Genomic DNA, 266,101 nt, shown 5'->3' with positions numbered 1-266,101 from the left:
GTGCACTTCCGCCTTCCGATCAAAATGGCGGACAACATGCTTATAACGGGCATTCAATAATTCTGCAGGTCAGATTGCCTGTGTTTGGCACTTGTCAAAAAAACGCATGGCTTGTACAACTTTGTAATAGTTATTTGTTTTGAAAGTGATATTTTTTTTCACGAATTTGCAGTTTATTATTCATCTCTTGTTCTGGGCCCTCAACAGACTTGCGCCCAATTACAGATGGACCCGCATAATGCTTTTTAGAGGTGCCCCTGCGGAAGGTCTTAAGTTGTTCTATATTACTCTGGTATTCACCTTACGAATTAGGAAAACTGCACTCTGATTAATGAGGTCGGAACTCGTGTTATTCAAGCAAATAAATGAAAAAAAGACACTTTCAACACGTGTTGTACGCGAAATTTTTTTGCATAGTGATCCTTAATAACCCATAATTTAATAATATCATTGACATTCGCGATTTACTGTCATTCCAAAATTGATTGTTCAAAGACAGAACTAAAAGCCATGGAAACGCACAGTAAAAATCGTGAAAAAAAGTACCACTTTCCATACGATTTTTTGACAAAAAAGTCCAGGTAATTTGATAACTATGCAAAAAAATGATTACATTCCTGTTTTTAACTTGGTAAGTACTTTTCAAATTGTTGTGTATTTTTCAAATAAAAATTAGTTTCTTTTTCAAAACTTACAAGTGCTGACGTTGTGTTATTGTTCGCACATGCGTGATGTGTGATATTGACAGCTTACATCACAAAATACGAATTTGGTGCAAATGAATAGTACATTAAGAGACAAGTGCGTAATCAAGTCTTTAGTGCACGTACAACGAATTTAAAAACCAATTATACACATGTTTCTTCTAGTCATTTTTTAAAATTATACCTGCAATATAAGTAGTTACTTTACAAATAAGGAAAATGAAATCATATTGAACTTATACTCGAATACATTTCTAATTAAATTCGCTGTTTATTCGTAATTCCATGATTGGCATGGAAATGTGACTTGATGTTTGCTTATAAAAATCACCGTCTTTGTAAATAAAACGACTTTGGTCGAAAAAGCTAATACACGGTCCGTTCAAGGGCTTTTTATAAAAGCAGAAGAAAAATTGGTAAGTGTACAATCCAAATCCAGTAAAAAGCCTATTATAGAGAATATTAAAAGTTGTTTTCGTGGATGAGTAGTAACAAAGTCTTAAATGCATCGGTAATGCTGGTATATATGAAGAAAATGTCAAAGGTATTTCTTCTTTGGTGCATTCATTTAAAACTTCAAACAATGCAGCGATTAAAAAGTGAAACAGACTTGGCAGCATACCCTAAATTACACGCGTTTGTGTTAAAAAAAAATAGTTACAAGCCAAAGAAATCTTTTGCATTTACAGAAAGCGACCTAAGAAGATGTTTTTATTTTAGCCCCAGGTCACAGTTTCATATGTCATACCTCTCGTCATACCTACCCTACTTGCAGTATCTTTACTTAGCAATCTTTAAAGCACGTGTATTTTAAAGGTCTGATTTCGCAGGCAGTTGAGTGTGTATACAAAAAGTACGTTTTATTACTAAATATTGTTTACGGTGTCATATAGATGACTCCTCGGATGATCCCATTGGTTTAGAACTTTTCGGGAAAACTCCGAAAAAATGAAGAAAAATGTACTGAATCAAGTTTCTTCTTGTGGAGGGATTTTTTTAAATATCAAAAGAGCAGAACTAACTCTCTTGATGTTGCTACGATGTTTCTAAAATTTTAATGCCAATTAATCGCTTAAGTCAAACATGTGGGGGGAGGAGGGCAGAATTTCAAATATGAATTTCTGGAAAACGGAGTGCCTGAAGATGGTTCTTCAAAATTTAATACGAAGGTTGCCCCTATAGGAACTCTATTAATTGTGGACACAGCATCAAGAGATCTATGCGAAAAAGTATATTGCAGGCGATAAAACGATCGATTTATTTTAGGTACATCCACTAGACGAGACTTCCATGTTGGAATTAGTTCTCTCATGAAGTCGCCTTTGGCAGCGCACACGTTCTCAACTTGAATACCTCATACAGAAGGTTGGATGAGGCTAGTGATGTTGATGGAAATTTTACACTTTGTAACTTACAAAAATGACGGTAAAATTACAGGGAAATTTCAGAAACCCTATAAATTACTGAAATCTTTGAAATTTATGAAATTTATTAAGTTTCATAAATTACATAAATTACGGTAACTTACGTGAAATTTCATCAAGGTTAACGAGTTTCATTTTACCCCTCCCATTGCTTTTATTGGAATTATGTTGCATTGTGCTTACGGCTTACCGCGTGTCGCCTTGTGTAATTGTGCTGACTTTAGTTTTGCGTACCTATGCCTATGCGTCTCTTGTGTGTTGTGTTGACGAATCAGTAAAATAATATACCTAATCTATTGGATTCAACGAACAAGGTATCTAAATTAAATTATTAATGTTGTCACAAAATTAAGATCACATAAATCTGGTAGAACGTAGAAGTACCTATTTAACAAGTAGGTAGACAGACTTAACCCGACGTTAACTATCTGTGAAATCATATGATTATATTTATTCTACTATGTCAATGCGGTAAATTTTTAAGAAAAATAAATTGCGTTTCTACCAGATATGTGTATGATATAATATATCACGTTTTTTATGATAAATAAATACAATGATGTATCAGAAACGTCAAATTTAACGTGCAGGTTATCTGTCAAAAAACGTTATTTTGCATTGTTTAGTATAGGCAAAATAACGTTTTCTACAAATAACCTGCACGTTAAATTTAACGTTTCTGAATTCTGATACATTACAGGGCTGAATCTCGAATATTTTTCCAGCATTATGGTTAAACCAAGGTCTTCAGTGTGGATGTATTTTGAAGAATGTATAGATAGTAATAAAAAAACAACATGTGTTCAATGCAAATTTTGCAAAGAAAAATATTCAAAAAATTCCACTAGGATGAAAATCCATATTGGAAATTGCATGAAAGCCCCCACCAGTATTCGCTCTAAAATGACAGCTTCATCGCGTACGTCTAGTCCTAGTACTAGTACTAGTACTACTAGTTGTAGTCGTCATGAGAGTAATGTTGAAAAAAATACAGTACGCACTTTATCTGCCGTTACACCCGTTAAAAAATCAAATTACATTTCTAACAAACAAAGATCCATGGTAGAAAGTTTTGTAGACGTAATGAAAGTAGAAGAACATCAACAACTGACAGCCTTATTTGCAAAGGCAGTGTTTACTAGTAATACACCACTATCAATTACAGAAAACAGAAACTGGAAACTATTCTTTAAAAGACTGAGACCCTCCTTTACGTTACCTGGGCGATATCTGTTATCACATCGTCTACTTGACGAAGAATTTGAGAGAGTACAAATTCATGTGGAGGAAACTTTGAACATTTCAGAAAATTTGGCCCTTCAGTGTGATGGGTGGTCAAATTTAAGAAACGAAAGTGTCATTAACGTTATCATCACAACCCCGCGCCCTTTATTTGTCAAGTCTGTTTTAAGTGGCACTGCAAGTCATACTGCTACCTATTTAGAAGGTATCATGTTAGAGATAATCGAGAAATATGGGCCACATAAATTTAGCGCAATAGTTACCGACAATGCCGCTAATATGCGTAAAGCAGCACGTAACATACAAGAGAAATATCCCCATATTGTGTCATATGGTTGTATGGCACACACTCTTCATTTGATGTGCTCAGATATATTGCGAGTAGAATCTGTTGAGCAGATCATTGTGTCTGTTAAGAATATTGTTAAGACCATAATGTCCAGTCAGATATTGCGAGCAAAACTAGAAGAAATAAAAAAGGACATGAAACTTACAACTTCGTTAAGTATGCCTGTCAAAACAAGGTGGGGTTCACATGTTAAATCAATGGAAGATCTCGTTAAGTGCAAATTTGCCTTGCAAAGACTTAGTATAACAGAAGACACACAAAAAGTTGTTCATACTATAAAACCCGTTATCCTAAGTGAGGATTTTTGGGTCAGTGTGGAGGGTGTAATAAACCTTTTAAAGCCCATAACACAAAGTATAACACTTCTGGAAGGTGATAGTCCTTCTATTCATTTAGTGTGCAAATCCTTCAATGCAATAAATTTAGAATTTGATTCTAATTTACAACTGCTAAAATTACAAGAAACGGAGAGGAATAACATATTACAAAAATTTTCAGAAAGGCAGCAGTATGCAATGCAACCTGTCCACATGGCTGCTGATCTGTTAAATCCTCACTCTGTTGGCTCATACTTGTCAAGTGAACAAAAAATGCGTGCTATGAAGTTTATTAATGGTTTGGCAAAAGACATGATGTTGCCAACTGCAATAGCAGAATTAGGTCACTACATGGGCAAACTCCATTTCTTTGCAGAGAATTTTTTGTGGGAAGTACTACCTACGGTTGATGCAATAACTTGGTGGAAAGGTTATTGTGGAGATCTCTCACTTTCAAAATTAGCTGTACGGATTCTCACAATGCCATGTACATCAGCTGCCACCGAAAGAAGCTTTAGCACTCAAAGTTTAATTCACACAAACAGAAGAAATAGGTTAACAAGCAAAAGAGCTATAAAACTAAATTATATTCAGCACAACAGTAAATTGTTTAGTTCTCAAGAACCTACGACGGTTCAGGATGACAGAAACTTCCAGCATCAGCAATCAAATATTAATAACCCTGAAGCACCACCTACTAGCAGTTCCAAAGAAAAGTACTCACGAAAATCATTCTCAACCAATCAAGTTTGTTCAGAGAGTTCTGATTCTGACTCTGTAAGTTACATAGGTACAGGGTACAGTACAGCACCTGTATGTCCTATTACAATTTATTTTCTGTATAGAATATTTCGTGGACGTCGGATATAGAAGGAAATGGAAACTCTGACGATGACTTTAGTTACAATGATACCCCGTCTGATGCAGAAGAGGAGCATATTGATGAAACTCCCCAAACCAAAGGACAGAAACGCAAACGCGATACTACTTGTCTACTTAGTGCAAGTCATATTGCTGGTTCCGACAGTAAAGATGATTCATTAGAAGTACTGGTAATATAAGTGAACAAGTACCTTTTCCGATATATTATATTATTTTACTTTCAGAACTGCAGTATACATAATGCAGATGAGTCCGTATATGATCCTGATCCCCAAGAATCCCTACTCGAATCTGATCTTCAGTCAATAAGCTGTAAGTCGTTTTACAAAGAAACAATACCGATAACACGCAGAAAGTAGCGTAAAGTACAAGTACAAGTGATTCAACCATTTTAGTTAATTAAAGAAGACTGTGAATTTCTTTTTTATTAGTTTGATAAGTAGTTCATTTGTTTCGTGCTATAGCATAAGTTTATGTCTATTATACAATGTTACTTTGGGTTAGGAGTTTAAGTTTTTAGTTTTTCTTATGTTGATTTACAATATACCTACTTCTAAACGTATTACCCATGAGTCTTTTCCAGCAAAGTATCAAACATCCACACTACACAATAAAATATCTTCCAAAACTCGTATATTTCATAAATTTCATAAATTACAGACAAAACTGTAAGTTACGTCATAAATTACGTGGTAAGTTACAAAAAGATAAATTTCATGAAATTAAACATCACTAGATGAGGCATCTGTCAAAAATCGCCCTATTCGTATCAATCTTTTGATTGGAAGTGGGAATGGTCGCTTGCTGCATCCCCATTAATCACATGTTTTTTTCACAGGGCCTTTTTCGCATCGACCGCCTATTAAATCCGAATAAAGAATTCACTTGTTTCATAATACATGGACCGCATTTTTCACACCCATTGCTTTGGCATGGACTACCTGTTTCGCATCGGCCGCCTTTTACATTGGAATAGAGAGAGGTCAATTGTTTCAGCTTCCATGGACCGTAATGTTTAACATTTGCACGCGTCCCCACCCCTTAAATCGTATTGGGAAAGGAACTTGTCCCTTACAACTTTTGCATAAGTAATATACATATACTGAGTGTTCTATTTAAAAACTTTTGGGATATTTAAGACCAAACTGGAAGTTAAAAAAATTTATCAAGGGTCAAAACATAGTATATGGAATTCAACAAATTGCTATTATGAAATGCGCGAAGCACCTCCACATTGTTCGTACAATATCTTCCGTTCTACAACATTGTCTTTGACATATACCTGCCACACTTCTAATAGGTAATGGCGGCGACTTCTTTTAAAAGGTACGGTGGTGTGGTTAGAAGAGTACCAGCGTGGCGGAGGATACATGAGGTTTCTATTTTGAATACTAAATACTAGTAAAAAGCAGGCTGCATCATAAACTCTGAATCAGTTTCATGTATGTAGCTACAAACGCTCTGACTGTACATAACCTTTGAATAATTTTATATTCATACCTTTCTCGTTGCATCTGAATCCCATACCTCATTTAAAACAGGAACGGAAAAACATTCTGGTAGGTAGCTGTAAGGTACCGGAAGACCTAAAGAAAGACTTATTTTCTTCGGCTTCGACGATGAATTTTAAATATGTGCGTTAATAAACCCACACGGTAATTGGCCCACCCTGTATACTTCACTCTGGAATTTAGTAGATGTCTTTCGACACAAATTAGCTCTTCACTAATGTGAAAATAACTATTATTTTTGTATTTGACATGACGCCTACGATGCGATGAATTTACGAAAGAGGCGTTTTTAACGTGGCTAATTCGTTTTTAATTTACAGCATTTTCATTGTCAATTGGTTGCACATACTGTTGCCCATACACAATACAGCCGAATTTACTAGGTATGTTTATGATACATTTTAGTGCATTATCCCAAAAACAATCAAACAATTTTGGTATAAAGTTCTTTCAGTAATGTGTTTTGAACGACAAAATACCTCCTTTCGACCGTTCGTCCCTCCATGTCTTCGGCTGCGTTTTACTGAAGACTACATTTTTGTTACTGGAATCTAATTATCACATAATTATAAAATGGATTGCAAAATTTGTAGTGGTAGTGGGTCTAAATTAATAGGAATTTTGCACACAGATTACTCAGTGTAGGGACAGGAATATATGCACCCTAACGCATGAATGTGGAAAGGTGAATGATTTTTTTCAATGTTCTTATATGCGGGTCCGTGAAGTTGGAGTGTCGACTTGAAAGGAATTAAGTTCCAAGTATCTCATAATTTTGTACTCATTTTGTGCTAATTTGTGCTGCCAATTTAAAATTTTGTGCTAATCAGGTTAATGAGTAATTCAACTTTCTCTGATGACACTCCAACTTCACGCTTGAGTGTCAACATCGATATTTTCAAAATTTTCTTTTACTATAATTTTGTGCTCATTTTGTGCTAATTTGTGCTGCTAATTTAAAATTTTGTGCTCATCACGTTAATGAGTAATTCAAATTTTTCTGAAGATTGTAGTGTCAGTTAGTTGGATATTGCCATCGCCGTTTTTTTGGAAAAAATTTCATCAAATGTCGACATTTTAGATCATTTTAAGCAACTTCTAAATAATAAAATTTTTCTGCCTGTGGGTACGTACCGTACGTACTATGTACAGTGTGGTCCAATTTCGATGGGATTAAGTGGGTAATTTTCTTATTAGCGCAGATAAACGAAAACGGTTTTAGTACTCGTGTCCTTATTTTTTATGCTTATTCCATTACCTTTGCCGGAAATAAGCTGCCGTCTTTGTTTTTTTCACTAGAGAGAAAAAGTGAAAAATGTTGAAGCTAGAACGAAATGGCTTTAGCATTATTCAAGCAGTTTTTAATGTAGATAACCAATGTCGTCAGTCGTTTCTTTCTAGACCTTTTAATAACCAACTTTTTATTTATTTATTATTGTCTTTATTTTATAGTGGGCGGAGTGTTCGCTAATTAGCTACTCTTTCCACAAAAAAACTTTTGTTATTATCTTTCAGGCAAGATGTATTAATAAGCAAAATTTATTGTAAAAAGCTTATTCTTGAAAATAAGTATGATGTATTATACATTTTAGGAAAGCTCGTAAAGCAATAAATTTTTTTAAACCATGGTAAATTGTAACTTCAATTAAAAAAATCAACTTTGAGTTACAACGCAGTTACTAAAAGAATTAGAAACAAACAAATCGTACAAAAGAAATAGGGCTGAATTTGTGTTTATGAACTTATAACATTAATCCGAATTATAATGGAATTTTGTGATAAAATGGTTACCCAATTTTCGTGTATAATTAGTCGTAATGACAATTATCAGGCTGAAGAACGGAATGAAGCCCAATACTAACTTCCTTATTTTTAATTATAGATGCTTCTAATAACGAAAAACATAGGTCACATAACAATGGACTATGGAAGTCCCGAATAATGCATGAAAAATGCTCGTACTTTACTCGCCTTAGGCACAAATCTCTTTACTTTTAACTTGTATGTCCACAGTAAGGTGCCTTTTGCGGCTTCGCTCTCTTTTTTTTATTACTCTCCCTTGAGCTACATCCAGGGGTGTATTTCCCACAAGGCGGACTAGTTGCGCGCCTAGAACGGCAAATTCTAGGGGCGGTAAATTTTGGAGGAAACATTTTGAGTATTCACCAGTTTTGGTTTTGTTTAGCAAGAAGCATGAAGCGTAGAGACCACAAATTTAAATATCTTATTGTTCGTTGATGAGCGGTAAATACGGCAACCAGGAATAAAACAAGGAAAGGAGTATGTAGCGTTCTTTTCTTACCAATTGATATTCCAAATTTATATTCCTTATATACTTCGAATTTTACTCGTTGATTGTTGAGTGAGAAATAGCAAAGAGGCGCAACTATATGTAAAATTGCGATACATATTCCCGAAGCTTCCCGTGCCCACAGTCCACAGTGAGAGGGGTGTGAGTGTGTTAGACGTGCGACTCTGATGCTTAAAGGCCGCCCAACAACACAAACCGATTGAAAACCAATGAAACAGCGTTGGACTATAATTCCGGAGGTCGGGTGTTCGAACCTGGATTGAGGTGAATTTTTCATCTGTGGCAGATACCTTAGACCAGTTGCGAGCATTCTGCCCGCTACTCTGAATGACGTTTTTCTGCAGTTTTCCTAATTCGTAAGGTAAATACCGGAGTAGTATAAAACAACTTCATACCTTCTCTGCAGAGGCACCTCTAAAAAGCACTATGCGGGTCACTCTGTAATTGGGCGTAAGCCTGTTGAGGGCCCAGAACAAGAGAGGAATAGTAAATAAATAAATAAACGCTGCTACATCTGCGGAAATCGATTATTCTTTACCAAATTGACGATGTACTGAAGCATCTTGCAATAAGCCTCATCTAAATTAATCGAGTTGCACCTCTCTTTATATTTCTCACCCCATCTAGGTATTCCCTCTGTAAACCCGTTTAGTTTAGATGCCAGTCATTTCTATAGTATATTTGTTATTACCCATAGTTCTTTGGTTCGCCACTAGAGGTCGTGATCTTCTTTTTTTTCTACATACGCATGTCCTATACTTCTTCCTTTCAGAGACGATCTGGATCTGGGTTAATTGCGTGCAAATTTTTCTCGATACGCCATTACTTTTTACTTGACTTTGTGTCAATCTGTTTTGGCTGTGAACATATTTCTATTGAGTGTTTTTCTCTATTTCTGATGTGCTGTGGCTGTGCTCCATTGAATACGCTTTGCAAGTAATTAGTGTGAGGTATGTACTTCAGCATTTTTCTTAATAGGTACGTTTTTTAGGGTTTTATCTTCCCTCAAGGTTCGCTCAAACTTCTCTCTTAACTTTTTATCATTTTCTCTTCTGGATTACTTTTACGTTATTCTCTACCCTACGCAGAACGTGGATGACATCGCAATTTTACCCATAGAACAACAATTTACCTGGACCCGCCATCTTAGCGAAATTGACATTGGCAACGTCACGTGAGACGACATTACATAACCTTCTTCGAAAATTTACACCTGGAGATGTACCTAATTGTTCATTACTAACTGCAAGTATTTGCGAACCCTTTTGGAGAATATTAGCTTTCTATCTTTACACCATCATATTCATTTTCTATGAATATCTTTACAATTCTTTCGGTGTCTAGAATATTATGGGTTTCCAACTTAGACAATACAGTACATGGACTGCTAATTAGCAGTACAAATTAGCACAAAATGAGCACAAAATTATAGTAAAAATTTTTGAAAATATCGATGTTGACACTCAAGCGTGAAGTTGGAGTGTCGTCATAGAAAGTTGAATTACTCATTAACCTGATGAGCACAAAATTTTAAATTAGAAGCACAAATTAGCACAACTTGAGCACAAAATTATAGTACAAGAAAATTTTGAAAATATCAATGTTGACACTCCAGCGTGAAGTTGGAGTGTCATCAGAAAAAGTTGAATTACTCATTAAGCTGATGAGCACACAATTTTAAATTAGCAGCACAAATTAGCACAAAATGAGCACAAAATTATAGTAAAAGAAAATTTTGAAAATGTCAATGTTGACACTCCAGCGTGAAGTTGGAGTGTCATCAGAAAAAGTTGAATTACTCATTAAGCTGATGAGCACAAAATTTTAAATTAGCAGCACAAATTAGCACAAAATAAGCACAAAATTATAGTAAAAGAAAATTTTGAAAATATCAATGTTGACACTCCAGCGTGAAGTTGGAGTGTCATCAGAAAAAGTTGAATTACTCATTAAGCTGGTGAGCACAAAATTTTAAATTAGCAGCACAAATTAGCACAAAATGAGCACAAAATTATGAGATACATGGGACTTAATTCCTTTCAAGTCGACACTCCAACTTCACGGACCTAACTTGACTTGAACCCCCTGGATTATTTCCTATGGGGCGACCTAATGTCATTAGTTTATACTACTCCAGTGAACATGTGGAAGATTTGAGAAAAAAAAGCGCCCTATCAAAAATCATCGAAGGACAAAATATCCTTAGAATAGTCCAAGGAATAGCTCCTTAAATTTTTGCCGCATGTTTAATATATACCCTGTATAAATTATTTTGCCGAGTTCATTAGGGGGGGGGGGGGGGGGCACTAGATTAAGTGCCAGGAAAGAAAGGGTTTCGATTAAAAAAAATTAAGTATTTCCAGTTTTTTTTTTCATCTTATTTTAAAGGTAACTATGTAACTAAAAAACAAACATCTCTTTTGGGGGTTTCTAACAATTTGAACAGACCACCAATATCGCTAGGGATGTGCTCCAAAAAGTTTAAAATTTAATGAGCGTTTTGGTCATTGCGAAATCGAGGAAGGTTGACAATTTTAAAAAAATACTAAGATTTCGGGCTTTGATTTTGAGAATATGTTCCTTTTTAATTATCTTTAAAATAAGGTAAACGCCGACCCCAGAGTTTGAAAGTTCTAACACTTATCAAATGCAGTTTTTATGACCCTTTAGTAATCCCCAAATTTCCAATTTTTTTCTTCGCTCGTTTCAAACTTAGGTATAACTCCGTCCCGGGGTTTTTGGGAAACCCTGTAAAAGTACGTAGTTATGTATACTGTGGTTCAGAAGTGATAATTATCCGTAACTAGCTGACCCGACGGACATTGTCCTCTTTTTTAGCTATGAATACCTATTCAATTCGGACTGAAATAAATAATAACAAAAAAGTTGCTGTGGCTAGCACAGGTACCACCCGCCCCACCTGTGCATGCGCGATTCTGCCCTTTTATGTCTAAGAATATGTGTCGCAAATTTGGTTTAAATCGGTTCAACATCAGTTTAGCCGGAAAAGAGATTTTGACACACTTGCCACAAAATCTCCCCATCTCTCCCCAATATAATAAAAAATAAACGCACTCACTTCTATAGTTGCTTTAGATGATTCAGAGCGAGCAACGTACCTTTTTTGCGCCAAATGGCGTAATTTGAAAGCAATGATTGTATTTCAGGATATTAATCAAAAAATGTATAGAATCTGGCCCATTTCCGGAAACCAAGGATTGTAGTGGCTCTGGTGGCCGTACCTATGGCATCAATTTCACTTGGCCACTGGCGCAACATAATCCAGGGCCTTCAGTAGCCTTGCAATGTGGACACACAAAGTTCTTTGGTCTAATAGCAACGATTTAATGTAAACTATAATCGAAAGGGGAAAAATAAATTTCAACATTTCGTTATTAGTAGCAATTCATAAAACAACAAAAGTCATGGTTATTCTAATATTTGCGGTTATACCAAAAGCTTAATAAAACATGTACAAACAGTTTTGTATGCACCTTTTAATTCTGAACAACTTTAAACTCTACAGTTTTTTTCTGTAAAATGTACAGGAGGGTAGGATAGTGCATAAAACTAATTTCCCATGTTAAATCCCTATGTTCCTACTTACCGAGCACCACCCGGTATATGTTTGACTTGTAGGATTACGAATTCTGCGACTTAAGTTGGTACCATATGTTGGTACATCTAATAAATAGCATCTTAAAAAAACTAAAATTCAACTGAAAATAGAAATTTACTCCCTTAGTGTTTCTGTATAAACCACATGTTTAGTCTGTCAACACTTACCAAAAATGGATATTTGGTATATCAAACTTTTAATATAAAAGGCGTGATTGCGGTGAAATAACTTTGAAACTTCTCAAAAAACTCACTGAAATCTGGATAAACTATCCGATCGAATTGACAGCACACTATGATATGAATCAATTAATTTTTTGACGGATATATTATGCCGATCCATTGCCGATCGATGTAGGTGTTAAAACAATTGCCATCGCACCGTCAAACGCGCGATGTTTAAATAGTCGTTAAGTTTTCTCCAATTTTCCAATTTTCTGAGCGATTTTCTTAGCTTTTCTTGCCGTAAGAACCTTCTACACAGTATTAGAAAACTTAAAAAAAAAAGATGAATGGAATCGGTCAAGTCGTTCTAAAGTTATTGCGTGACCAGAAGAAACCGGGGTTCATTTTTATATATACAGGGTGTTACACGACCGTTCGAAAAAAAAATCGGGTTGTAGAGGGCATCAAAACAAGCACTTTTTCCAAATAAACCGAGGGTCCAACGTGTTTCGTTTGGGAGCCACCCCCCAAAGAGTGTTGAAATCTGCCTTTCTTCTTTAATTTTTTTCTCAGCAACCATAAGAGTTACAAAGTCGGGTGGCATGTCTTTGAATAGGTTTTTGGGTATGCTCTTTCCGATTTTGCAATTTTTTTTTCAAAATTCCAACCCCTAAAGGGCGCACCCCTAAACTAGGGTGCAAAAAAAAATTCTGATTTCGACGAAATTTGGTATCTGGGGGTTTTTTAACATGAAAATCACGAATCTAAAATTAGTTTTTGAAAATTCGAAAAAAAAAGTTCCACTGCAATTCTTGGCGGGACAACGAAAATAGAGATAATTCCACGAAATTTGTTGTGTACATACTAAACGAGTTAAGGAACGAAACTGTCGAACAGTTTTTTAAAATAACTTTTCAAACAAAAGCTATACTCATTTGAATGTTGGTCCTTCGGGTCGCGAAGTGTCCCAAGCCTACTAGTAAGCCATAATTTCGCATGTGTTGGTTGACAATGTCGCAAAAACAAAAGATTAATGGTTTGAGTCGATATTTTGTTATTTGGAATTAATTCGGTCATTAAATGATTAAAAAATTCGATGTATCGATTAAAACACTTACCAAGGTATCTTAAAGCGCTGATCGATTATTTATTATCTAAATAAGGTAGGGGAAAAAGTCAAATCACTTTCCGTATGATACTTTTTCACTATGATCAAAAATTTTCATAATCTTAGGTTGAAAAATAACTTCCAAAAGAACACGCTCCTGGCTTACTAGTAGGCTTGGGACACTTCGCGACCCGAAGGACCAACATTCAAATGAGAATAACTTTTGTTTGAAAAGTTATTTTAAAAAACTGTTCGACAGTTTTGTTCCTTAACTCGTTTAGTATGTACACAACAAATTTCGTGGAATTATCTCTATTTTCGTTGTCCCGCCAAGAATTGCAGTGGAACTTTTTTTTTCGAATTTTCAAAAACTAATTTCAGATTCGTGATTTTCATGTTAAAAAACCCCAGATACCAAATTTCGTCGAAATCAGAATTTTTTTTTGCACCCTAGTTTAGGGGTGCGCCCTTTAGGGGTAGGAATTTTGAAAAAAAAATTGCAAAATCGGAAAGAGCATACACAAAAACCTATTCAAAGACATGCCACCCGACTTTGTAACTCTTATGGTTGCTGAGAAAAAAATTAAAGAAGAAATGCAGATTTCAACACTCTTTGGGGGGTGGCTCCCAAACGAACCACGTTGGACCCTCGGTTTATTTGGAAAAAGTGCTTGTTTTGATGCCCTCTACAACCCGATTTTTTTTTTTCGAACGGTCGTGTAACACCCTGTATAGAGATTATCGGAGTGGTACTGGTGAATAACAGGCCCGCTTGAGTGTATTATTCAAGTAACTAGGATTTTTCAATTATTTTCATTTCGATCTAGTTATCCATGAAAAAGATAATCAACTTTGAAGTTTATTACATATTATTATTATTTATTATTACATGTCATATTTTTTATTTTACCTCAAAGATATTTCTGATATTGTGGTGTCGTAAATTTAGCCGCAATGAACTAGTTAAAAAAAACAAGGCCAAAAAACAAAAGTAAAATGATTGTTATGTATAATATACTCAGTGACATGGAAATTGCAACACCAAGAAGGAGTTGGAATGTTTTGACCAAACTTGGCAGAAACGTTTAGCTACTAAAAGGTAACAATTGATTAAAATTTAAAAGAAAAAAGATGAAATATAAACATATTTTTATTAATAATAATAGTAGTCCCTCCCTATTGGTTACGCACTCCCTCACGCTTCGTAGCTTCGATTTTAGCAGACGGCCGATTTCCTCTTGAAGTATTGTGTCTCAAGCAACTGTGAGTAACCTCTAATTCATTGTGTAGAGCTTGCAGCGTCTGTGGAGGATGCGGTAAGTTCATCAGTCTTCTCTTCATAATGCCCCAAACTTGCTCGATAGGTGATATACTGGGAGATCTGGGTGGCTATGGCAAGAAATTGACATTATCATGTGCAAATAAGTCCATAGAACGTCTTTCAATGTGGGGAGGGGCATTATCGTGCTGGAAAAGTGGGTCTTCCAACTGTTGAAGAGATGGAAGAATATCGGGTTCTATCACGTCATCCACATATCGCTGGGGGGGTCATATTACCTCGAATGAATAACAAACGAGCCCTACTCCCATAAGTTATAGTACTCCATACCATAGTCCCCACAGCTTAGTGCACATGCCTCATAACAGAAAATTCAACATTGCGACGTTCCCCACGTCTTCGGCTGCCCTTCATATGGCCATCATGTATACCCAAACAAAATCGGGATTCATCACTGAACACCACCCAATGCTACTCTAGGTTCCAGTGCAGTCGCAACCTACACCACTCCAAACGCAGCTGGCGGTGTTGAGCTGTTAATGGTAACAAAAGATGTGGCCGATAAGATTGCAAGTCGTAAGCTCTGATTCTGCGGTAAACCGTTCGAAGTGTTACAGGACGACCTTCGTTAGCTAGCAATTGATCGGCAATTGACCTGGTACTAGAGAATCGGTTTCTTGTTGCCATAAGTCAAAGATGGCGATCCGCACTTCAATTGTTCTTTTTCGCCCCCCAACCCTTTCCTGCCCCCTCCCTTTCCTCTCTACGACGATCCTGCCCCTTCCCAAATCCATGCCCGATTGGAACGAATCATGGTGGATTGACTTCGGTTAAGGTGACTTGCAATTTTTGTGAACGAAAAACCACCACCGCCCAAACCAACAATACGACACCTGTAAACTACTCTTAATTCGCAGTAATTTCCACTTTGGCGTATCTAGGCATGATCACAGCCTCAAAAGAAACGATTAAAAGCGAAAACAATAAGAACTGTACAAAATCTCGCAAAACGTACACGATATAAGAATACTAGACAAAAATGAAAGAACTGTCAAATAAGCCATTACCACTTGATCCATATGAATGAAATTTTAATCAACTGTTACCTTTTAGTAGTTAAACGTTTCTGCCAAGTTTGGTCAAAAAATTCCAACTCCTTGGTGTTGCAATTTCCATGTCACTGAGTATATGTTACTTACTTGCTTGTTAATAAGCCCTATTTCCAGTATTTTTTAAATACCTATTATTATATATTTTTATCACTTTCAAAGATAACTAGATCGAAATTAAAATGATTGAACGATCTTTGTTATTTGAAGTAGTTTGGTTATAGTTCATTAAGAACTTTTGCAGAGAATTTAATAAGCTGTCATATTATGATGTAATAATATATAGGGTATATAAAAAGGTGACATTTGTGTTATTATCTGCAAAATACGATGTTGTTTTGTCTTTTTAATTACAGATATAGATTCAGTAGAGAAAAATACATAATTTTCATAATTTAACCGTCTTTCTAACTCTACAACCAAGAAAGTTAGCAACAGTACCGACTAAATTTGAAACATGCAAATAAATTTTTAATAATTTATAAATAAGTTACCTACTTTATTGTCCTTTTACGTTATGTAATTTTGCTTACGATTTCCCGTATGATTTTTCATACGATTATTCATTTGAATTTTGTTGTTTTGGTGATTTTCTGTTTTTAATACACTACCTATACATTGTGGGGACGTCCTCATTTATAGTTGTAAATGAAGCACTCACTTTATTAGCCGAGCTATTTCCCCGTGTTACGAGCTTCAGTGGATATTCTGACGCGTTTCTAATACCTTCATAAGCCATTTTATCCAATCGTTAGAAAAATGAGAAAATATTTTGAAAGGAAAGTGAAATGGACAAAAAAATTGCCAGCAAGAATCTATAATTGAAAGCCCGTTCATATATGCAGGTGAAAAAGAATGGAAAAGGCGAATGAATAAAAAGAAAGAAAAAAACTTAATTTCAATTTGTTTTTTTAGTACTAAACGAATTCGTCTGTAAAACAAACATCTTTCGAATGTTTCATAATTTTTTTTGTTATTAAATTTGAGCGAATGCTTACGCATACAAGCTTTTTCCATAAGAAAGGCGTCGCTCACTACGTATTTCAATATCAAAAAAACATTCAAATATTTACATAAACGATTATTCCATTAAAATGAAATTTACACAGGTATAAAACGGCCCATGCTGTTTTTCTCTTTCAATTTTCCCTCGCGCAACAGAGAATATTTAACAGGATGTCTATCAGATTCCATTTCCTTCACTCAGAAAGTCGATGAAAGAAAAATATTATTTTCGCGCGACGCGTGGTTTTTAGAAGAAAAAAATTTGGACGAATTCGGCCTTTTCGGCGCGCGCGGCAAGGAATATTTAATTACGGGCCGTAACAGTTTCTTTTAAAGCCCCTACAGGAAATAACAATCCCGCAAGTTACAAATAATTGCGGACGCTGATATTAGCTGATTTTTTATTCACCCTGTCTCTTATCACCCCCCAAAAACCCGAGAACAATAGCTAATCTGAACCCCAATTTTTCCGAGATCTCGTTTTCTTTAATGCTCTTTGCTTAAGAACGAGGATCGGTTACAGGAGGAAGAGCTCCACCACCGGCCATAACACTAAAACGGAATGAGAGCCGCAAGACGTTTTTGAATATTTTATAATTTGTAACAGAAGTCGCCAACTTTTTGATGAGTACATCCAATTAAATGTGAATAATTGAGTTAACGACCGCATTATTTGTAATTGATATCTCGCGAGAAAAATTAATTAAGTACATTCTTTTATTTTCCGGTCTAATTTTCGAAGCTGAGCCGGAGGGGTTGTTACGTATGCAAATGGAATATCTAAGTTACGATACACATCTCATCTCATCTCATAAAGCAAAAGTACATAATATGATTTTATTTTCTTCTCCGTAATCTCGTGTCATATAAAGTTTTGTTATTGCGCGCTTGAGGCTTCCAAATTTAAATAAATTATTAACGGCGCGCATTCATACCGCACGATAAAAACGTACATCGAATTTAATTACAAGTGCACGGGCCGCAATAATCGCGAGCCGTTTCCCGAGCTCTAATCTCGAGTGATGGTATGTGTAGGTCAGTCGAGCCGGTGCCCACTTGACATCTAAAACATTCGACAGGATAACTTAAAAGGTACTGATATCAGTGCGAAGCGGGCTCGTGTCTACAAGCTCACAAAGAGCTTTACGTGGTACTTGCACACTTTATGGGCACGATAGCGTTTCAAGCATTCATTCCCGGTTCGAGCATCATCGCGGGGTCAATACGGTCACACAATAAACGTAAATGATTGTTTCGCGTTCAAATTTATTGCAATTCGTAATAAATAAATAAAATAAATTGCATTCGTATGCAACGATAACTTTAATGGATTCCATAGGCAACTTCAAAATTTGCTGATATATGGAACAGAAAACCTAATTACAATTCCAAATTTTGTTAATTAGAAATTGTAGAACATTTGGATGGCCTTCAAAGCGAATTTGCATACAGAAATTAGAATTTTATGTTTGATTTTATATTTAATTGATCTGGACATTTAAATATTTGTGGCTTTTAATTAATTATATTCTAAATTATTCAAATGTATGTTACATACGAGAAGATATGTGTGTCTACTTGACCTGAACATCAGTACACAGAATTAAAATTAATTGTCATGGTAACAATGATGTTTTATAAGTAAAGTTTAGCATTCAATAGTCAAATTGTGACAAAACCAAGGGAACCCTGTGGAATTCTGGTGTACAACCTCTTGGAATTCATTAAATTCTTATTGAATTCATGGAACTTTACTGGAATTCATGGAATTCTTGTAGAATTCAATCAATTCTTTTGGGATTCATGGAATTCCTTTGGAATTCTAGGCCTTTTTACAAGCTATAAGTTCAGGTTGTGGCGTACTTTGATTTTTATATAATTACCTGAAATTCATTCAACGTTTTTAAAGTGCGCATTTCTTATCGCTGCCTATTGTATGTTTTGTACGGGGCTAAATTCATCTCATCCGTCCCGATACGCTATAATAATAATAATATAATAATAATAATATTTATTTTTGACATTCAGTTGACACTGCTTACCTCCATCTTTTTCAATAATCTGTGATGCCATGGAATTTTTTAATTCAAAAACTACGCCAATATCCGTCATGCCATGGAATGTCTACTATAAAACAAATCAATTTCTATCAAAAAGTATTATATTTAGAACAGCGAATTCAACATAAAGAAAGACCAAATTACTAAAAACGGTTTTCTAATGTAACAATTTATAATAAATGTTTGAATTAGTCACCATTAACTGCAAGACAGTAACCAAGTCGATCATAAAATCCATTTCGAACTGCTGCTAATTGATAACTGGATATCTTTTTGTTTTAAAAAATTCCATGGCATCGCAGATTATTGAAAAAGATGCGGGTTTTATTTTTCCAATTTTCCGTCTTTATTATGCAAAAAATTGAAAACTAATACGGTTGATTGGCGTAAAAATTTTTTTCTACAAAAAACTTTAATACATTATATTTTGGGGAGCCAATAATCGCATGTTATGAATTTTACATTCAAATCCCTATGATGCGTTACGCAAGTCACCACCCTGTATAGTCCAGTCAATTTGTACTTTCTGATTACAAAAGGTCCGGTAGAAGATTTTATTTTTCCGACTTGTTTAAATGGTGAAGAGAGAGAAAAATCCAAGTTTGCCAATTCGACTGACGTCGGGAGAAATTTCTGTGGTCAAAAATCTGCAAAAATTTCTGTTTTTTTTAGATTTTTCTCAAATAACCCGCCAACGGCAATACTTAGGTAAAATCATCCATTATTGAAAACTATAGTGTATAAATGTACCTTCAATTTGATATTTTATTTGGCCCCCTAACATGTATAGTTTAGGAGATACACTAATTTAAAGTGCATTTTTTTAAAAACCGGAATAGTTCTGCAGATATTTGCAATGAAAGTTTCGACATCTCCCATGGACATGCCTCGTCCTGACGTTCCACTTGAACTTTATGAGTGCCCTCTTATGACACTTCGTTTTCAAGATATTCGGTTGGACTTCACCAATAGATATATAGATATATACCAAAAGATATATTTCTTCCAGACGTCCCAATCGCCTTTTGTGAGTACTCTTTCCAGGCAATCCGCTCTTGAGATATAAGTAATTATAAGCGATCACGATAGTTGGTCGAGGAGGAAGACTATGATTGGTAAAAGGTAATTCCTTTCATTGAGTTCATTGTTTAGAGTACCATGAAGGATAAAACATGTCCCCCCTCAACCCCTCAAAAGGCGGGCTGGTGGAAAACAGTTACTTTTTTTCCTTTCATTAGAATACCATGAAGGATAGAACGTGTAACCCCCTCTCTCTCCATCATTTTCAAAATTTTGACATGGCATCGCTAGATGCATGTACATTACAAAATCTGAGACAAATTAGTGGTCCCACATTTCTTTTAATTCTTAAAAAAATGCGCTAAAAATGTTATTGTTTCTAAAAATTACTATAAACACGAAACTTTAAATTAGTGTATCTCCTAAACTATAATACATGTTAGGGGGCCAAATAAAATATCAAATTGAAGGTACTTTTATACACTACAGTTTTTAATAATGGATGATTTTACATAAGTATTATCGTTGGGGAGTTATTTTAAAAAATCCGAAAAAAAGAAAAGAAAATTTTTGCAGATTTTTGACCACAGAAATTTCTCCCGACGTCAGTCGCATTGGCAAACTTGGATTTTTCTCTCTCTTTACTATTTAAACAAGTTTGAAAAATAAAATCTTCTACCGGATCTTTTGTAACCATTCAACATTTTTACGTCTAATTTGACTGGACTTATATTTTTTCCAAGAAAATCTAAAAAAAACTAAAATCTCTACTTTTTCACCCTCCGTAACTCTGTAAAGGTTCACTTTAGGAAGTTTATAAATAACAGCAATTTTGTTTGCAATTTACTATAGATTATTTCTGAATACTATCCTTTTCACTCCAAACCGCATAATTTTTTTTTAATATTTAAGAAAAACTGATAAAAACTACTAATTTTCCAACTTTTCTTCCGCCACCCAATTAAACCCGGCACTTAAAATGGTGCAACTTTTTACTAAACAATATGTGGACTGTATAGCACAACTTCCAGTTGGAGGGAAACTTTTACTTTGGATGTTGAGGTCTAATTGCACTGTACTAATTTATGACCTTTAAAATGATGGCTTTCTCTCTCTTTTCCTCTCTCTTTCCATGGGGGTGCACGTTATAATTTTAAAGTGGGGTTAGCTAATGGTGCGGGGTGAATGCTAAAAATTAAGTAAACCTATGGTTATCCAAAAGCCTGATTACATTTCGCAAGTTTAGTGGCGGACAGAAGTTTCTGCAAGTAAATTTGCCAAGTGTAAATGGGAGAAAAGTGCACTCGCCAGTCACTTGCTACTTGCCCTCAAGCGACAAGTGAAGTTAAGGACTTGGCTAGTGGCCGACTTTGCTGTCTGAACTTGCAAATTTCTGTAGTTTCTAGGGCGTTTTTGGAATTTTTGATTTTTATAAGAATTACAAATTAGAACCGGCAGTGGTTCGTTTTGAAATGAAAGCCCTATATCATTTTCTATACAATACTACTAATAATGCCAAATAAGGTCGAAAAAGAATCGCCACTGACCCTAAAATTGAGGACTAGGGATCGATGATCAATTCCCGAAAAGATATGATTGGGATATGTCAAATTTGAGAATCAAACTGACAACACTGTAAAGGAGCACCTCTCTTATACCAATAATACAAACGTCTCTGTATTGTCCTTATGTTATGATATAATAATAACACTATTTGGATAGTTCAAAACCGCTCTCTTCTCCACTCACACATCAGCAAACACAGTAGGAGACCTGACACCATATTCTAATATTAATAGCAGCCGAAGGTGCGCCCCAGGGCCGGATTTACGTACAAGCAGAACAAGCACGTGCTTGTGGGCCCCCAACCCAAGTCAGTTAAAATGTCGCTTAGAAAAGGTTTTTTGTAAACTTCCGTGTACAGATAGGGGCCCCTTCCCTACCTCGTGCTTGGAGGCCCCGTAAGCTATAAATCCGGCCCTGGTGCGTCCGGCCAACAAAGTGCACAACCAGGCCCAAATGAAGGTCATAAACTTTCTTGGAGATCCACTCCTGAATAACTGATGAATTGAAAAAAACCAAATAAAAAGGTCTCTATTCTATTGTTTCAAAATGCCACACTTTGCGGAGGTTGCACATTTATATTAACGGTGCTGTAACGTAATTCTGCATTGGGAAAAAATTATTCTCCCCCAAAGTGATCCCAGCACATCAAAAATCCACCCCGTTCCACATTGGTTTCATTGTACCTTTTCCATCGTTTATTGAAAATCAATCGGACGCGTGTGGAATTTGAATTTAGATTAAAGACAAAAATGTGGTCAACTTGATAAGCGAATTCGAAAAGAAAGCGTGAATCATTCGATCAGGCCATACGCCTCGCGAGCGAGCAGGTATTAGAAACTTGTTAATTTCAACTGATAAGGCCGAACTTATTTTCGAATGTAGTTGTTTCGTGACCGCGGGCGTTTCCACATGTTAATATCGCGTAGTAAATTATTGTACTTTCTTTTAAAAAAAATCGTTTTGGCGTTGCGATGGTATAAAGCAGACAAGGAAGCCGACCTGGTGAACTCATATAAATAAGGGAACAGCAAGGTACGAAATCTTTTGGTTTTTTTGAAATTGCGCACCGTCATGAGTCATCCACATTTTTACACATGTTCTGGTTATTTTCTCGATCAAAGCAAATTGATCCATTTGATCATGGTCGAAAAACACCCAATAAAAACTCAACGCCTGTTCTTTTTCACGGAAAAAAGTTCAAAAAAAGCATTCCCTCCCAAATTATTACTCCACCTTGTACCAGTGTGGTTTGATCATAATTTTTCTTTAGATTTTTGGGACTCATAAGGTAAAAATATAGATCGATTTACTTAAAATGTGGTCTCAAACGTGAGTCATTTGCTTAGACGCTCGGACATGTGTCATTGAAACGTACTTTTATGGAAAAGAAACCTGTTAATTTAAACTGATAACGTATTAGGTACTTATTTTCGAATGTAATTGTTTCGTGATCGTGGTTGTTTGAATGTATACATCCCTAAAATATGTGGCTTGGTGTTTTTGGACAATGCAAAGGTCTCATAAAGGTACGGAGAGTATTTACGCGCTAGTTTGTGATTCTTTTTTCAATTATAGTGCTTTGCTTTGGTTTATGGCATACGATTGCATCTCGTATTTAATTACGTGCATGCATGATGTAGAGGTTTATTATTTATTTACTCATTTCGTCCAAATGTAAAATGATGAAGTGGTGCTGTAACTGTGGTTCACTATCCGTGTTGGACTAGATCGTCAGTCTAATGAGTCATATAGTCGTAACGTAAGTTTAAAAGTATTTGGAACAAGGGTTTATTTGTTAAGTAATACTAGTTTTTTGAGCAAATTTCATTCAAATACCACATTGTAATTCAGTAATTAATTTTTAAACAAGTTAACAAGATCCTACCCTGAATAAGTTCATTTAAAATTGAAACTGTAAAAGAATGTCAAGTTAGGTTTTCAGGGGGACACATTTCTGCCTAAAAATTAATCCTCTCCCTTTTAACCACCGCCGCCCCATAACGACCCTCATGTCAAAAATGTTGTCACATCTTATTTGGAATGTCTTTCAATTTTGTGCCTAACCCTTTAGTATTTTTCCCACCCGCACGTTGGAAAGGTAGAAAAATACCCCCCCCCCCATGCTTTTTAACGTTTTGAAGCACCGGGAATCCGGATCAAACAAAATCATAACTTCTGGCGTTCTTGTCAGCCTGTTTGTACTCTCATTTTCGACTAAATGGGTAGAATCGTGTCAAAGTAACAAAAAACTGTCCATTTTTGAGGTTTTTCCATATTATGCCAAAACTATTGCAGCGTTCTCGGGTGGTATCTGTGCTAGCCACAGCAAATTGTTTACCTTATAACGATATTCGATAAGCAATACTAGAAGAAATAAAACCCCCTTCTAAGTTTGTATTCAACTCCGAAATGGGTCAACCATTTGAAATTTTTGAAATGTGGGTTGTTATGGGGCGGGGGTGACTGGCAAGGGTTTCATTTTACTGTAGAAATGTGTCGCCCCGAAAACTAATGTGTCACGAGTTTTTTACCATCTCAATATTAAATCACTCACTTTAAGTGTAGTGCACGGTGTTTTTCGAGTGCCACTATGGGGGGGTCCGTTAACTTGGCTCCCCCACTGAGAGATTTGATAGTCGTATTATTTTGAAATGAATGCGCTCGTTATGCGCTCATATGCGCCACCGATAATAACTCTTGCGCCATTATCGTTTTTTAGAAATCCGAAAAAACATTTGGGGGGGCCAAGTGAACGTAGCCCCCCCCAGTGCGTATTTTGTCCCTTGTAACTAGGTCACCTGATACACTTGGTTATGTGCTCAATTGCGCCACTTGAATTAAAGCTAGCGCCATTACGGTTAAGCCGTGACAAATTTTCAAAAAGTGGGGGGGCCAACTTAACGTTTTTAAAAGTTACTTTTTTTTAACTTGTTTTCATACGAAATTGTACTCTCAGGTATGCGCTGAAATGCGCCGTAAAAAGATATCTTTGCGCCATTATTGTTTTTTGGTTATCCTTAAATATATTTGGGGGGGGCCAAGTGAACGGAATCCCCCATAACGCATTTTGCTACCGGTATTTGTGCCACTTGATACATCTGGTTATGAGCTTAATTGCGCCACTTGAATTAAAACTAGCGCCAATACGGTTAAGCCATAAAAAATTTTTAAAAAGTGGAGGGTCTAACTTAGCGTTTTCAAAAGTTATTTCCGGAAGTGCGTCCATTTTGAAAATATTTTACATCGATTCGGCCTTCGGAGTAATTCCTAAATACAAATTTTTAAAAACCTACCAATTTTACTTTCTCAGAATCGTTTAACTAAAGCTCCCAAAAAAACACCCTGTATAGTGTTTCTGAAACACTATAATGGCGCCAAGATTTTTGTTTACGGCGCATTTTAGCGCATGATGAAAGGTACGATGTAGTAGAAAAAACATGTTAAAAAACGTAACTTTTGAAAACGTTAAGTTAGCCCCCCCCCTTTTTAAAATTTTTTTATGGCTTAACCGTAATGGCGCTAGCTTTAATTCAAGTGGCGCAATTGAGCGCATAACCAAATGTATCAGGTGACCTAGTTACAAGGAACAAAATACGTACTGAGGAAGGGGGCTACGTTCACTTGGCCCCCCCCCAAATGTTTTTTCGGATTTCTAAAAAACGATAATGGCGCAAGAGTTATTATCGGTGGCGCATATGAGCGCATAACGAGCGCATTCATTTCAAAATAATACGACTATCAAATCTCTCAGTGGAGGGGCCAAGTTAACGGACGATCTCGCTTATCTTAAGAGATAGAAATTTAGTTAAATGAGGGCAAGTTACAAATTTTCATGATGAATAATAATCTGAAAAGAAATTAAAAATATCTTTAGTAGTTTTGAAAATATCCCAAAAAAAACGAAAATTTCTGATTTACGTGTTTAATTTTTTGGGGATAGTGCTTTGGAAAAACAAAACGTTCTTTTATTGTGAACAAAAGTTTGACAGTTTGATCCATCTGTCTGATTGTAGCGTTGGCAGGGAACTAGTTGTGTTGAGAAAATTCGATTTTCATGTTTTGCAAGAAAATTATAATTCAAATTAGAACAAAATGCATAAGAATAAATAATATTAGCACAAACGTAAAATGACACTAAATGAAATAAGTCAATCTTTTGTTCACAACAAAAGATTGAACAAAAGATTTACACAGCAGCTTACTTAAGCGCAAAAATGAAAATTGTAAATTGTAGGTAAAAAATCTGATACTATTAACCACCAAGTGTGTGATATATCGTTATAGCTTAAGCGCCAGAAAAAAAGCCGTAATCTCTTAAAATGTTAAAATCCGAAAACGGCGCTCCATAAGAAACACTATAATAAGAGTTGGCGCACGCATGATTACGATCATCCGTCCCCCCCCCTTTTTAAAATTTTTTTATGGCTTAACCGTAATGGCGCTAGCTTTAATTCAAGTGGCGCAATTGAGCGCATAACCAAATGTATCAGGTGACCTAGTTACAAGGAACAAAATACGTACTGAGGAAGGGGGCTACGTTCACTTGGCCCCCCCCCAAATGTTTTTTCGGATTTCTAAAAAACGATAATGGCGCAAGAGTTATTATCGGTGGCGCATATGAGCGCATAACGAGCGCATTCATTTCAAAATAATACGACTATCAAATCTCTCAGTGGAGGGGCCAAGTTAACGGACGATCTCGCTTATCTTAAGAGATAGAAATTTAGTTAAATGAGGGCAAGTTACAAATTTTCATGATGAATAATAATCTGAAAAGAAATTAAAAATATCTTTAGTAGTTTTGAAAATATCCCAAAAAAAACGAAAATTTCTGATTTACGTGTTTAATTTTTTGGGGATAGTGCTTTGGAAAAACAAAACGTTCTTTTATTGTGAACAAAAGTTTGACAGTTTGATCCATCTGTCTGATTGTAGCGTTGGCAGGGAACTAGTTGTGTTGAGAAAATTCGATTTTCATGTTTTGCAAGAAAATTATAATTCAAATTAGAACAAAATGCATAAGAATAAATAATATTAGCACAAACGTAAAATGACACTAAATGAAATAAGTCAATCTTTTGTTCACAACAAAAGATTGAACAAAAGATTTACACAGCACTCTTCGCAAAAATGAAAATTGTAAATTTAGGAAAAATCTGATACTAAACCACCATGTGTGATATATCGTTATAAAGAGAAAAAAAGCCGTAATCTCAAAATGTTAAAATCCAAAACGGCGCCCATAAGTTGGGTACCCATATGTAAAAATGGGTGCTCTATGAGCAGTATTTTCAACTTAGTATTTCATAAATCCTTTAGGGAGATTCAAACGTCTGACCATGAAGCAACACTTTAAAAACTTTTTCTTCACTTCATACCTACTAATGTAATGATCTTATTAATCAGACATGCCGTGACGTGAATCACATAGGGCTTATGGAATACTTGTTGGAAATCACTCACACGTTACGCATTTATTTGAAAAATTTTGTTCGGTTTCAGATACGATCAATTTTAGGAAACCGATACCTTGCAAGTTGAGAGGACTATTAGGATCATTTTAAGAAACATGCTTCAGTCTTGGATCTTCTGACATCAAAATTCATGCCAGAAAATTTCATCAAAATTAGGGGTTCGCTTTCAGGCCTTTAGTTTTAAGGTATTGTACTAGAAGGGGCTCTATGAGCGTTTCCAGTTTGGAGTTCATTCTAAGTTTAAAAACTATTATACCTAATCACTCTTGCGTGCTTTAAAACACACGAAAGTTGCTTTACTTCACAAACTGATCAGGTCAAATTTGGTTGAAGCTTTCATGCTTCCAAATCTGTTCCACTTTTAATCGCAGCATTGCTTTAAAGTTTTGAATGAATGCACCAAAATATAGAAGATTTAAATACCTTTGACATTTCCTTCATATATGCCAGCATTATGGATGCATTTAAGGCTCTATTCGTAAGTAACTTCCTATTCATCCATGGAAACAACTTTTTTCACTACTAGCGTCTGATGACATGATTATTAACCTTTTTTCCACTTGTAAAGTAGGCTTTCTCGGCATTTGTTCAAAGTGGTTAATAATTTTTTATTATTAACTAGTAGTCAATAATGAGAACTGTCACGCTGTCACTTTTAGAAAACACAACCCGAAATTTCGCTCAATAAACGTTTAGACAAGTTCTCTAAAACGAATAATTGCCACCATTCGCAATTTCCAGAGAAATTACATACCTAAAATTATCACATTTTGAAAAAATTCGATCGAAATTACTCTTTGAAAAATCTCAATGACAGAACAAAATACGGCCTGTTTGACTTGTACTTCCACGTACTTGATTGACATGTTAAATTAAGAAACAAAAAATTCTGTCCAACCGTTCACTTTCTTATCAATATAATATGTTAATTAGAGGATTTCAAGTGCTAGTAGTGAAAAAAATAGTATATATACCACGGTAGAGAAGTCTATTATTGCCTTCGCACCTTACACCCCTCGGCGCAAGCGCCTCGAGATGTAATCTTGGTGCTCAGGCAATAATAGTGGACTTCTCTACCTTGATATATAATGTACTATTTCATATTCTTTATAATAGGCTTTACTGGAGTTGGATTTTACACCTACCAACGTTTGTTTAGATTTTACAACAATCGATTTAATGGACGGTATATTATCTTTTTCAACGGAAATCATTTAATTCACAAAGACGATGATTTTTTAAGCAAACGTCAAGTGACATTTCCATGGCAATCGTGAAATTACGAACACCCAGCCCACTTAATTAGACATGTATATTTGAGTATAACGTCAATATGACTTCATTGTATTTCCTATTTTTCAATTATACTGCAGGTATAATAAAAAATACTATAAGATTGATCTTTAAAGCACTTGCAACGTTAAAGGCACTCCGCTTTGCGTCGTGCCCTTAAACTCGTTGCGCGTGCTTTAAAGACTTGATTATACACTTGTATCTTAATATACTATTATGGGAGTCGTTTAGATTCTAGATTTGATAAAAAACTCAAAAGGGCTTTTGAGACTGTAAGTTTTTAAGTTCTCTGAAGTTTCTGTAAAATATATTTAAAAGCTTTTCGTCTTCAAGGGCCTCTAAAGATCTAAAGCTCTTTCAAGTCCTGGAGATTATCTCTTCTTTTTAATAAGTTCCATCTTTGTGGCATTTTGAGAGTTCCCGAAAACTTTTATTGGCATATGGAGTGTGTAATAGGACTTTAAGGTTTTTTAAGGACCTTTATGGGTCTCTTAAAAATCCGCCAACTGCTTAGAAATACTGTACAATCCTTTTAAACGCAATTGAAGTACATACCATTATTTTGAGCTTCCAAAGTGTTTAAAAAACTCCTTATAGAGTTTAAAGCTCTTTAAGAGAAAAATACAATAAATTTTAAATGTTTTAAAGGAATTTGAGTATCCAAGGGTGTTAAAGGGCTTCTAAGAGCCTTTCAGAAACCTTTAGAGCTCTTAAGGTTAATCGCTATTGTTAAGATGTAAGCGTTTGAGCCCTATAAGGATCTTTCAAATCTATCGTCCAAACATCGCAAAAGTTCTATAAGAGCCTTATGAATGCATTTAAAGTATACTTAGCTCCGTAAGCTAAGTATTTCAAGGCGACTTTCAGAGTTTAAAGTTCTCAAGCAAACTTAATAATTCAAGAATTTTGAAAAGCTTTTATGAAAGCACAAGAGTACATTTTTTATAGATTGAGCAGTACTTCCCAAAAGGACATAGTCATGTGCGCCGTTTTTCTTTACTAGAAGTATCTATGGTTAACGGAAACACAGACCTTTTTCGCTTTTCTTCATGTCTGTGTCAAGTAGAACTATTGTTAAATTGTTATCTAGCAAAATCTAACGACTTAATTTTTTGGTGTTTAAGCATTACTTCTTTAATTGAGCAGTTTGGGAAACATTTAAAATTAAGATATTCAACAATCCTTCTGCTTCCAATATCAGCTGTCATTTTGAACATATAAGACACATCGTTTGTTTTTAATTTTTCACAGAAAAAACGAATTCGGTGTCTAAATCCAATGTTTTATAGTTCTTTAATTTTTCAAAAAACTATGTCATTAATTAATTTCAATTTTATGTTCTTAATATCGCGATATCAGTTTCTAACTAATTTTTACTATACAGAATGGCTAAGAATTAAAGAACCGAGTCTATAAAATCCCCGAAGTGACAATTCCATTAGTTGTTTTTAATTTGGATAGTCCGAAAGTTAACATTTGGGGATAAAATGGTTGGGGACAAGCTCAATTGATTCATAGAAAACACCACCATAAATGCACAGGACCTCTTCAGAATTAAATGAGTTTTTGGGTTGTCCTCAAAATTCTCAGAAATAATTCCACTTCTTGCCAGAACTAATCTCGCATATATAGTTAATGGAATCTAAATCCTGACAACTACATTACGAAAGTCGAATCCGTGGACCAGACTATCGAAAAAATGCAAATCCGTTACCTTCCGAGACACACGGCGCAATAAATTTGTACCTTTAATTGCCAATATTTGTTAAACACGGGCGTACGATAAATAAATCAAAATTTTTATTAAGCGATTATTATAAAATACGACGTACGCCGTCGTAGAATAAAATATTGTGGGCGGACAATGCAAACCAACTTACTGAAACAGTTGCTCAATGCTGTTGGCTATGTTAGTCATCTGCTACTGTCGTGTTTTAAAATAATGTTTTATGTTTCTCAAACACGAGCCTCGTCGATTATTGTGGAAAAATGCGAGTTAAAAATTTAAAATAAAAAATTGCCCCGTACGCGCTAGCATACATAATGCGATCAAATGTAGAAAATGAGATGATATCGGTGATATTGGCTCGAGGCAATAATTATGATATTGTAGACGATCGGAGAGTGGTCGATCAAAGCCAGTATTCAAATCGGGTTTATAAATTTTATAATCAACACCTATTATGGACCACTACAGCTGATCTCTTATGCATGCAACAATCAAAGCAACAGAAAGGATTAAAATTATAAGGCATTCGTGTCTGGGCAGTCAGCTGGTGGTATACTTGATGGTAACCCCCGATTGTACGCTATGTGTGCAATATTCTATGAATAATTTCGAATTTCCGCCCCGTAAATAGCAGAGGGGGCCGGGTGCAAGGTCTACTTTAATTATTGTATTAAAAATGCAATAACTCGAGCATCTCATTACATTAAAATCTGTTACAGATTTAAATGGATGTAGTAAATAAGCGCGGATGGATGCAGACATAAAGAGTATTGCTAACAGCCGTGTTTTTGGTTGTAAAGTTTTTAATGACTCGAGGGGTCGCTCGCTACATTGTTACCTGTAACATCCACCTATTACGGTTTTAAAACTGCCGAATTCTTTATAATAAAAATGAAAAATATCGCGAGCATTCTTTCGATTTATTTTAACGAAAATTTAATTAAGCCGTGCTGAAAGCGTACCAATAAATTGTATTAACGCGACTGCATTTATACACACACACACACGATATCGCGAGATTAAGCCGAGATGTTTATCTCAAAATCGAGCAAGTTATAACTTCGTGTTGCGATTAAAACTAAGTACCACACACGAAATGTCCACTTAACAACTTCTTTCGTACACGATCGTTCTCTAATTCAAGAAAAGGCTTATCGCGTAAATTGCAAAAAAATCGCGGGCAGATCTTAGATTCGAACCTACGCCGCCGTCGCGACGTTTACGACGCGAACCGGTACAGTGGTGGAATTTAGTAATCTGATCACAAGACAAAATATAAATGAAAGTGCCACCTACCTATTTAGTCGACCCCGCTTTGCCAATATAAAGTGAAGAACACTCAGAAAATAAAACACTCGCATTAATCTTTGCCTTTTTGTTTATTTTAGTAATTTTGAAATATTAACATTTACATCACACAATTATGCTAAAGCTAAGGATCAGTTTTGAGTTAACGGCGAAAATTTTGATATGCTCGACCGCATGGGGAGCATAGCAAAATTTTCCGGAAATTAAACATTTATTCTATGGTGCAAAAGAAATGGCACAAATCCTATTCTATCTATACAAATTTGAACAACTCAAAAAGCCAGCGAACAGAATAGCTAAATTCCATCACTGTCGTTCACCGGGAACATACCTTTTTTTATATATATTATATGCTTATATAAATATGCTGTATAAATAATGTGCGTCGAATCAAAGAAACAGTTATAAATAATATCGTTAAATAACGTATTTATAATACAATTCTAGTTGAATATTTATTTACAATTACACCTAAACACTATTCGTGCATTTTACTATCATAGTTTTCACAATACGAAACGATATGTTTGATGTAGAATGGGACGAAAGTAATCTACTATAATACAGGGGTAGTGTTGCGGGACGCGAACCAACGTAGCCAACTTGGGTGGCCTCTGGCGCAAAATATCGGCTACTTTGATTCTATAATCGAATTTTACGCACAAATTTTAACGTCATACCCATGCCAGTTTGAAATTGTCATTTTATGAAAAGCGAAAATGGTACAGAAGTGGCAATTTTATAAAATCAACCCGGTCCTAAAAATTCTCATGAAAAGTTGCGCCAATAGATTGTTTCAAGTTAAGTTCAAGGAGAATAGGAATAGGAATACAATTCTGAAATAATAAAAACAAAAGAGCATCAAAAAATATTTTTTTAAATAGAACGGTTACTTTTTTCTGTATGTTCTTAACGAGCTTGAAGTTCTCTTTACATTGATATATCAAATAGGTTATAATTACCTTAGAAATAAGTTACAGTAATGTTTTTAAAACCAATCGCAGTAACTGTGGAAATTTAAACAAAAACAAAAGAGATTTAGCTACTACCTACAAGATATTTCCACTTCTCAAAAAGATCAAAATGAAGCCCTACCAACGTACCGACGGATAAAATCAACCGCGATCGTTTAATCCCTTTCATAATTTGAAGTGATGAAATGAATCATGCTTTACCAGAAACAAGAAAAATGATCGCTACTGGGATGACAAATCCTAGGAAACCATGCATGCACCAAAATATGTATGGCTGGGTGTTGTGAATGATTTTGTTAGGTCCCTATTTTGATGAAAGAACTCCCTAAATGGTTTTAACGATTTGCTGGAAAATGCATCACTAGTTATCCGGCGTGGTATGTGGTTTCAACAAAACGGGGTACCCCCACACAATTCATAAAAATGTTAAAGACATTTTACGTCTGATGTTTAGGAATAATTGGATAGCAAACGGTGGTCTTGTGACCAGATCTTTGCAGCCTGCCATCGCGTAGCTCCTCACATATTATAACTAGTGCGCAGAAATTTATTAAAAAGTTCCCGGCTGGGTATATCCAGAACAATGGGGGACATTTCGAACACCCATTACAATTTGTTTAATTAGCCTTAAGTTGTAATTAGTTATTTCGTGACTGTTTCTCATTTGTTTTTTTCGCTTCCTTTATGCTTTTTTTTCAATTTCCACAGTTACTGCGATAGGTTTTAATCACGTGACCGTAGCTTTAATTTCTAAAGTAATTATAACCTATTTGATATCATTGTAAAGAGAATTTCAAGCTTTTTATGAATACTACAGAAAAAGGAACCCGTTCTATTAAAAAAATGCGCCCTTTTGTTTTTTTGTCACTTGTTTTTTTTTAATATGTAGCTTTATCAGACAGTGAAAGTAGAGTATTATTGCTTCTTACATTTTTTTTCTTAAAAAAAAAAGAAATATACGCTTGGACTCGAAAAATCAATCACACTGTATAGTATACAATCGCTAAACATTTTTGCTCAAACCTTAAAATGTTAAAATGAAAAGATTTGATCAAGTGCCCATAAAGAAATAAAAATTTTAATTTGGATCAACTCTGCGAAGAGAGTGATTCAAAATTAAACTCTTATCTTTTGTTACTGGGGAGTATAGAATACTCCCCGGATCCCCGGTGGTATATTTCCCCTTATTCAGAATAAAAATCACTTTATTAAAGTGATGTTTCTTTAGAAATAGCGGACACCCTCACCCCCAGCCCAAAAAAATGTAACTCATAATTAAGCTACTTTCTTTTGTGACTGGCGGGTTCATGTGAATTCGCTCTCCGAAGACAGTCGCTGAAAATTAAACTACTCTCTTTTGTTGAATATCCCCCAGACTCCCTGGTGGTATATTCCCACTCATTCACAATAAACCTTAAAATATTGAAATGAAAAATATTAATCAAGTGCCTATAATAAAGTAAAAATTTTCATTTTAATCAACTTGACGGAAGTAAACTACTCTCTTTTGTGGCTGGGGGGTATTCCATACCCCCCAGACCCCCCGGTGGCATATTCCCCCTTATTCAGAAATGAAATCACTTTCATTAATTGAAGCAGTATTGATTTAGCATAATGTGATTTTTATTTTTAAATAGGAAGCATATACCACCGGGGGGTCTGGGGGGCATGGAATACCCCCCAGTCAAAAGAGGGTAACTGATAATTAAACTGCTCTCTTTTGTGACTGGCGGGGTCATTTGGATCAGCTCTGTGAAGACAGTCACTCAATATTAAACCACTCTCTTTTGTTGAATATCTCTCATGCCCCTTGGTGGTATATTCCCCCTCATTCAGAATAAACCTTAAAATGTTAAAATGAAAAATAGTGATCAAATGCCTATAATAAAATAAGAATTTTCATTTTAATCAACTTTACGAAATTAAACTACTCTCTTTTGTGGCTGGGGGGTATTCCATACTGATCTGGGGGTCTGGGGAATATACGATCCCCCCTCCATTCAAAAGGAGATCATTCATAATTAAGCCACTCGCTTTTGTGACTGGCGTGTTCACGTGAATCAGGTCTGCGAAGCCAGTCACTCAAAATTAAACTACTCTCTTTTGTTGAATATCCCCCCCCCCTCAGACCGCACGGTAGTATATCACCCCTTATTCAGAATATAAATCTACAGGGGTACAGTTTATTGAAAGTTCTATTGATTTTGCATAACGTTATAGATTATGTTATTGTAAATAAGGGGGCATATACTACCGGGGGGCCTTTTGGTATTGAAAGTAGAGTAGAGTAGAATATTTCTGCTTCTTACACTACTCTCTTTTGTTGCTGGGGGAATAAAAATCTATAGATTATTTTATTGCAAGTACTCGTGGCTATTGGACCCAACGGTGGTATATTCCTCCTTATTCAGAATAAAAATCTATACTTATTGTACAGTTTAATCAAAGTTCTATTGATTTAACATAGCGTTATAAATTACGTTATTGAAAATAAGGGGGCCTATATTCCTAGGTATGTAAAATTCAAAAAGGCTGGCCACCCTAAAAATTGGGATAACGAAGAAATTTCTTCTGAATTCCCAAAGATGCATAACATGGGGAGATATTAATTTTCAAGGAATCGAAGAAGTATATTCCCACCAGTGTGCATCAGTGTACCAACAAGTCAATTAAAATTAACTATGACTAAACGACTAGAGGGCGGTAGTTATTTTTTTGTCCCTTAAGGAGGCTATGCTTCAGAAAAGGTTGGGAATTGAACTGTAATTACAAGTTTTAAATTTAGAGCTCGCCTTTTATCTTCCTCTTGAATTATGAATCTCGGATGAGAATTTTCATTTTAACACTGACTTTCTTAACGTACTGTGGTGGAACTTACTGAATTTATTTGGAGCATAATTGTAACCCTCAAGGCACAAACTTGGCGTATAGTTTAAAGTAAAAATTTGTTACCAATCGTAGTTGAAACTAAATTCTAGTTAAAATACTGATCAATAATTTCAAAATATTATTCAAATGTGACAACATTTTTATTTTATTTATTTATTAAAATTTAAGCGCAACCTCGAATTCGTTAAAATTCAATTTAAATTCAAGTAATTTTTGAGTATGACCCAAAGCAGCATCAAATTTTTATAAAATTAGGGAAAATTACTAGGAGAGCTTGAAATCAAACCTCTTGAAATTAAGTGGAGTAAATTTTCCAGTGCAATAGCATTTTGATAACTTCAATTCGCTACTTATTGTGCGTATGAAACTAAAATTTTAAAGGTATAATGAAAGAATTAAAAAAATTAAGAATATAGAACCAAAAACTTGCGCTTTTTTGAAATACAACTTCATGCTGAACGGTGGCTTTGAAATATTCTATTGGAAGGTCGTTGAATTCAAAAAATATTATTTAAAATTGCCGTCGTATCAATCAGTAAAAAAATTTGCTTTCGACTTTGAGGGTAGTTTTCATTTTCCATTGTAAATATTTCCATAGCTTTTTGGCAATTTTGATTTTAACTGGGCATTGATATTGAATTAAATGATGAAAACTTTTAACATTTTTGAACTTTTTTTCAATCTGTGTACCTATCTAAAGCTAAAACTTTTTTGAGACGTCATTTTATGACCAGCTATAGAGTACCAATCTTGACAACATAACAGAAATTTGAAAATTCAGCAAAAATCTTACATAGGTATCATTTTTTGGGGGGACTTTTAAAACCTATTTTTTTTAATTTGTAAAATTGTAAATTTTAGGATTCATTTACTCTGCGGACTACAGGCATGACGCTAAAATTGTTAAATTTGTGCCGATTGACTGAGCGGTATCTCTTAATTAAACGCGCAACCAAAAGAGAGTTTCTGAAATTGTTTCACAAAAAAGTGGTATAGGCACTGCTGACTGACACTGAGAAAGACTGGCGTTGAACGATAATTATTACGTAGAGAGGGATTACACAAAATCGAAAATAATACTACACAGCATGCTATAAAATACATTACAAAATAAAAAAATATTTTTGGTTGTAACGTTTTTTTTAAAATTTGTACAAAAGTTTATGAGAGCTCCGTCTTGCCTGACTGTACAATTAATAATACTAAAAAAATGTTCAACATTTTTGCGTCGCTGCGAGGTACATGTAGTACTGGGCTAGCGATAATAAATATACCATGTTGCTATTTGTACCTTTCTCGTAGTTGATTTGTCGTTCCTGCTGTCGGGCATTTTCCGCCGCCACCTTCAGGAGACCCTGTATGTTTCTTAACAGCGTTTCGGTCGAGGAAATTGCGGCGTCCTGGCCGGGTCCGTTGACGGACGCCACTGCGCTCGCCAACGTCGAATAATTTAAAGCCGTGTGCTGCGAGTCGCTACCAGGCGCCGTCGGTAAGGGAAGATCGCCGTCGTCCAGGTCTGCAACACAAAAAGATGGAGGTCGTAAGAGGAATTTGCCCGAAATAATGATATAGGAAAAGTGGTCGTTGTGGAGGCATTGTTGCATATTAACTACAGGGGCGTATTAATAAAATACGAATAAAACAGCTGGAAGGAGGTTGTAATTTTCTTTCATGTTATAATTAGACGAGCGCTTCATATAAGTTAATTGCTAAAATATATATAAATTAAAACATTAAGGAAACTGGTAGGTACGCAGTTAACGCAGTAATGTGCGGAAAATATTAGGCATTAAATCATTATTTCCCCTCTTATTACGGGTCAAGCGATATGGATGAATCGTTTTTCTTATATTGAAAAATTGAATTAATTTTGCGGCGGAACGCGATTGCACGTAAGAATTTTGACGGGTTGTTTCCTCGGGACACCGTGCGATATGGTAAAATTGGAGAAATTTGCAATCGAAATAGCCAATTTGGCCGTTTAGCTAATAATAGTCGTGGGTAAGGATAATTGCTGGCGTGAGTCAGTCTACCATTTTGAAATATAGTCTTTGTTTCATATGATTTAGCATGGATGAAGTAAAAGTGTTTTTTGGTAACAAAAATATGGCATAATTAATGTTTCTCTCATCTCTGATTTTGCAACATTATTATTATCAATTGTGACGGATCAATAGTACTTTAAATTTGAGTGGAATTATTTAAGAAACCCCACTTTCACAAAATGGGTTATCTTTCGGCAGTGGTAATTGCAAAACTGCCTATTTGACTATAACCGTTTTTTCAAAATATCTGCAGTAATCGAATTTGTAATTTGCTCTAAAGCTATAAAGCCTACAGAAAAGGCTACCTAGGCGGCAACATTTTTTTTGAAAAGTTGCACGGAGAAAAATGTATGTTAAAGGTAATTGAAAATATAATAATAGCTATCAAAAAATATAATACGTATAGGGATAGCTATGAAGAATTATAAAATGTATCATATACATATTGTTCCAAGTGTATAGCTAGTTTTACTATATTATATTGTTTTAACTCATACAAAAAAACTGTGTGTAACGGCAACCATCTCATATGCATGCTTTTTTTAATACGGGAGTAGTTGAATTAACATTTCCGCTTTGTATTAATAAGTAACTTAGATTATTGCAACTAATATACACACCCTGCCAAAAATCGACTGCACCAAAATTTCTCGGGAATTCTTATTAATAGAATCCAAAACAATTCGTACTTTTCCGATCAGACTTCTCAATCAAAAGTTACAGACTAGAAACCAATTTCGAAAGAAAATTCAAAGGGCTGTAACTTTTGAACTAGTAGCCCAATCTTGGAACTGTTTGAAATTATGGATTCTACAGGCCACATTCTATAAGAACATTTTTTTCCGGGTCGATCTGAGACAATTTTTTTTACGGGGCTCAAAAAAAGGCAGTGTATACCTTCCTTTTTTACCAAAAATCGACTGCACCAAAATTTCTCGGGAAAGCACTTTTTCTTATTAATTTTGGTGCGTAGAATCCAAAACAATTCGTACTTTTTGGATCAGACTTCTCAATCAAAAGTTACAGACTAGAAACCTATTTCGAAAGAAATTTCATAGAGAATTAAAAAAGTGAGGCTGTTAAATTTTAAAAATTCTCTGCAACAAACAATTGCTGAATAAGTTTAAAACAATTGCGTTATTTATTTACTTATTTGACGTTATAAAATGGCAACGACGTCACAAATGACATTCATTTTTTGGTTCGTCAAATTGTAGCTAAGACCGTCTAATTTAACACTATGTTGTCTTATGGCTTAAAAATACAATTAAAGTTGCTTGGGCCCTTTTTATAGAACAGACTGTATGTACACATGTAGATTTTTCGCATTAGAACTAAAAAGAAAGCAACAACTGAACAATCACTTATCCTAACTTTACATTCGCAAAATTTTAACGAAAGCATAGCAACCCTTTGCCGAGATTTTCACATTTTTTCTCAGGTTTTTTTGTAATGCAACCTTACACAATTACAAAAAGGTCTTTACAATAACAAAATTTTGAATTATTTGATACAAAAAATCGTTTAATGATGTTCCGGCGCAGCCAAAATTTGAACAAAACCAGGAGCGTTATCTCAAAAAATTGCCGCACGTACGTAATTTTTCTTTTTTTGTGAGGGTCTCGTCCGTCTGTCTGTCGGTCTGTCCGTATGTTCCTCGTCCAATCGATTTCCAAGGATTTCAAGAATCAGTGCTATTGAATATGAGCCGGATTAAAAGTCTAGTTTCCGAATTCGAGCTGAAAAAAATTCCCCTACTGAAAATCGTATTCGATTCTATTTTTTTAATGCTCCATTTTTTTCGGAGTTCAGCAGTTTTAAGATTTTCGTAACCACTATTTCTGACGCCTAAAATGAATATTGATTTAAATCGTAGGGCCACTTTTATTACCATTCTGTATCCGGTAGTTTTTGAGCTCTTCCCATAAATAGCAAACAAATCAGAAAAGACACAATGTGGACCTTCCAAATAAAACGATTGCTTCCAAAGCCTACTGCACCTAATGAAAAATGAGAATATTTCTTTTAAAAGATGCCAATAACTCAATAACTACCGGATATAGGCATACGCATACAAAATGTCAATAAAAGAGGCCCTAAACTTTAACTCTACATTCATTTCTGGCATCAGAAATAGTAGTTGCAATTTGAAAAACGAAATGTTTGATATTTTCTGACTTTGAAAAATGGAAGCAGCTCTGGAAACTTTTTCAAGATTTTCGGAAAAATTCCTTAGATTCGATTATACGGGGTGTCAATTAAAAAACTTACAGTCTGCCATATTTTCCAAACTAAAGAAAATATTGAAAATCGCACAAAACCGTTTCGGGGGTATCGAGGGGGAACCAGAATGACGTTATGAGTGACAACCCCCCACCCAAGTTCTTGGCCGATTTGCCATAAATCCCTCAATTTCAACATTTAGTTTTTTGCTGTTAATTATTAAATTTTTGTTAAATTGTCTTAAGAAATATTGGCTTTATTGGTACCACTGGAAAGCATTTTTCAGTAGCTTTCCAACGATGCGTCACAAGTATGGGGTTGCAATTTAGGATTTTGGAAGAGGGGGGCTGGGGGATTAAGGGTGGATGGGGGTTCTTACTGATACGTCATTCTGGTTCCCCCTCGATACCCACGAAACGGTTTTCCGCAATTTTCAGTATTGTTTACTTCGGAAAATATGGCCGACTGCAAGTTTTAAAATTGACACCCTGTATAAGAGAACATTAAGCAAAAAATAACAAATCGAATGTTTCTACTTAAAATACGAAGATGGCGCCACTTTTGGGTTTTACGGAAGCGCCATCTTGAAATTATATTATTTCAGTTGGCAATGTTCTATTATGGCTGTAAATCAAATTTCAAGTTTCTATTTTAGTTTAATAGTTAATAGTTATTGTACAACTAGTTTTGTAAGTGATACTTTTTTTCATGAATTTGCAGTTTGATTAATGAGGGCGAGTAATTCTGAAAAAATTAAGCAAAATCAAGACTTCAGTTGAGGAAAAAGTTAAAAGAGAAATGCAATTTTTTTGTTATACAGGGTGGTCTGATCCATTTCATAGCTCAGGAGCTTAAAACTGTTGAACAAATAGCGCAGGGATTACTAATATTGTTGTTGTCTATTGAATGACTTGAAAATTGGGTCCCCCAATCCCCACTTTTGAGATGTACGGGCGCAACTTTGTAATTTCAAATGGGATCTCAAATTTTTTATTCCTTGGTTATTTGTTAAAATTTTTCTTATAAAACGGTGGACGCCCTGTATATTGACCAAGTCGAATTTTTTTCCAAATTAGATGTGTATTGTGAGAAAACGGTACAAGTTATTTATTATTAGCCATTACTAGCCATACATTTTTCCCATCTCTCGTGGAATTTGTGGATGCCTCGCCAAAAAATTCTTCATTTCTGCCAAACTCGTCATTGAGCCATTTTTTCACTGTCGTAAGAACTCGACCAGTGTTGCCGATAACGGTCTCCAGTAATTGTTTTGTCCGGTTTTACTAGCTCATCTTAAATGATCACATGATCTTTTTCGCGTAGAATTCTCGAAATAGATCCACTTTCCACCGCCTACCACTATTCCACGCAAAAAAAAACTTTCTTTTGTACCTTTCACAAGTGGTTCTTTGGTGTTTTTTTTTTGCTTCGGTTCAGTGAGTTCTTCTGGAACCCATGGTTTGAAACCCTTTTGTGATGGTCAACCGCGTTTCTCGTTTTTCACGTCAAAATCTTCGCTTTTCAATTTTTTTTAACAACTGACAACATTGCGTTAGGTCAAGAACATGTTCTCAGAAGCTTTTACAAGCAATCGATGCGATTCGGAGGCATTTTTCTTCAGGAAAAAGCAAAACATCGAGTTGGATATTATCGACAGATGTCAAAATAATAAATAAACACCATTTATTTGTAACTGGGACTATATACCTATTGGGAATTTTCATATTTGTCTACCTATGTATATTACATCCTGTATATATAAGAGTTTAAATTAACAGTGTGCAATTGTTTTTCGAAATAAAAGAAATACGATGAAATAGACACTTAGAAATGAATCTAATAGCACAATACACACTGAAAAGATCATTAACTACTTTTGTGTTTTGTTTCAGAACCTGGATCTGCCGTGAGCGACCAATCATGGGTAAGTGAATTACATTTATTATTATGATGTCCATTTGTGTTTACGATGCACTTATTTGTTTGCATCTTTTACAGTACATAAACGGTTGATAATTTCTCTCCTGCGGTAGCAAAATTCATATTATATTCTTATTTGAAGATTATGTTAGCACTTGTACCATAGATTAATTTTAATCTATGCTCGTACCAATAAGTGGAGCTAAATTCACATTAGCTAAACCCCTGGCTAAACCTAAAATCTATTGGAAAAAGATCTCGCCGTAGTAAAACTGATATTAAAGGGAGTGTCACAAGGTCACACTTGAGGGCCTGTGGTTTTTGAATGGAAGTTCGGTACAAATGCAACATTTTTATTTAATATTCTCCAGCAATCGAGAATTGTGGCGCAATTAAAAAAAATTGCAATTTGGTTACACGGTTATTTGTAATCATCGTTGGGGATATTCGAAATCAAATCATAATCGCAGTTTGCAATTAATTAAAATTAATAAGTTAATTACGGGCGTTATTGCTCCTAGAAACCACTTCAAAAATAGTGAGCGGCATCTTAATTACCATACAGCGTTGACCAATAACGCGAACGTTGTAGCTGTAATTAAAGAAACGCGGGAATGTTTAATTATTTATAGATATGTTAATTAGAATCCGACGTGTATAGTACTGGAGGTCTTTTTCTTTTCAATTATTAAGTCGTCAAAACGAAGCGTGTCAGAGTACCATCTATCTCGTGCCCTCTACCGTCGCGCATTAAAATTCCGCCATCGAATCTTTTTCTCATCGTCTTAAAACAAACAAATTAGCCCCGCATATTTCTTGTCGAGTAAAAACAAGGTAAAACCAACACGCATCGGCAATCAAATATGATTTATACGATGTTAATGTTAACTTATATCATTTCGATGCACGATTACAATAAGAGACCCTCTCGCCCGAAGAGAAAAACCTGTTGACAACCGCTCCAAAGTTAATCGACGCAACAGTCCATAAAGCGAATTTTCGAATTGTAACTCGATTCCCTATTTGTGCAATCAAAAATATTTATGAATGCTGGACTGGTTTTCTTCAGTTGGCTAAGCACACGCATATTCTGAAGAAAAAAATGAGGAAAAAACCTTGAGGTTGCAGCATTGACTAGACTTTGTCCAGACGTGGCTGTAAAATTTTAATTTTAACTCACGCAATTTACCGTTGACTAGGATTTACTAGAAGTCGCCTTTAGCGGTCTTAAAGTGGATTTACACAAAATTTTATTATCCTCTCAGTGGAAATTCCACCTTTTACGGTCAATGTCGAATGCAGATGGCGCTTGCGGTTAATCTTGCTGTTTATTATTAGTTTTTTTACTGTCTTGACTTTACTTTTTTATGAGGGAAAGTAGTATATTACGGGAATATAAGGTGCATCCGAGCATTTTTTTTACAATAATGGTAGAATTTAGTTTCGATCAGGAAAAGTGCGAACTTTTAGTCCTAGGAGAAAAAGTGTTTTGCTAATGTCATTATTCATACAAAAATGAGTGTTAGATGGCGCTTCGTACGGAACACAAAGATTAATTTGAAGCGCTTATTTTAAGTTGATTGGATTTTTTTCTACCGTCCAATGCCTCCAATAAGAAATTACAAAGTAATGTTGTAAGAGGTCAAGATGAGTCACTTGCATCATTAATACAGTACGTCAAAAAGACCAACCATGTAAACTAACGATTAATGACTAATATTTAAACCTTAATTATAATTTTTTCTCCCATACCTTGATCCTTCTCATCGTCATCGTCCGGATCGGAGATGTTATCGTCGTCGTCGTCGTCCGGAACGGAATGCGTCGGCGAGTGCGGCGAGGGCGGTACGTCCGGTTCGCTACCGGAATGGTCGCCGTCGACCGGCGATCCTGCGCTGCCGCCGCTCGCGTTTTTCGATAAATTTAATACTGGACTCGTATTTGGTGAACCTGCAATAATAAAAAAAGGATTTAATTAATGGTTGTAAACTTGCGATTCAAAGTTTTAGGACGCGATCTCGTACGCCATAAATTACAGAAGGGAAACGCAATTAAACACACATAGCAGAGTAGCATATGCAGAAATTGAAACGAGTCCAAATAAAGCTCCGATATAAATTACGTCCCCGATTCTTCTCAATTGACCTATCTGTCTAAATCCTTCGGATTTAACTCGACGCATTTATTTTATTGCCTTTCACTTGTACGACATTAATTAACTTGCCACCCAGATTCGGGTCCTTCGAATCTTGTTTTAATATCATTGTAAGAGGCAAGTATTATGTTTTTTCGCACGGAAACTGTCCTTTGCTAAGGTTCAATTGTGATTGGTTCCTTTGATGACTATTTAACAAAAGAAGTAGGCGAAGAAGCCATAACAAACATTTTTTTAATTCAGGGTAGCAGTTCAAACTATAACTCGAAATTCGGTTACTTAAAAACCAGTTAAATATTGTAAACCCCCTGCAATGTCGTGTACTTATTTGTGTTCTAGCCAAAATCAAAGGAAACATTGCGTTTTTTTGGAAATACGTTACAAACAACTTAAACAATATAATATTTCATTTAAAATAGGGCATGAAAATTGTAAGATATTGCATATGATTTATGAATGAAAGTGTTGAGAATTCAAAGAACTCAAAGATATGTAGGTATGTTAAAGATAGTTTGATTTTGTGTTCAAACCTTTGAATAAAAACAGAACATTGATGAACCAGATGTCAAATATACAGTGTGTTTCCGGATTGTCTTCACCATACGTGTAATTGATCAAAAATGTTTGAATCTCGTTTTGATGTTTTGGAATCCCGGCCTGCTTGATCTGAAAAAACTTTGAAGCACGTTTTTACTTTTTAAAATCCAAGATGGCCATGACAATTGAGAAAAAGAGAATTTTATTTTGAGATAAAGTGCCATTTCGGTCAATAATACGGCAAACTGTTATTAAGAAATGTTGTTTAGAATATGAAATGAAATTTTATAAATATTGGAGCACTTTGATTAAATCAATTGATTTCAAACAAATTGTTTTAGATATAACTTGACAGGTAATATAATTCATTTGTTTTATTTACTCAGAATGCTGGTTTCTGTCGTTGCTATGCAAAACTATAAATCAAACACTGATCTGTACCTCCGATATCTCGGTAGAGCGGTGAACTGTAGTTGTATGGGCTGTGATCTGTCATCCATAGGTCGGTGGTTCAAATCCGGCTCGAAGGATTCACTTTTTACATTTCCTTATCTTGTTCATTTCACTGATATGATTATCACTAATTGGCGTTGTCATTATCACCTTCGATAGCTCAGTTGGTAGAGCGGTGGACTGTAGATGCAATATCAAATGGTAATCCATAGGTCGCTGGTTCAAATCCGGCTCGAAGGATCCATTTTTTGTTTGTTTAATTAAAACGGTTATACTACAATATTCTAGTTCCTCTACTCACTACTTACTTACTACTATGGGTTTTATATACAGGGTGGTGGCTTGCGTAACGCATCGTAGGGATTTCACTGTAAAATTCACCACATGCGATTATTGACTCCCCAAATTATTTTATTTTATTAAGGTTTTTTTGTAGAAAAAATTTGTTTACGTCAATCAACCGTATTAGTTTTCAATTTTTTGCATAATAAAGACGGAAAATTGGAAAAATAAAACCCCCATCTTTTTCAATAATCTGGGATGCCATGGAATTTTATAATACAAAAACTACGCCCATATCCGTCATGCCATGGAATGTCTGCTTTAAAACAAATCAAATTCTATCAAAAAGTATTATATTTAAAACAGCGAATTCAACATAAAGAAAGACCAAATTACTAAAAACGGTTTCCTAATATAACAATTTACAATAAATGTTCGAATAAGTTACCATTAACTGCAAGACAGTAACCAAGTCGATCATAAAATCCATTTCGAACTGCTGCTAATTGATAACTGGATATCTTTTTGTTTTAGAAAATTCCATGGCATCGCAGATTATTGAAAAAGATGCGGGTTTTATTTTTCCAATTTTCCGTCTTTATATGAAAAATATTGATTGGCGTAAAAAAAAATTTTTCTACAGAAAACCTTAATACATTTTTGCTCTAAAATAATTTGGGGAGCCAATAATCGCATGTTATGAATTTTACATTGAAATGATGCGTTACGCAATTCACCACCCTGTATATTCAATACACTGACAAGCATATATACCATGAATATCCGTTCTAATATGCAAAGATGTTCCATAGAGATTCCTCTAATCATAGAGAAGTTTCCTAATACGTCATGTAGATTTTATCCATGCTCCTAAAATAAATTCTTTGTGCTGAGTGCAGTTTTCTGTATCTTAAGCGTCTGGTACTTTGTATACAGGGTGTTTGTTAAACATGCCCCAAAAATTAAAGATATCATTTCTTGGCCTATTTTAAGCATATGTTATCCTTTGATGATTTTTGAAAAAGTGCTTTGTTACAAAAATACAAGGCCAAAAAATAGGACTACCGACTAAAAATTACATGAATCATTTCGGTTATAGGAAATCATTCAACGTACAGTCGCCTAGCTTGCAATGAATTGCTCTGAGCAAGTCCATAAATCACTTGCATGTCAGTCACCTCTGCATTCGTATAGTGAGCCATGATAGAGAACGACAGAAATTTCATGCAAGATAGCCAAACGTCAAAATGACAAAAATAAAAAGCAAAAAAACAAACAAAATTATCAACCAAAAGGAATCGTGTAATATTGCTAAGATAACAAGTCCGATTTTTTCGGCCTGTATCTTCGCAACAAAGCGCTTTTTCAAAAATCCTCAAAGGATAATCCTTAGAATAGTCCAAGGAATAACCTCTTTAATTATTGTCGAATGTTTAACAAACACCCTGTATAATGGAAATAACAATTTTCAGTTTTCACAAGGTATTAGTAATATGACATTCATGTGAATAAAATGTAATCCAAAGCCGTTTGATTCAAGCATTGCTTTGTTTTGTCTGAAGGTTCATTTGCTCTCTGGATGCATGTACTTCTGCGATTTCAACAAAATTTTCCTACAGATTTAATATCTTTGAGATGACCCTATCTTGTGCCACTGATTAAATATTTGTACAGTAAGAATAAAGGCCACCTCTCCCATACATTATTTTCCGGAGTGAAATTCCCTGAGTATGTCTAGGGCTATGCGTATTTCCATTGACTTTAACACAAAAATGAATGCTACTTCTATAGCAATAATTCCATGGCTTGCTCGAAATTATTTAACATTTTTCGTTTATTCGCATAGTCACCATCAACACGGCCATGGAATTGTTGCCATAAGAAGTACATTGTAAACTTCTAGGCAAAAATTCAAGATACATTTTTAAAGTTGGTATCGCCGATTTTGTAATTTTTTCTCATTCGAATGACGTAAAAATCCAATATGGCGCCCGTAAGAAATAAGAAAGTTGATGTGATTTACTCAACACCTACAAGTGATAAAAATGGTATTTTAGTACCATCAGAAAGCTGAGACAAAATTACTAAGGGTTTGTTAAAATTATTTTTTGATATCTTTTTTCAAAAATAGTTCTTTGGCCATAACTACACTATTTGTGGAGCTACAAGAAAATAGTTCTGCCCATTTAAGCGACCTTCTGTCTCTTACGGTTTACGAGACCCCCACAGTGGAAATGAAAAAAAAAGCTCACCCTCTATATAAATAAAAATGTTTTTTCACTACTAGCGTCTGATGACATGATTATTAACCTTTTTTCCACTTGTAAAGTAGGCTTTCTCGGCATTTGTTCAAAGTGGTTAATAATATGGACATTATTAACTAGTAGTCAATAATGAGAACTGTCACGCTGTCACTTTTAGAAAACACAACCCCAAATTTCGCTCAATAAACGTTTGGACAAGTTCTGTAAAATGAATAATTGCCACCATCCGCCATTTCCAGAGAAATTACATACCTAAAATTATCACATTTTGAAAAAATTCGAACAAAATTACTCTTTGAAAATATCTCAATGACAGAACAAAATACGGACTGTTTGACTTGTACTTCCACACACTTGATTGACATGTGTTATATTAATAAACAAAAATTTCTGTCCAACCGTTCACTTTCATATCAATATATTATGTTAATTTAGAGGACTTCAAGTGCTAGTAGTCAAAAAAATAGTATATATACCACGGTAGAGAAGTCTATTATTGCCTTCGCACCTTACACCCCTCGGCGCAAGCGCCTCGAGATGTAATCTTGGTGCTCAGGCAATAATACTGTACTTCTCTACCTTGATATATAATGTACTATTGTATGTATGTCTGTCTCTTATGCCTATCTAAATTGTTCATCCGATTGCGATGAAACATTGAGGAATGGTTGGACGTATGCCCGCGAAAGTTTCTGAGTTACTAAAACATATCCCGAAATTCCCACGGGAACAGGGGAAAAATGGAATTTCCCACGAACGCGAGAGGTACAAAATTCGCCTACAATATTTCTTGTTAACTGTTGTAACAGGTCGTTTTCAAATATTTAGTTTTGAATGCGTATTTTGGTCAACATAGGGAAATTTCCACATGTACCGCTTCATAGCGAGCGTGAACCAGAAACGTATTGCGGAAAGCGTGAGCGCAGTTGCAACCTAAAAGTTTCGTTCCGCTAAAAGTTTCGTTCCGTTCTTGTTTTAAAACCAAGCACGTGACGGAAATACGGGTTTTCTATTGGTAGAGCACGCCACTGGAGGTCATTTGCGTTCAGAAATAAGTACTTTTTCGATTTTTCTGGTGGGCGAGTTTCAAATAGCGAAAGAAGGGAGAGCAAGGGAGATTCTTGCTTGAGTTCACGAGTCGAAACTATTTGGGTGCGTTAAAATTAAAAAAGGGATTTTCGAGTAATCACGTACATTCCTTGTGCGTTAATTTGAATAATTTTAAGTGCGTTGAAGTTATAAAAGCATGCGCGTACCACTTTTGTGTACGAGTGATTTATGTGAGATTCGCGATCGAAATTCAAGAACCAAAACGTGCATTTATTGAGTGAAATTTACCAGAGTAGTAGTAATGAATTAACAGTTTAACTTCGGGTAAAAATATATTAAGTACCGAGAACTCTGAAAGGGGGAATAAATCGGAGAAAAGCTAGCAAATTCAGGCTTGCGGCGAATGGGGAGTTACCTATAATTTTATACATATGCGAATAGGCGAATTAAAGTAAATTCTGGGACGAAGAAAAACTTTGTAGCAGCTGAATTCGTACAAAGGCCGTTTATTTACGAGTGATAAAATTTACGCGAAGGAACATTTTCGAGTCGAAAAAATCCAAAACGGGAGTAAATAAAATTACATTAAAACTCATTGCGATAAACAACAGGTTCTTTCGGATCGCTGACAGTAACGGCTGGTTAAAAGCAGACTTCTCAAAGTGAAGGTATACGGCAGGGAATTTAAAGACAATTAATCGGTCTATTTTTCCTGCAACAAGACCTAGTTAATAAATTGGGCGTAATTACTTGGGCGTAATTACTATCGACACAACGGAACATTTGCAATTTTGAATCAAATATTTTTATTAATGAGTTCTGGCCCCATCTTTCAGTTTTTAAAACGTTGCCTACGTTAAGTAAAATAATTAAAAATTCAAAAACGAAGACCTGCTAGGAGAAAAGGGAGATGAATCCCAGTAAATGCTACATTTATTCCTTCAAACCTTCAACGAATTGGTGCCGCGTTACCACAAGAGTTCCGGTCCCAGTGGAGTCCTACATTTTGAAGTGAGTTCAAGTACCCAAAATAGCAAGTATGGAAATGGAAAGGCTGACAACGGAGCAGTTCGATCTCGCAAAAGCCGTGGAGAGATCCTTATCCAACCTGAAGAAAGAAGCTGGGAGGATCCTACGAGCATCTTCGGAAGCTAAGGGTCCTGTCATCAAAGAAAAAGGAGTAAGCGCATTGGGCTACCTTCAACCAACGACGCTCACAGATCATAGTCCTGCCACAAGGGCCAGAACATGATTACTTCGCCAAGAAGTCGTATAAGCAAACCCATGAATTGGGCATAGACTACAATGAATACCTCATCGCAACGGCAGCTGCGGCGAGCCGAACGAGACAACATCTCAAGTGGAGACAGCGTTGGAAACAACACCCGACCGCAAACATGCCGCCACTTAGCGGTAACGACACCTGGAGGGCGAGGTCCCCTACCCAGCCTGAGTGACACTTACCCACAACACTGCAAAAGAAGAATCATAGTATCGCTTTGTGAGAAGGAATCACGAGAGGAAAAGGAATACGGAAGGGTTCCTCTCCCGCGGATACAGATCCCACAATTTTAGGGCGACTACGCGACATGCCCTGCTCCACGAAATGGTACACTCCAACGAGAGGTTAACCGACGTGGAAAACAAATCTAAGAAGTGTGGCCAGCAAACTACTACAGCACCTGCCGCCTAAAAGAAGAATCCCAGGATTTAGGTGGACACAAAGAAAAAGGCAAAAAAGGACTTCGAATCCAGTTACAAATCCTTCGTGAGAGAGTATGAAGAGCTTTGAACATATGGTACGTGGTACCTCGGAATGCAGAATGGAAAACCAATTTCAAGGAACTCCACCCTGGCCGAGGATCTACAGCAAAAGGGGATCATGGATCTTCGGCCAGAAGACGCGTACAATGGGTGCGGATCCAAAATGCCTTCTGATTCAAAGTAGATCCACCCCCGGAGAATACACCTGCCAGACGAAGGGTCGTATTCCAGATCGCAACATTATATGACCCACTAGGCTGGCTAGACCTCATGGTTCATCCAGGAACTTTGGACGGAAGTCATTGACTTGAATGAGAAACCAGCACGGTTAGATCTCCAAGTAGAACAGATCGAAATCCCAAGATGGATCCACTACGACGGAAAGTATGCATAGAGCTTTGTGCTTCCTGTGACCCCTCAGAATGGACCTACGGCACTGTAATATACAACCGAGTCCTGCGTGCAAATGGGCAAATAAAAACATTGATCACACTGAAAAAGACCTGGAACTCTGTAGAGCAGTACTGGTTACCAAGCTGTCAACAAGAACAAAAAAAAACCTCAAACTAGGAAACATTCGCATGGTGAGACTCCATGACTGTATTAGCATGGATCAAGGGTAGTCCCGAAAACTACAAAAATTTCATGGGAATAAAATTAGTGAAATTCACCCCGTGGCCGACAAAACCAGGGCTGAATTTACCACTAGGCCCACAAGTCTCGGGCCTAGGAGCGCATCGTTCCAAGGGGTGCACAGTTGCCAAACGAATTTAATTTTTTTTAAATTAAAAATGCAGACTTGTAATTTAAGCTCAACAAAAGAGTCCCATCTATGGTTGCGTGTCTATAGAAATCATTTTTGAATGTACAGCGTGTCCCCTTTTTACGGTATCAATAGACAACTGATTTTTTAAATAGAACACTGCATATTTTTTGTTGTTTCGATGTCAATTGTTAATTTCTACATTGAAACTCATTCGCCTCTTGATTTTTTTATCAATATTGCCTTCTTTTTAATTTTTTTCCGAATAAATATTTTGAAGTTAAAAAATAAAATTTGAGCAATAATGTTAATTCGAGTAAAAGGCAACGCTTTGATAATGAGAAAGATTTAGTGATACAGGGTGTTCACAATGAAATGGTAAAAGTGCTATCACTATTTTTTTTTCAAATGGAATTTCGCTATTCGGTAGTTTTTGTGTTCTCGTCAATTTTTATAAGAACTTCCTATGTCCTTCCTAAAACCCCCTAGTTTATAGGTTATTCAATATTTCTCACAAAAATACCTATCAATTAATTAATTACGGGCGGCAATTTTTTTCGGGCCTAGGGGGACATAGGCAGTAAACCCGGCCCTGGACAAAATCATCTGTTAGAGGATAATCCAGCCGACCTGATTTTTCGAGGCACAACTGTGAACCAGCTCCGGAGAAGTTTTCGAAAGATTTTATCCAAATAGTTATTTTTGGAATCACTTTATACAGGGTGTTTCTAGTCAAAATGGATAACGCAATATGGGTTATAAAACTCTCCAAAACTAATACTTTTTGAAAGTAATCCTTTGAAATCCGACTACAACTAATGGCGGTCTAAAATAACCAAAAAAAGGTCCATAATTCGGAAACAAAGCCAAAATGAAAACAATTTACTTTAAAAAGTGTTAGTTTTGGCTAGTTTTATAGTAGAAACACCCTGTATAATTAACATTACTGTTACAACATTCCTAGTGTTAATTGACCTAATTTCCTCCAAAACACCAGAGTTCTATGTTTTATTATTGCACAGAGATTAATCCAGCTCAGTCTGGGTATGTGGGTTACAAAGACTCCCTTTCATCTATTGATTTTTTGGTCGGATTAATTAATGTTAAAAAAATGTTCTTACCGCCACGTGAACTGATCTCCCTCGCTTTCTGATCTAAGGGTAAAGGTCTATCCGGATCCCCTCTATCTTCTCGTAACCTGCAACAGAATCACAAATGTAAATTACTCGCATTTAGACTATTAAAAACGCGGAAATGAAATTGATTTCGAGAAACATCTGCCAGGTCTCGGGCGGTTATTCGAAGCCCGCCCCTCCCCTAAACCATAAACAAAAATTATACAAATCGCCAAAATTGCAATTATAAAAATACATCTGTTTTAATTAGAACATTGGCAATAAGTCGCGAGGGGTGAAGTTTCAGGTTTAGGAGTCCCTTGTTAATGGCGTTCTCAACAGGGGGTTGCTTCATTACGGGGCTGCATCTACGTCTGTTAATGTAATATCGGATGAATCTTACCTAAAGCTTATAAAATCTAATGAGAAATGCTAAAAGATGATGCGGAATTGCTAATTAAGACTAATGTGGGGGTACTTTAATAATTCACGTTTCGAAAATTCCGCGCCGCCGTTTCTAACTGGTAAAGAAAAAAAGGTGCGTGCCATAAATTATCAGGTCATAAAAAGAAGCTCTAAACATTATTGCCTCGTCAAATAAAACAATGCATATGAGGCCTATGTGTATACAGCAACAACACATATAACAAAAGTTCTTGAGGTACGGCCGCCACCCTTCAAGTTTCAGGTTTCGCCCACTGACAGCAAAGAAATAACAGGTCTGTTTATGACTTTTCATATATTCTTCGTTATGCTCACGCAATGTTTTTCAATTTTAAAGCGAAGTTCACAGCTGCAGACTTGACTAAGTACCTAATAAAAGATCTCTCCCATCTTCTCTAATTTGCGCACACGATACCGTTTTGTTTTATTATATCCTTATACGTTAGCATTTGAACAAATCAAGCAACCCGAGCGCCCCCATCCCACAACGTCGGCCTCGCATCCGCCCCCCATTTCCACTTTGAATGCATAAAGTTTAAGGTTTTTAGCGTTACGAATTGTCTCGCTTTTTAAGTAAATCAGATTTTAAAGTTAAACACCTGTGCGCGCTTTTCCGTATAATTTTCCATTTTCCCTTCAAAATTACAGCTATACATTGTCTTTTCGGTACCGAAAGCACCACCCCAATTGAGTGTTCTTAATGTTTGAAATGCTCTCAGCTTATAATACAGACTTCGCATTACTTTTTAAATATTCAAGCCCAAAGTCAGGACGTCTCTAAAAGCATTTGGCCATTAAAAAATTAAGCAGTGGCTTGCAGTATTATATTATTATTACTTTATGGATACTTTGCTGCGCACTAAATGGGGAGGAAATCGGTATATTAGTGGAAGAAGGCACGGGACGTAAGATGAAAATCGAATGAAAAGTTTCGAGCAGAAGAAATGGAATTATGGGACTTAGCGCGACCGAGTGATTTACGCGGTTTTTCTGGGAAGCTCCTCGTCGAGAAATATAATCTCGCTTGAGCCCTTATAGGTCGCAATAAAATTGCTCATTTCATTAGTAGACTTCACATACGTTTTTTTTACGTTGTCGTTTCAGCGATGATCGTGATTGTTAATGGACTGTTAAAAGTGTGGTCTCGTTCATCAAAAGACGGCTTTTTCCTTCAAATTTAGTTTTGAGTGGTTTCGGTTAGTGTGCTGAAAGGGATGAAGACTAAAATGCATCGCTTCAAAAATATCATTATTAATGTTTCTTTTTGAGTAAAACGTATAACGTAAAATCAATTCTAATCAGTTAATCGGGTGTTGATTAATTTTTAATCGCCATCGATTTTTTAACGAATTAGTTATTTGTGTAAAATAAATGGTTAGCCAAGAACCATTTGAAAAATAACCTACGTCAATTATTCGTAATTGCGAATTGCGGGACCATTTATTCATCACATTCAAAGTTAATTGACTCACTTATACAATTTATTAACACTTCGCTTTTTTCTGTATGTTGCATTGAAATGAATAAAAGGATAGACAAACAAAAAGGCTAAAAGTCATAAATTATTGCGCCCAATTTAAAAGCTCTTTTGAGACTTCTTTCAAACAAAGCGCCTAAATTAGCAGCAGTTAAAAATGTTACTTTCTGTAGAAAGACTCAAAAACAAGTAGCAAAGTTGGTCTGAATTTTCAATTAAAAAAATAAGAGCTCAACTGTTCTCTGAATTAACGGGTTAGGGAGCTATAAATCATTTTTTGATATCCCGCTAGTTTCCACAATAATCGATTGTCTTAAGATAAATGGGACACCCTGTATGTAGATTAATTAAGTGACATTGAATGAAATATAAGATTACGGAACTGGTAGTCGCAGCTCACAAAAGAAATTACCACTACCCCAACTCGTCTCGCTTATGCAGTTAAACTCCTCTGAAACTGATATCTATTCTAAGCTAAAAATGCTTGTTTCAAACCTATGGTATGTAACCGTTCTTTATTTTTGTTTGTTCCAAATTCCATTGTTATACTCGGACCAAAACAAAGTTGACCCCTTATTAATTTTTTTAATTTTCGCGTTGTTGTGTTACGACTTTTTTTAACTTTTGTTTGTGTTTATTATTAATACTTCATCTATTTGTGGAAAAAAATCTTTTTATTTAAATAACGCTTTGATCCCCCTCTACCGCCCAATTATTTTTAACTAAATTATCGGACTTGTGCGCTGCATCCTTCATTACCAACTCGAAGTTAAACTTTTTAGTATTGCTCAAAAATATGGATTTGTTGTTTTCTCGGGAGAAACACTTTTTATTTTTTAATGTATCAGGACACCCAATGAGACAGTTGCTCGGCTATATCTTGGGAACCGTTCCTCGTATGAATTAGGGGTAAAAAAAAGTAATGAGTAAATCGGTCATGAAGAATCGCTGGAAAATATTTTCAAGTTCTAAAAATGACCACCTGAGGGCGTAACTACCATCTTTAATTTTAAAATTGCATTTTCTTTAAATTTCGCATAATAAACTAAACATTTTTTCACATTTTTGAAGAGAACCAGTTTATCTATCATTTTCATAAAAAAATTGAACTGAAGATGGTGTGGGGCGTTCAATTGTTTTTGTAATTACCTGCTTTAACTTCTTAACGGTTTGACCGATTTGAACAAATTTGGTATCGTTGAAAAGGTCATTCCTTGGGTAATAAGAAATATAGTAAGTTTAGTGGAATCCTTCTCCGCCAGGGGGCTAGTTTTGACACCATGACCCAAAATCATAAAAAAATCAAAAAAATCAAACGGAAAAATTACATCCAAAGAGGCCAGTGTAAACCGTTTTTCAAAATCTCGTTCCTGACCTCAAATATTGGGAAGATGAGTCATACGACGAACGTTCCCCGAGATATGGCCGATGAACAGTCTTATTGGGTCACCCGGTACAAAAAAAACACATTAAAATACTCGAGCGCGTCTGATATTGTTAGTTTATATGTCCCACGTGTCTCTGATATTCAGTCTTATTCTCGTGGCATTTGTTAGTTTAGCAAATTTGCTACGTTTAAGTTTAAGTCGCGTTTAACAAAGTGTTAAGTCGTTTTGTTCGTTTGCAATTCTGGTGGCACTTTGCTAGAAGCGAGTTAACAAGTAAGGGCGTGGCTACGGTTTTGCTACGCCATACCGCATGAATGTAGCCGTTTCTTGTCAGTATTCCGAAAAGACGCACAAATACTTCGAAAAACATTTTCTTTTTGAAAGAACTCCAAGAAATTGCAGCAGCTCTGAATAAATTAACTAACTGCTGTTCTCAACGACATAGTAGCTGCGATTTGGAGCCAAAATAGTTTAATTCGCCTAAAATATTTTTGTAAATTTTTAAATTTTTTAGTTATCGTTACTATTATTCTTCACGCTTACCTATACTCTTATCTCGTTTGATATATTTTATGAGTTTATTTTATTTTATTAACTTGTTCTTTTCCGGACTTTCATTTCTTAATTCAAGATAAAACAACTCGCCAGCAATATCAGGAATATCTGCATTTCTGCAAAAAAAAAAGCGGGTGTTTGAGGCAAATATTAAGAAAGATGTTCCTTCCAAAAATGATTTGTAGGAAGCACTCGCCTTGGACCTCAATAAGCTCGATGGTACATAGAGATTGGTGCTAACCTTCGTCCCTATCCATGACTCATGAGCATTTGAAGTATTTCTTCGTAGCAAAACAATTTGACGAAAAATTAAGCACACGGGATATTCGGCATGGATATTTCCAGAATATACCTATTCACAGTGGTTTTAGTATTCGCGAAACAATTTGCACCAAAACTGGGCATCGCAGAAGAGAAGTGCATTCGAAATTAGCACATTAGGCAGACAGTTTCGACTCTTCGTATCTAAGCAACCACAAGTTTGTGGTTGTCTAAAACGGGCGATCAAAAATGACTTGCTGTCGAGTCACCTTTGGAAGTTTAACTTAAGTACGATTTCCCATGTAAACAAAAATTCCAAAGGTCACTCGACAGCAACTCATTTTTGATCGCATGGTACCTTAATAGGTAAAATCAGAAGCGATACAATTTTAACACATTTTTAACCGCGGTAAAATGTTGACGTTTGCGAATTAATTGTTGAAGTATGGACATGTAACCATATCAATTCTAATTCTTTTACTACACGCAGGAAATAATCTGTAAAATATCGTGATCTGTAGCCGTTGCGAGGCCTCGCTCCCTGAGTTAATCCGTACAAGTGTGAGTTATTTCACGTTAACAAAGTGCCAACGCCAATTCAGAAATGGCGTAAGAATCGTAGCAATTTTGCTAGGCATCTTGTTACGCTACCAAACAAAACGGCTACCAGAATACCAATTTGTTAGACGTAGCAAATTTGCTCAGTTAACAAACAAAACGCTTAACAAGTGGCACGAGAATAAACCCGATTGGAGGTATAATAATCTGCCGGTTTGTATGGTGGGGGAGGCTGTACGGATGATCTCAGTTAACTGCTGAACGCACTGGACTTTATTGGCAATTTGCTCCACTTTGGCGTGTGGAAATCGGCAGATTATATTACTTCTGTTATTCGAAATTAAAAAAATGGCAATGTGCTCGAGAATATCAAGGTAACGTTTTTTTCTTTGCAAGTTTGTGACCTTCCCACTCCCTCATGCCACGTTCAAATTGTCAGATTAATGAAATGCACGCTTTTCAACACGTAGTCAACCCACCTTACTTTAATCTGACGCGCTCGAGTAAATCCCAAAATTCCCTATTGGGCTCCCCTACTATTTGCGTATGCATGAAATTATTCCTACACTTTTTTAACAACAAATTACCCCCTCTGTTTTCTCGAATGTATGCAATCTGAAGAAAGTACTGTCTTTCAGAAACTTGCGGCGTTAATAATTTTTCAAAGCTCAAACAGTTAGTAGATAGGGAGGGGTCCTTTTTATCTAACTGTAGCTCCTCTAATTCTCTGGTAACTTGTTGAAAGAGAAATATGTAGACTGTGTTTTATCAATTTAAGGGTAGAGAGGGAGATCTTTTCCGAGAAGCAGTTTGTTTTTTTGTCATTTCGATTTGGTGATTGAATCTTGAACCGAAACGAGAAATCTTACGAGATTTCTATCTGAACAAAAAAATGAGTAACGAAACGGGTTGGTTCGTTTGGTTCGTAGGTTCATTTTCCAGTAGTTTTTCATTTGTTGGATATGTCCGTTTAAGTTGATTTCATTGGTGACAGTAGCTTCTTAAAAGGTTCGAATCCATAGCCAACAATTTACTCTGACTAGCACAGATACTACCCCTTCAGCCGTTTAGCCGGAAATGAGAGCACAGACTTACCGACAGATCGATAGACAGACCGAAATTATCGAGATTTTGTTTGATTCGGATTCCTGGTGCTTCAAAAAGTATATTCCCGTAAAAAACTTGGGGGGGGGGGGGATTTTTTACTCCAATGCAATAACTCCCTTTATTATCGCGCGGGTGGTCAAAATGAGAGCAAGTCACTCACTCACGTTTCGGTCAAATTTATCCCTTTATCGACTTTTAGACCATGCATATATTTGCATATTTTCTCTTTTTGACGAGTACTATTGCCCCCTAAATATCTGCCTGAGATTAATTAAAACCCTGTATATTAAAAAAGCAAAAAAACATGACAAATATACTGGGTTCTGATTAGTAAAAGAGAACGTTAAGAAACTGCTTCATTGGGTGGCGCAATGAATATGAAACAGAGGTATTTAATTTCCATAGTACAGGTCATATAATTATCAACATTTTTATGGCAACCGGAAAATGGATCTGATTTAATTTGCACCAGACCCTTCAATATGGTTATCAAAATGATTTTCGAAAACTAATCAGGCACGCCACTAATAGGGTTGTCCCGAGAGGGTGAAACAAAAAAGTTATAAAATTTTGTAATGCCCACGTTGCAAAGTGGAAAAAAATCAAAATCCGCCCTTTGAGAGTACGTTCCTCCAACAAACCGTTTTCGAGATATTTTTAAAGTTTTGCCATCACCAATTGGATATATTTCTTAGAGACATTCCAATCGCCATTTGTGAGTACCCTCCTCCGAAAATCTGTTCTTGAGATATAAGAAATTATATCCGATCACGGTAAGGGGAACTATGGTAAATAGAAATTAACACCTTTCGTTGGGACCTTTCATTGGAGTAACATGAAGAATAATAAAACCAGTCCCACCTCCCCCAAACCCCCACTTTTGTTAAGGGGTCAGAAAGAAGGGCAGAAGTTAGTAGAGAACAGTTCCTTTTGTTGAGACCCTGGGGCCTTTGCACACTGGGCCACCACGGTGGCGCCTCCATGGTGGTTGCTCATGTTTAAAGAGTCACAGTTTAATCATGGACATTGAATAAACAGGGGCGTTAGCGTACATATATCTGCGTCTACGGAAACGTCGTAAAACCACCAATGTGGTGGCTTTGAAAATCACATACCCCAACCGCCGTATTCTTGGAAGCGCTGCCAGTCGGGTCAGTGTGAGCGTTCCAATTGAATCAATGCTACGCAATGTAGTCACCATGGAGGCGCCACCGTAGTGGCCCAGTCTCCAAAGGCTCCCATATTCCCTACAATCAATGCTACAATATTAAAACACGATAGGTCAAGCAAAATTTTATTGGGGTGATTCTTTTTCCGAAAACCACAACTCAGTAACGAGCCACTATTAGGAGATTTCTATTTAAATTTTTTTCTTATTTTTAGTCGTAGGAGGCGGTTGCATAGTCAGCCCACAATGTTGGTAACACCCTGTATATTAAGTTCCACTGTTTTTACTCTTTTTAAACCTTAAAATACTGTAAGATGATCGATAGGTTGTAAATGCTCACATTTTCATATTTTCTTTGCGCGAGTCAAGTAATTGTTTTCCACACGTAATAAAGACAGCAGCAACAAAAACCGCACAAAATTGTAGTGTAAGTGTTAATAATTTAAACATTTTGGGAAAAATTTGTGAACCGAGGTATTCTGGGGGTATGGAATACCTCCATGGAAAAAAGAATGATTTACCGTATAATTGTCTACAACATACGAAATTCCTACACCTGGGGGACATTGCATACCCCCCGGTGATAAATACCCGTCACTCCCCACGGTGATAAGTTTACCCTCAAAACTCTCAGGTCCACATTTTTTTCAAAAATCATCGTGTAAGTGGATTTAAGGTTTTAAACATTTTGGAGAATGTAGAACCGGAGGTCTAGGGGGCTACAAAATACCCCTTGGGCCATATCCCACAGGAAAAAACAGATTCAGTTTTTCGGTGATATGATTTTTCCAAAATTTCAAATGCGTTTTTGTGTCATAAAAAGGGGGGCAAATTGCCCCCATTTAACCTGCACTGTATCTCTCACGGTTACGGAGATCCCAATGGTTAGCTACGAATTTGAACCACCCTATACATGAACTACGCGAAAGGCGTATAAAAGTTCATTTCCAGAATACGTTAAAAATATACAAAAAATACGTAAAAATTATACATAAAATATGCATTTTATTTCTATTTGTGTGTATACTTTGACACCGAATCGAATAAATAAAAAAAAATCTTATAGATCCACTGCAGTTCTACATGAAATCGTGAAAAAAGTATTGTTTTCATTACTATTATTAATAAAAATAGTACGGAAAAATACAATTCCGATCAAACTTACGAATTCAATTGTACTAAAAGTCATTAGGCTTATTTTTAGTTTGATCTACGTAAAGCATCGCCGGCCGTATTGTTTATTTAAATTTTAATTAGTTTAATTAGTTGGAGTCAAAAACTTCCCGAAGTATCTCGGAAACGAACTGTCGGAAAAGGGGTATCAATAAAAGGAAATTGGAATGTCTGAACGAGACGTATCTTTCGGTGGAGCAAAAAATTTCCTTTTCTTTCCTTATCTTTTCACGTATCGGAAAATAACGGAATTTGATATAACAGTGCCGGTATCTAAAAGAAAATTGAAAAAAACGAAAATTTGTGAATCAATGATTCATTATGTTGAGTGTAATGAACGTGCAGGCATCATGAAAAGAGAAATTAATTATTGTTAATTGCGTTACTTTTCAGTTCTATTCTTTGGAAAGTGTTGTTAACATCGCGAACAGTCCAAATTGTAAATTAAATATTAAAGTTAGAGTAAAATCCTCTTTTCCAGTTTTTTGAGTTCCAGAATCATGGAAATTGAAAGGCACAAGAGTCTGTTCTACATAAAAGGTCCAAGGTTAATTAATAAAATCAAAGTATAATAGAAACCTATAATGTTATTGTTTTCTATGGGCCACTGACCCTTTACTACCCTAAACTGCTTTATAATGGTTTTTGCTTATTCTTGTAGAGAATTTTAGGTACTTTTCGTCCGGTCTAAATTTTTAGTAAAAATATATTTAAAAAATGCTGGTTTGAGTTAGTAGGCTGTTCAATCCGAAATTTTCTACAGCAAACAATTGGTGACTAAGTTTAAAACAATTGCATTCCTTATTTGACGTTTCAGTTTCAGTAAACAGTGCGAGATGACGATGCCAGCTTTTTTTTGGTCAATTTCAACATAATCCCGTTTTTATAAGCGAAAAGCTCAAAAATTATCTGCAAGAATACACCAAAAAAATATACCAACCGATACCAACCCATTTAAAAAAAGTTTTGGTGACGTCACATGAAACAAATGAAACATTAATTTTTTCGTTAGTCAAATTGCAGCTAAAACCGTTTAATTTAACACTATGTTATTTTATAAACTCGCTACAGTCTTGGGCCCTTTTTGTAAAACAGATTGTACACAGGCTGGTATTTTTTTCTATAACTAAATATAACAGGTGGTCAAAAAAGGTTTGACGTCTAGTCGCCTTTGGAAGTTAAATATGATTTCCCATGTAAACAAAAATTCCAAAGGTGACTCGACTGCAACTCTTTATTGATCGCATAGCAATAATGAAATATTATCAATTAGTTCTGAGTAGTATGCTAACAACATTACAATGTGGACTAAAGCACAAGTCCCGTAGAAAATTTAGTAAAAGCAACGGAAACTGGCGCTTGTTGTATGGGATCGTTCATAAAAATGATCGTACTTTGAAGCGCGTTTAATTAAAAGGTGGCGCACTCCGCATCCATCGGGATCTAAACCCAAACAATATCCAAAGATATCTTAGATCCATTTGAGAGTTTCACAATTCACTTAGCAACTTTGATAGACAAACTAAGAGCAGTTGAGAGAGATCTTATCCGCCCTTACTAATCTAATATTCTAATTGTATTCTAGGAAATGCTACATTCAGTTAACAGATTCCATGTTAACTGTTGCTGGCTGTCGTATAATGCGCGATTATGGTACGTATTTTACCTAGCCGTGAAGGTGCCGGAACTTTCTTGCAAACTTCCGGAAAGCTCCTCCGGGAAACATTGAAATCTCATTTCCGCATGTACTACGTATCTTGGAATTATGGGTATAATTAGTAAAAGAAACTTCTCCTTTCAACCCTCGCGCATTGTTATATTCTTAGATACCTGATGATGTCAAAATATATGCTAACAAATAAGGGTACCGCAGTTCGTGATTTACGAAATTTGGAATTTCGCTCGGATAGTGGACCATCTCGTTGTGACGATTCGGTCGAAAACGTTGGGGGTTGCAATTCTGTTTGGTCTGTTGGCGCGTTGTGTAGTATATGCCGGCGAAGTAATATAAGCGTAAAACGAAGAAGGCCGTATATCATAGGCGGAAAAAGACGGAAATAGTTTCAAATTTCATTTAAGATTTAATTTGGGTCGAGATATGTGGATCCCTCTGTAAGATTATCGAAATCCGTAAGTAGGACGGGAATAAGGGTGGCTCTCGCGAAACACAACGCCGCAATTAAAGCTTTGCTTTTATTAAGCCCCGCTGCAAACAATGCGTGTTTTAGAGAGGCAGCGAGTGATCCTTGCAGAATGGACATTGGGGTGGTGATTTTGATTTATAAGTACCTGGATCTTTTTCTAATTAAAATTTTCGTTTACTTTCGCCTCCTGAAGGGAATCGGTTCGTTTATTGTGTCTTCGCTTTTTAAATCGCGCAGATAAGCGACGACGACGATTAAAACAAAACACGTTTTTTGGCGTACCGTTATTAATCCCAGTTTAATAATCAATTTGATAGGACTAGCCGTAGCGCGCGCCATCTAGAAAGGTAACGTCTTGCGAGCACGTACAATGGACGTTAAATCTTGTTGACTTAACATTACGAATGTATGAGATTCGTGTGGGTCAGCGCGCAAATAACTGACATATAACAACCTCCTCTATGTAAATAATAATTTCGGTTAACAAACACATTCGTACGTATATATATGTATACTTAACGCGCCGCCTCTTCAACCCTTAGGAGGTATGTACAACGTCAGTCGCCGCGACGCATCGTTAAAAGGAGCCATGTGTAAAATTTTCTAATATTAGATAATATTACAAACTTTTTTGATTGATAGAATGGAACATCACAAACACATTTCAACCCCCGCCGTATAAAACCGAGCGGATGTAAGAGGGCGCTTCGAACTTATATGTGTGTGTGTGATGACGTGCACTCCTGTTTTGATAAATGTAACAGTGTCTTGTAATCGACTTTGATTCGACATGTAACAAACACCCTCTGTGAGAGAATGCGATTTGATTGATGCAACCCTCGCACGGTATTTGATTTTTTAAGGTGCAATCTTCCTCGCGCATCAACAAAAACACGTAGAAGAAATCGTTTTTCATTTGTTCGCATTGGGAAAATTATGAAACCTTTAATCGAACCTTTCCTTTTCAACGACCTACTCGTTTGGTACACTCAGACGTCTAAAAAAACTAAAACAAGATCGATTCTAGACAGCAAAGATTCTATTACATTCTGGGGTGGTTGTAATTGTTTTACGTATAAATACCGTTTGCAGTGCCCCCTTCTTATTTTGGGATTTCGAAAGTTAAGTTTAAGTATTATGACTGGAATTTTCCGTGGTACCTATACTATAAGGGGAAGCTTTAGAATGCTTTGCCACCGATAATTTTAAGCGGAAGTTCTTTACCACACTCGGACCCTGCAATGAATTGTGTCTGAATCAGAGTTGTCCGCAAACACGCTGTGTCATAACCAATTTCAAAATTTTAATTTATTTTTTTCACGTAACTCGAGTACGCTTGATGGTAGCAACTGTTTCTTTTGTCGGTTGCTTAACTAGTCCAATGTTAACGAAAGATCTGATCTAGATTTGTTACTTAAACACAGTAAACTTTCTTCACAAAACTTTATATTTTTGCACTATTGCATAATGGGGTGGAGCCCCATCATGCTTAAACCACGTGTCAAGATTTATGCCTTCGCCCAATAATTGGCCTAACTGATTTCTTAAAATGTAGATTTCTCCATTTAAATGTTCTTAAAAAAAGCGGACCAATAACGTCACACCAGACGTTAACTGACCAGGGAGGTTGGTTTTGCAAAGCTCTCGCCCAAGGTATATCTTCCTGTGCCCAGTGATGCATATTGTGTATGTTTACCTTTGGGAAAATAACAAACAAAGAGTTGGCTACGGCAGAAAAAATAACATTTTTCAAGAACCCGTTATTTCCTTGCACTTGTTCTGCTAATCAGTTATAAAAGTCTTGTCCATACAGCTCTTGGTGAAGAGTAATGTGATATGGGTTTGTGCAAGTGCCTTAGTGCCATATAAACCTACACGAGGGTCAATAGCCACCGCCCTAAAAGCCCAACTGCCCTGCCCTCGTTCGTTTGGATTCTTCTTCGTAATAGCTAAAATTACCATAGCTGCATAAACATGAAAGCAATTAAACAAAATAACAAAAAATAATAGTCTAAGATCCCACATAAGGTTCAGCTTCACCCATCTGTTTACCGAGTGAAATACATTTTTTTGGCAATCTTAAGATAAGATGTAAACAAATAACAAACACATTGCAAATGGTTGCCTAAAAAAATTAAGTCAAGACTACCAGCGATTGAATGTAAGAGAGTACGCATGCGCTTTCTCCATGTGATAGAAGCAGACAGAAACATTAATTAAATTAATTTTAACAGTGTCATAATGGCGTTTCATTATCATGTTCATATACAGTGATATTCATGTAGAAGTAGACATAGGGATTTCCTATAAGAATTTCCTATGTCTACTTTTAAATGATAAAAAGTCTTCTAAAGGACGCCAAACTTTATGCAACCAAAATAACTTCTTGAAACAAATGAAGATCTGTCATATTAATTAATTTGAATATTATCACAATGACTTCCTTATCCTGATTTTCGTTCTGGTGCGATGTATTCAACTAAAGGAAAAGTTGATATTTCCAATTGGTTTAGTGCCGATAGCTAAAGGAGCTTAAATTTTCTGTGAATCGAAAGCGCTAATATTCAAATTAATAATTAATATGACAGCCAGATCTTAATTTGTTTCAAGAAGTTACTTTGGTTGCATAAAATTAGGCGTCTTTTTATCATTTGAAAGGAAACATAGAAAATCCCTATGTCTACTTCTACATGAATATCACTGTAGAACTGGTATCATTAATAACTATTCAGCGTCATTTATAAGCTACATAGTCCGAAAGACTGTTTACATGTAACGATTTCTTGTTTCAATTTTATTGTCGACCACGGTTTAGCACAGTTTTCGTTGTTTTCGCCATGGAGGAAGTACCGTTGTGGTCTGTTTACATCCTCTCTGTTTAGCGAAGAAATTGAAAAGTCGCAAAGACCAAGAATAAAATGGAGCCACCAGTGTTTACTCATAAGTAACAAGGTTGGCATTATGCAGTCTGCGTATGCGCACATTTGATTTTTACAATAATGCGATATGTGTGCCTTTACTAGAAGCATCTTTAGTCAAAACGTCAAAAAATGAACGCTGTTCCGGTTAGTAAAAAATATTACAATATCGTTAGGTATCGTGAAAGATGTTCCCTTTCGTAGAGCGACCGCGCGGTTTAATCCTCTCCACCCACGCACAAAGAAATTTAAGAGAATCATACATATTGTTGGCTTATTTTTTTTTAACGCGGTACAAATCAAATCTGGAAACGATTATACGTCCTCCAGATCGTACCAGCACACGGAACTCGAAGACTATTATTATATTATACGAATACTTTCATGGTAATGATTGCAGGAGAAGAAGAGTATCAAATTCTTCTAGTTTTAGAAAACACCATCAAACTTTCCCATTTTTTAACAATGGGGGGAGGGGGGACTGGGTATATAGAATCAATACCCTCCCTAAAAAGAAATTCAATTACCCTTTCTCTAAAAGGATCATTATCGGCATGAAACCATTTGTACACTCAAACGAATGAACTGTTTGTATGCTGGGAGGCGGCATTCCGTGCCCCCAGCCCCCCTGGTGCTGCGAAAAACTTTCAGCCCTAAGCTTGGCTTAGTTTAAAAAAAACTCATCTCTTTTGAACAGTATTCCATTTTAAGGTCCCTTTCCGATATGTATAGGGCGCGTACTAAACAGCACTACCTTTTTTGGATCAAAACATAGCCCCCCCCCCCTTCCCCAAATATACAAAGAATTTATTTGTATGAATATACATACCTTACAATACAATTGTATATGCAATACCTTCATGGTGATGAGTGTAGGGACGTGGCCTTATCACATTCTTCTTCAGTAGAAGGGGGTGTTCTATGCCCCCCCCCCCAAATCCCCCTGGTACTACGTTCTCAGTTTAAAGTTTCAGCCCTAAGGACGCTTGTGATAGTTTAAAGAGTAGCATCCAACCTCCCTTTTTGAACAGTATTCCATACGTCCAAATGGTCCCATCACGAAATGTATAGGGCCAGTACTAAAGATCGCTTACCTGTTTTGGATTAAAATAATACAATTGAGGGGGGGGGGAGGGGCTGTGGGTATAGAATTAAAAATTGTAAATCGTTTTTGTACTGTTTATTTTGGTGCATACTATATACAGCATGTCTTAAATTGAGTAGGATAACATGGTTATCTGTTATAATTATACTTACAGATTTGGTTAAATTGGCAAAGTTGTGTAGTTTCATAGTTTCATTTTTAAAAAGTAACAGAATCAACCTTGCATTTTTGCCTTGATGTTTACACGGTATTTCTTATGGCAATAATTCCATGGGCGTGTCGATGGCGAGACAATAAATGAACGATTCCCAAATGAAATACTACCTAAGTGTTTAGTATCACTGGTTTTGTAATTTTTTTCTCTATCGAATGATGTAAAAATCCAATATGGCGTCCATTTAAAATAAGGAAGTTGTCAATGTCAATATCTCAAAAACTACACAACTTTGCCAATTTAACCGAATCTGTAAGTATAATAACAAAGATAGCCATGTTATCCTACTCAATTTACGACACCCTGTATTATATGAACACTGTACCAGAATCAGAGAACAAAATTGAGGCGAATAAACGCATTCCAAAATAAACTTTAAAGTGAAACATTTCATTCTTACTACGTTTTATCGATGTTTCTATGTACGTACTATTATGTTCTCTATGGTCTCCCTCCACCTCCCTATTCCTCAACCCCCTACTGATTGACCGAAGCCTGCGTTCCGGTTCACGAAAATTTCCATTCCGAGCACTGAAAATATCTCCATAAATAATAAAGTGGGCATATTCTTACATTTGGTTTTTACCATATGCGGTATGTTTGTCTTTACTAGAAGCATCTGTGGTTAAAATTTTAACCAAATCTATTAATAAATAACTAAGGGCATGCCCACATTAATTGCTTGGCTCAAGTGCCATTGCTATAAGCTACCGAATTCATAAAGTACGAACTAAATATATTGAAAACTAGGAGTAGTTAAGACCTTGGATGGAAGGATGGGGAAATTTGCTGCAATAGCGCTCCCAACATCGTTAGAAAAAGAACAAATGAGAATCTTCATTTCAAATGCCAAATAAAGTCACCTCCATCCATAACAATTGAGAATAGAAAAAACGTAAAAAATCAGGTTAAAATTTGTCCCCCCATATCCTTATTAAATCACCAAAATTTTTTTTAAATATTGAAAAGCATTTTTGAAATATCTCATTGTAAAAAATTCACCCTGTATAATTCGGATAGTTCCTGTGCGCTTATTATCTTGAAATTTCGCTCTTTTAAGCTTCTAAAACTGAATAAAGGTCAGTGATAAGAAAGATCATTGGGGTATAGTCACGGTGCACTGGATGGCCAAATATCACCTGCCCAAGATTGGGCTTGTAGGAGAGTCCACGTACAGGTTCTGGGGTGAGGCAGATGAAACTCCCCCATTCCGGAATTCAAGTTTCCTCAAATTCCTAGAAATCTCCCCATTTCCCAAATGTTTAGTTATTGTAATATAAATAAAGGAGAACCTACTAGGTATCCACTGAATCGGCCGAGCGCACAATAGTCTTCAACAGAAGCGGACTTAAGGTTTCATTCCTATCGAAGCTGACTAATTTTCGAAAATTCCAACGTTCTAATTTGTTATGTAATATAATTAATGGCCTTTTTGGGCGATTGCTAACTAAACAAGTGCTTAAAAACAACGTAGAACCCCATGGACTCCACTGGGGGATGGAGAGATGAGGCAGTTTGTGAATTAACCCCATTTGAATACAAAAAAGAAACTTTTTTCTTGACATTTTAGCAAAATTACCTCCAATTACTGAGAAGAGTTCATAATTTTGTTCAAATAAAACTCTTATTAATCCTTTAGATGTGATCGGGTTAAAAGTCAAGTTTGAAATTAGAATGTTAGCCGAAAACTGCTCAATTTTAATTAAACGCACCTCTTCCCATTGACCCGTCCGCCTTTTTTGTCGACAAATTTGAATTAGGTATCCGCGTATTTACCCAAAGTTAATGATAACGCTACGTGTTAATGGTAATTGGTAGAAAATTGTTTCGGAGCTAATAAGTCACTTGACAGCGAGGAGAAATTCTAATTAGAAGTGAAAGTAGGTAGTCTTATCCAATAAAAATAATTGGCAACCGTTTTGCCTCTTTTTTTTTCGTGTAATCGTATAACGCGCACTCTGGAAATATTTACGGTCAACTACAAGCGTGCACTTTCGGAACGTGAGAAAATCTATCGACGAAAATTACCATAGTCGATCGTTCGAAAAAAAATTACCATACAATAAATCATTTCGAATTCTAATTTACTGTCAATTGTTAATGAATTTCTAACTTGTATCAATTTGTTAGCAGCAATCGAATTTCAATCGGAGGCATCACAGCGGTAGCTACTGTTTTAGATTCAGATTTCTATCTCCATTTGCTACATTTAAATTGTGACTATGACTAATCAAAATCTGTTGAAAGCTTTCAACAATCGACCCCCGAAAGTAGTCAGAACGAGCGGTGTAGCTAATCGACGATAGTTAAGCTGAGCGCTTGGTCTTGAAGTAGTTTAACCCCTTCTTTGATATGGCTCGTATTCTTGTTTCATTATTATTAAATTATTTTCATTTCTGCATTAGACATGTCTTCTCTTTCGGCGATGATGGCAAAAGGGAGATTTTAATGAATCTTTTTTTTGGTAAGGTGAAAAATTTCGATCTAATTAAATGGGGCAATGAGCTTATTAAACAATACACTGGCTCGGAGCAGAGACTATGTCTGGAAAACGTGTAATACCAACTTAACGCAGATTAGACTAGAAATGGCACCTAATTTAACAGCACAGCGGCGAGTTATACTGTTAATTGGATTTGAAACAGTATTAGCATGTAGGGCACACTGAATAGATTCTTATCTTGATGCAGTTCGTTATAGGATTCATTTCAGACTAGCTTGATTATGTGACAATAGGATTTAAACGTAGATTAAATTCCCATCCCTTGTCCTTCATTTCCCGTTATTTTTGTGAAAATTAGCACCTCCCGTTTAATTATAAATAGTTTAATAATTCTTCTGTCGAAAGGCAATCAGGTCATAAACGTGCCGTTCACTCCTTTATTCGGTTTCATAAGAGAAAGAAATGTGTATCGTAATATGAAATCCACCCACTACAATCGTAATTAGGGTTATTTAAGACGACTCTGCCATTATACCATTTCAGATATTAAAAAATCAAAAAAGTGCGTTTCTATTTTTGGCCCTTTGCTTATAAGATAACAAAAGGGGGTGGAAACGCGATATGTTTTCGGTTAAAAGTGGTACCAAAAGTTACTTACAGTTTAAGACCCTTAGAACTACAATTTAGAATTTTAAAAACTCATCAAACAAATTCTATTGTTATTCAGAATATCAATGAATCATCACACCAATCGAGTAACTTTGATTTATTTGTACCCGCGGGCATTTTTTCGCAAAAAATGTTTTCTGTTGAAATTCATATTTGTATTCATATCGCAATATGCAAAAATATGACTTTCACCACGAAAGGACCCTGAGTAACCTACACGAATGTCATACAAGAGCCATTTAAAAAATGACTTAATTCCAAAAAGGGGAAGGCGCGATACGGTTTTATATGCATAAGTGGGGTTGCTTGTAAATCCTATAAAGAAAGGCAGTCAACAACACAAAAATATTTAATGTACCCCAGAAATAGACGAATGTCAAACAAAAACGATTTAAAAAATGTGCCAAATTCTTGACAGAACAGCTTCCCGACAAAAAATCGTGCTTTAAATAGTTATTTGTGTACCAAGGCCGTAAAAGTGATCTTTTTTGGCCGAAGCTGCTGTTTGTGGCCGAGGCGGTAGCCGAGGCCGCAATTCAGATGAGGCCTAACAAATCACTTTTGGCCAAGGTGCACACAACATTTTTTAGGCGATCATCAAAAAAGAATTCAAAAATTTGCTCATAAACATATTTTTTCTGAAAATCATAGTTATCTTAGACAATTAAAAACAAAGCATTTCCTGTCATATGTAATTATAATTAGCATCTTTGCGTGTGTTTTGTGCGTATCAAAATGGGTGATAGCGACAGTTCAGATACCCCAAATGAAATTTTGGAAGCTGCAAGCGTTGCGCTTGCGACCCTAAGTCATATATGATATAAAAGCAGGCGTTTGAGAGTAAAAGTACAATCGCAACTTCCTCGGTTGCACAAGATTTTAATAATGTCAAATGCAATAGGTCCTTCGTAACTGTGGCTTCCAAGACCTTATAGTTAACGTACAATTATTAGAAACCTGATTACCTACTTTGATGGTAGGTATAGGTAGCTACTTGTGTTCTCGGTTAATTGCTGGTGATTCTTCGTATAATAATGTAAGCAATAACATCTTCCTCATGTTTTGGTTCTACACTTCAAAAAGGTCTCTGCAAGCAGCAAAGATTGAAACGTCAAACTATAATTTTAAATGTGAACATTGTGATTACGCAAAATAGTGTGAAACATTCCTACAAGTCTGAAAATGAAAAAAAACGCACGTGGATGGACCCAATCCTTGATGAGGACAGACCAGATAGACGCTTTCTATCAAACAGATTACTGGTTCTCACACATCAGTTTCAAATAAGTACAGTTTGACAGATGTGTACAATAAAGTAAAGTTTGACAGAAGCGTACAATAAAGTGAAACTTTATGGCCGCAAAAGCGACCACAAAATCAACGTTTTTGTGATGATAGCCTAAAAAAGTGTTTTTCTATTTCGATGTGGAAACAATACCGAAACCGTACTTGATTGGCCCAGTTTGCGTGCGTTTCGAGACAGAAATGATGCTGAAAGAAATAGAAAAAAAAATTTTTTTATTTTGTTGGATTGGTACCCCTCGCTTTTTTGCCGTCAACGGTATCCGTCATATCAAAACTAAACATAACCTGTAAAGTGTAAATAACGTACGAAGAACTTGACCGATTGTATTAATTCCTAATAATTTTTAATATAACTCCAAAGGGTAGAACTTTTTTTATTTTTACTTAGCGTAGTGCCAGCAATACATTCTTGCTTACTTTTTGAACTCCCTTCTCGGCCAGCAAGTTTTCAAAAATTTTGTACTCCTCGTACTTTACTTTTGATTTTACCAAATAATTAAAAGTTTGAAGTTTGAAAATACAGTAATCAGGTTAGCCAACGTGAAAATAAATGAACTGTGTATATTACCAACATACACTGAATGATAGTTTAAAATTACCTAACAACGCCTAAAGGCAATATTTATAATTTGTATATTTTATTATTTAAAATAAAGTCGAAATAGAAAAAATAGTATAAAGCACACGTGTCATTTGTCTACTTGTCGCACTCGGCTTTTGCCGCATTCGCCGCTACGCGGCTTATGCGGCAAACTACCTCGTGCGACAATCTTCGTCAAATGACACTTGTACTTTAATATACTATTTTGCAAAAAATGGTAACGTTTCCTTACGAAAATGTATTGTTTTCCGATGTAGAGCAAAAACATTCAATAAAAAGTATAGATTTCTATTAAAAAAATTAAGTTGCCCTACATATGGCCTTTAAGGGACAATTATGTGAAAATGTGGGCACCTCTATATGAAGAATATTTTATATACATCTTTTTTCGATATCCCAGCTAGTTTCCGCAATGAATTATAATTAAGTGAGATTCAAATGGAAGATTATGAAACTCGTAGTCGAAAAATTTAGCACAACTCACAAACGAAATTACCGCTACACCCCAATGGTATATTTTTTAGGCAAAAATACTTGCTTAAAAAGTATCGTATATAACCCGCTATTTATTTTCGTTCTGTTTCGACTTTCATATCTTTGTTACACTCTGATAAAAACTAAATTTACCCTTTATTAAATTAATAATACTAATTAGTTCGCGATAATTTTTGTATGATACGTTCTCTCGTCAATACCTCGGGCAAATAAATGTATAGAGCGGGCGGGCGAAATATTATTAATTTGCTGTGTTCCGCGAATTTCATTTTTAGCGCAACCCCATTTATCACGCGTTATTGCCTTCAATCGGTCAAAATTGTTATTTATGCACCAATTTTCTTGGGCAAAAGATCAAACCCGATTGCTCGGTGACCAAGAAATGATAGAAGGTGACCAAAATATTTTTACCCAAAAGATATACATGGAATGTATAGTGGGTTGGGATAGTAGAGCAGCCTTGGCTGAAATCCCGCCCACTTAGACTTAGACAACTAAGGCCCAGTTGTACAATAGCAGTTTAAACTTCAGTTTATAGTTGAATTGTGGGTTAAAGGATTTGATTGGCTAATATTTCATAAGTTGGCCAATCGTATTTCTGAAATCCGTCAGTTAAACCAACCTGAAGTTTAACCTGACATTGTATTACCGGGCCTTAGAGTTATATGAAAGCTTATGGGTTCCAGATGTGCAATTATCAAAATTTAATTTTAACATCCATCACTTCCCCAATGTCGATCTAAATCCTGACCTTTGCACCGATTTTCTTGGGATAAATACCAAACTCGTTTACTTTATGCCCAAGAAATGATTTGTTTTGGTTCACTTGTGCTTACAAAATACAGCTCACATAATTTGGTAGCGTAACATTTAATTGATTTAATTAATCAAAATAGTCCAGCACATTTTCGAAAGAGGACACCTGTGTCAATTTTAGTTACTTTCGGTTTAGTGGTTTGGTAGGAAATAAGTGCACAGACAGATTGATGATGATCATTGAAATCGTAATAGAAAACAAACGATTAAATCCACTTTTCAACCTAAAACACTTTCTTCATTAATATACTCTGTGAGCCGAATCGATGTAAAATATTTTCAAAATGGTGGCACTTCCGGAAATATCGGAAGTAGTTAGTAATTTCGTTTTTTTTAAATGGCAACCCCTATTTTTTATTTCATTATTAGGGGAATATTTCGAAAGAAATGATGGTTTTGTCCGTCTGTTCGTCTGTTCCTCGTCTAACTCGAGAACGAAAAGCGACAGCGATGCCAAACCTTCGCCAATTAATTTCTAGGAGTTCAATAATCAGTGCTAATTACTAAAAAAGGCAACAAAGTAATGAGCTAATTGGAAAACACAAATTTATATGAAAATAAAATCAAATTACCCTCTCTCCTTCAACACTTGTTCAAAATGAGCACCTTACGTGTTTCAAACACAATTCAATTCTTTTTCTTAAACGTTCTTTTGTAGGGTTATTTTAAAAAAACTAAAAAACCGTTTTTTTACATATTCCATAATTTTACAATTTTACCGTTTATTAACGATCCTAGAGATCGTTTATAATTTTGTATTGCTGTCTGTCGTCTGTCTGTTGGTCTGTCCGTCTGTTCCTTTGTCTGTCTGTCCCTCTATCTGTCCGTGTTTTTCTAATTTACTGTATGTTGTGGATCTACTAATCCACATAAGGTTTTTTTCCCAAGAACAATTTGGAATTGCAACTTATTTTCAAGTACCGATAAGGTGAAGATACTAAATATCCATTACAGATAATTCTTGTTTATTATACATTGTATAGGATACAATTTTTCAAAATTAGTTACCTGATAGCGTCCAATCTAATCTTCCTACTCCACACAAGGTTAAATAGGTATGGTTTGCGCTATTAGAGCTCTTTTTACTTTTTGCTAATATACAATCAGTCCACCCGATGGTTAAGATATCAGCATTGAGACTACTATGAGCTCAATTACTGTTGAATATATTTTTAGAAAAAAATAGATACAGACTTGTTCCTTTTACATCCCTTCGGAAACAATCCCCTAAGCCCCCTGTTTTCTATGTCACATAACGCCGAGAATGAAATCGATTACTATTTTTGTATGTTGCTAGACGTCACTTTAGATAACAATTGCTAATTCTTAAATTTTGAACGTCAGTCCACCCGATGGTTAAGATCTCAGCATTGAGACTACTATGAGCTCAATTACTGTTGAATATATTTAGAAAAAAATAGATACAGACTTGTTCCTTTTACATCCCTTCGGAAACAATCCCCTAAGCTCCCTGTTTTTTATGTCACATAATGCCGAGAATGAAATCGATTACTGTTTTTGTATGTTGCTAGACGTCACTTTAAATAACAATTGCTAATTCTTAAATTTTGAACGTCAGTCCACCCGATGGTTAAGATCTCAGCATTGAGACTACTATGAGCTCAATTACTGTTGAATATATTTAGGAAAAAATAGATACAGATTTGTTCCTTTTACATCCCTTCGGAAACAATCCCCTAATCCCCCTGTTTTTTATGTCACATAACGCCGAGAATGAAATCGATTACTATTTTTGTATGTTGCTAGACGTCACTTTAGATAACAATTGCTAATTCTTAAATTTTGAACGTCAGTCCACCCGATGGTTAAGATCTCAGCATTGAGACTACTATGAGCTCAATTACTGTTGAATATATTTAGGAAAAAATAGATACAGATTTGTTCCTTTTACATCCCTTCGGAAACAATCCCCTAAGCCCCCTGTTTTTTATGTCACATAACGCCGAGAATGAAATCGATTACTATTTTTGTATGTTGCTAGACGTCACTTTAAATAACAATTGCTAATTCTTAAACTTTGTACGTCAGTCCACCCGATGGTTAAGATCTCAGCATTGAAACTACTATGAGCTCAATTACTGTTGAATATATTTTTAGAAAAAAGCATCCCAAGTAAGCACTTGTTGTTAATATTGACAGTTTTAGTCCTTATTCCACAAACTTATATGAACTTTAATTTCTAATTTGTCCGATAGGTATTGTGCGCGGTTGCACCATCCTGCTGAAACCCACAGTTTCCAACTTTTGTTGTTGTGTTTAATACCAAACTCCAATTAAATCCAATAGAAGGTTTTTAGGAATGAATCTATGATCATTAATCATCAATTTATCAGTTTGCCACGCAACTGTGGAGCAACAAATTCTCAGCCTATGCAGGTCGTGGAAATTAGCGGATGCATTAAGATTTGTTTTCCCATCGATTTACATTTAAGTAAGTAGGACTAGGACTGCAGCCTGTGAGCCAACCCTCAACAAAAGCACCCAGCTTCAGAGCATTAAAACAATTAAATTTGTGATAATCAATTACATAATTAAAATGAGCAAAAATGATGTATCTATTCATCTGTTACATTATGTTAATTGAATGTAAATGGCTGGTTTTGTCACTAACAGTACCAGAACGAATAGGTTTCAGCTCCACTTTACATGTGAGCCATGTAAATTAACAAATCGTGTAACTCATCCTGTAAAAATGCATAAAATCTTATCGTCCCAAGTTTGTAAGGTGAAGAAGTGTAGTCGCGTTCATTAATAATTCCCCTCGCTCGTTTTATTCCCCAAGAATCTTCATCATTTTTATACATTTGAGAGGGGCGTCGAGAAAAGGTACATACTGATGATTTTTAAAATGTCTTTCTACGGCCAAAAAAATATGTTCAATAACTGAATTAAAATGCCTTCTCGGTTGTAACTTCCAGCTGAGTCCTCTTTCTCCTACCGGTGACAAATGACTTAACTTAGTTTACGCTTAGGTGCGTACATATTTTTCTAGGGTTACACGCCAATTTCTTTCTCTCGAGCGCTACGCAAAATACTAATTTCGAGTTAATTAATGATAAGTTTCGTATCCATCCATCGAGCTGTCCGTCTGTCAGTACTAAACAAGCGCGGCATCTTCTCTAATAAAGGTGATATTGTAGCAACTGCATTAAGGACAAGTTATTATTAAAATGAGACCATTAATCATTTGGTGACATCTCTGACAGCTCCCCTCGTGTATGCCTTCGGTGTCATCACGCCGCTGCTGTCGTCACCTTCTGCTCGTTTCCAAAGCAAACAGAGCGCGGGCAAAAAAGCGATATTTGTATATAATTTAATGCAACACCGACGATATTGGATGTTTAAATATTTTTACAGTTTGAGAGGGGGGAGTAAATTACAACAATTTAGTATTGTGTCAACAATCGACGAGGCGGCGCACCCCGCAATTGTGTTTATGTATGTCAGTACGCTTTTGACGTGTAGCTCCGTTGCATAATTTAAAAACGGGACTGCACGCGAAAAAATGAGCAAAAGTGTCAATTAGTTAATTAATGTTATTGATGATTCGCATGCGATCATTATAATCGTAGCCGAGATACATAAATATGTATGCAACAGTGGCAAGCAGCGGGTGTCTGTCTGTATGGATGTTGTACATCTTATCCGATCCGTATCTCCCAGGGTTCTAAAATACGGTCCCTGTGTTTGAAAAGGTTACGACAAAACTCGTAAGTCATAAGCCGCGAAACGAGAGATGACAAATGATCGGCGAAGTCTCTCTTGCAAAATGGGGCGGTCGAGGTGTTAGCGTCGTCATCGGCAAAGGGGGTTGATTTGAATAAAAAATAACATTCAGTAAAGTTAATAATGGAAACGTGAACGGAAATGCGATTTCGTGTCGGAGCTTTTATTTTAAAGGTGCGTGATTAGTTTTTGACAACGAAGATTTTAAATTGGGTTTTAGTACTTGAGAATACATTTTCCGAAAATGTAATTTGTCTCTACGGAGAAGGGATTTGCATTCGGTACATCCACTTAATTCCACTTTTCGCCGAGCGATTGTAATTTAAATAATTGTTACGATTTTTTACTTCGTCATATTTTATCGGCGGCGGCGGCGAATTTTTCTAAAGAAATGCGTGCTAAGCCCTCATAAAATTGCGAAATCGAGTTAATGTAAGTTTCGGCACAGTTATGTTGCGCACGTTAATAGAATATGTTGGTATATAAATCTGTCGCGAAAACTTCTTTTGTCTCCATTGTGACGCCCCGATTGGATAATAGATTTTCCTCCTGTCAACATTTATTTCTAGTGTAGTTATCCTGTCTCGGTCAGTTTATGGATTTCCTTTTAGTGTGTTTTCCGAACGGTATTATTGAAAAGTGTAATAATTCGAGCCTTTCTTCATCGCCACCGCTGTCAGTCCATTAGGTTTTTTGTTGTATTTCTGAAACGACCATCGTTTGTTGCTCCCGAATAGTACGGGTTTATGACTTACTGTCACCATGCAGGTGAAAATCTATATTGGACATACAACTTGAAGATTTCATACACCAATTTACACAAAACAATAAATTGAATTAAACAAGAAACTTGTAACGAGTTTAAGCATAAGAAAAATTCTGCAAAAAGTTGAGTTACTTCTTTAATTCATTAAGAGTCTAAACATACCTATAAGAAGAATGCTTAATAGACGAAGGAAATAAGGAAACAATTTTGCAAACAGTTAGTATCGAAATGCGATTTTCGTAGTGTTCAGAAAAATACGAACAAAAATGTACCGTGTGTCCCATTTTGTTTAAATCTGCAGTGTACTTCAGCTGTTTTTAAAGATAGAGACTTGCTGTTCTCGACCCTGTGCCACTTTTTTGTGAAACTTTTAATATCACAAACCGATTCAAGTTTATTTTGGAGACACAGCGTGAAAACAAAAAGTTTGACTTTTTTGGATGCTATCATATCTTGTTACCCATGTATATGTATAGATAAAAAAAGGTAAACACTGTTTATGGTTGATATTTTTACATAGAATCCATAGCATAGTAAAAAAAATTTTGCTCGCCGTTTCTGAGATTTGACTCAAAGTTGGCACTTTTTAAATGCAACACCCTATATACCTTCTTTTTTACCAAAAATCGACTGCACCAAAATTTCTCGGGAAAACACTTTTTCATATTAATTTTGGTGCGTAGAATCCAAAACAATTCGTACTTTTTCGATCAGACTTCTCAATCAAAAGTTATAGACAATTTCGAAAGAAAATTCAAACGGCTGTAACTTTTGAACTAGTAGCCCAATCTTGGAACTGTTTGAAATTATGGATTCTACATTTTTTGCATTATTTTTTTTATTACATTGATGTATCGCAACCTATATTTTTTTAATTTTAGCCATGAACCAAAAATAAAAACCTCGTTTTTAAACAGTAGACCACGGATTTTTAGAGATTTTGTTTGGTTTGTTGTATCCATAGCACTTCAGCATTCAGTTGTTTTTATTTTAGAAAACAAATTAGTAACGAAAAATAATTCAATTTTTTTTAAATGGCAGTGCTCCTTTTCATTATGCTCATTTTACCTATAGAGATTTTTTTTCTCTTTTCGATTATGTAACATGTTAATGCCCTCATTCAAGAAATTTTTTTAAAAGAATTTATTATAATTAGATCAATAACATTAATCCAGATATCCTACATCACAATAAAACAAATGAACGTGCACGTTTCTTATTAAACTTTGAAGACAAAACGAAATTAACAGTAAAATGGTTTTCATTGCAATGAATGTTCAAAATGTTCACCATTAACTGCAAGGGAGTGGCAATAACCTATCACAAAAAGCTTGAAATAAAAATTAATTTTTTCTACAGGGGTGCTAACGTGTTACGTCATTGAAAAGAGAAAAAAATCTCTATCAAATGAGCCTAATGAAAGTGTACATTGCTATTTAAAAAAATTCAATTGTTTTTCGTTATTAATTTGTTTTCTGAAAAAAAAACAATAGAATGCTGCGTTATTATGGGAAATAAAATGGTAAACAACTTTCATATAGAAAAATGTTATATACAGTCGATATTTACTGAGATGTGTACTATATTCCATACATAATGGGGTCCCTGTATACAAAAAATATTAATGTTGTGATACATCACTGTAATAAAAAAAATGAATGCAAAAATTGACTAAGATATATAGGGTGTGGCATTTAAAAAATACCAACATTGGGCCTTATCTCAGATATGGTGGTCCCAAACTTTTTATTAACTACGCCACTGGATTCTACGTACAAATATCTCCAAAAACCGTTTTTACCTTTTTTCTATCTTAGATGGGTAGTAAGATATTATAGCATTGTAAAAAGTCAAACTCTTCGTATCTCAGAAACAAACGTAGCTGATTCTGTTTGTGGTATTAAAAGTTTCACAAAAACGTTAAAAATATTAAACTCGTTGCGCGTGCTTTATAGACTTGATTATATACTTGTATCTTAATATACTATTATCGCCCTAGAAATTAAATTTGATTGGGGGGAACTGTATGATTTGGGGGAACAGTGTGGAATTTTGCATGCGGAATAACTGGAAAACGGCGGAGGTGCTAACGAAGGCATTGGCGCAGCACGTGCGCAAACGAAGCACATAAACGGCGGGTCTGGGGGGTATAAAAATATTCCACGTTCCTTTTCTTACAACGATCATCAGCCACACATACCACTCCAGTACACGAAAATCTTATGATAATTGTATGAAAAGGAACGTGGAATATTGTCTCCGGGGGGAGGGGGGGATTCCATACCCCCAGACCCCCAGTGCTACGTTTCCCACAAATCATTCACCCCTAAAGACTCACATTCGATTAATTTTTCTACATTATTGTGTAAATGCTAAAAGCACTCAACATTTTTGGAGAGATTTAGTACCGGGGGATCTGGGGGGTATGTAATACCCTTCCCCTCAGGACAATACACCCCCAGTAGACACTATTCCGCGTTCTTTTTCTTGCAACTATCATCAGTCACACTAGTACACGAAAATCTTCTGATAGTTGTATGAAAAGAATGTGGACTATTTGTCTACTTGGGGGGGGGGGGCTATACCCCCTAAACCCCCCGGTGCTACGTTCTCCCACAAAAAGTGACCAAAATTCAATTAATTCTTACTAATGAACATTCCTTTGTAAGTACTAAAAGCACTACATTTTTTGGGGAGACTTAGAACCGGGGGGGCTGGGGTCCATACCCCCAGTCACACATACCGTCCCAGTACACGAACATCTGATGATTTTCCCACAAAACATTCACCCCTAAAGACATTCGATTGAGTCCTTTTAATACAAATGATTGTGTATGTGGCGATTTAGAACCGGAGGGTCTGGGAGATATGGAACACCCCCCAGTATACAATCTTCCACGTTCCTTTTTTTACCACTATCAGCAGTCACACATAACTACCCCGTTACACGAAAATCCTAGGATAGTGTACTACTTGCACTTTTTGTTTAATTTTTTTAAAATGATTCAACCAGTTTCTGAGTAGGTATACTGGGTGAACATTTTGAATGGAACACTGAACATATCAAAAAGAAGCTTTTTATGGTACTTTAAATATGCGTCAGTGTTCTACTTCGACATAGTTAAAGGGGGCATATTTTTTTAAGCAGCAACTAGGTACTAGTTTTCATAACATATTCTTAAAGGGTAGGTACATTTAATCACTTAATCAAATTTAAGAGAAAAACTCAAATTAAGGAAAAATGGTTTATTAAGTAATTTCAAAATTTTACTAATTTGATTATGTCTTTTATGTTGTCATGGCCGTGCCATGCGGAAGTACGCCACTGACCACAAATAGCAAACTTTTTATAATTTTGGATGCCATAAATAGCTTCTTTTAAAAAAAACCGTTACTTTGAAAGTGTGTTCAGCATTCCAGAAAAAATTCTCACCTTAGGAGGAATTAGGGGTGTATTTAACCATAGTAAAAAAGAAACTAGTACTCTTCTATGGTAGAAAGCGGTACAGGACAGTAACCGCCGACCAAAATCTCTCCGGACAGAAACTCCTCCCCATTAATCACCGGGAGACAAGAACCCCCCGGAAACAATAACCCCCCGACAAACACCCCCGGGAGAAACAACCCCCATATGGCATTTTATACAGTTTGTATAGATAGGTGTATGTGGATTCTTTTCTAAAGCAAATTCATAGGTGAAGAAATTCTTAAGGAATTCAAAGGGAGTATGGCGCTCATCAGCAGTCTTGAACATTAAGCCCGGGGGGTTATAATAGAGAAATTAAAGAAATGTGCTATTGTTTTGCATACGTTCGGTTCGTTCTATACTATAGACCCTCCCCCCACCAAAACGTCTCTACCCAAATAAAGTTATTTTCACCTAGTGTTCCCAAAATACTTCTCTAAAATCAAAGGAGGAAAAATTTCCTTCTTTTAACTCGAAAGTTCTTACTTTTCAAGCTTGTTAATTAATTATCTGTATAGGTACATCGGAGAAACAAATAATGCCCTTACAAGAGTAATGGGTCTTATTAACAAAATACTTATTGCTACTGCTACCATAGATTTAAATATAAATCTGTGCTGCTACTACCATTTTTTAGGCTATTTGGACGTAGACATTTTAAAAATCATTTATGTTCGATGTGAGGTGAAAAATTGCTCTTGCAAAATTTGGTGGAAACTTACACTTACATTTATTCTCTTTGGTTGAAATGTTCTTGAAGACTGTCTTTCTCAATATAGTATATCAATGGAAATGAGATTAGGACCAGAAGTTCAACTGAGGACTAAGATGCAAAGGCTATAACAGAACTCAGACTCAAAAACAAAATTTAGGCTCTAACCTGCAAATACCACTTGAATCTCAATTTTCGCAAAAACGTTAATCAACGAACCCTGCAATCATTTGCGCTTTAAAACAATGGCCCAATTTGCATAAAGTTTAAAATTAATTTAAATTAATATGGGGAATGTAAATAAATAAATTAAAAAGTGGTTATTAAAGTTGAAAATGTTTCGGAAAACCAATCAAGATGACGCGCGCTTTGTTGTTTGTTAATTGTATTTATGATAATATCCCGTTCGCCAGCGTTTTATTGATCGTAATTCGAAGCAATGTATATAAGATTCCCAAAGGAGGCAGAACATTATTTGTTAGTGTCGAAGTTATAATTACAAGTAATTAGAGTATTCATATTTTAGAAACAAAAGGACGAGGTCGTTAATGTCAAAGAATTCCCTTTACACCATAACTTGACACTATAATGTAAGTTGCGCCGCTTATTTTTTAACAAACGAAATTTGATCGGCGCTCGAAAGTTTTACCGTTGATGATAGATCACTTTTAGAAATTTGCATATACCAACAGAAATCTTTTTTGCGCCCAATGCGAGTCAGCGACTTTTTGGAGTGGTTCGCGTTTACTTTGCGCTCGAACGTAAAGCTAAGGGGGCGATTACACCTTTCTATAATGCGCGAAGGGGAGGAAAAATGTGGGGTTTAATTAAACACTAATTTATTAAAATCTTGAAGTGTCTAATAATTTGAAATAATTTAGAGCAATGATAGGAGGCGGTGTATATTTCGAGTGGCGAAAGGAAGTGAACGGGGTCGGTATATTCCTTCGGTCGTAGGTATGAATATTAATATCAAATCAGAACCCCCTTCGAGCTCTAATATAACTGCAGCAGGTAGTAGTAATTATGCATTTAATAACTGAGCGGTATACAACTGTCTACTAAAATCTACACTGATTGACTACTAATTGCCTCAAGATGTAATTAAAATTTAATTACGCGTCTATATCTAGCTTTTCCAAAATTCCTCTTTTCCTTCGAGTAAAAATATACGGAAGGCAAGGCAAACCGTGAAATGAAGTGTCGACTAATTTCAAAACTGAAACTAACGAGATGTTTTCGTTCCTACCAAAACAGCTGATTCATTTAACAAGTTCCGAGATACGATCGGTCAGATTTTTTAAAAATTTAATTACAAAAGCAACGCCCACCTCGTAAATACGTCAAGAGTAGTAAAAAATAATTAAAGAAACATCGCGACAATTAGCGAGCTTAGAAATAACTTAATTACGTAAGAGCGATGATTTTCGATTTCCCCCAAGCGGCGGCGCGGCGGAAATGGGCGTTTGACACACAAAAAAAAATGATCGCAATGGCCGAAAATTTGTAATTAACGCCGTTTTGCGGAGGGAGAATTACACATAAAGCTTGTCCACACAATTAACAGAGCGGAATTATACAAAACACTGACTGCCCGATTTAAATTTGAATTAAGGCCTACGAAATTAATTAATCCTCGTCACACTACGGACTGGAGCAATTAGTCTGACAAGGCCCGAAACCGGGACTTCTTACAGCCGGCACATGCCTTACTGTTTATGAATATTAATAATAGTTTATGGATTCAGTTGATAAGATGAGATTAAGAACCGTAGTTTATTAAAGGGTCCGTGATGGATGAGGATTGTTCACAAATATTACAACAAAAATTAATTACACGATACTTAGGATTTCCTTGTGCGGATTATTCGCTCGCTCCTTCGACCGATTCCATGCCCGCCCTTAAGATTCTCAAACCCCGTGACCATCTTCTTTATTATCGCTCATTCTTTACACATTCTCCTTCATTATGAGCGTCGTCAATCTGCCTTAATATAATTTTTTATTAATCACAATTGCATAAACGTACAACATAATAACAAAACTCTACAGAGTGATTGAAATGCGTGAGAGATACAGTGCAGGTTAAATGTGTGCAAAACGCATTTGAAATTTTTGAAAATGTCAAATTTCATTTTCATTTTCCCTTATAGCCTAAAGCGTCGGAAATGGTACGAATTGTTTTGGATTCTACGCACCAAAATTAATAAGAAAAAGTGTTTTCCCGAGAAATTTTGGTGCAGTCGATTTTTTTTGGCTCGAAAATAAAATTGTCTCAGATCGACCCGAAAAGAAAATTTTCTTATAGAATGTGGCCTGTAGAATCCATAATTTCAAACAGTTCCAAGATTGGGCTACTAGTTCAAAAGTTACAGCCCCTTTGAATTTTCTTTCGAAATTGGTTTCTAGTCTATAACTTTTGATTGAGAAGTCTGATCGAAAAAGTACGAATTGTTTTGGATTCTACGCACCAAAATTAATAAGAAAAGTGTTTTCCCGAGAAATTTTGGTGTAGTCGATTTTTGGTAAAAAAGGAAGGTTATACACTGCCTTTTTTTGGCACGAAAAAAAAATTGTCTCAGATCGACCCGGAAAAAATTTTCTTATTGAATGTGGCCTGTAGAATCCATAATTTCAAACAGTTCCAAGATTGGGCTACTAGTTCTCAAGTTACGGCCCTTTGAATCTTCTTTTCAAACAGTTCCAAGATTGGGCTACTAGTTCAAAAGTTACGGCCCTTTGAATTTTATTTCGAAATTGGTTTCTAGTCTATAACATTTGATTGAGAAGTCTGATCGAAAAAGTACGAATTGTTTTGGATTCTACCAACCAAAATTAATTAGGAAAAGTGTTTTCCCGAGAAATTTTGGTGTAGTCGATTTTTGGTAAAAAAGGAAGGTTATACTATGGCTTTTTTTTTGGCACGAAAAAAAAATTGTCTCAGATCGACCTGAAAAAAAAAATTCTTATAGAATGTGGCCTGTAGAATCTATAATTTCAAACAGTTCCAAGATTGGGCTACTAGTTCAAAAGTTACAGCCCTTTGAATTTTCTTTCGAAATTGGTTTCTAGTCTATAACTTTTGATTGAGAAGTCTGATCGAAAAAGTACGAATTGTTTTGGATTCTACGCACCAAAATTAATAAGAAAAAGTGTTTTCCCGAGAAATTTTGGTGCCGTCGATTTTTGGTAAAAAAGGAAGGTTATACACTGCCTTTTTTTGAGCCCCGAAAAAAAAATTGTCTCAGATCGACCCGGAAAAAAAATTTTCTTATAGAATGTGGCCTGTAGAATCCATAATTTCAAACAGTTCCAAGATTGGGCTACTAGTTCAAAAGTTACAGCCCTTTGAATTTTTTTCGAAATTGGTTTCTAGTCTATAACTTTTGATTGAGAAGTCTGATCGAAAAAGTACGAATTGATTTGGATTCTACGCACCCAAATTAATAAGAAAAGTGTTTTCCCGAGAAATTTTGGTGTAGTCGATTTTTGGTAAAAAAGGAAGGTTATACTATGCCTTTTTTTTGGCACGAAAAAAAATTGTTTCAGATCGACCCGAAAAGAAAATTTTCTTATAGAATGTGGCCTGTAGAATCTATAATTTCAAACAGTTCCAAGATTGGGCTACTAGTTCAAAAGTTACGGCCTTTTGAATTTTCTTTCGAAATTGGGTTCTAGTCTATAACTTTTGATTGAGAAGTCTGATCGAAAAAGTACGAATTGTTTTGGATTCTCCCAAGCAAAATTAATAAGAAAAAGTGTTTTCCCGAGAAATTTTGGTGTAGTCGATTTTTGGTAAAAAAGGAAGGTTTTTTTGGCACGAAAAAAAAATTGTCTCAGATCGACCCGGAAAAAAATTTTTCTTGTAGAATGTGGCCTGTAGAATCCATAATTTGAAACAGTTCCAAGATTGGGCTACTAGTTCAAAAGTTACAATTTTCTCGTTCTTATTATTCCTTAAATGGCAGTTCAAAATGTACGTACTTGCAAGATCTGTAGAGCAATTGTAGCTTAAAGGCCCGGTTTTTGAATAGATAATTTAAATACAATAACTACTAGTGCGCCATCTCCTTGACAATCGATAATTCTATCAATTATAATTTTAGAAGTCTAGTTGAGATGTCGCCACGTACGCACCTTCGGTTCTTGTTAGCATCTTCTATGGGTACTTTTTTTCAGAGACTCAGAATCTGTTATCAGAACTTTCATAGTACGCTAGATGTAGAAGCTACAGGAGGCTACTTTCTTATTTCTTATGGGCGCCATATTGGATTTTTATAGAATGAGAGGACAAAAAAAGAAAAATAATAACGTGTCACACTCTATACATTACATTCAATTCTCAACAAAACATCCACGAGTAACTTTGTCCTCTATTTCATTCCGTAAAAATCCAATATGGCGTCCATAAGAAATAAGAAAGTAGTAGCCTCTAGCTCCAGATCTGGCGTGTTATGGTCATTCTGATAGCAGATTCTGAATCTCTGAAAAGCTTTGAAAAATGAAAACGAAATTTGATATTTTCAGTTTTTCGGCGATATAAAAAATTTTTGAAAAATTTCAAATGCTGTTTTTGTCACAAAAAAAGCAGTTAGGTGACTTTTCCTGCATTTAACCTAGACTGTATCTCTCACCGTTACACAGATCCCAATGGTGAGCTGATTACATTAAGAAATGACTCAAGCAAATCACACAAAAATCGTTTGCGGAGTAATTTAAATCAGAGAACACTAAAAAATGCTTGTTTCACCTCATGATTTTTTATGCAGTACTTCGTTATCACACTGTATATACATTTCCAAAGTTACAAATCTTTGATATTTTTACACTATACATAGGTAGTTGAAGTTAGAGTTGGTACTTCAAATTTCTCCCAAATAAAAAATAACTCAAAATATCTGCAGGGGGTTGCCACCCTACAGAAAGATCAATTGAAACTTATCTTTGTAATCATTGATTTTATTAAAAATTTTCGTATGAACAAGACCGTTCCGAGTAAACCGTTCGTTCCGGTCTTCCAAGTGACGATCATTACGAATTACTGTGTAATTTAATTCAGGGTGGACTTGTAAAGAGTACGGTATCATCATTATAATTAATAAAATTTGTAGTACAAAATAACACAGTTAGTTGTGAGCGACTACTGGGATAGGATCGTGTCATTGTTGAAGCAATTTTGCAAGAAATAACAATAAAAAATAAAAATAAAAATGTTTTTTTTGTTTTTATTTTTTATTTTTATTTTTGATTTTTTGTTTCTTGTCCTGACATGGTGCTATACCCGTGGTCGCTCGCAAATTACTCTGGTCGTGGAAGCCTCTCAATATCTCTTTTATTTGGTTAGATACGAAAAATTTGTCAAATATATCTTTATATGTGACATTCCGATCTATCCGATCGAACATTGAAACTTCCGGTATCGCTTTCGGCTTAACCGGAAATCGATTCAACTTTTGTTTTTCAAATGCAATGCCTGTATTATTTTAAGATATTTGAAAAGAACAGTCCATTTTCTGAACGGCAATATAAAGCATGTATATGGTTGATAGAAAAAAAATTAAAAAATTCGTTATTCAATATTTAGAAAATTTATGAAATCTAGCATGCGGCGCACTGTCATCTTCAGGACCGTGGACGTTCCATTATGCGGGGAGATTGTATTTGTGCTCTGTACTTGAAAAAAAAGTTGCGCCCGGAAGTTTAACTGTGCGATCGGATTTACGATCGATCCATATAAAAACATATTTGAAAATTTTTTCGACAAATAAAAGAGATACTGAGGTGAGAACGCACTGTATAGTCACTAGTCAGGTCATATGATACTTTCATCGCCGCAATGAATTACTGTTTTGTATTTTCAAGTTTAGAATTTCGAAATTTTTATGTAGACGTTCAATCTTAAAAAACGAAGTCACTTTAGAATCTACAGGGTGAGTTTTTTTAAGTGTTACAAGGCGATATCTCGAAACCGGTTTTGAATATTTTTATAAAATTTTGTTGATTTAATATGGATATGGAGGCACAAATTTTAGTTTTTCTTTTCTCCATTTTTATAGGTGGGGGTCACTTTGACATTTTCAATCAAATGATTCACTTCTGCTTTTAAAAATTCGAATCTACATAAAAACTACGTATGTGCTAATATATTTTGTTTAATTGCTTCCATGGTTACGGAGCTATGGTTATTTTAGATGTTAAAGATAAACAAAATTACAACTTAATTATAATTTTTATAACGTTTGTTATGCTAAAGAAGACGTTCCAAATGTCATCCTTGAACTTCCAAACACTTTCACATTCTACATCTAAATGAATTTCGTACCAGTACTATTTCAAGTGTCACTCATAAGCAGGCAGAACGTATTCGGCCTTTCATGTAATCTAAAGTTGTAGGTACGGTGATCATTATGTTATCCTTTATAAAGCCCCAGCCCCACAAAAAGAAATTCATGGGGATCAAATCCCGGGACCAACCCGCCCATTTAACCGAACCTGTTCTACCAATCCATGGGAACGCATTATAAAGTTGTTTGGAAGTTCAAGGAAGACTTTTGAATATCATCTTCAGCATAGTAAACGTTGAAAAATTAAGTTCTACGTTTTTTCCATTGTAACATCTAAAATAACCATAACTCCGTAACCATAGAAGCAATTAAACAAAAAAATATTAGCAAATGCTTATGTACAGATTCAAATTTAAATCACAAAGGTTTTATTTATTTTATTTAAAATGTGAAAGTCACCTCCTCCCCTAAAAATTGATGAAAGACAAAAGAAAAACATGTTAAAATATGCCCCCCCCCCACACCACCAAATTTTCGTAAAAATATTTAAAACCATTTCGGAAATATGCCCTTGCGATAATTTAAAAAATCCACCCTGTACAACAGAAAGTAGTTCCCTGTTGATGTGTGATAGATCTTTTTTCCATGGATTTTTAGACTATCTACTACAGAAAATTGCCTATTTTGTTGACGAAAAAAACGAAAGAAAACAGTATTACTTTTTTTAAATTTACACTTAAGGAGTCTCGGAAGTTTTCGCCAACTTGTATGGTCTTACTAGGGATTTTAAGTACAAATGTTCTACTAAAAATAATTCTCAATGAACATGTGTTTCAGTTATCTTATGGTCTCATTTAAAACACCAATTAAAAGAAAAATGATTTAGGGTAATTTTAATGAGAGGGACAATTTTGTTAAAAAAAAGTTTAGGTTGATATTGTACATGACAAATTACGCACAGTCGTGGCCATTTTTGTGACACTTGGTAAGTGCCGAGTTGCCGACAGAAGTGACTACTCCTTATTCTCAATCTGTCAATTTTGTAACGAATATGCTCGAGCGACATCGGGGCCCCATCAAGGCGCCCGCAAGTCGATAAAGAACGACGAAGTTGATAAAGAATGAAGACTGACTTCCTCCAAAACGGCCGGACGGATTTTGTTGAAAATTGTTTTATATGTTTCGGTGTGTTCTCGGATGGTTTTGAATCACAATTGGGCCCAATCGGATAATAGGATTTATTTAACTAATTTTTTCGTTGATGTCCAACTCTACTATTTCGTGCAGCCTTTTTTTAAACAGATAGGTCCCTTGCTAATTTGGTCATTAAAACGAAAGGGTTCTTAGAGACATGAGCGCAGTTTTATAAAAAATAATTTCTTTAGCGTCTCTAAAATCATGGATTAATTAGAGTAAGAGACTTTCTTGGGCTTTATTAAAAAAATTATAGGTACGTATCCGTTCTTATGTAGATTCGATTTAGAAAACGCTCTTTCGAGGCTCGTTAGGAATTTATAACCGGACGAACCACTTAGAGGCGGTGCCCCCTTCAGGTATGGGCCTCATATCTCTCATGGAGATATTTTGTTGAGAAATTAATGTAAAACAATCGATTTTAAAATGCACTCTCCATCTCATTCCGTAAAATGGGGTTCATGAGAATTAGAAAATAGTATCCTGTAACTTCTACATCTAGCATGTTTTGGAAATCCTGATCATAGATTCTTCTCCCAAGAAAATGCAACGATTATTTTCTCCATTACGAAGCATTATTATTTTACTACTTGTTGAAGAACTCCCGTAACAATGGAAGCGGTTTGATAAATGGCTCCATCTATTGATGCAATTTAACCACGGAATTTTTCCCATTCCTTCTTTTCCGTTAACCAATTCAGTAGGCACATTGGTCGAAAAATAATGGCGTGATAATTCCCTGAAGGTGGATTGAATTTTTAAATAAGAACCTGTCCTATCTTTGACGCTTCGTTTGTCTAGGCGCATTCGACATCTGACGGTTGAGCCGACGTATTTAATAATTGTTACAATCGTTATTCGTATTAATTGGTTTCTACACCCTCTCATTAACTTAGCAGTATTTTTATGTGGGATTTTAACACGGCAGTTGTATGTACTATTTTTAGAGGATTTTTTCCTTCCTGAACATTACCAGCCCAGCTCGAGGGTGTTAAAACTAGTAGGATGTTTATAATTGGGTGCAATACCTGTGTAGATCTTATCAGGGAGATAACGACAACTTGAAGCCATTGTATTAATTGCACCGACCATCTTGGGCAATTAGATAACCATCCGAACAAGTAGATTCACTCGAGAAAGCTCGGGGATACCTTCCGTTACTTCAGTGTGTCATAAGCGTATCGTTAAATACCTCTTAAAGGGATAAATTTGGCATTGTAATTGCTAACGTAACTTGCTCAGTAATTTGACCGAGTGTATACGTTTTCGATCTTGGACTTACTCACGGCCACCAGTAATATGCATTCGCCTTTCAGACAGTAATTATTCTTTTTGTTATAGGGTCGGACTCGCTACAGGAGAGCTCTCGGCTCGAGCTTTATTTCAAGGTAAGATTTTTACAAATATATGTTAACACTTATGCTTTCATTATCGAAGCAATGATTGATCGTATTTCATTTTGCTTTTGGGAAACTTTTGACTTTTGTTAATGATACAGTAAATTATTTATTAATCGATCATTTTCGATTGGGAATTTTACTTGAACATAAAATTTACCAAGAGTTTTGAAGCACGTAATTAATAATTATGAATATTTAGGGAATATTTTGTATTTGTGGGATATTTCGAATTGTTATTACTACTCTCGTATCTTCTCAATTTCAAACGGGGAGATATGCCCAGAACGAACTACCGCCGTGGATGATCTCAAGCTTTTATTTTATTTTCCAACCCTGAGCCAGTTGGCCGTTTGAGGTAATGCAGGGCCAACTCTGCCGACTTTTATAAAAAGTGCTCATAGAAGGTGCTAACGGGAACCATTTCCGACCGTTTAAGCTTATAGGGAAAATGAGAACGAAATTTGAGTGCTCATAGAAGGTGCTAACGGGAACCATTTCCGACCGTTTAAGCTTATAGGGAAAATGAGAACGAAATTTGAGATTTTCAGTTTTTCGTGCTATCTATGATTTTTCAAAAACTTCAAATGCGTTTTTTAGTCACAAAAACGGGCAACTTTGCCCTCATTTTTATTTAACCGTGCAGTAACAGTGTATGTATCTCCGTGCACCATTACGAAGATCCCAATGGCGAGGCACGAATTTGAACTAACCTGAACATATGTTAAACTAACACTCTCCGTGCTTTTGTTCTCTACACTTGGAACTTCTCAAAAAACGCGTATGAAAATTACATTTTGGTATATCTCTCTCTATCTACAGTGTGATTGATTTTGCGTGTCCAAGCGTATATTTCTTTTATTATGTAAAAAACAAATATACTCTTCAATTTCTGATAAAGCTACATATTCAAAAAGAATAAGTGATATAAAAACAAAAGAGCACTAGAAAACAAATTAATTTTTTTAAATAGAACGGTTACTTTTGTTTATAATATTCTTAAAGAGCTTGAAATTCTCTTTACAATGATTTCAAATATGTCATAATTAACTTAATGTGTTTAGAACCAATCGCAGTAGCTGTGGAAATTTAAACAAAAACATAAAATTCACAACAGGAAGCGAAGAAAACAAATGAAAAGCAGTTACAAAACCTAGTTTTATGACAGACATGACAAGTAACATACTCTCTTTTGTTTTTGTTTAAATTTCCACAGTTACTACGATTGGTTTTAAAAACATTACCGTAGCGTTAATTTCTAAGGTCATTATAGCCTATTTGGTATCATTGTAAAGAGAATTTCAAGCGCTTTACGAATATTGGAGTAAAAAGTAACCGTTCTATTTAAAAACAATAGTTTGTGTATACCATTTGTTAAATTTAAAGGCTAACAGTGGCTTTTGAATAGAACACACCCCGTTTGCAAACTGTCGATCTAGAAAGAAATTAAGAGATTTTAAAAATTACACACGGGGTATCATTTTTCACCCCCAATAGGCAACGATTAGGTAGGTACCTTGCCATAGCAACGGAGTCTGGATAAATAAGTGTGTACTGATTTTTATAACACATTCCTCTCCCTTTCGATTTTCGACTCTTTGTATGGAGAGCAAATTAGAATCAGATTTAAAACAAATAAATTATAACGTGAAATGCTCGTTTTCAAATCCATTAAGGCGTATATAACGGTTGAAAATGCAAGCGTGAATACGGTGTCGAGTAGAATTTGTAGCGACAGTCGATTATTTAATGTCAGTGTTGCTCTAAATGGCTCAACAATTGCAAGACTCACAAATCATTGTGGATGTCGGCAATAAACCGGGATCAGTGCATCGCGGCCCTGCTAAACCCACTTAATCGGTTGACATTTGACAAATACTGACAAGATGTATCCGCGTTGTTTGTTCATATTCACCATTCTGATACCTTTATAATTGCGCGATTTATTGGACCCGCCGCCGCAGCACTTACCTTTCTAAGTGTTTGACGATATCCTCGTAGGCGGCTCTGCAGTTTTCCCAGATGCCGGATCTGGAAAATAGGAAAAAATCGTGTTTACTACCTACATCGCTCACTTGCCCTAATAAACTGAAAGTTAGATGAGTAGCATAACGAAATTATAAACCCTTTCCGAAAAGGAATCAAGATTTTGGTAGCGTATCTCTCTAATCCCACTGTTTGAGGCATTAAATATTACACACACCTAAACTACTTTCAAGTTTCGCTGAAAATTTTAGTCGCGATCTTTGAACTCCGAAATCCCGGATTCGTGAGTTAAGACGTGAAAGGGTTATCGGATTAGACGCTCGAGACGCGGCGTTCAGCATCACTCCTACTGGACGCGCCCGAAGGGATTATAAGTGCTCGTCAAGTTGACGTCTGGAAGGAAAAAAAAAACGAGGCCGCGCCACCCCCAAAACCGACAAATTGCTCAACAACACATATTTCGAAACGAAGTTAATCCAAGTTACTTTACAAAGATTGCTCTTCAGTTGTTTACACGGTTGTTCAAGTCATCATTATCATTTCAACGCTCGCTCGTAATTAAAATGCAAATCCGGGCCGGTAGATGCGTGTACACGTCACGGAGAAGCGCCGTGATTAATTCTCCAGGTAAACCGTCTCGCTTTATTATTCGCTCTCTTCCTAACTCATTGATCGACATTTGTTTAAATTAAAATAGATTCATTTATCTATTGACCATTTATGTACCAGTGCTTGTTTTTCTTTTCTTTTTTTTTTCAAAAAGCGATCGCTCAACCGTTTAAGACCACCATGATAATGGACATTCCACGCTTATTTAGTAGGTACCTCTTCGAGGATATATTCCTTCAGTTTGACGACCATTAAAATTTTTCGAAATTGACCAGTGACCAGCTAGTGGCAAATATTGGATAGGAATTATGCACGTTTAACGAAATGATATGATGTGCCAGATTAAGAATTTATATACCTACACTATGTCCAAGATAATGATGGATGCTCATTTTTCCATTTTTCAGGGAATGTCCGATAGGTATTCTCGCACGGTTAGAACATTGTGCGCGGGTGCCCCATCCTGCTGATATCAACACTTTCCAACCTTTCATTTTTTTGAGTACCGTATATCGTTGTATTCGCAATGCCACTCAATACAGTATGGACTTTTTTACGGGTCATATAAAAAAATAATTTCTCCGAAACGAAACATTGTATTAAAAATCTCTAGTAGAACTCAAACAGTGTCAATGACAACATGTTGTTTAAATAACATCAGAAAAATATTTAAACCAAATCGGAAAATTACGGTTTCCGTGGCATATCTTCGGAAGTAATCGGAATTTTTTGGTTTTCTTTACAGCATGTGTTTCTCGATTTTTTTTAATTTTCAAAAGTAACTTTTTAAGAGTGGCTTCTTTTAGATGGAATGCACGGTATAAAGTCATTTTTTTTGCCCCTCCTCACCCCATTTTCACCATTGCAATTCCGTCCTGTTGGCTTTTTTTCTCTTCTTCTCCATTTTCACTATTCTCACTCTCCTCTCACTTCTGCGCCTTTTATCTATTTCGTTCAATCTCTTCGTAGTTATCGCTCTTATTCTTCCCACCTTACCTTACCCGTTTTTTCGCTTTTCCTCCTTTTTTCTCTATTTTCTTTTTTATTCCCGCTTTTGTTGCCGTTGCTCCTCTTTTCAATCTTTGTCACTTTTTTCTATTTCCGGATCTTCCATTTTTCACTGTTTCTACCTTCCCACTGTTCTCGTTTTGTTTCCTTTTTTTACACGTTCATCTCTTCCCCTACGCTCTTCTTGCTCTTTCCACTTTCTCACATAAGCATCTATTCCGCCACCAGTCACTTTTATCGTTCTTGCTACTGGCACAGACTACTGATATGGTTGTTTGGTCACTCTCGGCTTTTCCTTCCCGTTCTCCTTTTTTTCAACCTTTTCTCTATTTCCGTTCTGTTAGTCTTGCCTGCTCTCCTCTTCCTTGTCGCCATGCTCGCCTTTTCCGTTTTTCTCTTTGTTCACGCTCTTTTTGTTCATGTAGCTCTGCTCGCCTTGCTCACATTTATCGGTTTTCGTTCATCCGATTTTCCATTTTTCTCTTTCTTTTTGTTCTTCTATCGTTTCCAGCTTAACTCGTTTGTTTTTCGTTATTCCTGTTCTTTTCTCTTTTTCCAACCCTCTCTTATTCTCTCGCTTTTGTAGTTATTTCTCCTGCTTTTCCATTCTTCACTTTCTTTCCATGTTTCCCTGTTATTCCTTTCCCACCGCTGTCGATTTTTTTGTTTTCTTCACATTTTTCTTTTTCTCGTTTTATCTCTCTTGCTCCTAGCCCTTCTCTCTGGCGTCATGCTCTTACCGGTCGTGATTTTTTTTTCATTAACTTCTTTGCTCGATTTTTGCCCCTCCCCCCTCTTAACTCCTTTCCATTTCCTCAATTGCCTCTAATTCTACTGATCATTGCTGCACTTTTCGAAGTTTTTTTTTAACGATCAGGATCTGATCATGTTTCCAAAAACTATTATGAAACCCTTGAGGGCTAAACATTTTGTGGGGGACAGCGTAGCACCGGGGTGGGGGGGGGGATCTCTCGCCCAGTAAATTTTTTTATGAAAATATCAAAGCTTTCTTTGCTAGAAATTTCGTTTTTTTTAAACGCGAACTGCATACAATAACGTGAGAGAGCACTAACTTTATTTTATAGCATATCTTAAAATGACATTTTAATAGGTTTAAATGAGTAGGCTAAGCCGTTCTTTAACCGTAAGGGTAGATAAAGTGAAACAGATGAGTGTGCATTCTAATGACATCTGTCATACTTATTTCAAATGCACGATATAAAATGACGTCCAGAACATATGAAAATTCTGTTTCTATAGCAACGATCGCCTCGGCAGAACCTTAGCTTGCTATTTTTGACGTCTCTAAATTAAATTCTGAATTGCCAGAAGGTTTACAATGATTTATATACCTTCTGCTATCAAATAAAGTTTTATATTGCACACGACGATAAAAGGAAACTAACCATCTCCTGAAAGTTAATTCACTCAATGGTTAAAATATCCCTTTATCGTCTCGTATAATAAATAACTATTATTTTGCTACGGTATCTTCAAAAAATCAAAAGTTTGGGAATTTCAAACATGTACGCTCAGTTTCGATACTCATGTAGAAATGCACACAGCATTTTTTTTAGCGGAGCACAACGAAATTGCGGTAACGCTCACATGCTCAATTTACCGTCGTCTGTTTGTCTGTCTGTCGCTTCGAGAATATCGGCGCCTGGCCCACCTAGAGACTTCGTTTTCGCTAATTGATAGCTGTTATGGTCTATATTTGCCCGGCACTCATCATTTGCAGTGTATTATACAGTGTGATCATTTTGTCTGGAACACTGGATTTATCTTCAAAACAAAACTTGTTTCACGTTCCAAAAATTGCCTATTTCAAATTTGTGGTCAGTGACGTACTTCTGCTTGGTCAAGGGTGGCATATATTTTTTTAATGACAACTACTAGTTTTCATTACATATTATTAAAGAGTACTCTTTTTTGGATACAGCAGTCTAAAAAACTTATTATATTACATAATGAAATGAAAATTAAAATAGTTGTTAATAATTGTACTAGTTAAATCATTTTTGTCATTGTTGTCAAGGCTTATTCTTTGATAGTACCTCACGAAAAACAGTGCTCTCAATTAAAAGGGTTTTGTAGACGCACGCCACTGTAATAATTTTTAAGCGTGTAGATTTTTACTTATAAATTTTTAATGATTTTTTTATACAATAAATTGCTTTGATATAACTAACAAAAGAATAACGTTTTTTTTCAAAGCAAACTAAATGAAATTATAAACTTAATGAACGCAACTACTTTTCTTAATTTAAGTTTTCTCTTAAATTTGATTGCATAATTTGTTTTTTATGTTGCTATATCCTGAAAAGTGTACTCTTTAAGAATATGTAACGAAAACTATTAGCCATAAAAAAATATGCCCCCCCCCCCCTACACCATGCAGAAGTACGCCACTGGCCACAAATTTAAAGTACGTAGATTGGTAGCAAACTTTTTTATAATGTTGGATACCACAAAAGTTTCTTTAAAATAATCTTGTTTGGAAGATGCTCCAGACAAAATGTCTACCCTGTATATTGATAAATCGTACACATGGATTGATAGTAGGTATTGGATCTTGTCGCCGTCGCCATCTTCCTGAACGAATCCACGATTCCATTGGTTCAAATGCCATTGAAATTCCTTTCATGAATCTTGAAGATTACCTCAGGGGCGCTATCCAACTATTTGGGTATTCAATCCTTTTCCAACTCCATATTCGGCGCTCCTCATTAGGTTCCTACCCTAACCACAGCTGTATTTGGTGGTACGTGGTACCCACTTTAAAAATCGGTTTTTCGGCAGAACTAAGCGGGACAAATTCTAATCTTATGGGTACAAATTAGTCTTTAATTAGTCCTAAATTATAGGCATTACTTCATTTAGGCCACTAACCATCGGGCGAGGAGTGGCGAGAACAACTAAATTAAAAAAGCGAGACGTAACTAATGCGTTGTTTTGATTTGTGAAAAGGATATCGAAATATACACTTGACACTTACCGTGCAATGGCTTCCATAGACGGCATTTGATTTTTAATAACCGAACCATCCGGTCTCCCCAAATTGTGTGGCATTCCAGGTGACAGTAGAGCGGAATGAGCGGCGGCAGGATGTGGTAATTGCATAAAGGGTAAATGACTCATATGCGGTGGTTGATTATATCCATTGGCTAACAGCGGCGATTTTTCGAGTCGCGACATATCTGTAACAGAAGAAAAGATTCATTAATTTAAAAAGGAATCAAACGAAACCCGCGCGCTCTCTTGTATCAATACCCGTTCTGGACACGGTCAATATTTATGTATATCTTCCAAGAGGCGATTTAGGGCACAGCAGGGTCTCGCGTCTTGGCAGGGGGTCGACCCGCGACCTCTGTTCCCACACCACCCTCATTATCAGAAATAATTACCGCGCGCCTTCATTATTGTGAAATTATCGTTCTCGTCCGGCGAGAGACGTACCTACAGATGTATAAAATTCCGCCATGGCCCACTAAGCAATTAAACTAATTAGGAATACAGATCGAATAAGGCCGGCCACACAGAGACAACGGGTGATTAGCGTTCCGAGATCATCATTAATCATCTTGTATGTCACTGAAAAGAAGCTTAAAAGATATTTATATGAAAATTCGTTATACCTGCAAGAGGCATGTTTTTATTATGAGTTATTAGATCGAAGTGCGCGTCGAAGAAGAAGAAGACCAAGAGGGAAAAAAAAGGCAAAACGTGGCGCGTTAAACGATAAATTTATAAAACATTTGACCGATTCGAAATAATAATAGCGTAACAACCCGAATTATTTGAAATTGCTATAATCAAACGTTTAAACCCATCGAGATAACTACGCTTAAACGCAAAACAAATTGTAAATGGGATTGGAACGAAATTATACGCCAGAAGGCGAAACCCAAGAGGAAAAAAAGCGAAGAGGAAAAAAAAGGTGCATGTCATTCCGAAACGATTTGTGACTATTCATTAGAAATTAGCTGAATAACTATGATTGCCTCGAGTGGGTATCAAATGGGTGTACGCGATGCCTAAATGCAGGGTTTCGAACCGATTGCGGTTTTGTCAGATGGTCTCATCTTCCGTCGCGCTCGCGTTGCCTACCTATTTCAATTGCGAATTTATCTACTATAAACCTATTCGTGTAGGTAACTTAATCGCATTCTTAACATCTTTAATTGTCCATAACCTGAATGCGGTCGAGATTTTGTATACGGCAAGTAATTGCTCATCCTTCCGTGCCCGATGCGTTGTCGGCATTTACATACGAGAGAATTTCATTATTAAATTGACAAAATTCGAGGAAGCGTTCGCCTATTGTTGCTGTTTAATTAATAACTAACCTACTCGAACCGTGTGTCAGCAGTGATATCGAAATTATAGTCACGGTCGACTTTTAGCTGGAAACCATCAGAGTCTCCGCATGAAACGGAGATTATGTAAAACGGAGCGAAGAATGGCTGAGCGATCAGGTTATTGTGAGGAAGAACAGTTTCCATATTTCGGCTAAGGGTTCAACCCTTGATATTCCACAGTCGGGACATTTATCACAAAATTGAGCTGTGGATGACCTTGATTTTTAAGGGAATTTCTTTGATTATGGTTCACAAGGGCATTCCATTGATATTTTTACTCGGCTACCCTTGATCAAAATACTTTCAGTATTTCAGTTGCAGATCGTCTAACGATGAGAAGAATCGATTATTGTATGATAACATTGCAAAAATGTTGTGAATATTTAAGAAAATTACAAACTATGCTTAGTTGCCATGTACAACATACCAGAGAAGGGAGGAATTGCCATTAAAAAATTGCTTTTTTGTATTTTCCAGAAGTTTGAAGTCAAATTTTTTTGAACAGTTGTTGTTTCTGTTGTGTTTGGAAGGATAATGCTGATATTGAGGTATAGCGAAATCAATTCAGTAAAGTAACTTACTGGGTACAGGGTGGTCCATTTATCTAGAGACAATCAAATATTACGGAAACTAGCGCGACTATTAGAAAATGATTAATCTGATGGGGCGCATTTATTGATGCTTTGCACAGTTTCGCTTATGGAACAGGTGTATCGGAAAATAATAAAATTTCGTGGGAAACGTTTTTTCTCTGCATGTTCGAGTCGAGTCTAAAAATGGTACCTACCATAGCCTGTTTTATATTATAATTTGTCCAAGTATCCTAATCTCGAAATTTTACAAAGTGGAAATTGAATATTCGGTTTTTGCTGCCACGCATAAATTTTTCGGAGTCTAGTATTCAAGAGATGCATGGTTACCTTGCTCCAGGAGCCGGTGTATGTGGTGAAAGTTTAAATGGGTGAATTAACGAAATTCGATGAGTTGAATTAATTTATTTTCAATTTTTCATTTACCTGTATATTGAACTAAATCAGAAAAGGCGAACATCAAGCAACTTTAGATGAATGAAGTTTAACCCTATTTTACTAAACATATCCTATACTAAGGAAAACCTACTGTACAGGGTGTAACACTTAAGATCCCTCGGATCATAACTCCTTTACCATAAAAGATACCGAAAAAAGTCTTAATGCAAAATTGTACACAATTACCCTCGGCATGTTTCTAAAATATTTTTGATCACCAGAGGCGTGCTGTATTCCAGTGTCGTATCAAACTTGCATTTTTTTTAATGGAACACCCCTCATTTTATTACTGATTTGGAGAGCACTTGAAAAGTACTTATTTTTTTATGTAACATGTTATACCCATAACTTTAACGGTTTCACTGTTATACCCTTTTTTCTTCAAAATTTGACAGTTTTCCGGAATTTTTTTTTAGATATACTAAATCGCGCAGGTGGCTAATTTTTTAACTGAGGCGCAGGTTAAGACCTCTTCCACAAATAAAATTTTTGATTGACCTTCGCTAAATGTCATATTTTTTAAAAATTTCAAATGACACCTCCCTAAACAAATTATACCTCTGGGTAGCCAAAACTACAAATTTTATTTATTTTTATTAGTGTGCGTGAAATTATTACTCCCAGTAGTTGTAAATTTATCCAACACATTTATCAACCAGTTCTGCTTTTGTTTGGAACATTTTCGCAACGTTGATTAAAAAACAATCATACACTGCCGACACTTTACTGTTAATTGTGATGGACATCTTTTGTTTTATCATGGCACACTTGAGTTCGGAAAAAACCTTTTTTTACAAATTGGCGTTTCAACTTGGTTTTCTTTAAAATGTTCTTATGGAATGTGTGGTGCCATTTGAAATTTTTAAAAAATATGACATTTAGCGAAGGTCAATCGAAAATTTTATTTTTTCGATAAAGTACCTAAACAAAATATGTGATTGTGGAAGAGGTCTTAACCTGTGCCTCAGTTAAAAAATTAGCCACCTGCGCGATTTAGTATATCTAAAAAAAATTCCGGAAAACTGTCAAATTTTGAAGAAAAAAGGGTATAACAGCGAAACCATTACAGTTAGGGGTATAACATGTTACATAAAAAAATAAGTACTTTAGATGCTTATAAAATTAGGAAAACTTGCTTAGAGCATATTATACAGGGTGTTAATTAAGTGCTTGTAGAAACTGTAAAGGGTAAATCTTTGACAAATTTTAAGATAAAAAGTTTATATGAACATGAATTCGCAACGGCCTGGTTTCTGAGATACAGGGCGCCAAAGAAAACTACTTTATACGGTTTTTTGCATATATTGTTGTTAACTAACATGGCAATTGGACGAAATTCGGAAAAATAACATTTTCTCGGCTTATTTCAATTTTAATACGGGCGAGAAAATACGAATGCGATACCTACACGGATTTGAAATCACCGAAACCGTTCCGTGTAATTAAGTAATTTCTACGACGGAATTTCCCCAACAAAGCCGATTTCTACATCGGGGAAATTTTTACGGCGCAATTAATAATTGTATATCCCCGGTATTCTTCATATGCCCGCGCGCGGCTTGAACAATTGAGCCTGTTGCATACAGCGGATCTGATCGTATGTATTCGTGCGTATTTGAATAATTTAAATTCATAACGAATCTCTGCAACTGTTTGATGAATTTATACTCATAAACTCTTCGCTACATTGAAAACTTTTCTGTAGCACTGAAACTCAGGAATGAATTTCAGAAGAATAGCAGTAGCATGGGCGATTTGAACTACGAAGTAAAATGATGTACCACACCTTTTGGTTTTCTATTTCGATTTGATTATACAGTGATATTTATTAAGAAGTAAACTAGGGATTTATGTATGTTCCCTATGTCTACTTTTAAAAGACAAAATCTCCTCTGAAGGGTTCCTAATTTTATGCATCTAAAATAACTTTTTAAAACAAATAAACATCTGGCTGTCATATTAATTATTTTGAATATTGTTGCTCGGGCTTAATAGAAAAAAAATCTTTTACGCTTCTTAATCTGTGTCCGGCATATACCAATTGACAATTACCAATTTTTTCTTCAGTTGAATACATCGTACACGAACCAAAATAAAAATACGGAACCCAAAACGACAATATTCAAATTAATTAATGTGACAGCCAGATCTTCATTTGTTTTGGTTGCATAAAATTAGACGCCCTTCGGCAAAGGTTTTGTCATTTAAAAGTAGACAGTGAAAAACAATACATGCAAATCCCTATGTCTGCTTCTTAATAAATACCACTGTATATGCAAAGATATTACGTTTCGAAAATTAGTCCTTTCAATTACTTATAACTTATGAAGCGTTACATAAGCAACCAAATGTGGAAAACTGGCATTCAATTATCATTGTTATTAATTAAAGGACAATAAAATAAGGAAAATGGTGAGTTCTAATAACAATTACTTAAATTTTAAGCGTATCACGCTTTAGTGCATTTGAATAAGGCTTTTTGAGAATTAATTTAAATATTAAATAAAACGATCGTAAACTAGTAAAAACAAGTGACGTTTAACAGCAATTACCGTATCTTTTGTTTTAAAGGCATTCGCTTAAAAATTAAATGATTCAGTACTTTAGCTACAGTAAGGTAAAAACCCGCTGTGGTTTTTTAAATGTGTGACCCATTTATTTGTGTGTGATTAAAAGAATTTTTTATACTCTTTTTAACTATGTAAGATATCATATCATTTAACAAAGAATAACTTTTTTTATCAATTTCATTTAGTCCATAATAGTCTATTGTCGTTAATTAAAGAATATAAAACACTTTTTAACCATTCAAAAATTCAACACTGCCTCAACTTTTTGTCATCAATTGACAAAATATTAACTTCTACATACAAAAAGTAAAAAAATTACTAATAAACCATAATAATATAAACAGTGTTTTTCATTCTTGATTTAATAATTAACATTAACCGACTTAACAAAAATTAATTATTAAATTGCGCAAATATCGTCCGTCTGTCTGAGGATTTAAGATACAGTAAACAAAAAAGACAAAATCTGTCGGTTCACTAACCGGCTGCCCCTAATTAGGGGATGTTATCTATTAGCCCAGTCAATCTACTACCAAAATGACAAATAAAAATAAAGCCTAAAATTTTCTTTGGATCTTCCTCTTGATGAACATATCCGAAAACCCCATATGTGGGGTGTGCGCAACATGTTGGATTTTACGTCACTTTTTTATCAATAGCATGAGGAAAGCAACAATATCATCTTTCTAAACTTTTACTCGGCGTCTCATGCTCGGTCGCCTGCTCGCAATCGAATGGGGTGTGCCTCAACTGTCCAGTGCCCCTCGTACGGGAATTGTGATATTACGAGCTTAATGGGTGAAGGAGAGTGTATTATTAAGCGGCAGAGCAAAGCGATGTAAGCTTTATAGGGGAGTCGATGGTGTCCGTCTGTCCGTAAAACGCTTGGACCGATTTGGTTCAAACTTTGCACAGGTGACCTATATGCCACATGTAATAAGCCTATTGAAAATGGGTCAAATCCAATGACCCCGTGGGGTCACGCTTCTCTGTTCCTGTTTTTAGATGCTCTTTAGGGGTTTAATATATTTCGGTTAGTTTTTATGTTTGTTACTTCAGTATGTTTATTTCTCTTTCTCCTCCCCCTTTACCCCTCTACGTACACAGCATACTATCGGCAATACTTAGTCATAAAGGTAATAGACACCGACGAAAACACTAGAACCAAGAACAATTTTTAGCGATTTTCTCCCCTCGGAAGGTTTACTTTTTCTGCATAAACATCTATGTATCTCCTAAAGGATTACAGGTAGAAAAAAACTTGTTATACCTACGTTTTTTGTAGGAAATTTGATGATCTTTACTTTTGTATATACAGGTGGTTATGAAAAAGTTGATAGTTTTCGAGATATTGAGGAAAAACCAAAGAAAGTGACATAAAATCCAAAATGGTAGCCTGTTGCGCACCTCCCACATAAGGAGTTTTCGAATATGTTCAAGAGGAAGGCCCAAAGACATTTTTGGTCAAATTTCCAAACTATATAAATTTCTTTATTTTTATTTAACTTGACTGGGCTCTATCTGATTTGCATTTAACTAACTTGAACTAACTTGATGTTTCAGTTTATTAATGTTTATTGTTGTTGGTTTTAATCTGCACAGGAATAAGTGAGTTGGATACAAGTGCGAATTACAGCAGTTTAATTACTAGGGTAATTTCTAAATGTGAGTTTAAGATCAAGCGAGAAGGACAAGTGTTATTGCCGGAATAAAATAAACACTTTCTTAGTTTCGGTCTTTTACGAGTCCAGTTTCTCATTTAAGAGACTGGCAATTACAGTTGATGATTCCGTGATTCACACAACTTTTTATTAGGTTCGGTCGTAATTAAACATATTATATTAGATTGCCCTCCTCGACTCGATTTTATGTGTTGCGAGCTTAGGGTTTTTATAGAGAACCGTAAAAGATGATAAATATAATTAAATTACTTTTTGATTTCGCTTGGCGAGCGTTTGTTGTTTGTTACGTGGTGTTAATGGAGTTGTTTTTCTTTTCAAATTTATCAATTTTACTTAGTTTACCGTACGTCGAAATGAATGCGCGGAATGTATTTGTCGAATTTGGGTTAAAATACTGAGGGTCAAGTGTAATAATAAATTATTGCAGGAAACAAAGCGCATATTCGTAATTGTTAATTGTGCGGTTATACGTTACCGTTTTATGCCAAAAATGTGTAGGTCCATGCGCGCTTGTTGTCACCTTAATTACCGATTGTGAAACAACAAAAGCTTTAATAACCGCATACCGACCCGACCACGAATTGTTGCGACAAAAGATATGGATAAATATTCGCATATTGCGGCTTTGATCGATTCGCCCTATACGCTTTCCAATTTTGAAATACTTCCACCGCGCGTCCAGGCGAATTCCGCAAGTGTCAACAAACGTATTTAAGTGAAAAAATTATTTACGCCCGGCGATCCTTAAGCGCATTAAACGGCAGACAGATGGACAGACCGCATTTCAAATAGTGACAACCTGTAATTAGGGTTTAAGCATTAGGAGTCAAGATCTGCAGTAGGCGGCTCGCGTTTCCAAAAAACTGGCCGCCTACGAGGGACCCTTGGAAAGTTTACGCAGAGCCGCATTACACACGCGGGCGTAGGCGTAACGCCGCGAAAGATTAATGAAAAAATTGCATGCAGAAATACGTTAAAATATGTAAATGGAGGCTCGCTTTTCCAAACTGGAAACCGCTCAATAAGCATACGCGCACGAATTTAAGAAACACAAACTTGTATCTGTCAGAGCAAGGAAGATACGTTAAGCCGATTCGGTCGGACTGTTAAAATCTCATCTCCTCTTTTCTTTATTTCATTTTATTTAATTTCTCGTTTTTATTTATTAAGGGTTATAGATTATCCGCCGACGTTTGTTTTAACGATCAGGTTTAATTATTATTGGACCTCAGTTTTACAGTTTCGTTTTACTACCACATATTCGGTGTCATCGTTTTATTTTATCCCTCTTATTTATTGTGCCATAAATGACCGGTAAATCGGAAAATATTTGAAAATTTCACCGCCCTCTTGACGCGTTCGTGTACTAATCAAGCAAACAAAAGCCAAAACAAAAAAAACCGAATATGTGTATTCAATTTCGATCTGAATTTAACAGGTATATCAAACAAGAGCCCACCCATAACTACATCCCCCTTACAATAGTAACATGATATCATACTTCGACTGCATATCACTGTTTACTTTTCATATTCGACTGCACAATGCGTGCAGTTGCACAAATTATTACTGCAGAAACTAGGGGCGATCCGACGCCTGAAACGAGAGCCGTTTCGACGCGGGAAGTGCGGTTCGTTTTCTTCGACGTCTCGCGCTTTCCCGACGAAAAGAGAGATCGCAAAAAATTGGGGGCAACGCGATATTTGCGGCGGTTTGATGCTTGGCCAACTGTAACACTCACCGTTTGTAACAATGACGCCATGTCAAATCATCATCATGGGAGAAATACAATGTAGCCCCATTCGGACACCCTGTATCTCTCCACTGCATGCACGAGCATAATGAGAAGCCATAATAGATTGTGTTTAGTCGCCGGTAAAATATTAAAAATTAAAAAAAAAAAGGAAGAATCTCATAATGCACTCAAATGGTTGCGAGTTACAAGTGTTCATGCCTGAATTGCGGGGATCGAATTACGAATTCTTCGACGACTTTGTTTTGTATAATTGAAATTATATACGTTAACGGTCGTTAATTAACGGAGCAGAATTAACGCACTTTTTACGGTCGATATCGGTTTTGAGACGACCCTTGAACGGAAATTAAATCGCTTTCCTCAACCTTGCCCGTATTGGTTAAGGGAAAATTTAATTTACTATAAGCAGCAGATAGATACGTCAAAGAGGTTGAATGGAATGAAGAACGGATTCCTATTTTAAAATATTGTGCCAAAAACAGATTTTGCACTATACATTTGACATTAGCATAACTCTGCATATTACCTCCAATAATCATAACTTAACCGAAATTTTCCAATTACGATTGTCCATTACACTCTTAAGTTAGCTACCATAGTTCAGTCCATGGCCTTACTGATAGACCCCTATTTAGTTATTACCTTAGTTTTATGACACCCTACGCTCCTTCTAACACAATTGCATCAACACATTTAGTTGAATTTGTGAACCAATTTCCAACTACATAAGTATTTCAAATTGTTATCATCTCTTTCTCTCTCATGTGTTGACATGTGATAGAGATTCGCGAACTAACTCCTTTGGAATTGGTTCCCAAACTCACCTTTCGTGAATTCAACTGCATTCTTCCATAAATGAGTCGTGTATTTGACTTGACATCATCCAATTTAGCCCCGGTTTTGTTTTAGCACTTTTTTCAGGGGGTCAGAACCTTGCACGATGTTGCCAATTTGGAATTAAATTCGGTTCCTAGTTGCGAGAACGAAACGTCGCTGCTCAAAAATTTTAATTTCGCGTCCTAATCGCAGTAGAGTAAATAGTTCCGAGTGATTTTTAGCAAAATTTAGAAAAAAATCGTGTTTAGGAAAGCCGCGAGAATCTTATTGAAATTTGAATCAGATTCGATTTTTTGGGACAGTAAGTAGTCGCGATCAGTTTTTTTGTTTGGAACGTAAAATATAATAACGCGAGTTCCGGTAAAAATTGTGAAGTAAAATCCATTCTAAAGTCAGCTTTACCTATGCAGCAAAAATACGAGTGATCGCGGAAAATTAAGAGGACAGAAGTTGGGAGCGCCCATGGAAAGTGAAGTGTACTCGTTGAATGCGACCTTTGTCCTCAAATAGAGTAATTATTTTAGTAAATTGTCCTTCTTGAGATCGAATTAATACCATTTTCTTCAAAAACTTTTCTATTTAACCACTGGTGCGCCACAGGGATCAGTGGCAGGTAGCGTATTGTGGTACCTTGAAAATCACAAGCACTGTGATATGATTTATAAATTTTTTAGTAACATTTACAATAAATCCGTTTAAATTATTAATTACTTACATAATAACAATTCAAGTAAAACAATTTCTATACACCTGTGGCGCCTACATACGATGAAATGTGCTTGTAATATGAAACAGTTAAAAAACACAAAAAACGACATGTGGTGTGTGATTGGTTGTACCTGAATCATGAAAATCTACAGATGAAAAAATAAAATCTTTGCGTGGATTGGTGCCTAAATGCACAGAAAATTCCTTTCGCTTGAAGGTTATAGTCACACAATGTAGATCTTAACCCTTAATAGACCTGGATCTATAAAAATAGTTAATTAACTTCCGAAATCCGGCATTTAACTCGAACTGGGAAAGCGGCCGCCTTAATTCCACGCACTCGTCTTATAGAGATATCAAAAGGCTTCATATACTTCTAATTGCCTACGTTCCGTCCGTGGCGGCATTAATACCACCTGTAAAACTGTCACAGAAGACACTTATCCGTAAATATTAACAGCAAAGCGGCGAAACGTCTTCGGTCGAAAAAGCAACACGTACTATAAGAAACGCGAGCATTTAATTTAACCCCCTCATTGCTCTCATGTCAGTTGCAGATGATATCAGAAATAAAATTACTCTTTAATATACTGCACTGGAAATGTTAAATATAGATCGTGCTAACTAGATGACTTTCCGAATCCCTTTCCTACGGTTAATTGCTTTCAAGCACGATCGTTTTCTCTAAGGCAACAACAAAAAACACTCGCACATTTTGTTGAGCATTTGAGTAGATATGTCGAAACGGCCCTCTCGCTTCAGAACAATCAATAAATCGGTAAAAGCTGTCGCTGACCGCGCGCCGCAATAAAATCGAGGGGGAAAAATTAAAATTAAATTCTGCACTTACCGCCCAAATGTCCGTTTTCGTAAGGTGGGTAGTCGCCGTTGTCCATGCGGTGTTTTTTTAACTGCTGATACTGATGCGATGCGGCTAAACTAAGTCCTACCGGTGCTCGTTTTGGAGGACGTCCGGGCCTGGAACTGCAAAATAGTAGAAAGCTACTGAAGTTTTAACACTGGGTCATGTTTTAGTTGGGGGGGTAGGTGGTTAATTTCGCTACTCTCACAGTTATGACCATCATTTTTAAGCACCATTTAAATTTTTAAAGTAGGTAACTACACTTCGACGGTACAAAAAAGAAGTTTAATATAAAAGTTGTTGGGGCTAAGCACCAGTTTTCAAATTTAGTACTATATATCATTTATATAGGATGTCCCACACAGCAACTTGGAAATTCTAAATGGGACACCCTGTATTTTATTCGATTTTTGTAGATTATACGTTCAATTCTAAGACAAATTTATAGAATATTTTTTTACCGTTTTCGAGATAACGGCTGTTGAATTTGGAAAGAATCCAAATTTGGGGCTTTGTACCTATCTTGATAACTAGACCAAATCTTCAATCTGTGTAGAAAGACGTGAAAAGCGTATTTTATTAATAACTATAAAAATCTAGTTGGCCATGAAAAACAAATATGTTATTACTGTCAAACGTCACATTATGCTTAATTTCCCCCCCCCCACACACACACACCCCTCGGTTCCACATTCTACCTCGAAATATTTTGTGCTATTGGCACTTGTATCATACTTTTTAGGAAAAGGTCATCGAATGTAACAGCAGAAAGCCCATGGGGAAGGGATGAAAAGCTATCAGAGAATCCTTAGGGCTGAATGTTTTATGGGAGAATGGGCCACTGGCCATACCCCCCAGCGTTTCCCTCTAGCGCACGAAAATCTTGTGGTAATTGTAGGAAAAGGAACATCGAATCTTTCTTTTTCCTGGGGGTATTCCATACCCCCCAGACCCCCCGGTTCCGCATTCTGCCTCACACTGTTTAGTGCTTTTAGCACTTGTATCTTGTTAGGAAAGGGTCATCGAACGTAACAGCAGAAAGTCTGTGGGAAAGGGATGAAAAACTCTCAGGGGACTCCTTAGGGCTGAACGTTGTAAGAGAGGCTACTGGCGAGTCTGGAATACTCCCTCCCCCCAGTCAGTTCTTCTAACGCATGAAAATGATCGTAATTGTAGGAAAAGGAACATCGAATCTTTTTTTTTGGGGGGTGTTCCATACCCCCAGACCCCCCCGTTCCACATTCTACCTCCAAACATTTAATGCTTGTGGCACTTGTATCATACTTTTTAGATAAGGGTCATAGAACGTAACGCCAGAAAGTCCGTAGGGAAGGGATGAAAAACTATCAGGGAGTATTTAGGGCTGAATGTTTTAGGAAATAATGGGCCACTAGAGGGCCTGGGGCCATTTCCCATTGCGCATGGACATCTTATGGTAATTGTAGGAAAAAGAACATCCAATTTTTGATTTTCCTGAAGAGTATTCTATACTCCCCAAGCCCCTCGGTTCCACATTCCAGATTCGAGCTTCAATAAAACCAGTGTATTTTTTTAGCTTGGCTCGGATAGCAAAATAGAATATCCTAGGAGAAAGCGATGGAATCCGTGCCTTAAAGTCAAAGGCAAAAGTAGAAATAAGAGACCTCTATTGCTGTACTACCGAGGAAGAAGTACTGTTAACCTTGAAGAAGACGATATGGGTGAAGTCAAAGTCTTCCTCAAGAAACTCAACGCGAAAGAGCAGTAGTCTTGGCGATAGTAGAGCTAGAGAACGCAGCCGGGAGGTTACTCTGTACTTAAGATAAGCAAGGTAGAGGTCGGCTGGGTCCAGAGTAGGATTCGAGAACGCATGACGGTGGTGCAGAGCTTCCCATGTCTGTGGTTTGGATACTGCCAGGCTAACTGCAAAAGCATCTGCTTCAGGTGTGGGGAGAAGGGCCACCATCGGAGTACGTGCGTCACGACCATAGATGCGTCCCGTGCGCCGAAAAGAAGCTCTAGCTAGTACTTGGTAGACGTTCTGGGTTCGGGAGCGTATCAAACAGTTAGGGAGGCGCTGGAACAGCCGAAAAAGGGCACCAAGACGTGATGGAAGGCATTCGAGGAACGGCAAACGGCCAAAGAAGAGGAAGCGGATGTTCTCCTACTTTCTGAACGGGATCGCGGGGAAGAATCGGCACAGTGGTATCAGGACTACAGCTGCAGGGCGGCTATTATGTCACTAAATCCTTGCGAGACCCAAGTAATTATCGCTGGAGATTTCAATGAGAAATCTCCGCTGTGGGGAGAATGGCGACATGAGTGTAGAGTGTAGAGGACAGCTCGTCGGCGAGATGATAGCTCGACTTGATCTCGTCGTGCTCAACGTGGAAAACCGTCCTACCTTCATAGAGGCGGTATCCCTGAGGGCCGACAGCCGACGATGGAATACGCAGAAAGGTAAAGAGCTGGAACCCTAAAACAATTCTATGGCATTCCAGGAGGCACTAGGTGAAACTGCTTGATGTACTCAACAGGAACGGTCACATCGATACTCCGGAAGACCTAGTCAGAAGGATCAAGAAGGATATTTCTCGTGGTCCGTGACCATTGCATGCCGAGAGGAAGGTCAGGCTCGAGCGCTGCGAGAGCCAAGTACCTACTGGTGGACGAAAGAGCAAGCAAATAAAGAGCCGCCGACCCATCCCACGCTTAATCGAAGAGGGATGGGTGCATATTGTGGGGGCATATTTCCGACAGATCAAGAGTTGGTACTGGTGCAGCAAGGTAGCGCCGAGCTGGCAGAGGAAGAGGTCTTTACCTTGGTGGAATTGACGCAAGAAGGCCAGAGATGGGTGAAAAGTAGATGGATGAAGATGGCTGTCAATAAAACTGAAACTGTCCTGGTCACGAAAAGAAGAACCTACAGGACGCTAAGACTCGTCATCGACAGGGTGCGAAAAGAATGGAGAAGGAACGACTTATCCCGAATATAAGCGGGCCGAAAGCAAGCAAGAGGAAGATCTACGCTTCTGTAATGAACGCGACGCTATTTATATGCGGCAGCAGCGTGGGTCAGCGCTAAGCTGAAGAAGACACACTGCGAAAAACTGACCTCGGCGCAAAGACAGCGGGTCGTACTAGTGACAGCTGCATATCGCTCAGTGTCCACAAGTGCTGGCCGGTATTCTACCAGCATTTTTTTGGTGCAAAAAAAGGCTACGGACTGGCGGAGACTCTGAAACCGATCTCAAAAAGGAAGCCACAAAAATGGCCAACCAGGTAGGACGAAGATGTCAAGGGACCATGGACACACAGGTTTGTCCCTGACCTGAACCGGTGGATGAGCAGGCCATATGGCAAGAGGAGAGGAGGAAAGACGAAAGTAAGTGAAGACCTATAGGAGGAAGCCCAGAGGGGACAGAAGAGCTGTTAATTTTCTAAAAGATGCATGCATTTATGCAATCTTTCAGCACATGCCTTTACACTCCCAAATCCTGGTCATAATTTTGTTCTTTAGAAAGTGCAAATAGACAGCATATAGGTAGGAAAATTTAGATCCAGTTGCAATGGTGTTTGAGGTATAGGTACTTACTTCTTACTGGCACACACTTCTTTTATGTCTGAGAAATGGGTAATAATAAGTAAATTTAGTTAAAGGGCTGTTGAAGTATTTGGTTTACAGTAGATGTTAAGGCTGGTTTTTGATTGATTTTTGATGGTTTGGCGCCTAGGTCGGTTTTATTTGGCTTCGTGACTTGCCTTTCGATGGAGAGGTTGAGGGAAGCGACAATGTCTTAATTTTACTGTACACCTTTAGTTAAAAATCATTAAGATGGCCATTAAAGTTTATTCAGTCCAATGCGAGTGGAAAAAATGCAAGCGCAGCTTAAAAAACAAATTAAATCTCGCAATTTAATCGAAAACGGCATTAAAAAGAGTACTGCAGTCGAGTTATCTGGGACCATGTCGATAATTGAGTCGTATACGTTGTAGCATCCATCAGAACATAATATTGCCTTTCTTGTTTATTCGTAGAAGATCTACAAACATCGGCAAACACAAGATTGCCAATCAGTCATGTATACGTCTGTCGGTTTATAACTCTATTTATCGACATATAGACTCATCCATTACGTAGTGTCCGGTCGCAAATATCAGATATCATATACGGTCACTCGACAAATCGACTACGCTTTTGATTTATTACTTTCATTTCCCGAAATCTAACCCCCCCTCGGCCCGACTTTTTTTCCGCACGGCCGTAAATCAACTTCGATTTTCGCAATTAACGAGAACGCTCTTGCATCCTTTAGGCGCGGGGTTGTAATTACCCCCTCCTCCGATTCTTCGCGCGGCTTGTATGATTATGCGAGGAGAAGGAAAGATAAAAATCGATGAGACCTACTGCCCTCAATCATCAACCCTCTCTAATATTTTTGTCTATCGCCCAAGCGGCGTTGGAGAGGGCGAAGGGAAAAATCGATGCCTCCCATATAACGTGCGCGTACCAAATAATTTCCTAAGTATTCGTATTACATCAAACTCAAATTTATTACATGTTCAAAAAGAACGAAACGAAATGCCTTTCATGTGATTAAATAATCGAATCCGGGGAGAGATTACCGTTCTTTGCATCACGAAAGGTAATATATCCCCTTAAAAGGTAGTCATCATCCAGGTATTCCCTCAGGACAATGTAAAAGATTCATAATCCCAGATTAAGCAAGAAAAAAGCTATTTCGTTTGACTAAACGCTCCTTTTGTTTCAAAATTACAATTGCCCCGTCGAGACATTACAGTCTGTGATACGAAGTTAAGTTTGTTACTTTTAAAATCTTTTCCTCCCGTCGTTTTAGTCCTTTTTAAGCGACTCCTTATATACACTTTAAATCGCTCTTATCTTTTATTGCTCCCCTGTACGTTATTTTTCCCACAGAATATTACAATTTTTTCGACTATTTAATCAGTTCGCGTCGTCGGTGATCGATTTTACGGCGTTGCGTTAATGCGTATCTAAGGCCTCCGAAATATTGTCGGGGTAATAAAAAAAAGTAAGGCCGTAAAACACGGAATCGCCCTCGCGATTAATACAGTAAGCCGTTAAAAGAAGTTATTCTTTTATCAACGTCGCTGCAGTTCCGCCGATATCTTAAACGTTTACTAATCTTTCACCTAGAAACATTGTCTAAAACGGTGCAATATGCTTATACGGGAAATGTTATTTATGGCAATTTGATGCGGCTGAAGCTGGCAGCAAATCAATTATTTACATTTCATTTAAATACACGTTACGATTCCCCCAGTAGTTTCCCATATTTCGGTAGCTCTCCTGCAACTGAATCTGTGCTCGATTATCGTTTCGTCAAATATATTTTTCGATTTCTTCTCGTGCATTGCGCTGAAAATGAAACAGGGTGCACTCGACGCCAATTTGGATAAGAATTATCTCAATGTACAGAATCACAGTAGCAAAGTAATCGAGAGAATTTGGTATCCCAAACCCAAAATAGTCTCAAAATACACACAACACATAAGAAATCCGTGTAATTTCTTTTTTCTGAAATTACTACTTTTTCGTCTCTAAAACGGGTGAAGAAAATGTGATTTTCCTCTCTAGTGAGGAAAGTAAAAAACAATTGCTACGTTAATCTTAATCATGACATTTAAAATTGAAACATAGCTGAATCTAGATTGCTATGTGTCAAACTTCATTATTGCATAAGATAATTTTTCAATTTTGATTGTAGTTTCAGAAAAAATTATGTGTAAAACTTGAGAAGAAACTGTTTTTCAACTCTCTTTGAACTCGAGTTGAAAAACTCCACTTTCTTCTCTAGTTGTACAAATAACTATTTTTTGGAAGTGACGTACAGGGGAAGCAGGAAAGTATGTAGTACCAAATTTTGAGTGCACAATTGAGCTTCCTCATCATTTTCTCAACCGAAGATATTGCTTCTTTACTACTTTTTTATTTACCTGCGGATTAATACCGATAAATTTTCTTTCAGATATGGCGATTGGTGGGTCCGTTGCATCTAATCGGTAAGTACTTTTAGTTTTTTCTTTTGCTGTATTATTGTATATGTTTTTACATGATCTTAGCAATAATTATCTGGTTTTATTGTTATTGACTACTCAGATGTCGCTAGCACAGATACCACCCGTTCACTTACGCATGCGCGTTCTACCCAAAAGTGTTTCAGCCCTTTCTTTTATGCCTAAGAATATGTGTACCAAATTTGGTTCCAATCGGTTAAGCCGTTTAACCGGAAATGAGAGTATAGACGGACCGACAGACAGACCGACATCATCATTTTGTTTGATTCGGATTCTCGGTGCTTCAAAACGTAAAAAAAAGTGTGGGGGGGGAGGTCATTTTTTACCCCAATGCAATACCTCCCTTATTAACCTGCGGGTGGTAAAAATCTGTGTGTAATCAATAATAATTCTCTAACTATGTTCCCATACACTCCCGGGAGTGGGGTTGACATACACTAAATTATCTGGTTATTTCGCCGTTTTCGTATTGTTTATAACGTTTTACCACCTAAAATATTTAACCTCTTTTTAATGAATTAATGTCGAGTGCATTACTTATACACAAGAGGTGCCACGAATTAGTAGTGGCTCTCTAATTCTAACGATCGCATGTGTAGCTATCATTTTCTTCTTTGCGCTTTAATTACAACGTCGCCATGATATATAAAACCTATTTTTCTAGCTAATTTTTGACGTGAAAAAAGGGTGTTAAATTGACAGTATGGGTTATTAAGCCTCTCTTTGCCAGTAAGAGTAGATAAAGTGATCACTTTAACTCATCTGTCATTCTCATAAAAAATGGGACGCGAAACACGAAATAAAATGAAGTTTAGAACATAAAACAATATTGTTTCTATGGCAACGTCGGTAGAACCTAAGCGTGCCATTTTTTATGTCTACATTAAATTCAGAATTTTTCTGATGTTCCGAAGTTGTAAAAGCAGCAAAAACAGAATTTGCTTCCAATGAATTCAACCGTTTAGCCGGAAGAATATGTGTACCAAATGTGGTTTTTCGGCCGTTCAGTTGGGAATGAGAGTACAGACAGACCGACATCATCGTGATTTTGTTTAATTCGGATTCCTGGTGCTTCAAAACGTGTATCTCCGTCAAAAAAGTAGGGGATCGTATTTTATCCCAATGCAATACCTCCCTTACTGACGTGCGGGCGAGTGTCAAAAAATACAATAAAATTTGCAAACTGAAACTAATCCAAGGGAATTGCTCACCTTTTGGGCAATATCTAGAAATAGATTTTGATCTTATTTAAAACCTAACAATTTATTCCGTTGTTAAAATTTAAATGGGGTTCCCAAAACAGATCAGAACTCCCTGAACTATTTTCCTAATCCCAAACTTAGCGGACGACCTTTACGCTATGGCGACTGTCGCGCGTCTTCTCTCTCCCCTTTTTCTTGCCTATATTGGCGTGGGAACTTGAAAACGGAAACACCACAAACTTACGACGCGCATCGATTGTCTACTAGCCACAAGCCCTCATTCCTATGTATTTTAGTTGCCGGAACCAACGCAATGTTGACGAATCGCCCACTCCCCAAAGCAGTAAAGATGACCTACTTATATGGGATTAAGTGAGTGCAAAAGTTTGGGGGAGATTTAAGGTCTCTAAGTGATTTTTTGGGTCCTCAAACAGTGCTATCGACAAAAAATTTCATCAATTTTTAAATTTTATAAGAAATTGGAGACAGTTTAACGCGAAAAATCAATCGTGCCACATTGATCGCGATTATATTATCCCAAAAAAAACAAAAATAATCCTCAGAAATTCAAAAAATTGCCAATTCGTACGGTTCAATTTTCTTACTACACTAAAACTGAAATCGAGAAATTGTCTTTGTTTAGATCTCATCCAACAAGGAACATATTAATCATTTTTTTTAAGAATTCAATTTTATTTAAACAAATTAAAAATTTCTAAAGATTAAAAATTCATAAGTAACAAATTTTTTCCTAGGGATTTTATTAAATTTTTTAATACATTTAAAAATCGAAAAATGTCATTTTCAAAAATGAGCTGGCGTTCTTTTATTTTCAAAAATGTCTAATGGTGCTAAAATAAAATTTTATCACTTGTGAGTTCCGAGTAAATCACATCAACTTTCTTATTTTTAATGGACGCCATATTGGATTTTTATGTCATTTGATACCTAGAGGAAATAAATTATCAAAACCAGTGCCATAAGAAATTGCAAAATTCGATGCAAAAATGCAAGGTTGATTCCCAAATGAAATATTAAGTGTTTAGTATCGATATTTGCTAATTTTCTTCACTATCGAATGGCATAAAAATTCAATATGGCGTCCATAAGAAATTGATGTGATTTATTCGAAACTCACAAGTGATGAAAATTTTGTTTTGGCACTATCAGAAAGCTGACAAAAAATCACTAAGGGTTTGTTAAAACTACCTTTGAAAATTAATGAACGCCAGCGCATTTTTGAAAATGACCTTTTTCGTTTTATTTACCATAACTTCGTTAATTGTATAGTTAGAAGGAACTCTGAAATGGAAACTTAATCTACATAAAATTCTGAGCGACTTTGTATCTTTTTCGGTTACGGTTAAATCCCTGCGCATGTCCAATAGACAGCTTTCTTATTTGGGGAGCCAATTTGATAAAAAATGTTCTGGGAGGCTGCTCTAATAAAAGAAAAAAAAATCGTATTGCCACGAATATTGATTACAACCCAAAACCGAAGACTCACTCGTAAAATACTACATTTTTGGCGGCATTTATGCGAAATGCGCTCATTCTTAAGGCATTTTTACCAACCTGTACGATGAGATTTCAATATATTGGTGCTTTTTTGAGCCGAATAAAATTCTTTTCGCTTTTTTTTGCCTCTTACATTAACCCAACAACCCTTAAAACATCAACAGCTCTAGCTACACAAAAATAATTGACAAACGATAAAAACGATAATAAACGGCGATTGTTAATAAAAGTTCGGTGATTCGAGATCAAGGATGCTATATAATATAGACTTCTCAATCAAAAGTTATGGACTAGAAACCAATTTCGAAAGAAAATTCAAAGGGCTGTAACTTTTGATCTAGTAGCCCAATCTGGGAACTGTTTGAAATTATGGATTCTACAGGCCACGCTCTATAAGAAAAATTTTTTTTCCGGGTCTATCTGAGACAATTTTTTTTGAGGACCGAAAAAAAAGGCAGTGTATAACCTTCCTTTTTTACCAAAAATTGACTGCACCAAAATTTCTCGGGAAAACACTTTTTTTATTAATTTTGGTACGTAGAATCCAAAACAATTCGTACTTTTTCGATCAGACTTCTCAATCAAAAGTTATAGAGCTATGCTAAAATTATAACATTTTAGCATAGCCTGAGGATGGCCAGTGGCCGAAATCGATCGCTACAGAAATAAAAGCAAATACGTCAAAATAATTTCCATGCAAGACAGTTAAGTTATTTAAAATTTGTTGTTCTTTATCAAGTACAGCAAAACATTTAAATTTTTTGTACTGCATTTTGTTGATTTCTATTACCATGGTTGCGACTTACTCCAGGATCAAGAAACATTTTGCTCCAATCGGATAAATTAAGCTTTAGTGTTATAAAAAATTTTATACAGGGTGTTTTATAGTTTAAAATAAAGGTCTCTTCCCATTAAAACCTCGCTCGGAATTAAACTGGACATCGTCCTTTTACGTGCCTATAAAACACCTAGCTATTAAGGATCTATAAAGGTTCTTCAAGAGACGTCTCTTAAACAGCGTAATAAACGCTCTTAGGGGACTTAACGACTCAGCTATTAACTAGGTGCTTTATAGGTACTTTAAAGGACGATGCCAATTTTTTTAACGGAGAGAGTCCTTTCAACTATAAAACAACGTGCTATCTTCACGATTTTTTTATAGCACTAAAGCATATTTTATCCGAATTCGTCTTTTATTAATTATGATCATGAAGGAAAAAGGCTGGCGTAGGTAGTAACCAAGGTAATAGAATCAACAACATTAGGTACCAAAAATTAAGCAGCGTACTTTACGTAGGGTATAAAGGATGTTACCATTGACGAAGTACTTTATAAGACACAATGAATTTTATAGATAACTTAACAAACGAGTTTAAGGGTCAATTGCACCGTCAAAATTAAGTATCCCTTAAAGTTAAACATAACTTAAATACCAGCAACAATTGTCTTAATAATCGTTGCCATAGATTTTAAGTTCGACTTAACTTTAAGCAAGGCTTAAATTTGTTGGTGCAACTGGGACTAAATGAATTTAATTTGCCAGTGTTATAAAAAATCAATTAAAGGCTTTCAAAGCCTCTACAAGATCTATAAAAGGCTCTTATTAGACGCACTGACATTTATACACAGTTAGAGGTTCTAAAGACCACTAAACTGTTGGAGTAGGTAATCATTGGTTAATTCGTCAAGGGCTGAAAATTGACCAATTGATATACGGCACAAAAAAAAACAAAAGTTGGCAACTCTGTCTTCAACATTTTTTCTGGCATATCTTCGGAAGTAATCGGATTTTTCCGGTTTTTCTTAACAGCATGATATGGGCAACTTTTCCCTAATTTGCCCATCGTCCCATCTTCTATGGTTTTTGGGATCTCCACGATAGATATTCTGATCTTGGACACAATGTATACGGTGCTATAGGGGAGTATAACCCTTTCGACAAATCTTAGGAACAGAAATGAAAATTTGAATATAAGCTTTTTATGGGGGATTTATTATCCATGTCTGATAAATTTTGTATACAAAATCGTGCCTTTTCGTAAAAAGTAAAAATTTTTTTATGAAAGTAATTAGGTCAAGACTCTTATTAAGATTTTTAGTTAGGCATCTATTGCGTATATTAACTAGTTAATTTATTTTATCTTTGTGACCAAATACCAAAAAGAAATATTAGTGATTTCTTTAAATATACTTTTCATTTGCATTTTCCACTGTGGCCCCTGGCCCATATGAAAAATTTTGTTTTGGCCCCATGTCTGCTATAAGGCTCGACCTAGGTGACGTGTGACCATCATAGGAAAGATTGCACTTTTTCTAACAAGCACTCGGATAATGCAACTAGCTCAAAATCTTATTTTTGTACTTGCATGAAATTGTTTCATTCCCTAGACAGTTACATTTCCCAAAGCGACATCTTTTTCTTTGTCTTTATATTGAAAATGCACTTCAAACCGAAACTATTGTACTGGGAGAGTAGTCATGCTCCGTCGACAGCAGCTTTGTTTCTAAACATTTCCTAACTAGTGATCTAGTTTACCTCGCCTAATTATATTTAATTGTAAGTTCGCAAACACACTGGTATAAAAATATTATTATTTTCATTAATCTATAGGTCGGTGCATAGGAGCTTAATTAATCTAAATTACACAATAATTCTAAATAATTACGCGATTTATTATAGTTTCTAGGAGGTAATTAGCTATTGAAACGCGCCGCTTTTCTATTCATAATTGTTTCAATTAATTATCGAAATTATCATTTTCGAGGTTAGTGCACTCTGAAATTTGCTACGTTGGTACCATAAGCGGGAATTAATTTATTCTTGTAGTTACGTTACGCGAACCAGAAAAAAGTTAATGAAGCGAAGATGAATAAACAGAAAAATATGATTGGGGAAAAAAAGGCTTAGAGATCAATAAGAGAAACGGCGTGTATTTATATAGATATCGGGCGTAGGAAAGCCGCATCGGCCATGAATCAAGTGAAGATGCCCTTAGGGTTGTATTGTTTATCAGCTGTCCGGTAGCCGGCTCTCCCCGAGCTCGCGGTTATTGGGGCCGTTTGTATCATTTTGACAACATAATAGAAAACCGCACTGCTCTTAGATTAAGGCGCTGGTCGCTTCTTTAGCCATTTATGTCAACAATACTTTATACGGGCCATCAATAACGCGCGAGTTTTTCCTAAAACAGGTGAAACATTTACAAAGGTCCACTTTGCTCTCGAGTAACAGAAGTAGTAACCCAATCGAGGATACGCGCGGCCTTAAGATGTTGAAGGATTTTAGTCACAGTTGAATAAACGCGCCGCCGAGGCAAACAAACGGCTGATGCTCGCTTGGGCGGAAAATTAAATAATTTCTACATTCAAAAGATGCCTTTTTCGTTTGTTTTCTTCGCGAAAATAATTTACGTTCCCGATCGGCCAGACCGAAAAGTACAGGAAAAACCGCGCGCTATAATTAAAAAAGGAGGAAGAATCCGATCATCCCCTAATTGTGTGTAACATCTGCTCAAAATATGTATTTTAAACAAATGCTCTTTCGCCGCAGGATTTTCTAGATATTAAAAAAGTCCAGGTGTACTTTCGGCTTTTTTGTACACGATGACAAGTGATGATGGATCTGTCGAGAATTTCGCATGGCTTCGTGCCAGATTACGCACTTATAATGCTAATGGCTGTATGTTGTTTAAACAATTTAATTGTCGGTTTTTCGTGATCGATCGGCGATTATCGACGCAAAGTGCACTTATGGGGCCATGTGCCGATCGTCACCTCGATAGGGATGCAAAAAAAGTTCTTGAGTGAAAAAAAACCGTAACTGTGGGCCATATATTAATCTTTATCTTATCGCGTAAACGTTTTCGGCAAATCTGTGCGTTGCATATGCCTTCGTGCAATCGTCTCTTCAATACGCAACACACACGCACTTTCGTCTATAAAATAGATGTTAAATGGCTCATATAGCAAAGCCACATAATACGAAATTGATATCTCAAAAAAGATACATAAAATGTGGCGGCGATTTCTTTCAAATCCACCCCAAATCGCAAAATTGAAAGGGTCGTGTGTTTGGATTTAGTTCATTGTATTTCGTGACTTTACATTTTTATCCCTTAATAATAAAAAATGCAGTTGACCAAATTTTTAACTGCAAAAAATAATTCTTTAAGACACCCCGATTCCTCCCTTTATTTACTTTAATTTTGTTACAGATACTTTTTTCGGTCGACAATAGACGTTACGCCATTATATTTTTCTTTTATCCTATTTTGATTTTTGCAGTAATGCTTGTATATCATATTGGATTACGCCGAGCGTAAATTTGCTTTAAACAATTTTATACCTAACCGACTAACGGCCGAAGGACCTTTTTTCGTTCGACGCCAAATGAGTACAAACAAGGGATATTTTATAACCTACAATACATCTGTTATTTCTCCCTGTGTTACGAGATTACATAAGTAATAATATAAGGGAAACAACCCTTCCTTACTGGCGGGACTGTACTTATATTACATGATCGATATTTAAACTGATCCTCCGGTTTAAAATTCGCTTACTGGATTGCTTTCGCAAGATGCGTGAATGATTCTCAGACGCATAATTTTATTTTCTTCGTGAAAAATTGCATCCTGTTCGTAGTAGATGGAGAAGTCTAATCGAAAAAGTACAAATTGTTTTGGATTCTACGCACCAAAATTAATTAGAAAAAGTGTTTTCCCGAGAAATTTTGGTGCAGTCGATTTTTGGTAAAAAAGGAAGGTTATACACTGCCTTTTTTTGAGCCCCGAAAAAAAAATTGTCTCAGATCGACCCGGAAAAAAATTTTTCTTATAGAATGTGGCCTGTAGAATCCATAATTTCAAACAGTTCCAAGATTCGGCTACTAGTTCAAAAGTTACAGCCCTTTGAATTTTCTTTCGAAATTGGTTTCTAGTCGATATCCATAGCCTGAGGATGGCCAGTGACCCAAATTGATCGCTACAGAAATAAAGGCAATTTCTTTCTTACCTACCCTTTAATGTTGTGGATTTTAAAAATGCAGGGTGGTTCAGACCCTATAACTCGGGGGCTTCATACTAATATTGTTGTTCGCTATCGAATGACCCGAAAATTGGATCCTCCCAATCCCACTTCTGGGAGAGGGGGTGGTGGGGGGGGGGACTTTGTAATTTCAAATGGGAACCCACATTTTTATTCCATATCTCGATTCTGCTAAAAAAATATGAGTTTACTCGAAACATCGTTTTCTACTCAGCTCATGGCAATAAATAATAATGAAATTAAAAAATTGTAATGTGAAACATTTTACTGCAATTAGTTCCAGCGATTACAGCGCCACATGTTACCACGACAAAGAAACGTTTCTTCACACCTTTTTGAGTAGAATCGAGATATGGAATAAAAATGTGGGTTCCCATTTTAAATTAGAAAGCTGTGAGTCGCCCTTAGAAGTTCTAGTTAAGTAGATATAATTTCCCGTGTAAACAAAAATTCCAAAGGTGACTCGACAGCAACTCATTTTTTATCGCATACTAAGGCATATTAAATGGGGTAATTTCTTTCCGAAAGAGTTAGGTACAATTTTTTTTCGTGCATCGAGGATACTTCGGAAACATTATTCTTTCCATACAATGAGTACAAAAAGATCATTTTAGAACCATTTTCTATATTTTTGTCTGAATGCGCTATTTTATTTTAAATTCAAGGTAGTACCTATCTGTCATAGTTTTTGACAGTAGGTATGTCAATTTTTCTCGGAGGTGCAAGAGTCCATTCAAAAATTAATATCTCTTAAACTGTTCAAGATAAGTGAGTGCTCTTTTTTTAATCGATTCCTTAAAGTTGAAGACATTTTTTAAGTGACCGCCGAAAAGCTTGAAAAAGTTTCCAAAGCTGCTGCGATTTTTCAAACTTAGCAATAAAAAAATTTAAAAAATTTCAGTTTTTAAAATTGAAACTACTATTTATGATGCTGTGGATTTAAATTTTAAGGCCACTTTTAATAACATTCAACTGACTCTCCATCTTTTATACCAGATTTTAGTAATAAAAATAATCCGGTGCTGGGAGAAGAACATATGCTCATATCTATTTCGTGGACTGTGTCCCCTTCTGATTTACGGTCTAAGGAGCGAGCGCGCAAAATTGACAGTACTCAGGGCCTATTAACTACGAGAACGCGGACTGGTATTAGGTAAAGTCACTAAATATAGAAAGTACCGCAATCCATTGGGCTCGTGTGTTAGAGAGAGAACGCATGATTTTTGCCCAAAAATGGCAGAAGTTACCAGATTCTAGTAACTTTAATGTTAGGGATTGTTCCACCTGTTTGGAGATATCTGTATATATTTTTATAAAACATGACAGTACTGTGAAGTTAGGTTATAAAAAATGACAGCTATTCAGGTTTTATTTGTCAATTTTTTTAAGTTGGCAGCAAATTTGCCCAAAAATGGCGGATGATTGCGGTACTTTCTATATCTAGTGACTTTAGTATTAGGGGTTGAAATGGAGAGCAGTTTATAGAACCTAGTTGTAGGTTCTATTGGTCCCCTTGACAGAATAATAATAATGCTTTTATTATAAGAAGCGTAGTTCAGCCTAGGTCTCCTTCTTACGCAACCAAGATTTAAGGCACTATTTGACCTTACTGTCGGCCGTAGTACATACAACTAACCTAAAATCAATGTAACTTTCTTTGAAACACTTCATTGCATATTCATGATAAAATTAAAATTATAAGAGGAAGAATTAATTAATCCTTTTAGCTTAAGTTAATATAATTTACGAGCAGCTTGCGTAATTAACAAACTTAATTATATGTCCAACTACAAATATAATTGACAGCCGAACGCATAGTTTTCGCATTTTACTTTGTTCTATAGCATTGTGTTTTGTTGTAAAGTAAATACTACAGGGTTGGACACACACCTTTCAAATAAGGTGTCACTCCACTATTATTTCCATTTTAAATTTTTTTACATGAGGGTTGTTGTGGAGAGGGGGTGCTTGATAATGGGTTGATTTTTGCGTAAAAATCTATCCCCCGAAAACCAATGTTTAATGATTTTTTTATAGTCTCAATATCAACTGACTTATTATTTATTGTTACAAACTACACAGGGCAGAGCCCTAATTACGTAGCAGGTATCTATTATCTATTAATTAAGCGTTGCTGAAATAATCTAATAACAACATTCAACTAAAAAAGGATACAAACTTTCACCTACAAAAAAATAAAAAAATATGATGTGGGGTGTAAGAGGCCCTACTAGTTTTTTTTTCTTTTTTCTTTTATCCTTAATCGAAATCATAATGTTTTATTAATTGTTTAGAGAAAATGTTAAATATTACAGTAATATTACATTATTAAGGGAATGGCTCGTTATTTTTAACCATTCCATAGCTCACTGAATGTTTTCGAGCTTTAAATTTTACTCCCATAATGTTTACAAGATTTTTTTTAAATCGCCTGGCGCTCCAACGTCTTTCTGATAGCTAACATTTTGATTTTTTAGAGCATTTTTTGGGATATTCTTTCACATTTTTTACTTTTAGGACGTCATTTCCATACCCTTTCTCTAAAAATGGTCAAGCGACTATTATTACAGAACGGATTTCTATAGACTACCTACAAATTGTCAAAATTAGCCCATTAAAAATGGCGAAATATGCTAATAATCTAAATACGAACGCAGAATAAAAGAAAGCAAACAAAATTATATTGGCGAAATAAATACACAATAAGACAGTATTGATCCTTGAGGTACTCCAGATAGGCCATTTTGCCCAATTACGATTCCGCTACTCCAGATTTTGTGAACCAAGTAAATTAATTTCAATTATAAGTGTACGGTCCTAATTAGATTACGTCTACGTTTCTTGTTTCGTATATAAAAAATGACGAGATTTATATTGTGACAGCGAACGACCGTTCTCCGAGATGTCAAAGAGAAATGTAACCAAAAACGCAATTAAACGAGGGGTAAAAAACGGTCGAATAATTTAGGATGTGTGACAGGAACGATTAAGATCAAGAGACTAAAAGAGATACATACAACTTCATTATGTAAGGGCGTAAAGGGTCACAAAACATTTCAACTCAAATAAAACGTTTTCAACGGGCGCACTTTTAGTCTGTCACTTCTAATCTATTCCTTAGTTTTAAACGGGCACCGTAAAACAACCCACCAGGCGCCATAGCCCTTTCCTTTTTTAAACACGTTAACGTAAACAGCAGCGCCGTATTTTTTTCGTAGCGGGTTGTTGTTATTGCATTTCGTGGAGGTAAATTACAGGAAGCTCTCCCGGATAACGGCTAGTAAAAGTTGTGCTGGCGATTATGGGCTAATGAAATATTCAAGCGCCGCCGCTTTTTTTTCGGGACGCGGTGCGTCATCGGAAGGTGGCGTAAGGCGGCCGCGTGCGTTATCTAAGCACTAACACGTGAAAAAAGGGAAAATATTGCTACAAAAAATATTAGTCTTTCATTTAGTTCGAAATGTAAAATAACAACGGTCGCAGCTAGGGGTTTGGTTTGCATCAATTTTTACTTAAATCGTAATAATTACTTAATTAATTAAATCGTTTATCGGGCTTCGTCCTTTTACGATTTTAATTTCAATCCGATTATTAACTTTTCAAACAAAAGTTGCACGGCGCGGTGATGGGGCGGGGGAGAAACTTAGAATGATGAGGAAGAATTTATATTTTAAAAGTATGAAAAGAGATCAAATTGAAATTCTGTAGGCCTATAAAAGTCAAAATACTTTTAAAATTATGAATGTTGATATTAAAAACGTTGATCAAAAAAGAAACACTCGCGCCGTTTGCATAGAATTCAAATAAAAACGGCGTGCGCGCTCCCACGTAAACTTTGGAAATTAATTTTTTGCCTCATCTCGTCACAACTTACTCGAAATGAGCAATATTAATTTGCGCGACGCTACAAACGACCCTCTCGATTGCACTCCGTTTGTGCTATAAATTCCGCTTTTAGCCTAATTATGTTAATCCGATTGAGCCGAAGAAGATCGAAGGGCAGGGCTTGGAGATGATGTTCTCTGACGAGCACAGCTGAATCGTACCTAAACCAATACAAATTTGGACAACAGAGCAGAACCTTACCGACGAAATTGATTCTAATGAATCCATATCCCCTCCTCAGACCCCCCCCCCCCTGTTTTTTACTTAAAACTCTAAGCCCTGCGGAGAACTCTCGTGATACTTTCAAAAGGGACCATCGGACTTGTTTTGACAGATCGTAGTGCTAAGTTCGATAGTCTCACATCCAAAATTGTCATGTAGTTTTGGGTGAAATTGTAGTACCGGAAGGTCTGGGGTGTATTCCAATGTGCCCCCCACCCCCAGTAAACGAAAATTAGTTCTCTTTTTCTACAATCATCACTATCATGAAATTATTCGTATACTCATACGAGTGAAAACCTCTTTCCATGATCTCTCCATATTTCCGTTTCATATTCTCCTCTCTTTTTTGTTAAATGTAGTAGCGACCCTTCCTCTTTTTTTTGCATTTTTTATCCCTTTTTTCACACTGAAAGATTCTAGAATTAAATTGCAGATACATTAATGATTCTATAATCTCACTATCGTTTTCGCCCCCAGGGGGGTAAATGAAGATCTTTCCGCTAATTGTAGAGAAACGAACATTGCATCTTTCCTTCCTGGGGAGTATTCCATACTCCTCAGGGAATACTCCTCAGACCTCTCGGTTCTAAATTCTTCGTCAAAACGTCTGGAGCTTTTAGCACTTACACCTTAATTTTAGAAAAATCTTAAGGGATTAACATTTTGGGGGTGATCATACCACCAGGGGGTGGGGGGTGGGGGGGGGGGTTACGCTGTAAACGAAAATCTTTCCGATAACTGTAGAAAAATGGACATTGTACCTTTCCTTCGAATTATAGTGCTAAAGGCTCTAAACGTTTTACGTAAGATTGTAGAACCAGGGGATTTGGGGCTATGAAGATCTTTATGATAATTGTAGAGAAATGAACATTTGCAGCTTTCCTTCCTGGGGGGTATTTTATGCCTCTGAAACGGCGCGGTTCTAAATCCTTCCCCAAAACATTTCGAGCCTCCATAATTTTAGGAAAATTACATCTTTTATGGCGGTTCCATCGGGATTTTTAGAACTCTACGCTATACTAATCAAATTAAAGCACCTGTATTGTAAAGTAGAGCAGAAACATGTTCTCCAATTTTTAATCGTAGAAAAAACCTAAAAAAGCTGCAAATCGAGCCCAAAAAAAAGATCTTCTCCATCCAAAAACCTCAATTCTGAAAATGTGAAAACGAAAATTTTGACTTTTAGAGTGTTAAAAGGTAAAAAGTGCCTATTTTAGATATTTACGTATAATCCAGTGGCGTAGTAAAAAAAATTTTGAGATTTGACGCAATGTTGGTATTTTGTAAAGCAATAGGTAAATACTCTGTATATCTTAACATCAATTTTTGTCATTCTTCTTCATGGTATACTTTATTTATTTTAGCAATGAACCAAAAATAAAAGCCTTATTTTTTAGGGTTTTTAAATAGTAGGCCTTGGATTCACGGAAATTTTGTTTTTTTATGGTATCCATGGTAACTAAGATAGCCGCTAGCAATCAATAAAAATAGCTAACGGTAGAAACATGTCATTTCAAAATTTTGCAAATGTGATATAAGATATAATGCTCACCAAGAAAGACTGCCGGTCACAGAACACAGGTGATTCCAGTCTACAATCGTATCTGAAAAACATACGATTGTAGACCGGCATCAAGCGCTCTATGTCCGGCATTCTCTCCTGGCGAGCCTAATATGGTTATATAAAAAAATATAGGTTAAGATGTACAGGGTGCTGCAGAAAAAATACCAGCTTTGGATCAAATCTCTGTAACGATGGTCCAAAATTGTTTACTACGCCCCTGGATTCCACGTAAAAATATCCAAAATATGCAGTACATGTTTTTTTACACGGGTAGTAAGCTATGATAATAATAAATAGTCTTTATACAAAAGGAAGAAAAAATAAGGAAAACCCCTCGATAAAACATACATTTATGGTGAAAAGCTAACGGCGCGTTTTGATGCTTAAAATAGTAATACAACTGCATATCGTCAGCATAAAGATGACAAGTAGTACGCTGCAAAACCGTGAGTATAGAATAAAGGACCAGTCATTGATCCCTGAGGGACACCTCTATTGATAATCTTAAATTGGGACAGTTTATCATTACATTTTACAGCATTTGACTAGGTTTATCGCTGAGATATCAAAGTCTATACAGTCTGTTTCAAATTAAGTCGAGACTATTGCCAACTTTCTTAAATTGGAGAGTTAAAAATACGGTTAAATTATCCAAAACGTGTATTTTCTACTGAATCGAAATTTGTAATTTAAAAACAAATCAACATCGCATTTTTCAGATAACAGAAATTTTATACGAAATACCCTGTATATTATTCTACCATATGATAGCTTATTAAATTCTCTACAAAAGTTCTTAATGTATCATATCCAAAATACTTCAAATAAGCAAGTTGTTTCAATTATATCCATTTCGATCTAGTTATCCATGAAAATGATAAAAATACACAATATAGTATTTAAAACAATAACTAAAACTAGGGTTTTTTGATACAAGGTTGTTAACAAAACAGAAATAACAAATGAAATTAAGTAATACATATAAAAATAACTTAAAGTTACTACTTGATACTTGTATTAAAGAAGGTGTACAAAAACGTTTTCATTTTTTTCAGTAGGTATAGGGTGCGTAAAAAACATAAACTTAACAGCGCTATGTAATAAACTTTAAAGTTGGCTCTGAGATACTGTACAACAAACAAGGTAGTTTACCATTTTCATGGATAACTAGATCGAAAAGAAAATAATTGAAAAATCATGGTTATTTGAACTATTTTGGGTATGGGGCATTACGAACTTTCGTAAAGAATTGAATAAGCCATCATACGATGTAATAATATACAGGGTGTTCCATATAAAAATGTGGAGGTGTCGTGATCGAGAGTGTGGAAGGTCTTGGAGTAGGCAATTAATACCAATGCTGTCACAAAACCTATAGCTCTAAATACATCAGCGATAACCGGGTCAAAATCCGGATTGCATGTCAGGTAATATATTGTTAACGGACAAGTGCCTTCTAATTTGATTTTCCAGCTCCTTCTCAAGTATCTTGGAGAGGGCTGGTAGAATACTGATGGGGCACAAATCTCCAAAACTGTTATGATCCTTCTTTTTTTGGCAGGGGGAGTACAAAAGATAAATCATTACGATCATGCAAAAGCGTATTAATGTTTAAATCGCCTAGAAAGATAACATGTTCATGAGAGGGGCAAAATAAATGGCCACCTCCAGCTGTATAATGATGATGATAGCATCCTAAAATGTTTTCATCCTGTATCTCAGAAACAAGCGTAACTAGATTGATTCTGTATTACAAATTTCCCAAAAAAAAGTGCCACAGGCTCACGAAAACAACAATCTCTTAAAAACAGCTGAGATACACTACAGTCTCAACCAAAATAGGACACACGGTACCGGGATTATCGTGATATTTCATTTAACTCATTCTGATACAGAGAATTTCCAAAAAAATACATTTTCAGTGTTTATAATGGGACACCCTGTATATTTTTATAGTTTTGAGTAGCCCTGGATTTGCTGATTATAAATAATATTGTATAAAGTTAATAACAATGCTATAGCCGTTGAAGAAGTATAAAAAAAATAGTTTTTGCAAGACATTTAGTCACCTGTTCATTTTCTGAAAAAAATGCGGTTCGTGAAACTGAAATTTTCATTATTCATTTTTCAGGAAAGTCATACGATGATCTCAAAAATGTGTTCAAGGCATTTGATTCCATGTTTTGGCAAATAAGTCACGGAAATTCCTTGAGAAAAATTTCAGTCTTCAAAAGCTTTAATCCAAAAGTTTCCCAGAGTGTCTAAAAACATCGAATAACATTCTTAATTCCATTAAAGACATGTGGATTTATTGATCTTTAAGAAGGTTCAAGGTTCTCAAAAGTATTTTAAAGTGCTCCACAGCCCCATACCTTGAATCTTAGTATTTGAAAGCATACAAAGTTCACTAAGTTTTTGTGGAGTCTTTTTCGGCATGTATTAGTCCTTAAGGATCTTCAAATGCTTTTAAGAAGTCTGTAAAAGATTTTAAGAGGTATCGCGTAAAAAAATTAATTTTAATTGTTATTCAGCCCTGATACCCCTGTGATGTATCACTAACGTTAAACTTAACGTGCAGGTTATCTCCAGAAAACGTTATTTGCCCTATACTAAATAACGTTTTTGACAGATAACCCCTCTGGATAACCCGCACGTTAAATTTGACGTTTCTGATGGGCTGAATAATAGTATCAGACACGTGTTGTACTCAAAAGCTAATTTCACTAGGTTGCTATACAAAGTCAGTGCAAATTTAATGCGTCAAGAATCAAGATAATTTCCATCCAAGATAGTTATGTTATTTTAGATTCTCAAAAATTCAAATTCAAAAGTTAATAACGATCTTTGTTAAACCCACAATTATAAATTGAAAATTTTCAAAAAGAAGTCCATCAAAATGGAAATTAGAAGTCCTTTGGTTTTGGTTAATTTATGCAAGTTTCTTTTTTGCAAGTAGATTATTATACCTGCCTGCTGGGCAGGTGGATTGTTTACTATAAAATATGGCAATTTGGACGAGAGATATTGAACTATTTAATGTTTTTATTTCACATGGAAGTCATTAACAATATTATAATTAATACGTATACATTTAAACTCAACATGAATTTGTAATATTTCCTAAAGGAAACGCACAAGATTTGATCCCCCTCCGGCCCTTAACAAAGCAATCGGTATGGCAAGTAGACCCCAAGCGAAAATCTTCGAAAACAAATATTGTAATTAACACAAAGAATGCGAACTCACTTTGATATGTAATTAGCTCGGAGTAAACTCGATGTAATTGAAATTCCGTATAGCAGAGGGGGGTGAAGGAAAATAAATGGGTCCTCTGACGCGCGCACTCGTTCGCGCCCTTGTGGGGCAAACGCCAAAAAAAAATACAATAATTTAATCTCGTAAAAGTGAAATGGAAAAGACAGAAGCGAAACAAATAAAATTGCGGTTAACGAGTTTTTCGGCCGAAATTAAGAAGCTATTTCATGGCGGAACACGAATAATAGGATGGAATTGCATGGAACCACAAAACGGAGCGAACTTCAAAGGGTATTCCTAATTTATTTCAATTAAGAAAATGGAGTTACTACTTTAAACATCTTTCCGACTTGATCAAATATTTCCGAATGTTTCGAAACTTTTTACGGCCGGATTTTTTTTCCTTTAATTACCATCTTTATGGCTTTATTAAAATGTAAACCATAAATTTCCCTTTACTCCTCTATTAGATGTTAACACAGTGTACAATGCAGAAGGTGATTTGCATATAATTAGTTGTGATACCTGCGCGTAATTATAACCTGGGGAATTGTAGAAATGCAAATTTAAATAATTGTTAACATTGTTAATGCGAATGTAATAAGCAGGTGCACTGAAAGAGAAACATATTCAGTTCACACAATATTATAATGAACTGACAAGGAGTGATACAAATTAATTCGAGGCTTTATCTTTAAATTACCTTCGAGGTTATGTCTGCGTGTGCTTCCGGATGTGCTTTCCGCATTATTAATTTCTCTAGCCGAGAATTCTTTCGCCTTTTTGGCTAGAAATTTTATAACCAAAGGTAGTGACAACAGGAAGCGTTATTACTTCCTTCGCTCTCGCTTTTTTGCTAATTTTTGTACATAAAAGAGGCAGAACTCATCAGGAAATGGCATAAAAAATTAAAATTTCAAATGCTATTTCGAGGTAATCGTCTATTTTTCGAGACCTTTATGACGCATTTTTTTCATTGCAAACTATTACGATGAAGGTGAAGGTGAAGGTGCTCTCTTAACCCGCGCCCATGCTCTACGAAAAATGAACAGAACCCAGAAATAAATTAATTAATTTTACCTTCTACCCCGAGAACTATAGACCAATAGATCTCGAGGACTACATTGCACCCCCATCGACTGTTATATACAGGGTGAGTTTTTTTTCATTTTAAGCATTAGGATCTCGGAAACCGTAAGACATAGAGATTCGGTTAAATGAGGAACTAGTTGTCGTTTTAAGAGCTTATTCAAGATATGCTTTTGTTTTGTGAAAAAATCCACAGTTCACTAGATCTGAGCGAAAAACAGATTTAGTGATTTTTCTTTTAAATGTTGTAGAATCGTTAGCATTAGAAATACAGAAATATGCATAGAACAAAAATTGTAGATTTTTTTCGCTTAATAAGATACATTTATTAATATTTATTCGTCTTTTATAATTTTCGAGTTATAACGCAAACTTACATTTTTTTAAATTGTAATCATAGTTGGCTGTGACATTTTTAAAAAGTGAATTTTTTTCTGTTTGCAATGATATAAGAATCATTGTACTTACTTCGACAAATAAACGTATTAAATGTATTATTAAGAGTATAGTAAAAACAGATTTTGCCATGGGAAACATTTTTGTTCTCTTAATTACTGTCTATTATAATATTTAACTTGAAGTTAGTTGTGCGGTGGGGCACCGTTGTGTTGAAACCAGCGTAAATTACGTCGTGTTTCCAAATCTAACCCATCCTGCATATCTTGAAATTCATTTGGTAGAAAATGAAGATAACATTGGCCTGTCCAATTTTCGTCGTAAATGAAAGGTACCTATCTCACTAGATATTGTTTTCCATGGCCAACTCTGTTTACTTACCTCTCACTAATACGAAAATTACTGCAGGGCGTTTATTTATTAAAGTACATTTAGCAAGCCTTATATCGTTATAAAGAGAAAAAATTGTCCTTTTTAAAAATGTCAAAGTTAACTATGACTACCATTTAAAAAAATTAAAGTTTGTATTATAACTCAAACATTGTAAGATAAAAATAAATTAGTATGTTCATTATGTTAATTGTTAAGCATTAAAATGTCTAAAACTTTTATTCGTGTCATTTTGTTGTATTTCTAATAATGATTCTACAACAGTTAAATGAAAAATCACTAAATCTGTTTTTCGCTCATATCTAGTGAACTGTGGATTTTTTTCAAAAAACAAAAGCATATCTTAAATAAGCTCTTAAAACGACAACTCTTTCCTCATTTAACCGAATCCGTATGTCTTATGGTTTACGAGATCCCAATGCTTGAAATTAAAAAAAAACTCACTCTGTATTAAATAAAAATAGGGAAACTGGGTGTTCTTTGAACCATTTTTGCTACACTGTTGATGGTACAGCCTAATACGTTAAACATTACAAGTAAATCGACCTGAAAAACACCTTAACGGAGTAATTCGAATAATAACCCAGTACTCAATAAACAAAAGGACCATTGTGACCAAGAGATTAATTTTTGTCAACTGTGACGTTGCAGATTCTGTCGAATTTGACACCCTCCGAGACTGCCTTCTGTTACTAGTCAACTTCAAAGAAAAAAATTTTCCAGTCGAGTCAAAAGGCGTACCCGTATTCAAATTTGAACGGCGTGTTAAAGTAAGTTTATGTTTATTTTATTCTAAATCATATCCTTCAGGGAGTATTATTATTATTTTAAAATTTTTAAACCAATTTTAAAAAAAAGGTTCCGGTTTAGTATGCGGTCTACCGACCCAAACTGAATTTAGTATGCGGTCTACCATGTTGTTAGCGGTTTACGTTAAGAAATTCTATATACAGTCTTGGTAGTGCTGGATTAATTAATTTCAAAAGTTACTATTAGCAACAAACAATTCATTCAAACTGAACAAGTACATATGTTATACACCTTGCATGCATTGTCTTGTCTATACAGGGTGCCCATTATGTATAGAATATAGTATATATCTCGATAAATAACGACTGTATAAAAAAATTGTTTATATAAAAGTTATTTGACATTATTTCTCATAATGAGGCAGCAATCAGTTGTTTTTATTTCAGAAAACAAATGAGTAACGAAAAACAATTGAATTTTTTAAATTTTAAATTACAACAATAACATTAATCCTGCATCAAAATAAAACAAATGAACATGTACGTTTCTTATTAAACCTTGAAGACAAAATGAAATTAGCAATAATATGGTTTTATCGCAATAAGTGTTCAAAATATTGTTATTATTAGCTGCAAGGCAGTGAACTAACCTATCACGGAACGCGTGCAATAAATGTCTGAGTATTCTGGGAGAAATTGCTGCAGCAATTATTGTTAATTTCGTGTTGTCTCAAGGTTTAATAGAGACGCACACGTTCATTGGTTTCATTTTGATATAGGATCTATAGATTAATGTTATTCATGTAATTATAATACATTTTACATCATCGAAAAGAAAAAAAAATCTGAGGCTAATGAAAGGGTTGTTTTTCGTTACTCATTTGTTTTCTGAAATCAAAACAACTGAATGCTGCCTTATTATGGAAAATAAAATGTTAAACAACTTCCATATAGAAAAATTTTGTATACAGTCGGTATATTCCATACATAATGGACACCCCGTATACTATTACATTATATCTAATTAATCACGATAAACTTGTCTAATGTCGTCTAAAAATTTAATGAACAAATCCTCCGTGTTGTTATTTAACATTTTCCAGCAAACATAATCCTTGTTCAACTGGAAATAGGAAATAGGTGTAATAGGTGTTTGGGGTTGTCCACCTCTGAAATATCAGTAAGTGTCATATACCTACCACTAATTAACACATCATATTTTTCAAAATTGTGAAATGACATGTTTCTATCGTCAGCCATTTTTATTGATTAGCATTGGCTGTCATGAATGCAATAAAAAAACAAAAGCTCCTCGAATCCATGACCGACTATTTAAAAACCGTAAAAAATGTTTTAATTTTTTGTCCATGGCGAAAATTTAAGGAAATATATAGGTTGTGATACATCAATGCAATCAGGAAAAAGAATGTAAAAAAATTTACGCAAAGTTATACAGGGGGTTGCATTTGAAAATACCAACTTTGAGTCAAATCTCAGAAATGGTGGTCAAAACATTTATTTTTACTACGCTCCTGGATTCTACGTAAAAATATCTGGAGTAGGCAGTTTTTACCCTTTTTTCATCTCAGAAACAAACGTAGGTAGATTGTCATTTTTTTAGAAATCGTTTCGGGATAAGCTGTCGTTTATTTTTAATTTGTTGTTTTTGAAATCGCTTTCAAAAACAAGAAGGGGGTACTGTAACAGGTAACTGGTTAATAGAGTTGAAATTAGTAGAATGTCATTCCAAGAAAGCCACAAAATGCAAGTGGAGAATGTCTATACCGGAAAATAACGTTTCTTGGCAGATAACCTGCACGTTACGTTTAGCGTTTCTGATACATCACATGGCTGAATGTCAACGTTTGTCGGGTCTGCTATTATCTATGTAAATAAAAATGAATGTTTGCCTGTCTGTCTGTCTTGCGATGACTGGGACTAGTATGCCCGCGAACATTTGTTCTTTCGAAAATTTCCAAAGGGAACGACAACGGGAAAAAAGGGAATTCTACGTTTTTCAGTCGAAAATAGACTTGACATTTGCAACGTAGGTTTCTTTGTCGGGAGGTAAATGTCTCTCGGGGTTTAATGTAGAGGGGTTTTTGTCCGGGGGGGATATTGGTCGGGAGTTATTGTCCTGTACCGATAATTAAAAATGAGTTGCTGTCGAGTCGCCTTTGGAAGGTCAAGTTAAGTACGATTTCCCATGTAAACAAAAATTCCAAAGGTGACTCGACAGCAACTCATTTTTTATCGTCGCATGGTATAAGGTTTTCCAAAAGTCCTAGGACGGAGTTTTAAACGAGTGAAGAAAAAAATCTGAATACTTCTGGATCATTAAAGGGTAATTAAAAATATATTTATTTTAGATGGTTCAAAACTGTCATACACCGAGGAGTTTTTTAGGGAGGATAACCCCAAAATTTTTAAATTACCCCTGTCGAGTTTCCCCTTATTATTAAGGTAATTAAACAAAAAAAAACACATCCCCATAAGTCTTTTCCCTTCATCAACTCAACAAGTACCCATTAGAAAAAGTTGAGCTGTTCCTGCCCCACTGAAGTATTTAAATTAACTTTTGTTCGTCACTTCACCTTCGGTTTTCCTGTTAGCAACGTTTGTTATTGTTTCAAGATACCCTGCCGGCAGACAAGAACCTATTGAGTGGGTAAAGAAAGAGTAATGAAACACACAAATCAGCAAGTTGACAGACTGTATATTTAAAGGGCACCTAATCACAGATACAAGTGAACGTTTGTAATCTCATATTTGAATGCAGGGTCGGATTTAATGCTTGTGCGCCCCTAGACGCGAAAAATTTTAGTGGGTAGGTACTTTTGTGAGAAATGTTGAACTTAGAAGTTCAGACTGTATCACTAAATCTAACTTTCTCGTTATCAAAGTGTTGCCTGTTACTCGGATTAACATTATTGCCCAAATTTTATTTCTTAACTTCAAAAAAGATCGCTACGGTCCAAGAAAGTGAGGCTTGCTTATATGAGGAATTATTAGGAAAAAATTAATAAAATGGCAATATTGTCAAAACATCAAAAAGGGAAGGAGTGCAATGTAAAGGTTAACAAATGACATCGAAACAACTAAAAATATACAGTGTTCCGTTTTAAAAAATCAGTTATTTATTTACACTGTAAAAATGGGACATCCTGTACATTCAAAAATAATTTGTGTAGACACACAACCATCTATAGGTTTTTGAAATGTTTAAACTCATTTGGATTAATTAGCGACTTCAATTCTTTGTGAATGAATCCGCCTTTTTTGAATGTCTTTAACTGTTTCGTCCGTGTAGAGGTATATCCAGAAGTGATAAAGATACTTAGAGCCAGAGGCATTCATCTTGAAATACAACTTTAGTCTAAGGTTGCCGTATCCAGGACCTTCAGATCCCTTCTGGACTGAGAAGATCCGGCTAATTAACAGTGTATTTCATGTACTTTATGTAAAAGACTTCGGAATGTTATTCTTTCACAAATGGGAAAGGATTGGAGTTGCTTTTAAATCTGTTGCTGTTGCTGTTAAATCGTCAAATAAAAGTTATTCACTTCATCGGATTGTTAATTTTTGTATATTGTAGTTGTGATGTAAAATGTATCTTTAGCGTTTTCTGCAGTTACCTCTCTTGCTCCAGATTTCCCTCTATATTTACCCTCTGCGAACAATGATTCGGAATTTGCTTCGGCTCTGTTCTTTTGTCCGATGAGGGAAACACGGCCTTTGGCTTTAAATGCATTCTGCTTAAATTTGTAGGAGCCCTTTCGGCATTCTGATTCATTTTCACACTTTTGATCAATTATTTTTAATATACATTCGTTTGCAAATTAAATTGGTTCTTGCAACGATGCGTCCCTAGGCCCGGGCCTTGTGCGCCTCGTGGTAAATCCAGCCCTGTTTGAATGTCACTTAATTAATTTATATACAGGGTGGCCCATTTATCTTGAGGCAATCGGTTATTGCGGAAACTAGCGGGGATATCAAAAAATGGTTTATATAAAATATTATTCTTATGAAGGGGCCCATTTAATGATGCTATGCAGATTTTCGCATTATTGTCCCTTAAGGGTTACTTGTGACAATACCCTCCTTACTCAGAAAAAGCAGCAAAAGTGTATTATTATTTCGATTTTGAATACCACAATTTGACGAATTGCCGTTTATATTTGCTCTTGGATTTTAAAATTTAACTAATAATGTAAATGTGGGAAAGCAATATTAAATAAAAAGGTTTTTTGGTGTATAATTTAGACATATCTGTTTATTTATACGTTAGTCATATACACGATTCCGCACGAAATTGGAATCGAGTACACAAAGGAAGTTTATGTACTCGAATTAGACTAATAGAGGAAAGTTATGAAGTATAATTTACTCATTATTAAATGGTTAGAGTCAGTCATCACTAAATTTAATTTTCAAAAGAAATAATCAATTTCGGGTGTCATATGGTTTCTACTGTTTATTTTCAATTATATTTTTATGTACTAACATTGTTTACATAACATATTTTTTCGAAGATCTGTTCATCATAATTTCGATTCCGGCTCAATTGTATTCTTTAAGTGAAACATTTTAAAAGGCTGTTTATTATATTCATCATGTGGCACCCCTATAACGATAAGAAACTTTTAAACCATCACTTGAAACGGGTAAAATAATGTATCCAAAAGGGAACACGTGTCCGTCTGGAGATAGAAACAAGTCTTTTCGGCTACCGATTTTTTTCAATCTTTATTACCTAATTTTATTTTTAGACAGGGGCGCCACCCTTTCATAAATCGCTGCACTTAATATCTATTTACGTTTTTAACTTGTTATTGTTAACAAAGTCTGCATTTTTTAAATGAGCTCCTATAAATATGAAAACATAAATATGGTTTCTGTATTTAACACGTTATTTCTTCTGCAAATAAAATCAACATCGGAAATATGGTTTACATAATTTTGTGTATATTAACTGTTATATTTCTTATTATTTTAAGAACATTTGTGGGAAGTCGACTCGACTCGGGTATATTTAATAATTTCTGTTCAATATTAGAGCGAATGTTTACGCCCGGTACCTAAAAGCGAAGAAGATCCCCTATTTATTCAAGATTAAATCCGAATGAAACGTTCCTTAGTCGAACATTCAAAGCGTAATAAATCTAAACAATTATTTATTTCCGGCGAAGTACACCCGATTACACAAACGAGTGCCTCTTTGTGTAAATCCGCTGTAATTAAAAACGCACGAGGAAGAATCCATCTCGCGGCCAATTTATTTATACTATTGAACCGTGCGTAAATTTTGAATAATTCGAAATTTATACGACCGAATGAACACGCGACTAAGACAAAATTAAAGAAATGAAGCATATTATTAGTATAACGGTGGCGGCGCGCGTCCCTAAAACATTCCCCCTTTTGAATGGAAATCTTTGAAAACAAATCTCGTAATTAACGCAAAGAATTTGCACTTTTAAGGGTGTTCTGTGATTCATTCCGTGTCTTAATTAAGTAAGCCGTTTTTCGCTTTTTACATCTGATATACTTGATGTAGTCGGAATTTGTCAGATTTCTCTAATCCGCCTGTAAAGAAAGTAGGACAATTGGAATCATTTCTGTTTTCGCGAATCAAAAATGACTCCTTTTCTCTATACGTGTTAGGTGTTAGACTGTGGTTGATATGGTCCAAAATAAGAAGTTATTTCAGAGCAGAAATTTTTCCAACCTATCCTATACAAATTTGCTTAATTAAAGTGCCGCACTCACTGAGAATAAAGCATCACCAATTATAACCTTTCGAGAACTTACTCATTTTTTTAAATTTTTAATTAAAGAAAATATGCCTGAACAATTGCGTTTCCTTGACTTTTTATTTGCTATTTGGTTTAATTAACGCCGAAAAAAGGTTAGATATTACTATGTACGAAATGTGATTGCAAAGGTACTCCTCCAGAAAACTTAAGTTTGTATATTCAAAATTACCAGTTCAATGCATCAAACTGTACTGAATCAGATTACATCATAATTTCAAGCATTAAACGCATAAATTGTGCACAGTCAGTTATGCATTTTATAATGCCGACACAATTTAATTAACATTTCGTGTATGTACTCGTAGTTCCTGAAAATTAGCTGCCTTTTATGCTCTTGCGCATTTAAAACGGATTGTACATTTAGTTAATTACGTAACTTTGTATGTGTAACTTCCCGAGCTATTTTTAAAATAAAAGTTCGGTTTCTGGATTGACCGTTTCGGTTCGGATTGTCCGAATATTTAAATTTTACGTTTATTTACAATTTTATTTTGTTTAAAAATAAATAAAAACAATAAATTCCCTCGTGCTTCTTCGGTGATCCTTAATCTTATTTTTTTGTAATTTTTGATAGATGGCATTTTTAATTTATTTGTCGATTTGGGTTTTTTATTAGATGTTATTTGGGTCATTAAGAGCTTCGGTTTATGAACCGGGATTGAGTGTAGCTAGAACGGGGTTTTAAATTACACGCTGGAAATAGGTCCCGTTAAGTTACTTCTGCAACTAAATTAAGCACAGCTTGATAAAAATAAGCTGACATCGCAGAATCCGAAAGTCAGTATGTAGTCCTGAAAGCTGGTTGAACCAGTGAAAATTAATAAAATACCGCCGCCATTACTATTCCAACATTCACTAGGCGTTAAAAAACGATTTAGATTATTTTGCACGGAATTAATTCATTGGAAGATTGGTCGGGTAAGGTTCAGATAGATTAGCGTTCGAGCTTAGAAAATCAGTTTTAGTAAATTCAGGGCGACCTCGTGGTTCAGTTTTTTTGAAAAATCGGAGTGGTTTAAAAAGCGAATGGCTCCCCGTTCAATACTCAGCCGTATAAGTTGTAATCGCAGTAATTTGGGTAAAGAGTGCGAGTTAAAAAAAAATAAAGTTTGTTATAAAAAAATACGCCTAGGAATATGTGTGTATTCCGCCGTAATAATAAATTAACGAGAAAAAGTTTAACAGTAAAAATTCCATATCAATTTGTAATAAAGGTTAGTCGTACTTATGTATTTTGGCAAATTTACCCGATAACTTTAAGATCCATTGAAACGAGGGATCTTCAAGGATTTGGAAAAGTGCATAATTTATAAGTTTTTAAAAGTACGGCGCCGCTGCGTGAACCTACCGGCAACATACGTGTAAAGACCGGACGTCTACACCAGGCCTAATTTGGAATTTTTCCACGTACAGTGGTTCAAAATCCCGAAAAGCTGGCACACATTTGAAGGTATTGAGAGAATTTTCTAAAAATGAATACAGTGTGTCCCAGACAGATCGCATGGGATTGCTTGGACAATGTTTTGCAGTTTTAGATTCTTATTTAAAATTTGCTTGTGGAAAGTTGCCCATGCAATCCCACGCTATTTGGGACACACTGTATATCGGGAATTTTGAGTGCGCTGATTAAGAAACTGATGTTAGATTTTCTAAAAACAATATGGCGAATTCAATATGGTGGACAAAAATGACGAAATTTTGTTGTATTTAAATGGAAGTCGGAATAGTAGGCGTTTTTGGGCGCGTTAATCGCGAATCGGATGTCAATTTTTTTTTAAAACAAAATGGAGGATACAATATGGCGGATGAAAGTTACGAGCAATTGTTTTTAAATGAAAGTTGGTGTAGTAGGATTTTTGGATGCGCTGCACAGTGGGATATTTGAATTAATTAGCTGGCCAAAACTCAGAATAGAGACCGATTTCAATAACACTCGCTGAATACTGCACTGAAAATAACAAAAACAAGTGTAAATTGTGCACAACTCGTTTGCAGATAAAGCAATTTTTTTTAAATCGAAATAGTTTAGTAAATGGTTGGGGGTAGTAACATGCTATCGATGTTTGCTTTCTTGGTAGATGATTAATGAGAAGGAGGCTTTTTTACACATATAAACATTTAAAGGCAGCCTGGCATACATTCAAAATCCTCCGACACTCCATTCTGCTGCAGATATTTGCACTGAAAGCTTATTAACATCACCAATAGATATGTCTCCTCATTGTGCCTTTGAGAGTACTTTTCTCCGATAAACCATTTTCGAGCTGTTAAAATTTTGACATCATTAATCATCCCAATCGCCCTTTGTGAGTACCCAACAATCCGTTCTGGAGATATAAGGGACTATATTTGATCACGATAAGTGGCCGAGGAGGACTATGGTCGGTTGAAACCTTTCATTAGAGTACCATAAAGAATCAACCCTCCCCCTCACTTCCCAACCCATTTTTTGATAAGGGGTCATCAGAAAGAAGGGCGGTAGTTTGTAAAAAACGGTTCCTTTCGTTGAGACCATTAATTAGAATGCCATAAAAGATAAAATTAATTTCTACCCCCCTCCCCCCTCTCAAGAAAGAGTCTCGCGGGAAAGTTATAGTTTGAACAAACCGATCTATTTCGATGAGACCTTTCACCACAGTACTATAGGAATTTAATTCTTAAAGAAATGCGCTAAAAATGTTTTACATGGTGGCGGCTATCCAAATTATTCTATTCGAGCCAAAATAATCTAAGACTAAGAGGTCTCCATTTCACAGAGGAAACCGATCCAATTTTGTATGTGACGGCAAGGTATTCTTCAATTTTCAATATCTTATTTTGTAAATCCGTTTAATAATAATCTAAGTTTCAATTTCATGAAATCGGATTCATAAATGACGGAATTGAGTGGACTTAAACTTTGGCATTGGTATCGGCTATTCTCACTGTGAATTTCGTGCAATTCGGTTCATAAATGGTCGAGATGCCAAAAGGGCACTGTGAATTTTGAATCGACTGGGCTCAATCTTTGGCATTGCGTATTATATGGCTAGAGCTATAGCAAAGTTTAAATTTTGATGTAATTCGGTTCATAACTAACGGAGACGTCAAAAGAAAAATGAAGATTGATTCCGTCTTTTCCTGGGGAATATTCCATACCCCCAGACCTCCGGTTTTACATTCTACCGTAAGAGGTTTGGAGCACTTAGTACTTAAAACATAATTTTTAGACAAATTCTTTGTAGGTAAACGTCTTGAAAGAGAACGCCAGCACCGAGGGGTCTGGGGGGGCATGGAATACCCCCCGGTTCTACATTCTTCCCTAAGAGGTTTGGAGCCCTTAGCACTTACATAATGTTTCAAAAGTCTTTTTAGTCGAACGTTTCGAGGGAGAACGCAACACCGAGGGGTATTCGATTATCTTATGAGTTTTAGGGCAATGAAATGAAGATTGCTTCGGTCTTTTCCTGGGGGGGTTTCCATACCATAACAGTTTTATTTTAAAATGGCCAAAACAAGTGTGTCATGGACGATACAAATGATTGTGAAAAACAATTAGTTTAAAACAAAAACACAACAAATACATAAATTGACAAATACTGCTGTAACTCCTCTGGATACATATCTTTCCTTTAAAATAGCCCCATAAGAAAATCTAATGGATTTAAATCCGACGACCTGGCAGGCCATAAAATATGGACGTACCAATTCGGGAACATATCATTTAAATATTGCGTTACTATTTGCGCATTATGGACAAGTGCACCGTCTTGTTGAAAATATAAATCTCTCACAAATTTAAGGGCACATGATCTAGCATATTTGCTAACGCGTCTCTTAAAAATTTTCTTTGAAATCTGCAATAATGATTATTTCTTGCATTAAAAACAAGCCATGATTTGAAAAATTTGATTCATTTGTCCAGATGATACATTTTAAAATCTCTTCCTTCGTTTAATAACAAATACCAAAACTCACGGTGCCTTTCATAGTCTACAAGATGTAAATGTTGGACTTTTTAAGTTTAAACGCTCTGTATTTATTTTTGTAGCGCATTTTTTAAGAATCAAATTATATTATATTATAATTACCGTGTAGCAAATTTGAAGCCGATAAGAGCACTTCAATAGTGAAATCCTGACATTAAATATTGTAAATAAAATATCTAAGTGTTCCTATCGGCTTCATTTTTGATACACGGTCCATTACATTCTATATTGTGCAGTTTTTTTAAGTAACATTTCTTCGGATTCCCTCAAAAAATCCAATTAAAAATAAAAACATAAAAAAATCAAAGTAGGCCGAGGACGTTTTTTGAAATTTTCAAAGGCACTCTTGATTTTTCGAAACTAAAATTATGTCGCATATTAATTTCCAACCAAGCGAGACGACCAAACAATCTTTGTTACACCAATTATTTTGTATTCTGTGAAGATAATTCAGGGTTGGCGCTTTGAAAAAACCTTCATTTAATGCTAGAGTTGTAAGGTGTTGCAGGCGGCCTTCAATTTTTGCTGGCTCCCCCATAAATTATTTCCCAAGATACTGTTTCTGAAAGTAAAACTTTTACGCTACAACCAATTTGTCTCAGATTTTGCGTACGTGGTGCCAAATAAAATTTTTGAAAATTGAGGGGAGGGGGGAGTTAAAAACACGTATCCTTCACGGTATGAAACGTCTCGTCGAACGGAATTGGTGTATACAAACTATAGCTTTCAGTCACGACTTCTTTTCGAGATCAATGGGTGATGGGTTAGGGGGTGAGGAGAGTCACAAATTGGTTTTCTCTTTCATGGCGAGTCGCGTTAAGCTAAAGTAGGGTGGGGGGGGGGGGCTGGTTTTATCCTTCATGGTACTCTAATGAAGGGTGTCAACGAAAGGAATTAATTTCTACCAACCATAATCCTCCTCCTCGACTTCTTATAGTGATAGGATATATTCCCTTATATCTCCAGAACGAATTGTCGGAAGTCACAAACGGCGATTGGGGCGTCTGGCAGAAATATATCCATTGGTGATGTCAAAACTATAAGAGCGAATATCTCGAAAACGGTTTGCCGGAGGAAAGGCAAAATCTGCAGAATGTAGTGTAGGAGGATTTTGAATGTATGCCAGGCGGCCTTTAAATGTTTGCGTGTAAAGAACCTGCTCCCTTTATAAACCTACCATTTAGTGAGCTATTTCGGTTTAAAAAAATGCGCTTTATCTGCACAAGAGTTGTGCACAATTTATACTTGTTCAAATTTTACTCCTCCTACACTACACTGAAACAAGTTGAATTAGGTTGGGTTTTGACTTGTTGTTATATTAGCACGTATTCAGTATTCAGCAACAATAATAGCAACTGACCGTTGTAAACAACATAAATAGTGCTGTTGTTTCGGTCACAGCACTCTAAATTCTGAATCCATATACAGGGCCGGATTGACGGGGGGGGGGGGGGTATGGGGGGTGTCACACCCCCCCCTAACGCGTGACCATAGTCGGCAAAACTTCAGTTAGTCGGCACTCGGCAAATCGCTATTCAAATTAAATTAATTAAATATTGGAAAAAAATTGCGTAAAATACGCCGGTAAGCCGGAAAACCGTTTTGTAGCCGCCCCTTCCACGCAAAATGAAGAAATATTGGTTATTACTCTCATTGATATTACGAGGATGTAGACCCATTACCTTTCATGGTTAAAGGTCGCTTAAAAATGTTCCGCAAATTTTTCTAACCGTTATGTTTGCATGGGTTTAAAAGTTGCGATAGGGATAGATGGTAGATAAGTATACAGGGTGGTCATTTTTAGCGCCTGGCGATGGGATCTCTTATGTTGAAAACTAATGGTCAAATTGGGGTAAAGTTAAATTTAAAATGCGAATCAATCATTGAAACCACTTGTGGGATATCTCTTTTAGTTTCAATAATTAAAAAGAACTGAATTCTGCGTTTTAATAATTCTGTATTTAAAAAAAACGAGTATACCTATTTATTTATTTATTTATTATACTTCAGAAATGGGCGGTTTAGACTATGACATTATTTTTTGAATTTGTTTTGAACGTAGGGGTCACATTGAATTTTTAGATTTTTTTAATAAAGAATTTACTATGGATTTCTATATTACATTTTAAATATAACACTTAATTATTCAATTGTCACGAGAGTGTCTTTTAGACAAAAATCGGTTTTGGATAGATTACTACCTACTTTTAACTTAATAATAATATATAATAAAATCTTGCCAAAAGAACGCTTTACTACATTTAAAACGACATTTTTATTAATTATTTTGATTATAAATGTAAACTACCAAAGCAAATCCGCAAATGAGTTTGGCTGCAATTTCTAAAGCACTGTCGTGAAAATTGAATAATAAGGTATTTTGGTAAAATCAAAGTAGTAAATTAAAAGCTATGGCACGTCAGAGAAAAATAACTCTGATGAAAGTTCATAAGATGAACTCTAACTCTAATGACTCTAACGCAAAAAAAAGTTATATGCCATTCTGGCCATATTTATCAAATTCCTCTGTAAAAGTCTTCTAAACGTCCCACTTCGACTCGGTTTTCGTGCAAATAGAAATAAAATAGAATCCATATCCATGACAGCCGCGAAAAAAGAGCACTCTGTATAATGACAAATAATAAAATAATAATAATTATTATTACTTTGGTATTTATTATATAGTTTATAATTAAAAATCATTTGCGTTCCTCTATGGCGGATAATTGGCTAACTGCCTTATTGGTTCTAAGTAATCAGAAAAAGATATAGCAGACAGTATACATTTGGAAAAAATAGGGTCACAATGGGCAGCGTTAAAATGCCGTCCTTTAATGTTGTACGGTGTATTATTTTGAATTTTTAGTGAAGTCGGCATTTTTTATTGCATACACCCCCCTCACTCGGAGCCTCTGACTACGGCCCTGTCCATATAACTTGTTTCGTCCATGGCACACTTATTTTACGTATAATGAAGTAAATCTAAACGTGCATGTTGCTCATAAAAATTGCTATCTAAAGATCTATTAGATCGCTGAATTGAGAATAAAATTCTCTATCGAAAAGTTTCTAAAAAGATCACGCACGTTCTCGAGATTTCCCGAGTACCTGCGACGTCAGCAGATCGCATTTCTCGCTTTCGTTCCTTATCGCCGGTGGCTAATCTTTTACATGGCGCCTCGATGTTTAGAATACTCGCTACGGTACTATGGGTGACACCTTTCTGAATTTTCTATAAAATAATTGCCCCTCGAGAGCAGGGCTGTCCAACGTAACGCCGGTCGCGACCTAGTTTTTCGCTTTTTCTCTCAAATACGAAATGTGCACAATATGATTGTAAAGTTGCATATAAAGATGTTATAATACGGCCCTCCAAGTTGCATTTCTTTTAAAGTGACCCTTGAGCTACTTAAACTTGGACAGCCCTGCTCTAGAGAATCTATAGGCTGGTCAATCTAGGCAGGTTTATACAAGTGAGATAGAAAAAATTAGCAACAAAATGATCTCTGCGGGAATGAGTACTCAATAGGGTCCTTATTAATCCATCAAAAATCGCACTTTGTCGCAGTGGTGGAACTTGGAAAAAAATGGCCGCCATCTTGATTTTTTTCGAATTTATTAAATATTTCGTAAAGTATACATTATATCAAAAAAACTCAAGAGACTTTTTTTTATGGAGAATCAAAAGTTACCTATAATAAAAAATGTTTGAACAATATCTTTGTGCATCGGTATTAAACAGTATGAGTTCAATATCAAATTGTGCTATTTGTGATAAAGACACGAGTGAAAAAACTGTTGCCGTAACCAAAAAAGGGTTAATATCTTTAGTTAAAGCATGTCGTGCCCGCGGAGATGAAAAATATACCAAATTTGAAGAGCGATGACGAAGAAGACGACTTATAAAGTAACATTTATTTTAATTACTTAGTATCCTTGAGCCTGCTCGAATATTCTTATTATTATATTTGTTTTTCTCCCCTAAAAGTATTTGGATTTTTCTTATAACATTTTTTTTGTGTTATGTAGTTTTTCATTCGGTACATAAAAACTCTTTGAGCTTTTTTATAAAATGCATACTTTTCCAGATATTAACCAAATTAAAAAAATCCCTATATAGCTAATTCTAAAATCACTAGATATAGAAAGTACCGCAATCATCCGCCATTTTTGGGTAAATTTGCTGCCAACTTAAAAAAATTGAATAGCTGTCATTTTTTATAAAAATATATACAAATATCTCCAAACAGGTGGAACAATCCCTAACATTAAAGTTACTAGAATCTGGTAACTTCCGCCATTTCTGGGCAAAAATCATGCGTTCTCTCTCTAACACACGAGCCCAAGGATTGCGGTACTTTCTATATTTAGTGACTTTAGCTAATTCATATAAATCTCAATTTTTTTTTTGTTTTTTTGGCATATATTCCTGAAAATGTCTCTATTATAGGTATATTTTGATTCTCTATAAAAAGATCTTTCGAGTTTTTTTAATTAAATGCATACTTTACGAGATATTCAATAATTTCAACAAAAATCAAGATGGCGGCCATTTTTTTTTCACCAATGCGACAAAGTGCGATTTTTGAGGGGTTAATAAGGACCCTATTGAGTACTCATTCCGCAGAGATCACTTTGTTACTAATTTTTTCTACTTCAACCCCCTATTTTGACTAGCCTACTACTAGCAACCCCAATTTCATTGAAGCAAAAATTTAACTCGATTCCGTTTTTTAATGAAAATGCGTTTAAGGGTGTTTTTCAGGATTCAAATATTTTATTTTAAGATGGTTATCCCTCTAGAGAATCCATTGACGTTGATCTAAAAATCCGGTTTAAAATCAGTTTTTGTAATACCAATGGTCACAACTCACAAGAGTGCCGGTGTATCCAGAAACGTCAATAAATAGATTAATTGGTAATTGAAATTGCAGGGTGATAAAAACCTAAAAATAACACCTGCCCATTTAAAATAATAATAATAATCTTTATTCTTCTCCTATAAAAGTAATGACATTGAAAAAAATTCGAAAACAAAAAAGACAGAAGAATCACAAGGCGAAGTTCAGATATACAAAGAGAAATCTTCGTATCCTGTTCTACCACTTAAAAATTTCGATTGTGAAATCTCATGCCATTGTGAATCCCTTCTCGCGATTTCCATTGCTCTGATATTTGTTGCTTACTATCCAAATGGGCACTGGGCATTGATTAAAAATAAAATCTATATTTAATTAATGCCCCCTGCCACCGAAGACATTGTTGACATTGTAGTCATTGTTCCGTTTTAGTAAAACTTATGAACAAATTCACCAATTTCCTTTAAGCTTGCGTCCAAGTTATGGGTAACCACTGTGTACATATCAAAATAGCTACATGATGAAAATCGAATGTGATATCAGCAATTTTACAACCACATTGTGGTATTGTGTACGAAATTATCTGATTAAATCAGCTCAACAAGAAAAACCATTACCATGAAGTCTTTTATTACATGTTTATTAGTAAAGGCTCGACACCGGGGTAGGTGGGTACTTTGTTCTCTCGACGGCTTTTCGTACAGTAATTTTTGTGTTGAAATAATTCGCAATTCCACTAAATATGCATAAAGGACGAGGAATAATGAATTGGAAATTAACTTTTAATGTTAAATTAGTAAACGTTCGAGAAAATGTATTCAGCTTCAAAAGCTCTTATAAAATAATTTCCCATTTGAACTTGTTTCTTAAACGAAGAAACGCAAACGAAGCAGACAAAAGGTACACGTTCATATGTAATACGAAATTAGATCGAGAAGTCTATTCAGAAGCCAATTCTTGGTTAAATTGGGACGGGAGCTTTCCCAAGGGAAACCGCGCATTTCCCCCTCGCCCAACTATACACTCGCTTTTCTTCCTATTTCGTACATATTATCCAAATTTAAAACGTATGTAATCAAATAAACTGTTAATTATCCCTTAAAAATAGCTGGTCGCCTTATCTCCACATCCTGTATAAACAACAGTAGCAAAGAACGTTTGTGTTTAGCGTAGCTACTGTACGTATTTTATGTATTATTTAACAGGAAAACACACTTATAACATTGCTGTACCAGAATATTAAACAACAATTATCTTGTTCAAGTATTAATATTGTATATTTGAAATACAAGCGGATGATGTACAGTAGAACAGTTTGTTAGTTGGGTCCCCGCAAGCTCATCTCCACGTCGAAGGTACGCAAGTTTCACTGCTCAGGTGGCCGTTTCTCACGGTTCAAGTGAAGCCACCCTCCTAGAGAACCGATTCTAATAACGCCGTCGAAATTCGCTAATAATTTCCAATCGAATCATTCACATTCGAAAAAACGTCGTTCCCCTCCTCCGACTTTAAAGGTAGCCAAAACCCTCTATATTTTGTATATAAATAGTATAATTTTAATCCCCCCATTGTGCACGGGGAAAAAATTCTATTGTGTCCTAAACAGGCCTCACTTAACCGCAAATGTATTTGAAATAAATCATGTTCAATAATAGTAAGAAAAGCATCCCCCTAGTGTTGTGGTCGCGCCGTAAATATCCTTTAAAAAACGCTCACGCGATTTACCTGAATTTTGGAAGTAAAAAAGGAGAAAAAGTAAGTTCGCACACGACCTGATCTATAATTACAAATGCAAAACGGGGGGTGAAATCTGCCAGTCACATTCGTAATGTATCATTTTAAAGGCCAGCTGTTTAAATTTAAGCAAAGTTGGGCTTTTAATCCCCGCTCGGATGTGAAAAATGCCTAATTGCCTGGTTAGAAAGGACCGAAACCGACGATTAGGCAAAATATCACCATCGTCCGCTCGATTGTTATTTATTTACGAGGATGCAATATTAATCTCGGTCCATCTTTCGGCGGTGACAATAGGAAATTAATCCTTGAAGCGAAAGATTCACTATGTGTATTAAAACTAGGGAGTTGCTTTGAGATTCGCTTTGAAGTGCGCGCCCAATGAATATTTGTCGCAATTGATGATTTAGCTGGAAAATTCAACCCGCATTTACATATCTGGAAATTTCGAGACAAGCAGAACGCATCGATGTAGTCGGTGGTATTTATAGAGCGTGCTCGCGTAACAAAAAAGGTGTTAGATTCAAACAAGCCGTGCTCAAAAAGGTAGAAGTAATGACGCAATGTCATTCGACACGTTTGGTAATGAACCGGTAAAGCAGACGACACGGCACGACAAATACGTGCTGTACAAAATGTGCTTCGTTGCGTCAACGAGTGCCTCAAATCTGTATACACACTCAACAGGCCATAGTTCTCGCGCACACATGCATGTAAACATTATATAATCACATTGTTAATGTTCCATTTTTCTATCTCTCTGAATCCCGTACTAAGCTTCAATTACGTTTTGAACCCACCAATTGATCTATTTTTGGAATTTTAACACCCCGCTTTTAATGTAGAAACGCCCGATGCTTTTGTTTCACGCGTCATTGCTTCTTTATCCGCGTCAGTTTTGACGAAAAAATCAGTCCAATTGCTGAAGACAAATCTGAAAACTGCAAATTTCCTAATGGATATAAATCGAATTTAATTGAATGGACAGCACGAGTACGCTAAAGCCTAGGGCGCAGAAAAAGAGTGGTGGCAAAGTTATAATACATCTGCTTCGATTGTCTTCGTCGCTCAATATTTGCTTGGAAAAGTAGTACCTACATTGCTCCAAGTTCTGCACCTCATTTGATATTATTTATAGGTATAGTATATGCGGATAAAAATAAGGGTAGCTTTGAGATTCCCGAGTACCTACCATGTATCTGCGAAATATTCGTAATTTGAAAAAGTACATAAAATGTTCTTAGATATTCGTCGTACAAATACTTTCATATTGTAACGGAAACGCTCCAGACATGACGTCGCCTTTGGCGCTCTGGAATTTTCTACGCGCGCGATAGTGGGATTTGTGTAGGAATATTCGAGAATGTACGCGGATGTTCTGGACTTACATTGCTTGCGTGTATAAATGGTTGCGGACCGAACATCGTCTACTACCGAACGAGTACGGACGAAACATCGAGCGCGGAAATATAAATTGCGAAGTGTGTGATATAAATAATCGATATAAATTGTTCGGAATTTATAGTGTTTTAGTTTTGTTTAATAAATATTGATATAAATCGAACCCGAATTTATAAATCACGTTACAATATCTTCTAGAAATTTTCCTACAATCTTTCCTGAATATTTTAGAATCCTCTTAGAATCCTAGTAGAATCTTCGTAGGATATTCTATAGAAACGTCTAGAATCGAAATCTAAGAATACTCTTAGAGCATTCGCAGTATCTTCTTAATATCATCGTAAAATTTTAGAATGTGCAGGGTGGTCCAAATTGGTCACTTTCTTATAGAAATGCCCTTTATTTTAAGAGATATGAAAAAATGGAGCTAGGAGTTCAATCTTAAAGAGAAAATCTCTGTGACAAACATAATTCAGCTATGGCCATTAGGGGACGTTTCTCGAATTTAATCGATTTCTTTAATGCGCTATAAGTTTCTTATTATTAAAGATAATTGATTTTGGCAAAATCTTTCTTAGGGCACTTCTTTATCTATAATCTATCGCGATTCACAGTGTGTATACAGGGTGTTTGGTTTGTCCTATACGACCTTAAACTACATTTTTTCATATGGACCACCCTATACCTATATTTTGGAGTTTGAAAAGAGCAACAGATGGCAGGATTGTTTAAACTGAAAATTTCTTTATTATTTTGACATTTTTATTGCTTCCAAATATATGTAATTTCAAATTTCTTTTGTTCACCATGGAAACCTAGATGTCTGCAATAAAAATAGTTTAATGTATAAAATGCAATATTGCAAATAATATTTAATATAAATATAGTGATACATCAAAATTTAGGAAATTTTACACTCTTTTCAAAAACTCCAAAATAAACAGGGTAGGCCATTAGTGTGTGGGTGAATGTTAATGGACCCTTAAAGCTACAATCTAAAAATATTTTCACCGAAATTGCAATTGTTATACAGAGTGATTTATATCAAAGTTGTATTTTTTTTAATGGAACCCCCTGTATATTATATTAAATAATGGGTAGATATCATGTGTAATACATAAGGTCACACTAAAATTGACCAAGGAATCCAAATATGTAATAATATATAGGGGGTTCCATTAAAAAAATGCAACTTTGATATAAATCACCCTGTATAACAATTGTAATTTCGTTGAAAATATTTCTAGTTTATAGCCTGAAAGGCCCTTCAACATTCTCCTACAATGAATTTTATTTTAAGTATGCGCGTTAATACACCCACAATCTTTCACCCACACACTAATGGCCTACCCTGTACATATAGGGTGGTCCACATGAAAAAAATGTGGTTTAGGGTCGTATAAAAAACCAAGCCCCCTATATAAAAACGATTGATTCTACATAAAAAAGTCCTCTAAGAAAGATTTTGCCAAAATCAACTATCGAGGCATTAAAGAAATAAATTAAATTCTAGAAACGCCCCCTAGCGGCCAAACGATTAGAGATAGCTGAATTCTGTTTGCGCCAGTGATTTTCTCTTTAAAATTGATCTCCAGATACCTAGGTCAATTTTTTCCTATCTCTTGAAATAAAGCGCGTATCCATAAGAGAGTGTCCAATTTGGACCACCCTGTAGCCAACTTCTTAGAGTCTCCTGGGATCATGAGGGAAATCTTGAGACTTTTCGGAGTTCTTGTGCAATCTTCTGAGAGTCTTAAAATATTCAAAACGTCGTAGGATATTTCGTCTTGAAATTTTTTTAGAATATTCTCAGAATTTTCGTAAGATCTTGCCATCTCCTTTTAAAAACGTTATTAGACTCTGTGTAGCGTGTTTAGAACATTCAGAAAAGAACCCTTGGCCCATTTAGAGTTGGGATTGTAATTATCGTGGTAAATCGTAATAAAACAGTGTGTCCCCCGATTTTTTGCTCGTAAAAAAGTTTCGGATTGACTTTAGAGCTTCTAAAACTAATGTCTGACATCATTTTAGTTTAAAAAAATCAAGGGTGCCTTTGAAATTCTCAAAAAAAAGTTTTTGGACAAATGTTAAGAAAAGTTGTTTAGAATTCATAAAAAAACTGAGTAAATGTTTAAGTCCTAGGCCTACTTTGATTTTTGTATGGTTTTATTTTTCTAACTGGATACTTTGAGGAGGTCCAAAAAAATCTTACTTAAAAAAAACTATTAACAAAAGAATGTAATGGCCCTGTAGCGAATTTAAAATCCTCAATTTACCTACATTATATAATGTAAATAAAATATCGAAGTGTTCCTATCGGATTCAATTACACGGTCATTACATTCTATTGTGAATAGTTTTTTTCAGTAACATTTTTTCGAATTTCTTCAAAAAATCCCATTAGAAAAAAAACCAAAAAAAAATCAAAGCAGGCCTAGGACGTTTGTTTAATATTTCAAACGCACCCTTGATTTCTCTAAAGTAAAATTATGTCAGAAATTAAATTCCAACCAAGCGAGATGCCAAGAGGCGACCAAACACTTGGGGGACACACTGTAAATTTGTTTGATATTCTGCATGGCCCACGGAAGACATTCAGTGGTTCAACGACGCTTAAAAGGGTGTTGAAAATTTGCTGTGCAGATAGCACGGACGATTCTGCCCTTCTAAGAATATGTGTACCAAATTTTATTCTAATCGGTTAAGCCGTTTAGTCGGAAATGAGAGTACAGACCGACCGACAGACCGACATCATGACGACACGTGGATTTCCGTCAAAAGAGTGGGGAGGGGGTCATTTTTACCCCAATGCAGTACCTCCCTTACTAACGTACGGGTGGTAATAAGGGTAGTTTTGAGATTTCAGAATACCATGTAACATATTCGTAATTTGAATAAGTAGATAAATTCTTCTTAGATTTGTCCTACCTAATACTTCATATTTTCTAGGAATTTTCCCTGAATATTTTAGAATTCTCCTAGAACCCCCTTTTAAAATCTTTTTAGAATCTTCGCAGACTCAGCATATTCCGAAAAAAAATTTCGAATTTAATTATTTTTGCGTTTATTTTGAGTGGACGGGGTTTCAGCCAAGGCTGCTCTACCAACCCTATACACCATACAGTTAGAAATATCAATGCCCGAACCCGGGTTCGAACCAAATGCTGTTCAAAATTCAGAAAAAAAAAACTGAGTAATTTCACAGTCCTAGGTCTACTTTGACTGTTTTATGGTTTTATTTTTTAACCGGATATTTACAGCAATCCAAAAAAATGTGTTAAAAAAATTTATAATTACCGTGTAGCAAATTTGAATCCGATAAGAGCACTTCAATATTGAAATCCTGACATTAAATATTGTAAATAAAATATCTAAGTGTTCCTATCGGCTTCAAATTTGATACACGGTCATTGCATTCTATTTTGTACAGTTTTTTTAAGTAACATTTTTTCGGATTTCCTCAAAAAATCCAATTTAAAATAAAAACATTAAAAAATCAACGTTGGCCGAGAACGTTTTTTGAAATTTTCAAAGGCACTCTTGATTTTTCGAAACACGCAGCCATCTCCTAGCAACTTAGAGTCGTATACATGTTTTTCAATCATTATAATTCCTCATATCTCATGAGCGGAGTGTCGGAGGAGGGCACTTACAAAATGCGATTGGAACATCTGAACGAAATATATTTATTGGTGACGTTAAAACTTTCAGTGCAAGTATCTGCCGAACGTAGTCTCGGAGGAGGGTATAAATTTGGGGCTTGGTGGGTTTCAGAAAGGGGTATACTTCTGTAATACACCAATTTTATTATACCTTCTGCAGGGGATGTTATAGTAGTCAGTTGTGTACAGGGTTTCTTGGTAAATTTTGGGAATACAAAAAGGTCTCAGATAAAAAGTCATTAAAGAATGAAATTAATGACACGCAATATTATATAGGTATTTGTAATAGGATGTACAGGGATACTCAAAACTATAAAAATATACAGGGTGTCCCATTAAAGATATAGAAAACTTATTTTTTGGCGCTCTCTGTAGATTGAATTCAACCAGATACCTACTACATTTTTAGTCGATACAAATAAACTACACAAGAGTACTGCAACTGTAACACTTTGGTGGCGAGTCTAAGAGGGGGGTTTGGGGGATATGGAATACTCCCCAACCAAACATACACTCTCTTCTCCCTGGAATGTGTATAGGTATCAGAATTGAACACATGTCATAACTCATAAATGATATTGATTAGATAATAAAATAATAAAAGTGCTGGGTTTCAACAGATACGTTCGTGCGGAAAAGTTAAGTTTTGAACATTTTTTATTTTTTTCAGATAAAGAAAGTTCGACGGCCCTCCATGAAAATGATCACAGGAATGCTTTGTGGGTGAGTGGCTTTTATTTAGGTGAAGGGTTGTAATTTTAGTGGTACATCGTATCAATTTGTTAGAAATTAGAGCTGCATGACTGCAGAAGGGTTTAGAGTGTCTCATTTATATTCTTCTAGTAAAGACAAGCATATCGCATGTTCTAAACATCAGATACAGTCCTCAAATCTACCGCAGTGTATAAAGAGTTCCTGTAACCTGCATCAATTTAAATGCCAACTTAAAAATTATTTAATTGTAAATTGTTTTTACTCCATCGCCGAATATTTCAAATTTTGCAAAGAAAAGTAGTCTTTTGAACTGTCTATTTTATGTATCTCATGTTTGTCATAGTTTAATGTCTTATTAATTGTTTGTCATATACTTATACTTACCATGACACTTCCTATACAATATCGTGAATTGTCCAAAGGAACTATAAATAAATAAAATTTAAAAAAAAATAAAATAAAAAAAACAAAAGTTATAGACTAGAAACTAATTTCGAAAGAAAATTCAAAGGGCTGTAACTTTTGAACTAGTAGCTCAATCTTGGAACTGTTTGAAATTATGGATTCTACAGGCCACGTTCTATAAGAATTTTTTTTTCCGGGTCGATCTGAGACAATTTTTTTTGAGGCCCGAAAAAAAAGGCTTCCTTTTTTTACCAAAAATCGACTGAACCAAAATTTCTCGGGAAAACACTTTTTCTTATTAATTTTGGTGCGTGGAATCCAAAACAATTCGTACTTTACATGACATTTCGGGAAGTACCTACTGATCAATTCATGGAAAATGCGCCTTAAGGCGAAGGCCTTTTTTTCCTTTTTTTATCTTCTATAGGGGGTGTTTAAATAGTTCAAAAGCTAGTTTGCAACTGCCTTTTAAAGGGTATCTCTTCATTGTGTTAAAATTACACAATTTTTAAGTAAAAAATCAGCTGACCTGGTCTGCATTTAGTACTAGGGTTGAATTTTCGTGGTACATCCTATAAATTTTACATTTTTCACGTCAAAATTGGCACGGATAGGACATTTATGGCCAACGCCCAGATTATAAGGTATCAACTAAAATCTTTGAAACAAAAATTTTGGAATAGTTAGTTACGGTCAACAGACAGCGCAAACTAATTCGATTGAAAATTAGGCCGCGATATTTTAGGTTTAATATTTTGCATGCTGGCATTCAACGCATAGCCAGGTCAGAACAACAGATTAATCGCAGCAAACTAAAAAAAATTGATCTCGAGCGTAGATTGCGAGCGGAAAAGAAAAAAAAAGCATTCAACATTCAGAGATTTCAAACTTAGACAAATGAAACGCAAACACCAAATGAAAAGAGTCGCATTTACTCGTCTGAATGTAGGTAAAATTGAAACGTAGAAGGAAGGCCTCTGTTTGTTCGCCAAGTTTGTCCTCATCTGCAATTGCAATAGAATTTTGCTCGGCCAGATTTTATCAGCGATTTAACAGCGATAGCGATAGAAAAGGGGGGCGTATTCGCGCTTAAATATTCAAACTTCATTTGTGTCACAATGGCCGGCTTACTGGCTATTTGTTTCACGCCTTGATGTGTCGAAACCCTTTGATCTCTTCCAGCGGTCATTTCCAAACAAAACGGTGCCAGTTTTGACACCCTTTTAACGCCTCGCCGCAACAAAGAATTGCAAATTCTAAATAAAATGGAAAATACTTCCGATGATTAATAGGGTAACGTTTCGACCGTGTATATATCATTTAAGAGGCGGCTTCGAAAGAAAGTTATTATCTCGAAAAAGGTATAATTGCCAACAAAACAAAAAATATATCAGAAACGATATTTCACGTGTTATTTTTCATTCGGCCACAATTTTTCATTTCGAACAAGATTTCTGTTTGTAATTTACCGTTTTTAATTGTTTCTTTGTTTCTGAAGCTGCATTTGGTTCCTTTTTTTCTTCGTTGTGGGCGCAGGTAGATCAGATTCCTTTATATGATTGGCATTTTAATTAGTCATCGTCGTAGTATTAGTAGTGGCGAGGGTGAGCCGGGCGTTATTTGTAACCGTACCAACTTAACAACAATAAAAGCTTTTAAACTGTAGGTACTTTAATTATATTTGCGCGTCGTTTTATCTGTTTGTAGGGCGTTATCTCGGTCGAGTAATGAATGTATTTAAGGCTAAATTTGAATGTGGCGCAAAATCAATAAGCAATTTGTGTAAAAATCGAAATTTGTGATAACGGAACGATAAAGGGGTTTACTTTACCCCCAGAACTCATAATAGCGCGATGCAACAATAATAATAATGATAGTATAAGCCGAGGCGAAATCTTCCCGACAGTAATTGGGCTTTTGTTAGCGGCGCCCGTTGCACGTCGAATTAAAATTCATTTAAATAATATAATCTACGTTGGCGGTGCAAAGTTTCGCTTATTAAAACGTAGGCAGTGTCGCTTAGTAAAGCCCGGGTACTCGGAAATTGCTAAGTATAAATTCACCTTAAGATGACGTTAATGAAATTTTCTTATTTCTATATTTATTGCGCTCGTGTGTCTGCCCCCGGAACATGCCAGGGACCGGGGATTACACTGGTTTCTCGGTTTTTGTAGCTATTTCATTATGAACTGAGGTGCGAAATATGTCGAGGGAATGTTATTTGTTGCCTCTTACTTGGGGTTAACTTTCTCACAAAAATCATTCTAATGTCTTTATTAATTTCGTTACTCGACGAATTATTCCCGCACTCCTCCTCCTAAACGTAAATTAGTTTTAAGCCGAAACATTCCACCTGTCTCGTTACGCTGTTTACAAACTACCTTCTTAAGAATTGATTAGGTGTTTTGACACTTTTTCCCTAAAGGCCCCGTCAAAATATTAGGTATTATGATTACATTTTGTCTTCACTAATACACGCAATTTGTCAAACCCTCGATATTATAATAAACTCGTCCCATATTATTTAAATAAAGTTGCCACACTGAGACATGCTGTGCCATCAGTGTTCAGGAGTATCCAATTTTCTCTGAGGGGAAGAAAATGGCGAAAAAGTAAGTTGTCTAAGTTTTCACAAGCAGAAAATAGGGATTCCCATTATGGGGTACCAAAAACTCTGACCTGCCATTGTTATAGGTTTTCACCCCACCTCTACCACTTTTTCTGCAAAATTATTCTTGAATTTTTCTCCCAGTCTAAACAGTCCAACGGTCCCACCTAAGAAATTGGTTGGCTAGAAGGAAAAACTAATTGCTGTAGGCTGAAGGTTTCAGACCGATTTTGGGTAAATATAGAAAAAGAAAAACTACTAGCGGCAGAATCGCGTACTACGAAAACTACGCGCGCAGCAACGTCATTCCGGAAACACTTTGATACCCGTAGTGCTGTCGTGCAATAATAATAAATAACCAGCTTTGGACACGACTGGGTCACCTAGCACTACCAAAATCATTGTAGTTGTCAAATTGTATATTTTGATTTTTCAGTAAAGAATTTTTATTAAAATGTACACCACACACAACCGTTTTCTGCTTTATTGTAACTAAAATAGCGAATCATTTCATTTGCAATAGAGTGCCTTGAAAACAAAAAATGATAATTGTTGTCAAACGTCAATTGTTTTTTATTGCCTACTTTACAATAATTAAAATAAGGTATAGACAGGGTATGTGGTAAATACATCATTTTACTAAAAAAATTTCTCTATGAAAAAATCCAATAATACAGTTCTAATAATATCGTAATCTAAACCGCCCATTGCTACCACCTTTCTGGTGAAGTGAACATTTAGAAAAATGCATTCTTCAATTTCTTTATGTAATATCCTCCGGACACTAAAAAACTTAATTCAAAAACGCTTTAATCAACAAGATATTTTCAGAATCTTATCTTAAAATTCCCCCAATAGAGGGACAGCAAGGCATCACAAAAATTGACTAAATTGTCCGCATTTTAAAAACATACAGTCGCGCTTCAAAATTATACCCAGGTTAATTTTCTTGCCAAATAAATGAACAAGGGTGGGGGTGGGGGTGTTTTTTCTTCATTATTTTATAATCTAACACCATTAGTGAGAAAGAGAAAAAATAAGCACTTTAAAGACGTATCATATGATCTCTGTTGCCATTTAAAAAAATTCAAGATGGCGATCATACTCAAAAAATTTTTTAGCTTTAAAGTATGTGAAATAATTTCAAATTTTCATCAAAGAAAAACCAAAAATTTCAGTTCGTGAGATTACACGTAACACTAACGATTTTGAGGAAACATATTCTCATAAGCTACGTTACGTCTTATTAATGACTAATGAGAATATTAATTATTAAATAATTTATTATATTGAACAATTAGAACCAGATTAATAATGTTGCAAAAGGTATAACCTTCTCAAATTGGTATTTAAACTCGTGCCAAGACGAATGCACCTTTACCAACAGTTCCAGTTAAATGATGCCCTCCTTCTCCGGATTTAACTTCGCTCGACTTCTTCGTGTGGAGTGAATCAAAAGACAAGGTTTTTTCGCCATTACCCCAAACCGGAGATGAGCTAAAAGACCGAATTACCATTCACGAATATGTATTGATTCGAGTAATAAACGGTGCGAGACGACGATGTCAATTATGCATTAAAAAAATGGATTTGAACATTTTCTTTAGTTCGTTATTATACAAGGACATAAAGGGATGTTTTAACCATTGAGTAAATTAACTTTCACGAGATAGTTAGTTTCCCTGTATCACCGTGTACAACACAAAACTTTATTTTATAGCAGAAACCATAGAAATCAGTATAATACTTTTGAAAATGGTGTAGGCATTTAATTTAGATTAGGTTCTCCCGTCATTTCCATTGGAACAATATCGTATTCTGTTCTGAACTTCATTTTATAATGTGCTCCGCGTTCCATTTTTAATAAGAATGCCAGATGTCATTGGAATGCACACTGATTTGTTTCACTTTATCTACTCTTGTCGTTAAACTGACTATTTTATTTACCCTTATGGTTAAAAAGACACTTAGTTTACTCATTCAAACCTATTAAATTGTCAATTTAATATCTGCTATAAAATAAATATTATTTTTATGGTTTTTTTAAGCAAACATTTATACTTAAGTTATACCAAATACATTTTGCTGTTTTTTCTTAGCAACCATTTTGTTCAATGCACAACTGGCACCTACGAATTACGCGATACATGAATTTAACAAAACAAGCGATAAGCATCAAGTATTATCTGTCTCGGACGGTCCACATTGTCTGGGACTGTCTCGGACGTGGCCCCCGAAAAACATCTACTTCCACCTTGTAGGAAAATGTTCAAATTTAGTGGATCGTTGTGTGGTGCGACCCCGTCTTGTTGAAAATACAATCCGTTTAATTCTCCAAGAGAAAATTCATGAACATTTTCATTCAGTATGTCATGGTATCGTTGTTGATTGAGAGTCCTGTAAATAAAAAATGTCCCTATTAATTAATTACAACAAATTCCGCGTCACACATTTAAACTAAGTCTTCGCTGGCTGGAGATTAGTTTCCACAGTATCTTGCGGATTTTTGCGGCTCCAGATTTCGTGATTTTTTTCTATAAAACCGTGGATCTTGTTGCAATTGATTTTGCCTGCGAGCATTATCATTTGCATGTACTTTTTGCGGAAATTTTATGTCGTTTTAAAACTACGGCGCATCTGTTTGGTGTGATGCTCCAATGTTTGCTGCGATTTATGGAGTGGAACTTTGTGGATTTACTGTGACATTTAGCCAAGCATTCAATTCAACGCCCTCATAAAAAAATGGCGTTCTTCTCTCTAGGGTTTTTTGAAGGAACCATAATTTGGCAAGTTTTCTTCCCGCCTAGCAAATTTGAGTGGTTCTGGAGGATCTCAATTAGGAAATCGTTCACTGCTTGCCCACGGTTTATATTGCGAAGTACACTTGCAAAATTGCAGTTAATTGATTGAAATCCATAAAAAAAAATTAATCCAGCAACCACACTAAAAAGCGTAATGGCAGCTGTTACACAATTGTTTCCATGGCGTGCTATAAAATTTCTCACGGTTTCTGTTACACTCGATGCGTTGTTTTCATGGCATGCTACAAAATTTTAAAACATTAGCTTCTTTAATTTTTAGTGTGAAAAATTCCAATCAAAGGTAACTTTGATATTAATCGTTGAATTTAGGGGAACAAATTCTATCAAATTCAATTAAAGAAACATAATCATGCCATTTAAAAAAATTAAGTCAACTATTAGTAGCCCCCGAAAATAATTTTCATTATGGTCATTTTCTAGTATTTTGGCAGTCATTAAATACCAAAACTGTAAGCGCTACAGCTTGCGTCGTTTTTTAAATTACACCCTGTATGTGTTGATTTATGAATTAAAAAGACAATTAAAGTCACTATACAGCTTTACGAACTCATACAAGCGGCAAATATCACCTTCCGTTCTTCGAATTATCGCGTCTACGAAGGAAGTACGACTAAATAAAGGACTTTTTCGCTCTAAAGGTGTCTTAACGATTGGGTAGGCGATATGTTAGAATAAATTTGTGCAGAAAAGAAAAATCACGCTTTTCTATGCAAGGGAGTACACCAAAAAAACTGCTGCGCCAAAAACCCAGATCAAGGTGGAAGGAAGGCGATCAATTAAATCATTTATTTGGATTTGGTATTTTGAAATTAGACTTAAAGCTGACTTTCGGGAGCATATAATTTGAGATAGTACTATGCGATCAAAAAAGAGTTGCTATCGAGTCACCTTTGGAATTTTTGTTTACATGGAAAAAACTTGGAACTTCCAAAGGCGACTCGATGTGAATCCATTTTTGACCGCCCGTTATATAATCTCCAGTTTTCTATTCGCATTATCTTTATCAAAAGCAGGACACCTCAGCATCATTGAAACATATGTTTTTCTAGACCTAATAGTATCAGTTTTAGTTTTGCAGTTTTGCGCCACTTCCTATGGAATATGTGGGTGAGTTGTGGTTTTTGGGCGACAAAATCGCATAAAATCTCTCATATTAATTAATTTGAATATCGTTGCTTTGGCTTCAGAGAAAATAGATCTCTTGTGCTTTTTAAACGGTAACCCGCAATTGACAATATCACCTTTTTTTCAGTTGAATACATCGCACATGAACGAAAATAAAACTATGGAAGACGAAGCAACAAATATTCAAATTAATTAATATGACAGCTAGATTTATATTTTTTTGGTTTATTTGATTTATTTATTTTACCTTTATTTTGGAGTGGGCGCCCTTTAGAAGTGTTTGTTATTTAAAAGTTCGCGATTCAGATTAGCACTGGAGGCGGTGGGGCATTTTTTAAAATATTCTTATTGTTGGTTGCACTATGACCACATTACAATTCTTGAAAGTAACTTGACGTGGATAGAAAAAAATTTAAGTAACAAAACATTGTGCTCATATCTTTCTTTGAAATAATTTGTCTCTATTTCTAGCGATCTGCAAATGTTCGTGCCTTCGGGAATGATGATGGTCGGAAGCCATTGCGAAAGCCGCTGACATCGTCATCGGCAACTAGATCCTTGGAGGGAGTTGTGATGGAATACATGATCTGATGGTATGTTCAAAATGTTGTGCATGTGCAATGATTATGATAATTTTACTGTCGTCAATATTCTTATTAACTTTGGTGCGTAGAATCCAAAACAATTCGTACTTTTTCGATTAGAGTTGTCAATCAAAAGTTACGGACTAGAAACCAATTTCGAAAGAAAATTTAAAGGTCTGTAACTTTTGAACTAGTAGCCCAATCTTGGAACTGTTTGAAATTATGGATTTTACAGGCCACGTTATATAAGAAATTTTTCCGGGTCGATCAGAGACAATTATTTTTGAGGCCCGAAAAAAAAGGCATTATATAACCTTCCTTTTTTACCAAAAATCCCTCTCCACTAAAATGAAAGATTGCCTATACGCAAATGAGCAGCTATTGATGGCTAATTGCTGTCATTGGTTTTAGTGGGCTTACGGCGTTAATGTCTAATAAAAAATTAGGGTAACATTTGCTGAAAAACCGATGAAAATTGTATAAAACATGAGTCACGTTTTTCCTCTCGACTTTTGAAAAGAGGCGGAAGGAAAGCGGTTTCGGTCATCACTTTAAAAACGGATTGGACTTTTTTCCATTTATATGAAAATAAAAGCATTTATCTGTGCGCAAAAAGCTAAAGAGGAAGCCAAAACTAATCACAACAAAGGAAAATGATCAAACACGAGGGGCTGCCGCAATAAAATTGCAGTTCCATTACTAAAGCGGACCCATCCATTTGATAGATACGTACATATAATCTAGTGAGACTTCATTAGTCGCCATAAATTGATTATGACTTCTGATTGAGTTCCTCCGCAAACGTATTACGAGTGGTAATCGAATTAAAGGACCGCAGCTCCGTTTCGACGTTTCCACCGAAAGGGGTAAATGAAAGGCAATTTGATCTTGTTTTGGTTTAAGTTACAATAGTGCGCCATCGTCGTCGTCCTCATCGAGAAACCCACCCAGACGGCGACTGCGAGGATGGGGGTGCCATCGTGTCACGCGAAGGGGATGCGGCTCTCGGTAACAATGAAGTGATCTACAACGTTCGCTATTGTTTTAACATGTTCTTCTCGCATTTGATATCGGGCAAATCTTTTGTGATAAAATCTTCGAGTTGATTGAAATCGGATCTCGTATAGGGGACAATTTTACTTTAAAAACGCTTACTAAACGGAAACGCTAATAATAAACGTGCACGGATCGATGTATAAAAAAGTTTTGAATTTTTAATTGAACGGAGAAAAATTCCATTTATACTTTTTAATAACCGGCGCGTAACCCTAAAACCAACCCCATCGTTCTATACGAGTGAGCGGTTTATAAAGCAGCAGAAACCCATTTGGACCTTGTTTCCCTCAAAAGAAATTATAAAATTTGTGTAATTACCTTTCGAGTAATACCTGTAGAGGCCGCAGGTGGCGTTCCGTATCTTTAATTAATGCCATTACATATTCATCAACTCAAAGAAAGGGTTGCCTCTTAAAAATATCTATTTACCCCTCTCTAATATTTTCGCGCCTTACTTTTATATGCGCCTCGGAATGTTATTCTTGTCTTGAATAATTAATTCGTTTTACGTCCGATATAAAACGTGCTTTTCTTTAGTTACCCCTTTAAATGTACCAAACAAGACTTTTTCTCCTTACAAAATTGTATTTTATCCACCCTCAAATTAATTCAAATGCGCATTTATATATTTCGTAAGTTGTATGTATAATAAAATATTGATATTACTATATCGGTGAAATGTATGAGACTGAAATTTTCAACCCCTTCTATAGACGTGGTACTTGCAGAGTCCGATTTTTTATGGCAATGGACCATCATTACGAAATCCTTCCATTATACCTAAATTATTAAGATGGCAAATTTAGTTCATACACGGTAGAGCAAATAAAACTCCCCCCCCCCTCCCCCTAATAAACCAGTTTTCGAAAAATGAACGAAATAGTGCTTGAACATGTCCAATTGCTACCGAAAGGATAAGGGGATCAAAATTACCCCCACGTTTGAGTGTTACATTTCATGCCTTTAGTTAGGGCAGTCACTCAAAAATTTCAATGGCACATAAAATCGCGTGATGTTCAGGAAATTTGCCCGTTAGGTATTCTCGCGCGATTAGGGCGTTATACGTGGGTGCACCATCCTGTTGAAACCAACAGTTTCCAACTTTTTTTTGTTTTTATGTGCCGTACATCATTATATTCGTAATAAAAAATGGCGCTCAATACACTATGTACTTTTTTTACAGGCCATATAAAAATTAATAATGATTCCTCCAAAACGAAACGTTGTATTGAAAATCTTATTTTTTCTGGAATATCTTCGGAATTTTCTGGATTTCATTACAGCATGTTAATTACACTTTAATTACACAACTCATTTGACATTCTTCTGTGGTTCTCATGATAGAGATCCTTATCTTGGACACCTGTTCTGCGGACTCTTAAATTAAAATCATTGAATTTAATTGAAATAACGCCCAAATTTAATGTAATGTAGTTCAAGCATTCCTGATGAAAACCAAAATTAACATTCGATCGGATTTTGACGTGTTCCAGCACTTTTTGTAAATTTTCCAGAAAGTGGTTTATTAGTGAGTCAAATTTTGGTACGACACCTTGTAGATTAACACAAGAAATGAATATTTTCACGCGTCGAAAGGTTTCGTCACGAAGGTCTTTCTAGAACCTATAATTTGTAAATACAAGTATGGCCTATTGGCCATGTAAGAAGAGGCAGATGGACCAAGTGACTATATTATAATATAACATAATATAATAATAATTATATTATGTCGCGAACATTCTAAAAGCTTTCTTTTTGTTCTTTTCGTTAGTACATAATTAGTAATGCAGAAGCTGAAATGAATAAGTAAAATGCCTTATCACACAAAACCGTCAATTCGATGGACCTGTGTAGAGGGGGTAACTTTCACTCGTAAAATCTTGAGAGAGGGGTGGTGGCATGGTGCAATATTTTAAACGCGACCCTGTATAATGATTAATGAACTTCTTTAAGCGCATTGAAACGTCAAATAAGCAACGCAATTGTTTTAACTTATTTACCAATTGTTTGTTGTATAAAATTTGAATTTAACAGCCTACTAGATCAAACTGGTATTTTTTACATATATATTTTTAAAGAGCTTAAATTCTCTAGAAGAATATGCAAAAAACAAGCAATTTAAAAAAAATGTCAATGGTGTCATATGTTGTGTAAATGAAGGTGTTAGTTTTTTTCCGAGGTGTAGCTAATACTGCCCCATTTCGTAATATTGAATTATATAGGGTTTGTTAAGGTTAAATCATAATTAAAGTCGCTATAGCCTTGCAAACTTGAAATTTGAAAAGTTTGAAATTGAAACTTGCAATTTTTTTTTAATTGTATCGTGTGTTTACATATGTTTATAAAATAGAGGTTTAAATTACAAAGTGTACGATAGAACTGTAACATCTTGTACAAGGTGAGTCAATGATTGCGCGGGGTAACTTAATGCCTTGAAGATAAGATTTTTCGATAGAGTGCTTTTGTATTATGATATGGTTGAATATTCTCCATATTTTAAAAATATTTGGAATTATACAGGGTGCACCCACAAAGTAGGGCGCCCAAATGATACATTTTTTTAAATAGAACTCCCTGTATTGTACGTCTTTTTTATTATATTGTTAATACCCGAAAAGCTAGTAGTTTTAAAGATAATTCGATTTTTAAGAAAAATTGGGCATTTGCAAGCGTCAGTATATATTGTCAAAATTATTACTTAAATTTTGATTCCAGGTTTTATATCTTATCCTCCTCTTATCAAAAATTCATTCAAATACAGGGGGTTCTATGTAAAAAAATGTACCATTTGGGCGACCTACTTTGTGGTCGCACCCTGTATAATTTCAAATATTTTTAAAATATGGAGAATATTCAACCATATCGTAATACAAAAGCACTCTATCGAAAAATCTTATCTTCAAGGCATTAAGTTACTCCGTGCAATCGTTGACTCACCCTGTACATCGGTTCGGTAACCAAGCGTTTGCGGACCTATGTTTATATGAACTGTTAGTCAGAAAATTAGTCCCTTCCGTATTTACATCATATTTAGAAACATCCTGAGTTGTTTATTTATATTAATGGGTAAGTTCAATAATAATGAAATATAGGCGTGTTCGGAAATACGCTCGGATCCGTCGATTTCGTTTTTGGAGTGCGCATATTTTGACACGGTGCCCCAAAAAAGCGTGGTAGAAAAACTATAAATCCTTAAATAAAATACTCGTACAGTATTGCATTTTTTTGGGGGAACTCGGTATACCTACATTCTGTGTCAAAATATGCGCAATCCAAAAACAAAATGGACAGACTGAGCGTATTTCCTAACACGCCTCCACTTGATTTTTACTGATTTTATCCGTTATTAAATCACAACCCTGTATACAGGGTGGTGACTTGCGTAACGCATCGTAGGGATTTCAATGTAAAATTCATAACATGCGATTATTGGCTCCCCAAATTATTTTAGAGCAAAAATCTATTAAGGTTTTTTGTAGAAAAAATTTTTTTACGTCAAACCACCGTATTAGTTTTCAATTTTTTCCATATAAAGATGGAAAATTGGAAAAATAAAACCCGCATCTTTTTCAATAATCTGCGATGCCATGGAATTTTCTAAAACAAAAAGATATCGAGTTATCAATTAGCAGCAGTTCGAAATGGATTTTATGATCGACTTGGTTACTGTCTTGCAGTTAATGGCGACTTATTCGAACATTTATTGTAAATTGTTATATTAGGAAACCGTTTTTAGTAATTTGGTCTTTCTATATGTTGAATTCGCTGTTCTAAATATAGTATACTTTTTGATAGAATTTGATTTGTTTTATAGCAGACATTCCATGGCATGACGGATATTGGCGTTGTTTTTGCATGATAAAATTCCATGGCATAGATTATTGAAAAAGATGGGGGTTTTATTTTTCCAATTTTCCGTCTTTATATGGAAAAAATTGAAAACTAATTCGGTGGTTTGGCGTAAAAAATTTTTTTCTACAAAAAACCTTAATAGATTTTTGCTCTAAAATAATTTGGGGAGCCAATAATCGCATGTTATATGAATTTTACATTGAAATCCCTATGATGCGCTACGCAAGTCACCACCCTGTACATATCGTACGCATAGAGATTCAGATTTGTAAAAGATTTCGGGTATACCTTGGTCTACATCAAACCTCTCCTCGGATTTTCCTTTTTCATGTAAAATCATCCCCATAAATATCCGCTGGCTCGCAAATACGATAGAATGTTAAAGAAAAGATACAGAGGCTTAAGTACAGTCACAGCACTGTAAAAACAGATACGATTCAATTTCCACAACTCGATTAGCTTTTATGACGATAATGGAACTGCACAGCGTGTCCAAGACATGAATGAACTGCATGGGGAAATCGAAAACCATAAGAGACAACCGAAATTAATCATGTTCGTTTTTATTTTTTTCTGATCCTGTTTAAAATGATATAAAATAACACTTCCTCATTGGAACTTTGTAAGTTCTACAAGATGGTACTCACAGATTTTCACTGTGACGTCTCGTGTTTAAAAAACCATCATATTTCTATATGGCCTGGCCAAAAAGTACATACTGTATTGAATAGAATACATCAATGAATTATTTTGACATTTTGTCGCCGCCTACTACACAAAAATATTAAAAATTTTATAACAAACCCATTTTCTGACTTACATAAGAAACAAATTTTAACATTTTGGTGTAGTAGGCGTTGATAATATGTCAAAAATTCTTTAATGGTTCCTGTAAAAAACCTTATTGTGCCACAGATCATTGTATTCGTAATAAAAAATGCTACTTAATACAGTATGTACCTAATTTTCTCCGGTCCATATAAAAATATGAGGGTGATAATGGTTTCTCAAAGGACACAGTCTTTAGAGCTAAAGTTCCTATGAGAAAGTGTTAAGTATTTGTTTTTGATGGGATAAGAAAAAAATAAAAACGAATGTGGTTAATTTAGGTTTTGTTCGATTGTCTTCGGAACTGATCGGAATTTCCGAATTTATAAAAAGACCTTATTTTAGCGACATTTATTTTTTTTTATTTTATTTTGCCTGTATTCTTATGGTTTCCAATTTCCTCATGCTGGCCATTCTTATCTTAAACACACTGTGTATACTAGTATACATGGAGGTGAACTATAGCCATTGAATCAGTTTCTTTAATTCTTAGTGCAATTTAGATACCGGAATAGTTACACGTTAATTTCAATTGCGGCTGGCCTTCTGTAATTTTAGGAATTGGACTTCACCTGCCGCAAGAGATAAGTTTTTCGGTTTTTTTCTTCCTAAAGCCCCAAAAATTTTCACTGTTTATCGACAACAGCGATTCGTTCTTCCTGGATCTCTAAATGCGGGCGAAAACTGACTACCTCTAAAACGTGACTTTTACTCCATTCACCTTCGGTGTAACAAAACTCAACTCCAATTACTAAAAGCCGAATAAAACAATCATTGGCCCCAGCAGCAGTGCCCACGTATACATAGGATGTACAGGGTCATGACTTTAATTTAAATGTGCACCCTTGTTTTTTGATTTCATGCTTTCGGTGAAATTCTCTTGCTTTTTCCCAGCGACCGTCCTCATAAAATAGCACTATTTACTTCTTACGCCCCATATAAACCATTGAAAGGTCGCCATTTAATTACTCCGAAAACACACATCATCCCTATAAGGATTCAAAAAAATTCAAGGCTACTATTACACTCATGATAGAAGAAGAACTTATAAAAAAATTGGTGTGAGATTGCTAACATGTTTCCATATTTTAGATCCTTTTTTTATTCGTGTGGACTATGGTGGTATAGGCTCGTAGCATATCATAGAATGCTCCAAAATTCTAAGGTGCATATACGTTGGGTAAAAACGTCCTACAAACGTGATTTGCACAAAATTTACAATGCTCAAAAACTAATTGGGCAGGAAAGACATTGTGGAATTACTAACCACGACGGAAGGATAATTCATTTATGTTTCTCTCTTACGGTCGGTGTAAGTTGCGCTTTATCCCCTTTCACAATCTGAAAAGTAACCGAAAACCTTTTTAAAAACAATACCACGTCTTGATAATTAAGTCGAAAACAAATATACTGTAATAATAAGGGAACCGGCAGCGTCCCCTCCACCTCTTCAAATATAAATTACAAGCATTTCTATTGTGTAAGCCCTTGTCTCGAGTGGTTTAAAACACTCTTTCCGTTTTTAATTAATTAACTTCGTAAAAACAAATTGGTTTTAAGATTTCGTCTTGTAATTCTTATCTCGAATGTAGCATTTCATAATTAATAACATTTTCTTTTGGACGGCGAAAGGGTTGTTTTGACGTACCTACGTCCGCCCTTGCAAGTCGCTGTTTATCGATGCGCACCGAAGCTTAGGCACGAAATTGAAAGGTACAAAAGAAAATGTTCGTAGGGTAAAAATGCATCCTAAAATGCCCAATGACAATAATAAGCTAAGCATTACGTGAAAGTTATCTAAGGGATGATCAAAGAGGATAACAGCACTCAAAAGGTGTAACTAACAACACCTTGTGCGCGGCTGATCACAGAAGTATCCCTTACTAGAGTCCCATGGCTAATCCTCTGTGAAAGAGCATCAACTTGGTTGGGTAATAGGGACGTCCTCGACACACCAAAGGTGCCCAATGTAATACTGATTACATCACGCTGGACTTATTTACAAACTACTTACCCCCTACGGGCACCGCTACCGGTCCTTTTTTTTTCCTCATCGGCCCATGCTCCGCTTGTTTGCCTACCCTCACTCTACCGGCAATCGTCAGCTTCTTAATCATACAAAAGGAATGTTAAAAATTTCGCGGATCGAAATTTAATTTATTTAAAAAAAATATTCTTCATCCCCAGTGACGAATTAATTAAGTCCGCGAACATAAAACGGCGAACTCTCTGAAAAATGAAGTCATGAACTCGACGTTCCCCTTTTTTTCTTTTTAAATTAGCACAAAACGAAACATTTCTTCCTTCATTAACTCTCCCTGGACTAATTTGGAAAGAATTTGCACCCCAAAAGAACATTCCGATCTCGTATTAAACTGTTAGGAAAAACTCCGATTTTTCCCCGCCGCGCGCGCTCACCCGCCCCCAATTGAAATTTATACTTTCCCTTTTGATTGATATTAAATCGCCTGATTAAGGAAAAAATCTTAATTAATATTACGACGAAGAATGGCTCGCTAATTGTAATGCCATGTATTTGACAATCAACCCCTTTTCCGTCAGGGTGTGTTTGTTGCGCTAATTATCTTTGATGATCTCTTTACACACATGGAGTATTATAAAGATGGGAGTTAATTATAGTCTTAAATACAGGGTGTTCGCCTACGTGTGTTGTCCGCAATGATAAAGCAAATCAGTGACGTTTCCACCCCCCTTTTATGCGAGTTCCATTATCTAATTCAACAGCATTTAGCATTGAGTAGCATATCGAGAATAAGCGAAACGTAAAGCGGCCTGTAATTATTTCTTCAACCACGCAGACATTCTCATCTTTTCTTTTACATTTGATTGCAGTCTGCGTGTGAATCTCTTACTTAATATTCATCGACTTTTACATCATTGCATTTGTTCGCATTTAACAAAAAGGAAAACCGGGCACGCTTATAATTATACGAGGATAAATACAGAGTGCGTTGACCAGTTTATACGCGTATTTCGGCCGTGCATTGGCCGGCACAAAAATGTATCACTTTAGGGTAATTGAACGCGTTTTTTTTTAATCAAAGATAGCAAACGGCAAAGGCATGGCGCGCGATTTTTTTTGTGTCAAGTAGGTATAGTGAGTCGAATTATGCAAAATTACTACCCATCGGTACAATTTACATACATTTCATAAACGAGTTTGTACTTCTTCGCGAAAGCCAATCAACAATTTGCCATTTATGGCGTCAGTGAGAGAGACAAAGTGGAATTTTACAAGTGCCAGTAAAATTCGAGTAATTGCGATATCATTTGTTTGAGATGAATCTTCTTCACCCTGAATATTTACCTATGGTATAATTGCTCTCCTCAATATTCGCCACTGGAAATTAACCCCTGGGGCCCTTATGCCTTGGGAAACTGGCTTCCTGCATATTGTTACGAAGAATATTTTGTTCTAAAAGTCCGCAGAATATTCGCACCCTCGGAATATTGGCAAAAAAGCTCGGTTAGACCCCCGTTCCTCCACATCTTGGAACTGTTTGAAATTATGGATTCTACAGGCCACATTCTATAAGAAAATTTTTTTTCCGGGTCGATCTGAGACAATTTTTTTTTCCGGGGCTCAAAAAAAGGCAGTTTATAACCTTCCTTTTTTACCAAAAATCGACTACCCCAAAATTTCTCGGGAAAACACTTTTTCTTATTAATTTGGGTGCGTAGAATCCAAAACAATTCGTACTTTTTCACAAAAAAGTATCTATACAAAATAATACGATAAAACGAAAAAATACAAATAATCATAAAGTCATTAGTACGCGCACAAGAAAATGTACCGTGTGTCCTACTTTGGTTGAGACCGCAGTGTATTTTAGCTGTTTTTAATGATAGAGACTTGCCGTTTGCGCGACCCTTTGCCACTTTTTTTTGAAACTTAGTACCGCAAACAGAACCAATCCAACTATGTTTGTTCCTATATTTTTTTATCATTTTTTGAAATGACGTGTTTCTACCCGTTTCTATCGTTGGCCATTTTTATTGATTGGCATCCGCTGCCTTAGTTACAATGGATACAATAAACAAAACAAAAACTCCATGAATCCATGGCCTACTACAGAAAATAGTAAAAAATATGGTTTTTCACTATACTTTTAAAAAAATATATATGTAATCAGGAAAAGAAATGAAAAGCAAATCACGTTAAGATATACAGGGTGTTGCATTTACTAAATACCAACTTTTTCGATTTTGTTTTTATCTTTTTCTGATGTTATTCGAGCAGATACAGAAAAATAGAAACACTTTCTTGAGCTCTACAAGACAGCTTTGAGAGATTTTTAATACAAGGTTTCATTTCGGAGAAATCATCATCACTTTATTTTCTCCGTGACCCGTAAAAGAAAGTACACACTGTATTGAGTAGCATTTTTAATTACGAATTCAAAGATGTACGGCACACACAAAAAATACAAAAGGTTCCACGATGCCCTAATCGTGCAAAAAATACTTCTCGGGACGGGGCGACGCTTCTGCTTCCGTTATAACACTTCCGTTGTATCACTAGTCTGTTCCGCGTCTAACTCGCGAACAAAAAGGAACGCCAAACCTTCGCCAATCGATTTCTACAAGTATGAGCCGGATTAAAAGTCATGTTTCCGAATGCGAGCTGAGTGTCACATTCCCCTACCTTACTGAAAATCGTATGCAATTTCTCATATCTTGTTAATTATTAGTTTTATTTAAGGGAACAACAAATTTGACAATTGAGCATCTTCAAAACTTCAATGACTCTCTTTTGAGTAAGGCAGATTAGATCCAATATAACCAACCTTTGTTACTCACGACATTCCGCACTCGCACATCGATCAAAATTAAGTTTTTGCATTTTCAATTAAGTATGAATTTCTGAACACTCTGTACAAATTTTTTTGACAATCGAGGCGTTAGGAGGGGGTAATATTTTGATACTATACATTGTCAAATTAAGAATAAACGTTGATCTGTTTCAGGTTTTTTTCTGAACACGACGTAACGTCAATTTACTTACAATTAATTATAAATGAATGAACAGTCCTGATTTGTAATAGTTAATTATTATTTATCACTTACTTTTACATAAATGTCTAACATACGAGCGCGAACTTTACTAATAATCACTTTGGCATCGATGTTGGAACTTCCATTAAAACTTACGGAATCTTTTCGAAGAGTCTAGAAGGCGTATTATATTTCAAGGAAAGAATGCGTCGCATGCGCTTTTATTCTTTAATCGCCGGAGACGAATCTTTAATCGACTTCATGGCGCCTGCTGGCACTCTGATGTCTGGGACATATACTGCAAATTATTAGCGTGCTTTGGGTTCAGTAAAACACTGAAATTGTGCATTGAAGTAGTACCACCACTTCTTTTAATCGGTATTATTCGTCACACGTAATTTATGAAAATATGCAGTTCCATTCAAAACTTTCTGAAACCTTACTTGCTCCATTAGCAAAATATTTTGATAGTTTTTTTCGCTGATGATGACAACTTTTCGTTCGAAACGTCCATTAGTTTTTACTATTTGTTGCAAATTATTTTGTATAAAAGGTCTGTGAGTAGATTTCCAATGTTTTGCTTGTACAGGGTGGTCTATATTGAACACGTTCTTATGCAAACACTATGTTAAGAGATAGAAAAAAAGTGGACCTAGACGTCTATCACTAATCGTTTGGCCGCTAGAGAGCGTTCCTCGAATTTAGTCGATTTCCTTAATGCCCCATAACTTCTTATTATTAAAGATAATTGATTTTGGCAAAATCTTTCTATGTAGAATTTATTGCAATACACCGTTTTTATACAGGGTGTTTTGTTTTTCTACCCTAAGCTATATTGTTTCATATGGACCACCCTATATTTTTGGAGTTTTTGAAAAAAACGTCAAAATTCCTAAATTTGGATGTATCACTTGTATATTAAATATTATTTGCAAATTTCAATATTGCATTTTATACTAAAATATATTTATTGAACACATCTAGGTTTCCATGGCGAACAAAAGATGGCATAATTGTGTAAAAAGACAATTTCTTGGTTATTTGGAAATGTGTATTAGTTTCCAAATATTTTTAATTTCAAATAACACATAAAAAACGAAGAAAGTAAAAACACATGCGAATAAAACAAATAAGTCATATAATATATAAATAATACAGGTAACTAAGAAATTGCCGTTTTAAACAATCCTGTCATCTTTTGTTCGCCATGGAAACCTAGATGCCTACAATAAAAACATTTTAATGTACAATATTGCAAATAATATTTAATATAAATATAAGTGATACCTCAACATTTAGGAAATTTTACGCTCGATTCAAAAACTCCAAAATATATAGGGTGGTCCATATGAAAAATACAGGTTAGGGTCATATAAGAAAAACCAAACACCCTGTTACTGTGCATCGCAGTGGATTCTCTTAAAATGAAGGGGGTTGCCATAAGAAAGTGTCCACCCTGTACATAGTGTACTAAACAAATAGGAAGAAAAACTTAAATTTTTTGTTAATCCGGAGATGTGACTAATTTTCAGACGATCAACAATAACGTTTATAAATTGGAAGCCAAGTGGGGGAGATACTTGGCTTAATAAAAAGGGAGCATGAGAGACACTTATAAAATAGGTTTTGACTATGTAAATTAATTTTGCCATACTCGCATGGGAAAAGCAAACCAGAATCGCTTTGTTAATCAAAATATCGTTGACCGTTAATTTCGCAACGCAATTTGTAAACTAAGAGTTTATTTGCAGTGCCATACAGTAAACCATATGCAATTAATTGCATTATGCTAACATTAGCTTCATGCTGCCGTTCAAATGGGCACAAACAGAGGAGCGTTACAATAACAAAGCGTCGCAAAAATGGAATGCAATTCGATATGAAAACAAAACGAGGAAGGTAATTGGGAACGGGATTTTTGTTCGTTTGCGTCGGGGCGGTGATTGGTTTGATTATTGCAATTTAGAAGCGCCACTGGATGCCAATTATTGCATTTGGGATTGTTTCGTCGACTGTCGCAGAGGCTCTCGAAACCGCAGCGACCGCACTGTTTATAGTGGACTTGGTAAACCGCGACCATTAATTTTCAGTTTACGGAATTAACTGCATTTAATAACATCATCGCGCCCCATTTCGGTTACGCAGATTTTCGGGAGACATTCGAGTGGATATTTAAACGCTCGTCTGTTTGTGGCCAAATATACGTTTGTAAACTTATGCAAGTTGCGTGCAATGCGTTCGCGTGTTGCAACTTATTCCACGGGACTTTAAGCCTTATGCAAGTTACAAGCTAAGGTTAAACGGTTAACACGCGATCTCTATCAGCCTTTCTGAAACACTGGTTTGATTGACATTGGGTAAATGTGCCCTCCGAAACGTTTTGATATTTTTGCATATACGTTTGTTTCGAAAGTTGGAAGCCGGTGACGTGAAGTTGGCCGTCCTTTTCTGGCCGGACGGCCCACTTCGCGTTTACACGTTTTTATGATTGACGATTTTGGTCAACAACAACATGCCTTTCTAACGCAACAACGCTAAATTCGAATTAGTAGCTGCTTTGATAAACATCTAAATGATCATTGTGCTTTAATTGCGCAATTTAAAAATGTAAGAATTGAACGCGCTCCTTTGCCGCTTATTTAAAGCGACGTGTATCGTTAATATTCCTTAAATTTATTCAAAACTAACGGCTGGTAGTACCTTAATTAGCATCTTATTTATTCAAGGTAGAATATCTTTTATGGCCTTTAAGCATATGCCATAATTCTTTCTGAAATATGAGTGCACATCAGTAATCAGCGACCATCCATCCCATTGTTTATGCACAAAGAAGAAACGCGCAAAAAAAACTGTAATTTCCTTCTCGTCTTTTTGACCCAGTCATTGGATTAAATTATAACTATCCAACGCCTAATCGCTGTTAATGCGTAATATAGCCAGATGTTAATTACCGATTCGATTCCTATCTTAATTTGAAAATAGCGTGGATGGATTACAGTTGCTTTTCGCTGATTATGTCATTGAAAAGCTGGAGAAGATGAGATGTAGGTTAAATACATCTAGTCAGTTTCCAAGACCAAAACTTATACTGGCAGATTATCCATTTAAAGCACCATAGGGTATAGCCTAGGGACCAAAAGAGTTCAAAGCTCTAAGTATGTGAGTTTGAATTTTTAGTTCCATGTGATACGAGGCATTGTACAAAAATACGTATACTGTTTGAATTGCGCGGGCCCGTTGGTTCCAGGGAAATCCGCTTGGTGTCACTTGATCACTGTCCTTCCCCACCCACCCTACTCAACTCACTCCGCCCCTTCTGACATCTTGCCCTCCGTAATCGTCCTGAAACCTTCATTTTCATGCCTACTTTCTGTCAGGAAATTTTAGTTTCCATGACAGAGGCAGATCAGACTACGTTTCCTGCCGCTTGTCACTTTACCGGCCGCACCGTCACTTTACTGGCCGCATTTTTGACATTTCTAAATGTCTATAATGACTCCTGTCATCGCCGACAGATTGAGATTAAACAAAAGTTCTATATGAAAATTGAAATTTTATATGAAAATACGATTTCGGGTAAAACTTAATACAAAACTCGTCAGTAAAATGACATTACTTGACTCGTAATGTAATGTAATGTAGTCATGTAATGTGTCATTTTCCTGACTTTTATGTAAATAACTATTAAAATGAGGAAGATTTGAAACGATTCCGGAAAGTATGACAACACATCACAAAAGAAGCGTTTTAGGACTGTTTCCAATACTGAATTAGACCAACTTTTGCTTGAGTAAACGAAAAATAACTCGCTACTTGGTTTGATTTTCACGCTACTTGAGTTAATTTGCCTTTAAAGTCACAAGTGAAGTACTCAAAATTAATTGTCACGTCAAGCATGTTTTATTAAGCTACTTAACATGCCAAACAGTTCATAAATCCTTTTTGATTTTACGTTTACATTTTTACAGTTAATGTGGGGCATCGAAGTGCAATTTTCTAATCAAATTGATAATCGGTCTTTTGCCATCATCCAGCGGTAGCCAAACGCACAAATCAATTACGTATGGTTCAGAGTAATATCTCAATCTGATCAAGTATGCTCTTTCCCACAGAACCCATGAGAAGGAAACTATTTTCGATCAAAAGCATCACAGAAATTTCACAGAAAAAAACTTGAAATACAAAAGCTGTAGGGTTTATCGTGTATCACCCGAAAACGTTAAAAAAACAAATGAATATCGCAAAGTTGATAAATTTTTAATGGAACGCCCCCTATATTTTCCAAAAATTGAATAGATCTTTTCTTTCTGATTTCAGAAATATATATGTTCTAATTTGCTTTTATTTGCATTCATAGTGTATTATCAAATTATTTTACCAATGGCCATTATTATTAATTAATAATTAATTATTAATTAATATACTTACATTATTTTTACCATAGAAATAACCCCTAGACCAACTTTACTTTTTAATCTTTATTTTCAATAAACAAAATGTAACCAAATTGTACAAATAATGAATATGATAGCCATTTTTTTTTGCAAAATCGGCTGAAGCAAATATCAACATATATATTTTTCAAATCAGAAAAAAAATATATATTCAATTTTTGAAAAATATACAGGGTGTTCTATTAAAAGTTTACCAAATTTGCATTTTTACCAACTTTGCGATAATCATTTATTAGATTTACTGGCGATTTATGACCCCACAACTTTTGTATTTAAGTCTAGCTCTTATGATAAAATGAAAAGCTCCAGATAGAAATTTGGTCGTGTATAGATTTTTTTTACGAAACTCCGCACCATCTTGGAGTGGGATTTTTTTACAAAATTAAAATCAACTTCAACCACGTAGGTAAAGTTGCTAGTTCCACCCTCCTATGTGTTATGGTTCCTTGTAAAAAAATCTCAAAGATTAAGAAAATCGGATTTCAACGCCTTCCCGATTTTCTTAATCTTTGATATCACTCAACTCCATTTAGAGGAACGATGGATAATGTTCAAAAATTCAAAATCTTTGGAGAAGGAGGTACTAAAAAATGCTTGTTTTAGATTCCTGTACCACCTACTTTTTACGTAGTTAACTACATATTACACCCTGTATACCTTTTTTTGGAAAAATTAGGTCAAACTTAAAGATGATTAACTGTTATCGATAGCACATTATAATTTTTACGAATATGCGTCAAAAACAATCAGCAAATTGAATAATTTAAAGTATCGTTAGACAAAACGGATAGTGTGAAAGGGCTCGTAGTGTATACATCAAATATTTTTTTAAATCGTGTACCTATCTATCACTAAAACATATACAGGGTGTCCGAAGTACGTAAATATCCATTTTGTCAAAAAATGTTTCAAATAATAGTTATTTACATAAAAGTCAGGAAAATGATACAATACTGGTGAGGAAATATTGAAGGACGAGGCCCCTGTGGGGCCGAGTACTTTAGTTTCTGAGTCAAGTAGTGTCATTTTAGTGACGAGTTTTGTATTAAATTTTACCCGAAATCGTATTTTAATGTAAAATTTCAATTTTTATATAGAACTTTTGATTAATGTCAATCTGTCAGTGATAACAGGAGTTATTATAGACATTTACAAATGTCACAAATGCGGCCGGTAAAGTGACGGTGCGGTCGGTAAAATGACAGGTGCGGCCAGTAAAGTGGCAAGCGGCAGTAAACGTAGTCTGCTCTGCCTCTCTCATGGAAACTAAAATTTCCTGGCAGAAAGTAGGCATGAAAATGAAGGTTTCAGGACGATTTTGGGTAAAAGTTATTTTGTATTTAATTTTTTATCACATGGAATTTTTTGTTATCTTATTTTTTTAAATCAACAGATACATTTTTTTTAATAACAAGATTCTGCTTTTGCCAACGTTGTGGATAGTGATTTATTCCCTTTTCAAACATGTAAAATATTAATACCCTTGCAAAGGAAAAATTTTGAGAGAATCGCGAAAAACTACGCGTAGGATAATGCTTATTAATCTAGTCACCCATGGCAGTTTTATGATCATCTAGATATTGAAACAATTGATTGTCCCTTGGAACTGTCAAGGTAGTACGTGAATTTGAAGTACAAAAGTTACTAATTTACATGGGTTGACGTCAATTTGTGAGTGAAATGCACTTTTGAGTTAACAGAAACGGCTCATTAATCCAAAAGGCAGAGTACTAAAATTTTAATTATGCTGAGATGTGGGGAAAGAAGGAGGAGAAGTTACCTTCACTTGTTTAAATATCTACAAGAGTATAAAACGGTCATGGGTGACTCGATTTCGCGATTTTCAATTACAAGTGTATTAATATTTTACGTGTTTGAAAAAATAAAAAATTGCATGTGATAAAAATGTTTATTGGAAACGTTTTTGATACAATGGATATTTGCAATTACATACGATATTCCATACTTTTCGAACACCCTGTGTAATAAACCGGAGGTGGATTTATCTAAGGCACTTGGAAATATGCATGTTTTCGCTGGGATACGAAAACCTCTTCTGTTCGATTTGCAGTGCAAAATTCTCCTTTAAATTTGTGTGTGATTCTATATCTGCCTGATTGGATCATTACTCGGATTCGTAATAAAAATTATGAGACAATTCTTTAATCAAAAACCTTAACACATACTTTACCAAAATGGAACTCCTAAAAAGTGTGAAATAAACTAAAGAAGTTTGGTATCTGAAGGTCTTTGAAACATGAAACCGACGATTTCAGTCAGAAAGCGTTTGAAAATTAAGGAAAAATAATAATATATAATAATAATAAATAATATATAATAATTCGTGAAATTGAGCATTTTTGCTATCCGTCCAAAATTAGCAGTGTCATTCTCTTCAAATTTTTCAAAAACCTATTTTGGATTCGTTATGTTGGAAAAAGTTTAGGGATGCGCCATATTCGGGAGGGAATGTAAAGAGCCGTTAGTTCTGTTATAGTTATACAGTCTGTTTCAAATTGAGTCGGCACTATTGCTAACTTTCTTGGATGTTTAGTTAGTAGACGGTTAAATTCCTAAAATGGGTTTTCTACTGAATCCAAACATGCGACTTGCGACTTTTTTATGTGGAACATCCTGTATATTATAACATCATAAGGCAAATGACATGTTATTTAATTCTCTACAAAAGTGCACTATAACCAAAATAGTTAAAATAGCCAAGATTTTCATTTCGATCTAGTTATCCATGAAAATCGAGGTTGTTTTGTGTTTTTAAGTACAGATGAATTCAGTAGACAAAAACAGACAATTTTGATAAGTTTCCCGTCTTTCTCTGTCTCTATACAACCAATAGCAATGGTACCGACTTAATTTGAAACAGACTACACTCTGGTTATTCATAAAAACAGTAAAAAAACAATGGTTGCACCTGCCACCGAATGTTTTACAGACTTACATGTTACAAATAATCTGACAAGTAGGTTTTTTTGCTTTCGTTCGGATTAAGCTAACTGTTGGCAGGGTGTATAGGTCCAAAAAAAAGAACTTAGTTCAATAGCTGGCAGCAAATGATGGTCCGTAGAACAACGCTGATAGAAGGACTTACGTATACCTACCGGGACGTGCAATTAACAACTGTAGCGGCTGGGCTACACGATATGCCGTCGTCGACATCTGGGCGCCATCCCCGAGCGTGGTTTACTAACGTGGTGTTTTTTCAGGTTTTTTTTTCCTATATTCTTCTACAGTTTTGGCCTCATTGTCTTCAAACTGGGATCGTCGGAATGATCGCGCACAACTCCTACGTGATGGAATCATGTTTTTTCTGTGCTGCGAATTTTGTCACGCGGTTTAAAGTTCGAATCGCGGCTCCACTCCAGAATTTAGCAATTGAAACGAAAATTCTGTGCTGAGGTGGGTCAGTTTTGTGTAAAACGGTTGGTAGAGAAAAATTTCGCCTAGGAATCGAATTTCAAATCCCACTACTTTTGTACCTTTAACACAGAGCTTAATCCCAATTTCCATAAAATGTGTAAGAACTGTTTGCAATGTATCATTACTGTACCGACGTTTAATGCAAACTTGTGCGTGTTAATAAACAGGCACACAATGTGCTGCAGAATTCGGTAATCTAAAACATAGCGGACCCGATGCGAGAATGATTCATTTTGTACTCGTAATTGGATAATTAAGAGAGTTAAAAGTGATACAACTCAATTAAATTTGTTCTTGTGCAAACTCCGCATAGTAAATCCGTGTCGATTACCTATAATTTAATAATTTTATTATTTAAAAAAATTACAATTAATTAATAAGATCTTTCACCGCGCTCCCGTATCGTGAGAGAATCTGGGCGTATAAAAAAACATTAATGATCAATTCATTAAATATTATTTATAACATACGGCGAACTATTGTGTAAAAATTCGCACAATATTTAATTGCCCTCTTCTTCTTCTTTTACTTTCTTCTTTGATGGACGAGTTTACGAGTGCGCGATGTGTGAGAACGCTTAATTACTAAATTTGTCGATACAGTTAGAAAAATTAGTGAGAAACGAACTACTTCGACGATCAAATCCGTAAAGAACCCGTGTAATAACCTTGAAAAAAAATTTTTCCGTGGGCTATGAATCCGCACAATAAATTATACACATTAAGGAAATTGATGGTATCGAAGAACCAATCGAAGTTGTTATTTATACTCGGAAAAATTTGCATGCAAAATGGCGTTCTGGTTGTGTTTTCCTTTTTTTTGTCGCTTGTCTCTATTGATCCGTGGCAGATCAAAAGTTAGTTCATTAGTGGAAATGGATACAATAATTCATCTCAAAAGCGCGCGGAACGAGTTACTAATGGTTTGAAATAAGATATCAAGACACGCAATGATACCACCACACCAGACCATAAATTCGTCTATACGATAATAAGGAGAAGATCTCGTGAAGAGCGGGGTATTTAATTAGTAAACGCGCAAAAAAAACCGGCATATAATTAACGGCAGTTGTATGCACTTTAAGCCCGAGGGGTGGTGTGTGTATAAATAAGCATTCCATCTATTATAGACAGTGAGTTACAGTAGCCTCACATTGTTATTGTCGAGGATCCGATTATATAGCCCATTTTTGCGCACAATACATACAGAGAGTATTCATACGGATCGCAGGATTTGAAAATATGATCTGGCTCATTGCACTCGAAAAGTATATTTTAAAATAACGCTTTTTAAAGGCGGCCGAACGGTGTTATCCGGCGGTTTTTTCGGTTTTAGTTTCGGTGGGAACCGAACAGCTGCACTTACCACGTTAGTGAAACTATTAATTCGTTTTTAATATATTTATGCTAATCCTAGGTAAGAATTTCCCCATCAATCATTTTCGTAACTAACAAGTAATTACTACCCGTTTTACATGCGTAGCTCGTTTAAATGGCAACCATTAAAACACAAAAGATAATCTCGGGGCATACTAATTTTTTCTTATCGATCTCGATTTCTACGCGTCTTTCAGTTTGACCAACACAAGCAAATAGTTACCTACCTTCCATCGCCCTTTTTCACTCTCTAATCGCAACAATTAATTGGTGTAAACCTTTGAACACATATTAAAATTTTTTGAATTTTTTCAAAATTTATGTAAAAGTATACTGTGACACATTGTTTTTGAATTGTATCAATTAAATGCCGTAAGGTCACGTGAGATCCTTTGCTAACATTACTGACATCCAGAATTTCTCGAACGTGATTGTATATAATTCGCCTTTTGTTATTGTACCTCTCCTGTAGCAATTTCCATGCAATAGAATAATTTGTGTCTGATGTGTCAAGGGAGCTAATTAAATTTGCAGGTTCATTTTTTAAAGCGGATCTGAGATAACATAATTTTTGAACATCTGTTAAATCTGAATTATTATGTATAATTGTTACAAAAGTGTCATGAAAGGTGCGCCAATTAATAAAACTGCCATCAAAAGATGGGATTGTGAGTTTAGGTAATTTAACGTTAGCCGATTTGGCCGTTTGGGAAACATTTGCTATTTCAGTTGGCGGTTTTCTAAGATTCACTAATTGTTGACCTTGAGATAATAATGAATAGTAATTGTTTTCAAATTGTTCCCTTTCTTCTAAATTATCCTCACAATCTGGGTTTAATCTATCTAATTGATTTTGAATGTCGTCAAATTGGTCATATATTAATTGAAATTTAGCTAATCTTTGTTGCAGGTTAATGAGGTCTGTTTCTGCAATATTATCAGGAGATAAACCATTAATGAACCTTTGAAATAAAGTTACCTTTGTCTTAAAATTTCCGCGTTTGTAATGCAATTCTTTAATTTTTTCAGTATTATTGGAATCGGGCATTGTTAGTAATGTTATTGTGTCGAAGCCTTGAAGGATTAAAAATAGGTAAATAAGGAATTCTTACTTGATGTTATGGTAAGCTTGCCAGGTAGATGAATGGATGCACTTTTCCTTTTCTTTGTTGTTGGATGTTGTATCGATGGATTTGTATTTGGACTGCCGATGAAATTGTAATAATTGACTGGTAACCACTCACGATTCGCGTTATTGTGACTAAATTTGATTGCGTTTGAATGTTTTAACCGGACATCCGGCTCGAAGGACCATTGTTAATTTAACTTATCGAGTGCCTATTAAACTGAATAAATAAAATACTTGCTGTAATGTAAAATTTATTACAATTCAACTGCTCTGAGGCAGATTCAGTTAGACACTCTAAATTTACATTATTTTCTGCAATACAGGTAAACAAAAAGGGGGGATTTTACCAATAACCAGTTTTCTTTGGTTAAGTATTAACACACATCATTATTTTTCATTTTTTGTTATTCCGTAAAAATCCAATATGGCGTTCATAAGTAGTAACGGGCCAGGGTTAGACCCTGGTAACGGGCGATCAAAAATTAGTTGCTGTCGAGTCGCCTTTGGAAGTTCAAGTAAATACGATTTTCCATATAAACAAAAATTTCAAAGGCGACTCGACAGTAACTCATTTTTGAGCGCATAGTAGCCTGTAGCATCTAGCCTGTTATGGAAATTCTGATTCTCTCCCCCGAAAAAGAAGTGCTAATGGAAACCGTTCATAGCCGACCGTTTAAAATTTGACATTTTCAGTATTTCGGTGATATCTCAGTTATTTTCAATGATTTTTCAAAAATTTCAAATGGGGTAACTGTGCCCCCCATTTAACCTACACTGTACCTCTCACCGTTACGCAGATCCCAATGGTGGCCACGAATTTGAACCACCCTGTAGGTACATCAGAATTTATCTAAGGTTTTACACACAATCTAGTTTTATGTTACTTATTTTGCATGACCATTACTTCAGTTAAATTTAACTAACCGTTAATTTCCACCGAAATGCATTCACAATTATCTCCATTGTTAAGTGTTAAAAGGACGTGGTGAAATTTTTCTTGTTTCGGTTAAATTTACCGAATGCTAACCTTCTATATGTGAATACATTAGTTGTTTCCATGGGAATTAACTATCAGATAAGTTTAACGCGGTTAATTAAATCAATAAAAACCATCGCGAATTTTCACGAATTAAATACACTCTGCTGCGTTGAGTCTATGCACCTAATTTTATACTTGTTCCCTCGCCATCAGTCACATCATGCTTAGTAGTAGATGACAATAGTCAAAATATTTGTAACGTTGACAGTTTTGCACAAAAATGATATGTGGTGGCAATATACTCATGATAACTTTAATTTACATTAAAACGCATAAAATTATTCCAATCAAATTACGCCCTGTTATACAGGGTGAGTTTTTTTTTTCATTTAAGCATGGGGATCTCGGAAACCATAAGACATACAGATTCGGTTAAATGAGGAAAGAGTTGTCGTTTTAAGAGCTTATTTAATATATGCTTTTGTTTTTTGAAAAAAATCCACAGTTCACTAGATATGAGCAAAAACACTTTTAGTGATTTTTCATTTAACTGTTGTAGAATCGTTAGTATTAGAAATACAGCAAAATGACACGAATAAAAGTTTTAGACATTTTAATGTTTAACATGATGAACATACTAATTTCCTTCTTTTACAATTTTTGAGTTATAATACAAACTTTTATTTTTTTAAATGGTAGTCATAGTTGGCTTTGCCATTTTTAAAATGGACTAATTTTTCTCTTTATAACGATATAAGGCTTGCTAAACGTACTTTAATAAATAAACGCCCTGCAGTAATTTTCGTATTATTGAGAGGTAAGTAAACAGAGTTGGCCAGGGAAAACAATATCTAGTGAGATAGGTAATAGTGTAACTGTGGCACCTTTAACATATTTAAAGGCCATCTTCAAAAAATCACTATGAAAGTTAAATTAATAATCATATTCAATACCTACCTACTTAACTTGCAGTTATTTGTGCGGCGGGGCACCGTTGTGTTGAAACCAGCGTAAATTACGTCGTGTTTCCAAATCTAACCCATCCTACATATCTTGAAATTCATTTGGTAGAAAATGAAGATAACATTGGCCTGTCCCATTTTCGTCGTAAATGAAAGGTCTAAGAATTTGCGATCCAATAATTACGCGTCAAACATTAAATCCTTAGATTTAGATCGTATCATGCCATGGAATACAATAAATAAACAAAATACTGCTGTTCATTGTTGAACTTGAAGGCTTCAAAGAAAACTTGGATTGAATGTTTGGACCGGAATTATTAGATCGCAAATTCTTGGACGTTTTATTTACGACAAAAATTGGACAGGCCAACGTTATCTTCATTTTCTACCAAATGAATTACAAGATATGTAGGATGGGTTAGATTTAGAAACACGACTACGCTGGTTTCAACACAACGGTGCCCCGCCGCACAAATAACTATAAATTATAATAGACAGTAATTAAGAGAACAAAAATGTTTCCCATGTTAAAATCTGTTTTTACTACTCTTAATAATGCAAACAGTTCTGTATCATGTTTATTTGTTAAAGTAAGTATAATGAACCTTATATCATTGTAAATAGAAAAAATGCACTTTTTAAAAATGTCAGCCAACTATGGTTGCCATTTAAAAAAATGTAAGTTTGCGTTATAACTCGAAAATTATAAAAGAAGATTGAATATTAATAAATGTTTCTTATTAAACGGAAAAAAATCTACAATTGTTGTTCTATGCATATTTCTGTATTTCTAATACTAACGATTTTACAACAGTTAAATGAAAAATCACTAAATCTGTTTTTCGCTCATATCTAGTAAACTGTGGATTTTTAAAAAAAAACAAAAGCATATCTTGAATAAGCTCTTTATTAAACGACAAATCTTTCCTCATTTAACCGAATCTCTATGTCTTACGGTTTCCGAGATCCTAATGCTTAAAATGAAAAAAAAACTCACCCTGTATACTGGGTGAGTTTTTTTTTCATTTCCACTGTGGGATTATTGTTCTCTTTCAAAGATTCTTGTAACTCTACAAATAGCGAAGTTATGGCCAAAAAACCAAAAATGTAGTTTTCAAAAAATCACTTATGATTTTTATGGCTTGTGAGATTCGAGTAAATCACTTCAACTTTCTTATTCCTTATAGACGCCATATTGGATTTTTCCGTCACTCTCTAAAAAAAATTACAAAATCGACGATACCTAATACCTACTACATGGCACTGTTGATAATGATAATAAACAAATGAATTTTGTTTTAATCATAAATAATTTCAAGTAAGCTATGGAATTATTGCCGTGAGAAATGCATATTGTAGACTTTAAGGCAAAAATTCAAGATTAATTTCCAAATGGAACACTAAATGTGTACTGTGTAGTAGTACTGGTTTTGTAATTTTTTAATCTCTCCAGTGGCGTAAAAATTCAATATGGCGTCCATAAGAAATAAAACAGTTGATGTGATCAGGGGCGGACTGGCCCAGGGGGGCGGGTGGCGATTGCCACCTGGCCTGTACGTCATAATGGCCCGTTGGAAATTTATAAGTATGTGCTGTATTTAGTTTCTTGCACTATTAATAAGTTATTAACACGTTTCTTGGGGTTGATGTTAGGTTGTTAAAAAATTAAAAAATTCTGTTTTAATTGAAGTGTTTTACAATGAATTTATCATTTTTGTCGTAGCATGAAAGTGATGAAATACAATGATAGGCGACGCGCCTCGTTTGGATTGTATATTTTGTTACTTTTAATTATCAGCTGCAATTTAAAAAAAAAACTGTATTGTAATTGATTTCCGAAAAAGGAGTACTAAAATGAAGCAAAAAAATGTTTTTGTGGTGCACCGCAGAGCTCCCCCCCCCCCCCACCTTCATTACTACACTAATACTTTAATGGTCCGTAACCTATGCAATTCCACCTGGCCCGTAAGTACCCACTCCGCCCCTGGATGTGATTCACTCGAAACCCACGTTATAACCATTCAAAAGTATACCAAACTGTCATTTTGACATGTGAATAAACAATTGCCTCGTGTAGTACCGCTTATAATTTTATGGTAATATACAGGGTATTCCCAAATATGATAAATACGTAAGGGGCTGCTTATTTTATGTTCATATAAACATAGGTCATATAAATTGTAATGGGATCTACAGGGTGTTTTTTCTCAGGGGTCGTGTTCCATTTTCTACCCATGAACTTTTTTGCGATGCGCCACTGGTAGATTGCGTAATAAAAATTTCGTTTTCTGCTTTTTTTTGCAAACTTTTTGGTCTCTTGTAATTTTTTCTTAATGGCGACCGTTATCAAGAAAAAAATAAAAATCCATTTTGGGTAATTAGCTAAATGAGAGTAAAATTTTTAAAATGGTCCGGTAAGCCTTGGCTTTACTTGGATAGTCTTTTGTTTTTATTAGTTTTGACAGTTCGCAAAAATCTTGAAAGGCCCTGTAGATCTCTAACAAAGCGTTGGCGGACCTATGTTGATAAGAATTAAGTCAAAGAATTAGCCCCATCCGTATTTACATTATATTCATCGGCTGTCTAATAAAATCTTCGAAGAAGAGTTTATTGTATTCCCCTCGGCCAAAAATAGGTACGAAAATAGGACCCATTTTGACTTGAATTCGCATGAAAGAAATAGAATAGATGGATATGCGTTTAAACGTTGTTTGTGAAACCTGGAGACGGAATCTGCACAAAAACAGTACTCATCTTCTGGACTTTCATCCCCTTGGTATCTTCTTCATCAGTCCACAACAAAATAATAAAAAATTGCAGTCCCATGAAACTCTAGTTTTAGTTTCATAAGAAACCCACAGGGTGTAGTGTTACTTGCGACTTTTCTGGTTCAGTTGAAAGGGCGAAACCTTGAGAAAAAACTTTTTGGGTCCGGAAATCAAACGTAGGCCGCTTTAGGATTTTGGTTCTTTCGAAATCTTCTTGAATCTCAATCGGTTAAATAAATAACGTTCCATTTTCACAACACTTAGTAGAGGAGGGGGTTATATTTCATAATAAAATGGTGATCTCAAGAAACGAGAAGATTTCGAGGACGGAGAGTAAGAAGGCAATATTTTGAGGGTGATGGAAGAGGGAGAAATATTTTGGGGTAGCAGTTTTCTACAATCATATCTGCGTCTACTTAGTCGCATTGATTACATTTTGTCAGTTTGTGACATTCATTTAAACTCATATACAGGGTGTTCATTTTATTTCGTCGACTATTGCTATCTCGATAACTAGCTACGAAGTCTGTTAAATTAGCCAACAATTTTACAACACTATTTTAATGAGAACAGAAAAAATGTTTTTCAACCAGTGGTTCACAAACTGTAGATACCAACTTTATTATTTTAAATGGAACTATATTTTTTTGTTTCCTTATTCGGTTGGTAGAGCAGCTTTGGCTGAAACCCCGCCGACTTAAAAATAAATTAAATAAATATATACAAAATGTTCGATCTTAGAAACACCAAAGCAATTTACCCTTTCGCTTCAAAAATGGTACTTTTAACCCAAACTTTAAACGTGTTACATGTATACGTTGATGCGTTAAACCTGTAATTTAACATATACGTACAAAGGGTAGTAATTTAATGTCTAGGTGAAACGGTACCACAAATGCCAACTTTGCAGTGAGCTTTTGGTGAAAAATTCACGCCATTTTGGTACGGCTAGAGAAAAAAAAACAGTTTTATAGTAAAATTAGTTTTTGCAAGTTTTTTTAGACTTATTTGCTTTATTAACAGTATGATGAAATGTATTGACTCTCTAGTGCCAAAATACTAGGCTAATCTGCAAAATATGAAAGATAACCTCTCGCTAATTTTAATTAAGTACCACCGAGATCCAATCATCCCAAAAGTTTGCCAAAAAACGGCACGAGTAATAAGTAGCGTCTCGCACTTTGGACGAAAAAACAAGGGTCGAGCACGGCGCTTGGAAACGCTTCGGGAAACGCGCAAAGCGCGAATGCAGTCAAATTCGAGAAACATTCAGCATCAGGAAATAGGAATTGGATTCGTAACGAGTACGCATGCCGTTTGTGAGGGAGATCGTCCATTCAACAGACGGAAAATGCGGTAATCCCCCAGGATCATCGTGCCAGACGCTTTGGCAACCTGTGGATTCGAGATAAATCTTCTCACAATGACTATTTCCGCGATTCCAATTTGTATTCCGCCACTCGTTGCGCCGTTTAACCGTGGCCCTTCCGAACACGTCGTCGACGCGCGTCCGATTAACTCTTCGCAATAATAACGAACCGATAAACGAGCCCTGAGTAACGCCACTATAATTACACGTCTAAATGGTAATTGAAAAAAAACCACGAGCAAGATTTATTTCAAGTGCAATCTTTTGTTTAACAATTCAATTCACTGAAGAGTGTTTGTTGTAGCCAGTTATAGGAGAACGGTCACGATTTCAAATAAAAGCAGCAATGTTTACAGAATAAGCAATTAATTTCTACAAACTACATCTGTGCATAAGATAAAGGAGAGTAGAGATCTAATAAGGTGGACAGGTATACATTATAACGTAGGTAATCTCGTTGCACAATGGCCGCGCTCTTGCATTTATCCAACGTAAATGCATGTACGCTTCACAAAAACCCATTTAACTTCAACACAAAATATAATAAGTTGCGTACAAACTGTGATTGCTTCGGCTAAAAATAAATAAAATATTAAAGTCGCGGAATAAGGCTTAAGTGTGTGCTTTTTTCTTGCCAGGCCAATTCAGCGTTCGTCATCCCAACCGCAAGCGCCTTTTTAATTACTCGCCCGCAGAACATTTCCCCAGACATACATTTTTATACCAAACTCGTTTCAAATATAAAAATTAACGCCCAAATGTTTATGAATACTTCATGACCTTTGCGACCTAAACTGCTATTTTTATTTACATGCCCGACGCTTATCCCCCAGATTAATCTTCCTCCTTGGTTCCTTACCTTACATTCAATTTTAAAAGTTCCGCAATTTCTTTCTCACGCTTGCCGATTTTAATGTTATCGATCAAAGTGGGTGGTAGCACTGTCTTCCAATCAAAATTTGTTTCTGCTGCTTGTTCTCTTTCTTTTAATATTTTATTTAGGTAATTAACTGCAACGGACGCCACTGAATCAAACAAGTTTAAGACTATTTGTTTTGCATGTACACACGTCACACTGCACAAATTTAATTAACTGGGGTTTATCTAAGAGTTTCTTAAGGAGTATTTCAATTATTAATCTTTTGCATGAATACATACTTCTACTATTCTATTCAGTCAACTTCTTAAACACTTTTTTCGGAGTCTTTAAAAGCGCGAAAAAGCTTTTCTAAAGTTGCAGATAAAACTGGTTGAATTGCTCTTTCATTTGATGTATGAATTATAATTTTAAAAACTACAAAGCGTTGAAACACCGTTATTCATTTAGAAACACCCTGTATTTTGAAAAATATTTATAATTTAAGTATTTTTTAAAAGACTCTTACATAAACCCCAATCAATTAAATTTGTCCACATGTAAAACGTTTACAAATGGTCTTAAATTTGTTTGATCCAATGGCCCCCGTTACAGTAATATGTATATTAAAAAGATATATCTACTATTTTATTTTTATTTTATAGCAGATCTTAAATTGACATGTTAATAGGTTTCAATGAGTGGGCTAAGTGTCTTTTTAACCGTAATGTAGGTAAAGTGATTAGTTTAACAGCAAGAGTAGAGAAAGTGAAACAAATCATTTTGCATATTCTCATGGGACCCAGCGTATGAAATAAAATGAAGTTCAGAACAGAATTTATTAATTTCTTCGCGTGTCTACTTAACAAAAATAAGTAAGTCATAAAAACATGCACTCTCTCATGATTAACTACATACTCAGTGGTCTGTTTCCACTGTGTATTTAATCAAAAGTAGCTTACATGCATTAGTTAACATGCGATTTTGCAAATAAGAATGTTGTATTTTGCGTTTAGACCATTGTTCATTATTTGGTTAGAGAATTTGAAATTTCACAATGTCCGTACTTATATATTGAATTCGATAATTCACATCAAATGAGTAAAATTTCAGTAACAGAAACTACTTTCAAGACAATTTCACACAGATTCCTTCAATTTGCTGATGCAACTCCTGTATTTTGGAAGCTAGAACAAAGTGCCTTTGGCCTTATTGAGACACTTTTTAAATTAAAAATCAATACCGTTAGTTTCTTGCTCTCTTATTAACTGCGTTGTAACTCAAAGATGATTTTTTTAATGATGGCTGTGGTTTTAAAAGATTGCTTGTTTTACGAGCTTCCTGAAAATGTATACCTAATATGTCACTTATTTTTAATATAAGTTCTCTATAACAATTTTATTTATAATAAATTTTGTCTGAAAATCAGCAACAAAAAATATAGTCGCCTATGAAACAATTGAAGGATAAACTTGATCAACGTTTAAAGAAACAAAACAGTGAACTAGCTGATATTGAACAAGATATGCCTTCCTTTATGGGAAATGCACATGTTGCCTCTCTTTCTCAAAGATCTTGTTGCATTCAGGATAGTGGTTGTAGAAGTTGTAGAAGGATATTTATACCTAAATTTTATTTTTCAAAAAACACCACATAAAGAAATCCAATGGGTTTAAGTCGAGTGAACGTTTATTGGTCCCTCCGTTCCCATCCAATTATTAGCTACGAGATAATTTAAATAATTTCGCAATTAACGCATTATGAACTGGGACACCGTCTTGCTGAAAAATAACCGTTCGCCTCTGTTCTAAAGGAATATATTATCGACTAAATCTTTTAGTGCGTCTAAAAATATAATATAATAAACTATGCCAGGTAACATAAAAAAACTACAGCTGTCAAGTGTTTTTCATAGGCGACTATATTTTTTCAGACAAAATTTATTGTAGAGAACTTATTATTGACAACAAGTATGACATTTCGGGAAGTTCGTAACACAAGTAGGATCTTTTAAAGTCAACTTTGAATTTTACATTAAAGCGATTTTGTTCTAGTTTCAAAAGGAGTTACAAAAAATTGAAGGAATCGGCCATTTTCCAGTTTTTTTGAGAAAAAAACAAAAGACAACCAGTGGCGGATTTACATATGCGCACACTAGGCACGTGCCTAGGGGTAGGTAGCATTTTAAGTTTTAAAATAAGTCCCTAACAAGTTACAAATGACAAAAATCTTTAATTAAAATTATGAAATAAATTGGAATTGGTACCTAGATACTTTAAACAAACTGTAATTGTAAGAACGATAATCGACAATGCAAGTTTTGACGTGTGTGAAAACTTATCCTTAGGTATACTGTATTTCTTTTCATATTAGTTTCAAGTTATAATTTGATTTTTATTTTAAAATTTATTACAATTTAAAGATTATTTTGGGGTGCATATCTTTCGGTGTGCCTAGGGCCGCAAAAAATTTAAATCCGCCACTGAAGACAAGACCCTACTTCTGGCAACGGTAATGGAACAAGCATGAAAGAAAGAGGCAACAAGTACCTCAACTGTTTTCATTTATCTGCGCTAATAAGAAAGTTACCCATTTAATCCCATCGAAATTGGACCACACTGTACATGTTCAGTGTCAAGTTTTTAGTAGCAACGGTTGTGCCCCCCTGGAATTTTTTTAAGTCGGCGGCTATGGGCAGTAGGTATATTTTTATGGATCTGAAACATTCTACCCTGATGCGTATACTTTAAATATAGGTACAGACCCATTTTAAGAAAAAAACTTCCTATGAACGTATGTCCTAAATGTTTTAATTTTTGAGATACAGGGTGGTAAAGTTTTAAAAAAATCAAAGGGGTCTCATACTTCAATATTTCCTCGCCAGTAATGTGGCATTTCCCTGACTTTTATGTGAATAACTATTACCCCAAGTCGTCTTGGAACCTTTATTTTCAGGCGTGCCTACTTTATGTCAGGATATATTAGTTTCAATTTTACCGGTCGCACCTGTCACTTTTCTGACCGCATCTGTCACATTGCTAAATGTCTATAATGACCCCTGTCATCGCTGACAGATTGACATTAATCAAAAGTTCTAGGTAGGTATATGAAAATTGAAATTTTATATTAAACTACGATTTCGGGCAAAATTGAATACAAAACTCGTCAGTAAAATGACACTACTTGACTGCAATCTGCAGTGTTGTCTGATTTAGCATCTTTGAAAGGAATTAACACTTCATATGTCAGCCTTAAGTTTAACGTGTGATTTAAGCTTTTTTGCATTTCACAATTACAATTCCTTTTGTAAAAGCATTTAATTACAAGCTCTTTTATAGCAGTACTAAAAAAGGCTTAATTCCATTGCATTTAATTCACCAAATAGAATTGAAGCACGAATTAATTCCTCCATGTCCAGCTCTGATGTCTTCTATGCATCAAGATGCATTTTCTGATACGCAAAATTTTTTATTTTTTCCACCACTGGCGTCCGTGCAGCGTTTGCATTGAATAGTTTTGGAGAAAAAAATACTAAGCCACTGCTTGCAATTAACATAAAAATTATTTTGTAAATCCTCATTCATTTTTGTTCAAATTTGATCTTCTGGTTTTTCTTTGTCCGACCTCGTGTCCGACCAAATTTCATAAAGATCTCCACAATATTCTCTGATTTTTTTTACATTTACCACCCTGCATCTTAAAAGTTATAGGAAGTTTTTTTCTTAAAATGGGTGCAAGAATCACCCCCTTAAATATTAGCATGTCTTTAAGGAGTAGGTACTGTGTATAAGGGGATATAGATAAACTTCGGCTGATGAATAGTATCTGTAATCCCACCTTCAAAGAGCTCTCGAATTTTGTATGTTGCCATTTTAAAATTGTAAGGGGTGTGAGTTGCATTTCTTGATTTTATTTTGTGTTTCAGAAAAGTATGTAGTTTCATATAAAAGCACTCAATAAAAGTGGTAGATACATCTTCAGATCTTCTATTAAATCATTGAATAATAAATCTGATTTATTATTCAATGATTAAATACACAAGAAAAATTCAATAGGTATGTAACTTCAACGTCATTTTCTACATGTGTTTGTTTCTACATGGTGTAAAAAGCATAACTGTAAGTACATTGTGAAACTTACCAGCTCTATAGACTAAAGCATGGAATCTTTTGTATTAAATTATGAATATGATTTCCAGCATAATATGTGATTGAATATACATGGTGGTGACTTGCGTAACGCATCATAGGGATTTCAATGTAAAATTCATAACATTACTTTACAGCAAAAATGTATTAAAGTTTTTTGTGGAAAAAAATTGTTTACGCCAATCAACCGTATTGGTTTTCAATATTTTTAATATAAAGACGGAAAATTGGAAAAATAAAACCCGCATCTTTTTCAATAATCTGCGATGCCATGGAATTTTCTAAAACAAATGATATATCCAGTTATCAATTAGCAGCAGTTCGAAATGGATTTTATGATCGACTTGGTTACTGTCTTGCAGTTAATGGTGACATTTATTGTAAATTGTTATATGAGGAAATCGTTTTTAGTAATTTGGTCTTTCTTTATGTTGAATTCGCTGTTCTAAATATAATACTTTTTGATAGAATTTGATTTGTTTTATAGCAGACATTTCATGGCATGACGGATATTGGCGTAGTTTTTGTTTTAGAAAATTCCATGGCATCACAGATTATTGCAAAAGTTGGGGGTTTTATTTTTACAATTTTCCGTCTTTATTACCTATGCAAAAAATTGAAAACTAATAGGTACGGTTGATTGACGTAACAAATTTTTTTCTACAAAAAACCTTAATACATTTTTGCTCTAAAATAATTTGGGGAGCCAATAATCGCATGTTATGAATTTTACATTGAAATCCCTATGATGCGTTACGCAAGTCACCAACCTGTATATACAGGGTGTCTCGCGTTCCATCAGTAGGTATAGTGCTTTATTTTTCCTATTAATATTAATTACCTAAATTTAAAAAAAAAATCATATCTCGGTAACGATGCATTTGTGGACTCATGTTCATGGGTCGTTTTCGACTCGAATTCACCTAAGGAACACGTTATTTTATCTCTTTCCTCGCGGGACGCCCTGTAGAAGTAGGTAGATGTGTAAAATTACAGAAACTGATTTTAATCGTCTAAAACGACGTTAGGAGACACTGAAATTCATCTTAAGAACGGTTTGGACAATTTACTCACCACGGGAAAACATCGCTTCTGTGGTAAAATTGAATTAAAATTACCTCTAACCATCATTCCAGTATTTGTTACTACTGTAAAAATTGTAATTGTCTTTCATTCCCTGGTTTTCTGTACAAACAATTTTAAAAATCTGTCACATTTATCTGGTATGCAAGATCGCCAATTTGCACACCTAATTTCTCAAGATGGAGTCAAATTAATGTTCCTATTTATTTCGCTACATCATACTGTTGGACCCGACCAGAAGAAGATAATTAAATGTTAAGTGTCTTAAGTAAGCTGACGCGACGTGTGAAAATGCAAGTGCCCATATCAAATTTGATTGATTCATAGTTAATGGTAAACAGAAGATGAGTGCCATAAAATTTTCGAGATGCATGTAATTTCATACAAAGTATTCTTCACGAACGGAGTATAATAAATAATAACAACAAAGCATATAGTTCGAATGTTGTATGGCGTTTTAAATCATCTTTAAATAAATATTGTTGACAGTTACGCCTTAGCCATTAAAACATCAAGACTCGGGTTATACCTACAACTTGTTCCAGAAAATCACTTCGTTATTTATACGCGCAAACAACGGGAGGTTTTTTTTTCTTCTTTCGTCCCGAACAAAATTCCTTTCGTTTATTAGGTACGAAACATCTTCAATTGCGCCGCCGAAGCGATCTAATATTTGAATTATAAATGATCAGTAGCAATTGTAAAGGATCCATAGAGAGAGGCGACCCACTGCGCCTTTCTGTTAATCAGTTCTGTCAGGCCTTCTTTTTTGGGATGCTGACTTTTAATGAGTTTTAAACCCGGTGTTAATTTATCGATCTTTTATCCGTTTGCGGATGAAGAAAATTCACTTGCCCATGAAGAGAGAGAGCACCGGCATTATAAATTGTAAGGGGCCCTATACGTGCTCCACTTCTAGATCTGGCTTCCCCCTTGTTTCGTTGCGTTTGTAATTATTTTAATCTAACTGCGAGGGTTTGTGTTACGGTTTTGTATTTATGAACTTGAGCTTGCATTGATACATGATTTAGTGGGTTCTTTTGCACCGGTGCAAATTTTGGTCATAGCTGTGATCTTTCGCGTTACAATTAAGGAGAGTCTTTGTAAGGTGAAAGGGATTGGTTTTGTAGAACGGTAATTTAGAGTCGACACGTACCTGGCAGTGGTGCAGTCTTTGTAGAGGGTGTCGAAGTCTTTGCAAGAGAGTAGTTTGCAACGATTGACGCCCGGCTGTATTGCTCCTAAACCTCTAAGGATGCGTACTTGCTCAACGTTGCACACGAGTGGCACAATGTCTAGCCGTTTTAATTTCGTGTAGACAGTATGTAGACCGCCGACCAAATGTTTGAGAAAGAGTTCGAAAGCTTGTGGTAAACATAACATCGTATCTCCTGCGATAATGAAGGCAGCAACCTTTTGGCCGCGGTAATCAACCAGCTTGCATTCGTTGGCCGTGGGATCTGAGGTCGATATCGGGGGTGGGCTGTTGTAAGAACGCGGGGGTGCGTGATGTGCCATGAGATCCAGAGGGTTATGGAGTACTCCCAGCGAATTGAGCAACCCCAGACCGGGGGGCGGCATGTGACCGAGGGCTATACTTCTCGCAAGACCCGCCGACGTAACCGGCGGTGGACTTAGAGGATGCGCCATCGACATCGGCGGTATCAGAGGACTGGCCTGGCGCGGACTGTGCACTTGATGATTGTGGCTGTTCGAGATCAAGTGGTTGTTGTTAACTGGGGACGAGGGCTGCTTGATTGCTACCGCGGGCGAACCGGAAGAAGCGTGACTGCTATGGTCACTAGCGGAATCCATACCGGAAGTGTCCATCATACCGACGGCGGTAACTCAATGTAACAACGACACGTATTAGCAGCACCTTTATGTACACAGCACAATGTTAGTCCATCACCCGCAGCTACAATCGTACTACAGCAAACAGTCAGAGAGATGTCGTAATAGTGAGGGTGCTGACTGTTTGTCTGTCTGTCGCGGGCGGGGCGGTGCGCGCTCACCGCGGTACACTCACTGCGCGACCTGAAGGAAGTGTGGACGCGACCGGTACATTCGGTGGATACAAATGTAATAAATAAAAACATTTGGAAAAACTTCTGCAAGTGCCGGTGGGCGGTATTTGTTCCATCACGCGTTATGGCGCCGCCATTGGGCGAACGAGTTGCGCCCCGACGCCCCATTGGCGCCCCTCTTTCGCATTTATACAAGTCCACCACCCACTGCTACCGAAAGAACTTAGTTTCTTTGTAGCTCCGAGGGCGGATGCAAGGGAACTTGAAATATGAGCTGTGACGTATTGATAAAGAATGTCACCGGGCTGTCACTGCGGAATCAATACGAACTCTACGACGCTTTTTATTTTTACGCCGCCATTTACTTTGGAATCGTGCATTACTTTTATTCAAGTAGCAAAGAGCTTTCCAACTGTCACAGTTGACGTTCCTTTAGTCATTTCTCAACCCCATCAAGTGTTACCAACCTCCAAAAATGAAAGAAATTAAACAATGTCTGATGGTCAGTAGGTTACTGATACACTGTGCCGGAACAGCTACGCTTTCAACATATTTCCCCTAAAGCATCCCCTAGTTTATCACGACGGTCCACTAGACGCAGGGAAGATCACCCTTCTCTGCATTTACCCATTATTTCTATAGGACGAGGGGATAAAACGTAACACATTCGTAAATATTCGCATCTTTTACATTTACCAAAGAAGAGGATATTTAAACTGCTGAGGTATTAAGAAGAGTCGTGCAAATAGGAGGAGACGCGTGGGTTATCAGAAGTACGCACGCGGACCAAGCTGTCGCTGATCGAAATGATTAATGGCGAAGCACGGATATATTAGTCCGTGGATTGCACATTTCGTATACGTCTACACATCACCCGCATCGCATCATATTGTAAACAGTTCAACTCCTTTTCCCATTAAGGGCCGGCAAATCTTTGCGAGAAATAAGTATTTTCGATTTAACATCGCCACCTATGTCATTTTTCAGTGCAAGCTCTCGGAAGGAAACGAATACAAAAGCGAGTCCATTAGATTTTCAAGTGAATATGTGATATATTGATAGTATATGGGCTATTTTCCGCGTCAAAAAACCGATTTTAATATATAATGTGTCATATAAAATTACATCAAGCCCTGTATATGCATATTGTGGTAGGTGGCGATAAAGTAGCCTTTTATATAGATCTATAGATTATGTATTCTTCACACAGAAATCTGCCATAAAAGTGCTATCCAAAGGTTTTCATATAGTAAAAAGCAGATTTATTTCCTCCATTTTACGAGTTGAAAGCTCAAATCTATGCGCGAATATTATCGTAAATTCTGACGTACTAGCATAATTAATTCAAGCGGCACTCTTCCGACTTTCTTAAATTTGGCGGAGGGAATTCCATATCCGATCCGATTATAAAATATTTGTCCCCCTTTAATCTTTAACGACAATTTAATGTTGGCTTCTTTAATGAGATTGCTCAAAATAAAATATTCATTCTCACAAAGCCAATTTGATCCCGTCGATTTTAAACTTGGGCAATTATGCGTGCTCACACAGTAGTCGTCTGCGTCACAACAATCGGTGCCTTCTATACAGTTTCCGTAACAATGACTACTGACAGTCGTATGATGGATCACTAGACAATATGGCGCAAAAGCTCTTCAATTTGACCGCCAAGAATCTGCGTAGGGTTCTTGGTGATTTATGCAACCGTTTTTTTATCGACCATATATAACAGTCCACTCGCGTTAAATTAACAAATTGGTATCAAAAAGCAATAGTTTACACCTAATAAAGACCACAAAGCGGCGCTTCCGAAATAGTATCATCATTTTAACAGATTATCAGGGATGTTAATGCAATGCATTGTTCTGTAGAAGCCACACAATGCGAGTGCAGGTGGTGCAACAATGAAGTTCGAAACAATACACGATGTGCATATTCCGATAAACATGTTGTTACGTATCGGACGTTGTTATATTTGAGTGTTGGGGATTTGACACTCGAATTTATCCATCAGGAGAAGAAATTCAAATCGACCGTATGCATAATAACGTTTCGGCGACATTTTCCATATTGACTTAAATGTTTGAAAATGAAACGCAGAGCGGCTGCTGGACTACGATAAGACCAAGTCGCGGGGTGTCGCAATCGATTAGCCTTAGGACTCTCCGAACCACGTAGTTTGCATATAGGATTTGTTTAGCGTATCGCTTCGCACAATACGGTTCCATATGTGCCCCGATAATAAAATAACTTACCTTCCCTTAAATCAACTTCTTTTCTAAGAGAGTGCGAATACGCTTTACATAACATTAAGCAAAGGGGGTGGAAATATGTAAACATCGATTACTTATTACCTACCTACATTATATTACCCTCCCTTAACGAAAATTAAAAGGGCAAGTATTCTACTGTTGCCACCTCGTGGTGCATTTCTTCAACTATCGGGCGCAGAACACCTTTCCTACAAGGATTAATTTATCACCGACTTCTAACATTTTAGATGTGTCAGAGACATCTATAACTCTTTGAAACAATTAAATTCGAACTTCCAAAGAATGTATCTTTGATTTTTTCTACTCGATTGGAACTTTAGCTCATTTAGCTCCGTTGATAATCTAAAAACACAAGCATGAGCTTTTAATTAACTTACCTACATCAACCCGGAAACAACCCCTACCATTTAAATAGTGGCAAGGGGTCCCAACATTTGAAAGATTGTATATCAGAGAAACAAATTGCGTGTACAGAAATACATGTAGAAGATTTTTAAAACGGATCTACCTATACCTTTGAATATAAAATAAATTCAAAGCCTCAATGCCTATATTAGTAACTACCTATAATCGGTAACGACTTGTGCCACTTGAATTAGGTGAGGCACCCTAGAAACTACTCCAGGAAAAGAAGAGGTGAGGATCTTGATATTCCTCTCCCTAAACAGTGTTATAATAAAATGAAATGCAAAATACGCTATACACTGGATTTTGAATGTTGGTGATTTTTTTTCAGATCAGCGGAATTTTTCTATTGCTTGAAAAGTGTTCAAAGTAGAGGAGAGTTGATGAGTATAGATTCATCAAACAGTACCCACATAGCAGACCTATATACATTGCATATATCACGTACATTCCACGTGGGATATTGTATATCCATAGAATGTGGAAGTATGTCGCAAATGTCCGATGTATGTGCTTGGGATATAAGTTTCGCAGACTTCACATAATACATAGTATATACGTTTTGGATGTCTTATGTATATGCATGTACTTATATGCATCAGACATGCTATGTATATTGGTATACTGACAACTGGATATACCATGAATATTCCTGTAATATGCAAAAGATGTTCAATAGGATATTCTATGTATGTTGTATACATTCAGAATGGATGTTCTATAGAGATTCCTCTAAAATTCGGGAAGTTTACTAGCGTCTATACCAGAGCTGGGCAGTAATCGATTTTGTAAATACTTTTTAGTATTCAAATCGTTTAAAGTATTCAAATACTTGGTAATTAAATACCTTTATGCAAGCAGTATTTGTATTTGTAACTCAAATACTTTCACAAATATTTATTATTCGAATACTTCGCATAGTATTTGAATACTTAACCTTCCCTTTTTACCAAAAATCGACTACTCCAAAATTTCTCGGGAAAACACTTTTTTCTTATTAATTTGGGTGCGTAGAATCCAAATCAATTCGTACTTTTTCGATCAGACTTCTCAATCAAAAGTTATAGACTAGAAAAGAATTCAAAGGGCTGTAACTTTTGAACTAGTAGCCCAATCTTGGAACTGTTTGAAATTATGGATTCTACAGGCCACATTCTATAAAAAAAAATTTTTCCGGGTTGATCTGAGACAATTTTTTTTTCGGAGCTAAAAAAAGGCAGGTTATCACCTTCCTTTTTTACCAAAAATCGACTACACCAAAATTACTCGGGAAAACACTTTTTCTTATTAATTTTGGTGCGTAGAATCCAAAATAATTCGTACTTTTTCGATCAGACTTCTCAATCAAAAGTTATAGACTAGAAACCAATTTCGAAAGAAAATTCAAAGGGCTGTAACTTTTGAACTAGTAGCCCAATCTTGGAACTGTTGAAATTATGGATTCTACAGGCCACATTCTATAAGAAAATTTTTTTTCCGGGTCGATCTGAGACAATTTTTTTTTCGAGCCTCAAAAAAAGGCAGTGTATAACCTTCCTTTTTTACCAAAAATCGACTACACCAAAATTTCTCGGGAAAACACTTTTTATTATTAATTTTGGTGCGTAGAATCCAAAACAATTCGTACTTTTTCGATCAGACTTCTCAATCAAAAGTTATAGACTAGAAACCAATTTCGAAAAAAAATGCAAAAGGCTGTAACTTTTGAACTAGTAGCCCAATCTTGGAACTGTTTGAAATTATTACTTTTACTCCCCTTAAATTTGTATATAACAATAGAAATATAAAAAAAGCTAACCCCATACAAAATATAACTTGATTTTTTAAGTAGTATTAAGACTTTTATCTAGTATACTATTTTACATTTTTAATGTATTTGAGTGACAAGTATTTGAATAAGTACTTTTCAAAGTAAGTTAATGAAATACTTTTCAAAGTATTCGAATACTTTTGAAAGTATTCGAATGCATTCTAAAGTATTTGAATACTTTTCAATGTATCTGTATCTAGTATTCGCTTGTGCTGGACGTAAATAAGTATTTAGTATTCCTTTGATTTGTGTAAAGTATTTATTATTTAGTATTCAAATACTTTTTGAAAGTATTCTGCCCAGCTCTGGTCTATACCTACCTTCATAAATAAATTCTTTTCACGGAGTGGAGCTTTTTGTTTATTAGCTTTTAAATAAAACAAAGAAAATGGTTTTATTACTAATAATTGCTGTATGACCAATACGAACCGAGTTGTAGCTTGTTAAAGGTTAGCTCTTGTTCTTCAAAAGCTAAATTAGAGAGTTTTACAGTCAAATAATGGTAAAACTATATATGCATTTTTCGAGAAAAGTACTTACAGTACTTAAAAAACCTTTCTTCTTTTTTTAAAACAAACTTGAGCATATAAAAGGTGAGTGAGTTACGATGAATATAAGGTAGATCCGTACTTTTCTCAGGAAAAAAATCAGGGCCCTAATTACTATCCTAATTAAAATTAGTCTTTCCCCTTTTCCAGTTTCCTTTAATTAGGTATTATTAATACATTCTAGAAGTGTGACCAGTTTAGAAGACTTCATTTTGAAATAATTAAAGTTAAAAGTGAATAACGAATTTCAGCTATTTTGTGAAAAACGTCCTTCTCTTTTAAATAACTACAAAACAACCGGCGGAGGTACGTAAAGATGCTACAGCATCCAATTGTTTTAATGCACTTTCTATCATAAAAAATAGCACAACTGTCGTCATTTATTAACTTTTTGAGGGTAAATACCTACATTTTTTTATTAAAACACAATAAGAGTTCATTTTTGAGGGTGGAAATATTCTTTAAGAATGTTCCAAAGCCTCTATCAATCAGTAACAACCAAATTTTTCTCACCTTAAGCTTTAATATGTAGTTTTATGGGTTTTGGCAAAAAGGGGTAGTTTTCACCCCTAAAAAATGAAGAGCGCCCATCGGCAATATATAATATATTTCAACGTTAAACTTTAATGAAATTGATATTATTGATTTTTTATACGCGATTTAAATACGCCGCCTATTATTTTTATCTAACACTAACTTTAACTGACTTATTTGTTACTCAGTTGTAAACGTTGATTAACAAGACAAAACAAGACTTGTAAAACTGACAGCTGACCTGTAAAAATTTTACAAGCTAGTAATTTCATTGGCCAGAATTACCTAATGCGAAGTCTCTGTTACATGGATAACATGATATTTTAGACATTTCTTCGAGATCAATTTAAGAACTAATTATTTACGTTTACTATTGTTTACAAATGAGTAACAAATAAAATATTGTACATTATACGCCAGGTAATAGTTTTTACTGGCTCTATCTCCTATCGCCAGTAAAAACTCGCTTATCTGGCTAATAATGTAAAATAGGTACCTACTATTACATAAATTTACAAGACAAATTTCAAAATCAAATGTTTTACGTTCATTTCTCAACAAAACATCCACGGGTAACTAGATCTTGTCAAATCAACATGGCTATGAATGCATATGATGACAATACATTCAAATGAATTTTTTGTCCTCTATCTCATTCTGTAAAAATCCAATATGGCGTCCTAAAAAACTAGTATTCGTTGGATGAAATTTTCCATCTCCTTTAGAAACGTGTGGATTGATGAAGGAAGTAGACGTTATTTTTTGACACGTTTATTAAAATGCTATCGAGGTTCAGAACCTCTCTTTTTTAACATCCTTCTAATAGTTCTTTCCTGTCTAACAACATTACTCCATTACATGAACACCAATATTCATTAATTTTCTGATGCTTGGCCTGACCTTTAGTGATCGAAATTTATAGCATTAGAAAACAAATTTTAATAAACGTGTCAAGAAATAACGTCTACAAGAAACTAGTAGCTTGTCTAAGTTCTAAATACATGGCGTGTTGAGATGCTAACGGGAACCGTCCATTTCCGCCCGTTTGAACAAGGAAAAATGAAAACAAAATTTTTCCAGTTTTTCGGTGATAGGTATATCATTTTATTTTTAAAGATTTTTCAAAAATTTCAAAGCCGTTTTACTCACAAAACGGGACAACCTCCATTTAACCCCTATGTTTTATCTCTCATCGTTGCGGAAATCCCATTGAATTTGAACCACCCCGTACAGACATTAAAAAAAAATTTTCATTCGTAAACGACGCACAACTAAAGGGTTTTAAATTTCAGGCCCATAATAGAAACATTTTGCTCTTCCGCCTTCCCACAATTTTTAATCTCATAGTCCACACTGTATAGATAAAGCATGAATGTTTAGTTCTTGGTTTCTGAAATTATACTTGTGCCCTTTTTCCCAAAACTTAAAATCGAAATGTCTGTCCGGATGGATAAAACGCAAACAATATTAAGATTTAAAAACAAATAATGATTAGGTGGTGTGATTTCGAAACGCGTGATTAACCTTTACTTTTCATTTAAGGTATTGGTGACTAAAGAGATAGAATAAGATTGGTATTCAATGTAAAAGATAAGGTGGACGCACCGACGTTGACCTCTACCTGTTATCGTTTCGCAATTTACGAATCGTAGTCAGTAGTTGCGAGAAGTTTAAGCGGTGCGGTGTATTTAGTAGTGTCGTTGCAATGGTAAATGGGGTAAATGGTACTGTTTCCCTTGGAGAGATTGAACTAGTAAGACTAAGGGTGAGTTTTAATTTTTGTTTAATCACTAAACACCGAAAATCAGCGAAAATTTACATAGAGAGATTTGGTTTTTTTGGATTCGTGTTCCGGGCCTTTAATATACGAGTACTAAGTGTAGTAGTAGGTACTGTTAGTCATTTCTAACAAGTTAAAAATCTGAATTCTGATTTCTCATAAGGGGACTTAAAAACCCAAAAAAGGTAATTATTGTTCATATAGTTAAAGTAAAACCGCATCGTAAATGTTACGCGATTCTACCATTTGCTCACATTTTTCCAGTATGTGTGTTTATGACACATAAGGCGTTAATCATCAACGGATGTGTCCTTAAGTTAAACTATCCAAACAGGTATTTTTGCTACTGAGCAAAGTTACATTTGGTCGCTTTGGATACGATTTTCCAAATTTAAAATTGCACATTTTTTAAATAACTACGGGCGGATCTTAGTGGATTCCAAAGTACTGTTTGAAGAACTGCAAGGATTAACCAAAAAGTATTTCACGTAGATAAGGAAAGCTTCTCTTGGAAACTCATATTTTTGTAAAATGAAAATCTAGTACATGTCGAATAATATGTTCTATTGTGGTCGCCTATTTCATTCTTCAGCGTTGTTCCAGGAGGGCTGGGGATATTACGCTTACGTGGTACAATACGTTAATATACGTATGTAGGTATATTCGGTTAAAAATGAACGGCAGTGAGAATTTGGTACCTTATCTCGTTCACTCAATGTATTTCAGTTTACTCTAACTAACGGGCGATCAAAAATGAGTTGCTGTCGAGTAGCCTTTGGAAGTTTAAGTTAAGTACGATTTTCTATGTAAACAAAAATTCCAAAGGTAACTCGACACCAACGTATTTGATCTCATAGTAGAAGGGTAGAACTATCATGGGTGGATATTGAATTAGCATACCGGGTGTTACGTTACATATAAGTATGTAAAAAAATTTGAGTGATAGAGGGGATTTAAACAAGCATTTTTTCCAAATAAACCGAGGGTCCAACGTGCTTGGTTTGAAAGGCACCCCCACAAAAGTGGTGACATTTGCATTTCTTTTTCAATTTTTGCTCAGCATCAACCATAAGAGTTAGAAAGATTGGTGGAAAGTCTTTGAATAGGTTTTCGGGTATGCGCCCTTTCCGATTTTGCAAACATTTTTTCAAAATTCCTACCACGAAATAAGCGCACCCCTAAATGAGGGTGCGAAAAACTGATTTCGACGAACAGTTCTTTCTTAGTACATGCTCAATCCAGTTCATTTTTTTCACTTCTTTCTTCTCCAATTCTGCCTAATAAGTACTTAATACTTATTGCCTCTCTCTTGTTCTGGGCCATCAACCAAAAACAAAATCCTTCTTTTATTATTAAATGCTTGTTTTGTCATCGCTATCCTTGTCTTAATTTCCCTTTCCCATCCTTGCTCCGTCTACCATTACTGTTACTGTTCTTTTTCACTCTCAGCAAATACAATCATGTCGTTCGCAAATCGTATACTCTTCCTCTTCCCTCCCGATGTTCAGACCATATTTTTCCTTTTTCCGCCATGTCTTCTATATACAGGGTGTTCTTTTGGGAGCTTTAGTTCAACGTTTCTTGAAAAGAGAACTAGGTAGGTTTTTTGAAAATTTGTACTTAGGTTAACTGAAGGCCGAATTGATGTAAAATGGACATACCGGAAGTAGCTAGTCATTTCGATATTTTAGGTAAATGGAAATCCCTATTTTGTATTACATTTTTGGATTCTACGTGAAATTTCAGTTCTTTTGATTCTTATATGTCAATATCTACAATTTATGGTTTTTAACTTATTTTGACTTTTAATTAAAAAAATGGCGGATGCAGACGGTACCTTGAAAAATGATTGCTTGATAACGGTTGTAGTTATGGGCTTATGGCAACCCATTTTTACCAGTGCATAGAGAAAGAATGTGGCTTTCTTTTAGTGTACTGAAAAAACAGTGAAGTTGCGTACGACCGTACCTTTCGAGATCCAAACTTAAAAAATTTAAAAGACTAAAAACTCGTTTTGTTTTAAATGAGATGACCATTTTCTTACTATTCCATTTGATAGAGAATGAAAATGGGCATATTTTGATATGGCATGTTCCTATAGCTATCTTTAACAGTTTCTGACTTTTCCCATTTCATTTAATTGATGCAATTTTTTTCGGATTCTCTTTTTCGTAGTCAGCTATGATTTTATGACAAAATTTAAACAATTTCTTTCCAGTGTTCGAAGATTTGATCAATATGACGCGGTAGTGTCACTAGATTTGTTTAAAATTCGATTGTCATAAATTCATGGCCGACTACTAAAAAGAAAATCCGAGAAAATGGTATATTTAGTCTTTTAAATTTCTTAAATTTGGATCTCCAAAGGTGCGGTCGTACGTAACTTCACTGTTTTTTAAGTACCTACACCAAAAGACAGCCATATTCTTTCTCTATGCACTGGTCAAAATGGGTTGCCATAATTTCAAGTAATTAATTTTCAAGATTTTTGTAATTAAAAGTCAAAATAACTTAAAAACCATAAACTGTACTTAGATATCGACATATGGGTATCAAAAAAACTGAAACTTCACGTAGAATCCAAAAATGCAATATAATAGGGGTTTCCATTGAAAATATCAAAGTGACTAGAAAATTCCACCATTTTGAAAATATTTTCCATCGATTCGGCCTTCAGTATAACTTCTAAGTGCAAACTTTCAAAAACCTCCCTTTTTCACTTTCCATTTTGTGTAAATGTCTAATTTTTATTTGATGTAAATTTTTAAAGTTGACTTTCAAAAAGTAGACGTTTATTACAAAATAAAGTTTAATTGTTTTGTTTTGTGTCTACCACTACTTGATATTTGGACAAAAATGTCATCGAGTGTAAAGCATTCATGCGCTACTAGATTAAAATGTTAGTTTGTATTTTGATAGGGAAAGAAATGAATTTTTAAGAAAAACGAAATACTATCGTAAAAAGCACGTTTTTAGGATCTCAATAATAAAAAGACGTATATCCATTTTTTAAAAAAAGTTTAAAGTCACCATTTTGAAATAATTCATTCAATTTAATATCTGATATCACCATCGTGGAAAGAATGCCCTAAAACATATGTACATACTGCCAAATATCCATAGTGTGGCTAAAAAAAATAAGGAGCTTACTCTGAAATAGTCTGTACCAACTAGAGACATCAAACCTGTGAGTGTGGTTGCTGATCTGGTTTCGGTAGATTTGCCTTTTTCTTTTTCTTCATTCACTTGCATAATATAATAAATTTAATTTAAACTTTCTTCATCTGTTTAACCTACTTTTTTTGTTTCAGATTCCAAAAGGGCAGCAAGTATAAAGGTAGGATTTTTCTTTTTTATAGATTGTAGTGGGGGAAAAATGCCCAAAATAAAAATCAGCGATTTATTTTTGCTGACCTTCGTGTTGCAATTCCACGTTGGTGGTGGTCGTTTTCTTGGCCTATTATCTTGGTGACTTAAGACCGATTTTTATAATTTTCAAATGTTCTCTCTCGCGCGAAATCGATTATTAACATTTACCTACTTCATATGCAGTTGTATGACTATGAATTCATAGCCATACCAGTTTCATGAAGTAAATTCGTCTACTATCGTCCAATTTGTGATAAAGTCTACCTAAACCTCTCGCCAGGAAAGATTGCCGGTCACAGAAGACCTGATCCCGGTCTACAATCTGCGTTTTTCTAAAGATGTGAGCGACTTCCGGGATAGGATCGTGCCAATGTTGAACGAAAAGTCTTTTCGTTCAACATTGGCACGATCCTATTCCGGAAGTCGCTCGCATCTTAAGAAAAACATAGATTGTAAATTGACACAAGGTGTGCTGTGACCGGCAATCTTTCTTGGCGAGAGTTATACATATGCTGTACCTACTTATATGCAGTCCCGAGACTTTAACTTTTAAGCTAACTTTATATCTAATAATTTCACACCACATGCCTATACTAAAATATGACGCGATTTGGTATTTTCACGGGGTTCTAAAAGTAGCTCCACGGAAAATCCAAGAAAACAGTAATTTTTTTAGTTTGAGGTTTGAACCCATAAGTTGCTGTACAGCGTGTTCGTGACTCTCCGTAACGGTAAGAGACAGTGTAGGTTGCCTCTTTTTGTTACTAAAATAAGCCATTTGACATTTTTGAACAATTTTTGAAAAATAACTGAGATTATCATCGATAAACTGGAAATGTCAAATTTCCTTTTCATGTTCCCTAGCTTCAATTTTTCGAGATGGTTCTTTTTGTTGTAGAATCTGTTATCGACATTTGCATAAGACGAAGAAGCTACAGGCTACTAGTTTCTTATTTGTTATAGGCGCCCTATTGGATTTATTCGAGATAGAGGACAAAAAAGGAAAATAATGACGTGTCACACATTTTACATTTTGCATAAATTTACAAGAAAAATTTCAAAATCAAATGTTTTACATTCATTTCTGAACAAAACATCCACGGGTAACTAGATCTTGCCAAATCAACATGGCTATGATGACAATGCTTTCAAATGAATTTCTTTTTTTGCCCTCTATCTTATTCCGTAAAAATTCAATATAGCGTCCAAACGAAACTTGACATTTTCAGTTTTTCGGTGATACATATATCATTATATTTTTAAAGATTTTCCAAAAATTTCAAATGCGTTAGTCACAAAAAGAGACAACCCCCATTGAACCTATATTGTATCTCTCATCGTTGCGGAAATCCCAATGGTGAGCCATGAATTTGAACCACCCTCTACAAACATTTAAAAAAAATTGCCATTCGTAAACGACGCACAACTAAAGGGTTTTTAATTTGAGACCCAATAGAAACATTTTACTCTTCCGCCTTCCCACAATTTTTAATCTCATAGTCCACACTGTAGGTAAAGCATGAATGTTTAGTTCTTGGTTTCTGAAATTATACTTGTGCCCTTTTTCCCAAAACTTAAAATCAAAATGTCTGTCCGGATGGATAAAACGCAAACAATATTGAAATTTAAAAACAAATAATGATTAGGTGGTGTGACTTCAAAACGCGTTATTACTGATCACCCTTTATAAAGAGTTCACTTTTCAATTAAGGTATTGGTGACTAAAGAGATTGAATAAGATTGGTATGCAATGTAAAAGATAAGGGGGACGCACCGACGTTGACCTCTACCTGTTATCGTTTCGCAATTTACAAATCGTCGTCAGTAGTTGCGAAAAGTTTAAGCGGTGCGGTGTATAAGTAGTGTCGGTCCAATGGTACTCCTTCCCTTGGAGAGATTGAACTAGTAAGACTAAGGGTGAGTTTTAATTGTTGTTTAACACTAAACGCCAAAAAAGAGCGAAAATTTATATAGAGAGATTTGGTTTTTTTGGATTCGTGTTCCGGGTCTTTAATATCCTAGTTGTAGCACTGTTAGACATTTCTAACATGCTAAAAATCTGAATTCTGATCTCTCATGGGGCGACGTAAAAACCCAAAAAAGTTAATTATTGTTCATATAATTAAACTAAAACACTATCGTAAATGTTACGCATGTGTGTCTATGACACATAAGGCGTTAAGGTATAAACTATCCAAAATGTAGGTATTTTTACTACTGAGTAAAGATACATTTGGTTGCTTTGGATTTGAAGTTTCCAAATCTAAAATTGTACTTTTTTTAAATAACTGCGGGCAGATCTTAGTGTTTTCCAAAGTAGTGTTTGAAGAACTGCAAGGATTAGCCAAAAAGCATTTCAAGTAAGCAAAGTTTCTTTTGGAAACGGATTTTGAAGCACAATTTTCTTCTTTAAAATAAAAACCCAGTACCGGTCGAATATATTTGGAAATGCTAAAAGTTAATTTTAGATAGATCTCTATTTTCTATTGTAATGGTACCAGTATATTTATAGGTTTATAGATTTATAGGTTTTATCACTTCCAAGAAACACTCTAACTTTTGTAATTATGAATCGATTTCGACCAAACTTTAAGGGTTGGTGTAAACTGTAACTCATAAACATATCTAGGTTAAGTTCGTGTATCAGCCAATTCCGCCATATTGGAACAAAATGGCGGACACTTATATGTTAATGCGGTGAAAGAAATCTGAAATATCTACCTACACCTGATCGGCCGCAGCCGAAAGGGATTTCCTATGTTGGTTTTTTAAATGCAACACCCTGTACATCTAAACGTCATTAAAAAGTTAGGTTGGCATTTCTGCTTGTTGGTAAACCTGTAAATGCGCTGTTTTGACGTTTGTGTCTTGCTTCCATTCTATGGTTACTAATTGTTTATGTTATAAATAACGCTCTATTTAATCTTACTAAAGGCGAAGTAAAAGTAATTATTTACTTACTACAATTCAAATACAGATAACAAAACCAAACTGAATTGAACTTGAAATACCTGAACTTTAAAGGTTATGTTGTGTTTATGAGTAATCTTCCTTGTGCGTGACAATGACAGTTTGAAAGTTCATCCCAAATCAAAATAAACAGTTTATTTTTAATCAGAGTCACAGTTCAGAATGAAACTGAAGCTTTTCTAACGGTCACAAATTAAAAATCTACTCATATTCAACAATGGAAGATAACCACGAAGAAGTGTTGGAGATCTTTTGTCAAGACGGTGTGCAAATTTTAACAGCACCAGCTGCATATATCAGTCAACTAAACAACGTTGGAACCTTAATGATCGTCGAGTATCCGAATTCGAACGTAACAAGGTGCATCGAATGGAAACCGATCGATCTTACAATTGACTCTGACGTACAAGATCAAGAGTGGACAGTCGTAAGTACCGTCAGACGTAGACGTACCTACAGCGGGAGCTTACCCGTCGACGCTAACCGATCGAAACATCTCAAGATTAATATGAGCGATATTAAAAGTTTTCGTGTCGCACGTAAAAATCAAAAGTTGACTTTTAGAGATGGCAAGGGAGATGATCTGTGCACGTTTGTGTTTCAACACGGCAGTTGCGAGGGACTCGTCGCCGTTCTTAAGGGTATACTCAAGACTTTTGTCTCCAGACGCGACAAGCACGTCTACTGCATACTCGACGATGAGAGAAATCCCGAGAGACAACAACTAGACAAATCGTTTGCCGAACTGAACTTATTCCAAGAGCAGTCCTCGCCTTACGTCTGGAAGCTGGTTAAGAATTTTCAAAATCGTCCGTACGAGACGACCATGGAGGCCTTCTCTAAGATAACCGACATTGGTAGGTATCTTGCGTTGGGGACGTCTGTCACATTCTGTTGACTGTAGTTTATCGAGGCGCCGAGCATAGACTGATGGATCCGGAAGTGCACAATATATTGCATCGAAGCTTGGAGGCTATCGAAAATAACACCACCACCCACAGTCACGAAGAGTACGAGGTTATAGCTCACGTGCCCAAGTTACCCGCGCTAAAGGAGTATCCTCGTGGTCGTCCTTTGTCACTCGAGCAGTGGAAGGCGCTACAGGATAGTGAAGGGCAGGTGGAAGATGTTGATGCTGTGAAATTAGTTATATTTAGAGGTGTAAGTATTTTATCAAGGGGTGTGATACGATCCAAAATGTTGACCCATAATTTAAGGAATTTTTGAAAATTGTTGCGAATTTTTCATTTTGTTCGGATGCAAAGTAATTTCTTAATGAAGGGTGAAGGGGAGACCACGCCCTGAAATTTTATACACTAAGTAATTTCAAATAATATTAATATTTATTCACAGGGAAACCCCAAAAAAGAACAGCATAGATATAACAATAATAATTACCTATAACAATAACAAGTGCTTTGCACAAAAAAAAAAAAAACATGTTATACAATATTAAATTAATATTATTATTCATATTAATATTAAAATAATGTAATGATGTAATTCTAGGAATACTCTCTCTAATATGACTGGCTTCATATTATTTTTACTGGCAGCTTACATCAAAGCTGACTCTATGAACCCTATAATTTCGAATATGTTTAATTTTTTTATACACTGTGTCCAAGGTGAGAAAGGCCCTCGGGAGGACCACTATGGACATTTGGGGAAATGAAAACAACCTTGCGCAATCAAAGGTCTAAGATGATAACGTTTAGGAATACCTGAAAAAAATTTTTGGTTTTTAAAGTTTTGAATTTTTTGATTTTTTAAACTTTTTTCTGGCGTTAAAATTTGACCTAGAGTATAACCATGAAACCAATGATACTTCTCCACAGTAGGACAGTTCTTTGCAATTTTCTTAAATTTTTAAGCTTTTAAAAACATTTTTGAAACTCTAAAATCCTTTTTCTCCTTCAATTTTTTGTTTGAAACTTGATTATCATCTCCCAAGACATTTTTTTTATGTCTTAAAAACCTCTTGTTATTTTCGTGCAATTTGAATTTGAATTATGCCTATAGCATTGTTTATTAATTAATAGTTATTCCACCAACACTGAGTTAGTACATTGGATAAAGTCCAGGGGGCGTGTTGAATCAATTGTCGTTTTAACTTTTAAATCAGTGTTTCCCAAACTTCTTTTCATAGCGCCACCTTTCTAAAAACTAAAATTATTCACATTCACAAAAAAATTAATTCATTGAGTTTTTTTTCATTTATGGGGACTCGTAAACCGTAAGAGATACAAAGCCCTTTAAATGGACAAAGTTATGCAGAATTTTATACTGCAAAAAGTTTTTTGAAAAATCTTTTTGTACTAATATTGAATTTTTGTTAATTTCTTTAATGTTATATTTTTGGAAAGCCAATTAATATGCTCTTTTTCGAATAAGATATACAGGGCGTTCCACTAAAAAATGAGGTTAGATATAACTTTTTACCTAACGTTGTATACTTATTTTGAAAATGGCAGATTATTCAACAGTCATTATAAAGAAACTTTTATGAAACATCTTTCTAGATCTCCTTTAACTAAGAAAATATAGGTTCATCCTGAAATTGACAATTTTTGATTTTCCTCCGTAGGTACCTCATTTTTTAAATTGAAGACCCTGTAGATTTTAATCAAAAACTATCATAATAAATTCTCTTTTCCAAAATATTCAATCAGCAATTCCATATTGATTCAAAAGATTTAAAAACCCTAAAGTTTTTTCTTTTTTGATCTCTTTTTGAACCTTTTTTGAATAACATCTTTAGTGTGTAGTATTTTTTAAACGTTAATATGCTATATTTTTAGATTATTTAATAATACATGGTGTTCCACTTAAAAAAATAAGGTTAGGTCCGATACATTTTTTACCTAACCCCGTATACTTACTTTTAAAACGGCAGATCATTATAAAATTTTTCAGTATATCTTTTACTTAAGAACATAAGGGGCATTATGAAATTAAGGCTGACGCTCGGTTTGACCCATTAAGAGCACGTAACATCCTATTACTTTTTTGATGGCACTAACAATTATACGGCGTTACCATTTAAAAGTGTCGAAAATAAGACATTCTGCACCTACTTATTATAGCTATACAGGGTGGTCATTTGAAAACGAAACAGAGCCTATTTTGGGGACCTCAAACATTTACGAAAAAGGCCATTCAATAGCTCCTCTTCTTCCAATCCATTGTCCTGGAAACGTTTGGTCCAAATATTGACGAACCCTTGCAGCATAGTGGGGTGGCACACCATCTTGTTGAAATACTATACGATTTTCCAAGTACTCGTTATTTTCTAGTATCTCCACTAATGCCGGATGAATCGTATTTTCTAATAACTTCAAGTACATCTCTCCTGTTAGATTGCCACGTAAAAAAAGGGGCCTACGATATGGTTACCAAAAATGCCAGCCCAAACATTCAATTTTTCGGGACGTTGTGTATGCACCTCACGAAATAGTCTGGGATTTGAATCAGCCCAATAGCGACAGGTGTGTATTTGTCACTACTATTATTTGACAACAACAATTGACAAGCACTATTAAACTTCAAAATGTTGCTATGGTAACGCTCTCAACAATTACCAAGATTTCCGTTGCAGAATTGGCATAGCCACCTACCTACAGGTATTAAAAAGAAAAAAAACAACAACAAAAAGTACGGTTCAGAATGTAGGAGAACAACATTTTTTGTATTTACTGTTGTATTAATTTTTGTTATTTAACTAATTCATTTACAAGCATTTTTTTCATAAGAAAATGTTGCCACGTTTTTAACTTTTATTAGCCCCTGTATCGGCTAGGCAAATTAGTAGCGATTTAAAACTTAAGCGTTATAATCCACATAAAAATACCTTCAAAATAAGGTATCACTCGACCCCCCATTCGATTTAAAATTTTGGGAGCACGTCACTCCCGCTAGGACTTTGCCCTTAGGGGGGCGAAACTAGCAAAAAAAAATGGTTCCCCCTTGAATAAAAAATTGACGGGTCCCAGGATTTTTTCGTAAATGTTTTGAGGTTCCCAAAATAGGCTCTGTTTCGTTTTCAAATGGCTACCCTGTATACGAGTGGAATCATCAAAAATACATTTCTTTGCAACTATTTGTATATCTTCCTCTTACCAAATGTAATCATCAAGGTCTCTTTTGAGGAACTTCATTTTATATATATATAATCATCTATTTTCTCTGTGATCCGGCTAATATGCCATGTATCGTATGTAGCATCATAATCTTGATCATAATATTCTTCCTTTTTTAAAGACAATTCACAAAACGTTTTTTCCTCTTCTTCAGAAAGGCTTTCATTTTCCATTTCACTTTTTTTCTGAATAGGTTCCACCGAGGCTTCCACTTTCAGATGTTTCGCTGTCTTCTCTGCTTGGGACCCTTTTTGACGGCATTTTTTTTATTTTTGCCTTTTTGCTAGGTTCTATTTATTCTTGGTGCTACTTTTTTTAACAAATTTGCTGAGAACTTTTGCATCCCTTTTTTATCGGAAAATAGCGAGCACAGTGTTGATATTTTCACCAATAAACTTTTGTCCTTGACTCTGACGAACAAACACGCGTGGCGCGTGATTCTGCCTAAGAACAGATGGGGGCGTGTGCAATTGCCAATGTGATTGTCAGATTGCGGGATTGCGAATTTGATTGCAGCGGAATGCCCGATTGTATTAGGGAATTTTGAGATTGCAAACGCGATTGTGGGACTGCGAGGGAGATTTCCACAGGGAATTGGGATTGCATATCGTCGTAGATATCGTCAGTTGCTAGTGATACCCAAGCACCGCAAAGAAATCTTCAAAAGATCATTTAGTTACAATATGGTGAAAACTGTCAACTTTATCTTAACAGAACCAGGTATACTTCAAGGCTCCGTGGCATCACTGAAAAGAACGATAAAAGCGCATATATTGGCTACACGACGAGTATGAATTACTGTCAACAGTTTCTTTTTTTTTTTTCTTGTTTCTTTATCTTTCCTTTACTTTCGAGTGTATTATCGAGTTTTTTTTTTGTTTTTTTTTTCGTTTGTCAAGGTCAATGGTAGAACCTTTCTGCATTTAGGCGAATTGATCTTTTTGGCTGAGATTGTTTACTTACACATTATATATACGTCTTTTTTTTGTATTCTACATATATTCAGTCAATAAAGTACAATTATTATTATTATTATTATTATATAATTATACAGTTTGACTTCATTATTTATAATTGATAAAAAATGTTTGAATCTTGTTTTGATGTTTTGGAATTCCAGCCTGCTTGATCTGAAAAGAATTTCAAGCAGACTTTTTTTAATAAGTTGCCCGTATTATTAACCGAAACCTCAACAAAAATTTTTTTCTCAATTGTCACAGCCATCTTGGATTTTAAAAAGTAAAAATGTGCTTGAAATTCTTTTCAGATCAAGCAGGCCGGGATCCCAAAACATTAAAACAAGATTCAAACATTTTTGATCAATTACAAATAATGAAGTCAAAACTGTATTATATTATAGATTTTTCAAAATTTTGAAATGACATGTTTTTACCGTCAGTCAAAAATAAATAAATAAAACATTCAAAGTTTCTAACACTCGTCAACCGAAAAAAATTACAGTAAAAAATATATAAGACGAACAATATCAATCACAGGTTACAATGAATATTTATCACAAATTAATTACAGAGAACAAAGTCACCGAAGTTAGAAAAACTCATTTGTGAATAAGCTCCTGGACAGTGCCCCCCCCCCTTGTCCAATTTTGATCTTATTTCCATGGGACAAAGTTTTGGTTTGGGCCCCTCCCTTTACCAAATCGTGGGACCGCCACTGCTCCTGGATGGTTTTTATTGATTGGCATCAGCTGCCTTAATTACTCTGAATACAACTCTGGATACAATAAACAAAATAAATGTTTATCATTCAGGAAAAAATAACCAACATTCCAACATTGGGTCAAATCTCGGAAACCGTAGTCCAGTGGTTTTTTTTACTACGTCACTGGTTTCTACGTAAAAATATGTAAAAAAAATCTGTTTTTCTCTTTTTTCTATCTTACATAGTTTGTAAGAGATAACATCCCCAACTAATTGAATAATCAGATAGTACCACATTTAGACACGATGTGGCAGCACTTATATAGGAACATGTAATATCAAAATATGCCAATTTCGATTCTCTATCTCATGCAATATTAAGAACATGATCATTCCATTTAAAAAAACTGAGTTTATAGACTTTGAAGTTTCTTAAATTTGGATCTCCATAGGTGCGGTTGTACGCAACTTAACTTTTTTTTAAGTACACTAAAAGAAAGCCCTATTCATTCTCTATGCACTGATAAAAATGGGTTGCCATGACTATAACCTTTTTCAAGTAATCAATTATCAAGGTACCATCTGCATCCGCCATTTTTTTTTCTTAAAGTCAAAAAAACTTAAAAACCATAAATGGCAGATATGACATATGGGTATCAAAAGAACTGAAATTTCACGTAGAATCCAAAAATGCAATAAAAAAATAGGGGTTGCCATTTAAAATAACGAAGTTACTATCTACTTCCGGTGTTTCCGGAAGTGCGGCCATTTTGAAAATATTTTACATAAATTCGGCCTTCAGAGTAACTCCTAAGTACAAATTTTCAAAAACCTACCTATTTTACTTTCCCAGAAACTTTTAACTAAGCTCCCAAAAAACACACTGTATATAAATGAATAAACAAAGCCTACAGGTACTAGCACTTATGATCTAAAAGATATGAGAAAACAGTATTGTATGCGGTTTGTTATTCTATACAGACTTTAATTTGTTTAACACAATTTTACTTAGTTGTACACTTTTCAATGTGTCACACCCTTTGTAATTTTTGAAGAAATGAAAGTGTATAGGTAGGTAATTGTAAAAATTGCAGGGAATTGCGAGCAATGTACGAAAAGAGGTATGGAAGTACCTACTCGACTATCACAGGTGGAAGTACACCCATTCGGAGCAAGCGAACTTGATAAAGCAACGTAACGAAGAGTACTTCATCATGAAGCTTCAGTGGCGCAGCATGACCAAGATACAGGAGGACAACTTTACGGATTACCGCGAACGCAAGAGTCTAATAGAGAAAGACGTGAATCGCACGGATCGCACCTTAGACTATTTCGCCGGCGATAACAATCCCAACTTACAAGTGTTATACGATATCCTGATGACGTACGCGATGTATAACTTTGATTTAGGTTACGTGCAAGGGATGAGCGATTTGCTTTCGCCGATACTGTACTTGATGAACAACGAGGTGGAGGCGTTCTGGTGCTTTGTCGGTTTCATGAACAAAGTCGTACGTATTCGCGTAATGTGAGAGAAAAGGGGGACAAATGTGGGTATTTTAGAGCTCCAATTTCGACATGGATCAGGCCGGAATGAAAGAGCAGCTGCAACATTTAAACACCCTCACCGCGTTCTACGATCCCGAGTTTGCGAATTACCTTTACAAGCACGATTCGGCCAACATGTTCTTCTGCTTCCGCTGGCTACTTGTGTGGTTTAAACGCGAGCTTTCCCAACAGGACGCGATGCGCCTGTGGGAGGTGCTATGGACCGATCTGCCTTGTCAAAATTTTCACTTATTAATCTGCGTTGCAATTTTAGATACCGAGAAACACATTTTGATGGAAAACAATTACGGATTTACTGAGATATTGAAAGTAAGTGAAGCCTACTTTAATGGTAACATTACTGAAATATACAGGAAACGCTGTCGGTGTTTACATTTGGGTGAGAGGTGGTAAAACCCCCCCTGTTTTTATTAAAAAAAAACAATTTATTGAGCTGTGATAGAGGTACAGACATTTGACTTTCTCATAACTTAGTTCTCGAGATGAAAGTAAAATAAGACAAATTCGGCAATCAATGGACCCTTGAATTTGGCTGATTGCGGAATAAAAAATTTAAATTTTTGTACAAAAACGAGACTTGCATCTACACCAAATTCAATGTGCTCTTCAATTTAAACATTACTATTTATATCAGGCATTTACAATTGATAAGACCAATTACTCAAAGCTTTACCTTAAATTTTATACAAATTCCTTCTACATTAAATCTTAAAAGTATTCAAGGTTTACTTTGAATACTTGAACAAAAATAAATGGAACTAACCTTGGAGTGCAGGTCTTCTCGTTCATGGATATTATGGTAATACAGGGTGGTCCACTCGTTTCATAACTCAGGGGCTTAAAAATTTGTAACAAATAGCGCAGGAATCTTACTAATATTGTTGTTTTCTATCGAATGACCCAAAAATTGGATCCCCCAATCCGCACTTTTGTGGGGGTAGGCGGGCAACTTTGTAATTTCAAATGGGAACCCCCATTTCTATGTCTTGGTTGTACTAAAAAAAAGTACTAAGATTTTATGTGACACATTTTTGGCCTGCTAACAGGTGGCGCTTGTAATCAAAATTTTTTTATGATGTTTTATTGTATTTTTAAATTTCAGTTACAAAAAATGTTTTGTTTTACAAACGTTAACATTAGCAAAATTAAAATTAGTTTCTTAATTACAGCGCCACCTGCTCCCACGGCAAAAAATGTTTCAAATAAATTCCTCATACTGTTTTTTCGTAGAATCGAGATGTACAGGGTGTTTATTAAACATGCGGCAAAAATTTAAGGGGCTATTCCTTGGAGTATTCTAAGGATATATTGTCCGTCGATGATTTTTGATAGGGGGCTTACAACCAGTAGACGGATGGTCTGAATCCTCTACTTGGAAAGCGCTTTCGTCTAGTTTTTACATCAACGTTTTGGTTAGAAGGTTCTGCTTTTGGGCCCCTAAGAAGATTGGTTTTATTTGCCCTTTTTGACGAAAACAACTTTTGTTTAATGCAAATCTAACCACAATTGGGGACTATACAAAGGAAAGAAATTCTACTATAAAAAATAGTATTTTATTTGGAATTTAATCTTGAATTATTTCTTTGAAGTTTACAATGTATTTCTTATGGCAATAATTCCATGGCTATGTGGCCACTATGCTAGACAATAAAAGAATGAATTTGGTATCAATCACAATTGGCCATGGAATTATTGCCATAAAAAATACATTGTAAATTTTAAAGCAAAAATTCAAGATTAATTTCTATATAAAATACTAAGCATTTGGTATTGTCGATTTTGTAATTTTTTCTCTATCGAGTGACATCAAAATCCAAAAGTCGTTATTTTGGTACCATTAGAAAGCTGAGAAAAAAACACTTGTGGGTTTGTTAAAAGTATTTATAGTTATTTGCGTTGTAGTTCTGAAAATTGTCAATAAACCAAAGTACTGAGCTCCACACATAAACCTCTCGCCAAGAAAGATTGCCGGTCACAGAACTCCTGATCCCGGTCTACAATCTATGTTTTTCTAAAGATTGGGGCAAGTTCCGGGATAGTATTCCGGAAGTTGCTCACATCTTAAGAAAAACATAGATTGTAGATCGAAATAAGGTATGCTGTGACCGGCAGTCGTAATATATAGTTTTGTCGCTAGGGGCGCGACTAATTTTTTGCCAGTTCCCTTCGACTGAGCATTTGCAAAACTCTTAAGAGCACGCGTCAAACGAATTGCAATTTTTTATTACAAATTTTCTTTTGTTGTGTGCTATGGGCGATTGTGCCAGGTCAATTGTCATTATTTCTGAAGTTACATTAATCAGAATTCTATTATTTTCTCTTATTTCATCAAAATTGTATATCGTTTCTTTAAAAGGAAAGTGTTGATTCTAAAATTTGGACATTATGTATATCTTTGGACCTCGCTCCGGTTGGAAGAAATGTTTTTTTAAAAATTTATAACCATTCTCTTTTAATATTAACAAAAAACTGCGCGTTTTTACGACTTTTTTAGAAATCAACGACCAGACTCTCATATGATAATGGTGTAGACATTTTAATCTTTTTAAATGCATATGGTGTACGTAAGTCCCGCTTTGCACATAATAAACATTTTACTCAGTAAAAGTGCTATATTTTCGCATAACAATAATTAAAGGTGAAAGTTATTTCTAACTTTAGAACCTTCTAATGTTGTTATATCAACAAAATTCAAATTAATTCAAATACGCCACCTTGGTTTTTTTTTAAATAGAAACATACCATTCTCTATTTTTTTCTGAATGCCCAATTTTATTCCGAATTGAACGTATTTAAAGTTTGCGTACCTATCTGTTTTTGACATATGTCCATTTTTCTGTCAAAATATGTAGATTTATTTTAATTTTATTTTGCGTTTATTTTTGAGTGGGCGGGGCTTCAGCCAAGGGTGCTCCAACAACCACCCACTATACATTTACAAATATTTTTTTTTAATGGCATGGAAGGTAAATGTCCATGCTAAACTAAACGTACCACTTACTATACTTATTTCAGAAATTGAATCTGCCTTTTAAGTTTTTTTTATTGTCGCTAGGTGTCTCGTCTTTATTTGGAAACGCGAATATAATTTTTACTTACATATTTTTATTGTAACTTTTATTATTTGTATAGGTAACATGCAATAATTGATACTTTGTAAGTTTAATGTGAGAAACTTGACGCAGTTGACATACATTGAACAAATCTTATCACATCTGTAAAGAAGATACACTTTTATTAACTGGTAGGACTATAACCCCATTACTTTATTGAGTGGTAGAGCCAAGTTATCCTCAAATGACGTCACGAGCACATGCGCATAGGCATGCCTTGTCTTATTGTACCATGAGAAGTAGTAAGTACAGTACCACCATGCTTAGAAAAGCCCCGGAAAATATGCGAACTAATTTTGAAGTAATTCAGGCTGGCCAATAGAAAGCCTGCAAAACGACGCGATACATTCCGCGCCATAAATATTAATTATTCCGTTTTGACAGTTGACGCTTCACGTTATTTTAATTTACACTTTGCTTCTTGTATTTGCTTTATTTTACGTTTTCCGTGTCCAGTTTTATACACACTCGTCTTTTTCAAGGCTCATATAACTTAGATCTACGATCTGATAAGGTAGGTAGGTGTGTAATTCCCTTAAAGTGTTTTTAAATTTTGCATCAGAATGTACGGTCTAAATTTCTAGCGCCCTCGGACACGCCCTGTCAGGGACTTTCTGAGCGTGGTGCCACTGTACATGCAACATTTTTTGTTTTCTAATTTTAAAAAATCGCAGCAGCCTTAGAAAATTTTTCAAGACCTTCAGCGGTCACTAAAAAAAATTCCTTAGACTTCTAAGAATTCCATTATGAAAAGAGCAGTCAGTTATCTTGAACAGTAGGTATAAGAGGTATGAATTTTTGAATGGACCTTGCATCTCCCAAGTTTTTAGAGAAAAATTGTGAGATGTCAGAAACTATGACATATAGGTACGTAAATCTTAAATGCGTTCAATTCGGAATAAAATGGCGTATTTAGAAAAAAATGGAAAATTATATTTACGGAAATGGCTCCATCTTGAAATTATTTTATTTTAATTCCCAATGGTCAATTATGGCTGTGAACAAAATTTCAAGTTTCTATTTCAATTTGCAAATTTAAAAACTTCTAACAAACGGGCTACGTGAATCTCCCTATATTTACCTTCACAATCAAAACACTTAAACGCGGTGGGGGCGCACTGTCAAAGTATTTTACAGTATATTTTGTGCAATGAACATCGTCGAAAAATTCAGCATTCCTTTAAGAAACAGAATTAATTTATTTCAATTGATATTTAAGGAATGGGGCTTACTTTTTTATGGGTCCTTTTAACAAATTAAAATACAAACACAAAAAGTGTAGGTGTCTGGTTTGTGTTCTCATTTTCCAATATAGACTGCGTCCAAGATAAAGATATGGCGATCTCGGAAGCCATAGTTGATACAAAGATGGTTAAATTGGGGAAAAGCTGCGTAATTTAAGAGTTATTATCATGCCTTAAAGAATTCTGGTAACTTTCGAAGATATGGCAGAAAAACCGAAATTTGCCGATTTTGTTTTTATTTTTTTCTGATGTTATTTGAACAGATACAACAAAATTAAAAAAAAACACTTTCTCATTGCCATTATTTGAGCTCCACAAGATAGTGTTGAGAGATTTTCATCTTCTATGGTTTTGGAGATCCCCATCCTTATTTTGGACACAGTGTATAGCATGAAATACCATCAATAATTAAATGAAATCTACAGAGCAAGTCATTATGCTACAGGTATCAACTCGATAATGAAAAATTATAGACAGTGCATATATTATACAGGGTGAGTTTTTTTTTCATTTTAAGCATTAGGATCTCGGAAACCGTAAAACATAGAGATTCGGTTAAATGGGGAAAGAGTTGTAGTTTTAAGAGCTTTTGTTTTTTTTAAAAAATCCACAGTTTACTAGTGGACGAAAAACAGAATTAGTGATTTTTCATTGAACTGTTGTAGAATCGTTAGTATTAGAACTACAGAAATATGCAAAGAACAAAAATTGTAGATTTTTTTCCGCTTAATAAGATAACTCTGTTTACTTACCTATCAATAATACGAAAATTACTGCAGGGCGTTTATTTATTAAAGTACATTTAGCAAGCCTTATATCGTTACAAAGAGAAAATTTGTCCTTTTTAAAAATGTCGAAGCCAACTATGACTATCATTTAAAAAAATTAAAGTTTGTATTATAACTCAAAAATGGTAAGATCTAAAAATAAATTAGTATGTTCATCATGTTAAGCATTAAAATGTCTAAAACTTTTATTCGTGTCATTTTGTTGTATTTCTAATAATAAATATTCTACAACAGTTAAATGAAAAATCACTAAATCTGTTTTTCTCTCATATCTAGTGAACTGTGGATTTTTTTCAAAAAACAAAAGTATATCTTAAATAAACTCTTAAAACGACAACTCTTTCCTCATTTAACCGAATCCGTATGTCTTATGGTTTCCGAGATCCCAATGCTTAAAATGAAAAAAACTCACCCTGTATATATTACAGTAGCAATTTCAAACATAACATGCAGCGTGCGGGTTTTATGTTCTGTTCGGGAAGCGTGACTTTAACTTTGTTTTAAGTGTTTCCCTGTAAAATTAACTTTGTGTAAACCACCTCGAACCAACCCTCTTATTAAAAATGTCAAATGGGAGTGATAGTCAAAAGGTCTTTTATTTGAAAGGTCTCTAATTATTTTGTCTCAATTCTATGATTTATTTTGGACTGTTTCGGCAGGGTTTTTAAAATCGCAAATTTATGTCGACAAGAAAGTAATGTGTATTAATTATTGCATTAATAAAAAACGTTAAATTTTAACCGGCCGGTATAAAAAATATTGTTGTGGGTTAGCAACTCGAAGGACATTCTAAATTCTAAAACATTGCATTATCATATGCGCATTGTTAATTACCGTTTTTCATCAAGATGAACTTTCAAAAAATACAAAACATTAATAATCGTCAATATTGCCAAAGCATATCCTTTTAGGTTATACAGGGTGTCTTAAATTGGGTAGGATAACATGGCCATCTTTGTTATTACTATATTTATTATCCCTCTCTTGTTTCAAATAAAAGTTGCAAGATTCGATGGGATAAATTCAATGGGCGTCTTGAAAATTCACAGTAGTGTTTCGTGTAGGTTTCTTTAAACAACCGTAGTTTTGAAGTTTATTTATTTCCAATAGATTACATAAATGTAATATAGGACATGTCAAAATTTACATTGTTACATATAAAACATACAAGACGTTACAACGAATTAAAATATTCTTCAAGGGAATAAAATTCCTTCTCCAGTAGGTATTCTAGCATGTTGAAGTCCAACCTCTTAAACACTTTGATATCTGGTTGCCTTCGTCATTGATTATACACATATAATCAATGCTTTCGTTTAGGAAAATCGTTTAAATATCTTTCACCAGTACGTCGTGATTTTTTTCACATATAATGTAAATACAAAACATATCATATTGTTCGTTTACGGGAAAAGTAGGCATTTCACAGGTTTGTTGAACTAACTATAACAATAATCTATTTCTTTGCAACAGCAAGTAACTAATTACGCGTCGTAAAGTGTAAACAAATGTTACATTGTAAAATGACAATTAGGCCTCTATGCTACTTTTGTTTCCATGGCCAACTATGAAGAAAACATGAAATTTGTAATTGTACCCATGTTTATTATTTGAATGATAGCTTGTTATACATAGTTGGAAAGAGAAAAAAAAACTGTATCAAAGTGAGTAAAGATCGAATATGGCATCCATTTGAAATAAGGAAGTATTGATTGCGAGCTACTTTATCAAAAACGTCAAAAAGTCTGAACAGCGTTTCAGCTCACAGATAACTTTTTCTTCAGGCATGGTACTGTCGTGCAAATGAATTTCTTTAAACATTTTGTTAAATGTAACTATTCGGGGTGAGGTAAAAAACGGAGGATGAGGTTTACGGCGGTAATTTTACTTTACGCCCCTGAATTAAACAACTGATAATTTAAATGGGATTTTATTGCATAGTCATTGCTCTCATTTTACCCCTGTTTTTCTTAAAGTCACTCATGCGTGGCCCGTGCTCCTTTTGAACTAAATATTCGCTCCATTTGACATGACTCCATGGTTAAATTTGCCACAGAGAGGTGGGAGAGTTAATTTTATGGTTAGCAACAACTACTCTTGGATTTATACTTATTTGACTTATAATTAGATCATTATATCCTCGCCTCATTAACATGGTTCGTTACTGGGATTGCAAACAGTACCTAAAAGATACAAAATGATTAGATTGGGAGAAAAGAAAATGGTTTCTATGTGCATAGAAACTTTTGTGTAGAAAATTTCTCAATAATGGCGTAAGTAAAGATATTTTCGGTATTCTTTAATGGGACAAATACAGGGTGTCTTAAATTGAGTAGGATAGTTGGCCATCTTTGTTATTATTATACTTACAGTTTTGATTAAATTGGCAAAGTTGTGTAGTTTTTGACGGTGATAGTGTTGACTAGTGATACTCACGTAGCATTTCATTTGGTAATCAACCTTGCAGGCAATAAACGAATAAATTTGGTTTCAATCATAATCAGCCATGGAATTATTGCCATAAGAAATACATTGTAAACTTCGAGGCAAAAACGCAAGGTTGATTCCCAAATGAAATACTAAGTGTTTAGTATCACTGGTTTTGTAATTTTTTCTCTATCGAGTGACGTAAAAATCTAATATGGCGTTCATTTAAAATAAGGAAGTCGATGTCAATATCTCGAGAGCCGCCATTTTGAAAAAAAAATTTCTACATGTATTGAATTTGTCCCATCGAATCTTGCAACTTTTATTTAAAACTTTTTTCGATAGCTCTCTTTGTTACTAAAATATTTGAACTTTTTAAAAATGACGATTTTCACTTTTTTCCAATTATCTACGAAACGATTAATTTTTTCAAAATATCGCATCGGAATCATCACCAACAAAAACTACACAATTTTAACCCAATCTGTAAGTATAATAATAACAAAGATGTCCATGTTATCCTACTCAATTTAAGGCACCCTGTATGTGGTTTAGTTAATTGCTTTTAAATTTGGCCGTTTTTCTAAAGAAATATTACATCAATATTTGAATGGTACCAGTTGTTTTTTTAATTGTATCAGGGTTCGCAAATGGTCTCTTTCTTAGACATTGGTCTCTTTTTTCAATGGTGGTCTCTAAAAGTCTCTATTTTTCATATTTGGTCTCTAAAGTCTCTAAATTTTGCATGTTAAAAAAGTATAATTCATAATTGATGAACCGCAGAAATTTTACATTTTTAGCGCATTTTTTAAGAATTAAAAAAAATGCGTTTTGTCCGTCCGAACCCACTTCTGCCGTTTCGAACTACTTCTAGGAGAATGGTAGGTAGTCCTGGAATTCTTTGCCGCAGGTAGCCTATACTTTGAAGGTGTGCCAGACGGCCACCAAATTTCGCTGTCTAAAAGGGCCCCCCCCCCCCACGAATTATTTCCTGAGATGCTGTTTTTGAAAGTAAAACGTACATAACTTTTACATACGACAACCAATTGGTCTCAACGAAAGGAACCGTTTTCTACCAACTACTGATCTTCTTTCTGTCCTCTTATCAAAGTACGGTGAGGAGGGGAAGGGGGGGGTGGAACTAGTTTTATCCTTCATGGTACTCTAATGAAAGGTCTCAAGGAAAGGAATTAATTTTTACCAACCATAGCCCTCCTCCTCGACTTCTTATCGGGATCGGGTATATTCCCTTATACCTCGAGAACGGATTGTCGGAAGAGGGTACTCACAAAGGGCCATTGGGACGTCTGCAAGGAATATATCCATTGGTGATGTCAAAAAAAAGCTATTTGGGTTAAAAAAATGCGTTTTATCCTCACAAGAGTTGTGCACAATTTATACTTGTTTAGATATATTGCCGTTTATGTATCTCATCTATTACAAAATAAATATTTTTTGCTTAATTTTGTATGGAAATTGGTTCTCGAAGGTCTCTAAATGGTCTCTATTTTTAAATATCTAATTAGAGACCAAGTCTCTATTTTTTTGCTAAAATCAGTTGCGAACCCTGTACTATGCTACTATGATACTTCCATTTGCAATGCGACGATTAGAAAAATCAAATACGCAATTCTACTCTTGCGCCGCAGGTACTTCTTTGGAAATATATTCGGATAGCTTTGGTAGGGTGGCATGTTGGTTGCCTAACGAACAGCTGGACATATAATGACCAAAGTGGTACCTTGTAAGTTTGTGTTGGGAAAAATGCGTCCTCTACCCAAACGAAGTAATGTTTCCTGTAAATTTCAGTAAGACAGAAACGTACGCCCATCATTGCAAAATTAATTTACAGCACATAAACGATTTATCCGGCAATATCGACGTCTCCGCGGTGATCGGCAAGGCGGAGGGCATGTACAATCAAATCGTCGACGCCGAACATCTGACGGACGCAGTGCGAATAATCATCGGTCTTCCGATTTTGGGCAACGCGTCCGTCATCGACAGCAAAGAGGCCTCGCCCGATATAAGCGATTTAACGCTCAACGGCGATACGGATGAAGTTAGCTACGAAAACGCGCTAACAAATTCGTTTCTCTAATTGACGCCTCATTTGAGATTTGCACTAGTTTAAACATCCCCCCGGAAGATGGCACGATAGAACTACAGGTTGGCAGCCTTGCATTATTATACAGGGTTTCAGTGCATAGACTTCACCTGAAGTTGTTGTACTAAACCATTAAATGTTTTATACATATTTATTAAACATTTATATATTTTATTATTAACATTTTTAATTTTTATCGCACTATAATATAAGCAGGGATTGTTTATGTATCGTTAACTCCACCAAAAACTCCAATAATGACAAAATAAATTATTTATTTTCCTAATACGATCATTACAATTATTTGCTATCACTGGGAGCACTGGGCTCGGGACTGGTAACTGACCCCCAAAACAAGATCATCTTCGTTTCCTTTTGATATATAAAAAATAAGAAAGGTACATCGCATCGGAACGTCACTTGACCGCCTGATCTGTTAATGCCGATACCACTAGCAGCGACGGCCTCCGTCCCTTCCTCCGTGATATCGATGAACGTCTTGTGGATAAATTCCTCTGCGTACAGACCGGGATTCGCCTGTTGCGGATTCGCGCTCAATTGTCGATGGTCTTCTTTCAGCCTGTCTAAGAAATCTAACGGGGAGGTTTGAGGGAATTGTGATTGGGCGGCGCGCGGGCGTCGTACTTCGCTGTAGCATCGGTATTTTCGCGTAATAAAATCGTAGACGCGCTGGCAGCTTGTTTGATCGTTGAATCTCGCGAAAATAAGTTGATTGTTCCAGTTTGGCGGCGATTGCGTTGTCGTCCGTCTCGGTTGGTAAACGCCTCCAAATCGTGTCGTAAAGCCCGGTGTAATTAATGCCAAATTGCTGGTGTTTGGATCGAAGAGCGATCTCGCGCCCAAATTTCGCAACGTTTGTGCCAGATGGAGTGTGGCGGAGACTTGCATTTTGGGGAACGCTACGACCACCTCTGTGGGTTTGGTTGCATTGACCAGAGCGAGGAGTTGTACCGGCGTTAGGTAATTTTCCAAATAGCGCAGTTTGTTTATATTCGAGTCCTGTGGAAGAATGACGTACATTGTATTGCCACCTTTGTACGGTAATCCCAATATCTCGACTTGCAGATCCTTCGATTTGTAGTAGGGGAACTCACCACCGTTGTACATCATCATCACCTTGCTAGTGCTTCTGCTTGTTCGGCCATTGGTGTAAAAAGGCCGCCAAGTGCTACCTCCTTTTAGAAACGGTTTGTCCCAAGCTCCCTTGAAATATAAGGTTCCTGCGATGACTGCCTTGGTGCTCGGCCTGGGGGTGCTCTCTAATAAAGTTGGTATAATACCAAATGTGTTATTCGCAACCCAGGTGTTAATAAACGTCTGCGCTGCAGCGGGATTCCTTTGAAAGTCTACCTTCAAAACCTTAGTTTGGTAAAAGTAATTGGCCGCCAGTTCGTATTCCTTTCGTATCGGGTAGTCCTCCTGTACGAAAATCACGCTTTTGTACACGATTGTATCACCGAAACCGGTAATTAATCCGATTTTTTGGGAAAATCGCCTCAGTTGCCTATGAATTTCAAGATTGTCATTCTTCAGCCTAAATCTCTCGTCGAATCCCAGCAAGTTTGAGATCTCGTCAGAAGTTTGCCCGATCGATCCGAGTAGTATGGGCGCGAGCACACCTAAATTGTAGTTGAGAAACGGCGCAGTCAATTTTGAAAATTACCTGCAATGTTATAGGGGCTGAATGCTAAATTGGGCAATTTGCCCGTCGCTCGATTTATGTCCAACGTTAGCTTCGCTATCGCGTTTGAAACTGTCGAATCCGGATCGGTGGCATCGTGATCGCTACTGGGTCGAAGGGGTTGATTTTTTTTCGTCGCAGATTCGAAGATCTGGTCCAGTTCCTCGGTGGGAAAGTAAATCTGCGATGTGACTAGTGCAATTGTCGCGGAGAGTGCGAGTGCAAGTCCGATGTTCATCTGAAAGTAGATAATTTGAAATAATTCTGGCGGGTGCGGTTTTAGGTACCTTTGCGCCGTTTGTAAACCAACACTTCACATGTCCATTTCATCAAATTTTGGAAACATACGCTTGTGCGAAACTGCGGGCTTGTTTGTAGTTAGTTATGTGCAACTAGTTGACCTTCTCGGGCTCCCCTCTTTTTGTTTAACAATTATTTAGACAAACGCGCTAAATCGCTCATCGATACATTTGCTAATGAATTAATAATTACTCATTCGGACAAACCGAAACCGCCAGCGTTTGGGTACGCTTTAAAATTTACAAAAATCTCCAAGGCACAGGAATTAGATCATACGAATTGGCTTTAATTTGGGTCAATGCTATTTTCCCCCTCGTAAAACAAGCTCTTTTGTTGTGTACTGGAAATAGCATAAAAAAACAATAAAATTCCGATCACATATAACGTACCGAACGTGGCGTTTCCATGACGCAATTCCACAAATCTATACGAACTCGGACTATTTTTATGTAAATTGAATATTTTTGAGAATACGTCTTTACCTTGACTTGATTCATCATCGACTCCGACATTTAAAAAACGGGACTCATTTGTTCTCGAAAATTATTAATGCCGGTTTTTATGTATAAACGTCTAATCGGAATAGCTAATTACTTATATTTTGTTTTTCAATTCAAAATCGCGCTTGAGGGCCCAAGGCGCAAGACTTGGGGAAGTGTGGTTTTATCTCCGGTAGAATTTCCAGTTTGTTAGTCATTATGACGTAATTCGCTTCCGTAAACAGTTTAATTTTGCGAATTATTTGCAAGAGTCAAGCTCCTTATTATGAATAATACTTTCTGTTAGTGTCATCTTCGTGGTGTTTGTGACGGCAAAGATTAAAACTGCAAAAAATGGTTTTTTTTGTTGCAAAATTGGAAGTTCTTAGTCCCCAAATTTTGCACACTTGATAATCCAATCAATGGGGAACTAAAATGGGGTCTACCTTACATTAAATCGGGGAGTTTTGAAATTTGGCATGTTCATTCAGTTTTACGTCCTGAACAACATACCTAATGTTTGCGAGACCGTAATATCCTGAGAAACGTCGCCATTTTAATAAAATGGCGGCGAAAATAAGTTTTTTGGCATTATCTCCTTTTCGGTTGGTTCCACCAAAAAGTAGGTACCTACCTATTACAAAAATTGTCTGAAACATTTTTCCATTAATTAAACAAATGGTTTTTGAGCTGTAATATATCAAAATGGCGCTACGCAGAGTTGTCTAGTATCGAAACCAATCTTTTGCAGCAATTTGCACGAACTTCTTGTTCTTCTCACAGCACTGGGGAGAGCACGTCCAATTGTTTATTTTTTTAAATCGTTCAAGGGAAAAATCGCAGAAGCCCACAAGCAGTCAGTTTTTTGTTATCAATATTTAATGTTGCAAAATTGAGTTTTTCGTGTTTTCGACCGGAAAACGAGAAAATAGCTAAAATTCGATCTCGAAATTCGATTCTACGGAAAAAAATACCGTGCAAACATGTACAACATTTTTCGTTAAACTTGATATGTACAGGGTGCTCCAAATTGCTTCTTTCAATATTTTTTGGCGATATTTTCAGAACTAAAAGAGATAGTGTGATTCGGTTTTCGTACATTCTCGTTCATTTTTGATTTCAATTTTGACGTATGAAATGCGCGAACGTGCCAACGGTGCAAAAGTCTAAAAATGCAATAAATTTTTATTTTTTCAACTACTTTAGAAGGGTGAAGAAATGTGGTTATATGTAGGAATATCAAAAAAGTACCTATATATAGAATAAACGTTAGGTAAAAATAGTCTCTTATTAGTAAGGGCGTGTTTTTATATTTTCCAAAGCCCACTTAATAATAATAATATATATATTTGTGCTAATATCACTGCGAGTTACACTCGTCAAAATTAACATAATATGATTAATCAAGTAGGTATTAACAAAAAAAAACAATAAGGTAAATAACAAAGTAATATAACGAGAAAAAGAGACAAACGGTTACAAAGTTAGCTTAGTTTTTGAGATACCACCCACGAACTTATAAATTAAGATGGACTGCTGATCAAACAGAGTTGCATAGAGGTAGAAATGGCCCTAGCATAGGCGCGGTCACGATGTGCACATTTTAGTTATTTTCTAGGAGAATTTTCCTAGCGCTCAAGTTTTGAGACTATTTCAGCCTTGGAAAATAACATGTGTCACTGTAATTTCGAAAGAAAATTCAAAGGCCTGCAACTTTTGAACTAGTAGTCCAATCTTGGAACTGTTTGAAATTATTGATTCTACAGGCCACGTTCTATAAGAAGATTTTTTCCGGGTCGATCTGAGACAATTTTTTTTGAGGCCCGAAAAAAAAGGCAGTGTTTAACCTTCCTTTTTTACCAAAACAATTCGTACTTTTTGGATCAGACTTTTCAATCAAAAGTTATAGACTAGAAACCAATTTCGAAAGAAAATTCAAAGGGCTGTAACTTTTGAACTAGTAGCCCAATCTTGGAACTGTTTGAAATTATGGATTAGAAAACGTGAGGTTAATGCTTGTTTATTAGTTGATTTGAATTTCGCGCCAAGTGAGTGCACATCATGGCTGCCCCCATGTAGGTGTCATTTGTCAATTCAGCATTAGCAGTTCATCTTAATTTATAAGTTCGTGACAGCACCAAAGTTTGCTCAAAATATCTCCCAAAAACATCGAAAACGAACAAATTGGAACACTGTACACACGACGACGTGCCTTTATTTCACTAAATTTGTTACTACGTCATATAATAAATTTCTAGAGTTGTTTCTTTTTTATATGGATAACATTGAGAGACTGTTTAATCTGGTTTTGCTCATTGTAGAGCGCAGATAAATTTTTATTAACTTTAGTTTCGAGAAGCGCCCCCAGAAGTGATGGCACTCGGAGCGCATTCGCATTTCGCATTTTTTGGATGCAGTAGAAAACTGAATCCAAATCTGTAATTAAAAAACAAAATAACATCACATTTTTTAGAAAATAACAAAAATCCTACTTTTTTATATGAACCACTCTGTATTTTATTTCATTATATGACAGCTTCTTAAATTCTCTACAAAAGTTGCACTCAGCACCACCATAGCATAGCCAAAATACTTCAAATAACCAACATTTTTGATTTATTTTCATTTCGATCTAGTTATCCATGAAGATACAAAGATTTATTTTTCTGTTATGTTGTTTAAATCAATGATTTTAAAGTACTTTGATCTCTCTACGATCCATCGTATAGCTCTAGATTTATATCGTTTTAATCCGCGAACACATTTTTAATACCTATCTCCAGAAGAGGCAGATAAAACAAAAATACTCTACCATCCTTCCGTGGATACCTAGATCAAAATGAAAATAATTGAAAAATACATAGAATTTAATAAACTGTCATATAATGCAATAATATACAGGGTGTTCCATATTATCTAAACAATGCGTTATGCGATGACTACAGATTTGGATTCAGTAGAAAAAAATACACACTTTTGATAAGATAGCCGTCCTTCCAACTCTACAACTAAATTAATTTGAAACATAATGTATACTCCAGATGTTCTAATCGCCCTTTGTGAGTATCCTCCTGTTCAGATCTCAATGGGTGGTGGTTGCCAAAAATTAATTCCTTTCGAAGACACCTTTCATTGAAGTACCTTCATGAAAACTTTAAAAATCAAGCAAATGTCTTCCAAACGTCCTGAAAGGGTGGACATTTAATTATTTTCCTATACATGTAAATCCAGAACCCTAGCTCAAAATGTCAATATTTTTCTTGTGGAAATAGACACGCTGGCCCTTGTGTGTTTTTGTTATTGTATAATAAAACGCCCGTTCTGTACGAGCATAATAGCGTTTTTCTTTTTTCGGAATCTAAAAAATTTAACAAAACAACGACCATTTAAAACTGGGAACTTCCTTTTAAATAACCTTATTATTCTACACTCTACAGATTGGAACTGTTGTCTGGCAACACTACTGAATATACCTTCAAAGAAACGTTTTTAAGAAGCTTTTTTAATATATTTTTAAATAGCATCCACTATTTTTTATTACATATTCTTAAAGTGCAATCCTATGTATTGAAAATTAGTAGTTGCCATTAAAAAAAAAACATGCCCCTCTTGGCCATGTAGTTTTGAGGATACCTGTATTCAGCGTTCGAGACAAAATTTCCACCCTGTAGAAGTGAGAGTACCGGGTGTGACAGACTGACAGTACTATGACACGTTTCCTTTGAGGACATTTAGTTGCTTATTAGTCAGGTGGTTTAGTATTCTTGGTAGGAATTCGATTTTTATATAGCATTACACGAGTCATCGGAAGCGTCATGGCACACTTAATAATCATATTTTTAAATTTTGAAAGGTCACAAGAAAATGATGCAAAATTCGAAAATGCAATAATATACCGGGTGCAAGCAGAATTTTATCTAAAAAAAGATTAATTTAATTAGCGAATTAAATTTGTGAATTATTGATTATAAGATTCTTTCTGAAAAATCAGTTCGTATGAACGCACCTTTAGGTGACAGTTTTTGTTGTGGTAGCATTCAATCGATCGTCCAGCTTCACTCATAACCTCAAACATTTAATAAAGAAATTTCAAACAGAAGAGAAGAAATGGTAGAAAACTTGAATGAAAATGTTCTTTTAGGGGGCTTAAATGCACAATCGTGTCAAGAGATCATAATATTAGATGATTCTGGTGAGGGGCACAGAGTGAATTATCCCGATAATGTCTCTTCAAATGAAACCGAGAAGAAGCCCTTTAAATGCTCTCTTTGTAACTATAAAGGCGCACATAAAAGTTGTTTAGTCTATCATATGCGTACTCACACAGGTGAAAAGCCATACTCGTGCTCGCAGTGTGACTACAGTGCAGCATTACGTAGCGCTGTAACAAAACATATGCGAATTCACTCTTCGGTGCACAATTGTGACCTGTGCTCTTTTAGCACCAGTGATCGCAAGATTTTACATGCTCACAAAAAGATTCATGTGAACGAAAGACAACACAAATGTGACCGGTGCGAGTATAGTGCAATGAGTGGCGCTCAGTTACGCAAACACCTGATTACTCATCTCGGAATTAAACCCTTTAAATGCACCCAATGCGATTACGGCGCACTCAGAAGGTACACGTTAAAGATACACGAACGTAAGCACACCAGTCAAAAAGATTACAAATGTGAACTGTGCAAATTCAGCTTCTTACGCCTGGACAGCCTCAAAAGCCACATGCGAACCCACACAAAAGAAAAACCATATCAATGCGCCCACTGCAACTACCGTGCCAACCGCAAGGTACTGTTGGACCTTCACATAATGACCCACACGGGAGAAAAGCCGTTTAAATGCTACCATTGCAATTTCAGCGCTACCCGAAAAGGTGACCTGCAACGACACGTCCTAATACACACCGGCGAAAAGCCCTTCAAATGTTCCAAGTGTGATTATGCCGGTGTACAAAAATCTAGTCTAGTCAGTCATTTGCGAACGCACAGTGACGATAAACCGTTCAAATGTACGTATTGTGATTATCGCACATCGCAACCTAGTCTGCATCGCAAACATTTAAGACTTCACGAAAGTAAGAAGAAAGTTAACTCACCCCAAGAAGTCATTGTTAAGGAAGAGTACGTTGAGAAAAACATTTCGAACGAAGGGGGATATTTCATTGACTGCGCGATTAAATCTGAATTTAATTGGTAGATGCATTTTTGTATTTATTCGTCTGTGATTTTCTATTTATTAAATTTAATTTATTGTACACTACGTCTATTTCAATTTTCTACGTTCATCTCAATCTTCTGTAGTGGTAGATGTGAGTTATCACCCATGCAGGTATAGTCAATATTCCGACCGCAATACAGCCTCCATGCATTATTATTTCGGCGGTAGTAATTTTATTACTGGGCGGTCCAGAGATTGCAGTTTTTCGAATCTGTTGTAAAAGTAGACTGGTTGGTCTTAACATCTAAAAATCACTAGAGATTAAGGAAAATTTATGAATACATTTATAGTACATTTGAACTGAATTTGAGACTTGAAGCAACTACAATGGTATTCAGAGTCTGTGCCAAGATACCTAATAGGCGTATTTTAATTGCATCAGGTGCACTTAGAATGCCAATCTATTTTAAGAGGGCTGTCTCTGTTCTTTTGTTTAAATCTATTCTCATTTATTTATACCTAAAAGTTTCAAAGCAGTATAGGTGAGGTACTTTGAGTTGGTGTAGCACACCACCTTAGTCACATTGTCCACAGTAGATTAACATTGATCTGGTCATATCGCTAATCAATATATGGGTTAGATTCTGCTTCTTCTAGTTCACATTATCACAACCTTCACCATTGAAGCAGGGCACTTTGCCTCTCTGTTGCCACACAATTGTTAATCGCCTAGGTTGATTTGTTCCTCGGGTGCATGGTAAGGATCGTGACCTAGGAGGGAACCGGTGGGTTAGTTCCCTACATGGCACAAATATGGTTCAGAAATATTTCTTATAGGTACATTGTGATATAAGGATGTCTATTATGGGGATCTCGGAAACCATATACGACGATGGTCAAATTAGGGAAAAGTTGGGCAATTAAAGAGTAATTATCGTGCTTTATTTTTTTATTAAATTTGCCGATTTGGTTTTAATTTTTTTTCGGATGTTATTTGAACAGATACAAAAAAAATAAAATACAATGCTAACACTGTTAAATCCTTGAAAAACTACCCATTTTATGTACAAGGAAAATCTATTTTATCTGTCATAAACAATAACTATATTATATATGTATATCAAAAGAACTTCGCAATTCAAAAATGCAATAAAAAATAGAGGTTGCCATTTAAAATAACGAAGTTACTAACTACTTCCGGTATTTCCAAAAGTGCGACCATTTTGAAAATATTTTACATCCATTCGCCATTCAGAGTAACTCCTAAGCACAAATTTTCAAAAACCTGCATATTTTCACTTTCCCAAAAACCTTTCACTAAAGCTCCCAAAATAGCACCCTGTATATAGACTGTGGTTCTATGCACGTCGACGTTTTCAGAAGTTAGGTTATGGTATCTTTCAAACACCAAGTCCAAACATGTCTCTATCTTTAGGAGTTTTAAAGACTATAGCACAAACTAACGCAAAGAATACGGCCACAGTAATATTTTTACACGGCTCAGGTACCTGCGATTATCCTTACCGTTGATTTTATCTAATTGTCTTATCACAGGCGACACCGGTCCAGGAGTATGCGAATGGATCGAATCTCTTGTAGGTTCATTTTCGTTCCCCAATATAAAGTTTTTATTCCCAACTGCACCACTTCAAAGTTACACTGCTGCCGGCGGCGAGGTAACGTGCCATTCTTTCAATTATGCGTTGTAATATTGTTTATAGATGCGTCACGTTTGGTTTGATCGAAAATCGATCAGTATCGAAGCGGAGGAAAGTGTGGAGTCAATAGACGAAATAGGTTCGGTAATTAACAACTTGATTGAAGAGGAGGTTTCTAGTGGAATACCTTTAAATAAGATAATAGTCGGGGGATTTTCGATGGGCGGAGGATTAGCTTTACATGTAGGTTATAGATTGAGACTTGGCCTACGAGGTGTTTTTGCGCTTTCATCATTTTTAAATAGGGATTCGCAAGTGTTTTACAATCTTAAGACTCACTCTACTGCAGATACTCCTTTGTTAATGTATCATGGTGAACGTGATAGCCTTGTCCCAATAAAGTGGGGAAGGGCTACATATGATACGTTGGAAAGTTTAGGTGTTGGCGGCGACTTTGTTAGTTTGCCTAATACAATACACGAATTAAAGAAACGAGAATTGGAAGAATTATTTGAATGGATTAAGAAGCTATTGTGATGTAGCAGATTATTATAATTAAGTATTTGTGCTTTGCTAAGGTTAGACACATGAAGTAGAAAATATATAAAATAACATTGACTGAAAAGGGGCACTAACAAATATGAAATATTTTTGAGTATGATAAATTTTAACAGCTTTTAGACTTACAATCCTTGATCTATTATTCAGGGAGTTGGTCTCTTATAAGGGCTCGGAGTCTACTCGCATTCCCTTAGGACAGGGGTTGGCAACCTATTGAAACAGAAGAGCCAAAAATTACAACTTATAAAATTTCCCAGTTTTGAAAGAGCCACAAAAAAAATTTAATTTAATATTATAGTATTTGGCTATATACAGGGTCCTGCAACAATGCGTCGGTTTTTCCTACATAACTGATACCTGGTAAAAAATATTGGTGGTTGCGGATCTACAGAAATTATTTTTGCATGTACAGGGTGTCCCATTTTTACGATGTCAATAAATAACTGACTTTTTAAATAGAACATCCTGCATATTTTTACTTGTTTCAGTGCCATTTGTTCAAACTGCTATAACTATTCTTTTTCAAATGGAACTACTACTATTTTATTTCGCTATTCGATTGTCTTTTGTGTTCTCTTCAATGTTTATAAGGGGTGCTCTGTGCTTAAACCCCGCAGTTTTTATGTTATTTAATATTTTTCACAAAAGTACGGTATCGGAGTACCTACTCATTAATTAATTACGTGTTTATACATTGGAGTAGGCTGCTATAATAACAAAACAAAAGAATACCAGAAAGTAAAGGTAAACAGGTGTCACAAATTAGATTATTATTTGCTGCAAGTGTACTTTTGATTTGGTAAACAAATAAGATTAATTAAAAAGGCGAATTTCGAACAAATGAACTAATTTCTTTAGATAAATACGGAGAGCCGCAACTTTATATCAAAAGTTAGGAGGTCAATATCTTTGAAGAAGTCGAGAATCATGGGAGCAGCATATCTTCATTTTTCTGAAGTAAGCTGTGGCACAGTAAATATATGCCAAGATTTTTCTTCCTCCTCAACAGCCCTCTCTGAAAATGATGACAGGAGTGCTTTGGGGGGCTTGGGGAGTCTAAGAATGAGGGTATGGCTAAAATTATCCGGTGTTTTACTGGCGCATCAAACTTACGTTTTTGAATGGTTTTTGTATTTGTATGTAAGTAAGGGATTCGAAATCGGGGAATTAAAACAGCCGAAGTTTCCGCGCGCGAAATCCCGGGAGTTGCAACTATTAATTTTAGGCGAAAATGTTCGAAGTAAAAGTTGTAGGGTATAAAAAAATGCATAACTTTTCTATCTACATTTTTTTCACAAAACCTGTCTAGAAAAACCGGGAATCGTTTTTTTGTTTTCTATTTTTATTTTTATAAAAAAAAAGTTGCATGGGTCTGAAATTTGGAGCTTTCTTATGACAAAAAAGGGGGCAATTTTTTGGGCCCGCAAAGTTGATCCGTTTCTCCATATTCGCGATTTTCGAAAAATCTACCTCATTTTCAGGAGGATGGAAAATCTATCTATCGCCATTAATAATCAAAAATAAAAAAACATTCCGATGAATTAATTCGCGAATTCATGTGCGTCAACCCTAACACGAACAAGGGGATTAGCAAATCTAGCAACTTGAAATAATAATGTTCGAAATGACGACCATTTTGTTGGAGGCATAACCGCAATCTGGACTCCTTGGTTTGTTTTGGTATCAGTGGAAATTTTATAGTTTCGGCTACCCAGAGGTGATGCCATTTGAAATTTAAAAAAAAATGACATTTTGGCGGCGGTCAATCAAACATTTCTTTTTTTCGATAAAAGACGAAATTTTGTGAAAGAGAAGAGGCGCACGATTTTAAGTTTCTCTGGAAAATAAAATTGAAAAACGGTCTAATTTTAAGGAGAAAAAGGTTATAACAGCGAAATCGTTAAGGGTATAATATGTTCCATAAAATATAAGAATTCTTTATATACTTTCCAATTTTTCAATAATATATGGGGTGTGCATTTTTAAAAACATTTGATACACTAGTGTAATACACTTTTTTTATATCTTAGGGGGGGTATTCGAGGGTACACCCTGTACAAAGCATAACGGTTACAATTTTAGAAAATCTAAAATAAAACCGAAAGCACAACAGATAGGTATAGGAAATGTAATAATTGATCGACATTTAAAAGTGTAAAAAAGTAAAGCAGGTTTCATATTAAAAAATCAACTTTTGCGGTTTGAGTTATTACATTTGACCTTAAAGCACCCTGTAGAAGGCTGATCAAAATTTAAATCATTCGGATGTAGCATCAAGTCAGTATTGGTGATTTTGGAAGATTTTTGAAATTCATGTCAATGCACAGATACAGGGCTCAAAATAAATCTTGAATAATTTCAAACCTTTGATACTGGGAAATGTGGTATCAAACGACATAGGCTGTCATGTAGATTTCGAAAATGCAACAAAATACAGGGTGTTCTATTTAAAATAAACAAAGTTGCTATCCACATCCAGTAAAACTGGAAGTGAAGCGCTCATGATATTTTCTTTCGATAGATCATGAAAAACTATGTCAGTATGCAAATTTTCATATTTTAACATATCAATGAGAGCTGGAAAACTCTTAGGTAACGATTTGTGTAAAACAGCCATATACATCTCACCCTCACCGCCTACTGAAACTGTTGGTTTCCGTACTAGCATCACCACCGATCAGGGATGCTCTTTTAATGTGTGTTTTGTGGCCCCAATATTGTTTTCTGCACAGAATGATTCCGCACCTGCAGTTATCACCGAGCAGCCATTAGTTGAACGATTTAACTGCCAACTCAAAGCAATGCGTCCTGTCTCCCTATCGTTCTCCTTGGAATCCGTAGCGTTATCACGCAGAACTTTCAAGCTTCCTCAGTCCAGTTTGTTTACGATTAGACCCTTGATCTGGATGGGAAATCTGGTAAAGATTTAGAAAATCAATTTGCAAGGGAAATAATAACGGGCGATCAAAAATGAGTGGCGATTGAGTCTGCTTTGACCGTTCAAGTTATACTGCATTCATTATAAGAAGGTAGTAGATGGCGCTGTGTTTGAAGATAAAACACACACAGGAAAAAAAACGGCACCAAATTATTGTAAAATAGAAATATTCAGCACTGCCAACAGAAATAAATCTTTGACAATAACTAATGACACTTCGGCAGTTTAGTTGGCAACATAAACTACCACCTTACAATATTCATCATTAGTTTTATGTTTCATTGTAATACTGACTCGTGTATTAACCAATCACAGTGAACTTCAAAGCATCCCTATGCTTTCTACCGCTACCTTCGTAAAATGAATACAGTATAATAGGCACTCTTTGGTATAAGTACAATGTAAATAAAAATTCCAAAGGTGACTCGACAGCAACTCATTTTTGATAGCATAGTATACAGTGCGTTCGAGATAAAGAGGGTTAAATATAATTTTATATGTGACATTACGATCGATCTGATCCAGAAATTCCTAATTCAATATTTAGAAAATTCAAAATCAATCAAATGTAAAAATCGCGGCCAAGACCCTGAATATGTAGGCAACCCCCTACTCATATAGGCTTACATGTACTCGGTAGTTCACCCTAAATATTCTAATCGTTTTCACGACAATGAAGCTTAGTCTGCACCCCTAATGGAGGTTCTAGGGAAAGATAACAGTGGCGCCATGTCGGAACAATAAGATATGCCAAATGCATAGTTTTGCTCAAAAGTGCGACCTTTTTTGCTAATCTCTTTTTTTTTACGGAAATTGCTACTAAGTATACAAAAAACTAAAGGACTTTGTTATCTATAAGCAACGTATTTTTACCCACTTTTCAGTATTACTGTTAATACTGTGTGAATACTTAGGCAAGGGTTGGATATTTAAGTGGTTTTTGCAGATTGCATCTATGTATCTATTTTATGAGAACTTACAGGTGGATGTGTGCCATCTTTTGTTTCAAATTGAAGCTTTCTGCAGCTGGCTTCCGAAAAATACGACTGCAGATTTCAAAATGAAGCGTCATTTAGGGGTTGTTTCAATTCTGCCCTTGCTCTCCTACTCTGAAGCAAGGGTATGGGTCTAGGGGCATTAAAATATTGTGAAAAGGTTTTATTTGACCAATGACTACATTCAATAATATAATCAACTCCAACTTATCACAAGAATTTTTCTTTTTAACATTTTCTAGTTTTTTATATATTATAATGAAAAGCTAAAAATCTAAAAGAGTTTTGGGGGGAGGCTATAAAATGAACGATTCTATTGCAACTAACAAATAAAAGATGTTTATCAAACACAAAAACCAAGGTTCAGAGTTACAAAAATGATCAGTCTTCGAAAGTTTACATCCCTTTTGCATATTAAAACGATAAATCACCCAAAAACCTATTTAAAATATCCCCAAAAAAAAACAACACTGCAGAATAATAGTAGATAGAAATAGTAATTTAAAAAACAGTAAACATCAATACGACAACTTGTAGCAGAGTAGTCAACATTCCGATGTTAAAAGCTCTGCAACAGTTCGACACCATAGAATTTAGATGGCGTCAATGTCAACATCATTTTCATCATCGTCATCTACTTGCGGCTTCTTAACTGGCGGTTTTGCAACCGGTTTTAATGGTGTTATTTGAGCCCGTTCGTTATACTCAATTTCGACATCTTCATCGCTCTCCTCCTCGCTTTCGGACGATTCCTCCTCTTCGGCTTCCTTCAACCACTTTATAAACGGTGCCGCCTTGTTGTGAATTTCCTGAGAGACATCTTTAGACACGTACTTCTTCGAAACTTTCTCCGCCCACTCCATTATAACGTTCTCGCCCAAAATGTCGAGATCGTAGAAGACCTTCAGCAGACCGGGCACCTTGTTCATGAGAACGTCGCTGTGCATCGCTATCACCTGCTCCAGACCTCCGATCAAGTACTTTTGAGCCTTCTTATCGTTCAAAGTGAAACGTAAGATGAGCATGCGATGTCTCTTGGCCTGCGTCAGGATGTTCTGATCGAAGAGAAGCTCGGCCAGAATGAGAGGCGTCTTCACCTTGATGTCGAGACGCTCGGCCTCGTTCACCAGCTCCTTTTGGGACTGCGGCGAATCTAAGACGCCCGCGTCGCGTTTCGCCTTGACCATTTCGTACAGTATGTCGACGCGTTCTTTCTCAGGTCGTTCGAGGTCATCGCTTATGGTGATGTTTTTCGCGCCGTCCGTTAGATCTTGCATGCGCGCCCTTACGGCCTCTTCGGAGACGTCGACCGCCCATTCGGTGTCGTCATCTTCGCCTGCACCCTGAATCAAATAATGTGATTAATTAATTAAGGGAGTGGCAAGGTGGCATACACTTTTTGATTTAGATTTACGGTTCCTACAACATTTTAGTTCCTGGAAATGAACACCAGGCAGCCATACGGTTCGAGATATTGAGCTCACTTGGATGACTTCAATGTTTTGAAATTTAAAAAAAAGTTTCCTCATTATTTCAATTTTGAGGGCTCCGCCATCTTGAATTTTTTTTACTGACATGAAGGGTCATGTGACCAAAGGGCATTTTTTCTCTTTCTAGTGATTCTAATGAAACCTTTGTCCTGTTGATTGGAAAATGTGGAAAATTTTTTTTTATTTGCTATTAACCAAAGAAACAAGGCTTTGGATAGATTTGAGATATTGATTTGCAGCTCGGAGAACTTAAAAGATACATTGTTAGAAATTTTAATGACCCATGTAGTCATTAAAAAAATTCAAGATGGCGGCCGCTCTCAAAATTGGGGTAATCAAGAAATTTCTTTTTCATTCCCAAACGTGCATAACATGGGGGGACTTTTGTCTTGACAGAATCTAAGAAGTATATTACCATCAGTGTACCGAAAAATCAATCAAAAGTAACTACAACTATAATTAGACGGCTAGGGGTGGTAGCTATTTTGTTGCTCCTTAAAGGGGCTATGCTTTAGATCAAATAAATTTCGAAATGACATGTTTCGACCGTGGTTGATATTGGGTGCCTTAGCTACCATGGATACAATAGAAAATCTCCATGAATCCATGGCCTACTATTTAGAAACAGTAAAAAAATAAGGTTTTATTGATTTTCATGGCTAAAATTAAAAAATGCAGATCAGGAAAAAGAATGCAAAACAATTAACGTTAACATATACAGGGTGTCACATTTAAAAATACCAACTTTGGGTCAGATCTCGGAAATGGTGGTGCAAAAATTTTGTTTTACTATGCCACTGGATTCTACGTAAAAATATCTAAGTACACAGTTTTTACGTTTTTTCTATCTTAAATGATATATAGATATGATATACATTCCAAAAAGTCAAACTTTTCGTTTTCACCCTGTATCTCAGAAACAAACGTAGCATTGCGCAATGAATTATAAATTCCTCCTGATATCAACTATACCTATATCAAAAACTCATAATTTCGATACAATTATGTTTGAATCGATTGGGGGTCATGGGGAATTAACTGAGATTTGCAGGGAAGAGAACCATGGTCAGAATATCATACCCAATTATGAACAAACACATATTATGACACAATGTACGATACCATATGACTCATATCTGGCGCCACAGTGTCTGAAACACAGATTTCAACAGAACACAGAGCGTGTGTGGCCATGGGTTGTGCGTCTGCCTTAATTCGTTTATCCCAATCCCATTGGGAATTTCGGAAAGTGCTTTCGGAGTATGCCTTCAAAGAAATCTACATTCTAAATGTCAAATCTCTATCTTCCGGAGATTGTAAAAGGTAAAACATAAAATCCTGTTCCCCTAGGAATTTTGATGAATCTGCTCTTAGTGCTCCCCTACAATCCCTAAGGAACGAACATGCAAAATTTCAGCTTTCTACGACCAGTACTTTCAGATAGGCGTTGCCTGTCAGTCACAGAAGAGTTTTATATGCAGGGTCACCGATAAAGATGGAACCACAGCTTTCACGCTCAAACCATTTGAGATATAACGGGCGATCAAAAATGAGTTGCTGTCAAGTCGCCTTTGGAAGTTCAAGTTAAGTACAATGTAAACAAAAGTTCCAAAGGTGACTCGACAGCAACTCATTTTTGATCGCATGGTAGACATGCAAAGTACAATCCATCAAATATTTTGAGGTTAACAAATTTTGTTTGACACTTGATTTTTGAGTGCAACCGCCATCTTGAATTTTTTTAAATGGCAACATAGGTCATAGATAAACATAAAGCTTATTTTTTCCTCTTTCTTACTACCTTAAACATGCATGGTGTTAAATTAGACAATAGTGTAGAAAAACCTTTGCCGTACGTTTGGGTAGCTAATGTATTGCACTTTAAATTACCAGAACATCAAAAATAAACCCATGTCCGTCCATCTGTGTACATGATAACTCGCGAATGGTTTTGAATTTTCCAATCCTGTTTTTAGTATCATTATGTTTATCATCACCCAAGGAAGAGCTGATTAAATTTTCATTTACCCAGGAGCTCGTTTGCTATATTTGTTTTGTTATATTTATTTACAATAAAAATCTATAATGTTTGCTAATTCAATAGCACTTAAATTAATTAAACTGTACAGTTATGGATTTGTATGTTGAACTGGGGGTCTGGAATACCCCCCCCCCTCCGGCCACACAAAGGTATACCTACATTCTGGATTATGATAGGAGGGTGGAAAAACGTGCAAAAAATAATAAAAATTTGATGACCCTCCTTGAAAAATGATCACAGGAGTTGTGAAAGTTTAACAATTTGAGGGAGTCTAACACTGGGGGGGATTCGGGGTCTAGAATACCCCCCAGTCATTTTCAGGGAGTGCAATCGAACCTTTCTGTAAGGTATTCCATATCTCCTAAATTCCCTGTTCCGATGTCCTCCAAAAAACGTGTAAAAAATAATAATTCTATGGCCCTCCTTAAAAAATGATCACAGGAGTTGTGAAAGTTTAACAATTTGAGGGAGAGTCTAACACTGGGGGGGTCTGGGGGTTTGGAATAATCCCCAGCCACACACAGGTATCCATTATAGGAAAAAGAGATTGTATGTGCGGCTGGGGGGTAGTATTCCATACCCCCGGTCATACATTTGCCACCAAAGTGTTAAACTTTCAGTACTCTGATGATCATCTTCAGGGAGGGCTATCAAACTTTCTTTACCTAGAATACCCCTCAACCACACATAGGTATACGTTACAGGATGAAGAAAATGTATGTGTGCCTGAGGGATATTCCATATACCCCCCAGACTAGACTTGCCTTCAAAGCATTCTTGTGATCATTTTAAGGCAGCACTTTCAAACTTACTTTACCTGAAAGGTATTCCGTATCTCCCAAATTCTCTGTTCCTCTGTTGTCCTCCAAAACTATTCTCTTTTGTGGCTGGTAGGTATTCCATACCCCCCCAGGTGTAGGGTTGCCATCTCAAAACTCTACCAACTAGGACAGGAAGCGTGAAAACCCCGGATTTAGGGATTATAAACCCGGACATATCAATTGAATTTGATAAAAAATATTTTCTAAAGATATAAAACAAACAATTAAAACAAGGTGTACTCTATTACGAAACAAAATCTTCTTTAACTGTTAGGAATCAGCAACGGCTTATCTACATTTTAAATTCTTTAAATGAAGCACTAATATACTTTTTTAACAAAATAAAATACAAGTTATAAGAAGCTAATAGCAATAATTTTTAAATGAAACAAACATTTGGTCTTTTAGTAAAATAAAATGTTTAGGGAACTATTTACTCTTCAGGTCTTCGGTATTTATCCGTCTCTCCAATAGCCTTTAGAATATCTTCTTTATTTAAAAGAAATTTATAAAAATCTACACAATTATAATCTTTGAAATTGTACTTTATTTTTATCACTGACGAGACTGTTTCAATATTCAATAAATTCCTTTATTTTGTCCACTGTTGTGCCACTAGTGAAAATATTCTTTCAGGGTTGTCATTAAGAGTAGAAATGCAAAAAAAGTAGTACTACGCAATTTTCATTAACGTCGAGTACCTATAAATGAGCATTCGGTGTTTTAAAAAATTATTACCAAAGCTGATTTCCGCTTGAAAGTGTATCTTGTTGGCTTAACTTTTGACAGAAAATTTTTTAATTCACCCACTCAGTATCTCAAAACCTGGACTACCATTGAAAACCCGCCCCCGGACGCCCCCTAAACTAGGACAAATCCGGGGAAATCCGGACGGATGGCAACCCTACCCAGGTGGTATATGCCCCCTTATTAACGCGCTGGTAAAAGCGAGTTCATGATTTTGGACTTTCTATCCGTCCGTTCGTCTGCGTACATGATAACTCGCAAACGGTTTCGAATTTTCCAATTCTGGTTTCAGTATTATGTTTATCATCACCCAAGGAAGCATTAATTAAATTTTCGGTGACTCGAAAGCGCATTTGCCATGTTTGTTACCTTTTACCTTACAAGTACTGTATTATGTGAGAAATAAATGTTAATTTTGTGAAATATGGCAAAGCTTTTTCTAATTTTTCTGCATTATATTTCTACCATACATGATCAAGGTAGTAAGAAAGAGAAAAAAATAACCTCCCTAATGGCGTAGGTCTTTACAAAAAATTCAAGATGGCGGTTGACCTCAAAAACTACACTGCGCATGCGAAATAAATGTGAACTCACAATGTAATGTATGCCATAATGGTTTAGTAGCAAGGCCCGACTCGCATCCAGGATGCTCGGGCTCGATTCCTGGTATGGGAAAATATTTTTTATTTTTATTATTTTATAAAAATGTGTATACATGGTTTGTGTAGGTTTGGGATTGTCTTCTTACATTTTTTAAATGCAAAAGACGCATGTCCAATTAATACTATGCTTGGGACCATGTGGCAAAAAAAATTTTTTAACCTCAAAATATTTTGATGCCTATATCTCAAGATGGCCCTTGTTACTAAAACACTTAATCCACTCAGCCATGACTACGAACTTATAAATTAAGATGGACTGCTGATCAAACAGTTGCATAAAGGTAATGGCCCTACCATGGGCGCGGCCATGATGTGCAAATTTTAGTTATTTTCTAGGGGAATTTTCCTAGTGCTCAAGTGTTGAGACTATTGCAGCCTTGGAAAATCACATGCGTCACAATAATTTCTTAAGGAAACGTGAGGTTAAAGCTTGTTTATTAGTTGATTTGAATTTCGCGCCAAGTGAGGGCACATCATGGCTGCCCCCATGTAGGTGTCATTTGTCAATTCAGCATTAGCAGTCCATCTTAATTTATAAGTTCGTGGCCATGACACCTTAAGCTTGTACACACTTACATTATCATTTGATGTAACATCAACGGAGGCGTCGAGCCCGATAGGTTCGCCGTCCTGATCCTGACCATCCCCGTTGGCGTTATCGCCGTTGGCCTTCTTGCTGCGCTTGGTCCGTTTCTTTCCCTCGGTCAGCGACGACCCCTGCACCGCCGGATTCATATTGGGCGGGTTCTTCAAGATGTACGTGTTGAGCTTGTGATTGAACTCGAGCGGACCGTGAAATCCGCACGCCTTGCATCCCTGCGATATGGTGCCTCGTTTCGCCGAAACGATCAGATCGGTCTCGGGATTGTCGCATTCGGGACAGAGAACGAATCTGGAAAGCGGGCGGTTAGTAACCGGATCGAACGAGTTTGGGGAACGCGGGGTTACTTGCGAATGAAGCCGTCCAGTAGGTCTTGCAGTTTGACTGCGTCGTGTGAGCCGTTTACGATGAAGCGTTCGTTCTTGAAGTCGAATTGGGTTTGAGCGCCAAGTTCACAGCCGAAGTATTTGGTGGGGTAGGTTGGCGGTCTGCTCAGGGCCTTCGCTACTTCGCTCATGTTTACGATCACGGTCTTAATGCCATTGCCTTTACCTTCAACCTAAGGGGGGCGTGAGCGGTTAGGATTGGGGTGGCGTGGGAGGAGACGGGCACAAACCTTAGCCACCAAGGGGGGCATTTTGTATCGATAGAAGAGATCGCTAACGTTGCGGTTGACGTTGACGGAGCCCATTGTGTATGACGATGCTTAGTGCGGCGGGCAAAGTTACAGTGATGATGGTTGGGTGTCCTATGATTGCTCTCAGTCACGTTTCTCTAAAAGGTTGCAGTTTCCGATGCCTATTAGATGAAAATTTTGTTGTCCTGCAGACACCATTTGGTAAGGTGGAGATTTTGTCTTTATCCAACTTACTAACCTATAACAATTGGGCTCCTGTCGCTGCGAAGTCATGCACCCCACGTGCCAGGGCCCTAAACTCCCGACTATACCTCTGCTGGTTAATGATGTCTCTGAAAAAGTCGACGGTTGAACTATTATCTATCAGTTTTAGCATGACTTTCGGGTGAGAAACAATGAAATCAATGCCTGCTGTAATGAGTGCAATTCGTAACACTTACCAAAGTTGTAATCCTTTTCATTACAATATATAAAACCATCGCCAAAATTAACGAAAATTAATTATTTGCATTATTCCTCTGCCTTGTATACTCATTGACTCGATAGCAAATCGAGCTCTCAACACAGACTACATTGAAATTTTGATCTGTCATTTAAAAACGTTTCAATGGAAACCTGCAATGTCACTTTGACATCAAAAATTTCAAGTGGAACATGGACAAACTTCATTGGTATTATCTTTATTACACGGACAAACCAAAATACAAAAGAGTAAGAACTTGATGGTCCTATCGCTTAAGATCATTGAAACACCACCCTCCTAGCTTGATAAACTCCAAGAGGCTGCGCTATTTTATCTAAACGAACTTCTCCGCTTGATGAAAAAGAAAAGTACAAAAAATGATGTATGTAGAGTTTTGGCAGTAAGTTTCTTAATTTGGATTTCAGGTGCTTTGGTACCAAAAAATGGTAATGCGCCACTTGGGACTCCTCAGTGCAGAATGCAAATCTATAAAAAATCAAGTATGTAGCTCTATACGTAGTCATGTAAAAAGAGTAAAATTTGAAAAGTAAAGTGAATCAATACAAAAGTTGCGATCCACCCTTGAACCTAGAGACCACCATCTTAGCTCACGCCGAAAAGCATACGCGCGAATTTCATTTTTACGTACAAAAATCGAGAAAAACTTCAATTACGCTAGCGCAGTCAATCGAATTGCTTGCAATTTCTCACCATAGTGTTCGGGCGGCAGCATGGAGGCGACCAGGCGCCCCAAATCAGCTGCGGCAAAGAGGTCTATGATGGCGATCGTCACTGCACCAGGACTGTCGAGAGGAGCGCGTAGACAACAGCACCAGACATTAGAATTTTCAATCAATTCTTCTTGACACGCGCAATCGTGCGCGTATCGATTTTGCGTAAAATTCCACCCACTTACACATTGAACTCGAAATTGCTCTTCTCAAGAGTGGGCCACAGACACATATTTTGCTATTGCGCGACACTCTTTACCTATTTATTCGTTACGTGATGTCTGATCCACACCTTTGTGGTTTTACCCGGTGCCGCCGTCTCGCAATTGCTTTTTCCAGAAAGGGTCCAACGTCAAAATGAACCACCCACATTCAACTCGAATGATTGTAGGAAAATTCGCCCCCACACATTTTGCTCATCAACTCGTTCTAAGCAAAATTCACCCCTTGCAAGATTAAGTCGCCAAAATATTCGCCCTGGAAGATTGGTGCCCTATTTTTGACTCCCTTCAAAATATGGGTGTGGGTTAGTTAATTAGTTCTGCAATACAGTGCTTAGGAGACCTGGGGTAGCATCAATGACAGTGACATTACTTTGCAGAAGTGCAAGACGATAAAGTCACTAAATATAGAAAGTACCGCAATCCATTGGGCTCGTGTGTTAGAGAGAGAACGCATGATTTTTGCCCAAAAATGGCGGAAGTTACCAGATTCTAGTAACTGTAATGTTAGGGATTGTTCCACCTGTTTGGAGATATCTGTATATATTTTTATAAAACATGACAGTACTATGAAGTTAGGTTATAAAAAATTACAGCTATTCAGATTTTATTTGTCAAATTTTTTAAGTTGGCAGAAAATTTGCCCAAAAATGGCGGATGATTGCGGTACTTTCTATATCTAGTGACTTTACAAGACGATATGTAGAAGTGCCATCTAGTATGGCAGATTGCAACTATTATCCGTTCTGTCGATAAGTTCGCCGATAGGTTATCTACTTTTAGTTGAGGAAAGTGTGTACCCGACCATCGGACGATTCAATAATTTAAGTACCTTTGAGTTACTTGAGGGGGGGGGGGGTACTCTCCCAGAAATATATATAAGGTTCCTCCATCCATCTTTTTGTGAATGTACATAAGCGCGGTGGCGTGCTTGTGCCGTCCCGTGTCTTTTTTCTGTCTCTCGGAGGAGGCGGTACCCCCTCCCCCTCTTGAACCGCCAATGTACGACTATAAACGCGGTGGTAATTAGAAAATGAAGAGCCCCCATACCAGAATTTTTAATGTTTCTGCAACAGTGTCCTCAAACTTTCTACAAGTACCATGTGATGGTACCTATACAGGATGTTCCTAATTATGATGTAAATACGGAAGGAGCTAATCCTTTGACTTATTTTATGACTAAAAGTTCATATAAACATAGATGTCATCAGTTACCGATCTAGGGAGTGTTCAAATTTCAAAATTTTTTAAGTTTTTCTCCTGCTGTTTTTACGATAAGTATTTTGCTCGAATTTGAAAGTTACGCTGAAGGGTCATGTCAATAATAGTGAGAATCTACAGGGTGTAGATCGGTAACGAAGCGTTTACGGACCTATTTTTGTAAGGACTTTTAGTCGATCGATCGTAAAACTGAACGAACGTCGCACACTATTGCAATCGAAGTTAAGCTGTAATTTTCGCGATTCTCTCTCTAATTTTCTATACTTATATGCGCCCATATTATACGCAGACGAAACGGCCACAACGAAATTGCCACGGGGCCATGGCCTGTAATCCAATAATGTATTTATTGTTGGTCAATTATTTTTAAGTGGGCAGGGTTTCAGGCAAAGCTGCTCTACCAACCCAACCCACTATACTTTACAAATATCTATACCCGAAATTTTTGTGTAACTTTTAGTACCACAAACAGAATCAATTTTTCTGAGTGAAAACGAAAAGTTTTGAGACATATCTTACTACCCATATAAGATAGATAAAAGCGAGGAAAAAAGGTACCACCCTGTATATTTTAGCGTAAATTTTTTGCATTCTTTCTTTTTCCCCATTGCATTAATGTATCACAACCTATATCTTTTTTTAATTTTAGCCATGAACCAAAAATACTGTTTACGGTTTTTAAATAGTATGCCATGGATTCATGAAGCTTTTGTTTTGTTTATTGTATCCATGGTAACAAAAATTAATCAACAAAAATCGCTGAAGGTTATTTAAAAAGTTTGAAAAACATGATTATTTTATAGTATATTAAGATACAAGTGTATAATCAAGTCTTTAAAGCACGCGCAACGAGTTTAAGGGCACGACGCAAAGCGGAGTGCCTTTAACGTTGCAAGTGCTCTAAAGACCAATTATACACGTGTATCTTATAGTATTTTTTATTATACCTGCAGTATAATTTAAAAATAGGAAATACAATGAAGTCATATTGACGTTATACTCGAATACATGTCTAATTATGTGGGCTGGGTGTTCGTAATTTCACGATTGCCATGGAAATGTCACCTGACGTTTGCTTATAAAAATCATCGTCTTTGTGAATTAAACGATTTCCATTGAAAAAGATAATACACCGTTCATTAAATCGCTTGTAAAATCTACACAAACGTTGGTAGGTGTAAAAACCAACTCCAGTAAAGCCTATTATAAAGAATATGAAAAGTTGTTTCCATGGATGAATAGGAAGTTACTTACGAATACAGTCTTAAATGAATCGATAATGCTGGCATACATGAAGGAAATGTTAAAGGTATTTAAATCTTCTATATTTTGGTGCATTCATTCAAAACTTCCAAGCAATGTTGCGATTAAAAAGTGGAACAGATTTGGAAGCATACCCTAAATTACGCGCGTTTGTGAAAGCTTCAACCAAAGGATAGGTACAAAAGCCAAAGAAATGTTCTTTACAGAAAGCGACCTAAGAGGATTTTTTATTTCATCCAGATGACAGTTTCAAAAGTCATACTTGAAGTATCGTTACTTAGCAACTTTAAAGCACGTGTGTTTTAAAGGCCTTTTTTCGCACGCATTTGAGTGTTTAAAACGGAGATTGTAATTCAGGTATAATAAAAAATTATAATTAAGTATATTATGCAGAGCCGTAGCAAGAACGAAAATTGTAGGGGTGCAAACGAAATGTTGGAGGGTGCACTTATTGTTTAAAAAATGAAGTCTCGAGAGCCTCAAATTGCATAATTTTAATAACTATTATTGTACTGATACTACAAAATGTAGTATGTTGATATTATAATTATCAAGAATAATCATTTTTATTCAATTTTATTGTAATAATTATGAACAACAATAATATTGTATATTTGTGATAATTAACTTACAATGTACAAAAATAGCACTACTGTATATTTTTATTTTACGATTCTGATCGTGATCGGTCAGAGGGTGCCACTTAATGTCTATAGGGTGCCAGGCTGCCAGGCACCCTCTGGCACCCCCCTGTCTACGGTCCTGATATTATGTGATTATTATATTATTAAAAATATAGGTTGTGATACATAGATGTATTCAGGAAAAAGAATGCAAAAAATTGCCGTCGAGATATACAGGGTGTCGCATTTAAAAAACACCAACTTTGGTTCAAATCTCAGAAACTGTACTCGAATAATATGCATATGTATTGCAATATCGGTACTTATTGCTAACTTCATATAGGTGAAGAAATTTTCCTGTAAATTTGTGCACAGTAGCACACTTTTTGAACAGCTCTGTAGAATATTTTCAAAGGGCAGATTATGCAGACCCATGATATTGAAAAAATGCTTCAAAATTTGTTTGCTAAAAAATGGCGAATCAGCAGCGTAGTGCGTAGTTCCGAAGCACCACCTGAACATGGAAAAAGTACCCTCATACTTAAAGATAATGACAAAAGACGATTAAAATATTTATTATAGAACATATTTGAATATTACAATAATACTTGAGTAAAACAAAATTAAACAAATTGAAGTTGCAACTGAATCTTCCTCGGAAAAATCCAAAGCATCTTTTGCTTTTCTTTCTGACCCGACAAGCCCATGGAAAAAAACCAGCATAGAAGAAAATAATCACAATATGTACATTCCCCAGAAATTATGTTAAAAAAAATTATTCAACATGACTGTACAAATCAGAAAATACGCAAAATATCATAGTCATTTTCATCCCGTCTATCTTTTGTTACCTGAAGTAATAGAAGGCTCTTTTTCAAACGCCTCAATTACCTAAATGACTGACAAAGAATTTTCTGCATTGTCAGCAATTGATTTGGACATGTGGATCAATAGTGCAATGGTTATACTATAAATAATAGCCACTTATCTCTTCTTAAAATACCACATCCATAAGTTCTAAAAATTGAGCTGTTTTTTTTAATTGCATGGCAACCAAGATGGCAGGCTGTTAGGTAAGCCAAATGAACCAATTACAATACAATAGACACCCATAAAACGCTTCTATGGCTGTGATTCAAAAAATATCTCCCTATATATAAACAACCTGATATATACAGGTCGGGTCAAATGCAACTTCACAGAAATCAGTGATGAATTTATGTTCGATCCAGTTTAGTACTTTTGTAAAGCTTCCCGATTCCATGGTCAGATCCAATGCCCTTCACACTCATCCTAATCTTGAGCATATTGTATTTAATCAGGTCATGTTTCAATGGAAATGCAACTTTGGGATTATCATTACATGGATTGCATCACTCTGGCAGTAAGGAAAAAAAAAAGTAAATTTTCACTTACCTTTATAAGTTTCTAAAGTCATATAAATTGGTTGCGCCCTTTTGGACGGATCCTTGACTCAGTAAATAGTCCAGAAAATGCAGTGCAACTACCCAGAAGGAAAAATATATGAAGAAATATGGTGGAAGCGATCTGCAATTTAAAAAAAAACCATAAATTAAAATATGCGAAGTTTTATTTTTAGATCGTCCTGTGTATATAATATACAGAGCAATACGTGGACCTACCTAATCGCCTTATTTAATTAAATGGAACGGGCCGCCTGCTTTTTAGATGGACACGCACGTCCACGGCAAAAATGTATCGGTAGAAAAACGTATACGTTAAAAGCCTGATATTAAACAATTAAGCAGTGGCGGAGAAAATTATTGAAACAAAAATTAAAGGTACACACGTTTCACAAATACGCCATATGCGATATGCGCGATGTGAAGTGGGCGGAAGTAGTTGTCTGAAGGAAGACGCGGATTGGTTGTGGGCTAACTTCATTAATTGGGACACATTCAATAAAAAACTATAAAACAATCGGCCACCTTGAACAAACTTGTAGGCACATCACATGCCCCAAAATTGAGTGCGTGTAGCTGCGGAGTGACCTAACGAAGTTTAGATGTCCGTGGGTTATACAACATCTTAACCGCAGACGTGCGGCGTGTAGCCTAATAGAATGCGCTTGTTGTGTTGCCTAACCACCTGAAGTCCGCTATTAAGGCTGGACAGTACATACAGAACGGAGTATGTAAAGTTGCCTATTGTCAATCCCCAAATTTGGTTATTTATAATATTAATTTGTGTTCGATGGTAAAAACATAAACTTAGTACAATTATAATGCACATTTTCTATCTGTATAAAACCAGCCACGCGGCGGAAGCTATCTTTTCGCGCTTTTTAGAAAAACTTTTAAGTTGTTTTTCCAAGATAACTTATCTATAAATGAAGTTGGAACAATTTCCAAAATTAAGATACGTTCGTAAACTTAATATCTAGGCAATAACGCCAGGAAAATTTATTTCCTTTTTTCTTTTCCAAAATATGACACCCTAACAGCCCTCGACGTTGCCCTTAAAAAAAAGATTATTTTAAAACATTTTAGTAAACCCCGGCGTTATTGTCTAGCTAAAGCATTCACCTTTCACAGGATTATTCGACCCCTTCTTCAACTTCACTCAGAATTAAGATATCGTGGAACGAAATCACACGTTTTCGGGCAACGGAACGGGTGTACTGTCCAGCCTTAAGTCCAGTGGTTGGCTGGAGCTAAAATCGGGCCGAAATATGGTTTTCAGTCAAAACCGAACATTCGGTACGTCTCCTGTAACTGAATTACTATACCATGAAATGTAGAGTTGGCAACATAGTATTAATAAGTTGGCTAAATTAATTACCACATCCTATAGTTTTATTGTACTTCATTATAGAACTAGTACGATATTGTAGTCATGTCATAACATTTACATAGTAATCATAATCACTACTTACTTTCGTCCCAAAAAAAGGTTGAATAAACCGTGATTTTCCTCCCTAGGGAGGAAAGTAAAAAACAATTGCTGTATTAATCTTAATAATGACATTTAAAACTGAAACATACCCGTATCTAGATTGCTATGTGTCGACTTCATTATTGCATACGGTAATTTTTCAATATGTACAATTTTCTTTCTTTGAACAAGTTGATGTCGAGGGGTTGATCACGACTTATTTTAGGGGACAAAAATTTCCCTCATTGCCTAAACTGCCACTATTTCCCTTAATTTCCCCAAGATTTCTAGCATTGCCTAATATAATTTCCCCAGAATTTCGTCCATTTCCTATATATGTCCCAGATATTTCTTCGAAATTTCCTATATGAGGGAGAAATGGTCCCCTCGGTTGATGTAGGTCTTTTCTGTGTGATATGGCACTCTGTATGCTAGATTTCATAAGTTTTCTAAATATCAAATTACGAATTTCTTCATTTTTTTGTTTGGATTGATTGATCTTTAAAAATATCTTAAAAAACATAGGTAATGCATTTGAAAAACAAAAGTTTCGTATCGCCAAATAAAAGAGATATTTAGGTGACCCTCTTATTTCGAACACACTGTATACCTAACTTTAACAAATAGGACACACGCAATTTTTATTCGTACTTTCGAGGGGAGTGAATATTCCAATACTCCAGCATGGCAACTTTATTTACAACAAATCTTACTTTCTAACATATTTCTAATACTAAAAAATTAAAAACCCCTAACTTTCATTTTCTTCTTCTGCTAATAAATCCGTGTATCTTCTTCTACAGATTAAACCGTTCATGGAGTACCATGCAAAAAGCATAGTAAATAGACCAACGCCGAAAAGGACGTATCCAAAGTAAAATCCTCCAGATAATACTTTTTGAAAGATCCCAATGAGGTTGCAGTACTTTTCTGTAAGGGACGCATCCTCTTGAAACCATAAAATTGGCATGTAAGTAGGAACCACGTTGTCAAATACGCTGCAAAATGTAGGTACCTACTAAATTATTTTCAAAACAGTAACGAAAGTTCGAACCTTATTCCCTTTACGTTGTCCACGAAAAGGTTTAGTTGAAGTTTGGCACTGGCATTTAAAGGTACACCAGTGTTTGGTTCCAAAGTTATGTGCGTTTCGTGCCTGGCTTTATCGGGTTTTAAACCTTCCACGTTCGCACCATAGCTGTGGTCTGCTAGATAGAAATGGGGGTAAGATACAAATGCAGGTGCACCGTACCTGCAAGCTCATCAGTAGTGAAGTGAGATTGAAAAATTGCCAACTTACTTGCATTTCGAAATATCTCTCACGCCACTTGGAAGACTGTTCCTGGTAAAACATTTTTGGCGGTTATATTTTGAACCATTATCAAAATTGTAGTCGGTGCCTATGAATTTTGCGCCTTCAATCCCGAAAACCTCTTCGGTGTCGTTACGTTCTAATGTGAGCGTGCTAAAATAATTTTTGTTAAGTAGGTGTAGACTTCCATAGGGCCATCCTCTAAAGGTAAAGTAATCGCGAAAAATTGTAAGTCGACTACATCCACCTTTGGGGGTTGCCTTTGCATTTAAATTTAGTAGTAGACCTAAAAATAGTGAGGAAACTTTTTGCGCCCCTTGGGGTCTAATATAAATTCGTTTCATATATCACCATCTGCAGGTCTAGATACTTTCTTAGGCCAGTTTTTGTATTTAAACACGGTAATACCTGCAGATGTCGGTTAAAAAAATAGACAAATGCTGCTTTTGGTTGAAAGGGGAATAAAGCTCTCCAGAGCTTCCATCAAGGAGCGAACATGGGTAATCGTAAGCATCGGTCTTTCCTCTACCATTCCACAAGTTCATTTCCCCTAACTTGTTAATGTCGTTTATCCCAGTATACACCGTAAAATTCCCCTCGTACGTGGCAGAGTCGTTGCGCTAAAAATTGATAAGTAGCGTTACCTGAGAGAGACAAACAGTCTATTACCGAATACAACCATCCAATACGATCAAATGGAATTTCCACCCCTGGTATGTGATACTCTACAAGATCAGAAATGATTGGATCCTCGTACCCCTCAAACAACCATTCATTGACGGTCTTCGTAACGTAAAGCTTTTCATCAAAGTACCACAAAATACTGTTAATAACCGGGCCGATAAACCTGATATTCTTCACCTTTTGTCCTAAAATCTAACACAATTACTTTAAATACCTTTGTTTAGTGTGGCACACTCACGACAACAATTGGATTCACGCTGGTGATGTTGTCCAACAAGCTTCCATTACTCATCGACTGCACAAACTTCCAAATGCGCCTCTGCTGATAACTCACAGTCCCATTACCATTCCAACTGCTGATCTCCCTTACGTGATGCTCACTGAACACAAACGGGCCCTTCTCTTCAAACCGTGGTTTAACTTTCCATTCCGATTTGATGACCGTTTCGGCATTTTCCCAATCGAATAAGTATATGGAGAGATGTATTGGAATAGGGGGATCTTTCCACAGTTTGAAACTTAACGACGTATTTGAAAGGACCAATTTCTGGAATAATGCGATGCGCACATCTTTCATTTGCGTCTCTTACCTACCGAATGTAAAACTGTTGTGCAGATTTTGGTCCAGAATACCAACAAAATTACGCCAAGCGTTGTGAGTACTATACCCGAAAATAGTAATTTTTTGGAACTCATTTGTACTTAACTGGCATTTGGCGTTTTATGTTTGTACATATAGAGCCAATATCGAAAGATTGATAAACTGTGTAACCTTTTAATCTAACCATAATACAGAACGTTTGAATGAAGCGCAATATTTGTTGTAGATTTTAATTGATGATCAAAAACATTCGAAGTCGTGCAAGTTGCTAGGGCAAGAATTGTTCTTAGAGCCAACCGGATGCATACAGCACTTTTTATTACCTCTGTTTGGAAATCTACAGACCGATAAATCTTTAAAAAACGACATGAAGATCTAATATGTAACTTTAGTTACCTTTGCCCCGCATTCTATATGGTTCTCACTTGGACCAAGAGGAGTCTATGTACCAAGTACCCGCAAAGATTCTTACTCGGGCCAAGAGGACCCCAAACTCCTTCTGTTCGAGATCAATCGTGCGGACAGACGGACAACCACATGATTTCAAGAATAATTTAAAAACATTAAGACATTATTGTTGAATTCATTATTCCTTATTGAGATCTTACTCAAAAACATCTTCAGTTTGGCTTAGCGCTTTCACTTTGAACTTTGCAACTAAATTCAAAAATTGAAATTTAAGGATCAAAATTATGAAATCTAGGGTGGAGTTCGAACCCTGCAATACAGTGGGAAGATTATAGCTCTTTGCTTTGAGTAGGATCGGATTGGTCAGGAGGCGTCGACGAAATATTTCCAAGACGCTTCACTCCGGTACATGCTTCAAAATTAGAAGTTCTTACAGATCCAGTTCTTTAGGTTTAGGGACTTTTAAAAACACCTAAAGCTTCTCAAAACTTAGAAAAAGTCCCTAGAGACTCATTAGAAACCTTTGAAGGCCCATGGATATTCTCAAAACATTCCTCCTCAAGGAAAGATTTCAAATACTTGATGGGAATTCATAAAGGTTTAAAACATTCTTAATGATTTTTATAGTGCTCTTAAAACTCCATAAGACTCCTTTTTATTACCATTAAAAGCTTTTAAAGACTAACGGTCTTTCAAGGTTTTTAGCTAAACTTGTACAGTTTGTAATGATCTCTAAAAACTATCCGAAACGACGTACGTTTCGCGGCACTTTTGAATCTCGGTAGCGGACTGAACTACGTTATATAATCGGTTCTTTTATGTGTTGGAACGTGAGACAAAATCGGGAAGGGAATTGAATAACACTGAGAATTTTGTGCCTAAGAGAAGGGTTACCAAATAAAATACATTACGCATGCAAATCCAAAAGACGATACCAGGGAAACCTTCTTCGGGACAAAAACCCTGGGTCCATAACCGTCACAAATATAAAACATGTTAAATTGTACCATGAAAATGAGATAATTAAATCAAAGGCAGTTACAGCAAGAAGTATTTTGGCAGTTGGCTCGCGGCCTTCGGCTGGCTCGGCACTGCTTTTGAAAGTATCATTTTTCCATACCTGTGGCTTATGAAAAAAACTTCAATGCAAAAGTAATAGTATTGAAGTGCCGAGCGAGCTGAAGAGGGTAAGGTAAAATTTTGGTAATTGGCCCGGGGTGCAAGGTCAAATTTTGGAAATTGGCCCGGGGTGCGACGCGAACTCAACGTGAACGCGAACCTGAACGTTTATAGCATCCCGGACCAACTGCCAAAATGTTTCTACTGGAACTGGTCGAAGGTTAGGCACCAAACGCGCGTCTCGAGTAAAGGATACACCAATTTTCTAAATGAGAGTGCATTGAAAATGCAACCTTTTTATTAATTTGAGTCAAACGTTTTCAATACTATAAAAGGAACACATTTTTCTTTTCCAAGGTACTTTTTTACAAAACTCACGTACGATTTGTACATACCTAGAACCACTACCTTAACAGTTGTGTCCTTCTTTTCTCTCTGGGAAAATACGTAGCGCAAAAATCCACTAGGTACCTTCTGGACCTGGAGTGTAACACTGTTGCAATTTTAACCTTGAAAGCACCTTATTATGAATGTATGAAGAAGTCCCACATTTTTTAAAGCGTAGGCCCTGGAAATGGCCCCATGTCGAATGGCTAGAGTGCTCTGTCATTCATGTCCTCTAAAGAAGGTGGAAGAAGTGCAGGAGGGGGACGCGATTCAAATTGTGTTCTAAAACCTAGAGCATCCCATCGATTTCTCAGAACCTTTTAGCCTCTGGTATTGAGAAGTCTCAATGGCATCCAAAAGGTTGTGACAAGCGTGTCCAATCCCTAAAAGATACCAGGAAACTCTGTAGGGAGGACAGCAGCCCTCTATAAGTTCTTTCTTCTTTTCAGACTATTGTACACGAAATTATAAATTAAGATGGACTGCTAATGAGGAATTGACAAATGACACCTACATGGGGGCAGCCATGATGTGCACTCACTTGGCGCGAAATTCAAATCAACTAATAAACAAGCATTAACCTCACGTTTCTTAAATAAATTACTGTGACACATGTCATTTTCCAAATGTTTTCCAAGGCTGCAATAGTCTCCAAACTTGAGCACTAGGAAAATTCCCCTAGAAAATAACTAAGATGTGCAAATCATGGCCGAGCCCATACTGTATTGCGTTCGCACCCCCAGATTCAGTATGGGGTCTTATGGACTAATTGTCTCTCTTACTAGTTTGCGCCATTCTTCGATAATACTATCCTTGTTTCTAACTGCATTGATGTCAAATTGACATATGATTAAATTGAAGTATTAAAACAAAACATAATCTCCTTGTGCTGTCATTGTCACGTTTGGCAAGCATATGTACTGTATGTCCATAAGCACCATACTGAATTTGGAGGTGCGAACGTGCTATAGGGCCATTTCTACCTCTATGCAACTGTTTGATCAGCAATCCATCTTAATTTATAAGTTCTTGCTATTTTATGTACGTAGACCTTTTCTAAATTCCCGTGTTCCGTGAAACCTACGGAACACCGCTACCTACAGCACTGTACGTCATTCCAGAATGTCTTTCATTTTCCTCCAGACGCGTAGAAATTTTTTGAACGATTTTAAAGGAAGTCTTTCCGGATTCTTACTTATAGCTGTTACTAATTTTACAATTTTAATATGAAGAGGGTAACTTTTGCAACTACCATAAGGCAGTCCTTTATAAAAATGAGACTTCTCTGAAGTTTTTTCGTCTAGAGGGGTGGATGAAAACCCTAAGTGGGGAGGTTGTCCTCTATGAAATTAATGTTGTGTTATAATGGTCTATGTCTGCCATGTTTTTTTCCAATTTCTCATTCAGCTGATTGGTTTAACCGAATTGGTAAATTTTGCTGTTACAATATTTTTGGCACCATTGTTTCCAGCACGTTGTTACGACTGATCTGGTGTATTTGGTTAAAACATGGACGATTTCCCAACTAGGTACCAAAAGAAAATATCACAACCGTACTTTGATAAGTAATATAGGCGAACAAAATTGAGTGGCGGTCGAGTCGCCTTTGGAAGTTCAAGTAAACAAAAGTTCCAAAGGTGACTACACTCAACAGCAACTCATTTTTGATCGCATAGTATAATCAACGCAACCGTATGCCCACTTGTGTTCATAGAGTCACTGAAAATCACAAGAGAGTTTGTGCGCCATCTCTAAGGTATCATCCAAACCTTCATATGTTTCTTTGTTCGCTCTATATTGTCTTTACAAATTTATTTTTTTAAAACGTTGATCAAAGATTACACGTTGATCTTGATTATATGACTTACGAATTCATCGCTAAAAGTGCTTTCTGGCATTTGCGAGTATAAATGATCCAATTTCGTAAATTCTGAACTAAGCCGATCAACTGAATATTCAAATTTACGTTGCGGAAGAATTGGCGCAATATTTTTTTCGTATGCCAATCAATCGAGCGAAACAAAAGCGAAATGGGCAAGCAACGCCACTCGTTGAACAAAGGGTAGTTTGGAAGCCCACAATTCACCACCATATCGGCGTTCATTCAGAAAGTGCATTATACTACTTCACTTCATGACTCCCCTACGAGTTATCATTGAAACAACGAAGTGTATACGAAATAAGCTCAACTAAAACTCGAACACAAAGACCAAAAATTCCCATTTGCCGCTTTATAACCATAATGGACGTTGTTCCAAACAGTAAAAGCATACTAACACATATACGCTTCAAAACATGGGCTTTCGTGCGTTCGTCTTCGTTTTACACGTTAATCCCTGCATGCGTTGAAGAGAAACGGATAGCGATGCAATTGTTCTAGTAATGTCGCTTTTAACTTCTCTAGTCTATATATACTACGCCATACGCATTAAACTAGGATTCCTATTATGCAATAAGCGAGGAGAGACGGAAAAGACATCACAAGCGTGGATGAACGAGTTAAAGCCTGGATTCGGCCAATGAGATTCGCTCTCGCATACAGACCTACCTCTGTCATCAATGGGTTATGGAGCGGTCCATTGCAAGCGAAGGGTGAGTGCGTCGAGGAATTCCTTTCGAAAATTCCCCGATTTCGCGTGGCGCGAGTGCGGGTGTGCCGTAATTAGAGTAATTGCGAGGATTTGTGGCGAATTTTAAGACCGAAGTGTCCAGTTACGGATTGCAACAGTGTTAAAACAAGAGGAATCCGTCGCGTCTCCCCCTTGTAGTAAGAATCGAATGTTCCTCGCACGTAGTGCAGCTGACTACACGTACAATGAGTAGTATAGTACGGTCCGGTCGTTGAAAAGTAATCGTTGAGGTTTTCCGGGAAATGTCCGATAAATATTTTTGTATAACTTAGCGTAAGTTATAAGCATGTTTTTGTATCGAAAAGGTGTTTAGATTCTTTATTAGTTGATTAAAAATCGGTAATTGTGGCGGCGAAACCAGAACTGAAGTATCCTCGAAAACGAAATATGCTAAAGTTTCTTACGCATAAGCTGCGAACGCATTCAATCAATGAGGACAATTTCACGGAAAAGGTAAAGTAGATGAAAATTTTTGTGAAAAAAATCAAATTTTCACCAGGATAACCCCAGTGAAGGTCATATCTGAGTGAAAAATGGCTGCCTCTTTGGCTGGAACAAAGGAATGCAAGTTTCCGTTTAGATTTTTACCGATTTCCGCGGAGATTTTCGGTTCAATTTTCCACGGGGTGATTTGCCCGTGTTCGGTTTATAGTTTAAATGGAAAATTGGTAAAATTCGCCGGGTAAATTTTGAAATAATGAGCAAATTCGGAGCCGGTTAAATATGGCCGACTGGGTATCCCACGTTCGTACCACAACTATTTATTTTTTTTCTCTTAGGCTGATGAGGATCACGATTCTGGAACGGAGTCCGACGACGAGATAGAAGATTCTGAATTGTCGGGACCAGGTGAGATGATCCCATTTATTTAGACATTGCGTAAAATCACCACTTTCACTATCCTTCGTTCGATCAAATTGTTTTGCGCGATCCTTTTAAGTTCTTCTTACCACGCTGACATTATATAAGGCACCTCTCCACGTCGTAAGTCCCCCCCACAATAACGACACCCCCCCGCATTTAAATATTCGTGGAGTCGAATTTTTCCAAATCTCTGAACAAAGGAATCGAAAGGAATCGATTTTGGTAATGCACCAGCTTTTCGGATATACACGTTTACGACCTACCTAACGTGTTTTAATTCATCAACGAAAATAATAGTATTTTCACGGCGATAAGATACGAATAGGAAAAAAAACATGATTTGGATACCTACCTGTAAATTACAATGTCACACATTGAACTTGACTTCGCTTGAACCTTTAAAAATACCTACCAGAAATTTCTCAATAACAACTACGGCAACTCATGTTGACTAATTGAAATAATTAGCGGACGGAGTACTACTATCAAGGAGTCTGTCTGTCTTGGTCAAGGACAAAGAGATGTGTGGGACAAAGGTCCCAGGTGGGGGGGCGCGCTTTGGATCGTTTCCAAATTCGACTTTAGGAAAATTGTACCCGCGATTGTGGGTATCGAATTGCGTCGCTTTTCCATTGGAATTCAAGTAGTCTGCCAAATCTTATCCTTCGCCTTGATTAGATTTCCAAGACCTGCTTATATTTTGGGTTTTTTAAACAAAAGACGAATTACTTCCCTTTTTAGTTGGGTTTATAGTGTTTTTTCGAAAGTCTAATGGGGGGTGCCATAATTTTATAGGAGCACTGCAGACAACTGAGAAGGGTTTCAATTGATAACCCTATCAGTTATCACATATCAACCTCGGGTACTTTTTGTATGAGGGCCGCGATGGTGGTAATTTGTGTGAAAACTGAAAATGGCTGTAAAATCCACTATCATCACATGTGGATGTGTAAACAACTTTCTAGACCTGCATCCAGTTAGAAATGAACATTTTTTATGAAATAGATGTCTAGGAAAATAATAGAATCTTTAGAGAT

At 35.7% G+C, this 266,101-nt stretch overlaps 10 protein-coding genes and 1 non-coding gene across 15 annotated transcripts in view; 7 read left to right on the top strand and 4 right to left on the bottom strand.

The window, feature by feature from the left end:
* The first annotated feature begins 2,104 nt into the window (after positions 1-2,104).
* LOC116169992 lies at positions 2,105-5,639 on the top strand. The gene is made up of 4 exons (XM_031486221.1): positions 2,105-2,442; positions 2,854-4,813; positions 4,882-5,088; positions 5,143-5,639. Exons 2-4 carry the CDS (start codon positions 2,858-2,860, stop codon positions 5,275-5,277), a joined length of 2,298 nt encoding a protein of 765 aa, XP_031342081.1. The 5' UTR covers positions 2,105-2,442; positions 2,854-2,857; the 3' UTR covers positions 5,278-5,639.
* A 16,936-nt stretch (positions 5,640-22,575) lies between these two features.
* Positions 22,576-205,357, top strand: LOC116169834. Of its 2 annotated transcripts, XM_031486012.1 has the most exons (8): positions 22,576-22,702; positions 41,498-41,529; positions 90,260-90,306; positions 113,713-113,746; positions 132,980-133,098; positions 155,188-155,240; positions 162,663-162,784; positions 205,226-205,357. In XM_031486012.1, the coding sequence occupies exons 2-7, from the start codon at positions 41,526-41,528 to the stop codon at positions 162,724-162,726; spliced, it is 321 nt and encodes a 106-aa protein (XP_031341872.1). In that variant the 5' UTR covers positions 22,576-22,702; positions 41,498-41,525; the 3' UTR covers positions 162,727-162,784; positions 205,226-205,357. The 2 variants fall into 2 exon arrangements, 1 of the variants encoding a protein (XP_031341872.1); XR_004145088.1 differs by lacking the exons at positions 22,576-22,702; positions 132,980-133,098; positions 205,226-205,357 and having other exon boundaries at positions 41,497-41,529; positions 162,663-162,718.
* On the bottom strand, positions 35,617-198,152 carry LOC116169832 (dachshund homolog 1-like). 2 transcript variants are annotated; one of them, XM_031486010.1, is made up of 7 exons: positions 197,243-198,152; positions 107,711-107,844; positions 96,917-97,118; positions 92,287-92,346; positions 51,915-51,991; positions 43,278-43,475; positions 35,617-36,853 (listed from the first exon to the last, which is right to left on the bottom strand). In XM_031486010.1, exons 1-7 carry the CDS (start codon positions 197,917-197,919, stop codon positions 36,552-36,554), a joined length of 1,650 nt encoding a protein of 549 aa, XP_031341870.1. In that variant the 5' UTR covers positions 197,920-198,152; the 3' UTR covers positions 35,617-36,551. The 2 variants fall into 2 exon arrangements, with proteins under 2 accessions (XP_031341870.1, XP_031341871.1); XM_031486011.1 differs by having other exon boundaries at positions 107,711-107,838.
* On the top strand, positions 44,820-44,910 carry Trnay-gua. The gene is given in 2 exon segments: positions 44,820-44,856; positions 44,875-44,910. It is a non-coding gene; the product is annotated as a tRNA-Tyr (tRNA).
* A 6,333-nt stretch (positions 205,358-211,690) lies between the features above and the next one.
* Positions 211,691-229,136, top strand: LOC116169830 (TBC1 domain family member 15). Its single transcript, XM_031486008.1, has 5 exons — positions 211,691-212,659; positions 212,707-212,963; positions 218,697-219,113; positions 219,166-219,480; positions 228,596-229,136. The coding sequence occupies exons 1-5, from the start codon at positions 212,020-212,022 to the stop codon at positions 228,842-228,844; spliced, it is 1,878 nt and encodes a 625-aa protein (XP_031341868.1). The 5' UTR covers positions 211,691-212,019; the 3' UTR covers positions 228,845-229,136.
* Positions 229,109-231,079, bottom strand: LOC116169831 (serine protease inhibitor 28Dc-like). The gene is made up of 3 exons (XM_031486009.1): positions 230,840-231,079; positions 230,535-230,790; positions 229,109-230,490 (listed from the first exon to the last, which is right to left on the bottom strand). The coding sequence occupies exons 2-3, from the start codon at positions 230,788-230,790 to the stop codon at positions 229,151-229,153; spliced, it is 1,596 nt and encodes a 531-aa protein (XP_031341869.1). The 5' UTR covers positions 230,840-231,079; the 3' UTR covers positions 229,109-229,150.
* A 4,236-nt stretch (positions 231,080-235,315) lies between these two features.
* LOC116169829 (zinc finger protein 239-like) lies at positions 235,316-236,590 on the top strand. Its single transcript, XM_031486007.1, has one exon. It carries the CDS (start codon positions 235,439-235,441, stop codon positions 236,528-236,530), a length of 1,092 nt encoding a protein of 363 aa, XP_031341867.1. The 5' UTR covers positions 235,316-235,438; the 3' UTR covers positions 236,531-236,590.
* Positions 236,591-237,843: 1,253 nt separating this feature from the next.
* Positions 237,844-238,774, top strand: LOC116169828 (lysophospholipase-like protein 1). Its single transcript, XM_031486006.1, has 3 exons — positions 237,844-237,995; positions 238,046-238,167; positions 238,213-238,774. Exons 1-3 carry the CDS (start codon positions 237,911-237,913, stop codon positions 238,684-238,686), a joined length of 681 nt encoding a protein of 226 aa, XP_031341866.1. The 5' UTR covers positions 237,844-237,910; the 3' UTR covers positions 238,687-238,774.
* Positions 238,775-242,966: 4,192 nt separating this feature from the next.
* Positions 242,967-256,030, bottom strand: LOC116169827 (eukaryotic translation initiation factor 5). 3 transcript variants are annotated; one of them, XM_031486002.1, is made up of 7 exons: positions 255,808-256,030; positions 255,581-255,712; positions 249,881-249,974; positions 249,622-249,827; positions 249,353-249,564; positions 248,981-249,296; positions 242,967-243,986 (listed from the first exon to the last, which is right to left on the bottom strand). In XM_031486002.1, the coding sequence occupies exons 4-7, from the start codon at positions 249,694-249,696 to the stop codon at positions 243,237-243,239; spliced, it is 1,353 nt and encodes a 450-aa protein (XP_031341862.1). In that variant the 5' UTR covers positions 249,697-249,827; positions 249,881-249,974; positions 255,581-255,712; positions 255,808-256,030; the 3' UTR covers positions 242,967-243,236. The 3 variants fall into 3 exon arrangements, with proteins under 3 accessions (XP_031341862.1, XP_031341865.1, XP_031341863.1); XM_031486005.1 differs by lacking the exons at positions 255,581-255,712; positions 255,808-256,030 and adding an exon at positions 250,817-251,464; XM_031486003.1 differs by lacking the exons at positions 255,581-255,712; positions 255,808-256,030 and adding an exon at positions 250,083-250,224.
* Positions 256,031-257,736: 1,706 nt separating this feature from the next.
* LOC116169826 (protein croquemort-like) lies at positions 257,737-259,808 on the bottom strand. Its single transcript, XM_031486001.1, has 7 exons — positions 259,650-259,808; positions 259,294-259,602; positions 259,041-259,247; positions 258,780-258,991; positions 258,360-258,524; positions 258,114-258,311; positions 257,737-258,057 (listed from the first exon to the last, which is right to left on the bottom strand). Exons 1-7 carry the CDS (start codon positions 259,749-259,751, stop codon positions 257,811-257,813), a joined length of 1,440 nt encoding a protein of 479 aa, XP_031341861.1. The 5' UTR covers positions 259,752-259,808; the 3' UTR covers positions 257,737-257,810.
* A 4,287-nt stretch (positions 259,809-264,095) lies between these two features.
* The window catches only part of LOC116169825, a 23,109-nt gene continuing 21,103 nt past the window's right edge, over positions 264,096-266,101 (top strand). The window contains exons 1-2 of the mRNA XM_031486000.1: positions 264,096-264,653; positions 264,980-265,049. Of these exons, the coding sequence (XP_031341860.1) occupies positions 264,588-264,653; positions 264,980-265,049 (136 nt within the window). The 5' untranslated portion in view covers positions 264,096-264,587. The remainder of the gene's footprint in view (positions 264,654-264,979; positions 265,050-266,101) is intronic.

This window comes from Photinus pyralis, unplaced genomic scaffold (genome assembly GCF_008802855.1).
Source record: "Photinus pyralis isolate 1611_PpyrPB1 unplaced genomic scaffold, Ppyr1.3 Ppyr1.4_LG4, whole genome shotgun sequence".
Classification (NCBI taxonomy): Eukaryota; Metazoa; Arthropoda; class Insecta; order Coleoptera; family Lampyridae; genus Photinus; species Photinus pyralis.
This window is presented reverse-complemented; position numbering and strand designations above follow the sequence as displayed.

Bases quoted from the DNA above. Each gene is read 5' to 3' on its own strand.
- LOC116169831 (XM_031486009.1), bottom strand. From the start codon at position 230,790: ATGAACATCGGACTTGCACTCGCACTCTCCGCGACAATTGCACTAGTC. The intron at 230,491-230,534 runs GTAATTTTCAAA...ACTACAATTTAG, and splicing joins CAGCCCCTATAACATTGCAG to GTGTGCTCGCGCCCATACTA.
- LOC116169826 (XM_031486001.1), bottom strand. From the start codon at position 259,751: ATGAGTTCCAAAAAATTACTATTTTCGGGTATAGTACTCACAACGCTT. The intron at 259,248-259,293 runs GTGAGTGTGCCA...TAATTGTGTTAG, and splicing joins GCGTGAATCCAATTGTTGTC to ATTTTAGGACAAAAGGTGAA. The intron at 258,525-258,779 runs GTATTACCGTGT...AAATTATTTTAG, and splicing joins TTTTTAACCGACATCTGCAG to CACGCTCACATTAGAACGTA.
- LOC116169832 (XM_031486010.1), bottom strand. From the start codon at position 197,919: ATGATGGACACTTCCGGTATGGATTCCGCTAGTGACCATAGCAGTCAC. The intron at 51,992-92,286 runs GTAAGTGCTGCG...ATTCTGTTGCAG, and splicing joins ATCGTCAAACACTTAGAAAG to GTTACGAGAAGATAGAGGGG. The intron at 43,476-51,914 runs GTAAGAACATTT...TTATTATTGCAG, and splicing joins GGAGATCAGTTCACGTGGCG to GTTCACCAAATACGAGTCCA.
- LOC116169827 (XM_031486002.1), bottom strand. From the start codon at position 249,696: ATGGGCTCCGTCAACGTCAACCGCAACGTTAGCGATCTCTTCTATCGA. The intron at 249,565-249,621 runs GTTTGTGCCCGT...CGCCCCCCTTAG, and splicing joins TGCCCCCCTTGGTGGCTAAG to GTTGAAGGTAAAGGCAATGG. The intron at 243,987-248,980 runs GTAAGTGTGTAC...TATTTGATTCAG, and splicing joins ATGTTACATCAAATGATAAT to GGTGCAGGCGAAGATGACGA.
- LOC116169830 (XM_031486008.1), top strand. From the start codon at position 212,020: ATGGAAGATAACCACGAAGAAGTGTTGGAGATCTTTTGTCAAGACGGT. The intron at 212,660-212,706 runs GTAGGTATCTTG...TGTTGACTGTAG, and splicing joins CTCTAAGATAACCGACATTG to TTTATCGAGGCGCCGAGCAT. The intron at 219,481-228,595 runs GTAAGTGAAGCC...ATTAATTTACAG, and splicing joins GATTTACTGAGATATTGAAA to CACATAAACGATTTATCCGG.
- LOC116169992 (XM_031486221.1), top strand. From the start codon at position 2,858: ATGGTTAAACCAAGGTCTTCAGTGTGGATGTATTTTGAAGAATGTATA. The intron at 4,814-4,881 runs GTAAGTTACATA...TTTTCTGTATAG, and splicing joins AGAGTTCTGATTCTGACTCT to AATATTTCGTGGACGTCGGA. The intron at 5,089-5,142 runs GTAATATAAGTG...TTTTACTTTCAG, and splicing joins ATGATTCATTAGAAGTACTG to AACTGCAGTATACATAATGC.
- LOC116169828 (XM_031486006.1), top strand. From the start codon at position 237,911: ATGTCTCTATCTTTAGGAGTTTTAAAGACTATAGCACAAACTAACGCA. The intron at 237,996-238,045 runs GTACCTGCGATT...GTCTTATCACAG, and splicing joins AATATTTTTACACGGCTCAG to GCGACACCGGTCCAGGAGTA. The intron at 238,168-238,212 runs GTAACGTGCCAT...TATTGTTTATAG, and splicing joins ACACTGCTGCCGGCGGCGAG to ATGCGTCACGTTTGGTTTGA.
- LOC116169829 (XM_031486007.1), top strand. From the start codon at position 235,439: ATGGTAGAAAACTTGAATGAAAATGTTCTTTTAGGGGGCTTAAATGCA.
- LOC116169834 (XM_031486012.1), top strand. The intron at 113,747-132,979 runs GTAAGTACTTTT...GTGACGTTGCAG, and splicing joins GGGTCCGTTGCATCTAATCG to ATTCTGTCGAATTTGACACC. The intron at 133,099-155,187 runs GTAAGTTTATGT...TATTTTTTTCAG, and splicing joins AATTTGAACGGCGTGTTAAA to ATAAAGAAAGTTCGACGGCC.